Raw genomic sequence first — 284,041 nt, 5'->3', positions numbered from 1 at the left:
CAGCCTCCCTTGACGGATCAAAATCCAAGTTACTCGGCAGGGTAGCGTCTTGGCGTTTTATGAGATTTTGCATTATGCGAATTTGACGCTGTGATATAAAGATATTAATAAAGTCTCACTTTATATGCAAAATTTGAAATAATGTGCATCCCAAACATGTTTTTGAAGCACGAAGAATGTTGAAGCTGGCGGGCCCAGTGAATTGTGAGCTGTTTCCCTCCTCACTGCCCGGCAATGCCGCTTCCGCTGATAAACAACAACGCCTACTAACCGTCGTCAGGATTTGTCTTAAATCATGCAAGTTTCTGGATTCTGCAAAGCCTCCTGAAGTGCGTGTCTCATATATGATGTGACAGGTCTGGTGTTCAGAGTTCTGGCTGTGGAATCAGCATGTGGGGATCTTACTCCTGGCTCCCCCGCTGTGTGCTCTTGGACAAGGCACTGAGCCTCTCAGTGCCTCAGTTTCCTCATATGCACAGTCAAGATAACAGTGTCTACCCCTGGGGGCTGATGAGGACCAAAGGCATTCTTCCGTGCAATGTGCTCAGAAGAGTGCCTGCAGCCGCTGCCACATGGGGGTGTTCACAGCAGCTCTCCGGCTGTGGGTTGGCAGGGATGGGCCATCGACACACACACTGTGAGGGACATGAACTGCCAGCCCGGGCAGAGGCAAGTGCAGCAGCACCTTGCAAAACTCGGACCCCTGGGTCCCACACAGCCAACAGCAGAGCTGCCAGAGCCTTCTTCACAAAGGTCGGGCCCTCCCGTTCTGGTGACATCACTGTCTTTGCGCTCTCATTCAGGTACTCACACTCTAGATTCTTTTCAAAGCTCACCCACACTAACAGGGCCACATCCCCATCCAAAGGAGAAGAAGAGGCGATGCCCAGGGGTCCCAGAACCAAGCCTCTGGCCAGCACCTCCGTGTTCCAAAAGCCTGTCTCTGTAAAGGGCTTGGTCATAGTTAGCTGTTTCTAGCCAATCTAATATGATAAATACGACCCTGGAGCTTAGCCTGGGGAAGCACAGGGAGGCCCACCCAACCCAGCCTGACAGACCAGGGAGGCCTCCCCGGAGGGAGGAGGCGGCGCCACACTGCAGGTGTCTGGAGGGAAGCCCAGGAGCTGGTGGCGGTGGTGCAGCACGTCAGGCAGCGGAGCAGCTTGCACAGCGGCCTGGAGACAAGAGGACACCTGGCACACTCAAGGAATTGCAGGGGCTCCAGATAAGGCAGGAAGAGCATCGCTGGCCCCACTCACTCACCTCCAAGTAAAACGGCCTCCAGGGCAGGTGAGCAAGGCTCAGAGAGGCCCTCTCTCGGGAAGGGGGCCGGGTTTGTGACCTTTTTTGTGCTGTGGCTGCCTTTAGCCACCTGGTGAAGCCTATGGGATCCTGCCTTTAGAAGCATAAAATAAAGTGTACAGAATTCCAAAGGAAACCAATCATAGCTGAGTCGTTATTATCAAAAGATTTTTTTAAACACATATGTGCTATGGTAATGTATGTGCCCCTTTTCAGTGCCTTAAAGGACAAGATCTAATGGCAGGAAGTTGTGCTGAGCAAGAATTGTTTTTCAAGATATTGAAACAACTGTAATATGATATGAAAATGCCTATGATTTCTATTGGTGACAAATCCTGCTAATTCTACCACGGTTTGTGGCCCACGTTCATAATAAAGGGAAACATTCAATTGCGGTTGAAGGTTAGTGAAAATGAAGATGTGAATTTTTCACATCCAGGTTCACAGACCCCCCAGACTCCTCTCCGTGTTCCCCTGGGATCTCCAGGACACCAGGAGAGAAGCCCCCGCCTTACACAAAGGCCTGGCTTTGTTCTCGAACCACAGTGGTTAAGAGCATCAAAGCCAGACGTCACGCTCCATTGGTACTGCCGCTGAACCTTGGCGAGAAACCCACCATCCAGTGCCTCAGTTTCCCCACAATTGTGAGAATCAAATGTGTGGACGCACGTAAGGCAGTCGGGATAGTGCCTGGCACAAAGTAGGTGGTCAATAAAGAAGGGTTAGCTGTTTTCATTCTTATTCTCGGCCCCCAAAGACAACGGGGAGAGAAACTCACAGATGGGGGGCATTGTTTACCAACTGAAGTCATATTAATAAGCGCACGAAGCACAATTAGCAGAGTTATTTCGATTCTGAGGCTCGCTTGACTATAAAAGCCTCACATTTGTCCTTCCCCCATGTCTCTGCTAATTACAACGGCTGCGGTCCATCGCAGCTGCCACACAACGCCCATGCTGGCTGCATCTAAAGTAGTTGTTAAGGCAGCATAATGGTGCACGCTGACTGACTAGCCATCATGCCCAGGATGAATGGAGTCAGGCAATGCGGGCTGGCCAGGACCAGGGCTAGGACCCAGGGCTGCACAGCCCCAGCGCGCTCCCAGGCCTCCACCTGCCCTCCCAAGCTGCCCCATAGGACCAGGCCATGAAAGGGTACAGGGATAGAGTGCTGAACTGGGAGCTCCTAGAGACCCTGTCTGGGGCCAGCACTGTCTCTCTCTTGCTGTGTGGTCATGAGTTAGCCCCTGAACGGTGCCGGGCTGGACTTCAGTCATGGATAAAATGAGGGCAAGGAAGTGGGTCTAGATGCTCGCTAGGGTCCTTCCACCTTCCACCTACCCCACGGTACTGGTTATTCCGTGGAAGGTTCCCCTTCGAGTGCCCGGGCAGCTCTGTTCCCCTCCCCAGGGGCATCACAGGCTCCCTCGGGATGAGGAAGTATGGGGGAAGACTGGCAGAGGCAATGGTGCTCACCAAACGCTCCATCTGAAACCCCACACTTCCCGACTTCCCCACAGTTAGACGAGGCCACGTCACCGGCTCTGGCCAACGGGCTGGGGGCAAAAGTGATGTGTGTCACTTCAGGGGCAAAGCATAGAAGAGCTAGTAGGTGACTGCGCCTCAGTCTCTTCCTCTGGTGTGGCCAAGATGGCTTTGTGGTGAGACGGTAGAACTGAGCTGAGACAGAAGCAGCCGGGATTGCCAAACTGCCACTCGGAGAACACGCCCAGCATACTTGGCAGAGGTAAGCAGTAAACCTTAGTTGTGTAACACCATTAGGATTTGCAGGCTATTGTTACCACAACATAACCTGGCCTCTCTTACCTCACATGGTTATTTTCCCAAAAGCGTTCAAATGATGAGTTTTTTAGATACAGTCACGCACTGCATAACAACATTTCGGTCAATAACTGATTGCATATACAATAGTGCCTATAAGATTAGTACCACATGGCCTAGGTGTGTAGTGGGCTATACCATCTAGGTTTGCATAAGGATGCTCTATGATGTCCGCACAACAACGAAGTCACCTAACAATGCATTTCTCAGAACGTATCCCCGTCGTTAAGCGACACACGACTGTAAAGGATTTAGGGAGTAACTGCTTCACGGCACTAGTAAGACAAGAGCTGTTCTATAGAAAGAGAGTGGGCTTCCTGAAACGAGCCTGGCTCAACAATGAGACGAGTGGGCCTCCAAGGCCCCCTCACTATGCTCCCCATTACCCTTCAAGTGGGGCGCTTAAAACCAGGCTTAATGCACCAGAAATCTATAAGCAGTCCCAAAGGTGGGGACCAGGGTAAAGAGAGAGACACCAGACATTCACAGGTACCCAGAGGGGAGTCCTCACCTGGTAAGTGACAAAGAAGAAAATGGGTCTAATGATGGAAGAATCACGCAAGGACTTTCAGAATTTAGAAGGAAGTGTTTCGGTGTGGGTTTCACTCTACGGTCCCTCCATCAAGAGGATATTAAGGAAGAATTAAGCCCAGGTGGGACCTCCTTGCCAGCAGCAGATTTTCACCCTGGGAAGTTTCCATTCCTCTTCTTCTGGAGGGGACTGCAGAATGTGAGAAAGAAATGGATCCTTTCTCATCTCTACAGGGTGAAAGAACCCTACAGAACTCATGATTCATTAAAAAGAAAAAAAAAAATCACAAACTCCTTGAGTTAGGAAGTAATTCTGCACTGTTCCAATCCTAAGTCAAAGACCCTAGCATGATCACGTGTCCACAGCAGCACAGGATTCGACTCACAGGAATCTTAAAGCTACAGAACAGTCCTGGAAGAAAAATAACAGGAGAGCAGGGTCGCCCATCTGCTCGGCCATCAATGCCTGACCCACCAGGGGGGCCGTTGGCTGCTTCTTCTCAGGGATGCGCAGGTGAGCAGGCCCCCAGCCTCCCCCATCGCAGCGCCTGAGCTTCATGCGCCCACGGCTGAGTTGCAGGCAAGCTCTCCCTATGCAGCAAATAAATAAGTAAAGAGCTTGACTTTGTGTTTGAAGGACGAATGCCAAGTTTCCTCTCTGGGGCCCTCTCCCAAACCCCCGTATATCACCTCCACATGACCAGGCTGTCAGGCCTGCCACCCTGAGCTCAGCTTGGCTGTGATAAACACAAGACAACACACTGCCGACACCCTCAGGCCCAGCAATCAGGGAGAGGGGGGCAGAAAAATCCATCCAAGCCATGCCAGGATTTATGTTTGAAACTGTTTTCCTTTGTCAGGAGAGAAAACGAGCAGATGTTCCTAAAGGTGAACCTGATAAATCAGTGCAGATGTGTTGATGTGTTGTGCCCTTTTGGCCACTCGGCTGGATTTGGAGCTTGCACACTGGGCGTGCACATATCCACCCTTTGACTTCCCCACATCTAGCTTCACTTTGAATCAGCCTCAACCCCTTCTCCAGGGAATCTTCCAAGATTGTTGTTGTTGTTACTGCCGTCGAGTCGATTCCAACTCCTAGAGACCCCGTGTACAGCAGAGCGGAGCCCTGCCCAGTCTTCACGTGCCATCCTCCCACCTTCCAGCACTGTACCAGACAGAGCTCCACTGCTATTCCTAAGGTTTTCATGGTCAGTTTTTTCAGAAGTGGGTGGCCAGGTCCTTCTTCCTAGTCTGTCTTAGCCTGGAAGCTCCTGAAACCTGTCCACCGTGGGTGACCCTGATGGTATTTGAAATACCGGTGGCGTAGTTTCAGCATCACAGCAACATGCAGCCGCCACAGTATGACAACCGACAGACAGGTGGTGTGGTTCCTGATCGGGAATCAAACCCCGGTTGTGGCAGTGAGAGTGCTGAATCCTAACCACCAGACTATCAGGCCTGGCTTCTTCCCGGATTACATTCATCTATTTCCCAGCTCTTCAACTCAAGCTCTCGCCCCTACTCAGCCCCCAGTGAATTTAGGCCATTCTGTAATTGTTTATTTCTCTTCATTCCATGAACACCGGCCCCGGAACCCCTCGGGGGCACCGATCGCCTCTCCCATCAGCCCAGGAGCTCCCTCAGGCCAGGACATGCCTCTCCCATCCATCCCGGCACTTAAGGACAGAGAGCGTGCCTCCCTGACCCCACTCCTGGGGCAGGTCAGTCACCCCGCTTTAGAAAGCAGGGGAAGCAACGTGACCACACCTTCTCAAGCAAGGCTTCCAGACCGGCAGAGACATTGTGAAGTCTGAAAGTACGTGCAAAATGTTTGTAGATACTTGCACTTTTCTGGAAAGAGGGTCCATAGCTTTCAAGTGACCCTCAGATGGATCTGTTCAGAGCCAGAGCGAGACCTTTGGAAGCACCAAGCTCTGAACAGATTGTGGTACTGCCCTACCCGGACCCGCCAGACGTGATTCAAAATAAAAACCGCACTAAACTCTAAAACACGAAGCTGCCGGGATGCACCAGTTCATCAGAGCTAAGCACCTCGCTTTTCCTGACGCCCTCAGTGCATGCTAAGTCTCCTTACGGGGCGGCCCCTGCGCTAGGCCTGTTATGCAGGAAAGCTGAATGCTGGCGGCTCCCAGGCTGGAGATGGAGAAACAGAACACGTCCACCCAGCCCCTGCAGGCAGGCGGGCACTCGGCTAAGTCTGCCCCTGGAAACCTCTACTTCCCCAACCCGGGCAGGGATGAAGGAAGCGGGGCCACTGTTGTGTTTTCTGAACTGGAACGAGACACAGAGGGTGAAACTCTGTAATATCAGCCGGGCTCCGGTGGACTGGGGAACCACGAAGCACCCTCCTCCCAAACGCCCAGCCCTCCCCACGCCCTGCCTCCAGATCCGGACCTAGGAAAGCCCCTGAAGTGCTCCAGGGGAGGAAGGACCTGAGGACTCCCAAGAAATCCTCCACCACCTTTGAAACGCCATCAGCTCCAGAACTAGTGGCCCCCATAGACCCCAAACCCACTTCAGGGCTTACCCCACCAACCACGCCCCACGCACAGCCCTGGAAGCAAAATTTCCCAGAGCAGGGGGTCAAGGTGAAGGCTGAGAGCCCGCTTCCCAGCCCTTCCTCTCCCCAACGGGAGACACGCGGAGTGTGTTGAATGGAAAAGCAGCAGGGGCTCCACATTGGGAGTCAGGAAAACTAGTTTCAGGTCCCACCTCAGCCACCACTGCTGTGCTATTTCACCCTGGGCGAGCCACTGCCCTCTCTGGCCCCCCTGCCCCCCTGCCTCCATCTGTAAAGGGAGGGGCTTGGCCACCTGAGCACTGATCACATCTGCGTGTCTTTGTTGGGGGTCTACACTACAGAGCGGGCCTGGGGCCCTTTCTCCACCCCAGGATAGAAGTCTGGTCTTCCCAAGGCCCCAGGACATGAGCTAACACTCTCCCCAAACTGGGCATTTGCCCCAGGAAGGAAGCTTTGATTTTGCCGGAGAATGAGCAAGAAGACAGCGGCCTGGCCTGTGGTTGGGGGGGAAGGGGGGTGGCGGGCGAGAGTACAGGCAGAAAGTAGGAACAAATGGGGTTGACCTGGCAGACCCTAGTCTGGTTCAGGGGAAACTGCGGCTGGGGAACCATTGGGAGGCGGGTGTAGACAGGGCCCTGAGAATCTGGCAATTGGGATCACATTTGGGCCCTCAGGGCTCTCTCTGTTGGGAAGGAAGGAAAATGCCAAAAAGCGAAAAGTTTGTGGGAGAAAACAGGTTTGCCGAGGTTTTCTAGGCACACGAATAACTGCATGTAATCCCCACAGCCCCATGAAGTCAGTACTATTGTTGTCCCTGTTTTACAGATGAGAAAACGAACATTCAGAGAGGTCAGACGACATCCCCAAGATCACACAGCTAGGAAACGGCAAGGCCAAGACTCGACTCCAAAGCACATGGTCTTTCCACGGCATCACTCCACCGATGGGGGCCTCTGGCATCAGGCTCAGAGTCCCCAGGATACAGCCTGGCCAGGGCTCCCTCTCAAGGAGCTAGACGAGCCGTCACTGCCCAAGGTGTGCTGGGACCGTCCCCTGCCCCTCTCCCTCCACACATCGGCTGCCGTGCCCCCAGGAGGCTCTCAGGGCCCAGCCACCTGTTGTTTCCCTCTGCTCTGAGCCAGACACCCAGATGGCCAGCAGTCGGACACTCAAGCCTCCTCCAGGAAGTTCCAGAACCTCTGGGCTAGGAAGCACGGTCTCTCCCTGCCGCCCCACCTCCGCCATGCCATGCTGTGCCACGGCCCTGCTGGGCTCCCAGCCCGCAGCTGCCTGACTCATGACCACCCTGTGTAATGAAGCGTGTAGTCTAATTGCATCCCCTAATGATAGCCCTCAGCCACCAGGAGACAGGTGCAGAGGCGGCGGGGAGGGCCAGGGAGCAGGAGCCAGGCGAAGAGGCAAGGGCTCCAGCCCATTCCGTACCTGCAGAGGCCTGGGGGGAGGGGAGGACTAGAAGTTGCAGAAGCAGGGGAATGGGGGATGCTGGGGTGGGGAGGGCCGCCTAGCCTCGTGGGACCACAGAGTCAGGCTCCTGGAAGGAGCTCTCCAGCTACCAGATCCTTCAGACGAAATATTCTTAAATAGCTCTATACACAACTAATCACTGTGGAAAGGAGACAGGACCCAACAGTGTAGAAGCCAGCCAGGCAGAGAAGATTCAGTGGGAAGGGCAGTGGCCCGAAAGGCAGGATGCCTGGGCCCCACCACCAACTTGCTGTACGACTCTGGTAAGCCATGGGCCCTCCTTGGGCCTCAGTTTCCTTGTCTGCCAATCAGGACTCATTGATGCAACAAATGATGCCCGATAACTAGGCGCCAGGCCCTGCATTAGGTCCTGGGAACGGAGAGCACAGGCGAGACCAGGAGATGACTAAGAAACACACAGGCTCCACTCTCAGGGAGCTTGCAGTCTAGTAGAGAAGTTAAGATTTGTAATAATACTGACAGCTAACAGTTACAGAGCACCTACTGTTTCCCAGGCAAAACCCTATGAGATAGACATTAGTATTATCCCCATTTTACGGATGAAGAAACTGAGACTCAGAGAGGTTCAGTACTTCGCCCAAGGTCACACAGCCAATACGTAGCAGAGCCAGGATAAGAGTAAAGACAAAATAGTGTGGGCATTCAGGGGAGGGAAGTCTTCCTGGAGGAGGTGGCCTCTGACCTGAGCCTCTGAAAGACAGGGGCAATTTGGACATGCAAACATTTAGGAAGGGGGAATAAGAAATTCTATTAACTGAAAATTCCAATAGCACTTGACCTCCGCTCTCTGCCCAAACAGCAGCCACCACCCCAGGGGAGCCACAGAAGCCAGGCCGGCCTCCCAACAGCAGCACTGATGGCGGGTGCAGGAAGGATGGGAGGCAGAGTAGGAGGGAGGAGGTAGAGAGAATAGAAATATTTCCCAAACCAAGTGCTGGCCAAGCTTCTAGAAATGGGGTCAGAGAGAAAACCCAGGGGGCAGCACGGCAGGTGCCAAGAGACCAGGGAGGTGGGAGGGGAGAGGACCTACTGCACACATGGGGGAGGGCAATCTCCAAACTGCTCCCCCAGCACCCTAGCAATTAAAACCCCGGTTGTGACCCAGGACGCACGGAACGCTGTGCAGCCGTAAACCACAATGTGGGAGAGGATATTTATTGACGTGGAAAAATTCACGTATATTTCAAGTGAAAAGGCAAGGCTGAGAAATCAAACGTCTGGTATGATGCCATTCTGGTAGAGGGAAAAGTATCCTTCTGTAAGTCTGGAAGGATACACACCCAAACTTTCAACAGTGGTTGTCTCTGGGCAGTAGATTATGGATGACTTTTATCTTCTTTACACTTACCTATATTTTCTAATTCTTCTGCAATAACAGGCATTATCTGTGTAATTCTTTACGGTTTTTTAAAGATTGGCACCTGAGCTAACTTCTGTTGCCAATCTTTTTTTTTCCCTTCTCCCCAAAGCCCCCTGGTACATAGTTGTATATTCTAGCTGTAGATCCTTCTGGTTGTAGGTTTGTTCCTTTTTTTAATAAGGTAAATACATCAAGGATTTTGGCAGGGTGGTGTGGGCAGAAGAGATGGGCCAGCCACCTGGGTGCAGGGGTTGGGAGAGGATGGAGGGTGGGGGAGCTCAGCCAGGATGGGGGTGGGGAGGATGGAGGTGGGGCTCAGCCAGGATTGGGGTGGGGAGGATGGAGGTGGGGCTCAGCCAGGATTGGGGTGGGGAGGATGGAGGTGGGGCTCAGCCAGGATTGGGGTGGGGAGGATGGAGGTGGGGCTCAGCCAGGATGGGGGTGGGGAGGATGGAGGTGGGGCTCAGCCAGGATGGGGGTGGGGAGGATGGAGGTGGGGCTCAGCCAGGATGGGGGTGGGGAGGATGGAGGTGGGGCTCAGCCAGGATGGGGGTGGGGAGGATGGAGGTGGGGCTCAGCCAGGATGGGGGTGGGGAGGATGGAAGTGGAGCTCAGCCAGGATGGGGGTGGGGAGGATGGAGGTGGGGCTCAGCCAGGATGGGGGGGGTGATGGAGTGGGAGGGCTCAGTCAGGATGGGGGTGGGGAGGATGGAGGTGGGGCTCAGCCAGGATGGGGGCGGTGATGGAGTGGGAGGGCTCAGTCAGGATGGGGGTGGGGAAGGGAGGAGGAGGGTGCTTCCCACAGGACAAAGGACTTATTATGAAGACTCGTTTGCGTCCTCCATCTTCTGTCCCCGAGTCTCCTCAGGGCCCAGAGGTCTTCCCAGCTCCCAGAAGTGAAGGGTCCAGTCTGGAAGCCCACAGGCACCTGATAGAGGGCAGAGGGGCAGGGGTGGAGTCCCAGGAGAGAGGCGGGTTTGGAGGGCCGAGCTTGGGAGTTTCGAGGGGAAGGTGAAGTGGAGCTGGCCTGGAGCAGGTGGCTGGGGGGATGGGAGGGCAGCCTGGAGCGGTAATCCGGGTTACCACCCAGCACTGCACCCCACCGCAGCTGTATTGCTCCCTGGGGTGGGCAGCCCAGTGGAGTTCTCGATCTGAGGGGAAGAGGGGAAGCTGGATGAGCTCCAGGCTGGGGAGGGAGTGGAAGATGAACTGGGCTTCATGGCCTTCTCTGAGAGCAAGATAGGAATGACTGAGTAGAAGCATGGGGTGACAGCCTGGGTCACTTATGTGTTTGTTATTCTCTTTGCCCCCTGTGTTCTCCTCCATCATTAGTGTAAAACCTTTAAAGCAGCCAGGATTCTCTTTGACCGGATAATTATCAGAGCTTCTAAAACATCCATAGGCTGCCTGTAAAGGTAGTGAGCTTTCTGTCCTTGGAGGTATTCAACTTCACACTGGGCCACCATCCTGGCCTGCTCTCGAGGGTTATGCATCAAAAAGGGAGTCAGATCTCTGAGGTCCCTCCCTTTTCTGAGATCAATGACAGTGGGGTTGTAGGTGACAGTGGCTGGGAGGAAGATGGCGGGCTGAAAAAGAAATCCGTGAAGGCACTCACCATGCCCCTCCCCAGTCCTCACAGACCACGGTCTGAAGGACGAACTCATCTGTCTGCAGGCGTGCCCGGCAGGCTCTGGGTTCTGGGACGGGTCCCTTCTCCTGTGTGCCCCCTGGCGTAGGAGTGGGGGTCTGTGCTCTGCGTGCTGGATGTGCCTCTCAGCTTCAGCGCCAGGAAGAGAAAATGTGCCAAGCCTAACGCGAAGCAGAGGTTCTCAGGGTCACGGGTACTTTGTGAATTGAACCCTCAGACCCCTTTTGTTAGCCCTCCAGCGAGCACATGCAGGTGAGAGCCCAAACCTCCCCAGAGCAGTTAGCGGCCCAGAATTAGGGGAAACACCAGCATCCTTGTTGTTTAGATGCAGGACAATCAACAAAGAGAAGGAGAGAAAGCTATGAAAACGTGGGTAGGTCAGGCAAAGCGAACAACTGATACTGATTGTCGTCCCACGGGCTGTTTACCATCTACCCCTCATATGCAGCCTGGTAACTGTTGTACTTGTTATTAAATGGGGAAGATTTATAGAAAAGCAGACTTCCCCAGTGATTAGGGCTGCCTGAAAGTGGGACCTGTTGCTCAGGGGGGCCATGAGTTCCCTGTCCTGAAGTATTTAAGCAGAGATCACAAGACAGGTGGCAAGGGAGGGCTGGCTGGGCCCCTTCCGTTCCCTTCTCAGATCCTCTCTCCATCCTCACCCTGCCCTCGTCCCAGGAGGCTGAGCGGTGTGGACGCCATAACAGGCCGGGCTCCCGCTGTCTTCTGGTTGGTTCTGGCCAATGGGGAGCCCTAGCAGGGCGTGGGAGAGAGGAGGGGGACCTATTTTCCAGGCTCTCTCCCTTGGGCCTCAGGACCTCTGGACGGAAGGTCACGGCTCCCCTTGGAGCAGCCTGCCCCACACAGCCCTGGCCACCTCTGGGCTCTGGCCTCCGTTCCCTTCTCTCACTCCCGGCAGCCCAGCTGGGGCACAGGCGAGGAATCGCTGTTCCTAACCCCGAGGCACTGCGCCACCCCTTGGGGTTTCCTACACCCTGCGCACACCTTTATAAATTGCTCCTTTATTAAAACCCTTCCCGGAACTAGCCTAATGAAAGCGCGCCATCTGTTTCCTGCTGGGATCCTAGCTGATACGCGAGGGCTCCTAATCAGACCAAAAATTAAACTATGTGGACTCTCTGCGTGGTACAGTTAACCCAGCAGTTCCATGAAATGTGAGTCGTGGGCTTCATTTCATTACAGTACTAAATTTTATGTTATCAGCCGTTATCAGCTGTGGCTTGTGACTCACAACTTCCAAACCATTGCTGCCCACGCCCACTGGTCTACAGAGAGGGAAACTGAGTCCTCCTGGAACCTTCCCCAAGGTCACAGCCAAACACAGGAAGCCAGGAACTCCAGGATCCGACCCCAGGGTGCCCTCCCCGAGCAGAGCAATCCCACTGGCCCCGGCCACCCTTCCCCGTCCCCTTCCCACAGCTGAGGCAGCTGCCCCTGCCCTCCCCGGTCCCTGGTGGGAGAGGCCCTTGGGGAAAATGATGAGGTTTTTATAGCATTCCGTGGTAAGCACTTAATAACTCTCCAGGCTATAGATCTGTGCTTCACATGGGCTGGGGATAATTCACAGTAAAATATGACTTTTCATTTATCACATTGACATGTAATAAATACTTCCCAGGGAAGCTTGGGCACAAAAGGCGGGTGGGGTGAGCAACCATCGAATGAGGCTCCACGACCGAGTGCTGGGGTCCAGCTCCATGGCAGGTGGACTCAAGGGCTGAGCAAACCTGTGTCTCAGGGTTCCAGAACCTGGGGACCAGGGATGCTCATGATGTAGTAGAAAACTCCGACATTATCGGCACCACAGCTCCCCCACCAGCCTCGCCACCATTTCTGGGAAGTCGAGTCGCTCTCTCTTGGAAAAAAACTCCCCCAAAGGCCAGTGGGGCCTGAATCCAAAAGTCCAGACAGATGTCATCTTCCCCCACTCTCACACCTGGCTCTCTGTGACTCATCTTAAAGAGCATCCCACCCCCTCCCCTTCTGCCACCTGCCTGCCATCCTTGCTGACATTGAGCTAATACTTGGACATGTGCATTGTTTTCCAGCTTTTCACGATTAGATAATAATCACACAGCTCCTATGCATTCCACATCTACCACAGGTCAGGAGCACTTGCTCATTTAATTCTCAAAACCACCCATGGCGTTATCACATCCCCAGCTCACAGGGGAGGGCACTGACGTCCAGAGGGGTGAGTGACTTGCCCAAGATCCTATTGTGATTACGTGGTGGCATCAGATCTCAACCAGATCAGGCCGACCACAAGTCCCATCGTCTTCATTGCTATGTGTCTTAGGTTGGGCCTCCCCAGAAGCAGATCCTGAGACGAGGATTTGAACGTGACACATTTATTTAGGGTGTGACCCTAGGAAGCATCTGTAGGAGTGGGCCTGTGAAACAGGGAAGGAATGAAGCCAAGACAGAAGATGCTGTGAGCCGGCCACTGCGGAGGAAACTGAGGGAGTCTGGGACAGTCCAGAACACACCTCAGGGTAACCCTGCCCAGGGAGTGAGGGAGCCGGGTTTATACCCACCAGCTCCTGGTGGTCACAAGTGGAGGCTGTTCACTGGCCCTGCTGGGATGGCCGAGCAGGTTCCAGTAGCAGAGAAAGCCTTGAGGCAGAGAGTGCAAGGTGGAAGCTGACAGCAGGCAGCCCTTGGGTCCATGTATGTGGAAATGGTGGGCAGCGAGGGGCATGGGCAGAGCACCGGCTGCGTCTGCCTCCCTGCTCAGGCCCCAGCCTGGACCCCTGCCATCTTACCTGGACAAATACAGTAGTCCCTAACTGGCCTCCTGTCTTAGTCTTGCCTCATCCGACATACCCCCCAGCTCCAGTGGCCAACTGTGACGGGGAGCTGGCTGGCCTGGTGGAAGAAGAGAAAGAGGTCTCCACGATGTTGAGGCTGCGTGGTGCGCTGCACACCGCCACCAGGGGCGCTCTTCCCTCTCCTCAGAGCTCTGACTCCCAGACCCACGACCTGGCCCATGGCCATAGACACAAGGGACCAAGACAAGGATGATTGGCCCGGGGCCACGAGCCGGCTCTGACTGAGCTGCATCCCTGCAGAGAGCCAGGCCTCTGAGATGCCATTCAAGTTGTTCCACCTGGAAAGGCGACCTTCCTGATGATGCCCCACGATGTGATGGGAGAGGGCACTCGGACACACGTACCTCAGTTCAAATCCTTGCTCTGCTGCTTGCCGCTATGTGACCCAGTGCAAGTGACAGTTTTTGCTAAGCCTCAGCTTTTTCATCTATAAAATGGACAAAATATTTTCTGCCACACAAAGTTGCTGAAAGAGAATAAACTCAGGTGAAGTTCACAGCCCGGCAACCCACACAGAGTGAGCACTTGTTTCTCTCCTCTCCTTCTCTCTGGCTTCAAGAGTCAGCAACGACTTCCTACCATCTTGACCCCAAGACCCCATATAGAGAGGTGTGGAATCTCCCCCACGAGCCCATGCAAGAAGAAATCTTGGAAATCCTGGGAGAGGTGGATGAGCATCCCACTTCTCTGGAAACTTCTGAGAGAAGAGCCATCTCTGCCCATTCTCCCGCTGTTTCTACACTCATGTCCCTGTGAATCCCATCACCAACACTGGAACCAGATGAATCCCATTGCCAACATTCTTTAGCTCCATGAATTCAGGAATTCTGTCAGGTCCTGAGTGATCCTCACAACCTCACTGTGTTTATGGGGCAGAGGGTATGTGAACCCATTTCTCAGATGAGAAAGCTGGAGCTCCAAAGGGATGACAGCTCTCTAAAAGCCACTCAGCAGGTTTGTGGGAGAATAGGGACCTGGGCCGTGGGACTGCCTCCTCTACCCTTGACCGAAGGACCACACCACCCCTAACATAGCTGGACAAATAGGAGCATTTACACCCAAAAGTGAATGGGGATTTGCCTCCAGCAGCCAGAGATGCCTCCTAACCCTGCTTCCCGCTCCAGATTTGAAGCAAAGAGCAATAAACAATCGTGGCATTTCTCGCCTGTCGGAGGGGATTTCTTGCTTACAGAGAATATATGGGTTTCAGAATAATTAAGTACAACACTCAGCGTCCAGGGCCCAAGACTCCAAAAGGCACAGTGAAGCAGAGGCAGAAACTTTCCATCAGCAACTGAGCCAGAGAGAGTTCTAGAAGTTTGCTCCTCCCATCTGAGGACCAGACAGACCTGGGCTCCACCTGGGACAAGAAGCCCAGGCTGGAAGGGCCCTCAGAGACGATCCGGGCCCAGCCTTGCTTCCAGGCAAGAGAAGTGACGGACAGAGAAGAGGACCCCTCCAGGGTTACCCGGAGCTGGAAGCCTGAGGAAGATGGTCAAGCGCCCAGACAGCGGCCCGAATACCAGGATTCGAATTCAACTCTATTTCTTTCTGGCCGTGTGAGCCTCGCGAGCCGCCTTATCTCTCTGGGTCTTAGTCTTTCTCTTCTAAATGAGAATAAAACATTACACATGTTGGTGACCCCCATTCTACAGATGGAGAGAAAAAGGAGGTGATAAGAGGGAAAACTATGGGTCAGTTATAAGTAGAGACACAGAGATGGGCTTCAGAAGGCAGGTCCCTTTCCTCTGGGTCCCAGCATCATACTTTCTCTCCTCCTCCTCCTCCCACCCCTGCTGCCTCCAGGAAAAGGCTGAAGGACACGTTCAAGAAGCAGCGGGAAAACAAGGTCAAATTAGAACCAAAGTGCCACCTTCAGAAGAGCCACAGAACTCGACAGAGAGGCAGCTGCTGCACACTTAGAGGTCAGCAGACTTAAGGCTAGTCACAGCTCCGGATTGTGAACAGTCACCATTGCTGGCACTTATTGACTGCTTACTAAGTGCCAGCACTATGCTGAGCCCCTTACATACTCGGTCACATTCAGCACTTACAACAACTCTATGAGATAAGGTACTGTTGTCCTCATTTTACGGAATGAGAAAACTGAGGCTCAGAGAGGTTAAGTCACTTGCCTGAGGTCACACAGAGAGTTAGTGGTGCAGCCAGGATTCAAAGACAAGCCTGCAGTCTTAAGCCCTCCGCTTTTCTGCCTTCTTAGAGCACTAAAGGAGGTCTTTCTAAGCCCCAGGGCTCCGTGCAGCTCAAAGACAGCAGAGAAGCCTGCGTGAGTATCCACAGCTATAATTTATAGGAGGTGGTAAAAAACTCCTCTCACCCTTACCCCCGCCTAGACACGGAAAAGGGCAAGGGAAGAAGGGGAAGAAAGAAGTTGAATAACTTTTCTGTTTCAGCCTCCCAGGACCATAAATGCAGCTGCATAAATCACCCCAGGGCGAGGGAACGGAAATAAAGCAGAGGGAGGATGGGTCCCCATTTATCACGTCCCCCTGCGTAGAATAAATGCCCCCTATTGAAGCCCAGTGAGTTAGCGCTGCTCTCAACACACACACACAGTCCCACTGCCCCTGCCCTCTGCTCTGGGAACAAAGCCTGCACTCCAGAGGGCTTCCCCTGATCCAGAGGTCACGGAAGGACCCCCAGGAGATGGGGCTAGATAGGAATTTCAGAGGCCATGGCAGGACCCCCACCAGGGGCTCAAGTCACAACTGCCCCCTCCCCAAGAGGAAACAGAGCCGCTTCCCATAGCCTCTGTCCAGCCCTCCAGCCCCGCCAGGTGGGGTCACACCCAGCCTGGGGCTGGGGCTGCCTGGACGGGCCCCCTGCAGTCAGAGGACCCATCACAAACTCAGAAGAGCCAGGTGGAAATGAACCTTAACGATGTTCTCATCTGACAACCTCACTGACACACTGAGAAAAGGAGGCTCGAAGGGTGGAAGGCCTGTTCCAGGCCACGAGGCTCACTGGGATAAGGCCCGGATGAGATGTGAAGCTCCTGACTCCTGGTCCAGGGTTCTCACTCACCATCCTCCAGCCTCCAGGCTGAGCTAGGTAACCGTGCCCTGAATCCCCCACTGCACACGTGAGCCCTGGAGCTGGAAGCCGAGGTGCTACGGGGCCTGCCAACTGCCACTACTGCCAATAACCTCCACACTGGGGTTAAAGGGCAAAGGCGGACAGGCAGCCTGGCACAACAGAATCAACCCAGGATGTTAGCACCACACTGACCTGGCTTCACATCTCAGCTTGGCCGTTATGTTCAGTATCTACTGCTGCACAATTACCTCCAGATTTAGCAGCTTGAAACAGCACACATTTATTATCTCACAGGTTCTGTGGGTCAGGAATTTGGGTGCTGCTCAGCTGGGTCCTCTGCAAGCCATGGCTTCTCACAAGGCTGCCATCGAGGTGCCCGCCCAGGGGCTGCAGTCTCATCTGATGGTTTGATTGGGGAGGAATCCACATCCAAGCTCACTCACGTGGTGGTGGGCAGGACTTAGTTTCTCGCAGGCTATAGCAGTGAAGCCCTTGGTTGCTTGCTACATGGGCCTTTCCCACATGGCAGCTTGCTTCATCAAAGCACACAGGCAGAGAAGGCAGTAAAGAGAGTCCACTAGCAAGAACGAAGTCACAAGCTTCGCTATCTAACCATGAAAGGGACATCCTATCACCTTTGCCATATTCTGTTGGTTAGAATTAAGTCACTTGGCCCAGCCCACACTTAGGAGGAGAGGATTACACCAGGGCATGAATACCAGAAAGTAGAAATCACTGGGGCCATCTTCTAAGTCAGCTTACCATAGCCATTGCTAGCTGTGTGTCCTTAGCCACATTCCTTACCTCTCTGAGTGTCAGTTTCCTCCTCTGTAACCTTAGGAATACGGTTACTGTGCTCAGCATCAAGCACCTAGAAGGTGCTCAAGAAATGGTGTTATTATTATTCTGAGTGCTATTGATAGACTGGGAGGCTGGAGAGGCCTGCTGGGCTGATGAGCGGCCAGGCATACACAGGGAGACAGGTGGACCTGGACACAGTGCAGGGACGAAGGATGGGTGCATGGGTCTTCCCAGTCTGGAGGGAGAAAAGATTAGCTTGTGAAGTAGAGGAGATCATTTGCTGAGCTGGATCCCAGAGGAAATGCAACAGGGAGAGTTTGGGGCATAGAACAGCCAGGGACCCTGCAGATGTTGGCCCAGGAACCCTGAAAGTGAACCACACAGAGCTCCCTTACACATCACCCCTTCAGGAGGAAGGCCAGGCCGTCCTCCCTCAGAGGGAGGGATTTGGAGGCCCAAGGAGCTGGTCTCCTCCAAGGGGATCTGAGAGGAACCAGTGGTGGGTCCAGCACTGACCGGCTGGCTGCTCATGCAGGATGTTCCTAAGCCAGATGTTTGCGAGTCGGGGAGCATGCATGTGCCACCTGGCAGCGCTTGGTGAAAGGTGGTACCCGTGGAGGGCAAGGACTTTCTTGAGGAGCTCTGCTTCACCCTGGGAAAACAACAGTCTGATTAAAACTATAGCCAGCTGCTGTAGGCTGTAAGCCACAGAGAAGGAAAAGAATGGAACCCTGGAGTATTCAAGCTGAAAAGACTTTAGAGTATTACAGATGGGCAGCAGGGTGCCGCCAGCCTTCCGAAACTATTCACAAGATTGCGAGTGTGGCTGTGCGTTTTGCAGAGGGAGAGAAATCTGTCCAGCATCCCAGATTAGGAACACAGATCCAGTGCAACTCTCCCATTGCACAGATAAAGAAACTGAGGCCCAGGCAGTTGCAGGGACTCCCCCAGCTATCCAGCAGGGGAACCAGGGTGAGGAGCCGGGCCATCTGGTTTTCCACCTCTCTCGGGTGGACTCAAAGCCCACTCTTCACCTGCAGAAGTTCAGGTTCTGTGTCCTCCTCATAAAGCAGCGATGTCTCTGAATGATGTTTAATTATTTTGCAGGAGAATGGCTTTAATGGGCTACATGAAACTTGAAGGATTTTTAATAAACCTCACGAGCTCCGGGGCCTCCAGGCCCCTCCCCGTGCTCCCCTTTGTTATTTCTCCTGATCCCATGAAGATATAACATTTGTCACTGTTTCATTAGGAGCCGCAGTGCCCCTTGTTATTTATGAGCTTGCTATTTATTGAAAATTGTATTTTTGAGGGGGAAGAAGGCGGGGGAATGAAGTTTATCACAGAGAAGCCTCGGCAAGAAAATTAGTGACATTTCAAAGTCCCCAAATCCCTAGTCTTATAAAGACTGGATGAGCTCAGTCCCCAGATGTCAAAGCATGACTTCAAGTCCCTTTCCAGGTGGGGGCTGTCTCGGGGTCCCTCGGTGCCTTCATCACCCTTAGGAAAGGACAAGTGCTTTTATAATCTCCTTTCCAATATGGCCATGTCTGTCTTCTTCAAAAAAACCAAAAAACTCTGTTCTTATTGGAAGGAATGTATGCACAAAGTTAAACACAGTATCCTGCTAAACTACTTCCTATTCTCCCTAGGCTGCCGTGTCTAACTTTTTAAAACGTCTTTTCTTGTATTTACCCCCACTTTCATAAATAATATGCTTCTGCGGATATTTCTTGATTCATCAATTTTAGACCCAATCTATTGACTTACTACTGTTCCAGACGAGGATGTGTCTCCCTCCCACCACCTCCACCCCCTCCTGCCACTCGCCATCTTTACTTCTTCCAGTGGTTACCTCCGTGATCTTCCGTCCTCCAGAACTGCACTTTGCAAAGAGAGAATCTGCACTTTGCGAAAAGGATTTTAATACTCCTATCCTTCCCTTCTCCTCACTTCTCCCACTTCCGCCTCCTCTTCTGTCCTCTAGACTTTCACTTTTATGTTGGTAAAGTTGATCATACTTACATTTATTCTGTAGTCACATAGGTCTTTCAGATTGATTCTAGGAGTTGAAAACCCGTGCAAAGCGTTTACGTCATTGTGCTGGGTAAACACTCTTCACTGCAGAGTCGAGTAGTGTGCTATGATTACAGTTTTCTTGCAGGTCCAGTGGTGTGTGTATTTGTAAGTTTTCAAGTTGCCTTTCTTTATTCTTTTGTCCTCATTGGCTTTATCACATTCCCTATTCTTTTTAAAAGTCTTAACAAAGCATATTCTATCCAGTCCCCCTTTGGATCATGGACCACCACGACCACCACCGCCCCCGCCCGCTGGGGCCCTCGGTCCTCTTGCTTCAGTCTGGACTGGCTGCTCTCCAGGCCTGTGCACAGCTCGTCCCTGCTCTTCTGAGCTCCATTTACAGCCCCTTGCCTTCCCAGCCTTCACTCTTTCCTGGATTACTCTCCCACTTTTTGTAACACATCTTCAAGTTGTGTCCTCAAAAAGGATTTATGGGAGATAAATTCTATGAGTCCTTGGAATTTGCATGATGGGTTGGCTGGATACAGAAATCCTAGGTTGAAAATCATTTCTTTCAGCATTTTGAAGGCATTTGATGTTACTGACGTGAGTCTGATGCCAGTCTGATTCTGGTTGCTTTGCGAGTGACCTGATTTCCCCCTTGGAAATCTTTAGCGTGTTCTTTTCTCCTGTTGCTCTTCTGACTCACAGTGGTGTGCAAAATTGGTGTGGACTCTTTTCATTTATCATGTTGAGTGCTCAATGGGCCCTTTCTTATTTTGTTTAAGCTGGAACTTACATGTAGTTTTGTAACTTCACATTGCAAACTATACAGATATATGTCAAGATACAAACATTTCCAGGACCCAACGAGCTCCTTCCTGCCCCCTCCCGGTTGACAGCTCTCCACAAGCAGCCACTATTTTCTCCTCTATCACCATAGCCCATTTTGTATTTTTTGAGTTTCATGTAAACGGACTTTTACAGTATGTACCCTTCTGTGTCTGGCTTCTTTTGCTTTATGTTATGTCTTTGGCATTCACTCATGTTGTTCCATGTAGGCATTGTTGGTTCTTTATCACTGCTGTGTAATATTCCATTGTGTGGATATACCACCATTTATTTCTGTAAATAGTGATGGACATTTTTAATTGTCCCCAGTTTTGAGCTACCATGAACAATGCTTTTGTAACATTCTTATATATGTCTTTGGGTGGAAATAAGTGTTCACGTCCCTTCCGTCTAGATTTAGAGGTAGAATTGTTGGATCACAGGGTAGGCCTGTATTTAGCTTTTGTAGATGCTGCCAAACAACTTCCCAAAGTGGTCGTACAAATTTAAGCTACCAGTGGCCAAGAGGACCAGATGTCCAAGGGCTTCAGGTGCTCCACATTCTCACAGTACTTTCAGACTTTTTATTTTTGCCATCCTAGTAGGGGTGTAGTGGTATTTTATTGTGGTTTTAATTAGCGTTTCCCCAATGACTAATAATATTGAGCACCTCTGAACATTTTGTATTTCTTTTATTGACTCATTTTACTTTATTGACTTATTTTGCAAATCTTTGGCTCATTCTTAAAAGCAAAGTTCTCTTACTTTATGGATGTGTGGGATTTGTACATACACCCTAGATGCACCTGCTTTCTTGGGTATATGTATTACGAATACCTCTCCAAGTCTTCAGCTTATCTTTTCACTCACTTAATACTGTCTCTACTGAAGAGAAGTTCTTCCTGTTAGCAGGGCCTAAATTTAGCGATATTTTCTTTTATACTTGGTAGGTTTTTAATTCTATTTTAGAAATCCTTGCTCGTCCCAAAGACATGAAGCTATTCTTCTGGGATTTTTTTTGCCGAGAAACTTGACTGTTTTACTTTTCACATTTAGGTCTGTGATCTATCCTGAATTGATTTTTGTCTACGGTATGTGATCAGGATTAAGGTTCCTTTCTTTCTCATGTGGCTAGCCAGTTGGCCCTTTCCATGCGTCGATTCAGGTCCCCAGCTTCAGGAAATTATCTTGCATTGTTTCTTGATCATCTTCACCCTCTGTTTTCTCTGTTTTCGGAACTCCTTTCACTCAGATGTGAGTCCCCCTGGATTGTTCCTCCTGGTCTCTTCTTTTTTTTCCTCTCCTTTTTCTTGTCTTTTTCCTTTTTTCTTTTGCTTTCTGAGAACTTTCCTCAACTTTACTTTCCAATCCTTGTATTGAATTTCATTTCAACAATAATATTTCTTCCCAAGTCTTTTCTCCTGTTTTCCCATCGTCCTTGTTCCACAGCTCTTCCCTCCAACTGGTAGTTGATGGACAGCTGCCCTTTTGTGTCACCGAGTGGATCACCGTCACTCCCTGCAGAGCCTTCTGCACTCGGGCAGAGGGCTGAAACGTCCAGCCTTGATCGGCGTTCCAGAGAGGGACCCACATCTTCAGAGGCCCCATCTCCTGTCCTCCATTGTCCTGCTTTCCACATCTTCTTCCTTCGCATTCTCTTTCTCATTGTCTAAGGTCGGATTATCTGGGGAGACAAACACTGAAACAGAAATTTACTCACAGAAAATTTATGGGGGTGCCCCCAGGATCAACCCAGAGGAGAGAGTGAAGGAAGTAGAAATGGGCAGAGGGAGGAGATGAGCTGCAATGCAGTTGCAACAAAGACTGCACCTGATCCCAAAGACAGCTCCTGAGTTGGAATGGCCCTCTAGAGGCATCCCACCTTGGGGAGACGGGGTAGGAATTTTATCCTCCCCACCCCACTGTCCAGGAGTTGAACGTAGTCTACGCTTGGGAGGGGGGGTGCTCTTGGGCTAAGCAGCTCTCTTCCCCTGAGGGAAATTATTAGACTCAGCTGAGGGCAATCCGCTGCCAACACCCCCAGCAGCTGGGGGAATGAGTGCCCCCTCTCTGCTTTCACATAAGGGATCCAGTCCTGTATACTCGCACTTGCTTCTGCTGGGATGTGCTGTCTGTGTCCTGCAACAAGTAGGGGATACAGTCCCCTTCCTTCCACAGCAGGCCCACCGCTTCCCCCAGCCAGGCCATGTGTTGACTTTGCCCTAGTTATGGTCTGGTGACCAGAGGAGAGGTGGGGGAGTCCTGAGCGCAGTGCATGTTGTCCGAGGCCTCTGCGTCTTCCAGCAAGGGTGGACAGGGAGGTTGTTGGCCTTTAACAAGGAAGATAGGCCATTTCTGCAGGCCCAAAGGGACCAGGGAGATCTGAAGGGTCATGATATTCAAGGGCATTGACCCAGTTGCTCCCATCACAAGTCTTGGGGTCCCAGTCCTTCTTGGTCAAGGTTATGACCTTGGAGTAGCAGACTGGGCTTGATATTCAGTTTTTTCTGCTCTTCAGTTCCAAGATTATTTTAGAGGCTGCCTCCTTGGACCACTCCTGACACTAACTTTCTTAGGTTGACTTAGGCGAACTTTGAGATGGAGATTCATGGTCAGAACGTTTCCTGAGAGTTTCCTTGGGATCAACGCCCATGGGTGAGTGTTGATGCTTTCAGCCAAAGACCTCAGGAAACACCCATGCAGGTGAACAAGTTGGGTTTATCACTTGCTGCAAGAAGGAAGACCAGACACCACGGGGACCCATGGGACATCCCAGTAAGGGGGTGTTAAAAAGGACTCATTTTAGGATTTGGGCTCATGTTAGGTGATTTAGGGGATGGTTCAAGGAAGCAGGGCTTTGCTCTGAATTGGCTGCTGTTAGGAAGCCAGGGTAGTTCTGTGACCGGGTGTCTCAATAAGTCTTATCTGGAAGGAGGGAAGACAACCGCGAGGCTAAAGCTGTAGCTGGTGAAGCAGCAGCATCACTCACATTAGCCGGGAGACAGCGGGGTCGGTATTTTGGGGTTTGGACGGTGATCATGCTTCTGTCTTTGCTTAGACAAGGTTACAGAGTGGTCTTGCTCTGTGCCTCCTGTCATCGTGGTCACTGAGTGGCCTCGTCCAGTGTTCTGTGAGAGAGTTTACGTCTAACAGGGCCACACCAAGGCTTAGGTGAGTGTGCACGGCCAGCTCCTGGAGGTCAGAGGCTGCCTGGCTCTTTCTCGGGAGTGAAGGAAGGAGGACTGGGTAGAGGGAGGAACCGAACATGATGTAGTCACAGCAAAGGCCTCAGCAGTTCCCACAGGGAGCTGTGGAGCTGAGACAGCCCTTCAGAGCTGCCCCGCTCTAAGGAAGGGGCTGAGCCCTTATGCCCCCTCCCCACAGTGAGCAGTCACTGGATGCAGACCACCGCTGGAGGGGGCGAGGCCTTGGGTGGGGCAGCTCCTTCGTGGCTGAAGCAATCCAGAGAACAACTCAGCTGAGAGCCATCAGCTAGGGAGACGAATGACTCAGCCCTGCAGGGGAGTCTGGGCAGCAGGTCGCACCACAGCATCCACGGTTCTCAACCTCTCTCTCTCTCTGTCTCTCTCTGTATCTGTCTCTCTCCCTCTCTCTCTCTCTGTCTGTCTCTCTCTCTGTCTCTCTCTCCCTCTCTCCCTCTCTCTCTCTCTCACACATGCACATGTGCCCCCTGTGAAGCCAGGACTCTGAAACTCCCTCTCTGTACTACACCTTGCTACACAGAAGTGAAGGAACCCATATCGTACCATTCCCCCTCCACCCATAACTCCCTCCTGCCACAGCCACACCTACCATTTGGAACTGACGAGGGGAGAGAGGCTGGAGGAGAAGCAGGGGAATGACATGGCTCTGTCCTGGACCAGAGGAGGGGGATAGAACTAAAACTAGCCCCTTCGCACCCAAGCCTCCCACCACAACCCCCAGCTCAGCCCTGTCTTCCCGGTCCCTCCCCGGGGCCAAATAATGTAAAGTGCTCTTGCAAGCAGCTAATCTGCACTACAAAGAGAAGTTGGGGCAGAGACTCAGGCTACAGGGAAGGATTCAAATTGAAAATGCTCAGGGGGCCCTATTAATAAAAACAATAATTCAGCTCCTTACTGAGCAATCCCAGAACAAAGAGGAGAAATCGCTGAGTCCATGCCTGAGTGTGTGTGTGTGTGTGTGGTGGCCGGGGGGGGGGGGGGGGGGGGGGGGGGGCGGGGTGGAGGTGACACAGGGACAGGTTGACAAACTGGGTTAAAACCACAAATGCCCCTTAGAGGTTCTCCAGAAAATGTAAAGGTCTGTGATTTCAATAAACTGTGTTATGGGGCCAAAACCAAGCCCTCCCCTGGCTGCTTCCCGTGGTATGTTCCCAACTGGAGCCGTGAAGGTGCTTCCCAAAGGATGAGCTGAGCACAGTCCTGGATTCAGTGGGCATCTCCTTGCACCTCTCAAATTTGCCTGTGCAAGAATGCCATAGGCACTAACGTCGCCATCACCAATTATGTGTCAGGAATGGTGCTACCTACCTCGTCCCATATCTCCTATGATCTCCAACAGTCTGCTGATAACGCTAATAATAAAATAATTCGCATATACGGGGAGCTCATCACATACCAGACGCTGGGCTTTATCTCACTGACTCTCATAACAAAACTGGGAGGCAGACCTATTAATAACCCCATTTTTCTTTGGTAACAACTTTGTTGAGATGTAATTCACATACTATACAATTCACCCATTAAAGTACATAATTCAATGGTTTTTGGTACATGCACAGAGTTGTGCAACCATCACAATCAATTTCAGAATATTTTCCATCACCCCTCCCCCCCTAAAAAAAACCGTACTCTAGTTATCACTCCCCTCAACCTTTCCTTCCCCGCCCCCCCCACCCCCCCCACCCCCCCCACCCCCACCCCCACTGCCCCCAGCCCTAGGCAACCACTTACCTACTTTCTGTCTCCCCCGATTTGCCTCTTCTGGACATTTCATATAAACGGAATCGTACATTATGCGGTCTTTGGTGAGTGACGTCTTTCATTAGCATAATGTTTTCAAGGTTCACCCGTGTGGTAGCAGGTGTCGGGACTTCATTCCTTTTTATTGCTGAACAATATTTCATTGCCTGGATACACCACATTGCATTTATCCATTCATCAGCTGAGGGACACTTGGTTTGTTTCCACCTTTTGGCTATTATGAGTAATGCCCCTCTGAACATTTGTGTACGAGTTTAGTGTGGACATTTGTTTTAATTTCTCTTTTGTATCTGCATAGGAGTGGAAGTGCAGAACCATCGTAACTCATTTTTAACCTTTTAAGGAACTGCCAAACTGTTTTCCAAAGTGTCTGTACCATTTTGCATCCTCACCATCAGCATCTGAGGGTTCCAGTTTCTCCACATGTCCACTGACACTTGTTATCATCTGTCTTTTTTATTACAGCCATCCTCCTTGTTGTGAAATGGCATTTCATTGTGGTTTTAATTTGCATTCTCCTAATAGCTGATGCTATTGAGCATCTTTTCATGTGTTTACTGGCCATTTGTACATCTTCTTTGGAGAAATGTCTGTTCAGATCCTTTGCCCATTTTTAATTGGATTATTTGTCTTTTTCTTATTGAGTTGTACGAGTTCTTTATATATTCTAAATACAACTCCTCTATCAGATCTCTGACGTTAAAATATTTCCTCCCATTCTGTAGGTTGTCTTTTCATTTTCTTGCTAGTGTCCTCTGAAGCACAAAGGGTTTTAATTCTGATAAAGCCCAATTTATCTATTTTTTCTTTTGTTGCTGATAATAACCCATTTTACATATGAAAAACGTGAGGCAGATTTTTAGCAACTTGCCCAAGAACACATAATAGTAACTGACAGAGCCGAGATTGCAGCCCAGGTCTGCAGACTCCAAAGCATCCTTCCAGGGCCTGAGGAAGTCACCGTGAGCAGGGACTGTGTCTCCTGCGGTCCTGCCTGAACTGGGACAGGCCCCCAAGCCCTGGGAGAACGCTTACTCCTACCCCTGCCCAAGGGAGTCAGGCATGGCCACAGCATCAGGCCCTGGAGATGACATGGTGCTACCCTGTCCCAGAAGCAGATACCTGAACCTCCCTCCCCTCAGCAAGTCTGCCCCCAAGGCCACAAGGCACAGAAAAATGCTCTCCCTCCTGGAAGGTTTCTATACAGCATGGCAGAGGCAAGTGAATGGATCAAGGAACTGCGCGGTCTAGGACCCATCAACTCACCAGAGACCAGGAGCTCGCCCAAGAGTATTAACAGATTCTCACGAAGTCCTTCACGCTCCACTTTAATATTTCCCATCCATCACCTCATCTTTCTCTATAACTGTTCATTCTTTCCACAAACGTGTGTCAGGCACGTATTCAGTGCAAAGCACTGAACTGAGAAACTGGAAGACGAAGGGTTTTTCTCTTTAGATCACCCTGGGAAAGGGGAGAAACTACTGTCTCTGGTCTAGAGAGGAGGAAATGGAGGCACTGGAACATTTCATGACTTGACCAAGGTGACAAACCAGACAGTGGTAACCTAACAGAGCCCAGACCTCCAGGCCCTACGTCCAGGTCAGTCTACACCATGATGAACATCAGCCAATGGAGTCAAATCCAAGGTTATCTCTGCCTCTGTTTCCCATCTACAAACGGGACTCGCCCATTAGAGAAATATTACCCCAGCCCAAGAACACAAAGGCGGCTGCAAGTGCGTCTCGAAGCAACCATTCCTTCTGCCCATTCTGCTGAAACAAAATGGTAGCCCCGTGACCTCAGAAAGGAGCTACTGTCAGGTGCTGACTCGGCAGTCTGGCTTCCTGCCTAGGAAGATAGGGCCCAAACCCAGCTTTTGATTATTATTATTTTACAACTAATTTTCCAGTCAAATCCTTTATTTGCGCAAAAGCCCATTCAGCCTTGAGCTCTTTCTTCTTGTCTTTGAATTTTATCTCTCTTTTTAATTTCAAAAAAAACCACTCACATAAGGCAGCAAAAATTAGGTCACCATCAAAGACTCCTTTTCCCCAAGAGCGGTTCTACGGTATTAACCCCACCACTGCTGCTGACACAAGGGGGCTTTGTCCACGTCGCTTCACCTCCCTACACTCAGTTTTTTCCTCTCAAAGAAGTAGTTTGGGTACTACTCTCCTGAAGGCCCCTTCCTCTCTTAACAGCCTTGGGTCCTCAGCTAGGCCTGAGCCACAGAAACACAGCTATATGTACGCTTGGGATGGGATGGGAGCCGAGTTGCACAATGACCTAAACATCCAACAACGGCGGCGACTGTTGACTGCTGAGGTCCACAGCTGACGCCACTTCAGGCACTGCCCTCAGCCAGAAGCTGCCTTGCCAAATCTTACGCCCCTTCCCTGGGAAGACCACGTCCAATGACCTAGTGTAATCCAATAGGGGCATAAAGGTCCAGCTCCTTTGTCTCAACCTGGGACGACTCTCAGGGGCCAATCTAGCCCCAGGCCCCCCATGGGATCGGTTGATGCCTGCTGCAAGTACAGCACGATCCCGCTTCTCCCTCTGCCCCATCCTGCTGCTCTCACTCCCTCACAGGTGTTCTTCCTGAGCACACACCCCTATAAGCCTCCCACTCACAAATCTAGGTCACGGAATCTGCTTCTAGCGCCTGACCTATGACAGTCACACAGCTTGAAGGCGGCAGAACTTGAATTCTCACTCAAGTTCATCAACTGGAGCATCCTTATTCTTTCTGCTCTTCCACACCGCCTCTGCCTTGACTTTGATCAGCCGCAGGTAGGCTAGGGGCTGGGGCTGCCCAGGTGAACATGACAGAGTCTTTGTCTTTGAGAATCACAGTCCTCAGGGGGAGACAATTCCCCCAACCAACCCACCGGTGGGAACAGCGTGCCACAGGCAGAGTGGACCAGACTCTGGCAGAGGGGACCAGAGGGCCATGGGCAGCCCCACTGGGACAGGCTGCCTTGGGATCTAGACCACAAAAATGCCTCCTGCCAAACATCAACAGGACAGGTCCCCTCCCCCAGGCTCAGGGCACAGACCCTGCAACCTCCAGAAAGGATCCCAGTCAGCAGCACCTAGAGCAGCCTCTGCTACCTGGGTTCCTTGGGGTAAACCTGAACAAAAGGATGCTGAGGTGTCTTGTTTCGATGGAAGAGAACCCAGAATTCCCAGTCCCTGGCTCGGGTCTCTCCGGGCTCAGCCTGGTTCTCAGCACAAACGTCCCCCTAAACTCCCTTCCTCTGGCCTCCCCTGGGGCTTGGCTCTGATCTCATGGCCACCTTTAACTTTTCTGCAGTTTCCTTCCATTCTCTCTTATGTCTCCCCTGGTTCCTGGGAATCTCAAGAAATTCTCCAGACATACTCAGCCTTTCCTACACAATTCCATTGCCCAGTCCCACCTCCCAGTCCTGGCTTTGGCCAGACCTCTCAGATGCTGAACAAATGTCATGACAGAAGAAAGGAGGGAAGGAAGTGGAAGGGAAGGGAAAGGAAAGTGGGGAGAAAAAGATCAAACGACCAACTCATGATCGGGATGCCCTATATTTATCTGTTTTAACTTCTAGGGCCTCGAAAGCCTCATTTACGGATCTCTCCAACGCTCTTGTCCTCCAAAGCAGATCTCTTGTCTCCGTCTTACAGCTGGAAAGACTGAGGCTCGAGAAAAGAGGAGAAAGCTTTCCTGAGTATACTTGGAGGTGGCGGCGAGAGGTTCAAATCTTGGGCATCCTGATTGCCTGGGTGTGAGGTGCTCATGGGCAGTTTCTGCCCAGGGGGTGATCAGAGAGCAGGCGAACAGATGCTCAGGGTCAGAGGAAAGGCACATCAGCCAGAGCAGGAGCCACTCTGGTATTCTTTACCACCACCGCCCCCGCCCCCTCTGTAGGCTTCAGGTAAAGGCCGCTGGGCCCCAGGAGACGCACAGTTTCTGGGGGGCTGCAGCCCTGGTGCCCTCAGCTGTGCCACTCTACATTCATTCTCCCCGACCCAGCCATGGCTTCAGAGCCAGAGAACTGAGGCCAAGCACCAGCTCTGACTCCTACCTGCTGTGAAGCCTTGGCCAAGTCCCTTCCCTTTTCTGGCCTCAGTTTCCCTGCCTATAAAATGCGAAAGCTGGACAAGATGGCTTCTGAGGGCCCTCTCCAGTAGGAAGACCTTCAGGCTCTAGGACCCACCAGGTAAGAGACACACGTGGACAACCCCACATTGTGGCTCCCACTCTCTCACCCAGCCCTGCTCACTGAGTTGAACACTGGCCTCCTTTGGCCAATCAATTAACAAAGCTGGGGCCCCTCAAGATACCTGCCTCCCATCCCAGCCTCCCTTGCTTTCCTAGGGCCCTCTGCATCTCAACTCCTGGTTCTGGGGGTGGGCTCTGGACTGCTCGCAGCTAGAGAGAAGGAGAAGAGACCAACCCTTGCTGAGCACCTCTTCTGTGCCAGGCACAGAACCGTGGGCTTTTACACGCACTTCTAGTTGGGATCCTTCCAATGGGTACTCTTATCCCCACCTAAGAAGTCTAAGGTACAGAAACGTTAAGCAACTTGCTCAGCATCACACAGCTCCTGGTGGGCAAGGCCAGAATTCCAGCCTGGAACAATGCAGTTGCCTTTGCATCATCAGAGAAGTCACTTGCAGTGAGAGCTCCCTCTCCACCCTCCCCTGCCAGTCAGAGAATAGCTCCATCCATGTTAGACGAGGAAGACAGCATCTTGCTCTGAGAACCCAGGTTTCTGGGCTTGTGTGTGAAGCAGCGAGAGAGAATGGAAGAAACCCAGACTTTAGAGGCAGCAGCCTTGAAATTGACTCCTGACTCTGCCACTTGCCAGCTGGGTAAACTTGAGCAAGTTATAACCAGTTTCCTTATCTGGAATGAAAGGACATCAATACCTACCGCATGCAGTTGTTACAAGAACTGAACCTGACAGTGGGTATAAAAATACCTGGCACAGAATATGTGTTGCATAAATACAACCCTCCTTCCTTTTTTCACCAGCCCGGCTTCTCTTAGGCTCAAGTCCTGACTCGCTTTCAGATTTCAAGCCCTGAGAGATGCGCATGGATACAGTCACCTTAGCAAAACGTCCCTAGCATAAAGACATGCTCAAGAAAGTGGTTTCCTTCCTGTGCCGCTGCCCCATGGAGGAGGCACAGCACAGACAGTGGCCACGCCAGCCACGCCGGCCACAGTGGACTGTGCCTCCCTTCCCTTCAGCCTGGGTGCCCGCCATCTTCGTGCATTCCATTCAAGCTGAAAGTTGGCACGCAGGCGTCACAAACCAGATGTTTGAGTTTTGTTAAGAGCGGATTAAATAAAGCCTTTAAATCAATAATTCTCAGCCATCAAAGAGACATTTCTCTTCTGGCTTCATCTCTCTGACACACAAGAAATTTTTTTAAGAAGAAAAGGGGGAGGAAAACAACCCCTCTACACAGCAGGAATCTTTTTAAAAGCACACAGATTTTGCCGTCATGCTCTGGCCTCTCTGATATCACCACCGAAAGAGCAAGGGGACTTTGGGGAAGGGCCAGTTTTCTCCAGCCTTTGGCACACACCTGCAGCTCCAGAAGGTGTCTGGGGGAACCTGAACAGGTGGTGGCCATCTGACAAGCTCCCTAAGGCAGAGTTTAAAGAAACATACCTTCGAATGACATTGGCGAGTTGGAGAGTCTACCTCCTTCTCCCCCCAACCCCTCTTCTCTTGCCAGTGCAGACTCTGCCGAAAGTGCACTTGAGAGAGGGACAAAGCCCCCCGCTCCGCCTCCCTGCATGCTGGCACCTGAAGTCGGATGCCCCTTGCAGTCTAGAGGCAATCCTTCCCAAGGAAGGTGGTATTGAAGGGAACACGCATGGGAGGGAGAGTCACCGAGAAGGTTGTCATGGACACAGCAGCGCAACATTTCCAAGAGCCAGTTACAAGACATCATTGCCTTGGCACAAATACCTAATGTTACAAGTGGAATACGACATTCCTAGAGACTCTGCTAGGCCTGGTGTAGCTTTCAGAACAGACCCTGTGGGGTCAGCCCTGTGGCCGAGTGGTTCGCGCACTCCGCTTTGGTGGCCCAGGGTTTCGCTGGTTCGGATCCTGGGCGTGGACATGGCACCACTCATCAGGCCATGCTGAGGTGGCGTCCCACATAGCACAACCAGAGGCGCTCACAACTAGAATATACAAGCACATACCAGGGTGCTTTGGGGAGAAGAAAAAAAAAAGATTGGCAACAGATGTCAGCTCAGGTGCCAATCTTAGAAAAAATAAATAAATAAAAGAACAGACCTTGCCTGGTATGAGCCGTAGAAGGAACCATGTGCTCACAAGTGGAACAAGGGCTCCAACAATGGTCAAGTAGCTCCTATCAGACCCACCCCACAGATAACAACTATAAAGTCTGGATATAATATGTTAAAAGTACCTAAAGGCACTGGGAAAACAAAAAGCAAGCAGGAACTGGCGGGGAATTTACACCTGGAAGAATGACAGTGGATGTATTGCATGTTTTTAAAGCATTTCTTCTGAGGGCAGACCTCAGGCAGTGTCACACAGGATAGCTAAATTTATAGGAAACCCACAGTCTTAGTGGCTTGAAGAATCAGAGAAAATGTGAATGAACACAGCAGCTGGAAAGTGCTGGCAGAAATTCCAGAAAGGAGAGAGCCATAGAGATTAAGCCCCAACTTCTACGTATAATCTCTGCCCAAATTTCTGGCTGATCCTTCAAGGTACATGCACAGAGAAGACTGTAAAAAGCCTGGCTAAGTTTAAAAGAACTGAACTGAGATTTCAGCTACCACCACCAAAGAGGAGACACAGTTTGAAGTTTGAGTTTAGCCAGATTAAAAGTAAAAACAAAAAACCCAACACTCTTTAGAGGAATGTAATAGACTCCAGAGTCTCTTCAGTACATCATTCACAATGTCCAGGATATAATCCTAAATTAATAAACATATGAAGAAACAGGAAAATGTGACTATACTCAAAGAGAACTCAATGGAGACCAATAACGAGATGACATTACAGCTTTAATGGACACAAAAGTGGGCCTGGAATAAGAAATCACTTTTCTGGGGAAGCTCTGACTCAGGTCAGAAATGGCTGGGTTTGTGTCCCAGCTCCCCACTTCCCAGCTGCGTGACCTTGGACAGTTCCTTTACTTCTCTGAGCCTGTTTCCTCAGTTTCTAAGGGGCAGCCCTGTCCAACAAAGTTATTAGAATGCACACATCCAGCCACATCTTCAGTAGGGCCCTAGGAGAGACTAAGAGAAAGCAGCAAGGCCCCCTACTTAGAAATCATTTTGTTCCATGGCTGTGGGAACAAAGTCCTGCCTCCTCTAAGCCCTAGACCCCGGGAGCCTCACCCTCAGTTAGGAACTCGTCCATCAGGAACTGAGATACCAAGATAATCATAGGGTCAGATGTTGTTCAGGTTGGAAGTGGAGAGAGAGGTGACCCGGTCTAACCTCTTCATTTTGGACTTGGGGAATCTAAAGCCCAGGAAGGCGACGTGATTGGGGTAGAGTCCCATGGAAAATTAAGAGAAGAATCTACCACATTGACGCAACACCTTAGAGGATACCAAGCACAAATTCATTCATAATTTAATTTCACTCACACTGCAGCTTTACGAGCTGTGAGAAGGACTGATGGAAGGGAACGCTATTCCCATGTTTCACATGAGGAAATTGAGCCCCACAAGGTGGTATGACTTGTTGCACGTCCCCTGACAGGCAATGTCTGCTTGGGGCTCATCCCAGGTCTCTCAGTCCCTGACCTTCAGACACACCCATGTCTGTTAGACCGTGGATCTGTGCATGCACTTCTTGGGGTCCCCTTCAAGCAGAGGGAACTGGACAGTCCCCTCCTGGGTCTTTCCAGGAGGAACCACACTGGAGAGGTAGCAGGGACCAGCCACCCCACCGCTACTGGGACCCATCCATTTCTGGGGCCTTGACCTTGGGGATGGCCTTTGGGATGCCCCTCTGGGGTCCTGGGTTGGATTTATGTGGAGTACCTCCACACCCTCAGACTGAGAGTCCCCCTGGGAGCCTGGAAAAGCCTCAAAAAGACAACTTGGACAACTTAGGGTCTCTCCCTCTCCTGCAAGCCAAGACTCTCGATTCTGGCCTAGTGCCCCCCAAGGCTGGAGAACGTGCCCCCCGCCCCAGTGCTCTCACGTCCCTTCTCCTTGGTACCCAGCCAAGGCCCAGGCCTCAGGGAGACAAAATTAGGATTTGTGGGCTGGCCCCTCCCTCTGATGCCTGAGGAGTCCCTACCCTTCATTGGAGTCCACTCGTCACATTCGTTCAGGGCACAGACAACTTCTTACAAAGTGGTCTAGGTGCTAAGGCCCGGGCCCCCCGTGTTCTCTCCAGCCCCACTCCCATCCCTGCCTCCCCTGCCTGTGCCCCCAGACCCTCAGATCATCCTCCAGCCTTCCCACACACCCACCATGCTATTCTGAGCTGCTCATAAATTGCCAAGTTTGACTCCTTTTTGTCCATAAATCCAGAGCTTCCAGCCTCCTGTTTGATTTGCATTCCTGAATTATCCATGAAATTTTCAATGGCTCGGCCAACGGCCAAGCAGAGGTTCTCCTCAGCCCCTAGGAGAAGCTGCCAGAGGCCGAGACGAGTGTGGGGGCACCAAAGAGCGGAGGGTGGTCCAGCCTCTGGAGAGGGGAGAAACTTGAGGGGCATGGCTTACAGGAGAAGCTTACAGAAAACAACTTGCCAGGTCTGGAGAAGCCACTCTGCCACCACCGAAGGAGGTGGAATCAGAGAGGGAACTGGACTTAGCAAAGGTCACACAGCCTGTTCCTGGAATAATAAGTCCCCTGGCATTTCTTTGAATGCAGGATCATCAATCCACAGAGCATTACGGCTGGAAGGAAACTTCAGATTCACCTGATTTTTCTTTTAGAGTTTGTGTTTGTATGCACGTGTGGAAAATAAACACAAGAGTGGCATGAAGTACATTCACACTGTTGTGTAACCATCACCACCACCCACCTCCAGGGCTTCAGCTAATTTTACAGACTGTAAACCAAGTGCAGAAAGACAAGAGGACTGGCTCAGGGATACGCAGCAGAGGCCGGGTTAGAACCTGTCCGAGGGAGTGTCCCCCAGAGGCAGACCCCCATGGGGATGGGAGCCGAGCGTGTGCTCCAGAAGAGAAAGGGCCCCTCCCACGATTCTTCCTCACGCCAGGGCCCCCACCCCCCCCCCACCCCCCACCCCCCCCCCCCCGCCCATCTGACAGACAGATCCTCGCCCTGAGCACCTGCTGGTCCCCTTGCTCCGTGAACTTGAGAAGCAGCCCGGCTGCATCCGAGCCAGCAAAGGCCAAGGGGTCCCAGCCCCCAGCAGGTGTATGGAAGCCATCCATCCCCAGCTGAGAGCTTAAACACGTCTCCGTAATCAGCTCCCTGACCCCTCTGCTCCCACCATTTCTCATGAAACCTCGCTGAGGCTCTGATTCTTTTCTTTTTTTAAAATCGAAAACATCAATCTACACCACCCCTCCTCCCCCAAGGTGGGGGAGGGACGGTGCTCCGTTTAGACCCAGGACTTTGGTGTGACACAGGCTAGATTAGAGGGACAGTGATAAAATACATCTCTCTCTCTCTCTCCCTCTCTCTCTCTCTCTCTCTCTCTCTCTCTCTCTCTCACACACACACACACACACACACACACACACACACACACACACACACGAGAGCATTTAATTACCAGGGGAAGTCACTTCCTGCGCTAAATGCCACCCCCCTCTCTCTGCTCCAGTCAGGCAGCTTTGCTGGAATATTTGTCCCAGTAACGAGCCCTCAGCCTCTGCCTCAATAATTCATGCACAGGTAGGGCCGGGTCTTGTAGGGAGGTTTGGGATGAAGTGGGACAGCCAGGGAAAGCCCCCAGGCTGACGCAGGTGGGAGCTCACAACCAGTCTACCAGGGGTGGGAGGGGAGAGTGTCTCTCGGAGAAGATGACATTTAAGCTGACTTTTAAAAAGACCCAGTGATGGGAAGAGAGGAGAGGAGTGCCTTCCTGGCAGAGGAAACAGCATGTGCGAGGGCCCCGAGCCTGGGCCACAGGTCTCAGGCTGCCTGCTCCCCACCTTGTCCCCACCTCTCTCTCCTTGGGAGGGTTTCTCTCTGCCCTGCTCACCACTACTTCCTACCCATGAACAGGAGAACAGCACTTCACAGCTGACAAAGAGTTACCCCAAACCACCCTGTGAGATGGAGCAGGAAAATACTATTTTAGAGATGAGGAAAGTGCGGCTTAGAGGCATTGAGTGACACATAGTCCGGGACAAGCAAGACTTTCTCCTTCTAGAGCCTGTATCATTTGCTCCCCGCTAGAGGCCCCACTGTAGCTGAGCCACCACAGATGGGTCCCACCTCCTGCCGGAGGACCCTTCAGTCCCACAGCCCACTGGGCTTTTGAGGGGGCAGTCAGGGTCCCTGAGAGACTCTGTCCTGCAGAACAGCCTGGCAAGAAAGGCACAGGCCCCAGAGTCCAGTGGCCTGACTCCCCTACTGACTGGACCACTGGGCCAGCGCCCCTCACCCCTCCAGCCTTGCTTCCCTCATCTGTAAAAGGATGTTAACAATTCTCTCTACTTGACAAGGTTGCTCTGTAGAGGACACACTGGGACAGTGCCCAGCACATAGTAAGCCCTCAAAAAAAACCATAAATGATTATTACTCAGATTCAGGCACAAGATTTAATTTGTCTTAAAAATGAAACACACCCCCTCCAACCCCTACATTCACAAACCCTGTCTCCACCCTGCTCCCCGTCCTCCCCAGCCTCTGTGAATCACGGTAACTATTGACCATCGCCCGCAGGGGAGGAGAGCCCCGGGGTGGTCCATTAAGACAACGTGCAGAGTGGCTTTGCATACTGGAAGGGGCCACACATATGGTCTCTGCTGATTATCATGCTCTGAAGCACCAACCTCATTATGGGATGCTCCTGGGCCCTCCACTCCTATTTTTCAGCTCTGAGCAAGCACCAGAGAGCTGCGCCCTAAGTCATGAAGAGACTTTCCTGTTGTAATCAAATAAAACTTACAACAAAGCTAATCAGCCACGCGTGGGCGTTGTGTGTTATGATTATTCTGCTGCTCAGAGATAAGCTCTCAGTGGCAAGCAGCGTCTCCGGTAGGACGTGTGTGTGTTTTTCTCCTTTGCGGTTCTTCTGAATCTTTAAATGCTGGTGGCATTGCCTTGAATCCTCAGCACAGACACATCTACTGAAATTCATTCTGAGGATATGCCAAGGACCCCGGGTCCATCCGCCAGGGCTCCCTGCTGCCCCGCCCCCACTCAGGCACAGGCTGAGGCTCCTGGGGTCTGCAGGTGTGTCTCTTCCATTCCTCCCTCCATAACAGTGTCTAGAATGTCAGCTCATCCATCGGTCTTAGAGAGGGTGATAGAAAGAACGTGGACGTCTCAATTAGAATGTCTTGGATTCACATCTTGGCTCTGCCACTTTCTAGCTGCATGACCTTGAGTGAGTCACCTGTCTTCTCAAGATCTTAGTCTCCCCATCTGTACATGGGGTCGTTGTAAGGATAAATGAACTAGCACATGTTTTAACAGAGTGGCACATGGTGCAGATTCCAGCATCAGGCTGCTTGGATTCAAATCCCAGCGTGGCTACTTGTAGGCTGTGTGGTCATTTGACTTCTCTGAGCTTCAGTCTCTTCATGAGTAAAATCAGAATGAAACAGTTCCTATCTCATAGGGTTGTCATGAGGCCTGATAGGGACATTTCATATAAAGTGAAAGCAGAGTGCCTGACACGCAGAGCACACATGACAAATGTTTGCTGTCGTGGTTGTTGTCACCATTACGTGTCTGGTGCTTGGCACATTTGGCCATTCCTGTTCCCACCGGAAGGAACAGCCCACGGTCCCGGGCAACAGCAGCCCAGGAGCCCACAGCCACAAGCACATGGTCAGGAGGTGGTAACACTGACACTGGGCTTCCTTTGGGGTGAGATGGGGCAGGAGAATCTGAACAGGGAAAAGTCAGGGAGGAAATTAGACAGGTGGGAAGGCCAGGGTTCAGGCAGGGCTGGCTCCAGATCTTAGGGCTGTCACTTAACAGAGCTGGTGAACCAAAACTATGGGCCTCTGCCCTTGGCAGCTCTGAGAGGAGATGACCAGCAGCCCTGACTTTGAAATGTGCTCCACTCAACTGTGAATGAATAATTTAGCCTTTTATCTTATACTGCTGAGAAGAAAGAGAAAGGGAAGACCACGAGGGCATTGGGTACCAGAACCTGGGAAAGGAGGAGAGGAGATAACTTAACCCTTTCTGGCCCAACTGAACTGTCACGTCTCCCTCAGAGATAGTCCCCAGAGTCTGGATGCTGGAAAGTCTGCTGATCCTGCTTCCCTGGGGGACCATGCCCCCGATATCAGGGGCCACATGAAACATGTTTGGGCTAGTGCACAGAAAACCTAGCAGGAAAGAGAAAGGAGAGGTCAATAAACATGTGAGTCAAGGTCTAACGCTTTTACCAGCATTGCCAATTGACTTCCATTTCTCCCGCTTAGATCCCATCTCTCCTGTTGGCAAACCACTCTCTTCTCTCATTCTGAAAACACTGAGGGAGTCCTTTCTCCACCAGCCTGTGGGTGTGGACAGCACCAACAACACACAAATACGGCTAGCTCCAAGCACCAATCTCCATCTCAGGGATTTCAATCCTTTGCAAACTCTCTCCCATATCTAGGAGCCCCAAGGGGTGGCTCACTCATAAATAGGTCTGGGTTTCCACCCTTTTCATTGCTCTGCAAATCTGCTATGACAAACCCCTTCACTAAATGAGATGGGGGTTTTTATTTGTTTGTTTTGTTCTTTTTGTGTATGTGTGAGGAAAGTTGGCCCTGAGCTAACATCTGTTGCCAGTCTTCCTCTTTTTGCTTGAGGAAGATCGTTGCTGAGCCAACATCTGTGCCAACCTTCCTCTATTTTATGTGGGATGCCGCCACAGCATGGCTTGACAAGCAGTGCTAGGTCCATGCTCGGGATCCGAACCTGTGAACCCCGGGCTGCCAAAGCAGAGCATGCAAACTTAACCCCTAGGCCACCAGGCCAGCCCCAAGGTTTTCTTCTTTAATCTTATTACTGCTTTAACCAAGTGTTTTTGAGCACCTATTTGTAGCAGGCAGTGTGCTCAGAACCCAGCGTTCTCCTGCAGGGTGGGAAGAACATCCCCTCAAGCCGTGTTATGTTCGGGTGCAGCAGGAGGGGTCCCACCACAGGGTTGCTTAGCCCCAAAGGATTAGTTCTTCCCAGAACCACTGCCCCTCCACTCCTCAGGCATGCTACACCAGCCAGACCTCAAAACCAGACCTCTTCACCCTCCCCGGTGAATTCTCTCTCAGGGACCCTACTGTCCCCCAGCATCCTGGCTTCCACTGCCCCTTTCACTGGTCTAGCAGACACAACTCTGAATATATAACCCCAAATGTGGACCGAGTTAAGGGTTTTGGTCTCTCCTCCCCACAGTCTTACTCTCCTGTGAATCAATGTATGCAAACAGATGCTCAGGGTAAGAAGGGTCATTATCGCACATGCCAGCTAGATCAGAGCCTCGGCAGACCCCGACCCGGGGTCTGCTGTCCCCCTCTCAGTCCTGACGGGCCACCCCCAGGGGCCTCTCCCACCACAGCCCCTCCTGTGAGAAAGAGAGCAGCCTCCTGTGGGAAAAAGCCACAGAAGCCCTACATGGGATGAAAGGCCCACATCTCTGACATTACCTCCCGCCAGAGCCGGGCCTGCTCCTCTCTGAGCCTGGCCATGGGAGAGCCCAGTGTGGAGGTGCCTGGGATGCAGGTGTTCCTGGCACGGGCACCTTAATCTGGCCCTTCCAGCTGGAACCCAAGGTGAGCAGGTAATGTGTTGGGAGAACTCTGAAAGGGTGGGAGGGCATTACGGTGAGCCACAGACCAGCCGCGAGCCAGCTCCATACACACACCCCGGGCTTGACAACCCAGCCAGGCCCTCACAAGACCTAGAGATTCCGGCTTTGGCCTGCACCTGGGTTCCAGTGAATGGATTCTGTGGCCTCCTGCCTCCTTCTTGAGGCCAGGTCCCATTCTAGGCCCCCGTTCTGATATCTGCAACCAAATCCTTGAGCTTGAGAGCTTGCCTCAATAGCTAACTAGCAATAATAATAAAATCAGTGATAATGGCTAATATGTATTAAGCACTGTGAGCCAGACACTGTTGCATACAAGTCATCTATCTAATCTTCACACAACCTTGTGAGGTGAGTATTATGATTAACCCTATTTTGCAGATTTGAAAACTGAGGCATGTACCCCAAAGGCTGATGGCCTTATCTAGTACCCCAGCCGCCTGCTAATGGACCTCTCCAAGGCCGACCCCTCGCCTGACACTGCTCCTAGGCATCATCTAGGCCTGCATCTGTCAAAGCTGAAGACTGGCCACTGCCCTGCCTGTGCTAGATGCCTCATCTACATCTCATTTCATCCTTAGAATGGCTCCGGATGGTGAGCACTGCTGCCCCATTTTGCAGATTCCAATACTGAGGCTCAGAGGCTTAAAGGACAAGCTCAGTTCCACCCAGCTGGTGAGCGGCAAAGCCAGGAAGTGTATGGCGGCCTGAACACATGCTTCCTGCCACCCAGCTTCCTCTCTACACAAACATCCAGCATCCGCAGTTGGCAGGCAGGCACCTCACCCCTACCTCTCCTCCCTCCCCACAGCTCTGGTCCTGGAGGTCTCTGTCCCTGGGGAGAGAAGAGGCCTGAGGAAAAAGCAGGGCCCAGGCAAATGCTGCAGGTGTGAGGATTCGGGGAAATTCTCTGGGTGGCTGCACCCCTCTCCCCTCCACCCAATTGCTTCCTGGGGGAATGTCTGTGAGGAGAGACATGTGGCAGTGGAGGCCCCTTGTAAAACTAATGAAAAGGCCCTCCAAGCTCTGTGAGCGAGTCCTTCACTCCCCTAACACCAGGCTCCCGGGCTCGGGTTGGCAGGTGCCCCTCTGCCACATGGAGTGAGTGTCTCTTCAACATCCTGCCCACTCTCATCCCCAGGGCTGCGGCCCTGACGAGAGGTGAGGATTTTGACCCTCGCCCTCTGACCCAGCACGAGAGAACAGAGACTGGTCTTGCTCTCCTGCTTTACCCTCAGCCTCCTGATTTGTTTTGTTTAAATAAACCCCCTTCTGCCAGACAGAGGAGCCGCCTCCCGAGCTCCCCGACAGGCCTGTCACCAGTCTCGTCAGACCTGGCCTCCAACTGCCTCTTACAAGAAAAGGGGCCTTCCCTGAACAGCTCCATCCACCTCTGCGTCCCCAGCCTGGACGTGTTCCCTCGCTGTGGCTGGAGCCTTTGAGTGTTCTTGGAAGAGCGGGGAGCTGCCCACACTCTCCACCTCCAGGCCTTTGCAAAGGCTGTTTCGTCTTCAGGAAAACCACTGCCGCCTCCCTACCCTAAATCCTCCTTATGCTTAACACAGAGTACAAATGCGGACAGCTTCAGCCCTCTGCGAAGGTCCCCATGACCACCCCCAGGGTTCATCGCTCCCCGCTCAGTGTCCCCCACGACGCACCCCTTTACCACCCCCACCACCCTGTGACAGAACTGTGGTTTTACTCAGCGTGGCTCGCAGTGTCAGCACATAGAAGGTGCTCGATAGAGGTTGGGTGGAGAGGCCGTTTGCCCTGTCCCTGGGTGGGGGCCCGCAGGAGGTGGTGCTCAAGCCTTTGGAGGTCCAGCACTGAAGCGGGGCCAAGGGCAGAAGCAGCCTGAGCCGGGTGCCCCGTGGGCGCTCAGAGCACACCACACTTCACACTATGCGCAAAGCCAGCATTTAATTGGGCACTTACAAGGTGCTGGATGCCGCACCAATCACTTTACACCCATTATCCTATTTACTCCTCACAATAACTATGTCACATGGACACCATTATCTCCATTTTCAGATGGGGAAATGGAAAATCAGAGGAGTTAATTGAGCTGACCAGGGTGACACAGTGACTAAATGGCAGAGCCGGTACTCACACCAGGACTGTCTGACCTGGGAGTACAGGCTGTTCTCCACGTGGTACCATCTCCTGCCCCTTGGGCACTCACACGCTGCCTCCACCGCACGGTACCCCTCTAGTCGTTTGGGCTTCAGGCTCCACGTGAGTCCATGACTGAAAGGACCAGAGCCTCAGCTGAGACCGGCAGTGCCACCCCTACCCCCCACGCCAGACTCAGACTGCCAGGGGACATCATCAAAGGTAAAACATCCTAGTCAATTACAGAGTCAATTCTCCGGCTCCAGGAGATAAGCCTCACCTGTCAGATGAAAGCCTTACCGGGGCAGGCGCCCAGCCACCTGCAAATCATAATTAAAGGGAAGTCCAGGACCTCCGAGGGAGCTGCAGAAACTCCCAGCCCAGCGGGCAGGCACTCCTCCCAAGCCCTCCCCTTGCGCCAGCCGCCCAGGCCCCCGGGCCCCTCCTGAACCGGGAGCCTTGAACCTGCCTCCCCAGTCTCTCCAAACCCACAGGCACTGACAGCCCTAGCCCTGGGCAACCTGGAGGAAGAGGAGCCATCCTCACTGGCCCAGGGCTCAGGGCCTGGCTCAAAGGAGATCCCGGGTGGGAGGGGAGCCGTGAGGTCCCCGGGGCCACACATACTGAAAAGAACTTGAGTCACTTTTAAAAGAAGGGTGTGGCATGATCTGGAGCAAGTCACTTCCTCCTCTGAGTCTCAGTGTGCTCACCTGTAAAATGGGTGGGACTCCTGGTGGGCCTGTCTCAGAGGCTGCCGTGGGGAATTGGAGCAGCTCACTTGGGGAAAGCAAGCTTTGTAAGGAGCCCAGGGTCGTGCGGAGATATGGGCTTGTGACCGTGGTACACATCCTTACAGAGTACCCACCTGAGGTGGGCACTGTTCTAAGTGCTTTATGTATATTCATTCATAAGTGGATTATGAAGTGGAAACTATCGTTACCCCATTTTACAGACGAGAAAAGTGAGGCACAGGGAGGTTAAGTCAGTCTCCCGATGACACCCAGCTAGTGTATGGCTGTGGCAGGCTTGGAAGCAGGACGGTGGCCCTGGCCTCTGCTCTAACCACTGGGCCATGCCATCTCTCTAGAGCTGTGCTTTGAGGGGGAGATCAAGGAGTTGCCTCTCTGGAGAAGATGGCCAGAGGGCGCTGCCCCGGGGGAGCACCAACTATGCGCCAAGTCCTTTCCGCACTTCTCACTTGACTCAGCAGCCCAGGGGCAGGCGTCCTCATCTCTCTTGGCGCCCCAGGAGACTGAGGACCAGAAAGCCCCAGGGCTCCCAGCTGCTAGGGATTTGAGTCGTGTCTTCTCTTTGCTCTCTTGCTGTTCTTCCCACTCCACCCCAGCCTTGTCTTCCTGAACTAAAGCCCCTGCCACTTCCTGCATTTCTGGACACATTGGGGGATGGACAGTGAGGTCACCAGAGGCAGGACATAGGTCACGTCCTGCTTTACACTTCCTGCCACAGGGCTCCCACCTCACCCCACCCAGCTGGCCAGCTGCCTCCTCTCCCCATCGCCATGTGCAAACTGCCCATCCAGGGCACCCTTCAGGGCCCTGCAGAGGGGGCCTAGCACGGCCGTAGCCTGGCACTGGAGAGCTTTGGGATGTGGGTGAGGACCAGCCTGAGGTGGGCCTCAGAACCCCCAGGTGCCCCCACCCACATGCCCAGCTATCCCCCTGGCTACCCTCAGGCCACGATCTTCCCTCCTGTACCCTCCCACAACCCCAGGGGAGGAGAGGAGAGGGCCAGCTCTTCTGCCTGTTCGCCCCGGAGACCCCACCTCACCCTCAGCGCAAGTGGGCTCCACAGGGCTCTGCAGAGGGTGCGTGGGGTAAGGCTGCCCCCCACAGGCAGTCAGGGGAGGAGTTGCCTTGTTCAGAAAACCTGAAATCCCTTTGCAAGCAGGGGGGTATGTGTGATGGGGTCAGAGTCTCTTTGCTGGGTTGTCTCTGGGATCCTGAACCTCACCTCCAAACCCCGAGGTTGGAGAAATCCATCTAAAAGGGTCTCAGGAGCAGACTCAGAGTGAGGGCTGTGGGTGGAGGAGTTCCAAGTCCAGCATGTGGATGTGGGACTCAGGGGGGCAGAGATAACCCCCCTAGCACAGGGTCATGGGGCATGTGCCACCCCCACTCTCACCCTTTTACTGTCCCTACTACTGGCTCTGGGCCTCAAAAACTCCTGTCCTACGTGTACCTTCCCACAACCCGTAACTGTCTGGAAGTGCTTCCTGGGATCCAACCAGAATCCTTCCTGCTACCGTGAAGCCCAGGTCCAAATGCTCTGGTCCTGGTTGGTCCAGCATGGGAGAGATGAGTGAGTGGGCACAGTGTCGCACCCTCAGGGCTGCCTCGAGTGGAGAAGTGGGCAAAGAAAGTATTGGAAAGGAGCCAGTGGAGTGGAGGGAGCCCCGAGGGAAATCTTCAGGCCAAGGTCAGCAAAGTTGAGAGCAGAGCATCTCCTGAAGACAAATGTTTCCCCGCCTTCAGCCCAAAGCCCCATTTCCATAAAGACATTATCCTCACTGCTCTTTCGCCTGATGGGAATGAGTCTGTAGCAAGGAACATGTGCCCACGCCCACGAGAACACCACTAACCATCACTTGAAGCTGGCGTGAGCAGGGGCTAGTGTGTGCCCACCCTGACGGCCAGGCCAGGGCCTTGATGTGGCCATTTCCTCTTGGCTTGGCTGGGTTTGAATCCCACCTCTACCACTTCCTCTCCGAGTTTCTTCATCTGTTAAGGAGGAAGAAGAATTCTCGCCTCATTTGATATTCAAAAGGATTTATATGGGCTATCCTTTGGAATGTTTCAACACAAAGCCAGGCATACACATTCAAAAGCAAGTCCTTCTAGGGCCAGCTCCGATGGCCTAGTGGTTACAGTTTGGCACACTCAGCTTTGGCGGCCCAGGTTCAGTTCCTGGGCGCAGAACAATGCCACTCATCTGTTAGCAGCCATGCTGTGGCAGCAGCTCACATAAAAAAAGAAGAAGATTGGCAACAGTTGTTAGAAAAAGTGAGTCCTTCTGGAGATGGTCTTGACCGGGTTCCAAACCATCTCAGCCAATTTATCAACGACTCTTGGAAAAATTACTTACGGTCTCTGTGCCTCAGTCTCCTCATGTGTACAATAGGGATAAGCAATCCTCACCACAGGGTTGCCATGACATTTAAATAAGGTAGCATGTGTAAAAGCTCCCAGCACATAGTAGGTCTGTGCTGAGTCAGCATTATTGGTAATCAGATGCCATCAACCAATTGTTGGCCAGAGCAGGGAACCCCAACATTTCAGAGGGGATTCTGAAGCCAGCCAAGGAGTTTCTTGACGGCCCCTCCAATTTTGAGTCTCCCCCATCCAAACAGTCAGAACCGTGGTGTTTCAGGGCTCTGGATTCCAGGGTCAGGGCCCCCCGTGTCTCATCAGAAGCAGCAGCAAGAAGATGTGCCCACGGATTGTGATGGTCACCACTGGTTCCCCCAGTGTCAGGTAGACAAGTCAGCTCGCCAGCTGCATCTCAGCCCCCTCACTGCACTGCTGGGCTCACCTCAAGCTCCAGCTCTGAGACCCCACACATCAGTCACACTCCACATCTGTCTGCTTGAGCCCAAGAATCACCAGGAGGACAGGAGGGGTGGGCTCCTGCCTGACCCTTCAGGGCTCTGTCCTGGGGATCTGCCAGAGCTGGCCTCCCCTCGGCTAAGGGGGTCCTTCTGAACCCCCATATCTACAGGAGTCAGGCCATGGCTGGGGACTTCAACCCCTTCCTAGGGGAGAGCCATGGGTCATCAACTCGACAGAGCCACTGACACATTAGGACAGCAAGGCCCAGAGAAGGCAAGGGTCAGAGGGTGAGTCGTCAGGGACAAACCCGCGAGCAGACTTCAGGCCTGCTGAGTCTGAGGCAGGGGCACGCTGCCTGCACCCGCCTTTCTCCTGAGGCTCCACGGCACAAGGGAACCCCATCTCTATAGAACGTTACTCAATGCTGAAGTGCACAGGTGATCTGAGTTCAAATCTTGGCTCTCCCACTTCCCGATTGGGGCATTTCAGACAAACCCACCTAAGCTCTCTGAGCCTCTGTTTGTTATCTGTCAAATAGGGGCATCGTTGCTTACTTCCCGAGGTGGCTTTGAGGAGGCAGGGAGAGGATGGAAATGAGTTAGTAAGAGAACATAGTAAGTGCCTGGCACCCAAGGAGCATGCAGTATGGGGAAGCAGTTGCCACGGGCCACCCCTCTGTGAAGCGTGCTCTCATAGTCACACAGACACACATGCATACACACCCCCCATGCACAAACATGCCCACTCAAACATATACACACACAACACATAAATGCAAATGTTAATAACGGGGAAGGAAATAAAAACCTCAAGCCAACAACCTTCGACTTCGTTCCATCCCTGAACACATGTGCTCTTGATGGCACTGGGATGGGGGAGACAGGGAAGGAGAAGGGGAAGCAAAAGGACAGGACTCTAGACGTGGCAGGAATTCATCGAGAAGTTAACAGTAAAAGGGACAGAGGTTTGCCACAATCGTCCCGCTCACCTCTCCTGACCGGCCCCTGCTGGTCACCTAGCAACAAGCATCTCTCTAGAATCCTTCCTAAATTGCCACTGGAAATCCACACCTCACACATCCTCCGGACCCGCCTCCTGGGGCCAGGAGAATGTAGGAAGCATTGCTGGGACCTCAGTGACACAGTGTTCCGTGTGGAGGGGACGGGTATCTCAGGGCCAAGAAGGGGCCCACAGCCCTGCCCTGAGAGGGGAGAAGGGACAGAGGCCACTCTGAGCCCCCCAGGCAAGATCCAGAGCCATGTGAGTTCTCTTTTCAGAAGGCACAGCTGTGAAAGCCCAGAGCTGTGTAATGCCAGGGAGCAGTGTTTGGGGAAGCCAGAGCAGAGCAGGGACAAGAAGCAAGAGGAAGCATTGGTGAGCTTGTACTGACTTGGGCCAAGCATCTTACACACCATCTCAATCCACAGACCCCGTGACGTTAGGACTGCAATCCCCGTCCTACCGACAAAGCAGCGAGGCCCAGAGGAGAGAGGTCCCTTGCTGGTGATCAGAGAGCAGATGTGTGGCAGCCCCGGGGTCCGAACTCAGATCTGTCTGACCCCAGGACAGTGGGATTTGAGGGCTGGGGCCAGGAGTCTGTGAGACAGAGCCCGCTCAAAGACAGGACTTCGCAGAGCGCCCAGCCCCACCGGACAACTGCCACATAAAAACCCTGAACCAGGGGGGCTGGCCCCGTGGCCGAGTGGTTAAGTTCGCACGCTCCGCTGCAGGCGTCCCAGTGTTTCGTTGGTTCGAATCCTGGGCGCGGACATGGCACTGCTCATCAAACCACGCTGAGGCAGCGTCCCACATGCCACAACTAGAAGAACCCACAATGAGAAATACACAACTATGTACTGGGGGGCTTTGGGGAGAAAAAGGAAAGAAATAAAATCTTTAAAAAAAAAAAAAAAAAAAAAACCCTGAACCAGGGCACAAACCAGTCAGCGGGCCCCCTCCCTCCTCTCCTCTGCTGCCCAGGACCCCTGAGCTCTGGGCTGCCGTGGTGAGTCATCGGACCCCTCTCAGGGTTCCTGCAAGTCTCAGGGTCTCTGACAGGCAACGGCCATCCATCCCTGAGGGCTCCATGCCCTCCTAGCAGCCTGAGCTGCCTCTGAGAGCCAAGGGCTCTTTATTACTAATCCAGCACCATTCCCAGCAGTGGGCTCTACACAGAGAAACAGTGACAGGAACAGAAACAGTAGCTGAATTCCTGCCCCTCACAAAGGCAGCTAGCACCCCCAGGACCGGTGCAGGGCATGGGGTGGGCTGGCAGCCTGGAGAGTCACTCCCAGGACAGCCAGGACCTGGGTTGCTGGGGTGTGGCCACTTTCCCCAAATCTGTGGCCGTCATAGTTCTCCCTGCATTCAGCCAGAGCCCACTGCTTCCCAGCCCCTGATGTCTGGCTTGCAGCCCCCTGATTACACCACCTTCTCTCCCACCTTCATGCCATCCCTGTCTCACCCTGTTGTCCACTCTCCATCAGCTCCACCATGTTTCCTGTAACTCAGCTGTTCTCACTGCTGGCTAGCTGCACGTTAGAATCACCAGGGGAGACTCAGATTCAATGGGTCTGGTAGGACCTGGGCATCAGCATTTTAAAAGCTCCCCAGGGATTCTCCCAGGCCAACCTGAGGACCTTAGCAGAACCACCGCTTTTCATCATAGCTCAGCCCAGAAGCCAACTCTTCTAGGAAGCCTTCTCACCATCCCCCACCACCAGCCTGGGCTGGATGCCCCTCCTCTGAGCTCCCAGGTCCCCTGGGCCCTCCAACTATCAAAACCCTTATCTCATAATACTATAATTGACTTTATTACAAGTCTGACTTGCAAAGCCTGTGATCGACCCCAGGGCCAGGACTGGGTCTTGTTCATTTCTCTATCTCCAGCACCTAGCACAGGGCCTGCCGTGAATAAGCTTCAGAAATGTTTGGTGAATGAATGAACGACCCCAGCTGCTGATGCTCTGCCCACTGATGTCTCTTGCCCTTCTTCCTCAGACGAGCCTCCCGGGTTGCTAAGCTGCCCAGAGTCCCCAGTGCCTAATCGTCCCACGCCAGCTTCCCAGCTGTGCAAGGTCTTATGCCTGGGGTGCCCACCACACCAACCTGGGGAAACCTCTCAGGTCTTTCTAGATGCTCCACAAATCTCTCCTGCTCCAGGAAGACCCCACGATTAACCAGGCGGAGTCCAGCAATCCTCCTTGATTTAGAACACCCTGGTTACTTTCCTACCACTTTCCCCCACACCTGGCCTTGGAGGGTCAGCGCTGGACTGACCACACAAATGACACTTGGGAACAAATCCAGGACTAGGAGTCAAGAGACTTGAGTTCCTGCCACGACTTCCTATGTGACCCTGGGCCAGTCACTTAACCTCTCTGTGTCTCAGGTTTCCCATCTATAAAATGGGGGAAATAACAGTATCCTTCCGATAAATTTGCTGGGAGGATTAAATGAGTTAACAGACCTAAGGTCTTACAGTAGCACCAGGCACAGAGCAAGTGCTATGATCCAGGGGATTCCTAGCTACTCTTATCTACCAGCTGAGGGATGGTTAACCCCTGGACTTGAGTCCTTTCTGCCTGATGCATTATTTTACTTCATCAGTGGCCCAAGTCCCCACCTGTGGGCAAGGCCACCAGCGAGGGACAGTGACAGATCCTGACTTCTGCCAGCTGGCCCCTGGCCCGAGTCTGGTGATGCTTCTGTGAACACAGCCGTGGTGTGCCCAGGCCACCACCCAGCCACAACCAGGGCTGGAGGATGGCCCACACCAGAGATCTCAGCCCCAGGGTGCAGACCCGCCCCACCAGGACCAGGAGAGGCGCCTTTTTCAAAACCATCCCAGCCACTGTAGCCCCTTGCTCACTCTTCCGCCTCCATTTTCCACTCACCAAGACCCAGTTCGATTCCCCCGACGCCCCTCCCCTCCCCTTAAACAGACGGGAGCATCAAAGCGTGGAAAAACACTGAAATTGCCAAACACAATTTCTCTCCGGAGATGACAAATTTGCTGCAATTTGTGTTTCCAAACAGGAGCTGCAGCTCCTGAGCAGCAGCCAGGCAGGTTCCCTGCCCCCACTGACCAGCTCCCCACCAGCACGCACCCTCTCTCCCTCCACCCCTGCAGAAGAGGGGGCACCCCTATCTTCGCTCTAGGGACAGGGGTGCTACAACGGGCAGGAGACAGAAAAGAGAACCAGGTGACAGGTCCCTCGAGCTTCACTGTGCCACACCTGTTCAGCCAAAGTCAGACAGAGGACCGGACAATGAGTCCTGAGATGGGACGGGCTGAAGGACCAGCTCTGCCTCTCGTAAACAATAACCACGGTAACTGAGCCCACTGCTCATCGCAGCTGGGCCAGTCTCTTCATTAATAAAGTCTCATTTCCCTCGCACCACCCCACCCTGAGAGCTGGGTGGTCTTCTTCCCATTTTACAGGAGAGGACACGCCCGCTCCAAAGTCACACAGTTAGTGGGACGTGACCTTGAAATCCCTCACCTCCCTGACTCCAAAGCTGGCATGCTTCCCAGCCACCACCCCGTGACCTTGGCACGTCTTTAGACCTTAGTTTGCCATCTGCGAATGGTTTGGACCGATGTTTCTTAATGTATACTTTTAAATATATGCGCCTGTTTAAGCAACATTAACATCTCATACCCTTTCTGTGATCGACATCATGAAAAACATAGAGGGTTTTTTGTTTGTTTTCCAAAATAAACTTCTGCTTTCCAAAGAGAAGAGTCATTTCCGAAGATCCTAGCACTGACTTTGCTTTCTCATGTGCTAACTCCTCCCCGCTCCCGGGAGACTGCGATGTGCACCTGCAGGAGGACGCGCCTCCGGCGCTCACCCCACCCCGCTTGCTCTCTGGAAGCTCTGGGCTCAGACTCTGGGTGCTGTCATTGCTCACAGCCCGTGAGAAGCAGCAGAGCCTGTCAGGGGCAGCCCTCCGCAGGGAGAGCCTGGGCAAGCCACTGCTCTTCTCCAACCTCAGTCTATAACATAGCAAGAGCGAGTGATCCTAGTGGTGTGATGAGGATTAAATGAGTAAACACCTGTAACGCTCTGAACACACTGCCTGGCCCACGGCGAGCGCTCAGTAAGTATTAACTATCCTTGCGTCCTATGGGCATTTAATCACAGATTCGTCATTTGCTGCCCCAGGAAGATTCCTGTAGCAAGTGCCTGTCCCTTCGCTCGGTCCTGGGGGATGATTTTGCTGGCATGTTCCTTTACTGCAGCTTCTCAATACTCAGGATGACCCAGGATTATTGTGGCCCAGGACCTGTGAGAACCCAAACAGATTACAGCCTCTGAAGAAACTCCCATTTCTTCGTATTTGAAGAACTAGCCATCTGGGAAAAATCTTGTTAGATCTTTACCTCACTCCACACACCCAAATAAATTCCAGATGGATGTCAGATTTAAACATAAACAATGAAACCATAAATGTACTAAAAAAAATAATGAATCTTAAAGTGGGTAAAACACCTTTCTAAGTAGGACACAAAACCCAGAAACCATAAAAGAAAAGATGGATAAATTCAACTAGATAAAATTGTTTATTTTACATGAAAAAAATGATAACAACATAAAAAGACAAATGATAAGGTCAAGGAAAATACACTTTAATACATACTTCAGAAAAAGGCCTAACTTCTTAAAGAAGAACTGGAAATGAATCAGGTAATACCAAAGACAATTTTAAAAATGGGTAAAGAATCAGACCACAGGAAAGAAACAAAAATAGCTCTCAGACATACGATAAGACCCTCAACCTCGTTAACAAGGAAACATACAAAACCTGGAGCAGGATGTCTATGGGTTTTCATCTATCATTGAAAAAAAAAGTCAATTATACTTCAATAAAGCTGGAAAGAAATTTAATTTTAAAGTTGGTAATACTCTTTTCGAGGAGCAGGCAGTCACACTTTGCTGGTGGGAACGTGCAATGACAAAATGTATATGGAGGGCAATTTGGCAAAACTGGACCCAGGACTTCACTTCTAGGAACTCACCCTGCAGATAACTTTCCACAGGTGCAAAATGACTTACGTACAAAGATATCATTGTGGTGTAACAAATCCCACACCAGTGGGGATGGATGATTGACCAAGTCTGGGACCTTGGGCAAAGTTACTTAACCTCTCTGGACCTCAGTTTCCTCACCTGTAAAATGGGGACGGTAACGGGACCTGCCTCAGAGGTTGTTGGGTCACGTCTGTATGTAACGCCCCTGGAACAGTCGCCTGGTGGGTAGAAGTGCTCAGCAAGTGTTACCGCTCATGTCGTTATTATAATTAATCCCGTCACCAGTGGGAGCCTCGGGACTGGTGCTGACCCTGTGAGCGAGGAGTTTGGGAACAGCCAAATCGCCCCTCTCTTCCTTTAAGGAGGACTCTCAGAGAGGCAAGACGAGATTGCAACTGCAGCTGAGGAAGCAGAAACCCAGTCGTTGCATTAGGTCTGGCAGGTACAGAAGCTCGGTCAGCAACGGAAACAGGAAAAACGGCTCTCCCAGAAGCAAACATGGACCGTGCCCATCCCAGCTCTCGCCCTGGGAGAGAGCATTTTGGCTAAGCGGATTGAACCACTCCTCCTTTCTCAGAATATCTACCCAACTGATGGGTGAAAGGCCTGCTTAATTAAGGCCAACTACTACTAACAGCAACAGCTAACGTTTTGTGATGTTTTCTAAATGTCAGACAGAGCTAGCATTTAACATACAACAATTCACATTCCCTACACAACTCTATCAGGTAGGTATTATTCTTCCTCCCATTTTACAGGGATATTCTTCTTCCCATCGGTGTATAAACCAATGCTCCACCTTGAGGGATTAACACAGCAAGGAAGAGGCAGGGCCCACCTTTGGGCCTGGGTCTGTGTTGCATCAGCCTTGCCAAGGTGGGCATTCCATCCATCTGGCAGTTCTATTTCTCTGTATAAACCACAGGCAGCATGCTGGCTTCTATGCATCTGCTTCTTCTAGGTAACTGTCAGTGTGAATCAGCCCCAAAGGCAGAACCTCTCTGAGCGCAAGGACAAAATTGGGGTTTGGTGCCTAGGAGGTCATGGGACCCGGCCAGCCAGCCCACGTGAGACATGTATTTCTGTCCTTATCCGTTTTCACAGAGGGATACAGGCTCAAGATGCAGGCTCAAGACACAGGCTGAGAGAAAGAGGCTCAAGGTGGCACACCCAGCAATGGCAGAACCAAGTCACCCTGTCTCCTTCCTACTGCATCTCTGCGGCCCCTCAATGCCTAGGAAACCCAGGCAAAGGCTGTGAAGGCAGGGAAGGTAAGTGTCTGCAATGATGGGAGGTCCCTGAGCAAAACTAGAGTTCCATTCAAGGCCATCAGGCCCCACCCGCTCACGCACACACAAGGGCGGGCGCATGTGGGCTGCCAGCTGTCCTCCCCAGTAAAGGGGGTCAGCACTGGGGGAGGGGTGCAGGAAGAGAAGGCCTTCCCGGAACCCTCGTAGGCACTTTAGCACAAGATAAATCGTTGCCCCTGATTCAATTTCTCCCTCCCTCGCCCCTGCCCTGCTCAGCTTCCTAAAACAATAAAAAAACACATTTCTCATCACTGCATTTAATCCTTCAGGCGGAGAACAGGAGCTCCGCATCTGGCTGCATGTGTGAAATGAGGAGGGAGAAGGCCAGGGAGGGGCAGCGGAGGGCGGGTGGAGTCCAGGAAGAGACTCGGAGGGGAAGACAGCTGGAGATGGGGGGCGAGGGCGCAGCTTGCTCTACTGTGTCCTTAGTGAGTCACTCATCCGTCACTCAGCTGTGTCCATTGAGGCTGGCCCTGTGGTATGTCGGGCAGACAGAACAGAGACAGTCCAGGATTCACCATGTAGTGGAGGACACTGACCCAGAAATTCGCCAGGCAGATGACACGAGGAGGAAAATGTCATTTAATAATGCCACTGTCATACTGCAATGGTCCTTACAATAAACACGTGTACGTATAGGGCTTTCCAGTTTGCAAAGTGCTGTTGTACCCATCATCTTAGTTAATCTCATGCCATCCCTGGGAAGCAGGGATTATCTATCATACCCATTCTGCAGAGGAGGAAACAGAGGCCCAGGGGGGTGAAACGGCTTGCGTGGCTCTCCACAGCCAGTCAATGGTAGAGCTGAAATTCAAGCTCAGGTGTGTCTGATTCTAAAACCTGTGCTCTTCCTGCAACCCTAGGGTTGCCAGCTTGTTCCTCAGAAGGATGCTGCAGGCGCGGCCACGAGGCTGGAGTGGGACCAAGGTGGAGTTAAGGAGGGCTGTGGACAAATGGCCATGGCTCCCTGAACCCAGACAGCTGCGTCCCCAGGAGACCCAGGCCAACCTGAACACATGGTTAAGTCTGTGCTGCCCACGGGGTGACGCTCTCACTCAGCCAGACTGCAATCGTAGACCATAGATGTGGTTAGTTTTTTGAAGAAAGGGATGTCTGGCCTGTTGGCTCTTACCCTGTAATTATAGATACATATATATACGTAATCAGCTGCTATTTTTAAAATGGACTGAAGAAAAAGGAACAAGGATCTAACTTTTTGTAGCACTTACAACTGCTGTGCTATTTTGTCCAACCCATAGGCTGCTCCTGACAGCCCTATCAAGAGAAACACTACAATCCCCCTTACACAGACAAGGAAACTGAAGCTCAATAAGATGAAGCTACTTGCCCACGGTCATTCTTTTGCACTATAAATGTTCAGAAAAGGAGCAACCAGAGGTCATCAGGCCCCGAGGAGCCTGGAGGTCAAAGTGCGGCTATCACAGGAGTCTGCAGAGAATCACCTCATTTTCATTTTAAGACAGTCAGTGTCAATCATAATAATTTAGTACTAACATTGATTTATCAAAGCATTGTGACTACAAAGCTAAACCAAACCATAAGAGAGAACCAGATCCAAAGGATGCCATTTTAATATCTAGGTAAGTATTGATGAGGATTATTTTAGGCTGGTTACTGTTAAAAACTGCAGATGAGAAGGAGGCTCTGAGGAGTAGAATTTGCTTGCCCTTTGATGAGAGACATTTGCATTTGTAAAGGAAGTCTCCATCTGTGGGGGTGTCTCCCTCTCTGCACCAGTAGGAAGGGGGGATGACCTTATCTCTAGAAACTCTTAATGGGGATGGCAAGGACTTAAGTCTTGTTTATTGTGCTTGTCTGGTAACCTCACGTAGCTGACTCCCCCCACCACAACATCCTCCAGGAAGCATAGGACATCCTGACTTAATCCAGTTTGATTCTTATCTAAAAGTTATAGGACCACCCAATAACCAGACCCCACCTGCACTGATACCATTTTAACAACTTTTTTTACATATTCTTTCCTTTGTCTTGTAAAGAGATAACTCACATACCTATGCCTTAAATTTAGCCCTACTCTCAACCCATGTTTGCAGCGGCAGCAGCAGCTCCTCCTGCCCGTGGGTCCTGTCCCCATGCAGCAGCAGCTCTGACTACCCATGGGTCCTGTCCCCATGCCAGCAGCAGCAGCATCTCCTCCTGTCCCCATGCAGCAGCAGCAGCAGCAGCAGCTCTGACTGCCCATGGGTCCTGTCCCCATGCCAGCAGCAGCAGCAGCTCTTTACTGCCCATGGGTCCTAGCCCCATGCTATTCCACACTATTCTCTGAATAAAAGAGCACTACTGCCAGACCTTGAGAGTCCAAGAAATCTTTCTTTCGACTCTTCAGCTCGCCGACCCTGCATCAGTATGACGCTTAAGAAATAGAAAGAACATAAACAAAGCTGCAGCATCTCCTCAAGGTCAAAGGTTTTTGGAGCCTGGAGATAGGTGGATATTTAAATATCTCAAGAGGCCAACAAATGCAAAGTCAGATCACGTGTTGTGGTGGCTGAGGAGGGGGTTGCCAGTTTCTGCAGTGGCCCAAAAAACTCAGTAATGAAGGCATGCAAATCCTGCGGCGTGGACCGTGTCACCACCTCCTTTAATTTATGGGGTCCCTGACAGAGCATCTAAACGTGGAGCTTCGTGGGTTTCATCAATGCCACTGATAGGAATCCAGTCAGCTTTGCGGCCAATAACTCTGATTATTATGCAACCTCAACCGTCTGTGAAGGTGACCCCCAAAACTACTTGGGAAGGTATAATTATCTCCTTAGTGGGTAACGATCTTTCATCCTCAAATATAGAAATATTTGAGAAACTCAAACCCACAGGATGAATATTTTTAGACGTTAAAGGGTCTGTGTATATTGGTACCTTATGTATTGGTAATATTTGAGAATTTGGCCTATTTGAGTAGCAAGTCAGCCTTTAGTTCCAATCTAAAATGCAATTTAATAATTGCCTTAGATTTGTGATTTTAAGTTGAAAAAATCATATTAAATTCATGTACAATGTTAGAGCATTTAAGATACTTTAAGATTCTCTTGAATTTACAAGAATTAATTACTTGGGAAGGTTTATCAGTTAGGTAATTAAGCATAGTACTTAAAAATAAAATGAAATATATTAAATTTATCAAATGATATTTTAAATATTTGAAGGTGTTTATTAACTTTGCAAATGGAATAAACATCATCAAAAAACCCCTTAAAAAGACTGCTAAATTTTGGTACTTATAAATAGAAAAATTATAAGCTGAATCTTAAAACATAAGGAAGAACTAGATTTTTATAAAATTCCTAACTTTAATAAATTAAATATTCCTTTCAAAAACCAAAGTATCTTCTGAATATGTTTTCTGTGCACACAAACTGTGTTGCAAATTGAAGGAAATCTCACATTTACTTCCTAGAGGCTCAGAGCCAATGCTTTAAATGAATGATCTCACGTAGTCCTCACAACTCTGTAACGTAGGTACTATTAGTGTCTCCATCTTCCAAGCACTGAACGCCGGAGCCAGGATTCTCAGCTGGGGTAGCTGGAATTTCAGAGCCATCTGTCTTAATCCCTGGGCCACAAGTTCCCAGGTAAGAAAGAAGGAACCCCCTATCAGGGCTGGCTTGGAAACACCATTGAAACAGCCTGGTGCTGGCCTCTTCTTCCCGTGTTCATTAGTGTCCGAGCCACAGATCCTGGCCTCACCTCCAGACTTACCTCTCCAGCTTCCCTACTCACTGTGTGTTCCAAGAACCAGCAGCACAGGCTTGGCCTGGGAGCTTGTTAGGATGCAGACTCAGGCCCCACGCCAGCCTCCACAGTCACGGGACGCCCAGGCGATGCGGCTGCCCATCAGAGTCTGAGAAGCCCTGCTTTAAGTATTACTTTGGATCAGCCTTGCTCTACCCAGCAAAACAAGTTGCTGCTCCACCGTCCCTCTCCCCAGAAGACCACAGCCCCTGGGGGCAAGCAGAGTGTTTATAAGAGAGGTGCACAGCTACCTGGCCGGGCCCTCAGTGAGTGCAAGGCTCTTCCACCACTCGAAGTTCTTCCAACTCCGGCTGCTGGGAAAGGTAAATTTTGTTGAACCGCCCAAGGCCATGCTAATCTTTAATTACGCCGTTAATGCCTGTCTCCCCCAGGTAGCCGTTATGCAGTTACTGCGGTGCCCTGGCTTTAAACAGCTTGCAGATTCCTGACAGTATTAATGGAAGTTTTGCAAATTGATTTGGGGAGATTAGGTGGAGAGAGGCTGGCATGACCTGACGTGAAGCCCATTCTAAGCAGCTCAGATTCCCCTGTCCTTGATCTCTGCCCAGGGTAAGAGGAAGGGTAGGAGCGAGCGGGAGACCTGGGTTCCAGGCCAGGCCCTCCTACAGCTGGCTTGTGGCCTCAGGCCTGTCACTTCCTGTCTGGGCCTCTTCTTTAAAATGAGCAGGTTGTGCTAGTCCAGATTCACCGGACAGTTCCTCCTGGCTTGCATGGGTCTGATTTCTGAGTCTCGGGCGCTGGCAGAATGGCTCGCCTTAGAGGGGATAAGCTTTCTCCACTCCCTCTTTCCCTCATCCATTCATTCACTCGCCTCTTCACTCAATACACTTGACTGAGGACCTCCATGAGGCTCTGCAGTAGGCACTGGGGACACAGACATGAATGAGCTGCTTCTGGCTGGCAGAGTCACCCTCAGGAAAATCAAAGGCAAGCAGTGCTCACCATGGTCTGGGTAAGCTCAGCATCAGGTTCAGAGTACACTAGCCCTGCCTCCATCATCCCTCTGCTCCAAGTCCCAGAGGAGGGAGAGGACCAGAAAAGGTAGTGAGATGGGACAGAAAGAAAATTGGCCTTGGTGCCACAGGCCTGAGTTCTGGAACCAGCTCTGGCTCTAATTGCTGTGTGGCCTTGAGCAAGTCACTTTCTACGTCTATCAGTTTCCTTCTCCAGAAAATGGGGAAATGGGGATGATCATTCCTGTTCTGTCTTGCTAGGGGGTAGTTGAAAAGAATGTCATCAGTGAACCGAGGGCTTTCTGTGTGTTGATGGAAGACAAGGATTGCCAGGGAGCTGCCTGCCCATCTCCAAGAAATCCAGCCACAAGACAGAGTATCTAGGGGGCCTGGCCTTGGTTGAAATCTCCACTCCCCTCACCCCCACCTCAAAAGTGACAGAGACCTCAAAGTCTTTAAAATATTCCCAGGGAGACAGGCAGGGCAGGGACAATGAGAAAGTGGACGTCAGGGCAGACATGTGCTCTACGCCTTGTAGGGGAACCTCAGTGGCAGGCCTGGATCCCTGAGTGTATCCCCATCTCTAAACCATCCCATTGCAGAAAGCAAGGACCCATGCCGACTCCAGCATCCCATGGAGGGAAAGCAACTGACTGGGGGATGTGGCCCTGGCCACATGCAGTCTGGGCAGAGTTAGGAGATAACTCGGGCCTCCTGGCTCCCCCCACGCCCAAGGTGTATTGCTGGAAACTGGGCCACTCCTGCGACTCTGCCTTTGTTCCTCTAGCTGCTGGCTTCTATGTCTAAGCTCCTCTCTTCTCCTGTGCACACAGCTTCTGTGTCTTCACCCTCTCTGAGAAGCTCGTTAACATAAGCCTCCTCAATTCTGCCCAACACTACGGTCCCTGACTCCAAAGCCTCTGTCGCCTGTGGGATCCCCAGGCTCACCCCCTCCACCATCGGTGCCACCAGCAACAAGAAGGGTTTATGGGATTGGGGTTTATTCTAAAAATAAGTTTTCAATTAAAGTCGGGAGGTATGAGAGAATGCTTCCTTGGGCAGGCATCCCCTCTCTGAGGCTTCCTCTCAAACAGATGGTTTGTAGCATTTTTAATTAATGAGAGATGTGCAGATGGGGGCCCTTAATAGCCTGCAGCAAAATGTCGAGGAGGGGTGGAGAAGGGCGGCCCTGAGCAGGCTCGGGCCAGGGGAGGCTGCCCGGGTTGGAGAAGGGAGCCCTGCCCCTCAGCCCTGTCTCTGCGTGCTCAGCCCAGAACGCACCTGGCCAACTCTGAAGATGAGAAAGCCTTGCCCCCTGGATTCTCTGCCCTGCACCAGCATGCGGGAAAGGAAGGAGTGTGGAAGGGCAAGATGCTCTGTACAAATCAGATGGGACTGGGGGCCTTTGCACACCTTGCTTTAGAATAGTTTACACCTCTCTCATCCAAATGCCCCCTCTCCCCAGATCTCCACCTTGAGCAAGTCTTTTAATGTCTCTGAGCCTTAGAATTCTCATGGGGAAGATAAGGTTCGGAGAATCATAAACCTGCAGGCTTGAAAGCTTCAGAAAGTCCATGCAATTCAACCACCAGGGCTTGAATACCTACCAAAACTCTCCTGCCAGAGGTGGCCTGGTCTCCAAGGCCAACGCCTCACTACCTCCTAGAGTCATGCAGCGGCCAGTTTTACCAAGAGTCATGCAGGGGTCAACTCTGACAGAAAGGGCTTCCTAGAATAAGGTGGGCTCTGCCCCCCTGAGTTACGTATGATCGTTGTAAAAATTAAAGAGACAAGGTATATGAAGTTGCTTTGTGAACTGATTGTAATTATCTTTAATTATGAGAGCAGATGACCCGGGGCCAGGAGAGGGGAAAGCAGGCGTCAGTCAAGACGGGGTCCCAGAAGAGCATCCCAGGCCTTGCTGTTGACACCCACCAGGTGATAACCAGCGCCCCCCACCCTATCCCACCCCAGAGCTCACCCCACCTCTTGGGCTCAACAGGGGAAAAGTGGTCAGAGGAACTATGCCTAGGCCAGCATTAACCAGCCATCACTAGATCAGCAAAAGCTCCTGGAACCCTACTATGTGCCAAGGACTGCTCTAGGCACTGAGGATTCAGCTGGGGACAGAAAGCACCTTCCATCCTGCCGCTTCATCAGGGGAGAGGAACAATTAACAAATTAGCATTTTCTTTAAATCTCAGGTGGTGATGAGTGGTCTGAAGAAAAATAAAGCAGATGATGCAGCACACACACGGCAGGAGGCAAGGCACTTTTTTAAAAAAGGAAGAATAACTAAATTAAGTGAAGTAGTAAGTCAGGCAACAGTCTGGGCAAGAGTATTCCAGGCTGAGAAAAAAGCGAAGTCCTCAAGACAGAGACAAGCTTGACGGAGGAGCAGCGAGGAGGCCAGTGTGGCTGGAGAGAAGTGACGGAGGATGAGAGATGAGGCTGGGGAGGCGGGTGGGGCCGTGTAGTGAAGGCCCTTCAGGCCGTTCTGATGGATGGGCACTGCAGATACAGGAGCCCCCTCCTGACAGGAGCCTTCCTCTCATTCCTGCCACAGCCACACCCCCACTCCCAACTCACGCTCTGCTCTTAAGGTGCTACGAGGACAAGGAGGTGGCAAACTATTTGTGATCCACTGGGGCATCAGCAAAGAGAAGCAGGATGGTGAGGAAGGGCTGACTGCATGGCTGCAAGGACTGAGCAAGAGGTACTTCACTATTCACGAGCGACAGGAGGATGTGGATTTCAGTGGGGAAGGGAAAAAGGACAGAAGATGTAGACAAAGCAGGCAGAGGGAAGGAGAAAGCCAAATAACAAAAGCAGCTAACAGCACGTGCCAGACACTGCTCTTAAAACTTTATAAAGTCTCTTCATCTTCCCAACAACGCCATCAAGTGGGTGCTATTATGATCCCCATTTTATAGATGAGGAAACTGAGGCACAGAGCAGTTAAGTAACTTACTCAGAGTCAACCAGTTAAGTGACAGAGCTGAGACACAACCCCGCCAGGCTCGCTTCAGAGTCCATACTCACAGCTATGTAGGATGCTCAGGACAGGAACCTGGACAAAGACGGCCTAAAGTGAGGCAGGCTGAGCAAGGAGGAGAGAACCTCAGGGACAAATTTTGCCTCCCGTACTATTTTTCTCTCCATAAAATTCAACAGTGAGGGGCCAGCCCCGTGGCTGAGTGGTTAAGTTCGCGTGCTCCACTGCAGCGGCCCAGGGTTTCACCAGTTCAGATCCTGGGTGTGGACATGGCACCACTCATCAGGCCATGCTGAGGCAGCATCCCACATGCCACAACTAGAAGGACCCACAACTAAAAATATACAACTATGTACCAGGGGGCTTTGGGGAGAAAAAGGAAAAATAAAATCTTTAAAAAAAAATCTTAAATATCTTAAATTGTGCCAATCTTAAAAAAAAAATTCAATAGTGATACTATCCATTCGGGAGTTTACAAAATGCTTTCCTATTTGATCCTATTTCAAGTCCTACTTCAAGGGCTGTGAAGTAGGTAAAATTACCATGCCCAATTTATAGATGAGGACGCTGAGACTCAAGAGGCTAAGTAAGCTTACTAGGAAGTGGAAAGACGAGATTCAAATACAAGGTTTGCCTGACTCCAAATTCCATGCTCTTTCATCCACCCAAGAAACACTGAGGGGCACCTATGAAACAGCAGGCACTGAACCAAGTGTTAAAATACAGGAAAGACACTGCCCTTGGCAGGATTCTTTGGTTAGTGCCGCTGTCACCTACACCCTTTGCTCAGCCCCATGACTCCCAGCTGCAGCCTGAAAGCCAGGAAGGGGCGGGAAAGAACGCTCCTGAGCTGCTGCCCTGTGCTTGGTTTCTCACGCACTGCATCCCTGAGCCTCGCACCAGCCCAGCAGGGTAGATGAGCCGGAACCGCTCTGCCTGCCCAGCGTCGTGCTTCCTGACCTCTGCAGCAGGGGAACCCTGGTTTATCTAGAGTGCCAATGTGCCTAACTAAAGGCTACGTTTTAAAGATTTTTTTTTTAAGATTTTTTCTATTTTTCCTTTTTCTCGCCAAAGCCCCCTGGAACATAGTTGTGTATTTTTAGTTGTGGGTCCTTCTAGTTGTGGCATGTGGGATACCACCTCAGCATGGCTTAACAAGCGGTGCCATGTCCACGCCCAGGATTCGAACTGGCGAAACCCTGGGCTGCCGAACCAGAGCGCGCAAACTTAACCACTCAGCCACCGGGCTGGCCCCTAAAGGCTACATTTTAAAGCCGCTACTGCAACTAGGTGTAGCCATAAGACTAAGCTGTGGCTGGCGAAACGTAGGGGAAGTCATTGTGTGAGATTTCTGGAAAAGCTCCTTAAAACGCAGAGATTCCTGAGGTGGGACCTTTGGGCCCTTTCTCCTGCTTCCTGCCTGGAACTCAGTTATGAGGGCTTAAGTTCCAACAGACATCATGGATTATAAAGGCAACTTCGAGGATGGAAATCATGTGCTCAGGACAGTGGAACAAAAAAAGTCAGATGATCCTGAGGCCCGGCTGCACAATCCCTGCCCTCCCTGCTTCTGAACGTGAGCGAGAACTGAACTTCTCTGTTGCTTCCGTTACTACTATCTCAATGGCCGGCAGTCAAATGCAAGTCTTAACAGATACAGTAGCTATTACCATCGTCCCCATTTGGAAACTGAGGCTGCCAGGTTCCCCCAAATCCCACAGTGAAGTAAGGAAAAGAAGCAGGATTCAAACTTGAATCTGTCTGGTTCCAAAAGCCATGCTCCTCCCACGCCTTTGCTAAGAGCCTAGTTCACTCTCATCAATTCATGAGAGGCCACAGGCATTCCAGGAGAGTGTTAAACAGCCAACAACGCCCGCACCCTCTGCTCTTGGCATAGGGATGCACAGCAGAGCAGACTGCACCCTCCTTACCTATGCACTCTAGGAGAAAAGTTGACTGCAAACCAGGCAGTAGGCAGATTTTTAATTTCCCATTTAACATCTCCTCTACCTTCAAGTCCCAAGCTGCCAGGCTCCTTCAGGACTCCCAGAAGAAAGTTCCCTAAACCCATTCTCATGCAAACTTGACAACATGCTCTTCTCTAAGGACAGCTTGTGTTTATTAATTCCTTAGAATTTTCTGGATACCAGATAATGTTGTCTGTGAATAAAGACAATTCTTCTACTTGTTCCTTTCCAATCTGGATGTCTTCTATTGCCTTTTCTTGTCTGATTGCATTAGCTAAAACCTCTAGTTCTATTGAATCAAAGAGATGAGAGTGGACACCCTTGCCTTGTTCCTGATCATAGATGGAGAGCATTCAGGCTTTTACCATGAAGTATGATGTTTCTGGTGGGTTTTTTATAGATGCCCTTTATCAGGTTCAGGAAGTTTCCCTCTATTCTAACTATATTAAGATGACTGTGTGGGTTTTGCCCTTTATCCTATTACTTTGGTGTATTACATTAATTGATTTTTGGATGTTAAAACAACCTTTCATTCCAAGGATAAATCCCACTTGGTCATAATATATAATCTTTTTTTATATAAGGTTAGATTTGGCTTGTTAATATTTCATTGAGGATTTTTGCTCAGGTATTATTCTGCAGTTTTCTGGTGATGTCAGGAATATTGTTGTGTGAGAAGTCCCCAAGACCACCCCCAGTTTCGATGATTCACTAGGAAGACTCACAGGACTCAGCATATAGTCATACGCACGGCTATAATTTATTATGAAAAAAGGATACAAAGCAAAATCTGCAAAGGGAAAGGTGTATGGGATTAAGTCCAGAGGAAGCCAAGTGCAAGTTTTCAGAGGCCCTCTCTCAGTGCCGTCAGACAGGACGCTCTTAATTCCCCCAGGAAGAAATAGTGACATGTGTGAAATGTTGCCAGCCAGGGAAGCTCATTAAAGACTCAGTGCCCAGGGTTTTTATTGGAGGCTAGTCACAGGGGCACCCTATCCCTGACATGTACCCAAATTCCAGCCTCTCAAAAGGAAGCAAATGTTCAGCATAACCCATACTGTTGAAGCTCAGGCACAGTGAGCCACTCTTATTAGTTAGAGTAGTGAGAACACTCCCGAGATCCACATTACCAGATGCCAACCAAGGACCAACCTTGGAAGCAGGTCTTCAAAGGACAGGAGTGAGGCCTGCTATGTTAACTCCTTTCTGCACACTTGCATTTAAAACAAAAACCCAGAAAGCAGATAATGCTTAATACAAAAGAATTAAATGCTAATGTTGGAATTTTAGCCACAGAAGGTAGGGAAGTTTGGGTGTCAGGAACAGACGTCTCGGGGCCTTGAAACCATACGCTTTCAGCTTACCCGCATGTAATGTGTAAGGTCAAGCCCGCATCTCTAAAGTTTAATTGGAGTGACAGAAAAGGCCTCGCAGCTCATGTCATACAGAACTTAGGCAGAAGCATTTTCCCTGTATTGTAGGGAAAATGACTTTACAGGCCTTGCGGGCTTTCAGCAACATTAGGCTCCCCCAAAACTACACAAGTTTCATCAGGCACAGTCTGGGATAGAGACTGAGTATGCCGAAGGGGGACACAGGAAAGCCAACACTCGTCTGGTACACCCTTTCGCACACTCTCAAGCATCCAACCTGCCTCCGGGCAGCACGATCCTGGTCTGACCATCAAAGTAATGTTGACACTTCTTGAGCTCCACCAGCTAGAGCCAGAAGCTTGCAGGGTTACCATCACTAGCTGATTTTCTCTACTTATGTCACAGACTGCACCCCCAGCCCTTCTCTGATGCATTCCATTGATGGTAATAAAAATGATAACAGCTAAACAGTCGCTAAACACAAAGTATGGACCAAGCACTGTGTGAAGCAATTTATACATACTAACTTATCCCCACAACAATCCTGTAAGATAGGTACAGTATTACCCCCTTTTACAGATGAGAAAACTAAGGTTAAGTAACTGGCCCCAGGTCACACAGCTAATAGATGACAGAGATGGATTATGATCCCATGCACTCTGGCTCCAGAGCCAGCATTAACTGCCAGCACAATCCCACTCCACAAAGACATCTCCGTGACCGAGGGGCTTTCCAACATTGTCCTCACATCTCTCTGACCTGGACTGAGGGTAAGGTAAAACAGAGTACTTGTTGAGGCTGAGGTTTAGTGAAGACAAAGAACCAGGTAATACAAACAACGATATACAAGTGGGTAGATTCCTGAACAGTTAGAGTTCCCTTCAGTGGCACATCTTCCAGAGGACATCTGGAAATGCAGGGGCATTCTGGGCTGTCACAAGGAATGGGCGTGTCCTGGCCTTTAGTGCTCAGTGTGCCAGGAATGCGAAACATCCTACGATGGACAGAAGAGTCAACATAATAAATGGTGCCTTCCATATGTCAACAGCACCCCCACTAACAAACACTGCATAACAAACTGGCCCTTGATTACAGCTCCAGGGCTACAGATGAAAGAGGCAGTAGGAAAGATCCTTTTAAGCTCTCTGCTTTCGAAGCCTTACCTTATGCATCGTGAGCTTTTGTGAAGCACCTGCTGGGCAAGCATATGGCCCAAACCTGTTCCTCAACCTCCACACCTAGATTTATCTCCAAGGCGTGGGCAGGAGCCAAATTCACGCCCACAGGCTATTTGTCCAACAAGACACTTGGCTTCATCCTGGCCCAGGCAATGAACAGACATAGAGCTATGCCAGCTGATTCTTGGACTAAGCAATTGAGAAATGTTCAGAAAGTCTCAGAAGGAAGGAGACTGCGGTCATTGCTCATTGTGACTGTCACCAGCTCATTTCTATACTGTCAAGGACTCTGCTGAGCATGAAGAAGATGGCAAGTCAGGTCATGGAAAAACCATTCTTACTGTCTGTGGGCTCTGGGCAAATACCAGCACCCCATTACTTCTCTCTCTGTCCTCAAACATAATGCCCCTCAGTAAAGGCTCCAACTCAGGTCCCCACGTCTCCTTTTTAAAGAAAGGCTAATATTTACAAAATAACTAAAGAGCAGTATAGTCAAGAATCCACAACCAAGTCTCTATTGCAAGGGAACCTTTATAAATAGCTGAACAGCACGTTTTTCACTAAAGCACTAAATCACTGATCTTCCAGTTTCCCATCTCCATCCCTTTCCTATATAGCCTAAACATCTGGCCAGGAAAAGTATGACTGAAGACTCAGCCTAATGGGTGAGACACCTGACTTCCTAGCTGATAAGCTTAAAGGCGTCAATGTAGAATAGGCTAAGGAAAGCAAGACTATTTACAGAGTCACTGGGGATGTCCTTAATGATTGTATCCTTGTTCACCTAGGTCTCTTTGACAATTATATAGGCAGCTATAAAGAAAGAGTGAATGGTTTGTTACAAGGCCTTAATACTTAGAGAAATTAAACTGAATTATGCTCAACAGCCAAAACCCTGAGATGTCAGTGGTATTATGGGAAGTTGGGAGGGAAGTAACATATGACTATCAGACAGGATCAAAACATAAAGCAATAGTGATGGCACCAATAAAGGGATCTCAAAGAAACAGTTAGTGTTATGGAAAGGACTGTAAAAAAAGATAGCTAAGAAACAAACTGTTAGGAGAATGGCAGACAGGGGGATGACGATTCCTGGCTCATGATAATTTAACTGAAACAGAGATTTATGAAACAATCTTAGGATTTTTAAGGGAACTGTCATGAATTTTTTATGTGCTTAAAAGTTGGCTACTCTCCAAAAAAAAGAAAAATTAGTGAAACAATTTGCATTAAAAATAGATAGTTCTGGCAGTTGTAGCACAGGGCTGATTTAGCTAAGGTGGACAACCCCCCACCTCGCCCTCAATTTACAACAGAAATGCCAGATAAAATGCAGCATATTTGAAACTATATGGCTCACAGTAAGACACCACTTCACACTCATTAGGATGGATATTATCCAAAAAATAGAAAGCAGAAAATAACAAGTGTTGGCAAGGTCGCAGAGAAACTGGAACCTTTGTGCACTGTTGGTAGGTATGTAAAATGTATGGTGTTCCTCAAAATGTATGATGCTCCTCAAAAAATTAAACACAGATTACTGCATGATCCAAAAATTCCACTTCTGGGAATACACTCAAAAAAACTGAAAGCAGAGACGTGAACAGATATTTATATGCATGTGTTCACAGCAGCATTATTCACAACAGCCAAAAGATAGAGGCAATTCAAGTTCCCATTGGCAGATGAATAGGTCAACGAAATGTGGCACAGACATACAATGGGATATTAGTGAGTCTTCAAAAGAAAGAAATTCTAACACTTGCCACAACATAAATGAACCCTGAAGTCGTTTTGCTAAGTGAAATAAGCCAGTCACAAATGGACAAATACTGAATGATTCTACTCATATGAGGCATTTAGAGTAGTCAAACTGATAGAAACAGAAAGTAGAATGGCAGTTGCCAGGGGTTGGGGAGAGAGGAGAAGGAGGAGCTATTATTTAATGGGTAAAAAGTTTCAGTTTTGAAATAAAAAAGTTCCAGAGAAGGATGGTGGTAATGGTTGCGCCATTGCATTGACCAATGTCAATGTACTTAATGCCACTGAACTGTACACTTAAAATGGGTAAAAGGTAAAAATAAATAAGTAGCAAAAGATAAAAAAGCTGTATGGCTGAACTTAGAGAAGGGGAGATTTTCTTCAAGAGGAAACCAAAACAGAGTGATAAACTCTAAAGGTGAACTGTAGAAACCTTGGAAAATAAGAAACTAGATGCAACAGCTAGTCTAGGTGTCAAGCTTTTAATGCCCACAGAGAAGCAGGGCCACACTTGAAGGAAGGAGTTGAAACTAAGGCCCCTAAATGAAACAGGAGCCTTGGAAAAACCCTCTGTCCATAACGCTAGACAAACTCTACCCACCTGCCCAGTGAGCAGTAAGGAAACCTGTTCTGCTCGGGGTTCCTACAAAAAACTGAAGCCAAGGTCTGCACCATGCTCAGGTGCAGATGAAGAATTTATACTACCAAAGCGAAAAAAAAAAAGGAAAAATGGGTCCCATGCTCTGTAAATTGTTGTGGGAAGTACAAATTGGAATAACCTCTATGCACGGAAATGTGGCAATATTTGTTGAAATTACAAAGCATATAAAACAGCAGAAAACAATGGGATAATATTTTCAGAGTGCTGAGAGAATATAACAATTAACTTAGAATTCTCCACCCAGCTAAGTTACCACTCAATAGTAGGGGGCAATAAAGACCTTTTGAGGGAAGTAAAACTGAGAAATTACTACCAGGCCCACACTAGAAGGACTAAGGATATACATCAGTAGGAAAGAAAGTGACCCCAGATGGGAGAAGACAGTTTCAAGAAAGAATGGTGAACAAAGAAAGGAGTAAGCATATGGAAAATCTAAAGAGGAACTGTCTAGCTAAAACAACAATAATTATTATTATGACTAATTTAGGGGATCTAAAAAGCAAGATGGAACTAAAATACTGACTAAGAACACATGCCAAACAAGAGGAGATGACTACATTTAAAATGTTTTAAGGAGCCGGCCCCGTGCCTGAGTGGTTAAGTTTGTGCACTCCACTCTGGCGGCCCAGGGTTTCACCGGTTCGGATCCTGGGCACGGACATGGCACGGCTTGTCACGCTATACTGAGGCAGCATCCCACATGCCACAACTAGAAGGACCCACGACGAAAAATACACAACTATGTACCGGGGGCTTTTGGGAGAAAAAGGAAAAATAAAATCTTTAAAAAAAAAAATGTTTTAAGGACTTTGCATTGCTTGCTAGGGAGGAGCAGCACAGTCATTAACTATATCAAGTATGCAAGTTAAAACTTTAAAAGTAACAACAAGACATATAATTTCCAAAGTAGTAGAGGGAAAAGAAGGGGAATAAACTAAATGTAGAAATTGGATCAATCCAATAGAAGGCAGTAAAAGGAGAAAAAACATAAAAAAGAGGGATAAACAGAAAGTATCAAAATCACACAGCAGAAATAAATCCACTACGTCAGTAATCAAAAAAATTAACTCAACTTGCCAGTTAAAAGATAGTGTCAGAGTGGATTTTAAAAAATAATAAAAATCTAGCTATAAGCTGTTTTTAGAGACATACTTAAAACCTAAAAACATAGAAAGTAAAAGAATGGGAAAAGATAAACTAGAAAAATATCCTCTTTCAACCCCCACTGCACCTACCCACCGCACCAAAAAGAGCCAGCATTGCTAGAGTAATACAAAATAAGATAAGACTTTAAGGGAAAAAACATCATTGTACTGAGTTTCTATAAAAATATAAATTATCAAAACAGACCCAAAGGAAACAGAAAACTCTAGACCTAAAACAATGAAGAAAAATTGAATCAGTAGTCAAAAATCTATCCCTCGCATTTAAAAAACCAGTAGGCCAAGACCAAGCTGTCAAGAGAGAACCCTCTTACTGACTCAAACTGTTCCAAAGAAAAGAGAAAAAGGAGTAATTCCCCAACTCATTTCATGAGGCTATGTCATTGATACCAAAATTAGACAAGGATAGTGAACAAGTAAATTATAGTCCAATCTTGCTTATGAATACAAGCAAAAACCTAAATAAATATTAGCATCAAGTCCAGCAATATATAAAAAGTTAATACGATATTTCATCGAATCGAAAATGTCACTGATTGTAAGATACACCATTACTTTACAAAATAAGAAAGAAAAATGCTGTCATTTCAACCATAACATAATGCTTTCCTATCACTCATACATTTTATTTTTTACTTACTGAAGAAGCTTTTTTAGACTTATTTACACAGACTTTCATCATCTATCATTCTTATGTATGCATAACAAGGAAAACATAGGCAAAATAAATAAAGCAAGATCTTCATATTCAGAGTCTAAGTCTTCTAAATCACTTTTCAGCTCAGAGTCTTTGATGTTCGTTCTTGTCATCAAGAGGCGGTAGCGCAACATTTCATAAAAGAGTCTCCACCATTCTCCCCAGTATTTTCTTCTAAGCCACTGACAAAATTCTGAAAGTTCTGATGCTGAAATCTTCTTTAACTTACTAGAAGATAACAAACGACAGTTTTCAGGCAAGAATCATGATTCCTGTTTCTTCCTCAAATGGTCCTTCAATGGTTGTTGACTAAAACACTAAGGAATTACAGGTGACCAAGTTCAAGTAAGAGAAACTACAAGATGCCACTGACCATAAAACATACACTGATTACAGAAATGTGAAAAATCTGCACCTCAGAATCAACAAATATGGTATATCACGATCAAACAGGTATTATCTCAGGAATATAAGAATAGCTTAAAATTAGAAAATCTATTAAAGTAGGTCACCACATTCACAGATTAGAGAAAAAAATCTCAATGTATGCAGAAAAGCAGTTGATAAAATTCAACAATCATAACTTTTTTAAAAAACCTCTTAACAAAACAGAAATAGAAAGAAACAGACAATCTCATGTATAGCTACCCGTCAAAATTTCACAGCAAAAACAAAACAAAACAAAACAGTCAAATACTGGAAACCTCTCCTTTAAAGGCAAGAACAGAGTAAAGGTGACTGCCATCATTGCTTCTATTCAATTTTATACTAGAGGTCTTAGCCAGCGCAATAAAAGAGGAAGATAGTAGAGGTAGCACAAGGACTGGAAAAGAAAAAAGAACTAAACCGTTACTATCAATCCAGATAATCCAAAATCATCTACAAACTATCACACTCCTAAGAGAGTTCAGCAAGGTTGTGGGAGACAAAGCCAATCCATAAAACTCCATAAAGGGCCTACAGTACAGCAATGGACAATTAAAAATATAATTTTTATAAACGATCCTATTCATGATAGCTTCCAAAACAAGATACATAGGAATAAATCTAACCAAAGATGTAAGGCATTTTTATAGAAAATATTTAAAGCTTTACTGAAAACAAAACATTTACTAATAAAAAAAAACTAAAGCACTAAGACACAAATGAAGTGATATAAACTATTTATGAGTGGGAGGAATATATATATATACACACACAATTCTACCTGAAACAATCTATAAATTGCAATTCTAATCAAAACATGTAACTCAACAAGCAATAGACCTTGGTATATGATAGAGGTGATATCACAAATCAGCATGAGAACAATTGGTTAGCAGTATGGGAAAAAACATTAGATCCACAACACATACCATACACAAAAACAAATTCCAGATGATTTAAAGGCCTAAAGGTGATAAACAAAATTTTAAAACTCATAAAATACAGGAAAATATCTTTATCATTGAAGTAGGGAAGAATTTCTTGCAGAAGCACAGAAAACACAAAATAAAAAGAAAAAATGAAGGGGCTGGCCCAGTGGCCTAGTGATTAAGTTTGCGTGCTCTGCTTCAGTGGCCTGGGGTTCGAGGGTTCAGATCCTGGGCACGACCTACACATCGCTCATCAAGCCATGCTCTGGTGGCATCCCGCACAGAACTAGAATGACTTACAACTAGGACATACAACTATGTGCTGGGGTTTTGGGGAGACAAAAAAAAAAAGAGGAAGACTGGCAACAGATGCTAGCTCAGGGCCAATCTTCCTCAAAAAAAAAAAGAAAGAAAAGAAAAAAATGATAAATTTCAGTATATAAAAATACATGTATCAAATTCTTCTGCATAGTTTTCAAAGTGAAAAAGCCTCAATCTGGGAGAAAATACTGTGAAATATAGATAGATAGATATCTTTTATCAATCAGAAAAATATATCTAATGAAAAACATGGGCAACAACATGAATAGGCAATTTTATAGAACCAAAAATGGCTAATAGATTTATGAAAATACGTTCAATTTCACTAGTAATCAAACCAATTGTTATTAAGATGAGATATAATTTTATACCCTTTAGACTAGCAAAAATTAAAAGTTTAAAAATACCAAGACAGGGGCCGGCCCGATGGCGCAGCGGTTAAGTGCACACGTTCCACTTTGGCGGCCCGGGGTTCGCAGGTTTGGATCCCAGATGCGGACATGGCACCGCTCAGCAAGCCATGCTGTGGTAGGCGTCCCACATGTAAAGCAGAGGAAGATGGGCATGGATGTTAGCTCAGGGCCAGTCTTCCTCAGCAAAAAGAGGAGGATTGGCTGCAGATGTTAGCTCAGGGCTAATCTTCCTCAAAAAAAAAAAAACCGAGACTTGGCAAAACTGTAGGTACACGGAACCATTATACATTGCAAGGGAGAATGTAAACTGTAATAGTCACTAAGTAAATATACAGATGAAGAGCCCTAAACCCCAGGAATTCCATTTCCAGGTACAATCCCTAGAAACACTCTCATACACGTGCCCAAGGAGACACGTGTGCAGAAACTCACTGCTGTGGTGTTTAATATGGCATAAAGTTAGAAACAACCAAAATGTCCATCAATGGATAAATACGTTATAGTACAGAAATCCACTGGAATGCTCGAAAACAGCTAAAATGAATGAATGGATAAATCTCAAAACCATACGTTAAGTAGGAAATAAAACCAGCAAAAGCATATACTTCTTACACATCTTAAAAACCCAAAAGAATAAATTTCACATTGTTACAGGCATAGACATATATACTAAAAGGGTTTTTTAAAATGCATAGGGATGATATATATCAAATATATACCTCTAGATAGTCTTTCCAGAAAGGGTGGGAAAAGTATATGATGGCAAGTGGTTAAGGGAGGGTGGCAATTTAACAACATCTGTACTTTTTTATTTCTTCAAAGAAAATCTGAAGCAAACATGACAAAATGTTAGTATTTGTTAAAGCCAGTTAGAGGGTACAAAGGTGTTTATATTTTTTCTGTCCTTTCAGTATATTTAAAATAGTTCATAATTTAAACATTTTACATAGAAAAAGTCTAGCAATATGCATGATATGCCAGTTTTAAAAGGCCTATCCTGTAAAATAAGGATAGAGGCTAAAAAAGCAGATGTCTGTTTATAATGGGGAAAAAATTGAAAATAGAATTAGTTAAATAAATTGCAGAATAGCCATGCAATGAAATGTCACTGAAAAATTATAGTGTGGTTATTAACTCGGAAAGATGTTAATAAAGACAACATGTTGAATGGGGAAAAAGGCTATAAAATTACAGGTTTTCAACTAAGGCATTAAATGGTTAAACGAATCTTCTCCTATATGCACTAATAGGCCAAAGTTCCATTAATGCATCTGCCATAGTTTAATCTCTTATCAACTTGCATCCCTTGAAAGAAGTGTGCCTAATAATAATAAAAAGTTTAATAGATTAATTTTAGTGTTTCAAACAAGAAAGATATTGCTATAATACTGATACAGAAGAGCTGCGTTCAAACCGCAAACCAATTACTTCCCAGTGTTGGTGCCAAGAATCCCCACCTTTGCAGAGGAGACCTGTTCTAACCATCAGTCAGAGCTCCCAGAGCTGGCACAGGAGCGTAAGGTGCTGATCATGTATACCAAAGAGCCAGGGAAGACATAATAAACTGTATACAAAATGAACTGTCAGGTGTCAGTGAAACCCAAAGCTATACTCGCAAAGTGATGTCATGTCTATAAGAGGAAGGAGTGACAGTAGGAAGTTACTGAAGGAATTTTGAGAGAAAATTAAAACATTTTGTCCTGTTACATTTATACCCTTTGATAATTTGGAAACTGACTTGGCTGCTCTAAAACCTGTGCTGTATATTTTCTTGATTAAAAGTTGTCCAAAAGGTCTAAGAATCCTAACAGATTCTATTTTATGAAAACTGCAATAGCATACTAAAGGGAAACTGTCTCCTCTACTCACCCGACTTCTGACACCAAATGTGTGGGGATTTTCCCACACCAACCAAGTCTCCAATGCTCCAGACACTAACTGGGCATCCTACAATTCCATTCTGACACTAACTACCTGGAGTTATCGCAGATCCCGCAGGTTAAGGGCTCAGTCCCACAAGACCGCCTCCCACTTCAGACGCCAATCACAAGTAGTGGATCCCCATGTTACCCCGACTTGTGTCCAACTTGGCTACAAATCAGGGGTTCCCATGCCCCCCCTTCATGTTCAGTAATTTGCTATAACAGCTCACCGAACTCAGGGAAACACTTACTTACATTTACCAGTTTATTATAAAGAATAGAGATGAACAGCCAGATGCAGAGGTACATAGGGCAAGGTCCAAAAGGGTCCTGAGGGCAGGAACTTCTATCCCCCCCATGGAGTTGGAGTGCACCATCTTCTTGTCACATGGACGTGTTCACCAACCTGGAAGCTCTCTGAACCCCTGGTTTTGGAGATTTTTATGGAGGCTTCATCACGTAGGCATGATTGATTAGTAACTCACTCTCCACCCCTCTCCCTTGCCTGGAGATGAGGGGAGGTGCGGAAGCTGAAAGTTCTAACCCTGTAATCACATGATTAGTTCCTCTGGCAAGCAGCCCCCATCCTGAAGCTATCTAGGGGTCCATCAAGTCACCTCATTAGCATAAAAAAAGCCACTCATTAATTCCAGCGATTCCAAGGGTCTTAGAAGCTCTTATGTCAGGAACTGGGGACTAAGACCAAATATCATAACAAAAAATGCTCCTATTACCTCTATTACTTAGGAAATTACAAAGATTTTAGAAGCTCTTGTGACAGGAACTGGGGATGAAGACCATAAATATATTTCTTATTATAGCATAATATCACACCTACAATAAAGGGGAGGACATTATAACTCTTAGGGAAAAAGATTTTCATTATTATTCCTTTATTGTGAAAATATTTCTTGCGTTCTTTACACCTTGATGAAATATATTTAAGACTGCTAAGACCAACAAATATAAACCGCATTTATTGTGTAAAAATTAAGAACGGTTCAGACCGTATAATGGTAGGTGCATGTAAGATGTGCTAAATCTCAGCTTCTAGAAGGTTGATTTTGAACTCAATCACCCTTTGAGAGAAGACATACCAGCTCGCATAATTTCATCAACCAAGAGAATGTTGGTGGCAATCACTGTGCTGAGGAAAAACATGACAGGGTGAGTAAAGCCTGCCAACCCACTCTTAACTTTCCCCCTAGCCATCTTCAGCTACTAAGGGTACTTTGTTCTTCAGTGATGTTGGTGTGAGATTTTATGAGATACAGCTATTATAAATACAAACACCACCCCTTGTATTATAATTTCAACTCCTTTGCTGATAAAAGTGGAAGCCTGATTTTATATTCCAGCAAAACTGAGCTCAGTTTTAGCATATCATTTGATTTTTCCCACTATGCACGTGGTACTACTTCAGTAAACTTCCTTCTTTCTTTTCCCCTTCAAACAAACAGTAAGATTACCATTTCCTATAACTTACACAGCTAGAACTAAAATGTAAAAGGGACTATAAAATGAAAAACTAGTCTTAAAAACTGGATACCACGCCTTTTCACACACCTAACCATTTTTCTACTGTAGGGTGGCAAAAATCATAGAAAAATTTCAATGTTATCAATTATGTCCCTAAGTCTTTCTCTTTTTATTAATACAAACTTACCACGAGTGAAGAAGTTGTTTTTTCACACAATAATTATCCCAAACTCCTGCATCTGCTGCTACCATTGGCTCACCTGCAGAGTAAAAACAAACTATTTCAATACTACAATCTTGATATATTCTGTTAATATTGGCTGTATATTTTAACAATATTTAATATACCACCAACACTACTATTGTCAAGGTCACCGGTGACCTCCATGTTGTCAAATCCAATGGTCGATTCTCAGGCCTCGTGGATCGGCAGCACTTACACAGTTGATCACACCCTCCTGACTACTCTTCTTCACTTGTCTTCCAGAACACCGCTCTTGTCTGATTTTTTTGTTTTGCACTAGTGGCTCCTTTTCTGTCTATTTTGCTTATTCTTCCTCTTCCTCCCTGAGCTCTTGATGTTAGAATACCCAAAGGCTCAGTCCTGGATTTCTCGTCTACACTCACTCCCTAGGTGACCTCATCTAGTCTTCTGGATTTAAACCAGCTACACTCTGACGACTCTTAAGCTTTTATCTCTAACCCAGACCTCCTTCTTGAATTCCAGATTCATATACCCAACTGTCTATTTTACTTGAAAGTCTACAGACTTCAAACTGAACTTTGCCAAAACTCAATGCTGATCTCCCCAGACCACAACCAGCTCTACCACAGCCTTCTCCAATGCAGTGAGTGGAAATTCCAAACTGCAGCTGTTCAGTGGACTCCTCTCCACAGAGTAGACAGAGTGATCCTTTTAAACAGGATTAGACCATGTCACACCTCTGCTCAAAACTGCTATTTCACTCCAGTCAAAGTCAAAGTCCTTAGACTGGCCCACAGGCCCTTACATGATCTGACCTATTACTTCTCCCATCTCATTCCTCTTCTTCAAAAACATCAGACACTGGCTATTCCACTAGTTGTTCCCTCTGCCTGTGACACTCTTTCCTCAGTACCCCACAGGGCTAACTTCCCCACCTCCTTTGATCTTTTTCAATAGACATATCTCAATGAGGCCTACCCTGACCATCCTCTTTAAATTGACCCCCCTTCCTGTCCTAGCATTCACAATCATCCTTATACTGCTATTTTTCCCATATAATCTATTACTTTTAAAAATGCTAAGGAACTTATTAAGGCTATTATTTACTTCCTATCTTGCCCCGCTACAACCTAAGCTCACAAGGGCAGGGCTTTTTGTCTGTCCCAAGAGTCCAATAACAAGCGCTCAGTAACTGTCTCTTAAATGAATGTTTTTTCTTAAGAAGTTCAAAAGCAAACTAAAGGCACCCAAAATTTAAATATTAAAGTCACCTAAACCTCTACCCCCTTACTATAAGTTCTGGGTCACTGTAGTATAACCTCTTTCTTTATGAAGCAGCAGATTTTTCTTCACCGTCTTACCTGAATTCAAATCTATGCCAACAAGTTGTCTTGATTCTGAATGCTCAGCCTGAACTTTTACTAGTGTTTCCTGCAGGTCATAACCAGAATTCTGAGCCAGAACCTTTGGGAATAAAAAGAAAAATAAATATATGTGTGGAATACCTTCATATATATATATTTGAGTATCAAACATAAAAAATAAGGCACTGCTCTCTAGTCTCATGAAAACATATCCATAATCATCATCTCCTTTTGAAGAATTCCATTCTTAATCTAAATAAAATTATTTTGTATATCTAGTAGTTTTTACATTTACTTAAACATTTTCCTTATGTACATCACACTAAATTCTGAGGAGGACATTAGAGTTCTCCCACCACCATCCCACCATATTAATTTCCTTCCTTGCAAAAGATTTTTCAAAAAAGAATGGAAGGAATAGAATGATATTCTTGTTTCCTCTAGTCCCCCTGGCCACACGTTTTCCAGTTTTTCCTGGCACCCTGCTAAAGGAACCCTGTAGCATCTTTGCGCCCCTCATCAACACGAGGAGAGTCATGACCTGTGGCAACAGGGATGGAGATACCTGCACTCCAAACCAGCTTTATTTCCAAATGGTCCCAAACCAGCTGATGAGTAAAGAGGCACCACCAAAGAATATACCAGGTTTACCAATTTGGGTCAACTACAGGATCAGTACTTACTGATTCTGCTGCTTTGGGGAAAGAAAAAAATTGATATCTGATTCATAAGATTCCACAAATTACGAATAATTTTAAGCAATTATCAAAGAGACTTCGCTAGCATCGTTAATAATGTTTTAACTCATGGCAACAGCGTATCTGAAGTCATTTTTCTGTGTTTTAAGTGGTTCACAACTAGATTAAGGCAAAGGTAGTTCTCAGTCCTTCTGTTGAGACATGCAAAAAATCTAGTTTCAGTCCTTTTCTAGGAATTATACAGAAAATGACAAACACAAGCCAGTACTTGGGGGTGGTAAATAGCCTCAAGTTCTCACTTCCCACAATTTAAAGTGCTAACACTTTGGATACCACCAACGAAATAAAGGTCTACTCTAAAATCTAATTAAATTTCAAGCTTGAAACTGTTTCATTATGATTAATCATGAACCATTTTTAAAGGAAATTTTTGGAGTTAGTTCAACTTTTGGAGCTCAGAGATGGAAGCAAGGGAGTAATTTAGCTATTTGATGAAACGCCTATAAGGATTCTGAGCTGTCATCTCAAAGTTTTCCTGCTCTAGCTGTAAAATATCTTAGATAAACTGTGTGGGGAAATGTAAATAAATACCTGTCTTTCTACTCTGCTAACTGTTAGATAATATGGGCAATTTATAACTAAACAGTTTATGTTGAACCGGGTGTTCCTTGGCCATTAGGGTAGTTGTACCTTAGGAATAATGAGTAAGGCATCAGCAAAGGCTTGGACTCCGAGAAGAGCTCTCCCTTTCACACTGTGCTTGTACCTAACCAGAGCTGCAGCTATTGCCACTTCAACTGCACCTGCTCCTGGAACCACACAACCTATTGGAGGACAGAAAATGACTGGCAAGACATGCCATACAGAAAAACCAGAGAAAAAAGCAAGTAGCTATTCAACGTATTCTATTATCTTGCCTACATCTAAAATGTATTTAAATATATACAGAAATAAAATAAGACGCACAGCTCAGTGATTATTCAGATGTCTAATGAAACACCTTGAGGTTATACACCATTAAATAATTAAGCATGGAACAGACAACTGGCTACAAACAGCTTATTTCATTGTTTATAAGAGTAGGCATTTCTCCCACCTTCATCTTACTCCTTTATGAAAACATTTAAAAGGTAGCTATTTTAAATTTATAGTGGCAAATAACTAATTGTAATATCTGATTTGAAAAAACTTTACGCCAAGATAATCTGACCACAGTTTCTGGTATGGAACTCTTGGGACTCAATGAAGTATTTGATTTCCGTGCTGGAACAGAACCAAACTGCTACCTGAGAAAAAAATTTAAGTGTTCTTCTTTTTCTAAGGCAAAAGCTCTGTGGTTAAACACATCAATTTTCACATCAGGATACGACTTTTATACCTGCTTGTATGGTTTTAAAAAGTTATGACACTTTGAATCAGCAAACTTGCTTTGGAATCACTCATCTTTAAAACAAAACACCACAAAAAGAATCTCTCCTTTTATCCCACATCATTTTTAAATTACTACCCCCTTGCTCTGCTTCACTGTAAACATAACTGCTCAAAAGAGTTGTCTACCCACAAGGTGATTACATCCTCACCTCCCATTTACACTTTTTCAAAGTTCCTTGTTACGAACTGAACACAAAAGAATATATGTATAAGGTATAAAGAATAAATGCACAAATAAAGGTGCCCATGTACCTACCACCTAGCTTAAGAAACAGAACATCACCAGTAGCTTTGAAAACCTCCCAGATCCCATTCTCCTGTGAAAACACAACATATCAAAATTTGTGGGACACAACTAAAGCAGTACCTAAAGAGAAATTTATATCACTAAACACCTATATTAGAAAAGAAGAAAGGTCTCAAACCAATGACCTCAGCTTCCACCTTAAGAAATTAGAAAATGAAAAGCAAATGAAACCTAATGTAAGCAAAAGAAAGAAAATAGTAAAGACCAGAGTAGAAATCAATGAAACAAAAATTACCAATGTCAGAAATGAAAGTGGTAATGTCACTGCAGATTCTACAGATATTAAAAGAATAATAAAAGATTATTATGAACAAATTTAAGCCAATAAATTTGAAAACTTAGATCAGGATTGGCAAACTTTCTGCAAAGGGCCAGATAATAAATATTTTAGGCTCTGTGGGCCATACTATCTCTTTTGCAAGTATTCAACTCTGCCACCATAGCACAAAAATAGCCACAGACAATACATAAATGAATGGGTGCAGCTGTGTTCCAATAAAACTTGATTTACCAAAAACAGGCAGCAAATCAGATTTAGTTCATAGGCACTAGTTTGATGATCTTAACTTAAATGAAGTGTACAAATTTCTTGAAAGACACAAACTACTAAAGCCCACTCAATAAAAATAGATAACCTGAATAGCCCTCTATGTATTAAAGAGATGGTAATTCAAAATCTTCCCATGAAGAAAACTCCAGTCCCAGATGGCTACACTGGTGAATTCTACCAAACATTTAAGGAAGAACTAATACCAATTCTACACAAGAATTCAACACTTTCAGAATACTAGAGAGGAGATAACACTTTCCAACCATTCTATGAGACCAGCATTATTCTAACAGCAAAAAAGATAAAAGCATTACAAGAAAAACATATACAGACTAACACCCCTTATGAATATAGATACAAAAATTAACAGAATTTTAGAAAGTTGAGCCAAACAACATATAAAAAGGATAATACACATAGCAACATTATTCAAATAGTCAAAAGATGAAGCAACCCAAGTTGCCATCAATGGATAAAGGGATAAATAAAATGTGGTATATACAAACAACGGAATATTACTCAGCCTTAAAAAGAAAGGAAATTCTGACTCATGCTAGAACACGGACAAACCTTGAAGACACTATGCTAAGTGAAATAAAAAGTACAAATACTATACTCCACTCATATGAGGTACACAGAATAGTCAAATTCAGAGACAGAAAGTACAGTGGTGGTTTTCAGGGACAGGGTGGGGCAGAGGGAATGGAGAGTTACTGTTTAATGGGTAAAGAGTTTCAGTTCTGCAAGACGAAAAATGCTCTGTGAATGGATGGTGGTGATGGTCACACAACAATGTGAATATACTTATTGCCACTGAACTGTACACTTAGTTAAAATGACAACCTTTATATATGTATATGTATCCACAATTTTAAAAACTGTAATCCACTTTAAAAAAGATAATACATCATAATTAAGTAGGGCTTATCTCAAGAATGTAAGGTTGATGAACATTTTAAAATCAATATAATTTACTACATTAAGAAACCAAAAGAGAAAAACCATATGATCGTCTCAATAGATGCAGAAAAAGCATTTGACAAAACCCAACATCTATTCTTGATTATAACTCTCAGCAATAGAAGAGAATTTCCTCAATCTGACAGAGAGCTTCTTTGAAAAACCTATAGCTAATATACATATTGGAGAAAGACTGAATGTTTTCGCCCTAAGATCAGGAATGAGGAAAGGATGTCCAGTCTCACCATGTCTATTCAATATTGTGTGGAAGCTTCTAGGCAATGAAACAAGAGGAAAAAAGAAACAAAAGATATCCAGATTGGAAAGGAAAAGGTAAAACTATCTTTATTAGCAGAAAACATGATCATTTATATAGCTAATTCAAGGAAATCCATAAGAAAGTTACTAGAATAAATAAAGTGAGTTTAGCAAAGTTGCAGAATTCAATATCAATATACAAAAATCAACTGTATTTTTATATATTAACAACTAACAATCAGAAATTGAAATTTAAAAAATACCATGTACGATAGGATCGAAATACATAGGGATAAAACTGAAAAAAAAAGATGTGCAAAATTCATACATTAAAAACTACAAAAATTGCTGAGATAGACTCAAGAAGGCCCAAATAAAAAGAGATACACTTTGACTCAATATTGTTATGATATCAATTATTCCCAAACTTATCTATATATTCATTGAAATTCTAATCAAAATCCCAGCACTTTTTGGTAGAAATTTTGACAGCTGATTCTAAAATTCATACAGAAATGCAAAGGATTTAAAATAACTGAAATAACTTGACAAAGAACAAAAGTGATTTAAAGACTTGTTAAAAATTTACAGTAATCAAGATAGTATGATATTAACATTAAGATAGACAAAGAGATCAATAAAACAGAATAAAGAACCCAGAAATAGAACCACACAAATATGGACAACTAATTTTCAACAAAGATGCAAAGGCAACTCAGTGGTGAAATGATAGTCTTTTCAACAAATGGAGCTGGAACAACTTGATATCTACGTGCAAAAAAAATGGACTGAGATCCACAGTTTGCACCATATATATAAAAATTAACTTAAAATGAACCATAGACCTAAATGTAAAACATTTAAGGCCATAATACTTCTAAAAGAAAACACAGAAGAAAATCTTTGTGACCCTGTGTTAGGTAAAGATTTCTTAAATACCACACCAAAAGCATAATCCATGAAAGAAAAAATTGATAAATCAGACTTCATCAAAATTAAGAATTTCTCTTTGAAAGATACTGTTAAGAGAATAACAGAACAAGCCACAGAGAAGGAGAAAATATTTGCAGACCATATATACGAAAAAGTATTTGTCTCTAGAATATACAAAGAACTCTCAAACTTACCAATAAGAAAACAAACAATCCCATGTTTTTGTTTGTGAGGAAGATTCTCCCTGAGCTAACATCTGTGCCAACCTTCCTCTACTTTGTATGTGGGATGCCTCCACAGCATGGCTGATGAGTGGAGTAGGTCCACACCTGGGATCTGAACGCTTGAACCCCAGGAGCCAGCCCCTTTTTTAAAATTTTTTATTTTATCTTATTTTTTTTGGTGAGGAAGTCTAGCCCTGAGCTGCCATCCACTGCCAATCATCTTCTTTTTCACTTAAGGAAGACTGAACCCCAGGCTACCAAAGCAGAGCATGTGAACTTAACCACTACACCACCGGGCTGGCCCCCTAATTTTTTAAAAGGGTAAAAAATTTGAACAGAAACTTCACAAAAGATGTGTGGATAGCAAATGAGCACATGAAAAGATGCTCAACATCAATGATCATTAGGAAAATGCAAATTAAAACCATAGTTTGGTTTTTTAAATTTTAGAATGGCTAAAATTAAAACAACCAACTATGGGGGCTGGCCCTGTGGCCGAGTGGTTAAGTTCGTGTGCTCCACTTCAGTGGCCCAGGGTTTTGCCAGTTCCAATCCTGGGCACAGACATGGCACTGCTCACACATTCCGTTTCATCAGTTCGGATCCCGGGTGTGGACATGGCACCACTCGGCAAGCCATGCTGTGGTAGGCATCACACATATAAAGTAGAGGAAGATGGGCATGGATGTTAGCTCAGGGCCAGTTGTCCTCAGCAAAAAAAAAAAAAAAAAAAAAAAGCAGAGAATTGGCAGCAGATGTTAGCTCAGGGCTAATCTTCCTGAAAAAAAAAAAACAACCAACCACATCGAGTATCGGGGAAGATGCAGAACAACCGGAATGCTCATATACTGCTGGTAAGGATGTAAAATGGACTTGGAAAAACAGACAGTTTCTAAAAAGTTAAACATATACCTTCCATAGCCACCACATTCCTAGGTATTTACCCAAGAGAAATGAAAGCATATGTCCATGCAAAGACTTCTACATAAATGTTCATAAGCAGCTTTGTTTGTAACAGCCAAGAACTGTAAATAACCAAATGTCCATCAACAGGTGAATGGATAAATAAATTGTAGTATATTCACACAATAGAATACTATTTAGCAATAAAATGGAATAAACTACTGATAAATAAACATCAATTAACTTAAAAATAATTATCTGAGTAAAAGAAGCCAAACAAAAAAAGAATACATATTGTATTATTCCATTCATATAAAATTCTAGAAAATGCAAACTAATCTATAGCCACAGAAAACAGACTGATGGTTGCCTGAGGATGGGGGGAACCGAGGGAGAGGCAGGAGGGAAGGCTTACCAAGGGGCAACGAGGTAACTCCTGGGTGACTGCTATGTTGATTATCTTGATTGAGGGGACAGTTTCATGGGTGTACTGTAAATATGTGTAGTTCATTATATGTCAATTATAACTCAGTAAAATTATTTTTTTAAAAAAGCAAGTAGTTGAAGTGATTAAAAAAATAGTAGTCCATTCACTTTTCTATTATTCTAAATTCTAAGAATCAGGTTGAACTACCAAAGGCTTCATGCCTGAATCACATATGTTTATCTTCTTGAAAAAGTGCTCCCAGCTTTTATCAAAAGTGACCACAAAAAGAGGAAGTGACCCTTATATAAAGCCCCATATTTTTACAACTTAGGAATTGATTGTTTTCTCCTTTTTCTTAATGAAACCTATATAACTGATTGTCTCTCTTTATATTCTAGCAGTTTAAATATTTATAGTGATTATTGTATTTGCTATATATTACATTCTTTTTCCCTTGGTTCCAATTTTCCATTTCAGCTTTCATTTTACCATTACTTCACATCTATGTTCTGGCTTATCAGACAAATCTGATCTATTGTTTATAAAGTTCACTACTCTATTTTTTGACATATAATTCACATACCATAAAATTCAGCCTTTTAAAGTGTGCTTTTCAGTAGTTTTTAGTATATTCACAAGGTTGTGCAACCATCACCACTATCTAATTCCAGAACATTTTCAAAAAAAACCCTGCACCCATCAGCAATTATCCGCTATTTTCCCTGCCCCAACCTCTGGCATCCACTAATCTACTTTTTGTCTGCATGGCTTTGCCTCTCCTGGACATTTCACACAAATTGAATCATATAATACATAGCCATTTGTGTCTAGACTCTTTTAAATAGCATGTTTCCAATGTCATCCATGTTGTAGCACATATCAGTATTCACTCTTTTTTATGGTCAAGTAATACTCCATTGCATGGATATACCACATTTTGTTTACCCATTCATCAGCTAATGGATATTTGGATTGTTTTCACTGTTTGGCTACTAGGAATAATGCTGCTATGAACATTTGTGTACAAGTTTTTTGTGTGGACATGTTTTCAACTCTCTTGTGTAATACCTAAGAGGTGATTTGCTGGGTCATATAGTAACTCTAGGTTTAACTTTTTGAGGAATTGCCTAACTGTTTTCCAACAGTTCCCATGAGCAACATATGAGGGTTCCAATTTCTCCACATCTTTGCTAACACTTATTTTTGTCTAATGGTTATGAAATGGTATCTCTAATGATTATGAGATGGTATCTCTTTGTGGTTTTGATTTCACTTCCCTAATGACTAATGATGTTGAGCATCTTTTCATATGCTGATTATTCTATTTTAAACATGTGTGTTTTTATTGAATTATCTACCCTAACTCCTTTTAGAAGGAAGTTGGTAATAAAGCATCAATAAATAATAAATGTTAATATTCTTTCTTAATCTTTCTTAAAATTACATTGCACCTGAGGTAATGGAATGAGTTCTAAGCTGTAAAAGTTTTTTCATTGTTTTAAAAATAAATTTCTAAAAATTAAAAATGATACTACAGCATTAAGCATTTTTTTCATTTCATAAACAGAAGTTAATTAAAAGAGCAGACTATTTCAAAGGAAAAAATCTTCACAATCTAAACTACAAATTGTCCAAAGTGAAATGAGAGAATAGTAATCATTCATATCTTTTAAAATACTATATATATCATGATAGATTTATTATTACTTTAAAAAAAATGAGGTTCATATCCATCACAAAAAAGAGCTTACCATCTTCAATGGCATTTTTGACAGCACGAAGTCCATCCCTTATAGCATCCTTGATTTGAGTGAGAGTATGCTTATTTGGTCCTTTAACCAACAAGGTGACTGAGCGAGGGTTAACACAGTCCTCAATAAAAGTGAACTTTTCTTCACCCTAAAGGATAATACAAGAATATATAATTTAACATATAATGTCATTATGAAATTGAGACCATATTTATAATGTTAGAATGCAATCTTCATGTGAATTTTCCTTATCTAGCATAACTAAAAATGTGCTAAAAGCAGTTAAGTTATATTTGAACTCTTAACAAATAAACCATAAAATCTGTCCTGTGGATTATTCAGACCTCAAAATGTAAAACCTGAATCAAAAAAAAAAAGTTTACTGTTCACTTTAGGACCACTGCCCACAGAAATACTCACTAGCATATACTCATAAACAAGACCAGCATGTCCCAGGCAATCCACATTGAGGTCTTCAAGAGAATTCACAGCCATTCCACCACAAGCCAGAGAGAGTCTGAAATTACATAAATGCCACCATAGTTTTGGTTATGGAAAACATAAACACTAAGTTCTTTTTTAAAGATTGGCACCTGAGCTAACAACTGTTGCCAATCTTTTTTTTTTCCTGCTTTTTTTCCCCAAATCCCCCCAGTACATAGTTGTGTATTTTTAGTTGTGGGTCCTAGTTGTGGCATGTGGGATGCCGCCTCAACATGGCCTAATGAGCGGTGCCATGTCTGTGCCCAGGATCCGAACTGGCGAAACCCTGGGCCAGTGAAGCAGAGCTCGAGAACTTAACCATTCGGCCACGGGGCCAGCCTCAAACTAATTTCTTAAAGGTGAGAAGATATATAACACAGAAGACTGCATTATCATTGTACTGTATTGTTTTTAAAACATGTTTTAAGAAAATAAAAACCTTCCCTGTACTTCAACAAAGTTCTGAGATAGGTTAACAATCTTGATTTTTTTTTTTAAAGATTTCATTTTTCCTTTTTCTCCCCAAAGCCCACTGGTACATAGCTGTATATTTTTACTTATGGGTCCTTCTAGTTGTGGCATGTGGGATGCCGCCTCAGTATGGCCTGACGAGCAGTGCCATGTCCCCTCCCAGGATGCGAACCGGCAAAACCCTGGGCTGCCGAACGTGCGAACTTAACCGCGCGGCCACGGGGCCAGCCCCACAATCTTGATTTTTGACAGTTCCATTACTTACTGAAATTAAGAACAAAATTTGGAATTTGTACACTATTTTGCTCAACAACATGTACGTATAGGATAAAAGGAATACACATGGGATCATTTCAATTTAATCTGTTAAAAAACTTAGGATACATAACTATCTGCAAGCTTACCTTTCCATATTTCTTCTTTTTGCTCTGCGAAGAGCCACTATGCCATGTCTTGCAAGAGCATCTAAGGAAAATGGATCAATTCCCTGTAATCAAATTAGCACAAAATTTACAAGTGTGTTTTAAGCCAGTAGTTCTCAAACATTTTTGTCTCAGCTTCACACTCTTAAAAATTATTAAGAGCCCAAAGAGCTTTTGTTTATGTGAGTGGCATCTATAATATTTATATTATAAATTAAAATTGGGAAATTTAAAAATATTGATTAACCCATTTAAAATAATAATAAACTCATTTCATGTTAACATAAGAGTTTTAATGAAAACTTACCATACTTTCCTAAACAAAAAAATATGTATAGTGAGAGCAGTGGCACTGTTTTTACTTTTTTGCAAATCTTTTTAATGTCTGTCTTAAAAGAAAACAGCTGGATTCTCACATCTGCTTCTGCATTCAATGTCAGGTGATATGCTGTTCTGATTAAAGTATATGAAGAAAACCTGGCCTCACACAGATATGTATTGGAAAAGGGAAGACTATTTTAATAGCCTTATCAGACAAATGTGGATATTCTTCTTTGACACTATATCAAAACTCAACAAGTGATAGTCTCTTAAAGGTTAGTTTCAATGTGGAATATGGAACCATATCAATGACCTTGTCATACTCCCTCACATTACAACCCCTTTGTCTATCTTGCACTTTGAATGGATTATTTATCCATGCATGGTTTTGTTAAATCAGGTATTTTTCGGTTATCTAGAAAATATTTCTTCACTAAGTTAGAGCTTCCAAATTTTGACACATTTCATGGTTATACAATATCAAAAATATCACATTTACTAATACTATCAGAAAAGTCATTTATGTACTGGAAAGCTGTCAAGCTCACAGTGGCAGATACAAGTTTCAAAAATCCTAATTTTTGTTTGAAAGCTCAAATGTTATCACTGGCAACAAACACTGTCCATTGTTTTCCTTGAATTGACAAAATCACTTCATTCATTTTTGAGAAAAACCTACAAATACTCTCGTCTAAAGAACCACAGCTTGTCTGATAGTCATTCTTTCAAGTAAAAATGGCATTCCATGAAAAAAGTGGCTAGTTTAGCTTGCAACTCAATTATACAAGAGCTCTCCTTCAAGACAACCTTATTTTTTGACATGTGCTAGAAGTGTTTTGCACATACTTCACATTTTGTCACATGGAATTATAAAATGATGCATATGTAAGGATCAAATTTAATAAAATTAATGTTTTACCACTTCATCAAACATTCCTAAATGAAACTGCCTTTTTTTTTTTTTTTGAGGAAGATTAGCCCTGAGCTAACTACCGCCAGTCCTCCTCTTTTTGCTGAGGAAGCCTGGCCCTGAGCTAACATCTGTGCCCATCTTCCTCTACTTTATATGTGGGACGCCTACCATAGCATGACATGCCAAGCACTGCCATGTCCACACCAGGGATCCGAACCGGCGAACCTCAGGCCACTGCGAAGCAGAATGTGCGAACTTAACTGCTGCGCCACTGGGCCGGCCCCAAAACTGCCTTTTTTTAATCTGCAAGTATGAGATGGTATGGCAATAAAGAATCTGATGACTCATAGCACAGTTTGGTGCTCCTGCTCTGATTTGTACCAAGGTGCCAGCAGTTTTATCTGTTGCTTTTGCATCATCACTGCAAATGTCAACACACATAAAAGGCATTATCTTAATATTATAAAAATAGTTTTGACCTCAGAGACCCCCTGAAATGGTCTTAGGGATTCCTAGGGGTCCAGACACCACACTTTGAGAAATCCCGAAGAACATTTACAAACAGTTAAAATCTAAAGTTTCTTTCTTACCTTTTGATTAATGACAACAAATCCTTTATTGGACTGAGCACAGACTTTGTCTTTCAGGTCTATTATTTTTTGTACTCTATCTTCAATAAATTTTCTTTCAGCTTTTACCAATTTCTCTTTGTCTTCTGCAGTCTTATAAAAGAAACCAGAGCTCACCTCTCTAAAAGAATAAAAAAAACAAGCTAGTAAAGGCAGGGGAGAAATAAGAGGAAAAGGCAGAAGGAGTTCACTTTTAGGAGGCAAGAAAGAGATTAAAAACTCTTTTACAAAAAACAGTTTTAAAAGTTATAAAGAGTAACTGACACACATACGTTTTTTCATATTCTAGCGATACATTGCAAATAAGGATAAACGCATCTTCTACTCGCTTCTTCATATCTGGATGACGGGCGCCATGGTCCAAAATTAATCCTCTGATCAACCTATTAAAAATATGTAATGTTTCTTATTTTGAATATCCACTCTAAAATTTGGCATAAAATTAGAATTTTACTCTTAAAGTTGTAACAGAACTGCCAGGGCACACATTGCTTCTTTGCACTAACTTTAAGCCTAACACTCAACGAGTAAAATTAGGAAAAAGAATCTAGTTTAAGACAGCGTGACTGTGAAGTCACAATGAAAAGCCAACCCAGCATTATTCTCTAAATTATGTGGCTCAAACAAATGACACAGCTGATCAAGCAATGAAAGGTAAGCACATAATGAGTTGCTTAGGAACAATTGTTGAAAATAATTATATGGGGGGTTGGCCCGGTGGTGCAGCGGTTAAGTTCACATGTTCTGCTTCTTGGTGGCCCGGGGTTCGCTGGTTCAGATCCCGGGTGCGGGCATGGCAACGCTTGGCACGCCATGCTGTGGCAGGTGTCCCACATATAAACTAGAGGATGATGGGCATGGATGTGAGCTCAGGGCCAGGCTTCCTCAGCAAAAAAAGAGGAGGACTGGCAGTAGTTAGCTCAGGGCTAATCTTCCTCAAAAAAAAAAAGGTTAAAAAGAAAATAATTATATGGATCAACTAAAAATTGTTAATTTAAATGTCCAAAATAGGGTATTGTTCAGCAAATAATGATGTAACTATTGATGGTCATGAAAACTATGCAAAAATATGGAAAAATATTTACAGGGGTAGCTGATAAGCAGAGAATGACAAATTGTATACAAGACATAATTATTACTATTCTTTGAAATAATAAGCACCTTGGCATTGAAAAGGAAAAATGGAAGGAAACTAAGAGTAGGGTTATTCTTGGGTGGTAGGAATACAGATAATTTGAGGGGAGGCTTTTTTTTTTCCTGTTTTTCAAATGTTCTTCCAAGAGTAAATCATTTTATAACTTTTTAAAATTCATTTATACCCAATTAGGGAATGGCATTTCTACTTATGAATCTTTTATAACCAATATTTGTTATACATTAAAGAAATAGTTTTTAAATAAACATAATTACAAGGAAGTCTTCAAAATTTTAATCTAACTAGATTACTCCATCTCCTAACTGAATATGAAGATGTTTTATTTAGGAAGAAACAAACTAACTACATGTTCAACTTTCTTCACTCTTCAAGTCTCCTTCACTCCTCCCCCGTCCTCACTCTCAGCAAATGACCTTGCTTCTTTGAGGAAATAGAAACCCTGTCCCGTCACTACCTCTAGCAATCCACCTGCACTTGAACCTGAACCTCCTATTCCTACGAATGAAACGTCCACGTCCCTCTCCACGGTTAACCCCTCCAGTTGTGTACTATATTCCATTTTCCCCTCTCTGCTCCCGCACTGTCCCCCCTTCTCCCACATCAATTCTTCATGCCTACAGGAGCATTCTCCTCAGGATACAGACATTCCATAATCATTCCCATCTTCAAAACAAAGAAGTCTTCCTCTTCCATCCCATTCCCATATTCCCAACTAGCTACTGCCCCACTTCTCTGCCCCCCTTTATGGCTAAACCTCTCTGAGTTGTCTACCTCTGCATCCCTTCTCCCCTAACCATTCTCTCTTGAGCCCACCTTCAATGTGACCTTCATAGCCATCCCTTTACTGAATCAGCTTTCATTGAAGCCACCAAAAAACTAAATGTTTTCCAAATCTAATGGTCAATTCTCAGTTCAAAAACACTTACTCAGACTTCCAGCAGCATCTGACATAGCTGATTATGCTCTCCTTCTTGACACACTTTCTTCTCTCAGCTTCTGGAACACTACTCTTTTCTCAGACTACCCCTTCTCAGTCTCCTTTGCTGAGTCCTCCTCAACTTCTCAATTTCTAAACACTGGAGTTTCCAGGGCTCAATCCAGGAACTTGCTCTTTTCTCCATCTACATTCACTTCCCAGATGATCTCATGAACTCTCACAGCTTTAAGTCATCAATATACCGATGACTCTCAAATATGTATTTCCAGTTGAGATCTCTATTCTGAACTCGACAAATCTGACTCCCTACTCAGCATCTCTACATGGATGCCTGAGATGCGTCTAAAACATAACATGCCCAATCATTTATTTCCCCACACCTGCTCCTCCCAGTCTTTTCCATCCCACGAAATGGTGCCTCTATTTTTCCAGCTGCTCATGCAAAAACCCAAGAGACATCCTTGACTCCTCTGTTTCTGTCACATCCTATGTCAAACCATCAACAAATCCTATTGCTCCTTCTTTCTAAGCATACCCCGATCTAAACCATTTCCATCTCTCCCTGTATTACAACAGATTCCTAACTGGTCTCCTACTTCTGTCCTTGCACCTCGCACGCTGCTCCACACTGTATCCTCCACACAACAACCATAGAGATGTTTCTAAAACATAAATCAAGAACCTGTTGTCCTCAGCAATGCTAGGCTCATTTTGACCAATCTGGCTACCAAAACAACTAAAAATGCTGGGTTAAAAAAAGAAAACCTTAAAAACTTTGGATGGTCATAAAATAGTAAAGAGCTTCAAAAGAGTTTCCTTTCCAAACTGAAAACAAAACAGGAACTCCAAGAGGCATGCAGAGAGGTGCAGGCACTCATCCTAAAGTCATCTGACAATGTGAGCAAATCTGAACTTTGGTTTCAATGGCCTCGCTGTGAGAGGGGAGCAGAATTAAAAACTCAGGGATCATCCAGGGTAGAGAGTCTAACAGAAGACTCTCTTTACATTAAGCTGGAACCCCAAAGGGCTACATCTCAGGGTATAAGCCAGATGGATGAACTAGAAGTCAGCAGCCCTCACATGGACTTGCAGTTAGAATTCACAACAACTGGGTATTCTCAAGCTGTGGATTTAATTTAAACTTGTCCCTGGGTCCCTTGCAGCAGCAAATTCAAATTCTCTAGGCAGAAAGACACCTGCTCCTAGGTCTCAAATTATTTCTATAAATCCTTTTTTCAAACACAATGAAGGGCACATATAGAAACAAAGCACAGTGAGTGAGAACCAGCAAAATATGACAAACACGAGAAATAGATAAGCCAAAACCTTAAATATTGCAATTATCAGACATGAACTATATGTTTAAAAAAATAAAAGGCAAGTTTGGAAAGATCTACAGGAAATAGGACACCATAAAAAGTGACATGGCAGATTTAAGAAAGAACCAAATAGAACTTCTACAAATAAATCAAGACGCACACACATATATTAAAAATAAATAAGAAAGTATTTACAGATGAAATGATACCTGGATTGGCTTCAAAATAATCCAGGTTTGGGGCAGGGGCAAGGAAAGAGGAGTATATAAGAGGAATATAAGGGGAAATAAGATTGGCCATATACTGAAAATTGACAAAGTGAAAGGCATGTGTGAGTTCACTATTCTACTTTTATATATGTTTAGAATTTTATATAATAGAAAGTTTAAAATGAGTTAAGTCCAAAATCAACAGGATGCTACACCCTGAGTCCACACCTACTCAGACAGTGTTAATTGTCTGGCCCCTCCTACCTCTCTGACCTCATCTCCTACTGCTTTTTCCTCTTACTCTGAGTCAGCACACTGGAACACCCGAGCTCGCTTCTGCCTCAGGGCCTTTTCAACTGTTATTCCCTCTGCTTAGAACACTCCTCTTCCAGACATTCACATGGCTAGCTCCCTTATTTCTTCAGAGACCTCCTTAGCTCTCTAGTTTAGCTTTTCATCACAATGACCTTCCCTGACCACTCTAAAATCACACACATGCTCACACACAGTTACTCCAGCCTCTTCATAGCATTTATTATCACTCGTTTGTTTACTATCTCCTTCAACTAGTAATGCAAGCTTCTTAGAGAAAGAAATTCTGTTTTGCTTACTCTTCACTCCTAACACCTAAAACAGTGACCAGCTCGTGGTAAGTACCCAATTAATGTATATTGAATGAATAGATTGATGCTGCATAAAAGTAACCAATGAAATTAATGAAAAAATAGCTGAAGATAACCAAATATTCTAGAATCTATGTATTGTCAAAGTTTATGTAATTTACTTTGTATCTGTTTCTGATTTATGCTTCATCTCCATGATTTCCACCATGAAGAGATCAATAGGATAACCCGGTCTTCTAATGGTCAAAACAGAATCCACCACAGCCTGAAAGAGAAGTGAATGAGAACAGTAAATTATTTGGTCTTCTAAAAGAAAACACTGGCTCAAGTAATCTATCGCCAGACTAAGCAGGTAAAGGGCTTCAGGGTCCAAAATACAGGGCAAGGCCAAAAAGCACCACTTTGTCGTGGACACTAAAAATAACCAATGGCAATGGATACCTTAGAGCCTAAAGGAACTTCAGAGATCATCAGGTACAAACCCTTTATTTTAGGAAACTAAGATAAGCCTTTAAGAAACTACAGTCTTAAAGCAAGGTCCAACAGGCAGCAGCAGAGCCAGGACTAGAATTCAGGCATCTTTAACTGCCAGCCCTTGCTCTTCCTACTACACTAACACTACTCACACTTTTCCACCAAAGGACACCTTAAAAGAAAAGGACACATGAAAAGAAGGAAATGTAATCTAAGGGAAGAGCTTTTTTGCCGGTTCTAACAACAAAAAATTTTTTATTTTTCCTTTTTCTCCCGAAGCCGCCAGATACATAGTTGTGTATTTTTAGTTGTGGGTCCTTCTAGTTGTGGCATGTGGGACGCCGCCTCAGCATGGCCTGAGGAGCAGTGCCATGTCCGTGCCCAGGATTCGAACTGGCGAAACCCTGGGCCACCAAAGCAGAGCATATGTGCGAACTTAACCACTTGTCCAAGGGGCTGGCCCCCAACAACAAAAAATTTTTAAGTTTTGTGTTTTATCATGAAAAGTTTCCATATCAAACCATAATATACAGGTTTGTTTTAATGTGAAAATAATGCTTTTCCCCAAAATCATAAAGTAAAATTAACACTCCAGAAAGACATGTCTCATCTAGTCTGCCAGATATCCCCAGGGACATGCAATTTGAGAAGCACAGTACAACACATCCTATTGCTTAGCTCAGAAAGTAACATGAAAATAACTGACTACAGAAATTAAGAGCTACAGTATAACCATTCCACAATATAAATAAAGCAAAAAAACTGTATCTTAGGAAAGTCGGCCTGAGGTAACATGATATTTGGGTTTGGTGCCTAGGGAATCATGGTGAAAGTATCAGTGTTTCTGTAACTCCAGAAGAGAATGGGCCCTAACCAGAGAGCACAAAGAGGCTGGGCCACTTGACATATGTACTGCAATAGCAGAAAATCCAGCAGAGTCTTTATTTGGACTCTGCTCAGCAAGAAACTCTCTAATCTTAATTTGATTTCCCAAGTAGGTTTCCTACTGATAAAGAGAATTGACCAGAAACAATTCAGGTGTTCCAGTCCATTTGGTATTTATATTTCTCAAAGCAAATTAGTAAGATAGCGTTCTGATTCATATGTCGATGACTTGTGAATTTGGTTGTTATAACCTCATCATTCCTGATAAACTAATAAATTCAGGTTTCAGAAACTGCAGGGGTCAGTCCCGTAGCTGAGTGGTTAAGTTCGCGCGCTCCGATTTGGCGGCCCAGGGTTTTGCGGGTTCAGATCCTGGGTGCGGACCTAGTACCGCTCATCAGGCCAGGCTGAGGCGGCGTCCCACATAGCACAACTATAAGGACCTACAACTAGAGTACACAACTATATACTGGGGGGCTTTGGGGAGGAAAAAAAGAGAGGAAGATTGGTAACAGATGTTAGCTCAGGGCCAATCTTTAAAAAAAAAAAAAAAGAAACTGCAAAGCTGAGGAACAATGATGACATCATCAAACTATAGCCACCTGATAAAAGCCTTCCCAAAATACCCAATCTTGTCCTTATATTACACACATTCTACAGTTAGAAATAAACAAAACAAATATGCGTTTCCCAGATGTGAATATTATCAGGTCAATCATGCTTCATTAAGGTGGTAGCCTTAACTACAAGGCATGCTACCAAAACAGCTTCCCCATGTGTCACCTCACATAATAAGTGTGGACCTCTGGGTTTCAGAGACCAGTCCATCACCCCACAGCCGTGGAATGGCTTCCACGCGGGATGATCCATAGGCAGCCAAGCCCCTTCCACCTTTCAAGTTAACTTAAGAGAAGGCTTCACATGAGAGCTCACACTGTGCTCACCAATCAGATCTAGTCTGTAAGTAAGACCAGCAATGTTTGTCTTCCATATTTTATTTTACTTCCAAAAGAGCCACATGCAATAGTTGATTATCTTATAGGAAAAAGAAAACTATCACCATGTGTTTGGCTATACTCGTGCTGAATGCAAAAGCTCAATCACATACCTCTGTTAAGACATCAGCCAGGTCAGCATGAACTTTAGTTCGTAGAGATGTTCTAGCCACAGCTAAGAGCATTTCTCTTTTCATCTCTTTTTTAACTTTAACTTGTTCCAAAACTTCAAGTGCTTTTATCTTCGCAGCTTCAAATCCTTCAGCTATTATTCTAGGGTGCAGGCCCTATTACATCAACATAAAACTATAAATTATCAAATATATAAGTCATCCAGTGTAAAAGCAACCATCCTCTCCCATTAATAGGTATGTCCAAAAAAAGTAATGTTACCCACATCAATGCCACTAATTATAAGTACATGCATGTTAATTTATAAAAGTAATGTTTCAGTGCTTAATATTTGAAACAATCTCAAGCTTACGGAAAAATTCTAAGTCCAGTGCAAAAAACTACAAAAGTCCTTTCTATTTCTGAAAATTATGACACGTTGTCATGTGGTGCCCTTCTGAATAGGCACAAAAGACAAGACTCCTTTTAATGCAAAAAACCAGCACTTATTTGAAGAGTGGCAGACAGATACCACCTTCGCTGATGTTCAGTCTTAACACCACAGTAATGGGACAAATAGACATCACGTGCCTCCTGATATGCTGCATTAGAACACTACCGCACTTCTACGGCATTCCTGCCAAAAGTTCATGACCCGAGTCTAATTACGAGAAAACAGACAAATCCAAATTGAGGGACTTTCTACAAAATAACTGGCCTGTATTCTAAAAGTAGCAATGTCATGAAACACAAAAGATGGCTCGGGAACTACTCCAGCTTAAAGGAGACGAAAGGGACATGACAACCAATCCGATGAACGAGCCTAGATTTTCTTCTGCTATAAAGGACACTATCGGGACAAGTGATGAAATTTGAATAAAATCTGCAGATTAGATAACAGTACTGTATCAGTGTGTGAATGTTAATACTAATTTCCTGGTTTTGATCACTATACTGTGTTATATAAGAGAATTCCCTGGCTTAGAAATATACACAAATATTTAGATCATCTTGTCTGCAACTTATTCTTATACCATTCAGAAAAAAATATGTACATTACTACATATACATTTGAAAGAGAGAGAAATATTATTCTTTGGGATATTCTTATACTGTTCTGTAGGTCTGACATTATAACAAAAACATTTTTTCTTAAAAAACACTATTGTTTATTCTGAAAAATAATACATAAAACTTATTGAAGCTAGAACTAGGTCTAATTTATACCCTTCCTCCATTCCTTTACATCAGTCCTATAATAATTTTTAAAAGTTGACATTTATTGAGCATTTCTGCCAGGCACTATTCTAAAGGGCTTTACATATATTATTTAATTATTCCTCTCAACACTATGAAGTGGGTGGTATTATTATTCTTGTTGCACAGATGAGGAAACTGAGGCTTAAAGGGGTAATGCAATTTGCCTTAGATTACCAGGCTAGTAAGAGGTAGAGCCAGGACTTAAACCCACAAGGCCTGACTCCACAGCCTGTGTCATTAACCATTTTCAAAATATTTCCTGGGTCCAGGACCTCACAAGTTCTCACTGGACTATTGTGAAAACCTCCAGTCTCGACTCCCTTAAAACTGTCCCCCAAATATTTAAATGCCAATCTGACCCTATCACTCATGAATATGTTAGTATGAACATGCTCCTTCGTGGCTGGTATACTACAGGCCCTCCGTGATCTGGCTCCCACCTTCTTCCCCAGCCTGTTCACTACTGTCCACGTCACTGTCCCCTCCACCAACACCAAAATGCTTGTAGCTCCCCACACATACCACATTGCTTCTCTTCTCTGTGCCTTTGCTCCTGCTGTTCCTGCTGCCTGGAATGCCCTTCTCCCTACCCCTCACTCTTTCATCAGGCTCCCTCCCTACTCCTCCCTCCTTAGTCTGGCTCACTCCTCTCATCCTGAAGATTTAGCCCAGGCCTTATTTCCTCCAGAAAGTGCTTCCTGACTACCTCAGGCGAGTTTAGGACATCCCCCCCTCATCAGTGTTTCCATCACATCCTGTGCCTAGCCCTATCACTGTACTGCCACACAGTTTCATAATTATGTCAATGTCTGTCAGCATCTGCCCCTTGTCTAACTTCCTTCTTCCTATCCCAACCCTAATTTTGATTAGGTATCTCTCTCTCTTCCTCCAGTGCTTCAGAGGAGGCTGACCCTATCCCTAGCTCAAGGGCTGGATCCTGATTAGATTAAGTCAATTCCCCTAAAAACCATTATTGGTCTGGGATGGACATATAACCAAAATTGGCCCAATCATATAAAGGAAGAACTTATATTCCATATTTGGGTGAACAGTTTTTCTCGCCCTCTCCTGCTGAGGGTTGCTAAGGGAAGCAGGTCGCCCTGATTTCCTCTGACAGTCTTATATTCAGGATGGACATAACCTTTATGATGAAACACACTCTAAGTGGAAGAGCTAAGAGACAGAAAGGACCTGGGTATTTGATGAGTGACTGAATTTTTTAATCAACCAACCCTGGAAGCCTGCCTTATCTATATTCTGTTACAGGAGATAATTTCTTTATTGTTTAAGTGACTTTTAGTCAAGTTTCTGCTGCTTATAGCCAAAAGCATCCTGAGTTAAGTTGCAGGTACTGAATTAACAGAGAATTCCCAATAACAGTGAAACACAAAGAAGTAATAATTTTAGCTCTTTGACCAGGTTATGCTTTGCTGAAATAGTACACAAAAGTGAGGAAAATTTCACGGGGCCAGCCCAGTGGCACAGCGGTTAAGTTCACACGTTCCGCTTTTCGGCGGCCCAGGGTTCACCGGTTCAGATTCCGGGTGCGGACATGGCACTGCTTGGAAAAAGCCATGCTGTGGTAGGCATCCCACATACAAAGTGGAGGAAGATGGGCACGGATGTTAGCTCAGGGCCAGTCTTCCTCAGCAAAAAGAGGAGGATTTGCAGTAGTTACCTCAGGGCTAATCTTCCTCAAAAAAGAGGAAAATTTCAAATACTTAATTAGAGAAGACAGATGAGTAATGTTAAGAAAAGAATAGAGACTGAACAAAGGCACAGAGGTAGAAATGTATACAGTGACTTCAGAGGCTGGTGAATGGAGGAGTTCTGGCAAGAGCAGATGGTTTATAAAGGGAAATAAAACTAGAAAATAGGTAAATTCACAATGTGGACAACCTTCAACAATTTTTCTCCAGTTATTTTTCACAAAGTGCATAATTTGGTTTCAACTTTATCAGTGATGTTTTCTTTCTTAGGTCATTAGTCATGGGTACATGACTAACTTTTTACCTTTTTACATATCTTAAATATTTCATTTTAAAAAGAGGTATATAATTCCAATGAAAGGCATTATTTTGACAAAAGTTCTTATTTCCATTTATAATTACCTAAAAATATCTTGATAAAAGTTAACTTTTCCCCTCTAAAATTAAACCACTTCACTAGAAAAAAAACTTTCCATTAAAAAAAAAGTACCACATGAATGTGAATTCTATGAAATTCTAATACCTCGGAAATGTAAAGATCAGCTTGCTTTAGTAACTCTCCAATAATTAGAACATTGGAAGTAGTACCATCTCCTATAACGTCATCCTGGGCTGTTGCTACTTTTGCTATCAAGGAAGCTGTTGGGTGTTGAATTTGCTGGAAAAGGTAAGCAACAGATTAAAAAAGAGACAGAATAAGATAAAGGAATAGTTTGCCAAAAACAAGATAACCTAAGGGTCAACAGTAAAATCAAGAAATGACATAAAATTCATTCTACAAGTTCACAAGTTTTGTATCATCAATACTTAATAAATGTCAGGACCAAAAGTTAAACATTTAGAACGAATGAGGTTTGAACATTTTATAAGAGTCTTTGCTTCAGAACTCAACGACATTTCGAAAATAAGATTAAATCCTTCAATCTCAAAGACGAATATATTTACTAAAATTGCAAAGGATTTTTTATTTTTCCATGATTACAAAGAACATAACTCAGTGCCTTTAAAAGATGTAACTAATTTGGAAGTATCCCTAAGCTACTGCTTGAACTAAACAAAGATTTGAAAACAGCTTAAAAACTGTTATTGAGGTTTAATCCAACAATCTAACAAGCATAGCTCATAATTGCAGTATTTAACTGACAGCCTTGGCTTCAAGATATACAAATTGTGCTATATTCTCAATTAAGGCTTATTAAAGTCAGCAGCATCAGCTCACCATCTCATGGAGCAGCACATTGCCGTCTTTGGTGAGTTTGATGTCACCCGCACCAGAAACAAGCCTGTTCACAAAACAGTGATGTTATTAACTTCATGTGGCAAGAGTCAAGTGAGACACTCCCAGTGCTTGCCACTCCACCATCCTCACTAAAGGGAACTGGGCTTGGAAAATCCCCATCGTGCCGTGGGGAGGTACCACGGCAAGCACCACCATTTGCGGCCCACAGAATCACTTCTCCCAGATGGACTGCTATGGCGATTTCATTCCAAATGGAGCATTTTCAAGTCGAAGGATAAGAGCAATTGAAGAGTTGTGAACCGCGGTTTGGTCAAAGAAGAGTACTTGGAACTCTACACGCTACAAATTTGTAAAGTTCCTGCAGGTTTCTTATTTTGGTGAAATGTTACCATTCATTCTCTCAACTTAGTTTCTTCCCTCATGCCTTACATTTATTAGATCATCAAGTTCTATAAATTCTACAACCTAAATGTCTCTTGAATCTACCCCCTCCTCTCCATTTCCAGTCATCATCATCTGTAGTCTGGCCTACTTAGAATCCTGCTATCTCTGAATTTGAATCTACCCACTACACTGCACATATCTTTCTAAAAGGTAATATGACTCAATCAGTTGCCTGATCAAAAATCTTTCAATGATTTTCATGTTATCCAACAGCTCTGAGGTAAAATCCAAAATATTTAACAATGGCATAGTTGACCTTTCCCAATATGGGTAATATCTATTTCTTCTGCCTCATCTACTAAGTGAAATCTTGTGGGCAAATCTCGTGGTTCCCTCAAATACATCATTCGGTTTTGTTTCTGCTGGATTTATACCACGGTGCTATCTTGTTCCTAAAGTTACTCTATCTAGAAGGCCTTTACTCCCTTCTCCAACTGGTGCACTCTAACTTATTTTTCAAGACTCTTATCAAAAGTGTTCAACAACTGATGAATGGATAAAGAAGATGTGGTATATATATACACTGGAATACTACTCAGCCATAAAAAAAGACAAAATCGTCCCATTTGCAACAGCATGGATGGACCTTAAGGGTATTATGTTAAGAGAAATAAGCCAGGCAGAGAAAGACACACACAGCATGACTTCACTCATATGTGGAAGATAAACACACGGATAAGGAGAACAGATTAGTGGTGGTGGCAGGGGGAAGTATGGTGACAGATAAAAACTAGACTCTGAGGGGTGAGCAAGATGTAGTCTGTGCAGAAACTGATATATAATAATAATGTACACCTGAAATTGCACAATATTATAAACCAATATGACCTCAATAAAATACTTTTTCTAAAAGACAGCATTTTTTGAAAGGATGACAGGCTGTAGTCAGTCAGGTGATTGTGGTTAAAGGTAAAGGAGGTGATGATTTCATAAGCGTGAAAGTACTAAATGCCACCGAACTGTTCACGTGAATTTCTTCAACCTTATGTCAATTTCAGCTGGAGTTTTCAAAAAAATATATAGTAAATGAGGCTCTGAATAAGAGTCCACAAAAAAAGTTGAGACGCTTCTCCTTTCTCCTTCTCCCATCAGTAATTAGGCCCTTCCCTCAGAATAATCATATATCTATCTAAATATATATTTAGCACATTCGTCTTTACCGGATCTCCTTAAGAACAGAAACCGTATCTTGCCATCTGTATTCCCAGCATCCCAGTTACTACCTAAGTGTCCTCTTTTACTGTTAAAATTATTTAGCTCATTCCTCTGAGCCTCTCTCTCCTCTTACACCTTTTTGCCCTCATTAGTCTCCCTCAGTCTCTTCTAAAGAAAATAACGGTGCTAAATAAACATATGCTGAAAGGATGAATAGACATGAAGACCTGTAGGCACAGAGTGTTCAAGTGACTTGTCTCAGGACTCATAGCTGGAAGGGGAACTTGCATTTGAACCCAAGCCTGCCAGGCTCCAAAGCCCGTGCCCTCTCCACTACAACACACCGCTATACAAAACCAAAACTAAGTGCATGTAGTCTCAAAGAGCAGGGGACTTGGATGGCCTCTGTTTCATGAGAGACACTAAATGAACTAACTGCAGATGAACCATATCGAATGGGGGGGAGGGGCCGGGGGACACAGCCCTCCTCGTGGGGCCCTTTCCTCGGGGAGGCGTTTCTCCTGCTCCGCCACCAAGCCAGGGATGACCGCAGGGCCGGAGTGAGGCTGCGGGGAACCAGGCCCACAGGTGCGTCCACACCGCGCCGCCCTCTCCAAAGAACGTCGGCCCCCAGCAAAGCCCGGCGCCCTAACCGCCGCTCCAACCGCCGCCTCACATTTTCATGGTGCCCTTGGGACCCAAGTTGGTCCGCAGCACGTCCTGCAGCCCTCGGGCGGCGCTTATGTTGACGGCTAAGGCCGCCTGGGCCCGCGCCACCTCCGCCCTGGAGTTGAGCGCCTTTATTGCAGCCATGGCCGGAGCGCTGAGAGAGCCAGCGAGCCGCCGCAGCCGCGACTCAGATGCAAAGCCGCGCGCCGGCTCACGCTCCCGAGCCTCAGCCAATCCCCGCCCGGAGAGGAAGTGACGTTATCAGGCATCGCCGGGACGGAAGCCAGGCTCGCCTTGGGCCAGGGCGCAAAGATGGCGTCCTCCTCCGCCTCCGGTCGGACCTCGGCAGGGAAGCGAGTGGTGAATCAGGATGAACTACGGCGGTTGATGAAGGAGAAGCAGCGTCTGAGCACCAACCGGAAACGCATAGAATCTCCATTCGCGAAGTACAACCGTTTGGGGCAGCTGAGCTGCGCCCTGTGTAACACCCCGGTGAAGAGCGAGCTCCTGTGGCAGACTCACGTCCTGGGAAAGCAGCACCGAGAGAAGGTGGCCGAGGTGAAAGGCGCGAGGGAAGCCGCCCAGGGCCCGTCCGCCAGCGCAGGGCCTCAGCCGGCCAAGAGGAGGGCGCCGGATGCGGAGAGCCAAGACGCCAAGAGAGCGAAGGCCTCCGCCGTGCCTCAGGTACAGCCCTCCACGTCTGCCTTGCCCACCAAATTTGACAAAGCAGGAAAGGAGTCTGCTAGAGCTGCCCTCAGTAAGGCTTCGGGACTCGGTTTACTCCCTGATTATGAAGATGAAGACGAGGAGGAGGAGGAGGGGGGAGGAGGAGAAGGAAAAAGAGGGGACGCCAGCAAGCAGCCTGCCGACGCACAGGGCAGGGAATACTCGCTTTCCTCCTCGCGGGAGGCAACAAGTAGCAGGCTGCCAAGGGATTTCGCGGACACAAATCCTCCCAAGGCCCCTTTAATTCCTCATTCAGGGTCTATTGAGAAAGCGGAAATACATGAAAAAGTAGTGGAAAGGAGAGAAAACACCGCGGAAGCGTTACCGGAAGGTTTTTTCGACGACCCCGAGATAGATGCGAGGGTACGAAAGGTTGATGCCCCCAAGGATCAGATGGACAAAGAGTGGGACGAATTTCAAAAAGCCATGAGGCAGGTCAACACGATTTCCGAAGCCATCGTTGCTGAAGAGGATGAGGAGGGACGGTTGGACCGGCAGATTGGGGAGATCGATGAGCAGATAGAGTGTTACCGTCGGGTGGAAAAGCTGCGGAATCGCCAGGATGAAATAAAGAATAAGCTGAAAGAGGTTTTGACCATAAAAGAACTGCAGAAAAAGGAAGAGGAGAACGTTGACAGCGATGATGAGGGAGAGCTACAGGATTTGTTGTCTCAGGATTGGAGGGTGAAAGGGGCTTTGTTATAGGGTTTCCAAGATTTCTGCACCCTCTGTGATTGTGTAAAAAGTGCGTCTCTCGATGTGATATCGGTTCCGCCATGCTTGGAGATTTGGTAACCTAACTGGGTTGTTAAGAGACAATGAGCATGTGAAGATAGTACTTTGGGAAACCAGTGTAAAATATTTTTGAGGTAAAAGTTTTTTTGAAATTTTTGAAGTATTATACTAAAATGCCAGCTTTTTCACACACCTACGGATTTAAATGTACACTTTTCAGTTGTAAAACCTGTAAACTGTAAATATTGTACATAGTTAAATATATATTTACTTAAGGAATTCTGTTTTGAAATTTACAAATTAATAGAAATCAGACCAACAGACAAGCTTTTAGATGAAAACCAAGTGTGGTATTTGGGTTGTATATGGCTTTGTCTTTTCTGATCCCCTAAAACAAACTCAAGAGGGTTGGGGGGGAGAAGGTTGTTTTGTTTTTGCATTTTTGTTTTTAAGAACACTACTCATAAACACCTAAGTCATTCGGGGCTAATTCGTTCTCCGAGTATTGTTTCTGTTTCATAAACATGCTCAAGGAGAATGTGGTGTAAAATACGTGGCAAACATGAGCAGCCTCCTTAACCCCAAGTTTCTCTTGATTAAACCAGTGATTCCCAGATGTAGGTGCATGTGAAGATCACCTATGAAGCTTTAAAAAGATGCACGTGAATCACCTATGAAGCTTTTAAGGAATTCATGTGCCCGAGCCCTACCATTGAAGAGAGTCAATAAATCTGGAGTGGGGCTCAGGCATCTGTATTAGTTTTGAAAGATTTCCAGGTTATTCTAATGTACACCAAAGTTGGAGAGCCACTGCCCTAAATCCAGAAGTCATATTTATTTTTTCAGGCTTTGTTTTTTCTTTAAATAACACCTTCCACAAGTTTACTATCTACTGTGTGAAAGAAATGCTAGGGGCCGGCCCCGTGGCCAAGTGGTTAAGTTCACGCACTCTGCTGCGGCGGCCCAGGGTTCGGATCTTGGGCGCAGACATAGCACCACTCGTCAGGCCGCATTGAGGCAGCCTCCCATATGCCACAACTAGAAGGACCTGCAACTAAGATAATACAACTATGTACCAGGGGGGATTTGGGGAGATAAAGCAGAAGAAAGAAAAAAAAAGATTGGCCACAGTTGGTAGGTGCCAATCCTTAAAAAAAAAATGTTACATTTTATTTATATTCCATCCAATCTTAAATGTTATTACATTTTGTTGTAAATTAGAGTTCAGAGTTAACAGCTTCTGTCTATTGAAGGAAGGATATAGAAGTTGTTTTCTCCAGGAGTGGCAATCGGCTTGTGATTGTCATTGATAGTTTAAATCACTCCTCCCTTTGGAGATAGAGGTATTTAAATAGGAAAAAGGAATTAGCAGTGTTCCGGGGCACAGAAATGCATACAGCGGGGCCAGCTCTGTGGCCAAGTGGTTAAGTTCTCATGCTCTGCTTTCGTGGCCTGGGGGTTGCCAGTTCAGATCCTGGATGCACACTGTTCATCAAGCCATGCTCTGGCAGCATCCCACATAGGAGAACTAGAATGACCTATAACTAGGTACTGGGGCTTTAGGGGAGAGAGAAAAAAAAAGAGGAAGATTGGCAACAGATGTTAGCTCAGGGCCAATCTTCCTCACCAAAAAAAAGAGAAATGGATATAGCCTATGCAAATAAAAGTGAGCAGTAATAAAACAGCTGAGATTTATGTAGTTCTTACAGAATAGACCAGGCAAGGTTCTAAGTGCTCTACATAAACTCAGCCTAGTTTCCCTAAAGCCCAGGTTTTATGAAGGAGAGGACCAAGAGATAGGGTATGAAAAAATTTTGAATGCTAGACAAGAAATTCTTCCTGTAGGCAATGTGGGAAAAGTGGAGGTTTTTGAGCGAAGAATTATATGTGCAAAAAAATGTCATGGAAGATTATTTCAGTTGCAGTATATAGGATGTAATGAACATGGGTAGGGGAAAAGGAAGCTGAGAGACTACTTGTAAACTAGATTTTAAAGCGAGGTGACCAATACTCTGATTAGGTATGGATTGAGAAAAAAGGAATAGGGTTGAAAGAATTTCACAGGAAGAGCTAACATTTTAGTAACTAGAAGTAGAAGAAAAACAGGGATAAAGATGGAATTCAAGGATTTTGGGGGTTTTTACTGTGGGTGCCTAAAAGTTATCTAACACTTATTGAGCATATTAATTATGCTGCCTTTGGCAAGAAGTCTGCTTTCTTGAGGTGTCAGCTGATAGGTGATAGTCATTTCAGTTTGATGACGAGGGCATTACCTGCCTCAAATGTATGACACCACATTTATTCAGTGTTCTATCATTTGCTGCTTTATTATTTCAGAATATGAGAAAGTACAAAGATGGGCTTGAAGGGTGGGCCCAGTTCTTAATGAAATATTTTACATTTTAGGGGTCGTACATCTTTTAAATCGATGTATCTAACAGCATATCTCAGTTTGGATTGGCCACATTTCAGGTACTCACCAGCCATGTGTGACTAACGGCCACCATAAATAGTGCAGATTTAAAGAGAAAGGGATGAGGTGGAAAAATAAAACATGCTCAGGAAGTAGGGAGCAGACCAATTTACCTAGGCAGAGTGATCATTCCTGACAACAGGGGAAGTTATGATTGGAAAGGTAGCTTGTGAAACTTTGTGGAGGGTCTTGAATGCCTAACTCTGAGGAGTTGGAACTTTAACAAGTATCCTTGAGGTTGTTGAGTTCTTAATTGTAACACAGGTAAAGGAGAGCTTAAGGAGTGCCAGATATGTGTTACTAAACCTAAACCCCATCGGGTTTTTAGGAGGGCCAGAAAGGTCTCAAAATCTGTTCCCAATGCTCTGGGATACAGAGCATGAGTGGTGGGGTCCTGACCAAAATCAAGTGAATCCTTGTTGGATCTGGAATCTGTTAAATAGCTACAGGGGTTACTGGATCCTTCCTGATCCTCCGCGTATTGGAGAGCTCCTTTATACCTCTGAGTTGGGTCAAATAGATTTTGATATTAGACTGTGAATACCATCAGTGTTCCCAAACTGTAAGAATTAGTCCCAAAGGTTTCGTCCAGTCACTTGTTCTCTTTTTAGAGAACCCCCTAATTCAGCCAACAATATATTAGGATTATTGTAAATGCTACAAATGTAATCCTCCCACCCACTTCACTTACCAATTTAATATGGTCCCCCTAACTTGGTAAAAAAAAAAAAAAAAAATGCTGATCTCCTAACTAGCCTTCAAATGTACATTTGCCCAGTGCCTCACAATTTACAAAATGCTTTCACATGTATTTCATGTAATGATGAAGTAATGACTGCTTTTTACACACCAGGGAACAAAAAGAGGCTTTGGAGTTAAAATTGCAGGGAAAAAAACATAATTTAGGCCTAAAACCTTTAATAGCAACAATCACCTGATTAGTATGCAGTAATGGAAAGAACAAGGGGATTGACAATAGAAAACAAGACACAGGTTTGAGATCCCGTTTGACCTGTTAATGGCTGGTGATCTTGGGCAAGTCACCTCTCTGAACCTTAGCTCTATCTCCTAAAAAGATGATGATACCTCACAGGGTGTGGTGAGGGTCAGATGACACATGCATGTGCAAGGGGTTTATAAACTGAAGTGTGGTGAAAGTATTTCTACTAGTAGTATCTGGTCTGCCCCATGCTACTGACATGCTAACTTGATTTTAGGCTCATAATTTAATGCCCTTTAATTTCTTCTTTAAAATGAGGGAATTAGAGCAGATGGTTTTCTTGAGATTTCTTTTAACTCCAAATCCTTAATTTTGCCATGAGATAAGTGGCGGCTCACCTTTGAGATTTTTTTAAGTCATTTGGTTGACTATCTGGAGAAAGAGATGGCTAGAGCGTTGTTACTTTTACTTACAGGTTTTGCCCAGAATAGTCCCAGTTGTCTTGGTGTAATTTCCCTCTCAACCCTATCCCTTTTTGGAGATATATATATGCTCACCTATGTAAAACTTTGATATAAGGAAAAAAGACTTTGTAATAAACACAGAATGGAAGGTCTTGAGGGAAATAGTCTGTTTGCCGTTAATGTTGTACCAGTTGGCTAGCTACTTGGTTAGATGCTGTGTAAGGGGATTTGAGTAAACACGTGGGTAGGAACGGTGGCTGGATACATGGCTTTTTAATACTTAGAGTCTAGGAGGCTGCATGATACCAGGAATTTAGAAGCTTTAAATTTGAACAGGAACCAAAAAAAATTCTAAACTCTGCATTCTGTTTTCTGTCTACATTTCTTCCCTCAGTGATCTCATCCATTCCCATGGGCTTAAATACCACCCATATACTGATGACTCCCAATTTATACCCCCGGCCTTGGCCTTCCTCCTGGGAGTCGTTCTTCATTCCCTTTTCTTATCCCCCAGATCCCATGCACTAGTTAAGTCCTGGCAGCCCTCCACTAAGATATGCCCAGAATCTGTCCCCTTTCTGTCTCCACTGGTCCTAGCCCCCAACATCTCTTGCATTAATTGGTGCCTGGTCCCTCCCAACGCTACTAGCCACAATCTGTTACCAACAAAGTAGTCACAGTGATCTTTTAAAAATTTAGGTCAAGTCACTCTGTCACTTGAAACCATTATATGCTTCCATCACACTTGGAAAGAAAGAAAATCCAGGCCCTTATCAAGCCTGCATGGCACTCTGCTAGTTTGAATGTCTACTACCTGTGAACTGATGACAACAAGCCCAGTAAAGGGGGATGAGAGGGTGCAGGAGAGCATAACTGCCGTATGTTAAAAGCAGTGGTTATCACTCAGGAATAGTGGCCTGGCATGGCCAAGTTTTTTTAACTTTCAAGAGAAATTGCAAGTCAAGATTGCTTTTGTGTTTAGTGAAATGTCCAAAACACCGTGTGAGCTGAATGTGACCCATGGGCCCCCACTTTGTGTCCTATCTTCTAACTTTATCTGCTGCACTCTCCCCCTTTATTCTCTGTGTCCCACTTCTCCCTGGCTAACTTTCTGTTCCTCAACCATGCCATGTCAGGACCTGTACCTTGTGGTTCCCTCTGCTTGGAACCTGACTTCAAATAGCATGGCAGGCATCTACTCATCATTCAATTCTCAGCCCTAATGTCCCTTTCTCAGATGACTTGACCAGCCATCTCCCCACATTATTCTATGAATTCATGAAACATCACTGTCTTAAATTAGCTTGTTTGTACATTAAGTATGTCTCTCCCCACCGGAATGTAAACTCCACAAGGGCAGGGAGCTTGTCTGTCTTGTTCACAACCTAAAATAATGCCAGGTACATAATAGAACTCAATAAATATCTGTCGAATGAATAATACCCACATAGTGGGAAGTTGCTTGGAAAAGTGGTAAAAAGGCCAAGCTGACTCATGAAAGTTGGAACCAGAACAAAAGTCAATTCAGCAGCTTAAACAAAGGGCTAAGAAATCTTTTCCTGTGTCTCCCTTCTCTGGCACATGAAGCCCTTACCTACTCTGAACATCAGTGCAAGGAGGTATACACAACAGTGTCTAGAGTGCAGTGGGCCACCTTGCATTAGCCACTGAGAATTCCTCATGGCACCAAACAAGCAAAGAGGGATGTCCATATGTCAGCAGGAGCTAGTCGGGAGCCCAGATTGCCTAGCGGCCTCTTCAGCAGAAAAAAGGAGGAATAAAGTGATTTGGTAGCAGAGTAAGATCAGAGTCAGCAAGTACACATTGCCTCACAGCTGCTCTCAGCCCTCAGTCCCTTTCTCTGCCATCGCCATTTCGTTTGGCTCACTCCTGTCACTTGGCAGTCAAATCTATTTCAGACTGAGCCTTTGCACTCAGCTGGTCCTTCACTGAAGACTCTCCCAGTCTCTCAGAGGAAGAAAGGACTTCCATCTGGCTGCACCTCCACTTTGCAAACAGCATTTGGTGGATTTCAAGTGCACTTGGGAGCCAGCCATCACCTTTAGGGGAGTTCGAAGGACCACACTTGATTGGGTAGTTGATGGAGCTGGTTACTGTAACTCTCGTGTGTGCGTTCTCTGTTTGCTTGTTGTTCTGCCAAATGTGTTTATAAGAGTATCGAGCAAACCAGCCTGTCAGGTTACTGTTAGTAATAGCCACCATTCATTGGATCCCTACCATGTATCTGGCACTATGCTAAGGTTTCACATACACCATCTCTGACCCTCACAACAACCCTGTATGGTATATAATATCTTCATTTTGCAAATAAATAACTGGAGGCTCAGAAGTGAAGGAACTTGCTCTAGGCAATAATCCCAAACTCCCTACTCTTCCCCTGCACCATTATTAACATGACCTTCTATTTGCACAGTGAGAGTACTGTTTACTCACCAACCTTCAGATCAGTTTTCTTCAAGCCTCAGCACCCCCGAGAGAAGTAAAACAACTATTCTCACCTCCATTTTAGATGTCTAATGACTTGCCCAAGATCACTCAGCAAGTTCATTGCTAAAGTAAGAATAGATGTAACTTGATTCCCAGTCCCAATATTCTCTGTAGTATTTAAGAATGACATGTGGGAAATGGGAGAGGATGCCCCAAAATAGCAAGCATTAAGATTAGGGAAGTGTTGGGGCTGGCCCGGTGGCCGAGTGGTTAAGTTTGTGCACTCCGCTTTGGTGGCCCAGGGTTTCACCGGTTCAAATCCTGGGTGAGGACGTGGCACCGCTCATCATGCCATGCTGAGGCAGCATCCCACATGCCACAGCTGGAGGGACCCACAACTAAAAATACACAACTATGTACCCAGGGGGCTTTGGGGAGAAAAGGGAAAATTAAAAGCTTCCCAAAAAAAAAGTCTAGGGCCTGACTTCCCCCACTCACTAGCTATGTGGTATCCTCCTAGTCAGTTTATTCCCCACGCCTTAGTTTTACCCTCTCTAGGTATTACACTGTCTGGGTACTCCCTAAGGACCCTCCCACCTACATCTATCACTGTGATAGTGTGGTTTAAAATAAGAAATACGTATTTTGACCTTCCTCCAGCTTCTGGCACACAGCTCCTAAAACCCTTGGAATTTCCTATGTGATTAGAGCTATAAGAGTGATAAAGTTGTCCTTTGTTATTCACAACCACACCAGAGTTTACGTTAATAAGGTGACTGTCGGTAACCCCTTAAGGATGAGTGCTGGTTGGCAGGGGAACCAACCACTGATTAGAGGGTTAGAACTTTCAGCTCCACCCACCCCCTCCAGGGAGGGGACGAGGCTGGAGCTTGAGCTCAATCACTAATGGCCAATGATTTAATCAATCATGGCTATGTGATGAAGTCTCCATAAAAAACAAAAGGATGGGGTTCAAGAGCTTCCAGGTTGATGAACATGTGGAGGTGCTGGGAGGGTGGCAGGCCTGGAGAGGGCATGGAAGCTCGCACCCATACCCTGCCTTACACATCTCTTCCATCTGGTTGTTCCTGAGTTAACGTCCTTTTATAATAAACCAGCAATCTAGTAAGTAAACTGTTTCCTGAGTTCTGTTGCCGCTCTAGCAAATTGATCGAACCCAAGGAGGGGGTCATAGGAAGCCCTGATCTATAGTTGGTCAGTCAGAAGCACAGGTAACAACCTGGACTTGCGATTGGTGTGTGAAGTAGTGAGGGGGGCAGTCTTGTGGGACTGAGCCCTTAACCTGTGGGATCTGACAATAACTTCAGGTAGATAGTGTCCGAATTGAATTAAATTGTAGGACACCCAGCAGGTGTCACAGAATTGCTTGATGTGGAAAACCCACACGTCTGGTGTCAAAAGTTAAGTAATATTCAGAGAGTATTGAGTGTAATGTAAATGGAAACAATACAGTTTTTTCCTTTACAATCACCAAGACCAGGACAAGAGCTGAAGGCAGGAGACGGAGAGCACAGTGGGTTGCATGGTTGGAAGGCTTCAGTAAGAGGGTTTGTGTGGAAGCTCCCAGAGGAGAAAAGAGGAAGAGGGGCTCTCCTGGTATAAAGAAAATGGCATGAGGGACAAGAGAGGAAGGAAGTATTTAACCCTGTCTTCAACCTCTGCCACCACACCAGAGCTGGAAAACCGACTGTCATCAGTGCTGCCTACCAACCAGCCCAGAGTCCAGGGGAGGAGTCAGAACTTAAGTTTGCTTCCCAAATAGGCTCATAGCTTTGTAAAATAAATTTCCCCTTTGAAAATGATTAACTTGCCTCCTAAAAAACATGACCACCAAGACTCCATACTAGAAAACCCAACCTAGAAGTTTAGGGAAGACTGGAGGCTCCCTCACTCCATTATTTGTGACCTCAACCCTGCCTCCCGAAGTCCCTGTCTCTATGCCAAGGGTCAGCTATTCCCAGAGGCACATTGGACTCAACTTCTCTCGGCTCTCTCCTACCCCAAGCTGAGAGCTGCAGCACACGGATATTCAAAGGAGAGGCCAAAACACCCCTCTGGTTAAGAACTAATCACCAGGGGCCGGCCCGTGGCCGAGTGTGCTTCGGTGGCCCAGGGTTTTGCCGGTTCAGATCCTGGGTGCAGACATGGCACCACTCATCAAGCCATGCTGAGGCAGTGTCCCACATAGCACAACCAGAAGGACCTGCAACTAGAAAATAGAACTATGTACTGGGGGGCTTTGGGGAGAAGAAGAAGAAGAAAAAAAAAAGAACCAATCTGTACAGCTTTACTGAGAATGAAGAGCCATGAGCTGATTTGAATTATGACATCTTCCTACAGCTGTTCCCTTTTAAATATTTATCCTGGCAAACACCAGTACCGTTTTTTACAACATACTTTAATTGTGTGACTATTAAGCAAACCAAACCATAAAATCAGCTCTCAGTGCTGAGATTTATGTGATTCAAAGACCAGCGCTTATTAAAAAAGGAATCCATGAGCTCAAACTAGCCTCATGAGTGCCCTGCACCATCTCTAGGAAGGTGTGAAGCATTTTCTCTGTTCCTGCCTGTGGCCGCCAAGCTTCCATAGCAAGTTGCATAAAATAGGAACAGAATCTACCCATTTCCCTGTGATTTTTTCTTCTTCTTAACAATCCTGATGAGTCTAAACTGGAAGTCAAGGATGCTACAGTCTTAAAGGGAGTGGCAGAAGTTCTGAGAGGCTCACAAACACATCAGTGGCTGGAGGACTTAGGGTCAAGGTCTGACAGAAAGACGCCATCATGGGACTTTGAACAACTAGGAACAGGCAGGAGATAGCCTGCTCATTTGTCACCAAGATAGTTCTTGATTTGGATCATGGACCTACCTTGGGACTCCAATAAATGCTCTCCCTGCAAAAATGCACTTACACACAAATATTTATATAAAATTTCAGGGAACCCTGAGTCCATCCACACATCCCCTAGGGGTCCATGAACCTCAGGTTACTTCTTACCACTTTCACTGTTCCCACCCAAGCTGCCCTCATTTCTCCCCTGTAATTTTACAGCAGCTACCTAACTCATCTCTCAGTTCCTCTACACAGCAGCCAGAGTGATAGCCATCCTGTTAAAATCTAAGTCACAATCATGTTACTTCTCTGCTCAACAGAATCCACTAGCTTCCCGTTTCACCTGCAATAAAAGCCAACATCTTTACAGTGGCTTACAAGGCCCGACAGGATCTGTCTCCAGATAGCCTGCTGACCTCACCTCTAGCTCTTCTCAACCTTAACTCCTGCTGCTCTAGCTACACCTGTCTCCTTGCTGATCTCCCAACAGGACAGACAAATCCGGGTCTCTGGGCCTTTGCTTGCTGCTCTGGCTACCCTGGAACTCCATGGGGCTCTCTTTCATTCCTTCAAGTCTTTACTGTTGTCACTTTGTTGGTGAGGCCTTCCTGACCACTGTACTTAAAACTGCCACCCCCACCCCACCTGCCTGGCACCTCCTATCCTCCTCCTCTGCCTTTTCTCCATAGCGCCATCACCGCCTTATGTGCTGTGTATCTTACTTCCTGTTTATTATGTGTCCCACACTAACCTGTTAGCTCCACGAGGGTAGGGGGTTGTCTGCTTTGTTTCACTGCTGCATTCAGTTCCTGGAACAGTGCCGAACACAGAGCAGGCACTCAATAAATACTCCACTGACTGGTGACTGACTGAATGGATGACCTGAGGGGGAAGAATGTATCCAGGCTGGGGAGCGGAGGAGAATGCACACTTACTGAAATTCCTCTAAGTGCCAAGCGGTTTGCAAGTTAATATAAGTCATCTCATTTAACTGTCACACACAATCCTAAGAGGTATTTTTATCCCCATTTCACCATGAAAACTGAGGGCCAGAGAAGTAAGGAAAATAGACGAAGGTTACACAGCCAGTGGTGGAACATTAATTCAAACCTAAGTCCATGTGATTCCAAAGCCCTGCTATTCCCACCGCACGTTACCGCATTCTCCTTGGCAGCAGATCCCACTTCTCTAAGGAAACGCAACTGCCAACTTTCACACCTAGTGCCATTTTACAGCGGGAGGCCCGAGTCAAAGACATCATTAGAGGTCCCTCAGAGCTCGAATCAAGCCAAACATTTAGAGCCTGAGTCCTTTTGCACATTTACACCAAACATTGTTAAAGATACAATGTAATGAACATCCTTGTCAGGGAGCTTATCACTTTCAGAGCTTCATTCATTCATTCCATTCCCTCATGGGCTTCATAAACGTTTGCTGAGCGCCTACCATGTGCCTGGTACTGTTCAAGGCAAGGCGGATAGAAAGCTGCATAAGGTACAGATGCCACCCTCCAAAAACAGGTTTGAAGTCTAGGGCAGTGCTGTCCCACAGAAATACAATGTGAGCCAAGGATGCAGTTTCATATTTCTAGTCACCACATTTTCAAAGAATTAAACAGTTCAAATTAATTTTAAGAATATATTTTTATTAAACCCAACATATCCAAAATATCACTTCAACATGTAAAGTAAGTATATGATTAACGAGATATATTACAGTCTTTGTTTGGTAACACGTCTTCAAAATTGGTGAGCAGGGGCCAGCCCCATGGCCGAATGGTTAAGTTCGCGCGCTCTGCTTCGGCGACCCAGGGTTTCACCGGTTCGAATCCTGGGCGTGGACATGGCACCACTCATCAAGCCATGCTGGGGCAGCATCCCACATGCCACAACTGGAAGGACCCACAACTAAAAATACACAACTAAGTCCCGCGGGGCTTTGGGGAGAAAAAGGAAAAATAAAATCTTTAAAAAAAAAAATTGGTGTGTATCTTACACCTATAGCGCATCTCAATTCAGACTAGCCACACTTCAAGAGCTCGAAAGCCACATGTAGCTAATGCTGACCGAACAGGGCTAGGGAAAAAGACAGATACAGTCAAGGGGGTTTTCAAAACAATGTAATAAATGTCGTGATAGAGACGTGCTCAGGATCACTCAACTGCCAGCGTTGGGATCTGACTCTCCAGTGACCTTCTAATCCCAAAGATTTTGTTCCTTCTGCGGCACAAGACAGACTTTCCCCACTTCAAACAGGGGGATTGCGGTTGGCCTCAACCAATCAAACTTAATATACTCAAAACATAACTCATCCTTTCACCCCAAATACCTCCTCCTCCCCTCTCATTTTCTACTTCAGTTCAGCACCATTATCTACTTGCTCACCCAAGCCATCCCATTTCATCTTTAGGTAAATGAGGACTTTATCTAGAAGATAATTTAAAATCTAAACACTTATCAAAAAATCCGCCTTGCTCTCCACCTCAACTAACTGACCTTGTTCGGGCTACTTTCATCTCTCACAGGGGTCGCTACAAGAACCTTTTCTCCCCCACAATTTTACTGAGATCTAAGTGACATAAGTCACTATACAGTGTAAGATGTACAGCACAATGGTTTGAGTTACATATACTGTAAAATGATTACTGCAGTGTTTAGTTGGCATCCATCACCTCATATAGATAGAACAAAAAGAAAAACACTTTTTTTCCTTAAAAATATGGAATGCTTCCGAAATTTGCGAGTCATCCTTGCCCAGGACACATGCTACTCTCTGTATCTTTCTAATTTTAGTGTACGTGCTGCTGCGGCAGTACCAAGATCCCTTGCCTCAGCCTCTCCCCTACCTAGCTTCAACAGTAGTTACTATTCCATAAGGCCCTTCACGGTTCTCCATCCCCTCCATAACCAAGGTCAAGCTCTTTTTCACATAGCACAGAATTCCCTCCAGGATCTGATCTTTGCTTACCTAACAATGCCCAATTGCTTGCCGTTCCTAGACCCTGAACAAGTTCACTTACCTTCTCTGAGCCTGCTATTCTTCTGTAAAAAAATAGCCATCCTAATCTCTCAAAAACTTAACAGGAGGTGTAAGAGAGAGAATACAGGTTAAATGATCCACAGTCAAGGGGTTACTCTCCTCATCCCTCCTTTACACTTTACATCTATCTATCTAGAGCTGCTTTTCAATTCAAAATTATTTATTGAATACTTACTATGTGCTACGCACTGGGCGGGGCACAAGACAGAAGGAATACAGAAAAATAGATTGAATCACGCGGTCTTTGCCTTCCCCAAGCTTATTACAACAGTTTCTCAATCAGTATCTTTAAGGACTTGATCAACTCTAACACTGAGCAAATCAGAGGACCCTCGGAAGTTCAAGGGTGGCTGCGCCGCTGGGCGCCACCACGTTCTCGCACCTCCGCCGCGATCGCAGACCGGGAACCACCCCCACACCCCCACACGGAGCCCAGGTCCTCCCTCTGTCCAACCGGACCACAGCCCACGTGGCAGGTGAGGGGCGGGGAGACCCGCGGCGTACCGTGGGCCTTGGCCTTTGCGCCTGCGCGCTGCGGCCAGCTCAAGGACCCGGATTTAAAGAGACAGGCGCTACAACCGTCGTGGCGGCGCGCGGCCTGGGGGCGCCTGGTCGGAGGCCTATGGTGCGCGCCGGAGCCTGGAAGGCAGGTGAGGGGCGGCGCGGCGGGCCCGGGCGGTGCGGAGGGGGCCGGCCGGGGGTCCGGGGCTCGGCGCGGCCCTGGAGCCGCCCCTCCGCTCCTCCCCCGCCCAAGGAGCCCGGGGCACACCCTCCGTGACGTGGCGGCCCCCCGGGAGCCCACAGGGGTTGGCTCGCCGCTGCCGGGACCCCCACGGTGCGCGCGGGGGGGGGGGCCCGGTGAAGTCGGGGCGCCTCGGGGGGAGCTCGGGAGCCCTCCCCTCCCCGCCGCGGCCCCGGCCCCGGGCTGGGTCCCTGTCCCCGGCCGGCCGGAGCCGAGGGACGCGCCTGCCCGCCGCCTCCCCAGTGGCCAGTCCCCGGCCCGCTGTCCCCAAAGCGTCGCGGGCAAGCGCTCCTGGCACGGCGGCCGCGGGCTGCGCTTCCCGGCCGGGGCGGCCGGCGCGGCGGTTCCTAGAGCTCACTCGGGCCCCCTTTGAGGAAGTGCAGACCGCAGCCGCTGGGGCGGCGGGGCAGACGGTTTCCTCAAAGCAGCCTCGTGCCTGCTGGCGGCCCTGAGGGGGGCGGCGCTCCTCTGATCGCTCCCCGGGGGCAGGGAGGCGTGGAGACCCGATCTCTTCGGAGCTCCTCTTACGGGGCGCCTGCCGTGCTTTCACCCACCGCACCCCTGTGGTTCTATAACTTGTGCTTGTTGCAGAGCCCTTTGTGAATTACATGAAAATCATGGACCTCCTCCCCCCAAAATGTACATTTATGAATATGCACGTCTTGTATACGTTTTCGGGAAGTTCAGAGCCCTTCCCCTCCCCCCCGGTCCCAGCCCATCCGTGGACTCGTTTTAGTTTTCCCAACCATCCCGTGAGGTCGGGATTATTTTCTGTTTTAGAAATAAGAAAACTGAGACTCGGAGGGGATAGCATAGTCCCTGAAGTGTGCGGTCACACTGGCGCTCCCGTCCCTGATCCCCGTCCACTTGCTTCTTGTTGCACTACAGGAAATAAAGCCTGCTTTTCGTTATAGCCCAATAGCAATTTCGCTACAAAGCGGTGTGCAGGCTGAAAATAATTTCCAGTATATTGAAAGCGAGAATTATGAAGATAGTTTGGAAAATACGAATTTAAGAAGAAGAGGGGATACCGTGCAACTATAATCCGTATTTCCATTTGGATTGATTTATGTTTCTTTGATTCTTGCGGTCTGGTGACTTCAGCATTCCCCGATTCAAGGTCCTGAATTGCAGGCAGGCTGATTGCACATAGGGAGCCTCTGCTTAAAGGATAGCTGCTTCACCGATGATAATAAGAGCTCATGGTTAGTGAGTTCCTGTTGTGTGCCCAGCTCTGTTCTGAGGGCTTTACTCTTAGCATGACAACCCCTTGAGTTAGGCACTGTTATCATCCACAGTTTACAGTCGAAGAAATTGAGGAACTGAGAAGTTAAGTAACCCACCAAGGTCACACAGCTAATGAGCTAGAATTTGAACCCAAGCAGTCTGTTCTAAGCTCTGTTTGATTGCCTCTCAAAATAGGGCTTCTGATTAAATCACAGATCTATATAGTGGCTTAATTTTCTGACAATGGCGTATATGTTATACTTCACTTTAAAAACTTCATGAACGTAGTGTAATTTTTCTTGGTGATTAAAAAGAAACTTCAGGATCTTGTAATACCTAAGGATCGTCACCCATTATGATTTTCAATATTGCTGATGGCCTGAGAACAGCTTTTATGTTATTTGGATTCTCTTGATTGTGATTTACTAGATATACACGTGTACATTAGATCCTTGAACACTCCTTTGCAAACTGAATTTCCCTATATAGGAACTCTTCTCCATCCTGTAGGCAAGAAATCTTTAATACTTTGGTAAGCGTTTGGTTAGTCAGCATGGGCTGTATTAGGACTTCGGTCTTTGAGAAGACTGGGAGCCCAGCTCCTTGTTTACATCTCACTTTTTCTGACTCTCACCCTTTCATGCAGCTGTATGACTCTGGCTTTCAAGATCCTCTTCCCACCAGTCTTCCGTGCCCTCAGCCGAAGAGAACCCTGCCTGTTCCGAGAACATCACTGGCCTGACACAAGACAGTTCAGCCAGTGGTCAGAAACAGACCTGCTTCATGGGCGCTGCCTCCTCCACAGAAGAAAGCCATTTCTGTCATTCCAGGAAGGCAGTCTAAGACCGTGTGCCACCTGCTTTGTTTCCTTGCCAGGGTCGCATGTGGGACTCTGCAGTGGCCCCTGTGAGATGGCTGAGCAGCGGTTCTGTGTGGACTATGCCAAGCGTGGCACAGCTGGCTGCAAAAAATGCAAGGAAAAGATTGTGAAGGGGGTGTGCCGCATCAGCAAAGTAGTGCCCAATCCCTTCTCGGAGTCTGGGGGTGATATGAAAGAGTGGTACCACATCAAATGCATGTTTGAGAAACTGGAGCGGGCCCGGGCCACCACAAAAAAAATCGAGGACATCACGGAGCTGGAAGGCTGGGAAGAGCTGGAAGATAATGAGAAGGAACAGATAAGCCAGCACATTGCAGGTGTGCTAGAGAATACTTTCTCCTCTTAAGTGTTGAGAGAAAAGGGGATAAGGAGAGTAGAGTCCAGTTTTGTTGTTGTTTAACTTTTTATTTGGAAATAATTTCAAACTCACAGAAGAGTTGGAAGAATAAAAATAATGCAAAGAATGCTTGTATTCCCTTTACCCACATTTACCTATTGTTAACATTTTGTCTTTTATATTCATGTGCACTCTTTTTTTTTTTTTTTGAGGAAGATTAGCTCTGAGCTAACGTTAGCCACCAATCCTCCTCTTTTTTGCTGAGGAAGACTGGCCCTGAGCTAACATCCGTGCCCATCTTGCACTGTTTTATACTTGGGACGCCTGCCACAGCATGGCTTGCTAAGTGGTGTGTAGGTCTGTGCCCCGGATCAGAACCAGTGAAACCCCAGGCTGCCAAAGCAGAGCATGCAAACTTAACCACTGTGCCACGGGCCAGCCCCCAATGTGCGCTCAATTATTCTCTCCTTCCACACACAGTTTTCTTTCCTGAACTGTTTGAGAGTAGGTTGCATTCATCATAGTGCTTTGCCGTTAAATACTTCAATGTGTATATCTCAAGAATAAGAATACTTGGGGCTGGCCCGGTGGCGCAGCGGCACGTTCTGCTTCTCGGAGGCCCAGGGTTCGCTGGTTCGGATCCCGGGTGCGGACATGGCACCGCTTGGCAAGCCATGCTGTGGCAGGCGTCCCACATATAAAGTAGAGGAAGATGGGCACGGATGTCAGCTCAGGGCCAGGATTCCTCAGCAAAAAAGAGGAGGACTGGCAGTAGTTAGCTCAGGGCTAATCTTCCTCAAAAAAAAGAATAGGAATATTCTCTAACATGACCATAATACAGGTATCAATTTTAGTAAATGTATCCTTGATATAATACTTTAATCTACCATCTGTATTCCACTTTTGTCAATTGATCCAATAATATGTTTTACAGCTTTTTCCCCCTCCACTATAGAAGCCCAATCTAGAATCAGCTATTGCATTTCATTGTCATATCTCTTTGGCCCCCTTTGATCTGGAACATTTCCATAGTCTTTTTCTTTTATGACAGTGACATTTTTGAAGACTAGGGTACCGTACCACCATCACCCCCTTTTATCTGTCAACTTATTATCTGTATGGACTCATAGAGTACTAGTTTTTCCTGGTGGCTTATAATTTTACTGTACTTTATTAATTTGGTACTAAACTGTCCCATATTTAGCCAGTTGGGAGCCCTTTTAAACTGGTTTATGTGTCCTGGATGCCCTCATCATTTTTTAAAAATGTGTTAAAGTACTTCCTTCATTTCTGCGTAGCAGGCTGCTCTTACGCTCAACTTGTATGCACCCTGCCGTCGCCCTAGAATGAGCCGTGTCTCTGAGGAGGCCTGGTTCCCATTAGTGGAGGAAGGCATGAGAGACCAAAATCTGGATGCTACGTTTCCTTGTTGCCATGAGGTGTCTTTACTATTAAGCCCTTTCAGCAGACAGAACTAAAAACAGATGACAGATACATATATGTGCGCACATACGTGCATATCCATGTGTATGCATGTTAGAAATCTTACGCTGATGCTTTCAAATCCAGTTAGTCCTTTATGACCTTCAGTGTCCTCATCTTGAAAGTAATATTTGCATCTTTGATTAGGTGTGGTCTTGTCCCTGTAGGAGGACTCGAACAGTGGTTCTGAAATGGGGCCTTATCCTTGTTCTTTGAGAGCAAAGACTTCCAGGAGAGAAAACTACTCGTGTATTCCTTTCTCGAGCTCCCCATCCCGCCCTGCCCGGCCCGAGCCCCTGGGCTCCGCCTCTGGTCCTTCTTGACCTGTCTCATTCAAGGAGGAGAAGTACGCGGTAGAGTTACGCTGTCCACTGACTCAGCAGCTGGAAGGCCTCCTGCCTGTGCCAGGCTGACGTGCACTGTTATCCATCTGCATTTTCCTTTCTTGTACATCTGTAAATTGGGGCTAGTTCCATGGAGCTGAAGTCCCCCAGTTGTATCTGTTGAGGTATGATTTCTGATTTCCTCCGGATGATCTGGCAATTATTATATGTGGGATGAGAGGTGGAGAGAGAAATGAAAATTTCAGTTATTAATAGAAGAAAAGGGTAACTGGGTTTTTTGTCCCCAGAACAGCCTACCTCCCAATATTTGATTACCTGCTACCTGCACTCAGAAAGCCTGGCCAGCCAGCAGCCAGCCTTGGGGGTAATGCCGTGGTAGTAACTTGCCAAGCAAGGCTGTAAGAGCGGTCGATAGATTCTTTGGAAGCTTTCTCAGAGTCTTTCACTGAAGGATGCATTCCCTTCTTTTGGGGTCCTACAGATCTGTCTTCTAAGGCAGCAAGCACACCAAAGAAGAAAGCTGTTGTCCAGGCTAAGCTGACGGCCACTGGCCAGGTGACATCTCCAGTGAAAGGTGCCTCGTTTGTCACCAATACGAATCCCCGGAAATTTTCTGGCTTTTCAGGTAAGATAGGTTAGGGCTACATTAGCTGTTACCGTCTTCCTTTTAATTTGCTATCCTATTTGGGACTCTGGCTAAGAGTGAAGGGTCTGTGCTGTCTAGTCTCATTAATACTCTGCTTCCATGTGAACAGAGATGGGTGTGGCTAATTCTCAACGCTCCACTTGTATGGCGTTTCTTTGTGTGCTTTAGTCTCTATTGCGGCAAAAAGATGTTTGTTTTGTCAAGACTTTTTCCCCTTGAAGTAGTTACCAGGGTCAGACAGAGCTTATTATAACCTGCCCTTTGCTTCCTTGTTTTTTGGTAATGAAAGAATTTTGAGGAATAGGTTCCCTAAACTTGCCCAAACTGGAGGTGAAAGGTGGAAGAAAGGAGATGTCACGCGTGGCCTAATGGAGCAGACAGCATCGAGCTGCGGCTTTTACGTATTCAGTTCCATTCGTTCTTCAGTTACCCTTAGGAAGTGTTTTACTAGGCCGGTCTCATGAGTGAGAGAGCCGATGTGCAGCTCCCTTATGGAGTTAGCATTTACCCTGAACTCTAATAACTGCGACAGCTGTGCTCTTCTACCCCTCACCCTGTTGCCTCTTTTATTTGGAGGCATTCTTGTGATTGACTCAGGTAAAAAAAATTAAAGCCAAAACACATGGACTCAGAAGTTGTTTGAGGAGTTTGCTTTATGTGAGTGAAAGAAGCCTAGGCTTGAGTCAAAAGACCCGGGTCCTGATTCCAGCACTGTCACCTGACAGCTTAGGGAAGCAAGTCCCTTCGCCTCTGTGGTCTCATCTGGGAGGTGGGAATGGCAACACCTGCCCGTTTACCCCACAGTGTTCCCACAAGGACTAAAGGAGATAAAGTCAAAGAAATGGTGTCTGACTTTATGGGATTTTTATTATTTTAAAACTCTGAAGTTTTTTGTTTAATGGTAGGCCAAAGATAAAAATACAGAAGAGTGCAAGTGATGATAAGGACAGCATGTTTCTGGAAGAGCCCTGGTCCTGGGGAGGGAATTTGGGAGAGAAATGGGGTGTTCTTGTTGTTGTACTCTCCTGAACGTTGCCATTTGGGAGATTGTGTCCCCTGCAATCCTCTGTAGACTCCAGGTCGGAGGTGAGGATGGATTTATACTGTAGGAAGCCCAGGCAAGAAGCTTACGTCAGCAGCCTGCTTGCTAATGGCTCTGCTGCAAGCTTGCAGAGTGAAATTTGCTTTGTAAATGGTCACAAGGAGGGAAGATGGGTCTCTCAAGAGTTGTACGGTCACTGTGGAGTGTCTGGAGGGAAGCCCTGCTCGCTGACTACCTTTTATTTTGACAGTAAGAAAGAAAAGAGTGGTGATGGCGGTGGGTGGGGGTGGTGAGCAGCTGGGCATGTCTTCTTTTCTCAGGCCGTCGTCTCCTCCTCACTAAGAAGAGGTTGGACAATATAATCCTGAAGGCTTCTTCCAGCCCTTACAGTCTGCGATAGCTGTGATTTCACATTGACTTAACATGTCCTTCGATTTCTTCTCCCTTCCTCAATCCGACTTTTCTGGGGTCAGCCTTACAGTTGCCCTGAGATCCTGCTGACCGCTCTCGGCATGAAGGCAGCCTTTGTTCTTCTCCGAAGCACTCATGTAAAGGGATGCACATCAGCTGATTTCCTGCTTTGGTGTGAGGCCACTGTTTCTTTACCACTAATTGCTGTGAGATTTGGGGAAATTACTTGACCTCCATTTCTTTACCTGTATCCCTGTAAGATGGGTATAATGATATCTACTCCAAAGGGCTGTTTTGAGAGATTAAGTGAAGCTACCTATAGAGGACCAGCAGAGTGTCTGTGAATTTCCCTTTCTTCCTTCTCAGCAAGGCAAAATGTATCATCTCTGCTATTTCTCTCTCCCTTTTTCTCTGTCCAACAGCCAAGCCCAACAACTCTGGGGAAGCCCACTCAAGACCTACCCCTAAGAGAAGTCTGTCCTCAAGCAAGTGTGACCCCAAGCATAAGGACTGTCTGCTGCGTGAGTTTCGGAAGTTGTGTGCCATGGTGGCTGAAAATCCCAGCTACAACACAAAGACCCAGATCATCCAGGACTTCCTTCGGAAAGGCTCGGCAGGAGGTGGGGCCTAGAGGAGCCTTGATGGGCTTTTCCTCTGAGGAGTTCAGAGCCGTGGCCAGCCGGCTTCGTGGGCATGTGAGCTGTACAGTTGCACAGGGTCCCATGCTTGGTTTGATGCTTTTCTGTTGCCATCTTGAAATTCTTAATTTTGAACAAAGAGCCCTGCATTTTCATTTTGTGCTGGGCCCTGCAAAGTAGCCAGTTCTGCTCAGAGCGTATTGGCGTCTTTCTTTTTCTGCCCTTATTCTGCCCCAGAATAACCAGAAGAACCAATCCCATTTGACCAAGAGGAAAATTCACTGTCCTGCATGTTTGATTAGGTTTTTGTGAACCACATGCACAGCTTGGAATAGAATCTTCCAACTCTTGTTTCTTTCGTTCATCTAACAAATCATCATTGGCATCTGTAATGTGCTCCTCACTGGGGACACTGAAGTGAAAGTCATGGCTCTGCCCTGCAGGAGTTCATCCCGGGACTAAAGGGGAGGCAGACACGTAAACTGCCAGCCGCCAAACGCTGTGGCGTCTACTACTATAGTGAAATGTACAGGGTACGGTGGCAGCACAGGCAGCAATGTAGGCATCTTTTGCTTCCTTGAGTTTATGTATTTGTTTATTTAAGCTCCATTTCTCAAGAAGGGTTCCTTTCTTCTGTCTCCAGATGGTTTCCATGGTGACGTGTACCTAACAGTGAAGCTGCTGCTGCCGGGTGTTATTAAAAGTGTTTACAACTTGAATGATAAGCAGATTGTGAAGCTTTTCAGCCGCATTTTTAACTGCAACCCAGATGACATGGCACGAGACCTAGAGCAGGTCAGAGGACGGGGAGGGTAGGCGACGTTCCAAGTGGGGTTCTGCCAAGCCAAGCACTTGTAACCTCTTTTTTCTGGTTAGGGCACATACTGGATTAGGAAACTGAAACCCGTTTGAGCAAGCTTCTTTTCTGAGGGGAGCTGATAGGCGAGGCTACAGCTGTTAGTTTCACAAGGTTCTGGGGACTGAAATCCTATTGCTAAGCCATGAGAGATCGATCCAACAGGAATCACATTGGCTCAGCCCTGGATTAGTTCTTGGGCCATTTCTCAGCTAAGCCACGTGACCAGATCCTGTGGTGGATGGAGGTCCCCTTTCCAGGAGCTGTGGGTGGGGCAGATTCTCTAAGAAGTGAGGTCAATATGTGTGAGTTGAGGACAGGAATGATGATTGAAATCTCTGATTCACCTTCAGTCCTGGGAGCTTGGGGTATACACTTGGCCAGTCGGGTTGCAGCAGTGGCATTTTGGTTTTTGGAGACAGGGTGACGTGTCAGAGACAATCAGAGTCTTCTTTGAGCAGAGCAAGTCTTTCCCCCCAGCTGCCAAGAGCCTCCTTACTATCCAGGAGGTGGACGAATTCCTCCTGCAGCTCTCCAAGCTCACCAAGGAGGATGAGCAGCAACAGGCCCTGCAGGACATCGCCTCCAGGTAGGGGAGCTGCCCAGTGGGGATGGGCCTGGGGAGGTGGAATCGCCAGGTGAGGAAGGTTTAGGGGTCCAGAGCTCTTCAGACACCAAGTCGAATGTGCCTTATCCTCCTAGGTGTACAGCCAATGACCTTAAGTGCATCATCAGGTTGATCAAACATGATCTGAAGATGAACTCAGGTGCAAAACACGTGTAAGTACCAGGCCCTCTGACAGCCTAAGCTGCCAGTTCCCTTTGTTGCCTGCTGCTGTCAGGACTTCAGAGTCCCAATCTGGATTTGAATCCTGATTCTACCTTCTTCCTTCCTCTAGGATCCATCACTTGACCTAGCTCAGCCTCCATTTTCTCATAAGTAAAGTGGAGGTAACAGTACCTTTCTCACAGCGTTGTTACAATTGAAAGTATGGAATATGTTCAATAAGTGTAATGTGAGTTTCTTGTCCACTCCAGCCCCCTCTTTGCTAAGGCAGCATCCTGTAGGCACAGCATCGCCAAAGAGCTGAGTTTTCTGAGAGCTTTTTTTTCTGTGAAAATCTTTAGACAATAAAACATAACCACTCCCCCATATGTTAGGCTCCCTCTTCTCTAGAAGACAGACTGCTATCCTAATCAATAAGGTCAAAGGCACTGGTTTTTGTTTCCTTGCTCCTGTCCCCCTTGGCAGGTTAGATGCCCTTGACCCCAATGCCTATGAAGCCTTCAAAGCCTCACGCAACCTGCAAGACGTGGTGGAGCGGGTCCTCCGCAACGAGCAGGAGGTGGAGAAGGAGCCCGGCCAGAGACGGGCTCTGAGTGTCCAGGCCTCGCTCATGACCCCGGTGCAGCCCATGCTGGTAAGGATGCTGCTCTGGCCCTGCTCTCTTCCTCGCCAAGTATGCTGTTCCGTGTAAGATCTAGAAGGGTATGAGGGTGCCAGCCCTTGAAAGTTGCCTCGCGGAGTTTAGGGAAGGAAGAGTGGCGAGGCAGAGGGGTATTCTCAGTGGGGAAGTGAAGGCAAAGGAGAAGACGGCATGATCTAGTGGAATACCTGAACTCCAGGCCCAGCTCTGCCACCGGCACGCTCTAGAATCTTGGGTAAGTTACTTAGCCTCTCTGGGTCTTTAGTTTCCTTGTGTGAATGACGTATGAAACCCTCGGAAGCATCTACCTACAGTGGTTTAGTGGTTTCATCTTTCCTGAAGACAGGTGGGTATATTATGTAACTCCTGAGGTTCTGTGATCAGCCCCAAAATAGCTGTGAGAGTGGCAGAGCCAGGCTTCCTACGACAGGGTGACTTGGGCTTCCTTTTCTTCTGGAAAGAGGAATCTTAAGGAATGAAGACCAGCCCTGACAGAGATCATCTTGGGCCTCTGCTCATGAATCCCCTTTCCTGAGAAATGGGACTTCCTTCCTGGCATTGGTTTTCCTGTACAACAAGACTCTCCACGTATGTTGGCGTGCCTCCTGTGAGACCCTTTGGGCTGTTCCAGTGGTGTGCAGTGCTTTCTATGAAATTGTCTTGTGTGCTACATCAAAGCCTTGGTTTAGGGTTCTGTGTTTGGGGTAGGGAAGTGTTCTCTCCCTCCTGGGAATGTAGGACAGCCAGCACCAAAATAGTGAGCTCTCCGTGCCCAGGACAGGACCCTGGTCACCTGCAGTCGTGACCTTTCTGACTTTTGTAAGAATTCCTTCTGGAGTCTCTTCCACAGCCTGTCATTTGAAGAGTGGCAGTCATGTAGTGTAGTGGCTAACCACACAGGCTTTGGAGTTGGGCCTGGATTCAAACCTCATTCCTCCATTTACTAGCTATGTAACTGTAAGTAAGTACTTAATCTCTTTGAACTTGAGCTTTCTCATCCATAAAATGAAAACAACAATATCTATCACATAAGCTATCACATCGAGGAGGAAAAGAACTGAAGGATATAATCTGACACATAAATACCCCCAAAATGGTAGCCATTGCTGTGTGAGTCAGGATGGCACAGGTATGTGAGTCGGCACTCCTGTGTCGTGTCCTGTCCTAGGGAGCCTTGATCACTGCCCTCTGCAGCCTTACTGTCACCTGCACTCTCCAGTCTTACCTCTGCACACCTCCTGTGCTGAGATAAGTGATATGTTTAATAATGAGACAGAGGCCCTGCAAGACCCTAAATTATGGACCCAAAAATGAAATGCTGTTTCTGTGAAATTTTATTTGCTCTACAATGAATTGCACTTATATTCCTCAAAATGCAAGTTCTTACGTCGACTCCACTGATGCATTATAGTCAGCATGTGATACTGGCCGGCCTTGTCCGTTCCCATCACCTTTGCACTGGCCTGCCCTGAGGGTGTGCTCTGGCAATCAGGCCCTGGGCCCTGGGCCCTGGGTCCTGGGGCTGTCTCTGCTGAGAGCCCCTCATTGGAAGAGCACCCTGTAAGTCTCTGGCTTTTCTTTCCCCACCCCAAGGCGGAGGCCTGCAAGTCCATCGAGTATGCGATGAAGAAGTGTCCTAATGGCATGTTCTCTGAGATCAAGTACGATGGGGAGCGAGTCCAGGTGCATAAGAACGGGGACCACTTCAGCTACTTCAGCCGCAGTCTCAAGCCTGTCCTGCCTCACAAGGTATGTGGCCTTGCCTTTCTACTGGGACTGTCTTTCCTTTCCTGCCTCTAAGAATCTCAGGGCCAGAGTTCCATAGCCATTCCAGCCCTGGTACACAATAGGGTTTGTTCTGTATTTGTTGAATGAATTCATTTATTCATTTTTGGAGCCTTCTAATAATGAGGGGCTGCCCAGTAGGGACAGCCCAAGAGCCCAGACTCGGGATAGTCAGCACGGAGCCCCAAGGGCAGTGATGCTTCCCTGGCCCGTGGCGGCGGCAGGACAGTGAGCTCAGCTGATGAGTGTTCTCCAGCACTTGTCTTTTGCGTTTCCATGTCCTGTGTGTACCTCCCTGAGCTAAATTACAGCTCCTGTGCAAAGAACCGTTGGGCTGTCCTTCATGAATTTGTTCAGCAAATATTTATCAAGTGCATAGTCTGTACTAGGCACTGTTCTGGGTAGTGGATGGACAGCAGTAAACAAAATGGACAAAAATTCTGGCCCTCTGGAAGCTTACGTTCTGACGTAAACAAAATCCCTTGGAGACATCTGGGAACCCAGACTCCTGCCCTTCATCAGGCAACATCGAGAACCTCCCTCCGCAGCCCTTCTCAGCTCCAGGGCCTCTGCGAGCCTTTGGGGGGGTCTTCAGGGAACAGCAGCTGGAACATCTGGCCTGGGTAGCTTGTGAGGCAATGGACTTCCTGTGCTTGCAGCTGCTTCTGTCCCAGCTCAGACTCCATCTCTGATGGCCCCAGTGGGGCCGGGCAGGTAGTATATGGCTCCCATCCTTACCTCAGCCTTGCCTTACTGCTGGAGCATGGTGCAGTCAGGCCCTTTATTTCCAGGGTTCCAGAGGAGAGCTAAGCAGGGCCACCCCCTGGAGCACTAGTGCAGGCTCGCTTGCTCTGTGGGGCACAGTAAAACTGCTGGGGAAGCTCTCCTGTTACCAGGAAGAAGTTTGAGCACAGCTTTCCAGAATTAGAGCCCTTTTGCTGCCCTCCCTTCCCAGAGGTTCGTTCATCCTGGTCTCCCTGGTGCTTTTGGTTCGGTCGAGTGGGATGATGTGCAGCCCTTTCCTGTCCCACTGCAAGCCTCACAGGTGATGGTGGACTGTGTGCCTGCCCAGGGGTTGGACCCCAGTCATGCTCTCTGGACCTCATTGCTGGCATCACTTGGCCGGGGCTGCCATGGGTTACAGTGGGACCTCTCCTTGTCTGGAACTTTCAGACTAGGGCTCTGCCTTTATCAGGAAAAAATGCAGTTCCAAACCTCCTTTCTTACTCATTCTGAAGATGGCTGTGGGTTCAGAGCTCCCACTCAGAGAAGACTCATGTTTCCTTGCTGCTCCTGAGGGGGTTCATTTTTTCCTTTCTACATTTTATCCCACCAGTCTGTGCTCCCCCACAGATCTCTGCCTGCCTGCCTTTCCTCCCTCCCTTCCATGTTTGTCTGCTCCACCTCCTCCCCTACAGATTCTCTGTCTCTTTCTTCCTTTTTCCTCCAAACTCTCCTTCTCTGCAGCGCATAGAAAGTGACACAGCATGAGCCACCCGCTACCTGGGTCTGGACAGAGGTCCTGAAACTTACCCTATTCCTCTTGTCTAGGTAGTTGACAAGATCTATGTTCTGCACATGATCTGGGCTTCCACACGTTGGTGTTCTCTGTTCTTTCTGGGGCCTGGGTTTTGCTGTCGGTGGCCCTGCTTTAGGTCCTTCCTCACCTGAGTGGCCCTTCCGTCTCCAGGTGGCCCACTTTAAGGACTACATCCCCCAGGCGTTCCCTGGAGGCCACAGCATGATCTTGGACTCTGAGGTGCTCCTGATTGACAACAAGACAGGCAAACCACTGCCCTTTGGGACTCTGGGAGTGCACAAGGTACTGACTCAGGGCCAAATGTGCAAGGATGACTGTGCGTGTCGTGTGCATGTATGTGTATGTGCTAGCGGCCTAAATGGGGAGGAATGTATCACTTACTTTGGGTTGGGCTTATTTTTCATTTCTGAACTGTTTCTGAACTTAGTCCTGAGTTTAGATGTGTTTTGTTTTTGTTTTCTTGCATAAAAAGGAGCTAGTCTTGGGAACTAACTTATAATTGGGTCGGTTTCATTCAGGACCATCTGCTAAGTGCCCTTACGGCCCAGGGGCTTCAAAGCACAAATAGGACTTTTCTTTCAGGTGCTTCAGAGGGTCTCCAGAGGTGGACTGGTACTCCCCATTTTTCATGCCCTCTTATTTTTGTCCCTCATCTACCTACTGCCTCATTTTCCCTTCCAGAAAGCTGCCTTCCAGGATGCTAATGTCTGCCTGTTTGTTTTTGATTGTATTTACTTCAATGAGGTCAGCTTGATGGACAGGTGAGGAATCCCTTTTCGGTTCTTGGTTGGGGAGGTGGGGGGTTTACATTGGAAAGGAGGGGGGAAGGGGCTGGAGCATGTGCCTCTTGGTGCCAGGGAGCTGGGCAGCGGCGGAGGGAGCTGAGAGGTAGCGTACTTGCTACGCAGTTAAGTCCCTGTTCCGTGTTAAGAGGAGCTGACGTGTGGACTAGATCCCATCCCTGAGAGCCTCGGCCTCAGAGAGAACCCAAACCCCCGGGGGAGTTTCTCTGCTACAGCAAAATGGACTGTTGACGAGAAATAGACTGTGAGCAAAGTAAGGTTTCAGTTGATTTCTCCAACAGTCCCCGCAAGGAGGCGGGCAGATGGTTTTCAGCTGAGAGCTTTTGCTTTCGGAAGAGGCCGACAGCAGGAAACTCATGATTGGAGGGGCACTGTGGGTGGGACTGTTTTAGGGAGAACTAGCGTCTTGACTCAGCTGCATCCAAATTCAGAGGCCCGAGGAACCAGTATGGGCCCTCCGTGCTTAGAAATGTGTCTCTGCCCCCACGCCTCCCACAGCAGCCCTCCTCCTCGAGTGAGCAAGGGGAAGGAAGTAGAAGAGAGAAAGAATGGCTGTGGGTTGGAGTTGGGATCTGGGCTTCAGGTCCTGAAGCCTGTCAGCCCGCTGACCCAAGAACCAGCCAACCTTGGGCCTGGGGTGAGGCAGGGTGCAGGGGATGAACAAGAGACTCAGAGTCATTTTTCAAGTGGGACCAGAGTTTATACAGTCTGTTTGGGCCAGAGGCCAGTTCTCCTGGGCTCGGTGAAGTAGAAACAGGAAGTACAACAATGAAGTAGCTCTACGCCACAGCTCACAGTTGTCCATCCTTGGTCACAGTGCAGCCCTTGGAGCCCTTGGCAGGACACGAGGCCTTTAAACCACGGCAGACCCTCAGGAAGCAGCAGTTTATCATTGGGTCTCTTCCCTCCTCAGAACTTCTAATGAGGGGGGCATCCTGGCCTGACCTCAGCTCTCCTGTCCTGTCCCCCAGGCCTCTGTGTGAGCGGCGGAAGTTTCTTCATGATAACATGGTTGAAATTCCCAACCGGATCATGTTCTCAGAAATGAAGAGAGTCACGGTGAGCAAAGACCCCACCCGCCTGGGCAGCATCCTGGTGGTCTGAAAGCAGGGCAGACAACCCCTTGGGCCAGGTGTGACTGGGAGAATGAGTCTGCTGATGTGCGTAGGTGGCCCACTACCTCCACCTAGGAGGGCGGGGTGTGAAACAGCTTCCTGGGTGGCTCCCTGTGTCTCAAAGCCACAGTGGCTCTCTGGTTGGGAGGGTCCCTGTTTTGCAAGCCTTTTGTTCCTTATATTCAAGTGAGTACTTAACTAGTGTGCCAAAAGGAACAACTCATACCTCACTCCCACAGCACACTCTCTAGTCTCACACCAACCTCGACATCTCTCCTGTTACCCCTCAGAAAGCTGCAGACTTGGCCGACATGATAAACCGGGTGATCCGAGAAGGGTTGGAAGGGCTGGTGCTGAAGGACGTGAAGGTAAACAGTCACATCTTTGGCTTTCGGTCACATCTTCGGCTTTCGCCTGCCAGCTCTAAGCTCTCCCCAAGCCTTTCCAGCCCTGGCCAGGAGATGGCAGTGGCGGCCTAAGGTGGTTGGGGTGGGTGCTGAGGGGGGCCTGTCTGGGGTTCGGACAGGTCTGTTCTGGATCCAGAGGATGGGTCTGTGTCTAGCCCCTTAGTGCCTGGGGTCCAAGGGCTCTTCCCCAGAGCGGGCGGGGCACTGCAACAGAACCGGTGTGTCAGCTAAGAGGTAACTCCCACCCTCGTGGAGTCTCCATTCTAGTTCGTCGTCTCTCTTGTTTCCCCTTAGGGTACATATGAGCCTGGAAAGCGGCATTGGCTGAAAGTGAAGAAAGACTATTTGAACGAGGGGGCCATGGCTGACACAGCTGACCTGGTGGTCCTTGGGGCCTTCTATGGGCAAGGGAGCAAAGGTCAGGGAGGCCTCTGGCCCCTGGAATGGTCTTTCTTTGAGAGGCTCCACTCAAGGTACAGGCTGGCCTTTTTATTGGCTTGATCTGCCAGCATGGCCAGTCATGACTTCCAGAGTTCTGGGTTCAGGGGCCCCAAGCTGGCCCATGTCACCTCAGGCAGGGACATCTGAGAGCTACAGACTCGGGCAGGGAGAGGTCAGGCAAGAATACCCTCTTCTAGCCTGGCACCAAGAAGTTCACCTCCAAGTATTTCTCCGGGGTCTGGCAGCTTTCTCCTCAGGGAACCTCAGAATTTCCTGACTGGAGGGGAAGCTGGGGTCTGAGGAACCAGAACTGTCGGGCAGTCTGCTACATGCCAGGCACTATTCAATTCCAGTTCCTTTTACTTCTCACCAGAGCCCAGCAAGTTATGTTTGATTATCCCTAGTTTACTGAGGAGGAAACTGGGGCTCTTACATGTGAAACTTGTATAGCTAGGAAGAGGTACATCCCAGAGGTGACCTGGCGCTCTGATGCCAAGGCCCCGGCCCTTCCCTCTCCAGCAGGCTGCCTCTCCCTGGGCCTGTGGGGCTGGCAGAGATGGCTCCCTCCACCCACAACTTAGCCCTTCCCCCCTCCTAGGTGGCATGATGTCCATCTTCCTCATGGGCTGCTACGACCCAAGCAGCCAGAAGTGGTGCACAGTCACCAAGTGTTCAGGAGGCCATGATGATGCAACGCTCGCCCGCCTGCAGAAGGAACTGGACATGGTGAAGATCAGCAAGGTGAGGAAGGGTCCCAGCTGGCCCCGGCCTCTGGACCGGCCATCGCTACTGAGGGGCTGCACTGGGGACTGCAGGTATCGTTTGTCTGTCTCCACAGAAAGGCGAGCCGCTGCTTGGCCATGGGAGCAGTGTTAGGCCTTCAAAGTCTCTAAGTCCCCACCTTGTGGAAACTGGCCTGCGTGCCCTCTAGGCCACACCCTGTCTGGGCAGGGAGGCTCCCATCGGGTGAGGGTCAGCCTTTTGTGATAAGTCACCTCTTCCCACAAGCCCGTGACCAAGAGGGGGTGTAAGTCTTGTTTTGGCTTGGGAACAGTCCAGGATAACATCTTCTCTCCTCCAGGATCCCAGCAAGATACCCAGCTGGCTGAAAATCAATAAGATCTACTATCCTGACTTCATCGTCCCAGACCCAAAGGTATCAGCCCTGTGGCCTGGGTCCTCCAGCCCACAGAATGAGCGTGCACATTCTCTAGTGATACAAAGATGCCTTCTCAGCCTAACTGACAGTCCACCCAGGGATGGGGTTCTGGACTGTTCAGCCAAGTGATGACAGGTGCGGGGGTGGCCAGTCAACACTGAGAAATCATCCTCAATAGCAAGAGGCAGAGATTACCCATCCCCTAGTCACAGAGAGCCTGCTCTAGAAGTGACCAGGAAGGCCTAGTCCCTTCTTGCACTGACAGAGAAAGCGAGGCCCAGAGAAGAGACAGGACTTCCCTAAAGTCACACAGCCTCAGCAGCAACAGTGGGACTAGAACCCGTCTCCACCTGTGAGCCAGCGCTTTTGTGGTTTTAAGTGCTCTGTATTGCCTCTAGCTGGTTGGAAGGTGTTTTTTTCTTCTCAACCAGTGAGTGGCCTGACTTACTCCTGACAGAAAGCTGCCGTGTGGGAGATCACAGGGGCCGAGTTCTCCAAATCTGAGGCTCACACCGCCGATGGGATCTCCATCCGATTCCCTCGCTGCACCCGAATCCGTGAAGATAAGGACTGGAAATCTGCCACTAACCTCCCCCAGCTCAAGGTGCTGGCTCTTAGGTGGCATGTGTATCCTCTACCCCACGATCCCAGCCTTGGAACCTTGAGCGTCTGGCCTCTTCTCACCTCCTGTGTCTTCTTTCTCCCATTCCACCGAGACAGGGCAAGGCAGGAAGGGAGACCAAACTGTTGGAGGGCCAGGGGCAGCAGCACTAGGCCTCCGCCCACAGTGCCAAGTCGAGAGCCCTGCCTTTATCAGGCCCACGGAGCAGCCTGGGCACTGCTGAGGGCCTGGCCCCAGGCTGTAGTCTCTGTGTTGCTGATAAGAACTGGAGCACGGAGAACAGTGATTTGCACTAATTACTCAAGAAACAGGGCCAAAGTTTAGAAAAGCACCAAGGAAGCCAGCTGCTTTTCCCTGCTGTTTGTGTTTCTCCCCTTTGTTCCCCAGCCACGTGCTGAAACACACCACACAGAGCACCTCTGAGGCCAAGGCCTGGAATGATACCACCCGCCCTTCTCCCTCCCCCTCAGGAACTGTACCAGCTGTCCAAGGAGAAGGCGGACTTCACTGTAGTGGCCGGAGATGAGGGGAGCTCCACCACAGGGGGCAGCAATGGAGAGAATGAGGGCACCTCGGGGCCTGCTGTGTCGTGCAAGGCCCCCAGAGCCTCCCCCAAGCAGCCCTCCACTAGTGCCAAGAAGGCGGGAGGGAAGCTGAGTAGCCCCAACAGCAAAGGCGGTAAGGAGAAAGGAGGGGCTGGGGTGATGGAGAGGGTGGTGTGAGGGCAGAGAGGGAAGGACAGGGACCCAGTCCCCCTCTCCAGCTCTGAGATATGTGGTTCTGTCCACCGCAGCTGACGCTCACTGCATTCCTATTGTGTGTCCAGCCATGGGCCAGAAGCCCTTCTGCTGGGCACCCTCCATCTGCTCAGTAAATGACAGCACCTGGGAGAGCCAACTGATCCGAGGACAAGCCACCTCTGAGCTCAGGGGCTTAGCTTGCAGTTCTTCCCTCCCATCTCGCCCACGCTCACAGCAGGGGACGGGCCTGGTCCTTCTCTTTGCTGCCCTGAATTCAGGGACCATTATCAGCTCCCCTTACCCTCTTCTTAGTTCTGATCCTGAGCTCTCTCCTGTAGGCAGCAAGCCCACTGCAAAGCCATCCCCTGTGAAAGGGGGACAGAAGCTGGTCACAGAGTCTTCTCCCTTGAAAACGGGGGAGAAGCGGAAGGCTCCTGATGAGACCCCATGCCAAACAAAGGTGAGGGCAAGAATGGCAGGCACAAGGGGCTGCTTTGGCCCAGGGCCTCACGTTCCCAACCCTCCGCACATGAACTTTGAGATGAAGAAAGGTGTTTTCGGGACTAATGGCCAAATCCCCTCCCCACCTGCAGCTGCTCCTCCGTCACGGGCAGGGCCAGCAGTGCCACTGTTCCACCCGGTGCCTTCTTGTTGCCTTGCAGAGGCCGCCACCCAGCGAGCAGAGAGGAAGGAGAGCTGTGCCAGCAGGCAGGCGATAGAACAGCCCAGCCTAGCCAAGAGAGGCTGCAGGGACCCACCCAGCTGTTGGTCCCAAGTCACAAATTACATTAAAGGGGAGAAAGCCCAGTCTGGGTGTGGGAGTGCAGCAGTGTGAATTTGTGCACCGGGAGAGAGCAGGGCCAGCCAGGCAGGATGGGGAGAGGGCACTGGCTTGGTGACTGTCCTCCCACCTAAGGACCCTTTTCCCTTTTGTACTCCTTTGTCAGTCTTTGGTTTGACAACAGCTAGCAAGCACCTCCTGAGGCCAGTACCTAGGCTCCGCCCTGGGAGGAGCTGATGACCCAAAGGGCAGATAGACAAACATTCGATCACCGTACAGTGTGACTGCACCACCCCACACCCCACCCCCCGCCAAGAGTAAGCACAGAAGTCTCGCAGCGCAGGCCCTGAACCCAGTCCCCAGCAGACCTGTGGCACCTCACCCATCTTCCCTCTAAAGCCCTTGAATCCCTCCACAGTACTGAGCGGGGCTCTCAGCTCCCCCAGGCCAGCTAGTTGTGCACGGGAGACCGCTTGATCCAGCAACATCACTGAATCTGAGAGCCACTGGCCCTGCCCACCAGCCACTGGATGGTTCTTAGAGACACGTACTTTTCCCTTCTCCAGGTCCCCAGTGTTGGGACCTACCCTTGCTCCCTCCTTTTCCTCCAGGCAGGGATGGAGCGACATGTCAGTCCTGCATAATCTGGAGTGGGTGGAGGATGGGGGTCTTGATGCCTGTGCCTTTTCTCCAGTAAACTCTGCTTGTGTCCTGACCGCTAGGCTCCCTCTGTCTCTGCCTCCTGTTCTAACCTCTGTGTTCTGTGTCCTGGACTCGTGTGGATGGAGACCCATCTTCCCCCGGCACAGGTCCGGCCCCACTTCTGACCCCTGTGCATTTGCAGGTGCTGCTGGACATCTTCACTGGGGTGCGGCTCTACCTGCCGCCCTCCACACCAGACTTCAGCCGTCTCAGACGCTACTTTGTGGCATTCGATGGGGACGTGGTGCAGGAATTTGACATGGCTTCAGCCACACATGTGCTGGGTAGCAGGGACAAGAACCCTGAGGCCCAGCAGGTCTCCCCAGAGTGGATTTGGGCATGTATCCGGAAACGGAGACTAGTAGCTCCCTGCTAGGCCTGCTGGCTTCCCTCTCCCTCACGCCATCCTCTTCCCCACCACACCACTGGACTGGTCTTTGGCTGGGACACGCAGGCCAGGGGCAGCACAGGGCGGGCACGGGCTTGCTTCTCCAAGCTGTGCATCTTCCAAAACCCACCAACCGCACATGGTCTCTTCCCGACCAGGGGTTAGTTGCCATGGGTGCCACCAGTGACATCAGTTTCTCTTGCTGGTTTACATAGGTCTTTCAGATCTGGGTGCTGGTTTTGTCGTCTTTAAAAAAGCTTTTTTTTTTTTAATAAATAAAATATCTTGCAGTTATCTCTGTCCTTTTCCCCCTGTACACCCCCTGTAATTTCCCGAGCAACTAAGGAGTGAAATTCTAGCTGTTGACGCGCTGTCCACAAAGCCAGTCCTGGTGGCAGTCTTCTCCCCTCCTTGCCTGCTGCCCCTTTTGCTTCCAGGCTCATTTTAAAGTTGTATTTAAAAGGCTGCCCTCAGAAATGCTATTTGGCAAAACTTGTATTCAGCCTGGCCTGTTTTGCCAGGAATGAAGCCTCATTTGAAAGAAGAAAAAATTAATTTTATGACTTAATTCTCTGTGTTCTCCTATTGCAGAGTATGGGCCCCGGTTTGAAGGGAGGGAACCAGGATCAGGTAGGAAAAATGGGGCCTTTATGAAGAAAAGGGAGGTTGTTTGGGCTATTCCTCTGGGGGATATGGGGCTCCAGGAGGCTCTGCCTCCCCAAAATCAGAAACAAGACTGCTCTTTAAGAGAAAAACCACCTGAGAACAAATCTACACAGGCTGCTTACAAAGAACGGCTCCTGTTCTTTGTAACAGATCGCCAAGGCCGATCTATTTGAATAAAAAGCAGTTGAGTATAGATGAGTGCTGGTCCACAGAACTCTTTGTGGCAATGTAAATCTCCGCTGGCTGATAGGAGACAACCACATTCAGCTGCTGAGCACTTGAAAGGTGGCTAACAACTGAGAAAAGGGAGTTTTCATTTTAATTCGACTCTAAATGGTCACATGTGACATTGGACACTGTGGGTGTAAACAGACCTGGTTCAAATCCAAGCCCCGAAACTTAACAGCTGTAACCTCAGGCAAGTTAACATCTGAGCTTCCATTCCTCCAAGAGGAACGGGGATAGGAATTGTGCCTAAATCACAGGGTTGCTGTAAAGAGTAAGTGCACTCAAGGTCCATTATATGAAGCACTTAGCACAGAGGTTGGCGCACAGCTATCTACTAGGAAAATCAACATTGGCATGCATGTCCAAACCCTACCCAGGGTTGGGGCGTGCTGGCCATTAATGTCAGAACTGTCAGACCACTTCTACAGCCTCACGTCTGCACGGTACAGCTCACATTCTGGTCTGAGTGCAGCCTTGTCAGGTTGCCGTCTGGTTATAGACTGACTTCCGTGTTCTCAGTTCTGCTGACTCCTGAGGGTGAGGTTCTCTTTTCTCTTATTATCAACAAATTAGCAGGCTTGTTTGTTTGTCCTTCCCCTGTGAGTTAGGTTAACGTGATTCAACCTCTGGAACATACTTGAGTATCTGGGCCTGTAAGATTGAGGACCACTGCCTCCCCCCAGCTCTCCTCCAGTGTGGTCAGCTAAGGTCATACTCTGCTGGGAGGCTGCTTGCCAGTCAGCTGGGAAGCCATCTTTAACCTGGCTGCCTGGGTTTCCACCTGCTGGTTAAAATGTGTTGGGAGGAAGGGGCAGGAGGGGGAGGTACTGCCTTGATGCTAGCCCAGGCCATTTGCTGTTTTTGAATAGGCACCATTCAGTCTGGCTTCAGTATCAAGAATAAGACACTCTTTTATTCTATGCTCTGTGGTGACAAAAGCTGCTCCTCCTTTCAGCACTGACCTACATAAATTTCCACCCCCCTCTCCAGGCTCCTCAGGCCAAGCAGCTGGACAGGGCAGCAGAACAAGGCTCTCCCCTTAGGATTCTGCCAAAGGACACTGACACTGCCCTTCAGCCTGGCTGACCTAGACTCAGCCCCACCTGCCTTTACTGGTCGCTTACACTCAGGGTGCACCCTCACAGTAAAGGGGCCCCGCCAGCTGGAGGGGATCATATCAGTACCGAGCTTGGTCCTTTGGCCCTTCCTGCCTTCTCGGGTGGTAATTCACTATTGAAGGTGTTTTGTCTGTTTCCTTCCAGTCTTTCTGACACACGATTTTTCTTCACAGCTGAGATTATACTGTATATATATTTTCATATCCTTTCATGTATTTTTCACAGATCCTTAGCAGCATCATCTTAAACCTCCCCAGAATGTTGGAGGCCTGCCCTCCTTTGGGCCTTGGTTTACATGCTTCTGGCTGGTAGCAAACAAGACGTCATCCTGGGCCCTCATGTGGTCAGCGGCCCAGAAGAATGAGGACAAAGTGCTGTGGCTCAGCCTCAAGCCTTTACACCCTTTGGGCAAGATTCCTTCCTCTTTCCTCAGTCACACAGCAGATCTGCACATAACCTAGTTTTCCCAAAGGCTGCAGTCTCAGGAGCCCCCTCCCCTGGGCACCTGGTCAGGAAGGTGTGTATAGGCCTGTGCACACACAGCAGTCTGCCCCTGAGGATGGGCCAACCTCTGAGCCGCACTCCAAGTACCACAGCTGTATCCAAAAGCTACCATCCATCTCCCAGGGTCGCCTGAAGACTTAACAGGCACACTGGCTATCCTCAGATCCCCTTCTACCCACATCTTTAAGGCCCATCTCTACCAAATCAGCATCAGTGTCTGAACTCACTTGGTGCTGCTTCTATTTAGTTTTAGGATTGGTCCTTTCTCTACTCAGCTCTCACTCTCTTCTAAGGCTGTTCCATGGCCTCTCCCACATACTAGTTGTGAGATCTTGAACAAGTCACACCACCACTAAGCTTCAGTTTCCTTGTCTGTTGAACAGGGATATCTTGATCAAGGCCGCATAGCCCAAGCATCTCCAGATAGAATGCAGTCTCTTCAGAACATGCCTGTGTGCTCATGGCCTGGGATCAGCCTGTGGTTTATCAGACCTCTGGCATCTTCACACCAGATTGGACAGGCATCTATATTGAAACTTTATTACAAAATTATAAAGCAGAGCTCTGTAACAAAAAATACACATCTGGGTTTGCTTTAACACCCAAGTAAGTCTGAAAGAATCTTAATATAAGCCACTTGAAGTAACACGTTCACATCCAAAAGATTTCAACAAATTTATACAACATATATTGAGCACTGATTTCTGTACAGCTTATTCTTATTAGTTTGGATCCAACTATTCCAATGTATTATGAACCAGTCAGCTCTCCAGGTCTTTTAAAACAAGTCTCAACTGAAATCTCCGAACAATCACAGCAAAAGCCATGGAATAATTGGGAGAATTAGATGTTTCCATGATAATTAAGACCAAGGATCCATGAGGGGCAGAAGGGAGAATTCAAGGATAAAAATCAAATTTTCTATAAGGTTAGACAGTAACTGAAATGGGACCTTGGAATTCCCAGCTTTTATTTGGTGTAATAATAAAGAAGATACAAAACCAAAAAAAACAAAAAACAACAGGGTTGTTTGACACCTTTTTTCCTAAGTGGAAACCTTCACCAAAAGGTTAGAATACTTAAGGGCAAGTTCTTTCTCTAAAATCAGTAAATGACATCAGTTCTAATTCTTACTCATGTTACTAACCAACCATCAGGATACTATTTTTTAACTCATATCTAGGAGAGAAATTGGGAGGTAGGGAGAGGTGAAGCCTCAGCAGAGAAAGCAAGTTTTAAGTAAGGAGAGAGCCAGCTTCTACCCTGAAGTTATGGTTAGATCTTAACTGAGTTGCATATATATTGACCTGTTTCACAGTGGAACCAAGGAGTAGCTGAACCCTTTGCTAAACGGGTAGGCATTGTACACTATAGTATTTACTGTCCAGCAGAAAGGCAAAACATGGTATCTTCACAGGGAAATCTCGTTTCCCCCAATTCCTACAAAGGCTGTGGCCCAGAATCAGATCATCCAGGACTGGGTATAATGTTGAGGTAAGCGGCCTAGTGTTCAGCTGACAACTACTTTATGAAATTATTCCATTCCTCTAAGGGGGATTAGTGGTTGATGATGGAGAGAAAGCATAAGAATGTGTGTACCGATAAACAGATCCCCTTAGAGGTTTCCCAGTGCTTTCCAAAGTCGTGATTGGTTCTTCTAGTCTGAGAGATCTTAGATGTGTGGGGGGCGGGGGTCACTCTGCCAAGGCCCTCAGGTGTTTAGGGTTTGCATAGTTCACCCATTGGTAATGGCAGCACACACAGCTCTTCTGATAGCCATGTAGGTTTGTGCTTGGTTAAGCTTCTCCAGCAAACTTTTAAGCCCTTTGGCTCTTCCAGTGGTGTAAAGACCCTAAGAGAGGTCAAAAACATCAGCAACTCATTGATGGTCCTTGCTAAAGGGCCTAGAGAATTCTTCCTGACGTGCCCCCAATCAGTAGGCTGAGAAAGGAAATGGGAGTAGGGAGTCCTCCCCACCCCGGGAAATTAAGACTTCCAGCTATCTGCTCAAGAGCTGAATCCAAGTACCTTCTAATACCTCTTAGCTGCTCTGTCGTACATGTTTGGTCTCCAGGAACTTCATGAGAAGTTTGGCTAGAGAAAAGCAAGGCTCATTGCCTAAGTCTCTATACCTTCAATGCGAGCATGTTTAAAACTTCCATGGAAAAGAGAGGGACTTCATTCTCAGGAAAAGTGGTTTAAGACTCCTGTCCATTGGAGAAGTCAAAGTTAAACAGAAAGCCACTGCTTCCACCCACCACTTCCCCTTTTCTCATAAGCTAAAACTAATGATGGCACAAAGTGAGGCCCCTAAAGAAGCGGCAGAGATATCCACGCATCCTCTCTCACACATGGAAACTAGAATTTCCCAGCAGCTGGGGAGCCAGAGGCTTTTGTTGGCTCCCAAGTTCAGGTCAGGAAACCGATAGCTTCTAATCCCAGCACTCAAGGAAGGAACTCTTAACGATGAAATTTTTCAATAGCATTTGTGTTTCATTTCTCACCAGAGAGACATTTACTGGTCCAAATTCTGTCCTAAGGAAGATCACTATTGGTCTGGTAAGCTAATATTTTTTTGGTCTGAAGAAACAAATGGATTTTAGGCAATGTAGCAAGACACTTCAGCAAAGGGAGGTTAATGCACAAAAAGCCAGAGAGACCAGAAATAAATCCAAATGTGCTGGGGAGGAAGAGAACCATTTCTACCAGGACTTCTGATTGGTGAAACACAGAGGCAAGCAGTTCAGGGGATGGGTAGGGTACAGGAGGAAGGCTGAAACTGAGTTTAGATTCTCGGAGGAAGGGAGGAAGGGAGGAAGATATGGTCCAAGTTCTGGAAAGTCTTCTCTTCTTCAACTACCATCATCACCCCAAGATCATTGAAACGGGCTTGCCCATGCAATCTGTACCAGTTCCCACTGGCCCCGGGCTCTCCCAGCCAAGAGGTGCATCTCCATGGCAAGAGAGGCATGCCCAGAGGTGACATAGCATCTTTGTTTGCTCTGGTCTTGGGAACACTGCAAATTTTCTTGTTAGCCTGCCCCTCTGCAAGCTGGCCAACCCTGAGCCCAGACACCTCAGCTATGTCCCTATAAGGCACTGACGAAGTCGGTACAAGCCCTCAGGATCGGAAGACGTGCACCGCTCGGATCACGTACTGCCGGCAGATGGGACACTCATTCATGCGCTTGCCACACTTCGTACAGGTTACCATGTGGCCACACTCCAGCAGGACACAGTCAATGGGCGAGTCCATGCAGATCCTACACAGGTTCTCCTCCAGGCCGGACGGCACTGCTCCCCCTGTACAAACACAGGGCAGAAAAGGGGCAAAGGAGAAAGTAAGGAGATTGTCTAAGCATATGGGGCAGTGGGGAGATAGAGGGGGAGAGAACAGGCACAAACCCCCAAATCCACATGCTTCCCTCAGCTAGAGCTCCAAGAAAACATTTCCCTAGTAACTACGTCCAAGTGCTTATTGAAGCTGCACCCCTAGAGGTCAGGCTGTAGATCTGAAGAGTAGAGTATAGATGAAATACATCCTAGAACATGAGAACTAGTTAAGGCAAAGTCCTCAAAGCTTAAAAGAAGTAACTTTCAGACAAGTGAAGCTGTAATATAGTGAGTGAGAGGCACTTAGGGACTCATTATCCCCTGAGGCAGAACATGCTGAAAAGATAAAACTGGTTCAGAATAGTTTAGATAGAAATGGAGCTGTAATGAATGGTTCATTAAGGATCACAAAGCTTATCTGTAAACAAACCCCAATTTAATAAAGCCAGGGATCATGGGGGCCCCCTGTGCTACCCTACCCCATAAACTACACCAGGCTTCCTCTGAGAAGACTTCTTGGCAGAAGCGCCCAGCAGAGACTACAGCTCCCTCTTCTGTGCTGCCCCCGCAGAAATGATTCATACCCCCATGAGTGCTTATCGCACTGGACTAGAATTTTTGAGTTTGCCAACTTATCTCCCCCACTACTCTATTTGAGCTCCTTAATTCAACACATTCCATTTCTATAGTGATATATTTAGCATTTGCTATGTGTTCTGAGGTCAGATATTCATCTGTGAATCCCTAAAATACCAGTCACGTGGTAGGTGTTCTCCACCTGTCTGATAAATGAACCGTCTCCAGGGAAATAACAACAGCTCATGTTTACCAAATGCGTACAGGTGCCAGGCAGGGTCCTAAGAGCTCTGCATGTTTTAACTCATTGAATCTTTACAAAAACTATGAAGTAGGTATTCTTTTTACTCATTTCATAGATGAGGCAACTGAGGCCAAAGAATTAAGTGCTTGCCCAAAGGCACACAACAGCTAAGGAGAGGAGCCAGGATTCAAATGTGCCCAGAGGGCCTTGTGGGCACGTGGCCTGAGGGCAGGGACTGTCATGATGGTATTAAGTGCTCAGTGCCGGAGTTCTCCATGCCAGCTAACTGGCTTGGGCGAGTGGTGAGATACACTGGGCACAGCTAGGATCCTCCTAGTTTAGCTGAACAAACAAGAAAAACCTTCATGTCCAAAACCCCAGCCATCCCCAGCATGTTTTAAATGATAGCCTCAGCCAGGCAGCCCTAAGTAGGGCTGAAAGACACCTGTGAAAGGTAGTGAAACCCACTTACCCCTTTGAGGAGCTGCTGCCCTAACAGGGAAGGTTTGCAAAGGACTAAACTATACAAATACCTAAGATGAGCTGGAGTACTTTAGAGAATTTCATTACTGATTATTTCTCTCAGGAATAACAATAAACTCATCAACTCAGTTGCCAGCATTCTCCCAGGGGATCAGAAAAAAGAAAGGAAGACACCAAGTGGATTAGCCTGATCCTGGCATCAGGTAAGGGATGGGTCTAGAACTCCAAAAGGCTTGGGGGAACTGAGAAGAGCTCAGCTCTTGAGAATTTATCAGCTAGAGGACTCTGCCCCATTCTAAGCAAAAGGCTGTTTAACTAAATAAATTTGGAGAGTCTTCTGAGAAAGTTTTAGGGGCTGGCCCCGTGGCCAAGTGGTTAAGTTCATACGCTCCGCTTCAGTGGCCCAGGGTTTTGCCAGTTAGGATCCTGGGCGCGGACGTGGTACTGCTCATCAGGCCATGCTGGGGCAGCATCCCACATAGCACAACCAGAAGGACCTACAACTAGAAGATACAACTATATATTGGGGGGCTTTGGGGAGAAGAAGGGGAAAAAAAAAAGATTGGCAACAGATGTTAGCTCAGGTGCCAATCTTAAAAAAAAAAAAAGAGTTTTAAAATGCTTTGCAGGCCCCTACACTACTCTGAGAACGTTCTCTCTTGGGGAAGAGCTCACAACCATAGAGCCTCGATGCTTTCAAAAAGGTACAGCATATTTTAGAATGATGCCCAGATCCACTCAGATTCTTGCAGTGTGTTCTAGGGGTACCCAAAGGCCCAGTGGTGGTCTTTAACATACAGGTAGGCGTGTGGCAGCTGAGGTGGGATATGCATCTTAGTGCCCAGGGAGCACCATATGTGACACCTTTCCCGATCTGTCCCCAGAGCAGCTCTAACCACTGCCTAGCCGTGTACAAACAAGGCTCTCTCTCTCAGGTCACCACCCTCTCTTTTTTGTGTGTGTGGGAGAGGAAGGTTGGCCCTGAGCTAACATCTGTTGCCAATCTTCCTCTTTTTGCTGAAGAAGACTGACGCAGAGCTAACATCCATGCCAGTCTTCCTCTACTTTATGTGGGATGCTGCCACAGCATGGCTTGATGAGCGGTGCTAGGCCCACGCCCAGGATCCAAACCCCAGGCCACCGAAGCGGAGCATGCAAACTTAACCATTATGCCACTGAGCTGGTCCCACTACCCTCTCTTTTTGCTTGGTACCAGAAGCTGTTAAATATCCCAGGTGATTTCCCTGAAGATGCACACATACCCTCCCCACTCAGACCAGAAGTGAATAAAACTGTAGGAGGAGGAGTGCCTTAGCACCAGGAGTATGAAAAATGAACCCAATGTGATGCATGCCACCATGCACTTTGTTAAATATTTTACAAATGCTGGCTTCTGAGTTCTGGCAACCCAGAGATGTGCAAGTCAGTCTGCCCCTAGGTATGCTTCCCTGAGAGGGAAGAGCAGGCATCTCTAAGGATGCTCAGAAGCCCTGGTTCTCAGTGAATTTCCCCCACACCCTCTCTTTGGATGCTGAGATACAATTCTTCGACTATAAAGAGGAATCAGGGATGAAGGAGGGGAAGGACAGAGTGCTAAGAGCCTGGGCCCATTCCCAAACAGAAACAGCTACGTACCGTTTTGGTCTTCAGCACTGCACACTGAAAAGGAAAGAGAAAGAAGATGTCTGAATATGTGAGGCACGAGCAAAGTCTCTAGCCACCTGACTTCATTTCTGAACTCTGACTGTTTCCCTGCCAGCAACCAGGCTGGCCAGGACCCTCACTCATTCTACACTGAGAACTCACACACAGCTCCTGCTGGTGTGTCTGGTCTAGTCTAAGAAAAGGATTCCACTGGTCTGCATGAACAAAACTGCCATGTAGGAAGGCTACTACATAAGCAGAATCTCCTTTTCTATCGCTTTTGAAGACAGCATTAAAATCAAGAAAGAAGGAACAGTCTGTTCCAGTCAGCCAGGAAGTCTGGATAAAGTTCCCAGGTGGAGCCATCTCACCTATTCCCCAGGTCCTCATAACTCCAGGGAAACTCTGGGGACAGTCCCAAAGGCAAGAGAGTCTGTGATCAGGGGACTAGTCAGATGTCTCCTAACTCGGATGAACCTGAGCTGGTAGGATAGGAGAGCCTGAAACCTGACTTGAGCCACTGCTAGCATGCGAGGACTCAGAAGGCCATCTGCACGAGCTCAATCACCGGGGGCGGGGCGGGGAGTTTTTCTGCGTAAAATCCTTTCAGGAAATGCAGAGTTTAAAACACCTAAACATATTTCTCTTCTGTAGGACTTGTCTGCCTTTACTATTATAGTATCTACCATGAATCAGTAACGGGGGGACATAATATCAAGTATTTCTTCCCAAACTCATTTGACCACAGACTGGACGCTTTACTAGGCATTGCCTGAAAGTGACACCACAGAGACTTCTTTGGCGATGAAGATGAGATAGACTTCTTTGGAGAGGCCAAGTGCAGGCCGAACAGTTATATTCTCCTTGCATCATGTGTGCAAAGATTCACTTCCTTATCTCCCAAGTGTTTGGACTAAGCATTGTTGGAGGTGGTAGTGAGTACAGCAGGGGTGACATGGTGGGAAAGGCCATGGGCTTACACCAGGAAATCCTCAGTTCAAATCTGGGCTCTACAATAAAAGGGGGATGCTAATAATGCCTATTTCATAGGCTGCTCTGAGGATTAAGGAAATGTATATGAGGCCTAACCCAGTCCTGGCACTCATCTCCAAATGACAGCTATTATTAGATGGTGCAAATGTGTAAGGTGACTCCTTCCTTGGCTAAAAGCATGGAAATTTAGTCAGGTTGATGCTGTCATGCTTTAGAGTGACAGCAAGCACTCCAGAACTCTGTGCAGCTGCCACCCAGACAGCCCCTCACCCAGGTGCTGGAGTCCTTTCTGATCCTTGTACAGCCGCGTCACCCTCTCCATCAGCTCCCACTTCTCACAGCAGCCCTTGTAGTTGACGAAGTTGCGAGCCAGAATCTCTTTCAGCTGCCGCACAGTCAGACCTTCAATGTCCTCTAGGTCAGTCAAGTCAGACAGAGAGGCCCTCCGGCCCGGGACAAAGCTGTCCTCTGAGTCGACGGACTGCAAAGACAAAGATGAGATTGGTGGACTCAGCTCTTACCTCCCCAAGCTCTCTCCAAGGACCCCAGAGTACTCGGCACACCCTACTTTTGGTGACTGACCTCAAGAAGAGTAGGAACAGAGGCAGGAAGAGTACCTGGCGTAGTGCTTTGCATTGCAACACAGACCAGCCTCTTCCTCACCCACAGTTCTGTGCTCAGGCACAGCCAGCCACAAACCAGCCAATCAGTGTGACAGAGTAGAAGGAGCGCCAGTTCGAATCAAACTGGTTGATTTTGAATCCTGACTCCTCCACTGATTAATGCTAAATAGTAGCGGGCAAGTGGCTCACCTCTCTGAGCCTGTCTGCCCTTCCATAAAGGCAAGATGGCAGTCCTGCACACAGGTTCTTGTGAAGATTACATGTGGCAGCACAAGAAACCACCAAGCACAGTGTTGGTCTGTCTTTGTCTCTCCCCAGAGAAAGTCCTGCTTTTCCACGGAAGAGGCAGACAGCCCTGGCAAGCGCTCCTGTAGGCAGCCTCGACCAGAGCTCCGTGGCCCTGATGGCTGTGCTCTCTGGACTGGCCCCGCCACAGCTGAGGTCTGAACCCCCTCCCTCTCCTCTCTCCTCCTGATTATCTGACCTGCTTCCCCTGACATTGGCCACTGTGCACTAGAAGCAGAAGGAAAGAACACCGAGATTTGCACAGCAGCACCAGGAGGCTGCGCTCTGGCAGCTGTCAAAATGAAGAGACTGGTACTAGCTGGGCCATGAGGCTCCCCAGTCTCCACTGTGATCTCACAACTCCACACTCACACTGAAACTTCAAAGGTTACTCTGGAACACCAAAATTAAACTCCATCCCTGAAAACAGAATTTCAGAAGAACTCTCATCAAACTGATTCTTCTCTGTCCACTTCTGAGTCCGCTGAGAGGCTCCTAATCAAGTCTGAGAACACCAGTGAGAGAGCAGAGGCGAAGGCCCAGACCCGAGCAGAAGCCCACCTGGGTCTCATCCTCAGCAGGTGCTCTGGCTGTGCTCTCCAGGAAGACGGGTTCCTCTTGGTCCTGAGACACATGGCCACTGGCCTGTGGGAAGAGAAAGGTGCCATCACATCCACAGAGATGTCCCAGGGATTTGCACAGCATGGGCCTCTTCCCAGCACAGACCATGTCCACAATGTATTCCCATCTCCCCCAGAAATCTGTCTTGCACAACAGCATTACAAAAGCCTGCTCTCTAACAATGACTTTGTCAGGCAGAGAAACAATACAAATAGATTTCAACTCTAGGACAAGAGTGCGTTAATTCTGCCCACCACCAGGATGGAATCAGCTGCCACTCGCCATCCATTTAGCCTCACTTGAACGCTCCGAGTGAAAGGACATCACACGTCCACTCCACTGGCAGACTGCCCTCAAACTGCCATCGAGTTTTTTCTTGACACTGACCCCAAACTGCTCTCCCTATAATTTCTGCCTACTGTCCCTGGTTCTGTCCCTTGGATTAATGTCCACTATTTTCTTCCCAACTGTTCCTATCATGTCTTCCCTTCCTCCATACTAGATCTCCCCACCTTCCTCATCTGGCCAAGATGAGACACTTTCCAGACCCTAACCACGCTGTTCCGTCTCTTCTGGCCAGTAACATTCTAGAAATGTGCTCTAACCAGCAGGGCACACTATTACTAAGAGCTGTCTTGAAACCTGGTCAAAAATTGTTTTAATGCCTCTAAGAATCTATTAGCCTAAGACTATATAACAAACACTTATGTTTAAGGAGTTTCATTCTGCTTAGAATTCTAACTTCTCAAAAGGCTCCTCCTAGGTACTCCTTCAGGTTTTGCCACAGTAGTCAGAACTGTGAGCCTCCTAACCCCAGCACCATTTAAGCCACAAACCCCTTAACTAGATCCTCTTCACCTGCTGCTCCCTCCAGGCAAAGGGAGGTATCTGAGCTCACAGGCCTTTTCCACTAGACCCTCAGAGCACCAGGAAAGGGACAACCTGGGAGACCAGCCACCCGCTGGCCCCAGCCGCTCATCCCAGACTAGGATGCATAATATGGAGCTAATTAAGAAGAGGCAAGCAACAACAATGGAAATGAAAAGTAGTAATCACCACCACCACCAAAAACAGCAAGCGATGATAAGATCACACAACAGCACACATGTATGTGGCTGCATCCAAAACAACATCTTCATCAACACCTCTAGTGTCCTCTTAGCTTTATGTAGGTGTGGTACCCACTGGCCTCCTGGTGTCACCTGGGAGTTACAAAAAGTCTGTCAGAACCAAACCTGTTCCTAAGAAGACAGCTTTTATATGTCCTTTCTTTCCTAGAAAGAGAAACTAGATCTCACGCTGCAAAGCATGCTCTTGTCTTTTCATTCTGCCCACTGGCTAAATAAAAATCTACAGCTGGTATCTGTCCACAGTTTTGCTTATTCCATACACCTCCTTCCCTAGAAACTACTGCTAGGGCATTGAGGGTAAACGAAAGAACGAGAGCAAAGACCATGAGCAGATTTGCATTCCAGGTGCAGCTCACTTGTGGAACTGTCAGGTAGCCTTGCACAAGTTACTTCCTCCCCATCTGTTTTTCTGGCTTGCAAAATGCAGATCTTACCAGAACAGGGGATGTGAGCTGACATTAAGGCCCTCTGAAAACATGAGAGAAGTACCTAATGAAATCTGGTACACAGTTATGACCTGTAGATGCAGTCTGTAAATTTCTGGTTAACGACAGGAAGCTTAAAACCTACTCCTTTCATTGAAAAACCCACCTGCCGGTTCTCTAGGAAAAAACAATTTCCTCAAGTTACTCTCCTGGCTCCCCATAAATGGAGAGGAGCGCTCAACCAAGCAAAGTGAGGAAGTCACAGCGGGAGGCAAAACCTGTCCAGCAGACAGAACCAGAGCTTAGGAAAGTTAACCTCTAGCTGAGAGGAAAGCACGCTCAAGCCAACAAGGGAGCTCAGTGAGTTTACTGCAGGTAAAGTGTGCTATCACACTGGCCTTTATGCCTCAGTGCCCATCAGAGCTGAATCAGGGGGCCCAGGACTGGCAAAGGAAGTGATCATAAACAAGAGGCAGTAGCCACCCACATCCTGTGTGGGAACCAACAACACTGGTACTATGCCAACTCTAAGTAGCTCAAAGCTCTTTAGATGTGATCTTATGCTAGTCAATCCTCCCAACAGCCTGGCAAGAGCTAACCCCATTTCATTGCTGAAGGCTCCAAGTTCACCCAAGGTGACCAGAGAGTGAGTGACAAATTGAATGTGGAAACCCAATTTGTAGGTCCTAATCCCCCCACTATTGCCCAAGCCATATAAATAATAGGGTCATGAAGGCAAGTAAGTATATCTGTGGGACGCCATCACTCCTTACACAATGGTTAAGTCCACTGGCTTCACTCTAATCCAATAGGTTTGGGTGTTTACTTTACCTCTTAGAGGGCCTTTCTGGGGGCAGAGGCAATGTACTGCTGATTTCTGTACTTCCCATGCCTGCTTCAGAATTCAGTCAATGTGCTGCTCTGAGCTTACCTTTCCCAGCCTGCCCAGGATGATGAGAAGGCAGCTTACCGCTCAACAGCGGCCAACCACTCCCCCGCACAATGACTGGGGAGAGCAGCAGCATCCTTGTCTTGGACATACCGTTTCCCCACTCTCCCTTCCCCCTACATATTCCTTTTTTTCCCTCTGTGCCTTGTGATGGTTACTAAGGAACCAAGTTCCCATTCAGCTAAGGAAGACCACAACAATGGTGACTAAGTACGAGGACAATTTGAACAGAACTAAATCTGGAAAGTTAACAGAGTTTTCTCAAAATATTTCTGCAAAAATGAATTTTTTTTAAATATCTAACTGTGATATGTATGTATTAAAAGCAAAAAACCTGGTACTATGCATTATCATCTCTGAAAAAAAGCTAAATCATAAGTCTGATATCCAAAAAACATCATTCATGAATCAGTAGGCAGAAAGGCTCTACGTAATCAAGACACTTCACCTCACGGCCTGCTCCCACAGCACAGGCGGGGACTTTGGAAAGGAGCCCCGGGCCGGCAGAGGTCGGCAGAGACTGAAGGAGCCCGTACCTGCTGATGTTCCTGAGCGGGCGTGGGGGGAACAGAAGCGGCTTGTGTGGGTGAAGAAGGGCGGCTGGGTGAGGTAGGAGGTACTGTGCTGGTGTGAGGCTGGATCAGGAAGGCCTGCTGCTCGGGGAAGTCCGGGGACAAGGTGGGGGCCCGAGTCCTGCCCTCCTGGGAGATTACAGGCTGCTGGCCAAGCACCAAGAACACCAGCTCCTCTTTCTCCCGGCACATTTCGGTAGAGATGTCATGGAGGCTGAGATAGTCCCTCAGGTCCTTCACCTTCATCTTCATGAGCTCCTCCCGCTGAAAGGCTGTGGCTCGGAATCGTTGGCAGAGAAGGCAGAGGCGGGGCCCATTCCCCACCTGGCTCGAACAGGTCATGCAGAAATTTTTCTTACAGTCCAAGCAGGTCTGCTGCAAGAGGCAGAGGGAACCACATCAGAATGCGAGAACAAGACAGTGGAATGCGAGCTGAGAGCTGCCAAGCCTAGGGAGACCTCCTCCAATCACTCTCTTATTCAGTACCTCTTACAGCTAAGGATGCAAGCTACCCTGCAGATTTCAGGTGAAAAGCCACTCAGGTGGCAGACCTCCAGATGCATCTGTGTACCCATGTATAGGACACTATATTTATTATTCCATTTGAGGCTTATTCATTTTACTGATAGGGAAATGGAGGCTATTAAGACTACCAGATTTAGAATCAAGAAGCCCTGCATTATGATGTCTCCCTCCTCCATTTCTTGAGGTGTCACCTTGGGTGTGTAACTTAGCTTCTCTAGCCCTCAGTTTCTGCATCTGTAAAATGAGGGTGATAACAGTATCTACCTCATAGGATTGTTGTAAAGTTAAGAGATAATGCATTTAGCATATCCGCCATGTGACTCTTCAGTAAGTGTTAACTATTTTAATTATTATTGCTAGGAAATACGAGCTAATGATGAGAGCCAGGATTCAAATCCTGAACTATGGTTCTTTCTACTTTATTGCTGAGATAAGAAAGCAAATGTATAAATGTTACGGTGGTGGGGGTTGTTACTATTACTATTATTAATTAAATTTATTAAGGTGCTACTACATGTGAGAGCTCTACCAAGCTTGTCATTTACTTCTCAAGGCAACCTCACAACATAGGTATTCGTGTACCTCCCTGTTTCACAGACAAAGCATTCGAGGCTAGAGAGCTTAAGTATTGTATTCAAAGGCAGGCATCAAGGGCAGAGCTGGGATTCACACTCAAGGGCTGTCTGAGTTTAATGGCCACAATCCTCCTCTTTCCACCAGGCTATGTTGCCTCAGTCCCTTTCAAGCCTACAGCAGTCCTGAGTCAAGGGCCTGGCTCTCCACCTCCAAACTCCCAACCCAGGCCCCATCCATAGGAGCTAGTGCCCAGGCCTCCCCACCCCAGAAAGGCCCCCTCAGAGTGCTGGGAATTCAGTGGTGCATAAGAGCATATCCAAGACAAATATTTAGACAGCTACATGAGGCCCGCTGGACACGATTAGGGAGCCCTCGTTTGTAAAAGTACAGAGTGTCTCAGGCAGACGACCGAGAGAGCCTGGCAGGCAGCTGGTACCGCCTGGCAGCAGCTACTCACACAGTCACAGACAACACAACACACGAAGGCTTGCTCAACTCACAGGAAGCAGAGCCTCGGCCTCTCACCCCACAGGCTGAGTGAGGATGGCGACATCTGACAGAGCTCTGTTCCAACCAAGAGCAGCGGCCCACAGGAGAGGTAGTTCCTGGGCACACTGGGCCAGTCCTGGGGTCACACTCACTAATCTGTTAAATTAAAAGCTTCACCCTATGGTGACTTAAGTATTAACCTAAATATTCCTGCTCCTCTTTTCTAAGTATAGAAAGCTTTTCAAGCTAACAAGAATGCCCAAGAGACTTAGATTCTCATAGTCAGAATCACAGACACTCTAGGGTGGGGTTGAAGTAAAAGTCTGCATAGCTGAGAGAGTTATATTTAGTTTTGTCTAAGTGTCATTCATGTAGTAAAGGGAAACGGGGATAATGTTCACCATCCAGTTTTGACTCTTAATACTTAGCAGGCATTGCGAAAGGACACATAACAAGCTCCCTTATACTCTACACAGTTATAACCAGACAATAAAATGTTCACAGATTGACATAAAAGGACGCCTGGCTGCACTAGCATCATAACGGTTCTGGGACCAGTAGCCACTCAGGAGCAAAATGGATGTTTTGGGGTATTGTGGGTTCATTCATACCTAAAGCTTTTCTATTGGGAAGTGAAATGTGTTTAGGATGACTGATAGTGAAATGAAGAGGCTTCGATGTCATAAAGCTGTAGGTCTGGACATGGAACATTACTTAAGTCAGTGCAGTATGACAAGACCTAGCTCGACACAATTAAAAAGCCCCGCGTTGCTCAATCAGCCAGATCTAAACAACCATCTATTCTTTCTTCAAATGTATGTGGCTTATTGGATTCAAGATCAGAATTCAAAGACTGCAACCCAGCTTCTCTGTACCCCCTGCTCACCAGGGCATCTGAAACACCCTACCGGAGGGAGACAGCACTGGAGGCTAAAATCCCAGTTTGCAGAGGCAAGAGAGAACAAGGAAAAGGAAAAAGACGCTGTCAACAAAAGTGGGCAGAATGAGCAAAGGGAAACACCTATGTGTAAACTCCAGCAAATGATGCAAACCAACAGAGGAACAGGTAGTATGAAAGAGGAATTAGTGGAGCCAGTGTGCCTGCAAAAATGCCAAGACTGCATGCCGACACCCAGCATCAAAGGGCTGGCAGTGGCACCTCGGCAGGCACCGCCCTTCAAGGATGCCACGTGGGTTGCTCCCCTTTGCTACCCTGTCCTTCCCTTATTCCTACTGCCTCCGCACTCATGTTCCCAAGTGCAGGCCAGGCCCACTTTCTCACCCGCCTCCTCACCACCCTTCTTATGTCCACTGGGAGGAAAAAGGGCAGCGTGAGGAGTGACAACAGTAGGATGAAGTCCTGGCTGACCACTTCCTAACTAAGGGAGCCTGTGCAGAACAGTTAACCTCCCAAAGCATCTTATTCCTCACCTGTAAAGTCGGATGGTCAGCCTATCTCTAAGGACCACTGAAGTATCACATAAGGTAATGCATATAAAACCTTAGCATAGGTGGGCTCTCACAAAAAGGTAACATCACTTTCTATTCCCTCTCCCCTTTGCCTCATCTCTGAGCTTTTGCCAGTACCTACGAACCACTCCCTCTCTCTCCACTCTGAGATTTGAGTATCTCCTCCATGTTTCCAAGCACAACCTCCTCCTCCTCATCCTTCCTCCTCGAACTGGTCCAACTAACGAGGCTGGGTGCCAAACCCCCTCCAAAACAGTCAGGGCTGCTGCTCAACCACATGTAGCTATTACCAATACAGATGGGATATTTGGCTTGTGGCAAAATTACAGCCTGCCATTTCTTTCCAAGACTGGAAACTCTAGGAAGGCAGGGGCTGCATCTTATGTTCTCTCTAAAAGTCCTTAATGTTATCTAAGCATTCAGAAAATACCGACCACAATGAAGAAAAGAAAAAAAGACAGTAGGATCCATGTAATCATTTCAATTTAACCACTTCTGGAAAAGACTTTTTAAAAGCCTGAGGCTGTTAAATGCCAGACCCTTAAGATAAGAATGCTGCTCCGCTTAAGCATGAAATTACAAATGAAAAACTCTCATAGGAGAAAACATCCTTAATATTCATAAAATTCATTGTGAATTACATAAAATTAACTCATACTTTGGTGGCAAGAAATGACTGTACCAGTAACCATCTTTTACTACCCAAATTGGAATTTTTCTTCTCCTTACAAAAGGAGTACTTCTTGCTACAGAAGCTTTCTTCTTATCTCTGTGTGTGGCTGTGTTTGCTCCCATCTTCCTCTCAGACTGCAAGCCCCTTCTTAAGCAGGATCACTTTCTTCACCTTCACCCTCCTAGCCCAGGCAATGCCTGACACACGGGAGACACTCATAGTTTATTTTCCAATGAATGCAGTTCCTTATTTTAACCACTGCCATGCTCCTAGGCACCCAGGCCAACATCCTGTTATCTTCAGTTTGACCTTCTCCTCCTACATTTCATCTGTCTTCCTCTGCTGCATGCCCATGTATCTTAGTAGCTAAGTACCTAGTTCTGAGTCTCATATTTTCCATCCGTAAAATGGATTAACAACCACTCCTTCATAGGGTCTGGCATGAACAGTTGCTCCCTAAATGGTAGCTACATCAATCAGTCTCAGCCACCACCCAAGATCAGGCTCTGATGACTTCTCATCAGCTGTGAAAGAACTTCCTAAGACCACTCCCCCCATTCCATCAAAGCATGTCTGCTACCTGAGACAGGAGTGACCACACCATTCCTCTGTGCAAAGTCTTTCTTATGGTTCCCTGTTGTCTGGTCCCTACAAGCTTCTTACTGTGGCAGTCTTGGCCCTTCACCACCTGATCCCAACTTTGTTCCACCCTAACTTCCAAAGTTTTCTGCGCTCTGGCCAAATAGGCCACTCACAGTTCCCAGATACACCTTGCGTTTGCCCCATATCTGGTGCCTTTACTTCAGCCACTGCTTTGCAAATCAATAAACCTTCCTTCATCCAGCTAAAATTAGCAATTTACCAACACTGCCTGATTTCCTAGTACTTATGCAGCTGACTGTTGTTAGTTCTTTTAAATGTGGGTCGGCTTAACCAGACAAGTAAGCTCCCTGAGGAAAAGACCTATGTCTACTCAGCTCTATCTCCACAAAGCTATAACCTCTAGCTGCTGGCACACCGCTGCTACAGAACTGGGCCCTCAAAGAAAATCTTCAGCATGGAATTGTCAGCCACAAAGTAATGAAAATAGAAACTCTCTGGTCTTCTTCCTCTTTTTCAAATTGTTCTCAACTGTCCATTTATTCATTTGTTTATTTAAAAAAATTTATTGCCTGTCTACCACGTGTCAGTCACTGTTCTAGACGCTGGGGATAAAGCTGTGAACAAAATGGACAAAATCCCTGTTCCTAGGTACCATCTGAGAAGACAGGTAATCCACAAACATATTCACGTCAGGTGGTGAAAACCACTATAAAGAAAAATAAAGCATTTTCCCATCCTCACCTAACCATCATTCATTCTCCTTTCTCTGGGGGCGGTTTCCTTGCTCATTCACATTCTCTCTGCTGGCTGAGAAATGTCAAGAACTCACTGGATCCCCAGGTTCTCTCAGGCTTTCAACATCTTGACATGCTGATCCCCGAGCCTGGATCACCATCCTTGAACTCTTTGCTCTTTCTCTCTCCATTTCCACTCCATAGAGTATAACTGATGTTTTAAAAAAAGATTCATACAGATTCACACTGCTTCATTTAAACAAGGGTGTCCTCTATTCCCTTCCTGCCAATTACTTTGCCACTTCTACCAGCAGTGGTTCCTAGCATCTCTCACCATGTAATAATGAAAACAACAAGATCTCTGGCTATCCAACAGACACTGATGTACCCGAGGAGTCCTTGAAACTACTACCTTAGGTAAAAAGAACAATTTCTTCATCTGTAAAATGGGAACAAATCATAGTGCACATTTCATAGGCTGCTGTTAGGATTCAGTGAGATAACGCATTTGAAATGCCAAGCTCAGTGCCAGGCATGCGGCAGCACCCAACAGCCCTCCTTCCATCTCCTCGCAGATCCTAACTCCACCCACCATTTCCATCACTGAGAAGACTGAGGCCATGTGGTGCCAAGTTCCTTCGAACCTGCCCTCCAGTCTCAATCTATGGACTCAACCTTTCAGTCTAAGTGTAAAAGGTGGGGAGGGGCACCTCTGCCCACCGAGTCATAGCTCTCTGGCTGCCTGCAGCAGCCTCCCTGGTTGAGTTCTCACAGTGACTGGGGTAGCCAAGCAAGTCACAACAAAGCTCTGCAGTGGGCCTGCCTTCACTGCATCACAGTGAAGTGCAGGCAAAACGCCCAGCCTTCCTCATCTTACAGGCACCAAAGGGTGGGTGGTCAACACTCCAAGCTGCAGAAATACTGACTTGTTGAATGTCTTCTGGGACACAGCTTGAGAGTCAAAGACCTGGGTTTGAATCGTGGCTATGTCATTTAATAACTATGTGATCTTGGGGCACTACCTTAGTAGAGGGAAAAGAATGAGTATTTTAATGTCTTGTATGCCATTTGTCAGGAACTTGATCTGTACAGTTTCCTTTTTAACTGTTAAACTCTAAGCCTTAGTTTCTCATATATAAACTGGAAGTTTAGGGACCCTACAACCTACGTCAAAGTTATTGCAAGGATTAAATGAAACAAAAAGTCTAAATTGCTGGCATATAAACAGATGGTTTAAAAAGTCTTTTTTCCTCTCAAATTTCCCATTATCGCCATTTTAACATCACATTCTGGGCTGAAAACCTCTCATTCTGCAGAATAATGCAGAAGGCAGTTCTTTCTTTCTCCAGGTCAGGGTTCACCTTCAGCCCCAGCTGTGCTTGACCATAGAGAACATGCTGCCTCTGGGCACTAACAAAGGGACGGCCCTCACCCACGCACCATTACCCAGCCAGTAATTTTACCTCCTGCTTGCTAATCTGGAAAACACAGCTACCATGCATTTCAAATGAAATCGCTACAGTAAATAAGCTCCAGTCTTTGTCTTGTCAGGGTCTTGATGTACCTGAGACGTCCTTGACACTGCTTTCGATAAAAAGGACAAGTTAATCTTCAGTCAGGCTTTTTATGATGGCAGCTAATGAAGGAAATAACATCAAGTGCCTGCTACATTCCAAGATCCTGCTGGGCACCCTCTGTAGCCAATCTCATTTTAGTCTCACAACACAGTGAGATAGGTACAACTATTATATCCCCATTTTATAGATGGGGAAAATGAATCTCAAGAAAGGGTAGGTCATACAGCTAGTAAGTGACAAAGCTGGTATCTGAATCAGGTCTAGCTGGCTCCAGATCTATGCTGAGACGCTTGGCTTTTGCTTGGCTAGTTTTTCTTTAATACTTTTGTGAAAGGAATGGGCTGGGTTACCAGCATTGCAAAGGCAAGGCGGAGGCATTATAGAAGGGTCAGGGGTTTGTCTGAGGGCCTGAGGCTGTAGCAGCAAAGCTTGCAGAGCAGTCAACACTCACCTTCCTGGCTGTGTTTGCGAAGTGGGCCCCACAGGCCTTGCAGCTGGGTTCCAAGCCTGTTGGGGAAGGGAAGGAGCTGTACCCAGGGTTAGAATAGGCCTGCGTCCTGGCTCCCTGGGGTGGTGAGGCCTCCTCAGGCTGTCCATCCAGGCAGAACCAGTTGCAGCAGGTTGCCCACATGATAAAATCTGGTATAAGGGAGGAAGGGGGAAAAGGTCAGAGTTAAGACACACCTCTACTGCGTTTCCATTCCTGAGGGCACAGGTGAGCAGGCATACTCAACCCACCCCTGCCGCCAGAGTCAAGGTGGGGACATGCTTTTGAGTCATGGATTTCTTGCCACATCCTCTAAGCACACAGTTGCCGTTGCATGTAAGAGTGAGAATAGACACCTGATCTGCCAGGACAGCAGGGACTGCCAAGATAGCATGCTACCTGTCAAAGGTTGCTGATCCCCATTTGGGATTAATCTGACATCTAACTTCAAATAAAATCTTTTGCCTTCGCAATTACAAGTGGCCTAACACCCACTTTATTCAGGAATATGACCTTTAGAGCTCATACCCCTAGAGCTCAGATAGAACTTGATCACACACACTTGTATAATTCCACACTCACCGTGACCATGGGAAGGAGGTCTTATTATTTCCTTTATATAGATGAGGCAATCCAGGCTCAAAGAAGTCAAGGTCACACAGCCAATATATAGAGAATGGAGATTCTGGACAACCAGGTCTTCTGACTCCAAGCAAACCTAACGTTCTTTTCTCTATCCCGTGCTATCCCCTTGACGCCCCCTCCCACCAGCCAGCAGGACTGATTACTCTGACATCTGTCCCTCCAATCCTACATAAACTTCTATCACAGCCCTCTAACAGTCTGTCGCACAGATACATGCTCACCCTGGCTCCTACCACTAAGCCATAAATTCCTTGAGGGCAGGGACTGCGTCTTCTTCGTGTCTGTGTGTACCCTGGCAGTGCCATGCGGATAGCAGATGTTCACACGTGTTCATGTCCTTGCTGAATCAGTGCCTCTGGGGGTTTACTAAGAAGTTTGGGGGGCTGGCCCCGTGGCCGAGTGGTTAAGTTCGCACGCCCCGCTGCAGGCGGCCCAGTGTTTCGTTGGTTCGAATCCTGGGCGCGGACATGGCACTGCTCATCAAACCACGCTGAGGTAGCGTCCCACATGCCAAAACTAGAAGGATCCACAATGAAGAATATACAACTGTGTACCGGGGGGCTTTGGGGAGAAAAAGGAAAAAAAAATAAAATCTTAAAAATAAATAAATAAATAAAAATTAAAAAAAAAAAGAAGTTTGGGATTATTGTTCCCACTTCACGTATCAAATTCAGGAACAGGGACAAGGGGGTTGATGATTTTTTTAAGATTACAGAAGAGGATCCAATCCCTCAAATGTCAGAATAGCCTAAAGATTGCAAGAGGATCCACTAAAATACCAAGCTGCTGTGATAAAGAGCGAGCATGCTTTTCTCAGTAGACCAACGCAGCCAATACGGACATTTTGAGCCTGACTCTGTTTACAGAGACAATACATGAAACATTTAGTGTTATTACTCAATCATCAGTTAACACAAAAGAATGGTACTTTCTGCTCTGCCTCCCGACTCATTCAAAGTGCCTTTGTTAAATCATAGTTCAAAGACGTGGTAAGCCAGAAGGAATTAAGTTCAACCTTGGTCATTTTATGGAGGAAAAGAAAGAAGCCCAGCAAGGGAAAGTAACTTCCTGGTTCACACAGCTTCCGCAGGCCTCTTAACTACTCTAGGGACTTTTTAGCTTCCCAACACTGCCCCCAATACACCTGTGACATAATTCATACACTTTTGTGGACGTGCCCGATTAACACCTATCTCCATCACTTGCCAGGGACTTCCATGAGAACAGGGACCATGACAGTCATACAGTGCCGAGCAGACAGGTGGCTCAACAAGGACTATTGAAGGAATGAATCACACACAATATTTAAATCTTAACTAACCACACATTCGTTCCATTTCCTACAAATGAAAAACATTTCTGACTCACTATTACTTGCCTGAAAACTCTACAGTTCCCAGAAGACAGGGACCCAGTCTGCCTTACTTGCAACTAATAGTTCACATGGAATAAGGAAGTAAAGAGCAGTTAAATAAACGAGTTCTTTGTTGGCAAGAGAATGGAGACAACAACAGAGCAGTAGCCCTCTGAAAGAGGAATTCTGTAGTTCTTTAAATCACCTGTTGAGAGCAGCATCTGGGACAGTGTGTAAGAATACAAAGAGCAGAGGATCTGGAATCAGAAGATGGGACTCCTGAGCTCTGCTTTACTATATGTGGTTGTTGTCACAGCCCTAATAAGTCATAACTTTCCTATCCTCCTGGGACCTTCTCCAGGCTGTGCAGCACTACAGCCGCATCAGTTGCTGCTACTAGCATTATAACAACACTTTACTATAATTTCTCTGGGAAGGCACAGGGAAAAAGGAAACCGAGACATTTCACCACAATTACCATCTAGCTTTCTGAGCTTATCCCCAAAAGGGATGGACAGATCTTTGACAGAATTAGCAGAATGTGTCAATGTACTGAAGAGGCTAGGGAAGGGGGAGAGAAAACAGAGTCTTGGACGAATCCCAGGGTCTCTGAATTACACAACAGGACAGACAGTGGAATCACTGACCGGGATAAAGCCCTCAGGAAGAAGAATGTGTCTGTGTGTGAATGGGGAGCAGGTTAAGGTGATGAGTTGAGTTTTGCACCTGTGGGACATGCTGGTGCATACATACACACAGGGGGATGGTCTTGGTTGAAGATAAAGGTTTTGGAATCCACAGCCTACTGGAAATATGTAAAGCTAGAGTGGGGCAGAAGACTGATTAGACAGTCTGAGTCAAAGAGAAGATGGCCTGGGAGAACCCCTGGGGACACCTGATCTAAAGGGCAAGCAGAGGAAAACCAACAAGCAGAACAGAGAACGGAAGAACACGCAGAGATGGGTGAACTGGAAGAGTGTTTTAAGCTTCAAGAAGAAATGATCAATGCTGTCAAATGACCCAGCGGGTGGAGTACAATAAGGAAGGCAAAATGCCCGATGGACCTAATTTTAGGAAAATGTGAGTGTGCTCTTCACTGAGCAGTTTGGGAAGAGAGAGGCTGCGTGATAACCACAGGTTGGAAATCGAATGAGAAGTGAGGATGTGCCAGACTCTAAGGATAAATTATTCTTCAGGAAACTTTTGACTATGAAGGGAAAAGAGAAGGCAACTGAAAAGGATCCAGGTCACCAAGAGAAATGTAGACATATTCATAGACTGCAGAGGAAACCCCCAAAGACTAAGAGATTACGGAAGAAGGGAAGCTGGCAATACGTGATGGGGGTAAGGGCCAGGAATAGAAAGAAAAGTGAGCATGTGATAAGATTCGGGGGGGACTACTCCTGGGCAGAAGCAAGGTCACCTTTCACCAGAGAGTGGAATGGTGGTGACGAGAGATGTAACCAAAGATAACTTTACAGCATTAGCAGAGAAAAGTGAAAGAATGAAATAAAAACGGGCGGCTATATCTAACCTCAAGAAGAAAACAAACTTTTCTTCCACACAAGGAATCTATGCCTTACAACTGTTTCCTAAGAGGTAAGGACTTTGTCACATAATGGGTAAGACCACTTGGTAGGGCACAATCAGTAGGCAAAAATGGGAAAGCGGGCCAGCTGTCTACTGTTTAAATCCATGTGCTTTAACAAGCACTTAGAAAGCACCAGCTACATGCTGGGCACTGGGGAATACCAAAAGGATTTCAACAAAGTCCTTGCCCCTAGGGGATTTTGGGCCCAGGAAGGCACTATAGATAGCTCAGCTCGGCCATCCTGAGACAAGAGCTAAGAAAGCTCTTCCTTAGCTGGGCATCAAGAGAACCTATCTTCCTCAGCACTATTTTCATTCTCTCAGCTTTGGTTCTAATCTTAGCTGCCTCCTCTGAACAGCTCTGAAAGAAAAGCTGTCAGCCTGTTGAAGTATCTGGCTTCTCTTACAAGGACTTGGCTGTGTGAGAAGACTTGAAATTTGCCACTGTGCTATTCCATGGGCTCCATGCTTAAGTGGAGAATGGAGTCTTACCCTGGGGATGCACATGTGGGGAAGAGGTCATAGAAAGGGTTAGGTGGAAAGAGTCTCCAGTGCTAAATTGCCTTAGACCTGCTCAGCCCACAGAACAGGTTCACCAAAGTCAGCAGACTAGGCTGTTAATCTTTTTGACAAATATTTAGATACCAAAAAGACACATTTCCTAATGTGGTAGGTTAAAAGTATTCTCTTGCCAAACTGGAAAGCCCTAGGCCTAAATGACAACTATATTCAGGGTTATTTCAGGGAATGAAAGGAAAGAGTTTATAATGTTAACACTGCCATACAAACTAAACACTTTTCTCTTGGGAATATTTTTTCACTCCTCAGCCCTAAACAGATACACATACATGGCATCTGATTATGTTACTGAAGGACTGAAAGTGGAACCAACTGTGGGGCATATGAAGAATTCTCCAGGGGCCAGCCTGGTGGCGTAGTGGTTAAGTTCGTGCACTCTGCTTCTGTGGTCTGGGGTTCACCGGTTCGGATCCCGGGTGTGGACCTACACACTGCTCATCAAGCCATGCTGTGGCGGCATCCACATAAAAGAGCTAGAAGGACTTATAACAAGGATATACAACTATGTACTGGGGCTTTGAAGAGAAGATAAATAAATCAATAAATATCAATTAAAAAAAAAAAAGAATGTTGACCACTTTGAAAAACTTCCCTCTGTGATCTGCAAACCTCCTTCTGATCTTGAAAGAAAATGATTATCAAATCTTCACTGAGGGCTTGAAAATTCCTTCTCCAATCCCCCTCACCCTCATCAGAAAAGACGGATTCAGTGATTTAATCCTCAAATACAGTCTCTGACTGACCTCCTACTGAGTTTGTTAGAAACCTGCCAGGCTCCCCTCTTGCACTTTGCCTAAAGGAGAGAAAGATGGGAGATGTAGGGCTGGGGTAAACAGGAAAATGTACTATTCCCTGTGGAAGAACCCTGTGGTATGAGGCAAGAATGGCTAGCCAGCACATGGGATTTTGTCAGCTTGATAAGTATGCTGGTATTTCTTGGGAGACTGAGTCCTAGTGAACAGGAAAATTACAGTGTGAATAACAGGGAAAGATAAATGACCTATCCCAGGTAGGCTGACTACACCCACAGTTAGAGGCAAGAGGGGAGATAATGTGATTTCTCCCTAGTAAGTCCTAGAATCCTAAGTAATTTTAAAACAATCACTTCTCCACTTGTTCACCTGCCCAAGGCAAATAATCTTAAGTGGATCAGTGGTTGTCATGGATTTTCCCATGGAGGAAAGAGGGGACAGAATGGACCCATGGAGTAGAAGGGTCAGAATGTCAGTGTTCTAGTAAAACCACCACTGCTAGTTTGCAATGCAACGCCAAAACCACCTTGCTAACCACCAAAATCTAGGACAGTAAAGTCCAATCCCCAAGGTTCTCATCCAATCCTGATTTTAATTAACTGCTCGGTGTGCCAAGGTACTTTTGCAACAACAGGCCTTACACAGATGCATGAACAGCAACATCTTGGAATTCTAACATACTTACAGTGAAACCACTGTATAAGACTTCACAAAAATCCTTTAAAATTACCTAATTAAAATGCCTCCAATCCTCAAAGAAGTACCTTTGTGACACAGCAAATCAGAAAATGGCTAGGTGGCAAGCCTCATAGAATAGCCTCCAGTTTATTGAGGGCGGCTTGCCTACTGTCACTACCGTATTCCTGGAATTGCTGAAAGCGTCTATGCTGTAAGTGCCCAAAGGAAAGTATCCCACATTATGGATCATTAATACAGAATGGGCTTTGCTTCATCTTGTATATTATCCTTAAAAAGGAATTAAAGTACAATTACAGTGGCTTTGAAAGGAAATGCTATGAGAAGCCTATCAATATGACTTAGCTATGCCTCTTTGAAATAACTGATAAGGAATTACATGTTTCGAGAAGTAAAGAAGACAGTAGGCTACAAGAAAAGTGTTCTGATTCCACCAAAACCAAATCGGTCTGTCTACCCTGCAGCCCATTCCCTCTGAGCTTTTGCTTTCCATCTCTACTACAGCTTTCCCATCCACACACAGGCACGCTCCAGGATCTCCCACATTTAAAACTCTTCCTCATCATAAGGGAAGTACAAATTACAACCACGAAGTGTTACCACCAAACACCCACTGAAGTGGGTAAAATGCAAAAGACAGATGCTAACAAGTACTCACAAAGATAGAGAGCAACTGGAACTCTAACAATGCTGGCAGAAGTGCAAACTGGTACAACCTTTGGAAACACACACACACACACACACACACACACCATGGCTTTGCAATTCCACATTCAAGTACATACCCAACAGAAACACATTTACCAAAATAAGTATACAAGAATGTCAAGGGCCAGCCCCGTGGCCAAGTGGTTAAATTCGTGCACTCCACTTCGGCCGCCCAGGGTTTCACCAGTTCAGATCCTGGGCGCAGACATGGCACCACTCATCAGGCCATGCTGAGGCGGCGTCCCACATGCCGCAACTAGAAAGACCCACAACTAAAAACATAGAACTATGTACTGGGGACTTTGGGGATAAAACGGAAAAATAAAATCTTTAAAAAAAAAAAAAAAGAATGTCAGAGCAGTACTACTGTAATATCCCCAAGCTGGAAAAAATCCAAATACCCATCGGCAGTAGAATGGAGAAATAAATTATGATACATTCATACAGCAACGAGAATAAACAAAATACTGATATATGCAACAGTACAGATGAATTTTATAAATATAATGTTGAGTGAAAGAAGACAGGCACAAATGACTATGCACTAAAATGATTCCATTTACATAAAATTCAAATACAAGAGCCCCATGGTTGTAGTGGTTAAGTTCAGCAAGCCTCGCTTTGGCAGGCTTGGGTTCATGGGTTCAGATCCTGGGTGCAGACCTACATCACTCGACAGCCATGCTGTAGTGGTGACCCACAGATGTTAGCTCAGGGGTAAGCTTCCTCAAGCAAAAAAGGAGGAAGACTGGCAACAGATGTTAGCTCAGGGCTAATCTTCCTCGGCAAAAAAAAAGAAAAGAAATAAATTCAAACATGGGCAAACTAATCTACGGTGTTAGAAATCAGGATCATGTTTATCCTCTGAGGGTAGGATAGTAAATGGAAGGGGGCACAAGGGGGTTTCTGATAATGTCTGTCTCTTAATCTGAGTGCTGGTTATACAGCTGTTTACTTTGTGAAAATTCATCAAAGCGGACACTACAATTTGTGTACTTCTCTAGTTATATTTCACTTAAAAATTTATGAGAGATTTTAAAAGCACCTAGTAGAAAATTTGTAATTTGTAAAAAGTAATAACCAAAAAACCCCATTTTGACCCCATGTCCCCGACTCCTCAGTGAAGGTCCTTTTCTCTGCTCTGCCCTACACCAAAACCTCTCCAAATATTTGACTGCACTTGCTCAACCTCTAATTCACTCTTCTACCTTCTCCAGACTAGCCTGACCAACCACTCCACCTAATCTCTTCTTTCCAAGGTCACCAGGGAGTTCCAAGGGCCAAGGCCAAGTGACACTTCTCCATCTTCTTCTTACTCAACCTCCCAGCGGTGCTGGACACAAGTGACCATTCCTTCTCCTTGAAACACTCTCCCCTCTAAGCATTTCTTAGCTTCCAGAACTCTGCAGCCTTGGTTTTCCTCCTACCTCAAAGCGCTGCTGCGGGTTCTTACCCTCCCTCTGTTCTTAAATGTCGGGAGCACCTAGGCTGTCTTTGGTGCCCTCTCCAGCCACACTCTCTCTCCCGAGGAAACCCCAGTCAGGTGGCTTTAAATGCCATTCCTAAGCTGAAGATTCATAAATTCCTATCTCCATCTCCCCTGCCCGGACAGCGGTCTCAATCACCATCTCTCGGTTATTACTCACATTTTCCTCCTTAAGTGCTTTGAATTTGCTGTTTGTTCCTTCTGCCTGGACTCTTCTCCCCAGAACATCACATGCTTGGCTCCCTCTTGCCATTCACCCTTCAGTTTAAATGTCACTTTCTAATCTCATGCGTAACACTTAGTACTAGCTAGTATTATTTGCTTACTTGTTAACTGTCTTCCCTAACGAGAATAAAAAATTGATGAGGGCAGGGACTTTGTGCTCTACTGTATTTCCAGAGCCTAGAATGGCTTCTTGGATGAAAGAACAGCCTTCTAACTAGTTTCCCGACTTCAGTTCTTGCCTCTCTCCAATTCTATCTCCCTAAGGCATTATCCACTGCCCTCCTCCCACAGTACACACATTCAGAGCTCTTTAATCGATTCCCATCACATTTCACAACAAAACTTCCAACTCCTTACATGGTGAGAAGACCCTGCGCGCGCCACCAGCCCCTGCCCACATCTCCAATTCACACCGTGCTGCTTTCCCCACCACTCACTAGGAGTCAAGCCGTGGTGCACTCCGGGCTCTCCAGCACACCAAGCCCCCTCCTGCCTGAGGCTCTCTGCACTCACGCTCCCTTGCCACTCCTGCTCCTTCTCATCCTCAGGTCTCAGCTCAAAGATCTCCTCTTTGGAGGAGTCCTCCACAGCGACATACACTCTCTCATTGCCCTTTGAGTTTCCTTCATGAGAAGTATCATAATCTGGAACTGTGTGTGTTTGTTTATCTGCAGTCTATCCACCCACAGACTGTAAACTCCAAGGGCAGGGGCCTCACCTGTCTCTGCTTTTTAATCTGCATCACCTAGCACAGAGCCACTGCATAGTAGGCACCCAAATAATTCGTGGAATGAGCAAACGGAGGTCAGAGGAACAGTCAGCTTTTTATCAATACAGCCAATGAGTCAAGTCCTAGTTCTCTCTCCTTAGGGCCCAAAGCATTTTATCAATATTTATAGTGACATAAGCGACTATGAAAAAGAAAAAGCCCTTTATCAAAAACAAAGGGTGGCTAACCTTGCACAGGTTCCTTAGGCCTTTTGAGTCTGTCTCCTCACCTCTGCAAGGGGGATAACAGCTCCCCTGTTGGAAGGTAGCTAGGGATGAGAAGTAACACACAGCGCCTAACCTAGAGTAAGTGCTCCATAAACAGCATATTAAAATAAACGGTCATCTAACTCTAATTGCAATTCTAAAGCAGCAACAGCCTAGATGTTCAATTGCGCCTACTGGCTGGAAAGTCCAGCATCTCTCTCTCTCTGGTCACCCAAAGCTCCAGTTCCTACCACCCAAAGGACTGGGTGGGGTGGCACCTCTGGCACAGCTGATCACATCACCCACACAATGAAGAACCAATCGCTATCTTGAGAACTCACCTGAAATTTAAAATCATCTCGAAACGTTGAAGGCTGCTTACTTTTAAAAAACAAGTTAGTCTGAAAAGAAACTTGAACTCCCTTGAAACTGTTTAATTTAAAACATAACCTCAGAGTCACAACTGGAATTTTCCAGTAAACCTGCCGGAGGTGGCCACCTCAGAAGGGGAAGATTTAAAATGCTGGTGACAACACAATAGCATAAAATAGGGCAACTGCTGCATTTGTAAGTAAGCAGAGTGAACACAGCACAGACTGGTCTCACTTCCTGTGTGTGGGACAATGAGGCATGTTCTCTGTGATACTGAGATTATTTCTGAGATACTCATTTCAGAATAGAGAATTCAGAACACCCAAGTCACAGAGGAGACAAGTATATCATGGAACTTTGGAACCCAAAGCCTGAATCAGATCAACACCCCTCCTGAAGTGGTGTACCAGCCAGACGTAACAAGGTACAGTCCACAAGGCCGGGACACAGTGAGGAAAATGACATTTCCAAATGCTTTAAAACCCAGCAGACATTTTCTATCCTCCAAGGTAGTCCTTTTGATGTGGGTAATGGATAATGTCTATTTCCTAAAGAAGAATTTTATTTTAGGCCTAAATTTTTAGAAAATGGAACAGCAAAAAAAGGAAAGTTCCCAAATAAGTTTTAGACTGAGTCTGACTCGACCTTAAATCCTGGCTCTAACACTGAGTACCGGGATGAGCTTGAGAAAGCTGCCTTTCTGAGCTTCAGCATAACAGAAATAAACTTTCCTACACCTCACAGGCTGGATACAGAGTAGGTGCCCAGCATAACGAGGCAGCACAGCTTCACTGGGCTTTCAACCTTACTTACAGAGCAGAAGGCAGTACTAGACATGCGGTAAATGGTAGGCATTGTAATACAGCACGGGACTGAGGAGGAGTCCATGTTTGCCTCTCTCCAAACAAGCCTCAGAGAACCTGTTCACGCTGAGATGGCAAAGACAGCAACAACACCAGGGCTCTGTCTCCTCTCTCCTCCGGTTCCCGATTACACTCTAATATAACGATCAAAGCCTGAGGTGAGAGAGAGAATCTCCTGGCTGTTATTTCAGGTGGCAGACAAGGGGAAAACTGGGGGAGTTATTCAGAGTCGGGGTCCTGAAGTCCCTTCTCAGATGATCCTAGGAAATTTTATTTTTTAAGGAAAAAGTAAAAACTCTACAAAACACCTAACATGTGCCAGGTGAGTTGTTACATTTGCATCCACTGTCTCATTTAATACAGTAACGCTGCAAAATTCAGAATGAAAATGTTCATTTTGTACTGAGGAGGCTGGGCCCTGAGGACTGGGTAACTGGCCCAGGGTCACACAGCTGGAGCGTGTCAGGATCTAAGCCCAAGTTCTCTGACTAATTGTGATCCTACACTTTTTTCACCACCCACACTCCTGACCCTCAGCACTAGTCATTCAAGAGCCTGTGTACTGGAAGAGCAGTTACCAGACTGACTGTGGGAGAAGACAACGGATATCACCCAAAGTAGCCAGCAGGGAGGAAGTATTTAATACTAGCTTCTACTCCCTTCTAGGGACACCAGAAAGGGACACCTACCTGCCAAGCCAACCTTGCAACACTTGAGGACCTTGTAAAAGATGTAACAGAAACCCCTCCCTGGGAATCCAGAAGTTTAATTTATACATCCAGTAAGTCATCTGCATTTCCTACTGACTAGGACTTCGGGGCCCTAGTGCTACAGATACACGTGCAACTTTCTAAAGATAAAGCCCAAACCTGGCATATAAGATGTGTTTCAGTTTCTATTCTTGCCCACCTTTGCTCCAGCTGAGGGAGGGTTTTGACTTAACAGTCTCAACTACAACTAATGCTCTATTACCTTCCTTTTAATAAGCGTTCTCACTGGTAACCATTAAAGAAAATGAAAGTAAATCCTTGGAGCTCGTTCCTCAACCTCAGCTCCAGCTATCCTCCTATTCTTTCGGTCCCTCAAACGCCAGGCTTCTCTGGCTCTAGGAACCTCCCTCAAGCTATTCTCTCAGCTTCGACCACTGTTCCCACTCTGTCTGTCTCACGTGGCATGTATTTCCTCAGGGAAACCCTCTCTGACCCTGTCTCTGCTCCCACAGCATCTTGTACACCTCCCGACACTTTAATTCATTCATCTGATTACCTATTTAGCACTCCTTTCCGCCAAGCCCTCTCCCATTCGCTGGGGTTCCAAGAGGAACAGAACCAGGCAAGGTCCCTCACGCGTGGCGATTACCTTCCGAGAGGATGAGCACTAGAGCAGCACTGTACTTACCCAACTGGCCAAAACCAAATCATTCTGTTTCAAGTTTTCTTCTCCTGTGGTTAGGATGTGAAAAGTGAAACAGGAAGTAAGAGCAAGTCTACTTTACAGCTTTACTCCCAGACTTAGTGCCAGGTAAAGGTGATCACTGGGTATTTGTTGAAATATTACTTATGATAACAGCATTAGAGCTTTAAAAGAAAAAGGGGACAGAAATTCATGCTTAAAAACTCCACAACTGTAATTCCAGAGTGATCAGCAAATTAAGAGTTTTAAAACCATATAACCACAGCAATACCTTTAAGGAAAGGCCTAATAGTAATAGTCCCACCGCTACCTTACACATGCTGAAGATAACCTAAGTGTCTGCTAAAATTACTTGAAAAACAAGAAAAGAAGGGCAACAGACAGACCTTCTAAAAGAAACAGAAAAATATTACAATTGTCAGTGATGATAGCATTAGAAAAACAGAAAGGGAGAGCCCTGAGGAGGAAGAAGATGAACACTTCCATCCCCCACTGTGTCACAAGGCACAGAGGGCTTCAATGCCCTCCTGGGGGCTTTGGTTTGGAATGGTGCTGCGATGAGAACTTCCAAGAATACAAATAAAAATGAAAACAACAAATGGAGAAGTAAAATAGAGAAAAGAAATGCTAGCAATCAGAGACAGACCTCGACCAGCACGCCCAGGTCTAAGCAGAGCTTTGCCTGTTGCTACTCACACACACAGCGAGGCAAGGTGTAGGCAGAAGCACGACAAAAAGATGCAAGAAACAGAACGGCAGAGGGTCCTGCAGCATAAAGTGTTAGAATGATAATATGAAAAAGGGGGAAAGGAGAGAGATTTCACTTTTCCCCTAGTAATAAATCGGCTCTTTTCCTGAAGTGGTAACTGCTGTAAACAACTTAAAAACATACATAATAATCACAAGTCATAAATGTTCTTGGAAACTGCCTGGTTTCAACTAGTCTATGACAAATATGTGCAGAGGGACCTGAGCATCTGCTGTGAAGTTCAGGGAAAACTCATTCTAACCAATGGAGCGGTGCCAAAATCTCACCCTCGGGGGCTGACCAATCAAACGGCTGCTTCTTAGCGTGGCAGTTAGGAGAGATGACAGATTGAAGACTGCAGCAGAGAAGCCTACACATTTAATTTCAGCCCAGGCATTCTGCCCCGAAGGGGAGTCAATCAGGAAAGAAAGCAGTTCAGAGGAAAGTCTTGTAACCAGGCTGAAAATAATAAATGGACCTGTAGTTTAATTAATTATCACAGGATCCTTCTTCCACCAAAACCGATGACAAAGCTCATCAAGAATAAAGAGACTCTGATCCCCCTCATACTCTTGTGCAGGAAACAGGATTTACCACATAAGCTCTTGCAGACCCTCTGACTGAAGAAGCTGCTTTCAGGAGATATTATCACAGTGTCCGACTAATGGGTAAAAATGTTCACGAAGCCAGGGACAAGGAGAGAGGGTTTCTGGCACTCCTGGGCCCTGGGAAAAGGCAGCCCTTCAGGACAGGAATTCTGCCTAGGATCAAAATTACAATCATGCACTTTACCTTTCCAAAGTGGACTGCATGAAAGTTACTGTAGCAAATGTAGTGCGGTGTGGGATGAATGTGGACGCTAGATTCTGGGTTATCTAATCCCTTTAAACCTTAATTTCCTCAAAACCAAGAGAAGCTGCTGCAATGAAAGGGTAACTGAAAGGTTTAAAATAATGCATGTGAATCATTTACTCCAGAGCCTAGCAAAGAACAGATGCTCAATAAGAGTTGGCTATAGGGGCTGGCCCTGTGGCCGAGTGGTTAAGTTTGTGTGCTCCGCTTCCGCAGCCCAGGGTTTCACCGGTTTCGGATACTGGGCGCCGACCTGGCACTACTCATCAAGCCATGCTGAGGCGGCATCCCACATGCCACAACTAGAGCACTCATAACCAAAATATACAACTATGTACCACGGGGCTTTGGGGAGAAGGAGGAAAAATAAATTCTTTAAAAAAAAGAAAAAAGAAAAAGTGACAAAATTTTTCTGCTCTATCCCCTATCCTACTTTTTGTTTTTAAAGACATGCTGATACCTTTAATCAGGCTCCATCTAGTTTTCCAATCATCCTCGAAGAACTACAGGACTCCAGGCTCCTCCCACCAGCTCTTAATTTTATAACCCCAGAAGAACAGCTCAGAGGTGGTTTATCCTCCGTGCAGCCCCAGCCTGTTACATTTCTTCCTAATTCTATCCAATTGCTAATGAGTTTGTCTCTTTTCCCACAGCCCAGCCAGTTTAGACTTTCTCCCTTAGCTCCTCAATCTCTCTTGTCCACCAAATTCTGAGAAGAACCGAACACACATACACCCGGCCCCCACCTGGTGCTCCACAACTGCTTGCACTGCACTAAAGTCAGATAGGATTTTGTGATAAACCCAGGATGAATTCAGACTAACCACCCCCTTCTTGGGCTGGGTTTGATGTTTGATCTCAATCTGAAAATTATGCTGACTTTCTGAAATGTTTTCTGCTCCTGCCAGGAAGTGATATGCCCAGTATCTATCCCAAGGAGCAAAAAGGGAGATTTCTAGTTCGCCTAGTACCACAAAAAAAACCTTTGTATTCTTGCGTATTCTCTCCTTGTGAAAATACCTGCGCTTAACCTGGTCTCAGGTTTTACTCTTTGCCTACATCCCACAACAAAGTGCAAACTGGCTCATATTCATGACTCCTTGATAGATTCGAGAAAAAAGACACCTGTGCTGGCATCAGGAAGTAATGCTGTTCTCATCGATGTTGAGATGTGCTGCTACTTCACCCATTTGCTCCCAGAATTACAAAGTGGAAGGACAGTCTTCTTTGCAACATAGTAGGGATACAGAATGCACAAAAAACATTCCCCAGAGCTTTACCTGCCCCATATTATGGTTTGACACCATCAGAACAGACCTAATCTGAAATAACTCAAGCGGTTATAATAAGCCACCAAGATCCCAAGATCACTTGCCTATAGTTACTCTACAGCCAAGCCAGCCCCCAGTGAACACGAGATACAGCAGACTTCACAGTGGGAAGCGACGAGGAATGGGAGGGAGGTTCAGAAAACAGGAGTGCCTATGACTGTTTATCAGCTGAGTGACCGAGCCCAGCAAATCACTTCTTCAATCTCTTCTCCAGAGACCTGCCTAGGAGTAAATCAGTTCAGCAGTTAGCATCAGATCCAGCCTCCAACACGCAGGGAAATTTTCAATTCAAAGACTAAAAAGGCCGCAGGGTAATTTGTAAACTACCACACTCAGGAAACACTCAAAAGGTGTGCTAGACGGGCCAGCCCAGGGGCGTAGTGGTTAAGTTAGCACACTCCACTTCAGCAGCCCCAGGTTCACAGGTTCGGATCCCAGGCATGGACCTATACACGGCTCATCAAGCCATGCTGTGGTGGCATCCCACATACAAAAAATAGAGGAAGACTGGAAGGGATGTTAGCTCAGCAACAATCTTCCTCAAGCAAAAAGAGGAAGACTAGCAACAGATGTGAACTCAGGGCCAATTTTCCTCACCAAAGAAAAAGATGTGCTAGAAATCCTAGAGTCCTACAAAAGGAATCCATAATGTAAAAGGCTGGTGAATTATAGGCTAAGATTTCCCATTGTTATTAAAAAATAAATAGGGGCCGGCCCGGTGGCTCAGTGGTTAAGTGCGCACACTCCGCTTTGGGGGCCTGGGGTTTGCCAGTTGGGATCCCGCATGCGGCCATGGCACCGCTTGGCAGGCCATACTGTGGTAGGCATCCCACGTATAAAATAGAGGAAGATGGGCACAGATGTTAGCTCAGGGTCAGGCTTCCTCAGAAAAAAGAGGAGGATTGGCAGCAGTTAGCTCAGGGCTAATCTTCCTCAAAAAAAAAAAATTAAATTAATAAATAAATAAATAGCCGGGGCCAGCCCCGGTGGTGCAGCAGTTAAGTGCACACATTCCGCTTTGGCAGCCCGGGGTTCACCAGTTTGGATCCCAGATGCGGACATGACACCACTTCACAAGCCATGCTGTGGTAGGTGTCCCACATATAAAGTAGAGGAAGATGGGCACAGATGTTAGCTCAGGGCCAGTCTTCCTCAGCAAAAAGAGGAGGATTGGCAGCAGATGTTAGCTCAGGGCTAATCTTCCTCAAAAACATAAATAAATAAATAAATAGCTAAGCACAGCTTGAATCCTACATCTACCAAAAGTACCAGATCGGCAGTCAATTCAGCGGTTTCATTTTATAAAACCTAAGGATGCAGTATGGTGCAAGCCAGGAAGAACCACCATGCACCAGGAAGAATGACCTGACCCGTAGAAGACATGCACCTGTTCAAAGGCAAGGGCAGTAAAGGACTAGTTACCTTAGCTCCTTCCCAAACCAGAAAGAGAGACTTCTTCAGCCAAGCTCAAATATCAGAAGTCTTGACTTTTTAACCATACCAAGTTTCAACACACAAGTCACAGTGAAGACAAGCACATCCTGTTTGCACTTGACTTCCTGTTCTGGGCTGTCTGATCTCCTTACACGGCAGCTCCCTACTCCAAATAGGTAACCTCTCATATCTGCCGACAAGTGGTTCACTCGACAGTATGTCAATGACAGTAAAATACATTATTCTATGAGTTGAGCAAAAGATTCACCTGAAAAGCACAAAAACCATCATGAGCCTCGAAGATATTTTCTGGACTTCCCACGCTTCATACCGACATCTGACCTAAAGGAAACAATAAAAACTTAACACAAATCGTGCTGAGATAAGAAAATTAAGCCTGAACCAAATCTTGGAGTATGAGGGCTGGGAAAAAGGACAAGAAAAATTGGAAATGTTTTTATTATTGAACGTTGGCCTCTTTTCAAATGTAGAAGACACAGCTTTCTGTCAGCCAGTCCCCACTGAGCACATTCCCAAAAGGGAACCACCCCAAGAGATCGTGACAATTAAAAGGGCCCTTCCGGTGAACACTGCCCCCAGGCCAATCGGAGCCTACTGTTCAGCACTGCAAAAGCCTTCAGTTTTATTTTATTTTATTTTTTTTTGAGGAAGATTAGCCCTGAGCTAACATCCGTGCCCATCTTCCTCTATTTTATACGTAGGACACCTGCCAGAGTGCCTTGATAAGCCAGGCAAAGGTCCGCACCCAGGATACAAACCAGCAAACCCTGGGCCGCCAAAGCACAGCGCGCTAACTTAACCACTATGCTACAGGGCCAGCCAAAAGGCTTCCGTTTCAGAGACCTGAAGCCTCCAAGTGAAACTTCCATTGCTTTCAAAGAGCCAGTGGTTCCCCCAAGCCGCATTCAGTGTTGGGAGCAAATGGTGGGCAATGAAGATCCCAGTTTTGTTTTGTTTTTTTTAAAGATTTTATTTTTCGGGGCCGGCCCTGTGGCGCAGCAGTTAAGTATGCACGTTCTGCTTCAGCAGCCTGGGGTTCGCTGGTTCAGATCCCGAGTACGGACATGGCACCACTTGCCAAGCCACGCTGTGGCAGGCATCCCACGTATAAAGTAGAGGAAGATGGACATGGATGTTAGCTCAAGGCCAGGCTTCCTCAGAAAAAAGAGGAGGATTGGCAGCAGTTAGCTCAGGGCTAATCTTCCTCAAAAAAAAAAAAAAAAAAAAAAAAGATTTTACTTTTCCTTTTTCTCCCCAAAGCCCCCCAGTACATAGTTGTGTATTTTAGTTGTGGGTCCTTCTAGTTGTGGCATGTGGGACACCGCCTCAGCATGGCTTGATGAGCAGTGCCATGTCCACACCCAGGATCCAAACCAACACAAGCCTCGGCCGCTGAAGCGGAGTGCTCAAACTTAACCACTCGGCCATGGGGCCGGCACCGGAATACGCCAGTTTTTACGGACATGTCATTTAGCTTCTTTGGGTCTGTTTTCTCATCTGGAAAACAGGAGGGTTGGACTAGTGTAATCTCTAATGTTTATTCCAGCTGCTGAAAAAATTCGGAGACTCAGTACTAAGAGGAGAAGCTTCTGTGGCTTCCTGCATCATTTCTTTGGTCAAATAAGATGCCTCTAACATCCCAGAGTCCAAAGGGTGAATATACACCTTGGTTTACCTCTCAAGTACCCAAGGATTTTTTTCCCTTTCCCTTGAAATGTCAATCAGAAAGTTTTCCACTTGAAAGCAATATACTAACAAACCTTAAGGACCGTTCTTTACACATGGTCTTTTTATTAAGATTTCAATGTAATCACCACTCGGTTCCCATGCTGGTCATATGATTCCTGGAGAGACTAGAGCCACAAAAGGATGGAGAAAATCTGACCAGCAGCATGTGGCACTCCCACACAGTGACTGCTAATGGGGAAAGAATGAGGCAAAATCTGGGTAAGAAAAGGGAGTGGTGAAGACAAGTTTGGTGAGTCAGTGCAAGGGAAAACACAGCAAGTTTAACAGAAAAGAAAAGGAAATGGGAAAGGAAAAATAAAAGCAAAGAAGGGGGGAAAATCTAAACCAATGAGCAGAAACTTAAATCCGAAATCCTGCTCATCCATTCATTCATTCATCCCACAGATATCAGATGCCCACTATGTGCAGGGAACTGAACACAATATTAGAGGAGATACAAAGGTCAATCAGACACGCTCAGTGAGGTTTTGGTCTAGTAGGAGACAGAAAGGCATGTACACTAACAATTGAAATATATGGCAGAAAGTGTATTGTGCCATAAAGAAGACATAAAAGAGAATCCTCTACTATGAGACCCAGAGGAGGAAGAGATTACTCCCAGTGAGGGATCAGACAAGGAGGCTTCATAGAAGAATGACATTCCAAGCTGAAAACACAACAGAAAGAAGGACACCCTACCAGGAAATCAAGGACATATAGGTACAGTGAGTAACTGGATTTGATTGAGTCATAAGGGAGGGATGGTAATAATAATAACTAGCAATCCAGAGAGCCATGGCTAGACTGGATAGCTGGATTGGAGCCAGACTGAGTATTCCAAAATCAGACTCAGAATTTGAATTTAAATGCAGTGGAGAAGGAAGGGGGGGGGGTTGACTAGTCAGGAGAAATCTCATAACTTAACCCATAAAATTAAGATAATGAAATCAACACAAAATCAATGGGTGCAGAGATATGAAAAGTCCCTCCAAAGAGATACGATGTCTTCCAAACCAAAGTAAGAAGAAAGGAGGACGGAAAGGCTTGGATGATGGCATTAATATATTTAAACAAAGAATGTGACCACATCCAAGTATGGTCAACAAAGAGACTTAGAAAAATCTAGAAAAATAGAGGGAGCCATTTTGATTCCAGAATCACTCAAGGCAGAGAAATATTGGAACCAGGTGATACACCATCTTTTCTGCAGGAGGACAAGGCTCTTTTATGAAGCTTAAAGGAAACAGCATATAATAGCAGCTGGGGTCTGGGGTCTTAGAGTCAGAGGGACTTGGTTCCAATCTCAGTTCAGGCTCTTACTAGCCTGGAAAGAGCCTTGGTTTCCTCATTTGTAAATTGAGGATAATTGTGCCTACTTTGCAGGAGGACCATTGGGAGAACTGAATGTCCTACTGTATGCAAAGCACTTAGTATAAAACCTAGCATATAGTAAGCAATCAATAATCTTAGCTTTTTGGTAACTGTATTCTCCCCCACAAAGTATGCTATCATATTATTCCATGCTCACCAAGCAAGCACGATATTATTAAATTTCATTTCTCAGTTTTCTTGGTATTGAAAAGCAATATCCTAGCAAAATCCAGAATCCTGTTAACCAAAAAGGAATCATCCTTCACTCAAATAATAAATTGGCATTCCATTCTGAGCACAGTCACTCAAGTCTGAATAAAATCCTGTCTCCATAAGAATGATCTTTTCCAGCTACAAAACAAAATACATTTTGTTACCTGAGAACCAGACCTAAATCATAGTGACCTAAACCCTGAGGGGTCTTCCTGAGAAGCTAGATGTCACCCACCAGTCCAGCCCTACCTAATGCTACCCTCAATCTACAAGCCAATTTGGATAACACTTTCTCATACTTGTCCTCCACCTTCATCTCTCACATACCCTTCAATTATGCACTATGATGAAGCACTATATCTTCCTCTCTAACCTTCTAGAGGTCAAAGATCCCATCTTATCCATCTTTGCATTCTTTCCTCCATATCCCAGCATACCTTGCATCACACAGAAGCATGATATTTACTGTAAGAATGAATTTCAAACACAACTTTTTTTAACAGCACAATCCATTGCAATCTGCCATTCCTGCACCCTGAAGCCCTCTTCTGATTTATTGAACTCTTATTCTGCACTTTTCCTCCCCTCTCTTCTCCGCTCCCCAACCTCTCCACATCTGAGCTACCAAGTATTAAAGAAAAGTCAGAAGACTTTTATTCACTGGGTTCCCAACAAATTCACACGACTGAGATCAAGCCAACACTGGGCTGGGAAATCTTTTATTCATATCTAGTTGATGTCTCCACTGTGACTCCAAAGAGCAGTGTTGTGCAGGGTTTAAGATACGGGGCCTGGAGTCAGACGCAACTCATCGTCTTCCTGTGTGACCTCAGTCAAGGTGCTGAATTTCCCTAAACTTCATTTTCCACATCTGTAAAATGGAGTATCTAAATGAGGTAATTAATGCAAACCCTTAGCACCACAGAGTTCAAAAAATGGGAACTAATGAGATAATTAATGCAAACCCTTAACACCACAGTGTTCAAAAAACAGGAACTAACACTGTCTTCGAGTTTGTCTAAGTCATCTTCCAACCCCCATTCTCTCTTCTACTCCTTCTTCGTTGGATAACCAAAACCTCCTCACCTACTTCACCGAAACAATTCAACTGAGTTCTGTCCACCTATTCTGGGAGGCAATGGTGGCACAGTGGAAAGAACACTGGAAGCAGGAGTCCAGCTGGTGCCACACACTAGGTATGTGACCAGGCACTAACGTTTCATCTGTGCCGCAGATCCCTCAACTGCAAAACGGGTATATTAATACGTTCCTTATAGAATCACTGTGAGAATTAAATGCAAAAATATGAAAAAGTATTAAGCAGATGAAGAGGGGGAAGAATAAGTGAGGTGATAAGGCTTTCAATTAAAACAGACCTGGTTTCAAATTCCAGTTCTACCACTTAACCAGCTGTGTAACCTCAGGTAAGTTAAATTCTTCAGTCTTCAGTTTCTTGTCTGTAAAATGGGGAAAATAACTTCAAGGAGTTCTTAAGAGATTTAAAACAATGTGCAGACTACTTGGCATGTTGATTTCCCATCCTTCTCTGTGCTTCTTCTTTTCTCTCCGTTTCAAAAACTCCCCTTTATTCACTAGACCAGTAAGTCTACCATTTTTGATAAGTAAAAAAAAAAATTTAGCAATCTACATCTATATTTAACAGCAAATTAGACAAGTACTACTACACAAATATACTATGTTCTATCTAAAACATAACACTATCTAAAAGAAATTTCAAAGGGTAAGTTAAAAACATAGAAAAACTTTTCTAATATTTCCTTCCCATACCCCAAAAGAAGGATTCATATGCCCCTAGAATTTGGAAATTCATTTTGGAGGTCACTACTCTATTAGGCCAACTGTTTAAAGACAAAGATAAATATAATAGACTTGTTACAGCTCCTAGTACAGTGACTGGCATAGAGCAGATGCTCAGTAAGTATTGGTCCATTACAGTTTTAAAAAGCCTGCCTCCACACACACTCTTCTCTGTGCAAGTCTGCACAAAGCGAGCTCTCTGCTCCGTCTCCCTTTCTCTTCAATTCCCAACTTCCCCACCAGAGTAGCTGATACTTTGCTTCACTTCTGTGTCACACACTTATTCCTTAGCTCCGCTCCACTCTACTAAAGGCCCTTTCTCCAAGGTCACCAATGATCTCCTGATGGCTGAATGCATGGCTTCTGTCTAATCCTCACCTTCATGACCTCCCTGCAACCTCATAACCCCATGGCCTACCCGCTTCCTTCCTCCAGCCTCTCTCCCAGGCTCCTTCCCTTTCGGCTCCCACTGAAAGTGCAGTAGCTTAACTCCACTTTGATCTCAAACATCAGTCTTCCTCTCTGTCCTTCCCTGGCTCCTCCTTTTGTTCCCTAAATCACCCCTAGGGCTCTGTACTAACCATTCTAAGTTTCCTTCTCTAGTGAATTTTGGCTCTACTTTTTAAATATATCCTGTTCTCGCTGTGTCACTGCCATACCCTGCCTTGTATGCCATTATCTTTCTCAAGAGCTAGAGCAAACATCTCCTTACTGGCCCCATCTTTGTCGCTCTCTATTCTCCAGACAGTAGTCAGGGTAACCTTGTGCTTTAAAAAAACACACTCTGCTTGTTACTCTCCTGCTTTAAAGCCTTCAGTGGTTTCCCACCAAGCTTTTCTGCAAAGCCTAGACTCCCGATATGGCCCACAAAGGCCCCGAGTGATGTGGGCCCTGCCTTCCTCTCCTACTTTACCTCACACTATTCCTCTCCCCACCCCCATTCACCTCACTCTAGGTCCTTCGTGGTCCCCTTCAGCTCCTCAAAAATAATAAATTATTTACTGCCTCAAGGCCTGCATACTTGTGGCTCCTTTCCTGCCTGGAACACTCTCCACAGCTGGCTCCTTACCAGTCAGACTTCAGCTCACCTTCCCTAGAATGCAGTTGTCTGGCACACAGTGGAAGCTCAGTAAGTATTTGTTGAATGAATAGATTCCATAGTCCTCAGTCAGATGACTCCAAATCTAAATATCGAGAATCAATCTCACCCTTCAGTCTCAGCACCTCATTTCTAAATGCCTGCTAGATAACCAGACCTCAAATTCAGCATACCAAGTATGCTCAAAGCCAAACCCTTCCTCTTTTCCCAAACCAGTTCCTCCAATTTTCGGAGATTATATGAGCAATGTAATCCACACTTTCCACTTCAGAACTATGAATTTCCCATTCATTTGCTCCACCTGCCCAAAATTCTCATCACTCTTTAAAACTGAATTCAAATATCACTTCATTCATTCATGCATTCAATCAACCACTTATTCATTCAACAAATACTTACTGAATACCTTTTATAAGGAAGGAACTATGTTAGATACTGGAAAGCAAAGCAGGCATATTTTTGTCTATTACACATCTGTCAAATAATCATACAACTATTTAATTATAAACAAAATAAATGCTATGAAGGAAAAAGAGCTAGAAACTACGAGAAAAAAATAAGTGAGGCATCATGAAACACTCTTCTGATGAGGTGCTGAGTGAATGAGATATAACCTACACTAGGCAGACTGAAGGTAGGACATGCCAGGCAGAGGTTCAGCCAAGTCCCAGAAGCAGAAGACCAGCAGGCTGATCTTAAGGTGCCTACCATTTGGCCTTATATGTTACACCTATCTGGATCTGTCTCGTTCCCGTCCACCGTCCCATCCTCCTTCTATTGATAGTTACCTGAGAGAAAGGACATAGAGGGCTCTTATGTGTCAATATCCCCAGGAGATACTGAGTCACATGTCTGGTATCTAAGGAGTCTAAGCTTGTAAAAAGCTCCCAGATGACTCTGACATGCAGCCAAGTTTGTAAATCAAATGCCCAAACTACCTACTCAATAAACAGGAGTTGATTATGCTCTCACTAAAAATCTCTAAGGTCAGTATGGCAAATTGTTTCCAAAATTGGTCGCAATAATCCCAACCATCCTGCATGCCCTTCTGCAGTGCGACTTTGACACTCAACCCTTCAAGAGGTGGAGTCCATGTCCCCTCTTCTTGGATGTGGGCTACACTTGTGACTTACCTTAACCAAAAGAATGGGGTAAATGTGATGAAGTATGACTCCCAGGCCTAGCCCTTAAGAGGCCCTGTAGCTTCCATTATGGCCCCTTGGAAACCAACCATCATGTAAAAGGAGCCCAATCTAGATTAATGAATGATGAGAGGCCAAGAGACAGATGGACCTCATGGAGGAGAACCAAGATGTTGCAGCCAATAGCTAGCACTAAGGCCCCAGAGATGTGTGTGAAGTCATGTTGGATCCTCTACTCCAATCAATATCACATGGAGCAAAGCAATATCTCCCTCTTCCCTGAATTACTAACCCACAGAATCATGAACAATAAAATGTTTGTCATTTGAAGCCACTAAAAGTTTTAAGGTGATTTCTTACACAGGAATAGATAACTGAAACAGTCAGAAATTCAACACTCTCTTTTAGCAGTCATTCAAATCTTTCCCAACTTTGATGATCAAGAAACTGTTCCTCATATTCATTAAAATTACTCCTCCTTCAATTTAAGTCCATTTCCTCCTAAATCTTTGAAGTACATGAAAAACAATTAATCAAAATCCCCCTGGCAAAAACTATGCTTGTACTCAAAGATAGTAATCAAGCCATCTCTTAGCTTTTCCTTCTCCAGGAGAAAATCTTTCCATTTTTTTTTTAAAACTTATGATAGGACTTATCTTTTTAATTTTTTAATCATCTTTATCCTCTCTTAAGTATGGCAGGACCAAAACTGGATGCCACATGCCAGTATCTAACAGAGATTATTTCCTAGCCCTCATGGTTCACCTTTCTATAATCAAATCCCACAAAGTCCCAACTACGGCATGTTAGGACCCCAAAAGTTGTGAATTACCCTACAAACTTAATCACTTACTAGAATTACTGTGAAGCCTTTCCTACTCTTAACACTCAGCTTGCTCCATTTTGTGATGACTCCCTTCACTCATCAATCTGGGTTGACACTCCACTATTGCAGTAGGTTTTAACAAATTCTAGACATTTAAAGCACAATAGAAAAGCTTCAGAGGTTGAAGTGGGCACACCATTAATTTCAGTGAAGGTCTCTAACCACGGTCAAGGCCTTTCCACAAGGTTAGGCAGGCTCTGGGTACCTCCTCCTTCTACCATGAAGATAAAATAGCCTTGTAAAAGGCAAGATCTTTAGCACTTGTGTATTGAGCAAAGGCACCTATTCTATAGAACCCAATAGGACAGATTTAACTACAAAGAGACAAACCAGCTGCTTAACACAGTGTAAAAACATGTTTTTTTCCTCTGAGTCTTACCTGAATGTATGCTTCAATGTCAGAAGTAGCTTTATAATCACCAGTAAAATAGGCAAAATAAAGCCTACCCAACACAAGATATTGCAGGTATCAAATAAAATGACACAAGAGAATAATTTTGTAAAGTACTATAAAAATGTTAGGTGATATTGTGGGACTAGGTTTTAGCAAGCCTTATAAATCTTCAAATTAACTCTGAATGGTTACCAATGGTTTCAGGTGACATATACAGAATAGGCACCACGGGCTCAAGTTCATCAAATAGGAACCAAAAACATGCCATCTAACAAGAGAGCTTATGAATTTTCTAATACTGCCAAGACTAATAAAGCCATCTGGACTAGTGGATTGACCCTGGGGACCCACACTTCAGCCACTGTCTGGAGGTGCCAGGCTCTAGGTCAGGGACCAGGTTCAGTCAAGGAACTCAGTGGTCTAGTGGAAGAGATAGACTGCGGAAGTCCAAATAAGGAAAAATAACTCTACTTGAGGAAGTCAGGGAAGGTTTAACATATGAACTAAGCCTCCTAGGAGATGAGTACTTTGCCAGCAGAGAAGGGGAGGCCACTAGGAAAAGGCACAGAGTCCTAAAAGGAAGTGGTTTAATCAGGGACTGAAAAAATGAGTTTAGTGAAGTTTGGAGAGGAGAGAAACGCTGGAGAAAGGAGCGGGAGCTAAGACGGGCTACAGCAAGAGGTAGGATGGGGTCAAAGTGTAAAGGACTTTACCTATCAAGCTAAGCAGGAAACAGGGCACAAATGGCACTCTGCAAACCCAAGAATGAAAAGGTTAGATCTGGCCTTTAGGAAGGTAACTGTAGCAACAATATGAAGAAATAGGAGCCGAGAACGACCTATGGTAGAGTGGCAAAAGCCAGGTCAAGATTTGATAAGGGTCTGAACCAGAAGTTACAAACTCAAATTCCTGGAGACAAAGCGAGTAAAATGTGACATCTTTAGTGTGTAAGATCTGGGGGAACGGTGGTATCTGTAATCTTTGAAGAGTGCAGGCCCTGCCTTAAAGTATTCACGCACAAAGTTTTAAGTCACTGGGCAGGTTAAACAAAATGTCTAGTTTTTGACCTCTGGTAAATTAAGGCAATACAGTGGGAATGAAGAAAAGACATACATCAAACACTACTCCACTATAATCAAAAGGGTTTAGCAACCACAGATTTAGCATATTTAGAGGATGTGAGGCATAAAAAGAATGAACAGGAAGATTTGGTGGACATAATTATCAGAGTTCAAACATAAAGCAATAAAATCAGATAAGAGATATGGGTAGGGGAGATAACGAGTTGTTATGCATTGAATTTAAGATGCCTTTTGAACACCCTGGTAGGTCTGTCGAGTTGGACAAAGTTTGTCAAGATTTGTCAAGTCGGAAACAAGGATCTGAAGTTTGGGAGAGACAGCTCGGCTGGTAAGACATACTGAGGATAGCTAAATTTATGGCATATTTGAGATCCTTAGAGGAAGGAGGTGGGGGAAGAGTGAAAAGATACCTCGTGAGTGAGATGCCTTGGGGCATCTTAACATTTATGGGATAGTCAAAAGAGAATGGGAATAAAGGAAGGATGCTCCAGAAACTCAGAGGAGACAAGGTGGCCTCCAAGCCAAATGAAGAGGGTTGCTGGGAAAAAAGAAATGGTTCAATAAAGAGTGCTTCAAGCCAAATGCTAGGCAGAGATTAAATAAGATGGAGGCTGAAACCAGAACATCAGTTTTGGTAACAAGGGGTTTACTTGTGATCTTCAGGAAAAGATGAGTAGGGTAATGGGGATAGAAGCTAAAATAACAGAGTTGCTAAGAGGATCAGAGTTGAGGAAGTACCGTACAGGCTCTTCCTCATTCTACCCATGAGAACCTACTATGTGCCAAGTACCATGGCTATAATCCTAACAAAACAGACTGGAGTCAACCCAAGGCTCTCCTGAGTACTCATCCAGTCCTAGTTAGTAAGAAGAGACCTCAAGGAAGTGACTTCTAGGCTCAAGCCAGGCGGCTAGGGAAAGTTGGGGCAGGGTATTTCAGAGAAGTCTTGTTTGTGGAAAGGCCTGAGATGAAAGATAACATGAACCATTTGGGGGTAATTGTAAAGAACAGAAGTAAATGTTGAGGGGGGCAACTCCCTAGAGATGAGGCTGAAAATTTAGAAGAGTAAGAGGTGAAGAGCAGGTGGGAAATAGGGCAGCAGCCTGAACAGAATTAGGGATGAGGAGGGGCTCTTCATAACACCTCAGAAAGGAATATGGAAACTCACCCATAAGACAGTGTTCTCTACAATTCCAAACTGACAGTTATTAGGTAGATAAGCACATATGTTTGCCTCTCTCTCTTCCTTTAACAATGGTTTAGCTTGACTAAACTACTTCTCACAAGATACAAAAAGAACAGAAAACATAAGAGCAAAAGATGGATAAAGTGTAAACCTAACGTGTTTGCCTTCTCTAAGGTCTATATAATAAATGGTCTAAATAGGTATAAAACCACATCCAGATCCCAAATGAAATGAAACTTTTCCCTTCAAGACCCCCTCCAAAGAGCTGAAGGACTAACTTTAAGATTCCCAAATTGATAAGGATTTGACTCATTTCTGAAGACTAGAGATTTTCCCAGTTTCTCCTGCAGCTCAGTTTAGCTAATAAAACTAAGAGAAAAACAGTCTGGGGTTACCTGATTTTGCCTGTTTCAAAACATTGCCACGGCAGAAAGCAAGCTGCCTCCTGTTCCTGCTGCTGAGGTCCTTGGAGCCACGCTCAGATGAGATCATCTCAGGAACCAACAGCGGCGGCTTTCAGGCAAAGTGAATGGTGCCGCCTGGGGACGTATCTTTGGTAAGCAAGATTGCAACAGAGCAAGCAGTTTACCCAGGGCAGTGCTGACTCACGCTGGGCAAAACTCCTATTTCCCAAACAACTCAGCCGGAGCCGACTGCAATCAACTGCAACCTTGGGAAGAAAAGGCACCCCACCGCTCTTTAAAAATCGAGTGCTGATTACTGGGGCAGGTAAACCTCATTCCCCTACTGCTGGTCACTCGGCAGCCTCTGGAGCCCTTACCTGGGAAGCTCCAGTGGTCACTTTCTGAAATTTCATCTGAGAACAGCCTAGGGCTCAGGACAAGATTACTCGAGGTAGCAGGTTCACAGCTCTGAAGATTTCCCCAAGAGGCTGATAGAGAAATCATTTTGCACTTACAAATTAGAACATCTGGGTCAGAGGATCCTGGGAACTTGCCCAGTCATCGCTAGCTGGTCAAATCATGAGAGTAAATTTTTATCAGCTCTAACCGGGCTCACGCTTCTTTTTCCCCTCTAGGCCTTCTCTGACCTCTCTACTTCCTTAGACAACTTAAGTTCTCTAATTAAGACAGACATACTGCAGGCTTTTTTGTTTAATCAGCTGCCACATTCTCTCTGCTAAAGCTAAATTATCCACCATCATACCTACCAGATGCTTAAGGAATATAGGAGTCTGTGAAAACCGCCTTAACATTTGCCTTTAAAAGAAAAATCCCTAAATGTATGTCGATTCTCATTTATTGGCCAGCTTATTAAAAAATCAATTCTAGAATGACTGGCTCATCAAGAGCTATTAATTGGTATTGAATTTGCCCTGACAGGCTAGAATTGGCATTGGTGCTACACAAAAAAACTAAAGATTGAGTCCTTGCTTTCTATGTGTTTTCATCTGACGAAAAAGAAATTAAAGTTCATGTCAGATCCTTCTGTTCTCTGCTCAAAATTTCCCATACTCTCCAGCGATTCCTTAGCATGGGCATTTGAAGTTACCACTCCTAGCCTCGTCCATCCTTCAAGGTAGGTCTCACATGGCATCAACTCTGGATATAGCTGCCAACCTGGCTTGTCATTCAATAAATATTATTAGGTTAATTAAAATGTACATGTAGACCATCAGAATTTTGGTTTAAAAAACTATGCTACTTAATTGTATTCCTTTTCCAGGGGCTAAGTTAAAAGAAAGTTATTTATCCAACTCATTTAATTTCCCTTAATTACATTATTCCAGTAGGATAGACACACTGAGCTTTTATCAAGTTTTGTAAAACGTTCTCTCTTTTATTTCCTCCCCTTCAGCATTTTCCTTTTCAGAACATGGCTGTGTTTAAAGAAGTTTTCCTACAGTATGTGTTAATTAGTCCTTTTCAAATGATAAAAGCATCTTTACAGCAGTTGCCAACCATTATCTCACGGACCACACTTTAAAAAATATTTCTGTAGTTGATGATAAGTCACAAACGTTCTAACACAAAGCACCTCTCAAGGCACATACAGTATAAAGGAACATGGAACCTCTTTTGGAAAAAACACAGTATTGTTCACAGCTTCTGGCTCATTCTGTAATACTAAACTTAAAATAAGGAAGAGAAAATCCAGACGGTACTGTGCCCAGGAAGTAAATGTAAATTATACAAAGAGCAACGTCAGGGCCAGAAGCATCAGAACTTCCTAATTCTGCTAAGAAAAGCACCATTTAGCAGGTGAGGAGAGCTGTGGCAGCTTATCATTTCCTTGTTTGGGATTCTGTACAGTTCCAATCAGTTTCCCCAAAACATAACCATACTCCATACTCCAGAAAGCCTGAGTTATATATGTTTAGAGCTTTAAAAAGATGCTAAATCTGAACTAATGGCTTCAGGCACTTGAGGTTTAATGAGGTCATATGAAAATTATGAGAATATAAGAGAAATAAGAAAAATTATTGTGGCTTTGAGCTTCAGTTCTTTCAATGCATTATCCTAAAATTCAGACAAGTAATTCATCACCCAGTTATACAGGTTTATTTTTTATGGGTGGTCACAACAGATATGGAATGTGTGTGTGTGTGTGTGTGTGTGTGTATGAAATTTGCACACACTTGGGGCTGGCCCCGTGGCTGAGTGGTTAAGTTCATGCACTCTGCTTTGGCGGCCCAGGGTTTCGCCGTTCGAATCCTGGGCGTGGACATGCAAGCCCTCATCAAGCCAAGCTGAGGCAGCATCCCACATGCCACTAGAAGGACCCGCAACTAAAAATACACAACTATCTACCTGGGGGCTTTGGGAGAAAACGGAAAAATAAAATCTTTAAAAAAGAAAAAGAAAAAGAAATTTGCACACACTCATACCCCTTGTTTTACTTTTTAAACAAAAATATGTAATGCCATTTATAGCGCACATTTGGTTTTTTTTCTCCCTGCAACAGATCTCACCATTATAAACAGTAAGCAGGTGTCAAAAGAGAAATAAAAATATTCCTTTCTCAGGATTCTTATAGTCTTCCAAATTCATAGAAGATTACCAAACACATACACAAAGATATGGAAGGACACACATGCCAGGAGGGGAATTGCAATGGGAGCAGATCAAGGAAATATTTTTAGCTTTATTAGTATTTGAGATTTTTCTAACAAGAAGCTTATATTGCAATATCACTTGGTAATTTAAAATTTGGTTAAAGTTTAAAATTTTTTTACCGTTTATGAACTACTTTAACGTTTTCCTCCTCACTTGTTCCTCTCAACACCTCCCTTTCACTACTTTCCCATTCCCAACATCCTAAACCATACTGCACATTTCTTCTTCTTAAAGATTTTTTGTTTATTTTTTTTCCTTTTTCTCCCCAAAGCCCCCCGGTACATAGTTTGTTTTCAGTCGTGGGTCCTTCTAGTTGTGGCATGTGGGATGCCACCTCAGCATGGCTTACCAAGCGGTGCCATGTCCGAATGGAACTGGCGAAACCCTGGGCCGTGGAAGCGGAGAGCACAAACTTAACCACTTGGTCACAGGGCTGGCCCCTACATTTCTTCTTCTTAACAAAATTTATCTTACTTATGTCCACATCCTTTTTCTGATTGAGAAGACAGTGAATTGATAAACCCAAACTTTCAGAAACCAGCAGCAGTCTCACTTTGTTAAGAATTAGGGACATTGCCAAATTCTAATCTTCAGTGTTCTGATCTTATAACCTTTTTTTTTAAAACTAGAGTACCTCCTCTTCAAAAAGACAATGGGATTGTCAAGCAAACATCTATCATCTAATAAATGACAGAAAGTGATGAAAAATGAAGTAAATTTTAGGATACTTGAGAATCAACGCTAGGGCTAAGAATCAACAGGGGTGCTTATTGAAAATGATCACTTCTCGTCCCAGTTCCAGACACTGAATTAGCAGAAGCACAGGGAGGCCCCGAGTCGGAATTTTTAATAAGCACCTCCCTCTCCCAAGCGGTTCGACGCAGACAGGCCCTGGATCCTGTTTTGAGACAGGTCACAACTATGCTTCCTAAGCACTGTTCACAGTAAAATGAAGTTTCTTTTCAGAGACCACCAGACTCAACACTTGCCTCACTGAGCAGCCTTAGACATCAGTCCCCTCACCCACAAGAACCGCCAAGAAAATAACAATTGAACTGTATTTATTTTGTCGATTGGACCATTATTTTCTTCAAGCCTCCAGAGACAATTATCCTAACTACTCTTAAGGATTTTAGCTGTCACCTATAGTGGTGTTATACTGAGACGTTTTCACACCTGGGATGCAGTACAAGGGGCTTAATGGAATTTTTATGGCTGTGAAAATTAAAGTTCACTTGACTCAACAGAATAGTCAAATAAAACAAAGGAGAAAACCTCCCCAAAGGCATGGCTTGAAAGGAGAAGCTTTTGACTTCCTGATGAGGCAGTTCTGCCCAGACATTCAAACCACGGGATGCTATATAGCTCATATGTCTTCAGAGTACCCGAATGCCAACTTATCACCAGAGCATCAGCCGACGCAGGCTTACTGGAGCATGTGGAAGCACAGACCTGCTGTATAAAATGGCCTCTCCTGGGAGCCAAAGCTGTCGCCACGGTGGGGATCATTCCATCTTGGGGCCAGAAGGACCCGACAGTCCTTTTAATCTTTAACCAGCCACTTTCATGTTCAGATATAGGAACCGGCACTGCGTGAGGTTCAACCCGATTCACAGCACTTTGCAGCAAAATCACCCCTGAGCTGCGTGAGGGCACGGGAACAGAGTGTGTCCCTGCTGGTGCAGTTACCAGAATCTGTTCCACAGTGTGACTGGGGGCACTCTATTATCCACTCTGGTATAACACTCCATAGTTCAGAAAGGTATCCAATACCGCGGGTATATCAGCCTTCCTCAGGCACAGTGAAATTCTACGTTCCTAAGTGTCAGGGATTGACAGAGTAGCAAACCTGCAGGAAAAGGAAGAATCCAAGGCCGAGAAGACACAGTCTGAGGACCTGATGACAAGATTGGGAGAAAGGAAGTCAGCAACGTAACCAAACTGCTTTCTTGAGGAGCTCACTTTAGAAACCTGGCAATGGCAATCTTGGAAGCATGTGATGGGCATAATTTTCTCTACAAAGCTATTTCTTCATTTTTTCCTGAGCTGCTAATACAGAAGAAGGGCAGGGGAAAGGCCCTTGTCAAACTCCATCCCTTAAACAAGGCCAACAGCTTCAATAAGTGACTAGTAAGCTCCTGTCCTATCCCCCAGTAACTACTCTCCCAAAACAAAAGGTTCTGTAATTCAACTTTGACGACTTCCTGAATTCATAAATCTTCTTTATTGTACACCTCTTGATTCTTCTCCTCTACACACACTCCTGCCCCTCCCACTCCCACTCTCTCCTCAGACTCGTGCCCTGTCTCCAATAAGTCAAACTTCCTAAACTTTCACCCTGGTTTCCATTAAAAACGCCACAAGATTAAGTTACCTTTGTTCACATCCCCAAGTCTAGGAGGCCTTTGGTGACATGTGTTTCATCTTGACGGGAGATTTCCAGCCAAGTAGATAAGATTACTTGTTCACCTACAATTAATCTTCAAACTGGTTTCTGTAGGCTATGGAAATAAAAGGCTGAGCTGCACAGCTTGGATGTCCCATCAAGGTAATCAAAGTAATGCAAGAGGGAGAGAAGACAGGAAGAGACATTCCAAAATAAAGACTGAACTGTGCCTTTCAGGAGCACTTAAGGAAACACTCCATCTGACTAAGCACCTGACGAGCAGACAAATACCCGAAGGACTAGACATTCGCTAAAGATGACTGCTCACAGTTCTGGCTTCCCCCAAGGTTCTGCAAGAGATCACATCAGAAATCCGACTTGCATTACCAGGTGGCTACATAGATCCTAACATCCAGAATTCTACTGATTTACTTGCAAATAAAGCTACAGTCTTATTTCAACCCAAACCCACGTAACAAGGAAGAAAATATAGTTCAGGTGTTTCAAAGGTATCTCTCTTATCCCTTTTATAAGAAAACACAAGAAGGTTAGAGAAAGGAACCCAAAGCTTTGTCCCAGGCATTAAGTGCTCAAAAAATAAATCACAGGAAAAATGCCCATAATACATTACCCACTGGAAGAAAAAAAAAAGCACTACAGAACAGCAGGTGGGGAATACACACAGACACACACACACACACACACACAGAATACATACATACATAGAGAAAGAAACAAAACACATATAGTTAAAAAGTCTAGAACCATTTAATAGTTACTTCCGGCAGGGATGGGGGTTTACCTTCTGCTTTATACAGACATTTCTGTGCTATTTTAGAATGAGCAGTGTACACTAATTACTATTACCAGAATAAAGTACCTAAGATCACTTGATAAATAAACTGAAACAAGAACAATTTGAACAAGTTGTTAGGGCCATTCTGAGCCAAATTTTCAGCATATTTAAGGCTATATTCATTGAGGCAAATTTATAAAAAATTAACCAAAAGTTCACAGTCTTGGGATAGCATCGTTGGTTCCTTCACCACCACCAGCAGCACTGTGCTACAAACAGTGCTGTGCTAGGTGTTGCCGGGTAAAGGGAGAGAGTTAGTCTTGTGCTCGCACTCCTTGCTTCCACCAAGGTTAGTCTTGGTTAGTCTACCCCCTCTCAAGGAAAGCGTCACGGGGGGATTAGAAAGCAAGTCAGCAGACCACTGAACACTACAGAGGGAGAGCCACACAGAGGGCTAACAACACACAACTCAAAAATCTTTGCTCTTTGTCAGTCAAATCAGTTTTACTAAGTAATCTGATGAACTTAAAAAACAAATATGCTATCTATTAGAAAAGCCAAAATAAAAAATGGTGACAATACCAAATACTGGCAAGGATGCAGAGAAACTGGATCGAATACACTGCTGGTGGGACCATAAAATGGTACAGCCCCCCTTGAAAATAGTTTGGCAGTTTCTTTAAAAAGCTAAACATCTACTTATCATTAATACTCAGCAACTGTATTCCTGGGGACTTAACCCAGAGAAATTAAAACTTGTGTCCAGGGCCAGCCCCGTGGCCGAGTGGTGAAGCTCGTGCACTCCGCTTCAGCGGCCCAGGGTTTCGCTGGTTCAGATCCTGAGCACGGACATGGCACCACTCATCAGGCCATGCTGAGGCGGCATCCCACATGCCACAACTAGAAGGACCCACAACTAAAAATATACATTTATGTACCGGGGGCCTTGGGGAGAAAAAGGAAAAATTTTTAAAAATCTTTAAAACAAAAAAAACGTGTCCACAAAACACCTGTCCACAAATGTTCATAACGGCTTCATCTGTACTTGCCACAAACTAGAAACAATCAAAATGCCCTTCAATAAGTAAATGGTTAAAAAAAACTGTGGTACATTCATACCATGGAATACTACTTAGCAATAAAAGGAATGAAGCACTGTTACACACAACAACTTGGATGAAGGGCATCGTGCTAAATGAAAAATGCCAATCTCAGAAGCTCACATACTGCTATGATTCCATTTCCATAACATTTCAGAAGTGACAAAATTATAGAGATAGCAGATTCCTGGCTGCCAAGGATTAGGGGTGATGGAGGAAGCGGGGTGACGATGAAAGTGCAATTATTCATTCAACTGTCCCACCACTATGCGGAACCAAGAAAGGTGAAAAGTTTGTAAAGCAAAGCACATTTCATATTATTTTGCAGTCCCTACTATGCCAGAAAAAACAAAGACTCCTGAAGCATGGATCAGTGGCTGGCCCAACCACTGAGATACATTTCAGCCATTACCTGTGCTCTATCCTGCCAGGTATTTTTATCCGAGCTCCCCCAGAGCCATGAGCAATGAGCCAGAAGGCCACAGAAGGAACTCAGGCAGAAAGAACTCTCAAGGCGATTTCAGCTCAGCATTCAGCCAAGAATCTTGCCTGAAATCAAAAGTGTCAGAAAACTGCAGCAATTAGACAAATTGTGAAAGATGTGGTTACCAGGAAGGGCACCTCACACGTGACAAGCTTCTTACCACAAACAGTTTCTCTTACAAAAGTCTCAACAGCAGTCCCCAAAATGTGAGGGAGAGGTTGGTGGGAACAATTACAATGATGCTTCCTGCGATTCTCTAAGCCAGTCCTCACAGGACCTCACGTCTCGAGTCCAGATAACAAAGGTTTACTTTCTAACGGATCAGGGCTTCTTACTGAAAGTGGTCTAGCACCGTCCACTCCACTATCGCTTACAACCTGAGGCCCCGTGGGGCACCTACATCACATAGCTTACATGGAAGTGAATTTACTGGGAAGGCCCACTGACAAACAGGAAGAAGTCCCCCCAGAAATTGAAAAACGGAAAACCACCAACAAATTCTCCTCTAACTCAATGCTTTAGCTGTTTATACAAAGTATAATTTTAGAATCAGGAATAAACTATAAACAATTCTTCAGTACTAATAGAACTAAAACTAGTAAAAGAAGTCCCGAGGATTGCTAATATCATTTATAAATCACATTCCACACAAGGAGGCCCATGTGTAGAAGGACAATTATAAGCCCACGTTACATGAAATGGAACCTATTTCTAAAGACCTACTCTGAAAACTCATCGTGAGAGATGAGCTGACAGAGTGTGAGGCAGCTGTAGGCTGGCGATTGAGAGCTCCACCTTCACAGTTCGCCTGCTTGGCTTCAAATCCTGTGTGGCCTTAGGCCCACTATTTAACTTCTCTGCGCAGCCTTTTCATATCTGTGGAACATAGATAATAGTACTCATACCTCCTAGGATTGTTGGGAGGATGAAATGAATTCAGAGTACTGTCCCTGGCACACGGTAAGCACGCAATAACTACCAGTAGTTTTTAAACAAGTAAAATATGGCTCGAAGAGAAGTATCCCGCAGCAAAAGCAATGTCAGTCTTTTGATCACTCTTACACAAAATTCTCTCGTACTTTTAGACAAGAATAAGCCTTCCCCCAACTTCCACCAAAGAATGCACACAATTTCATTCAGAAAAAAGTGTCATCTTACACAATGGAATGAATAAAATAAACCCTGCTGAGCATGCCTAACACTTCCCGAGCTCTCGTGGGCAACATGTGATTTCAATAGGAAAGGGGCCGGTTTTGTAAAGACAGTTTTATAACATACTTCACCAAATGAAATGTTCAGAGCGAAAATTCAAGCCTTCCCAGAGCAGGCAGAGAGATTTTCAAAAACATCTGTACCCTCACTCATGTGCCCCATCCTTCTTTCCTAATCAAGGTCATAATTACAAAAGTCCCCTGCAGGCTGGCACACAGCCTGACAAGTTGCTGTCCTACTGAATAGTCACTAACTAGGAAAGAAAGGCCCAGGGAGAAGACAGTCTCATAACAGCCCACACTGCCACCCGGCTCCAGTTAGGAAGACAGAGTGTATTCCAGAGATGCTTAAAGAAAAAAGGCTTGACCTGAATAATCTAGACACATGCCATACCTTTCTCCATTGCTAGGTTTCCCAACTATTCAGGGAACAACCATAGACATTTTGGATTTAGAAATATAAATTGTTTTCAAAAGTTTTCAGACAATGCTTGTCCAAAGGCCCTAACATAGCTAGTAATTTAGACAGCTGTGCTGGGAGCCACAGAAGCTGCATTTTTTAACTAGTATTGCTTCTGAACAATTGAAACTTTCTCCAGTGCAAAGTCCAGACACAGGGAGCAGTGTTCCTCACAAACATCCAAACAGTTTCATTATTGTTTAACTACCAAAATAACAGCGCTCCAATAATCTATCAAGTTTGACATTTCATCCAACTAAGCAATTAAACCAGGACACACAGCGTGCAGGGAGAGATTTTTTCCCCTGCTCCAAATCAACACTCATTCTGACATTACAGCCACACAAACCAATAATCCTTGTTCCTAGAATACTTATAAAGGCGTCTAAAAAGCAAACAGACAGAAGTGCCTCAAAGAAACCATGCACTTCCAAATTTGATTTTGTCTCCCACCTTTAAACATCTTAATTGACTATGAGTAAAGTTACAAGCCAAGAAGTTAGAAACTCCTTTCTAGCGTTTAGTCAAAAGAGGTAAATATCTCTCCTGCTACAGGCACAAAACGTAAGTCCTATCAATTTATTCTTAAACACGTTAAAGGTAAGCATCCCTCACCTAGTCCCCGAGTATTAAAATTGTGGTGCTGATCTAGCAAATCACCAACTGATGGGACTTCTTTTCCCAAGCAGGAGTGGGAGTTCTCAGCGGGCTGCTTGAGTTACAGGCAGCATAAGAAAAAACACGACCAATGACCTCTGATATCAAGTTTCTAAGTGTGTAGTCACACACCCTCCATAGAGGTCCACGTCAATATAAACACAAAAAATCACAGTAAGTAATACATTGCTGTTCATCCAAGTGCATACTCTTTCTGGTAATTTATTTTTCTTGCACTTTATAAAACCACTAGTTGGTAACAGATTAGAAAGAAACCTTACAAAACTGGTCCTTCATTACAGAGAGTTGGAGAGCACTAACCTTTCACACTAGAGTGCCAGTTTAGTCATCTATTGTTCTGCTGGGATCAAAGCACCCTTGCCCTCACTATCCTATAGCTTCTGATTTGAAGGTAATTAGCAAAACCAGGGGCCGGCCCTGTGGCCCAGTGGTTAAGTTCGAGCGCTCAGCTTCAGCAGCCCGGGGTTTCACCAGTTTGCTTCAGCAGCCCGGGGTTTCACCAGTTTGGATCCTGGGCACGGACATGGCACTGCTTGTCAGGCCATGCTGGGGTGGCGTCCCAAATGCCACAACTGGAAGGACCCACAACTAAAAATATACAACTATGTACTGAGGGGCTTTGGGGAGAAAAAGGAAAAATAAAATCTTTAAGAAAAAGAAAAGAAAAACCAGGAATAAGGTAGACCATGGTGTAATCTAATGGAAAGAGCACCGAATTAGGAGTTAAAAGACCTCACTGCTGATCTGCAGGAGCCAACAAACTTGCTGGAGACCCCGGGTGAGTCTGGGTCCCTTTACTTCTCTGTGCCCTGCCTTCCTCCTCTGCAAAATAAAGGCAGCCCTCTAACATCAGCATTTCTCAGCCTTATTATTATTTTTTAAACGTGTGGTTCTTTCTCACGGCAATACTTTCTCCAAGTGTGGTCTGCAGATAAGCTACATCAGAATCCCCAGCTTCATTCCCAAACACAATGATTCTATAGGTCTGGGCTAGGAACCAGGACTCTGCAATTTCTACAAGTACCGAGGAGACACTGACACACGCTAAAATCTGACATCTATTGTCGTAATATATATTCTTACTAATGCCTTTAGGAATATAAAAAGATCACAATTTGTGTGTAATCCCTGACAAAGAAATTATTTTAGGTAAAAAAACCTTTTTAAAATCAGTATATTAAAACTTACAGAAAGCATGTTTTAGTATGTTTTTATATTTGTAATATATAACAAAAAATTTCAACTTTTCCCCATTTTAAAAAATGATGTTTGGTTGGGAAGATGAAACGTATTTTTTTTTTTTTGAGGAAGATTAGCCCTGAGCTAACATCTGCTGCCAATCCTCCCTTTTTTGCTGAGGACGACTGGCCCTGAGCTAACATCCATGCCCATGTTCCTCCACTTTATACGTGGGATGCATACCACATCATGGCTTGCCAAGCGGTGCCATGTCCACACCCAGGACCCAAACCAGTGAACCCTGGGCCGTCAAAGCAGAACGTGTGCGCTTAACCGCTACACCACCAGGCCGGCCCCTCAACCGTATATTAACATATATGTAAACATTTACATGCTATGGCATCAAAAACTACTTTCTTGACAAGAAATTTTGTATCAATCCCTCCCAAACAAAACTAGTGGCTTATTTTTACGTATATGTTGCTTCTAAAAAGATGAGACAAGGGGAAAGATTTCAGGATGCTATTTGTGAGCATTTCCACAAATAACAGTGCAGGTGTGGACAGCCTGTATCTCAAATAAAAACCGAATTAGATAAAACTGTCAATATATTTTCATTTTTAATATCAGTTTTGGTAGTACAAGAGACATGTTGATGTGCTATATAAAAAATTATATGAAATAAATAAAATTTAGGAATCCAATGAAGATCATCTGGAGGTGAAGCTGCAGACTTTCTATCATTTTTATGGCCCCCATTAATCGGTTGGTTCCCTGTCGCTGTTCAACAAGCTGCTGGTCTGCAACTGTGTCAACAGTCAGAGAGTTGGGAAACACAGCCAGATCAATGGGTGTGGGGGTGATGATTCAGAGTTACCTGGAGTGCTGGGTCCAACCACATGATGAGGGTAGTAGAGAACGTAGAGTGCCCTTTGTCAAGCTCTCTGGGAATATTCTGGCACCCCTCCATCCCCACCTGCTCTGTAGCAAACACTGGCTAAGGTAAACTTCAACTCTGACTCAGAATGATTAACTCCTCATAGGTATATGATAAAATGACCAGGAGCGGTAGCTGAGTCTAGCCACGCCCAAAAGGCAGAAACAGAGGCAGACAAATGCGAGAGAAGCTGGAGTCTAAGACTTTTCCACTGTGGACGGGCCACATCCCAGCCGCAGCAGTGCTTCCCTCCCACCCCACATCCCTGCACAGAATGTTAGCCTCTAACTGTCCCTCTTCACCCCCAGAAAACCCGAATGGCCCAACAATGGCTAATCTGCAAAAACAATTCCTCCCTCTTCCAGGAACCACCCTTGACTAAGGATTCCTCAAACCAGCTGAACTTCAGCTGACCCACTCCTGCTAAAGCCCTAGAAAACATTCCACCCTCTTTCCCCAAATTAGATCGTTCCTTTTGTCCAGCATTTTCAAATAAAGGTTTATGATCTGGTAAACTTCTTTCACACCATGCAAAATAATAATTTAACATGGTCATAATTAATTGGCTGTGGACCCACTGACTCAAGACCTAAGCAAAGGTTAGACGTCGACAGACGAGGCTTGGTCATTCCTCAAGCAGACATCTTAATCATTATGAAAGTGAAAAAAACACAGAAGATTCAGAGAAATTGCTAGAGGGACAACACGCTTTCCTATATATATTAGCATAAAATATATTGATTCATGTGCCTCTAAGAATGTAGATGTGTGATCAGGACTAAGACTAGAAAGATTTTCCAAAACACAAAGAGTACAACAAGAAGAGGACGGGGTAGGAGAGGACAACACTCCATTTACTTAAGAAAAGCCCTTTTTTTTAAAGCCTTTTAACATAATCCAGCAGTTGCAAATAAACAATGGCGTTGATTACTAAGGAATTACATTCAACAACTCAGAGGCCAGCAGAGCCTCCAGTTGGCCTAACTTCCTGTAAATTTCAGGATGACTAGGCAGCATTTCTTTAAAGAGGATGAAGACAGTTAAAACATTGCAGCAAATCAGCCTGGCTCCAAGGAGTTCAAATGGCGGTGGGCTTCCTCTACTCTGAGAACTGACCTGGTGCAAACAAAAGGCTGTCCCAGGGAGACCTGACCACTACACAGCCCAGAGATAACGAAACCATATCTGTGTATGAAATTCTAGAAAAGCCATGTAAACGTTAAACTAGGAGATGTCGGCTCAACCTGTAGCACTGGAGAGGGGCAACTTAAAAAGTCAAATAACACTAGCTCAACAAAATTGTTTAAAAGTTCAAATTCAGCACACAGGTGGTAGCCTCTAAAAAAGGCTGCTGAGAGAGCAAGAAGGTTTTGCTGTATCTTTTTATAGGAGAGGACAATGGAGAAATTACCAGACCAAGGTCACTTTCCATTTTAGAAAAAAAAAGGATTAGCAGCCTTAACAGAGACAAAAACCTGTGTAGGTCAGAACTCCACGAAAGCAGCAGCCTGGTGAGAATCTCTCCCAGAATCCTGTAGGAAATGAAGTGTGGATTAGGGTAATTAAATGTACAGTCTTCTCAAGAGCGACTTCTGTTCCTGAAAACTAGAGCCGTTTCTGTGAAACGTATCATAGAAAAATTGAGAAGAGGATTTGCCAGGCATCAGAGCCTTTCCACTTCCACATCAGGTCTGCAGGTGCGATGATCTGAAAAGAACAGAGCAGCGATTGGGGAGGGAATTAAATAATACAGCTTATCAGAGAAAGCCACCCCATCCTCTAGTCTTTGCAAAAGTTCACATGCTCGTGTAACTCTAATATACTTATCGGTTTCCAGAAATTACATACACTTCCTCAAAAGAGACATAAGAAAAAATATAACCACGGGGTAAAGGCCAAACATTGTCTCTTCTGAATGCTTAAACAGCCAATTATGTGTCTTAATACATTAATGAGAGAGAGAGAGACTATTACAGTAAAGTTGAAGACATCTTTAAAAATGTACCCTGGGGCCTACGTCCATCCAACTGACAGTAAAATCACCCCTCAAAAAAGCAGTTTTATGCAACGTCTAGTATTTTAATTTCCCAGCTGCCAACAGAAACATATAAGGAGCAGAAATTAAACTAATTATGTCAGCAGTGCAGTGAACAAAACTTTAATTGTATTACCCACTAGTTAGACATTTGCCGAACAATACAAAAGCCCTTAAGGGGAGAAACTTCTTTAGAATACAAATGATTCCCAATCAATACGACAGAAATTAGTCTGTTTGGGCAATAAACAGATTCAGGGTTTAGATGTAAAAATTCAAACATCGTGATTCAATTTAAAAAATAAATATGTAGAAACAAATCTCTAAAATGTCCTTAAATCACTCTGTGATTTACATATGCTGTATCATTAATAGGTCCTTTAAGCCAGTATTGTACTAATAGCTTTTTTAACATCCTGCCCACAAAAGAGCCTATTCATTTAGCTAGGAGACAGGTGTTAGCAACTAGCAACCTCTTTTAGCCTTGAGTTCCAGGGGCCTGGCCTGGGATTATTGTGGCATGATTGGCAAGTCGAAAGGAAAGGCGGTTTGAAATAGGGAAAGGGAGGAGAGAGGGAAAGAGAAACAAAAAAGACCAAAAGGGAGAAAGGAAGATGAGGCAAGAAATGGATGTCAGGTGCTCCTTAACCAGGCCACCTTCAAAGCTTCCTAGCCTGATCTGAGCTCGCGGGCTACCACCCAGATACATAAGGCAGAATCTATTAATTTATTCCTGCAGACAGGAATTCTGGATATATGCCTACACTCCACTCATTCTAAAAACAAAAATTTTAAGTGTCCTATGACTCATTCTTCTTACCCATATTCTCTAGTTCTTAACTTTAATCTTCATTCTTTCATACATTTTCTAAAAGAGCTGACTGAGTAGATATTCCTAGAAAGAGATATAGAAAAGGCTGGATTTAGAAAGACATCTTGAGCCTACAGAATAAAAATCCTATGAGAAAGAGGAGAAAAGAACATTCATTGAGTTGCCTACAATGTACAAAGAACACATTTTCTCTCTTTTAATCCATATAACCATCCTACCAGGTACTATTTTCATCTTGCAGATGAAGAAATGAAGCTCACAGAGGTTAAGTAACATGTCCAAAGTAGATGGAGGAGCTGGGATTCAAAACCAGGTTTGTCTAGTTCCTAAATTGTTAGGGTTTTCCCAAGTTTAATTCCCCAACTAACATATTTAGTGCCCGATTCTGTTTTACCTCTGATGGTTCTGTATTTCAGCAATTTTTGTTCCTTCCATGAACTCCGCAAAGGACCTCTGCTAAATTTTATTGACTATCAAGCATCCATTATTTTCAATTAGCGCTTCAGCTATGTAGAAATGAAACATCTGGCAAGTTAGCTTTATTTTTAAAGCAGCCTACCTAGAGTTCCCAGGCTTGTCTCCTATCCAACACTGATCATAACTAGATTCTACGACCTATTCAGACCTCCAGTTGTTTCCACATTATCATTCATTTGTCCACTCAGGAAATAAAGGATGCTACTTTTATCAACCCTCCCTCATGACTCCTGATAGATAATACAGCAGAGGGGGCCTCTCTGTAAAGTAATTTACATAAAAGTTATAAAAGCTCTTTGTTATCTGTCATGACTCGGAAATAGGCTATTCTAGCAAATCAAACATCCTGGATAACATAATGATGCTTTTAAAGGGACCGGCAATTTATAAAGAATTTCAAAGCAACACAACAGTGGTTCCCAAACCTGGCTGAATATCAGAATCACTTGGGGAACTCTGGAAATAGAAGCCAGAGTGGTTTTTAAAATGTAGATTCTCAGTCATCACTTACCCACTCAATCTCCAGGAGGTGGGGCTGGGAAATCTGTTTTTAAAGAACCCCTCAGTGACTCAGTTGCCAACTGCTGGGTACTGAATCGTTCGAGGCGTGGTTGGCTTTTGGAAACTCTTTGCAATAAAACGCTAAAAAGGCTAAAGCTGCACTAAATCCAAAGTGACCTTCTTTTGATGATTCAGGAGACTTCAGGATCTTCCAATGCCTCCTGGTTCCTCATTCATGACTAGTCACTAGTCACTGTACTGGCAAAACCAGAAAGTAAGGAAAGGTTAGGAAGATTTCATATTGTTTGACAGCCAGAAAAACCAGCTTCTGTTTTTCTATCAGATTCGAAGAGCTGGTTTTACCCCAGAGGAAATGCAGATTTTACGCTTGCTTTGAAAAAGGAAAATGTTTAAAAACACGCAGAAGGATTCTCTTAAACAACTGCTCAGCTTCAATTCAGAACATTAATAGGCCCAAATGCTTAAAAAATGTGGAATATTCAACCTGATCAAGAGAAAGCAAAGAAACTTCATGGCCGTCTTAATGAAGAGAAAGGAGGAGAATGGGTTTAACTAAGAATGGCATTATGGGATCAGATAAAACCACTGTCCTAACAACAGCAACTGATAAATCCCGGAAACTGGGAGAGCTGTCTTTCAACACATGAAGCCAACCATTCCTACCTCTCCGGGATGCCTTTCATGTAAGATATTATGGAGATATTAAGATATTAAGAGCACAAGTGGTTTTAGGATTTTAAAACTCCGTGAATAATATAAGGTCACAAAATAAGAAAGTGACCACACAATTTCCCTATCGAACGAGTGGGAGTTTATGTGTTTGGATATAAAAAGATCGTGCTTACAACTGTGAAAATCTTTCTTACCTAAACACGAGTAACCACCACCAATAACCAGTAACCATTACCAACCTCACCAATAGGAATCTAAACCATATATTCTCATTAAACTCTAAATTATAACTTAGCTCTGTACTGCATGGGTTATGGGATTCCAAGGTGCAGAGGCGAAATCTTTCCTCCTAAAACAAACACTACAGCCAGTACAAGTTTGCTAAAAAAGTCTCTAATCTACCATTAAAACAATAGCAGTATTAAAGGTTCTATTATAAGAATAAAAAATGAAAGTGGAATTAATCCTCCTAAGACTCCTTAGGTTTATGTAGGTGTTTTCACAAAGTCGTAGACACAACACTTACAGATGGGTGTGGCTGTTTTAAACATCACAATGAACACGTAAAGAGGGAAGAAATGGGGCCCTTTTTTGTTATTGGTGCTGTTTGTCTTGTCTGTTTAAATGCTGGTTAACTGAAAACGCCTTTTCCACTGCTATTTTAAGAGCCCTTAAAGAGGCATTCCTATCAGATGGTGCTAAGCAGAATTATGTCAACTGGCTTGGCCATGAGAAAGTTTGAAAACAAATTAACTTCTAACCTTTCTGAGAACAGCTCTCTCTTTGTGTGTATTATTTTAGCAATTGGTTAAATTAAGTCAATTTAGAGGTTTACAATCCTTGATCCCTGAATGTAAACAGCCAGGATACCTGTTCAATATGAAAGTTTTTAGTGGGCTGATCTTTGTAATCAGACATAGTCATTCAAATGTGTGTGTGCGTGTGTGTGTCTTAGATTACATGGAAATTTTCTTCAAGCACAATCAAGTTATTAGTTAGCCCTGCCACAAATCTGCAATAGTTATATATAATTTTCACACTTAATAACACCTCTGAATAAACTGTAATTTACAGGTTGTACTCTGAGGTCCAGAATTATTAGGAAATATGCCATGAAGTTTGAGAAAGGCTTGCAATCATCTATTTCCTTGAATGTGAAAGAGAATGCAGTCAGGAACAAAGGATAAAGAAGTTGTCAGACCTGAAATCCCCTGAAGAGAAAGGAAATGTCACTGCCAGCTCCCAACCCTAGAACCGGGTATACAGACTCGGCCCAGCACCACGTCCCCTGCCCACTCCCATTCCTTAGAAAACGGTTCAATAAATGCACAGCCTTGGCCACACTTCAGTAACTTGAACGGTCACCGGGAAAACCACAACGCTCCAAACAGCTGTACCAAGGAGAGTGACAGGAAAGTCTTCTCTGTCCTCCAAACCACCTGTAAAAGGGACTTACTGCTTTCTAAGAAGGCCATGCACCTGGAGACGTTTGTTCATCACGTCACTCTGGCCTTTAGCCAGGGTGCAAAGTGACAGCTGTGGGTAAAACCCTATTTCCAAGCTAACAATAATTCTTCCCTAGGGTAGGCTGGGAGGAGCATGGGGCACTCTTCCTTGATTACACAAGCCGTTTTCTCCCCTTAGAACAAATGACAGACCAACCGAAAGGAGGAAATACGCTGCTGTTTCTATCTCCCAGCCTGAACTCAAGCCCTGAGCACAGACGCCTGCATCGCGCCGGCCGCCCTGGTCCAGCCATCCGTCCCCACGCCTCGGCAAACGTCTCCCGGGCAGCCGGCCGGAGAGAGGCCGCACCTCCCCCTCCGTCTTAGCCCTCGGCGACCTCACACACATCACCGCCAACAAACAGAGGACAACTCCCAAAAGAGGGAACGGTGGACCCTGGGGGGAAACCACATTCCCAAACTTCTCCGTCAAGCCTCCGAACTCCAGCCGCCTTCCTCCTCCGAGAAGCCCGCAGGGCTCCTCCACTAGGAAGCAGGGCCAGGCTAGAGCCTCTAAAGGGGCACGCAGGCCGCCGCCGACCTGACTCAGTTTCCTCCGCCGTAAGCGGCATCTTGCCCCCACAAGCCAACTGAACTTGCCGGTCTGTAGGGCGACAGGAGACCGTTGAGGACACGCGCCTCCTGTTACTGTCCCCACAGGTGAAATGCACTGAGAGGACTTTTCATGGGACAGGTGCGGGCTAGCCTGAATGCGGCGACTTCCATCCCGCCTACGCAAGGGGAGCCCCAGGCCGCGCCCGCACCGAGGCGGCGCCCCCAGCCCACGGCGAGACCCGAGGCCGAGCAGCGTCCCCCACCCCGGCCTCCGCCAGGCCCCCGCCCCGGGCAGGGCGCTCACCTGCCGCGGCCGCCTGCCCGGCCCGCACCTGGGAGAGGAGGGGCCGGATCTGCAGCGCGGACGCCTCAGGCGGGGGGTCTCCTGGCTCGGCCGCGGCGGCGTCTCGAGGGCTGAGGGGCACCGGGGGGCGGCCGGGACATCCTCACGGGCGGCCCCAGGAAGTCGGCCCCCCCCACCCATCCCCAGCCGCCTGGCCCGGCCGCTCCCGCCCCCCCGCGCGGCCCCGCCCCCGGCGCGGCCCCGCCCCCTCGCGAGAGCGCGCCGCCGCGCCCGCCGCGCCCGAGCCACCATAGAGAGGAGCCAGGCGCGCGCGGCTAGAGCGCGGCCCCGCGCGCGCCCCCTGGCGGAGCCTAGGCCGCTGGGTGCGGGCCGACGCAGCCTGCGTTCCGGCTGGGCGTCGGTTCCCCTGTGTCGGCGAGCCAGCTGCTCCTCGTCGCCTTGGTCACCGGACTGCGCGAGGAGCTGAAGGGTCCACGTCCCAGTTTCGGCTGGGTCATAGTCCAGCTGGGTGACCTTGAGCGAGTCCGTTAACGTCTCTGAACTCGTTTCATAATAAAAGTTTGAAAGTTGCCTGAGTTTCGTATGGCATTGTTCCTGGCAACAATGCTATAAGCACGTGATGTTTCCCCAAATTACGATGGAGGAAACCCCGGCCCATTAGGGTTCACTAGCTTATTCAAGGTCCCACAGCTGGGAGCCAGATCTATAGGACATCAAAGCCCATGCTGGTTCCACTCTACTGCACCTCCGTCATCTAGCGTTTCCCAGTCTAAACTCCCGCCGCCTCCCCCCCCCCGCACCCCGTCCCGGGGTTAGCTAGTTTCACATCAGGACTGTGAGGGAACTGCTCAGAGAAAACCCTGGTAGAATGAAAATGACTCTGTGCAAGGAGCCCACCCTGGCCATTCGTCAGCGTGTACCTTTCAGCAGGTCCTTAACCTTCTGAACTCTGGTTTCCTCATCCCTGAAGGAACGAGTGCAGTTGGTATGAGGATTAAATGAGCTAATGCACATAAAAGTGCTTCGGAAACTATAAAGCACCAGGGTCGCATGGGGGATCATTAGGCACGGGGGCTAAGAAAATGCCTAGTCATGAAAATAACATAAATTCGAATCCTTCTTCTGACAGTGTCTAGTGACAGTTTTCTTATGCTTTAGGATCCTATCAAGACGTCCCAGAGTTGTTCTGAGCAATTTGTATTTTAAAATAAGAAATATCACAAGGAAAAGTGAGGTAAAAATGATGTCATTTATACATGCAGACTCTGTCACTTCATAAGTATTATTTCCAATCTTCACATCCCAGCAAACTGAGTACTGTTATTCCCAAGTTATTACCCAAAGCCAGACAGTTAGAAAAAGGCCGAGCTGGAATTTGAAACCATATCTTTCCACCACCAGGAATGCACAGAAACACTGACCTTCCAGACGCCTCTTGCACCTGAATTAAACGTGCCCATCTTTCTCCTACCTGGCTGTTTCAGTAACTTTCCTTGAGGCAATTCCCTGCCTGTCTTCCCTGCCTCTCTCCAGGGCTTTATTTCCCCCCATGAAGGCATTTATTGTTTCCTCTTTTCCCCTCTCTGGTTCTTTTTCTCTTGAGATGCCAGGACCTTGTTCATCCTTTCTTATTTCTGAAATGGGTGTGTGATTCTCCACCGGAACTCTCCTTCTCTTGCTGTTAATTATAGAGTGTAAATAGGTCCAGAACACGGATGGAGTGCAACCCAGAGATGTCTTTTTGAAGCTTAGTTTACAAGCTGAGCACTCAGTTCTGAAATGGGGTGTGCTTCATCCACTGATTGGACCCAATAATCAGAGTCTGGATTCACGACATGCTGTGGAAAATCATTTTTTCTGGGCCCTCTGGTCTATATTACAGCTAAATCATTGGAATGCTACTAAATAATGTGCATATCCCTGAAGTGAGGTGGTCTCCTTTTTCCACCTTCAGCATTATCACCATCACTATTTTTCATCTTTATTGTGCCCTTCCACAGAGGCACTCAATAAGGTACCCATTGTGCAAGTAATCTGAAATCCTTTTCGGCAAGCAACAGTATTTACTGGTAATAAAACACTAATTTGTCTACCAAGTGACATATTTATAGGAGCTGTTTACTTTGACATATTTTTATTATTTCTACTCATTTGCTAAGTACCTTCCAATACATATTTATGAAGCACATGCCTTTCCCCAAACAGTAGTGAAAAAATAAATCATATTATTTCTTTTATTAGTAGCAGCATCGTTCGTAAGTCCTAGTGCCCTGATTTTTGTTACTTCCGGCAAGAGCCAGACAAATTAATGGTGATTGAACACCTACTATGTACCAGACTCTCCGCGAAAGGTGCTTTACATACGTTATCTGTTTAATTCCCCTGAGACATAGATTTTACCCATAAGGAAAATCTAAGTCCCCTGCATCATAGATTTTACCAATGAGACAGAGACATGATCTTGTCCAAGCAATTGGGCCAGAAAGGGCCCGGCAGGGTTTTGTTGTTGTTGTTGTTGTTTTTAAGATTTTATTTTTTTCCTTTTTCTCCCCAAAGCCCCCCAGTACATAGTTGCATATTCTTCGTCGTGGGTCCTTCTAGCTGTGGCATGTGGGACGCTGCCCCAGCGTGGCTTGATGAGCAGTGCCATGTCCACGCCCAGGATTCAAACCAACGAAACACTGGGCCGCCTGCAGCGGAGCGCGCGAACTTAACCACTCAGCCATGGGGCCAGCCCCCCGGCAGGGTTTTAAACCCAGATCTTTTCCTGATTCCAAAATCCCAAATCATCATTCCACTTCACCACCCCCACTTAAGTTCTCTGCATCTAATAAATCTTGTAAAATGTAAAGTGTTCCTTTCTGAGAGAGGCTGTGTAAGTTACCCCAGAAAGGAACAGTTAAAAGTAAACAGACACAGGATGCTAACTAACCCTGACTTTCCTACGAGAGGTTACTCTCTGAGGGAGTTATTCCCCAAGGAATCAGTGGTAGGGCGTTTCCCGCAGAGAAGGGCCAGTACAAGAGTTCTACTCATCCCTGGATACAGGACAGGCTAGTCTGCCGGGCATAGTGCAGAATGTGGGACCCCTGCTGAAAAAGTATTAAGAATTTCAGGATGGCAGGAGCAGAGCATTAAATTAAGCTGAGGGCTCTGTGCCACTGCACTGGTCACACTAGCATGAAGCTGGCCTTGCCGGGACAGAAGGAAGCTGTCACCAGTATCTCCTAAGCATCATAAACCTCACAATGATATGAGATTGAGTGCCTATTACATGCCTGGAAAAGTATTCAGTGCTTTATATAAGCTATACGACCCGAAAGCACTTGTACACAGCAGGTATTTCCCCCATTTCACAGTGGATGAAACTAAGGCTTTAAAGAGGCTAAGTGATTGACCCAATGACACGCTGCAAGTGTGTGTCAGAGCTACAACCAAGGTAGCTGAGATGTAAAACATCTTGTTCCTTGACTTTGTATCCTTTTCAGCACGGGCCCCATTGTCTGCTGGCAAGACCCAGGTTTAGGTTGAGGCTACTAAACCCAGAAGCTACCGAGAGGCAGGAAGAGATGGATTCAAAGGCCACTCAAGGAGTCAAACTTGTGCAGCAGCTGAGGTGCAGTTGTACGGCTCCGGGACGCATGGACCTTCCATTGGCTGGGAGAGAAAACTCTGTGCACGGCAGATGTAACAGCCAGTACCTGGCCTCCCTCTCCAGGACAGACAGGAAACACCATGAGGTCTCTTTACCTTGATAAAAGGTAAGCATGGGAAATCCATGGCACCTTACTTAATGCTAAAATTTCGGAAATACACCACTCAAATCAGGAACAAGACAAGGACAGTGGCTATTGTTGCTTCTATTCAACTTAATACCAGGAGTTAGTCTAGCCAGTGCAATAAGACAGGAAAAAACGAAGGAAAGCACCTTTTTGAGAGTAACTTTCGATGAATAATATACATAGCTCTAATTTAAGCTCCGTGCATCACAGAGCCTTCTCCATTGCCCATCCCCAACACACCGAGTTGGACAGTTTTAACTACCCAGCACAACTCCATGCCAGAAAACAGCAGAAACCTAGTGGGATATGCATTTAAATCCCTCATTGCTCCCCGGCTCCCATCTCAGGGAGCAGAGACCCTGTTGTTTTTTATTCAGCTTCATTTCCCCCTAAACCTCCAGTTCACTTTAATACCAATGATATCACCCTTCTCCAAGTGTTTATCATTCTCTTCGCTTCCCTAGGGGAAATCAGAAAGAGCTGATAAAGTAGATCTCTGATCCAGCTTTTTATGGTGAGCTAAGCTGAAAAGAGGCTGGGACGTGTAGCCTTGGCTGCTATGAGGGAAACATATGAAAAAGAGTATTATTGAAACATTTCCATATTCACAGCTGAAGGCAGCATGAGGATGGAAAGTAGAGTTTGGAATCAGACAGATTCAAGTTTGATTCTGGGCTGCCACGTATCATTATGTCCTTAACCTCGCTGGGCCCCCATTTTCCATCTGTAAAATGGAACGATTCCCCATGCCACGAGGCTGTCCTAAGGTCTAAATGAGATGTGTACAAAGGGCCAAACACAAAGCCTCAATAAACTTGCCTTAGTGGTTGCCCACCCAACGTCCAGTTCCTCCACGCACACTCCTTCCTTTCTGGTAGCATCCCCATTTTCTACCAATGGCCACAGCATGTGCTTAAGGAAAGCCTGTCCCCACCTCCAGGGCTATTTCCTGGTTGGTCTGAACCAATCACAGTGGTCCCATACCATTTGCCATACCATGACAGAGACGTGGGTGCATGAAGCAATTCTGCACCAATGAGACATGAGGTAAGTCTGCTTTGGTTGGAAGGAAAGTTCTGAGTTTTCCTGGTTCTTAAAAGGACATAAGGAGGCAATCATGTTCCTGCCTGTAGATACTGTCATGTGCCTCATGTTTCAGTCAACGACGGACCACATATATGACGGTGGCCCCATAAGTAGTAAGCTATACCATCTAGGTTTGTGCGCATACACCCTATGATGTTTGCACAATGATAAAATCTCCTACAGACGCATTTCTCAGGATCTATCCCCGTCATTAAGGGACGCGTGACTGTATTGTCACGTCTCAATTGACGCTTAGAATGGCTGCATCCGCGCTTTGATGAGAACAAGGAGCTTGATGATAAAACCGACACAAAAGGAGAGCAGAGCAGAAAGACGGAAAGGCTCTGCACTCCTTGACAATGAGCCAACCTTGGCCTCGGTGTTACTAGAGAGAGTAAATGTCATTGTTTAAGCCTCTTTAAGGCAGGTTGGTTACTTGCAGCAGGGAGCAGCCTCAATATGTGAATCTTTTGCCTGAGAGGCGTGGGAGTTCAAGTGCCTGACTTAAAGTCATCAAGCGCTAGCACATAGTAGGGACTCAACATTAATTCTGCCTAATATCAAATCCAGGACCTATAATGGTCCTCTGCAGGGAGATATGTAAAAATACACTCTGGGGACCCAATTTCTATGTAAATTAAGAGGAAAACATTCCTGCTTTCCTCCTTTGCCATCTTTAAAATGCATCAAAGCCTACCCATTCAGACATTTAACAATTACAGCCATGCGTTGCTTAATGACAGGGATATGTTCTGAGAAACACGGCAAGCAATTTCACCATTGTGAAAACATCAGAGTGTACTTAAACAAACCTGGACGGTATAGCCTACCACACACCTAGGTTATATAGTACTAACCTAATAGGACCACTACGTACTTTGCCATTGACCGAAATGTCACTATGCAGCACATGACTGTACTGAGCATTGACATGGGAGCCCTTAAAGTCGATCTTGGGCTCGTGGGCAGGCAAATGAACAGAGAGTGAGCGAGTGGTACAGGGGGGTTATGATGTCTAACAGTTGATGCAGAAAAAGGGGAGGATGTCAGGGTGGGTGTGCATGGAGGCACAAGCAGAGGGAGCAAAAGGCACTCGGGCAGGAAAGCCAGCGTGGCCCGAGCCCTGTAGGCAAACTGCAGGGCGTGGGGTGCCTGGGACGGAGCATGCAGTGGTGGCACGCCTCTCGAGAGAAAGCCCTGGTCTAAGGCCAAGGCCCAAGGAAGAAGCAAATTGTGAGAGGCAAGGAATGTCACAGGATGGTCTGAAGTAGCAGTGAATGGGGGGCCTTCTCACGGGGGTGAGGGCTGTGGCGCCTTTGGCTGGAGTAACTGCCCCAGCGGGAGCAGAACTGTGTGATTAGAAACTAAAGGCAACATGGAGATAGGAGTCCTGGCCTAGGAACCAGGAGTCCAGGGTTCCAGCCCCTGTACTGCAACTGGGACTATCACTTCTCCTCTTTGGGCCTCAGGTTCCTTCTCTGTTAGATGACAGGATGGGGCATATGATCTTTACAGGCCTCTCAAACCACATTATTCAAGGATCCTCAGTCAGGGACTAAGCACCTGGACTTACCACATACAGGAAACATGGCAGATCTGCCCAGGGCAGAGGTGGCAACCAGCTCCACCCTGAAGGTCAACTCCAACTGATGGTTGCGGCTACCTGGAGTGCTGAGTGGAGAAAAACTGCGAAAGACTTTGAACTCCATAAAAAAGAATGCTTGGGGGCCAGTCCATTGGCGTAGCGGTTAAGTTCACACACTCCACTTTGGTGGCTCGGGGCTCATGGGTTCAGATCCCAGGTGCAGATCTACATGCCGCTCATCAAGGCACGCTGTGGTGACGTCCCACATACAAAATAGAGGAAGATTGACATAGATGTTAGCTCAGGGCCAATCTTCCTCAACAAAAAAATGCTTGCCTGACTGATGATGTCTACATGGGCTCAGGATGCCCAAATGGTACAAGCGCCAGGGACTTGCCATTCCTAGCTTAACATATCATGTCCTGCTATGGTTGTAGAAATGAGCCAACCACTCATGGTATAAGGATATTGAAGATTAATTTCTCCTGGAGTCTTCTGTGACAGCAGCAGCATCCGGGTTCCCCCAGTCTTGAGCCCACCAACCCTGTCCTCACTCAGGCAGATACCCTTGAGCCCGTCCACCACTCATTCCAAGTCCTCCCTACTTCTCACTCCTATCCCTGCTGCCTTCATCATCTCTAAATGTCCTATCTTCTACGTACAACTCTGACCCCCTTGTCCCGTAGCCAAAGCACAACTAATTAATTACATAACAAGCTCTCTGAGAAAGGCGACCTTCCTTTAAAAAAGGTAGTCAGCAAACAACCCTGATCATTTCTCTACTTTGCCTTTTATTCTCCTTTCCCTGGTGTGCTCCTCCCCTCCCAGCCAGGGTTACAGCTCTCAGACGCAGGGCCACAGTGCTGGTCACAGACAGCGGGGGTTATTTTATCCACCAGGGCACTAGGCCGTGGTACAGCTGGCAGGAAGAGAAGCGTAATTATATTGCATCTCGGAGCCACTGGCCATGAATTTCTGCATAAAGGACTAGATTTGCCATGTATTATTTACGCCAGCATCAATTTTCCCAGCTGGCTCTATTTACTGTGCAAATTCTCCTGTCTGTTTACGGGCAAGGCCACGGTTCAGCACCTCTGGTTACTCTGTACTGTGGAGGAGCCCCACAGGGCGCCATGTATATTAAACAAGTGGCTGGATTCACCAGGAGCAGGTCACAGCCTCTTTTCCTGTTAAACTATATCCCTGGGATTGCAGCGAGCTCACGTCTCACCTGGTCATGGTGATGTGGGCAGGTGTGTGAAACCCAATCAGCAGGAGGCAAAAAGGAACGACAGTCGTTTGGGGCCTCACTGGGGGAAAATGAAAAAAAGCCTTCTGGGGGAAATCAGGTGGCTGTGGGGCGGGGGGATTTTCCTTTTTATATTTGTAAGAGCAGGAGATAGATGAAGAGTTTTACATTTACGAGGTTACTTTCCACCCAGTAACTTACAAACAGACCTGAGGGAAAGGGAGCCCCATCTTATAGATGGAAAAACAGGCAAAAAAAACAGAAACAAAAGCAAGCTAGAGGCTTCATGGCTTAGTCACTGTGTAGGGACAGAGCGCAGGTACAATGGTGGCACACAGGGTCATCCATCCAGTCACTAGTGTGTCTCTCCAGAGATGCCCCAAGCCACAGTGAACTCGGCTCCCACTGGAAACACACATGGTAGGAAACAAGGGAAGAGAACGTGGCACCAGCATGAATGTCTGGGTCCTTCCACCACAGCATTGTCTCTTGCCTGTAGCTGTGTGAGAAAGAGAAGCTAGGCAAACATAGACATCTCTTCTGCCCAGTCCAAGAGCTTCTACTGCAGTCCCAAGGGCTGGGTGGCAGGGGACAGCAGGCATTACTGCTCAGGAGAGTTGGGGCCTTGATGTCTCTCCCTTTCCCAGTCAACAGCACAGTCATGTCGGATGTCCCTGTAACGCTGGGCTCTGCTTCAGAGTGCCCCAGGTCCCAATGTCTACTGTCTCCTGGAAACCTGTTGGCTGGAAGAAGACAGGCGGGAAGGGCAAGTTTTTGAGGTAAGCAACCCAAGAGGGTTGCCTCTTTGGTTCTAAGGTCTCGGCATCCAAGAATTCCTCTGTAAGACATGTGTGGGCATAGAAACCGCTCTCAAGGGCCCAGCCTACTGGTTCTCCCCAGGGCCCAGCTCACCAGACGGGGAGATTTGATCAGACATGCCGTGCGCTGACTGCCTGATGCTCCTGCTCCTTCGCCCGTATCCAGGAGAATCCGAGTGCTGGGCACAAAGCTCCAGGAGCGTCCGAGGGCAGGTTTGAGCTTCCCGCTGTCCCTCTCTCGGGTCATGTGGTTGGTCACCTGTGGCAGAAAGAATCAAAGACTTAGAGATCCATAATGCAAGTGTAGAGGACGTCTGCTCCTACTGCTTCATCTTACAGATGGGAAAACTGAGGCCTGGCGCAGAGAAACGACCTCCCCAAGGCTCCATGACTTATCGATGGCAGGTCTGGAACTATAACCCTGGGCTCCTAACTTGTGCACAGCTCCTTCCACTAAGTCACAATGCCTCAGGCTTAACTCCAACAGGTGATGGGGTGCACGTCAGGGAATAAGTAGAGCTGCCTGCACTTTCCTGGAGGGAACCAGCGGTGGGCTTGAACCTACCACACCCCCACTCAGCAGACGGGCATCCTGAGACCATGTCCACCAGCTCTTTGTGTCAGGGAGTACATCTGTGTGGGTGGGGGTGCGGGCAGTTCTGGAAGGGGGGTCCTAATCTGGTTGTCAGCTCTACTCTGCCCAGGTTGATCACAGGTGAGCAACCCAAGGCTCAGAGCATCCTCCTGATGAGGCTCTCCCCCCACACACCGACCCCCCCAGGGCAGGGGCTGTGGCTTGTTCCTCACTGAATGCCCACTGCCTAAGCCAGAGCCTGGCACACAGCAGGTGATCACATACATCCTCAGGTCAGGAGAGGGAGGCCCTGGGACCCAGGACAAGAACAAAAGAAGAGGAAAGCAGATCCCCTTACACTGCCGGTGGGTACTATAACCTTCCTGGAAACTTAGCAACGTCGTATCTAGACATTTAAAAATACAAGCATCCCTGACTCAATAATTATACTTTTAGGAGTTTGAGGAAATAGTATGAGATGTGCAAAGAGATTTAGATATGAGGATGTTCACTATAGTTTTATTTAAAATAGAGAAAAACTGGTGACCTAAAGGCCCCAAATCAGGAAATAGAAGGTTATGGTACACCAGGGGTCTGCAAACTACTGCCCACAGGCCAAATTTAGTCCCCAAATTGTTTCTGAAAATCAAGTGTCACTGGGACATAGCCATGCCCATTTGTTTAGGTCTTGTCCATGCTTGTTCTCCTCTTCTACAGGCAGAGTTGAGTAGTTGCAACATAGACCATAAAGGCCATAAAGCCTCAATTACTTACTATCTGGCCCTTTACAGAAAAAGTTTACAGGCCCCTGTAATATAAGAATTAAACAAAATAATAAGTAACTGCTAAAACTGGCATTCTTAAAGAATCTATTTAAAAATGTAGAAAATGGAATGAAATAACTCTTTTTTTTTTTTAAACAAGGTTACAGTTTAGTTGGAAAGTTGGTTAAAAGTACATGTATGTAAGCAGAGAGAAAAGATTTTATGGGGGCAGGCCCAGTGGCACAGTGGTTAAGTTCAGTGTACCCCACTTCAGTGGCCCAGGTCCAGAGATTCAGATCCCAGGCACAGACCGACACTACTTGTCAAGCCAAGTTGTGGCAGCGACCCACGTACAAAACAGGAAGATGGGCAGAGATGTTAGCTCAGGGCCACTCTTCCTCAAGCAAAAAGAGAGAGATGGGCAACAGGTGTTAGCTCAGGGCCAATCTTCCTCACCAAAAAAAAGAGATTATATGGAGAAATATAAAAATATGAATATGGTTTCTGTGGATGTGGAGACTGCTTACAAATTTGACTCTTCTATTTAATTATTTTTTACCCTTTCTAGGAGAAGCAGGCAGACTTTTAAGAAACTATTCTATAAGCAGAAAAAGTTACTTAAAAAGCAAAAAGATCTCTTTCTATGAAGCTCTGGGAAAGGCAAAACTACTGGGACAAAAACGACATCAGTGGTTATCTGGGGTTGGGGGACGTTCATGGGGGGATGGAAATATGCTGTATCTTGACTGTGGTGGTGTAACAAGACTGGATACGACAGTATCCATTAGTCAAACTTCAAACAAGGAGAGAGTTACTCTATGTGAATTACACCTCAGTAAACTTGACTTAAAGAAAGGAAAAAGGAAAACAAGGTTGTCCCTGAACACTTGGCTATTTATGGTCCCGTCCCCTCACAGTCCAGCGCTCTAGATGACTCAGGAAAGTGCAGCTATGACCCTTTCGTAAAGGGCCACTTTGGGAGTTCAGAAGCTGCCAGTTAAGAGAAATAGAGAGCTATAATTAGAAATCAAGTTCATTTCAAGTCCCCACTTGGTGAAGCCCAGGGATCCGAGACAAGAGAAGCACGGCTGGCTGAGCCCACTTCCTCACCACCACTGCCAGGCCAAGGTCCCGGGCCAGGGTCTTCAGCTCTTGGGCCAGCTGCATCATCAAGGCCAAGCCTGGAGGAGAGGCAGAGGGGGAAGGCGGCAGGGCCTCAGGGACTGGGCGGGGACTGGCCTCCAGAGGGGAAGGCCAGATCCCATCCCTAACCCTGGGCTCTGCCACACCACTCACCTTCCCTCTGCTGACCTCCCAGAAGTGGGGAGACCACCGCAGTGACCGAGTCCACAACCACCACCTTCACAGTCCCGGAAGAACCGCTCACCTGGGGGTTCGGGGGGGAAGTATGTGCCATGAACCAGCTGGCCTCTAGGGGGCACCCATTCCAGGACAAGCTTGCTCCTCTATCAGAAACTGGTAAGAAATAACCTCCCCAGACCCCAAACCCAGGAGCACAGGCATCATGGAACATCAGCAATGTCATCTTTCCCCACCCCCATTTGTCTGTATAACAGATTCTGCTGAAGACTTGGGTGGACAGAGAGAGATTAAGTCACAGAACATCACAGATACCCCAAAATAATTAAATTTGACAAATCCCTGTTCAGAGTCCTGTTGCCCCCGGTCAGGAATTTTCTCAGTGACCACCTTTCTCCTTACGGCCAGCCCCCCATCATCTTGTCAGGCTCCTCTTCTCCTTCTCCTGCCTGCTTCCCAAATTCCTAACTTCCTTTGCTGAAGAGTTTAGCCTTCTCTTTACTTCAGTTTCTCCTTTCAGATCATTCCTGTGGGGCCTCATCTTCCACAACTAAAATGGTTCCAAATATAGACTATACAGACAGCCATCTGTGAAAACCATAATTTTCTGTCTCTACACAAGCATTACCATCCTCCTGGTTTCTCAGACCTAAACCATCTTTGACGCTTCCTTTCTCCTCTCCTTAGTCCTTATACCCCGTCATTTGCTGATTCTGTTTCCACAACTTTTTTTTCACTTTGTGTTGGCCAAGTCTTGGATACTCAGCATTATCTGGTCTCTTTTGCACGTCTCCCCTCATCTTCCAGTTACTGACTCTTGGCCAGTCATCAGCTTGTCTAAGAGAGGTTGGTGGAAAAGAGAGAAGCTAAAACTGAAATCGGCTTAGCTCTCCCTCACTTTCTGGGAGAGCAAGTTGAAATCTCTGGCCAAAATAGGACAGCTTGCAGCCATGGAGCTGTCAGGTCATCCGTGGCAGACAGACCCTAAGGTGGTCCCCACGATCCCCACCTCTAGGTATCTGAGCCCTTGTCAAATCCCCTCCCCTTGACTGTGGGTAAGTCCTGTGACTTGCTTCTCACTAATAAAACGTCAAAGATGTTGGAATGTCACTCTCTTGATTAGGCTACATCAGATGGCAAAAGAAATGGGATGTCACTCCCATGATTACATTATGTTTTAAATACGATTGCGTGCTGCATTTTGCTCTCACTCTCCTGCTGTCTTGAAGAAGCAAGTGGCCATGCTGTGAAGTGCCTTTGGAAAGGGCCAAAAGACAGGGAACAGTGGGCAGCTGCCAGGAGTTAAAGGGGACCTCTGGCCCACTGCCAGCAAGAAACTGGAGCGGCTAGGAAATGAATTCTGCCAACAACCTGAGTGGACTGTAAGCAGCTTCTTCCCCAGGTGAGCCTCCAGATGAAAACACGGCCCAGATGCCGCCCTGATCACGGCCTCGTGAGACACCAAGCAGGGGACCCAGCTCAGCTGCGCCCAGACGCCTGACCCATGAAAACTGTTAGGTAGTAAAGATGGGTTGTTGTAAGTCACTAAGTTTGTGGTAACTTGTTATGCAATAGAATATATACCATCTAATGCTCCTACAGTAAAAAATGTAGTCTTTTGACCTGAGAGTTGAGATTTTGGGCTTATAAGCTTAGTTCTTATCCTAAACATGTGGTGACTCCGGGCAACTCACTGAGCTTCTCCAGCCCTCACTCTCCTCATCTCTAGAAACGAGGGCTGGATCAGATCAGGATGTTTGCCTTCATGTCTCAACACACACGTGGGTCATAAGCAGCTATGACTCCAATGGCAAGTATTTGTTCAACTGTCATATGTACCAAAGTGTGTAAAAATGATTTACTTTATACACAATCCTGGGTATGCCCACAGGAACATGTCACGCTTTGGGGGGAGAGAAAAAGTTTAAAATGAATTAAACTATTCTCTCTAAGGTATTTTCCAATCTAGTAGTCTGGAAATCAGTGCACCAAGTCCTGTCTAGGCATCCAGCAGGTGTAGGAGGGTACCAACCCAAATGCCATTCCAAACCCCTCTTTCTTGTTAACAGGACTCTGAGCGTGTTCAGGTACTAGACAGAAATCTCCTGGCATCAGGGAAGGTGGGCCCAACCCCTGGTCTAATACACACATATAACTCAGTTTGGTTTTGTTTTTTTTTTTGAGGAAGATTAGCCCTGAGCTAACTGCTGCCAATCCTCCTCTTTTTGCTGATGAAGATTGGCCCTGAGCTAACATCCATGCCCATCTTCCTCCCCTTTTTCATATGTGGGACGCCTCCCACAGCATGGCTTGCCAAGCGGTGCCATGTCCACATCTGGGATCCGAACCGGCGAACCCTGGGCCACTGAAGCGGAACATGCACACTTAACTGCTGCGCCACCAGGCCAGCCCCATAACTCAGTTGACCAACTAGATATAAGGCGAAGTGGGAAATCTACTAGTGGGTTCTGGAGAAAGATTTTTCTTCCCTGATAAAAGGGAAGAAGTACAAAAAAGAGGCATTTATTTTCTACTGCCCTGCATATGGATGTACATGTGTGAAGACATGCTTAGAGCTATAGCAGCCACTTTGCAGTCACGAGGGAGAAGAATAGGAGATCAGACACACCAACCTAGAGCCCTGATATTGTGGACCTGCCAACCTCCAGACTCATGTGAGATAATTAAATGTCCTCCAGGTTCAAATATCTGTCAGACAGACTCTAGCACTTACAGCTGAAAGTAATGCTAACTAATCCAGTGGGGGAATGCAGAGATGACTCTGACATGATCCTTGCGCTCAAGGGGCTTACTTTAGTGGGGAAGATGGGCATGTGAACAATGAGGCACTGAGGAATGAATTAAGCATTCAGGAGTCCCATCCTGGGAGTGGCAAGCACAGCTGGAGTCACCAGACTGCGCACCTGCATTTCCAAACAGAGTATGTAGTAGGACACCTGCCCACATACAGACAGCAGCCAGCAAGCTGGGTGAAGCAAGAGGGGCAGAAGAACATGCTCACCTGCTGAGCCACAGTGCTTCGGAGGTCCTGCAGCGCGTCCAACATCTGAAAGATGTCAAATGCATGCACCACCTGGATCCTCTGGAGAGCTCCTGCCTGAAGAGGGAGGAGAGAGAAGGAGGGGCTTTGGATAAGAGGGAGCAGGGGATTGAGCAAGATGAAGGGGGATTTTAAGGCTGAGCAGGAAGCGGCCCCTAGACACAAGGACTCAGGTCCAGGGTGGTACATGGGCTTTGCCTAATGAGTCAGTTCTCACAGTGGTGGCTGCTTGGGGCCGAGCTGCCAAGCCAAGTCAGAGCTCAGTGGGAAAGAATGACAGGACTGATTAGTCACGTCTGCCAAGGGCAAGAAATGGGATAGAAACACAGATGCTGGCTGGTTGCCAGGCCTGAATCAGGGTATGTGGGGAGCTGGGGTTCTTGGAAGGATCAGCGTGGGCAGCATCCAAGCTGGGGTGATGTCATAACACGGGAGGCTTGAGGAATATAGGAAGTATTAATAGAACAGCAAGTTCCAAAGCCAGAAATAACTATTCATCCAAATGGCCCAAATTCTTGCAATGTAAGGGATAATGAGGTATTTTTGTGTCAGAACCTCAAAGGAACCCAGCTCCCTTGCCCCTTACCTGCTCTTCCTCATCTGGGGTTCTGGCCTGAAGGAGCTGGAGAAGGCGGGAGCCGGTCAGCCCTCCACTGGAATCGATGTACAGGACGTTCTGCTGCAGGCCATGGGCCACATTTGCAGCCACACAAAGACATACCTGAGTAGACGGGGCACTGGCTGAACTTGAGCCCTCAAAGAGGGCCCAGAATGGGAGCTCCCCACCAAATCTTGTCCAGATCCCAGCAACATGAATGGGCCAAGTTCAAGCCCCTGTCCTCACCACTGCCTTCTCTCTTCTGAGCTCTGAATCGCAAGCACAATGGCAGAAGTTCCCCAGGGATCCAGGGCTATGCACCCACCTCCCTCACTCCTCCTGGCTGCTGGCCACACGTGTACCTGGGTTTTGCCGCTACCTGGGCCTCCTACAATTTCAGTCACTTCTCCAGTATAGAGACCAGCATCAAGCAGTTTGTCCAGGCTGATGGCAGAAGAGGGGGGAAGAGAATCAACCCAGGGGATTGGAGACAAAGAGGGAGTAGGAACCAAGAAGAAAAGCAAGACACTCCTTCCAACCACTGGTTCTGTCCAGAGACATTCTGAACATCTCCAGCCAGGAGGCTTGTCCTGGTGGAGTTCCCTTTGGGGAAAGAGTGCACGGCGAAACATTCCTCCTCCAGCCCCTCCTCATCCTTTCACTTCAGCTTAAAGACCAACCTCCCAACAGACGTCTTTGCCGCCCCATCAAAAGATGCTCCTTTCATTTTCCATCTCAGTCTCTTGTGGGTTTCCTTGATAGCATTTCTCATAATTTGTCTTTTTTTTTTTTTTGAGGAAGATTAGCCCTGAGCTAACTGCTGCCAATCCTCCTCTTTTTGCTGAGGAAGACTGGCCCTGAGCTAACATTCATGCCTATCTTCCTCTACTTTATATGTGGGACGCCTGCCACAGCATGGCTTGCCAAGCAGTGCCATGTCTGCACCCATGATCTGATCCGAACTGGCAAACCCCAGGCCGCCAAAGTGGAACGTGTGCACTTAACCACTGCACCACCGGGCTGGCCCCCAATCTGTCATTTTTTTAAACTTTGAACTAATTATAGATTCACAGGAAGTTGCAAAAAAATGTACAGGGAGGTCCCGTGTACCCTTCACCTAGTTTCACCTAACGGTAGCATCCTGCACTACAAGATGTATTGTACCGCAGTACAGCAGCACAGGCTGACCTGGGGCAATCCACAGAGCACATTCAGATTTCACCAGTGTTACGCCCGTGTGTGTCCGTCTAGAATTCTATGCCATTTTATCAAGACACAGAACATTTCCATTGCTACAAGGCTCCCTTGTTGCTACCCTTTTATAGCCACATCCCTTCTCTCCACCCCTAATCCCTAAGCCTTGACAACCACTCATCTGTTCTCCATCTCTACTATTACATTATTTCAAGAATGTTATGGGGGCCGGCCCTGTGGCCAAGTGGTTAAGTTCACGCGCTCCACTTCAGCGGCCCAGGGTTTTCCTGGTTCGGATCCTGGGTGTGGACATGGCACCGCTTATCAAGCCATACTGAGGTGGCATCCCACATGCCACAACTAGAAGGACCCACAACTAAAAATATACAACTATGTACCAGGAGGCTTTGGGGAGAAAAAGGAAAAATAAAATCTTTCTTAAAAAAAAAAAATGTTATGCACCTAGAATCATACAGTATGTAACCTTTGTGACTGGCTTCTTTCACGCCACATCAGTCCCTTGAGATCCATCCAAGTTGTTGCGTGCATCAACGGTTTGTTCCTTTTTATTGCTGAGTAGTACTCCAGGGTACGAACGTACCAAGTTTGTTCAGCTATTCATCCATTGAAGGACATGTTCCCTGTTTCCAGTTTGGGGCAGTTATGAAAAAAACTGCTATGAACATTCACGTACAGGTTTTTGTGTAAACCTAAGCTTTAATTTTTCTGGAACAAATGCCCAAGAATGCAATTGCTGGGTTATATGGTGAGTGCCTATCAATGTTGTAAGAAACCACCATTTTCCAGAGTGGCTATGCCATTTTACTTTCCCACTAGCAATCTATGAGTGATCCAGTTTGTCCACATCCTCACCAGCATTTGGTGTTATCACCATTTTTTATTTTAGCCACTCTGGTAGGTGTAGTAATATCTTATTGTGGCTTTTTTTTTTTTTTTTTGAAGATTAACCCTGAGCTAACATCTGCCGCCAATCCTCCTCTTTTTGCTGAGGAAGACTGGCCCTGAGCTAACATCCATGCCCATCTTCCTCCACTTTATATGTGGGACGCCTGCCACAGCACAGCTTGCTGAGTGGTGCCTTGTCCACACCCAAAGTAGAATGTGCAAACTTAACTGCTGTGCCACCAGGCCAGCCCCTTACTATGGTTTTAAGTTGCAGTTCCCTCATAATTAATGATGTTGAACATCTTTTCATCTGATTATTTGCCACCTGGATGTCCTCTTTGGTGAAATGCCTGTTCATGTCTTTTGCCCATTTTTTAATTGGATTGTTTTACTGTTGAGTTTTAGGAATTCTTTATGTATTATACGCAAGTCTTTTGCTGAACTTGTGGCTTGCAAATATTTTCCCCACTCTATAGCTTGTATTTTCATCCTCCTTTGCAAGCAAAAGCTATTATTTTGATTTTTTAAATTTATCAATTTTTTTTTGGATCATACTTTTGGTGTCAAATCTAAGAACACTTTGCCTGGCCCAGGTTCCCAAAGATTTTCTTCTCTGTTTTGTTCTAAAAGCTTAAGTTTTACATTTAAGTTCATGATCCATTTTTAATTTTTGTATAAGGTGGGAGGTTTACACTATTTATTACTTATGATGTCCAATAACTCCAGCACCATTTGTTCAAAAGGCTATATCCCTCCTCCATTGAAGTGTTTTTGTACCTTTGTCAAAAATCAGCTGGAGATTCTTGTGGGGCTATTGCTGGGTTCTCCCTTCCACTCCATTGATCTGTGTGCCTTGTTATTTGCAATACTGCACTTGTCTTGATTACTGTAGGTATACGGTAAGCCTTAACATTTGGTAGAGTGATTCCTCCAGCTTTTTTTTTTTTTTGCTGAGGAAGATTGGCCCTGAGCTAACCTCTGTTGCCAATCTTCCCCTTTTTGCTTGAAGAAGATTTGCTCTGAGCCAATATCTGTGCCAATCTTCCTCTATTTTGTGTGTGTCACCGCCACAACACTGCTGCCGACAAGTGGTATAGGTCCATGCCCAGGAACCGAACCCAGGCTGCCAAAGCAGAGCACGCCACACTTAGTCACTAGGCCACAGGGCGGCCCCTGATTCCTCCAACTTTTTCTTTTTCAAAATTGTTTTAGCTATTCTAGGTCACTGGCTTTTCCATATAATTATTAGAATAAGCCTATTTCTACAAAAAACCTTGCCAGGATTTTCTGCATTCAATCTATAGACCAATTTATGGAGAAATGACATCTTTACAATCTTGAGTCTCCCGATCCAAGAACACAGTATGTCTCTCCATTTACTGGAGTCGTCTTTGATTTCTCTCATCAGCAATTTTTAATTTCAGCATACAGATCCTATGCCTGTTTGGTTAGGTTTAGACCTAAGTATTTCATTTTCTTTGGAGCAGTTGTAAATGGTATTGGGTTTTTAATTTCCATTTCCACATGTTCATTCTGAGTATATAGAAATGCAACTGATTTTTGTGTGTTGATCTTGTACGCTGCAACCTTGCTGAATTCACAATTAGTTCTAGGACTTTGTAATTTTTTTCCATTTGCTTGTTTTCGTCTGTCTTCCCCATTTGGCCCGGAGCGCCCTGAGGCAAGACCTGGGCCTTGTTCACTGTTACGTCCCCATCACTAGCACCTGCCTCAAACACAGGAGACACACAGTAAATGTTCCCAGAGAAATGAGTGATAGAATGGTGCTATTTAGTTCCTATGTTGTCAACACTCCAGCTATGGAAGCCTTGGGAGAAACTCAGGACAGAGTCAACTCCTAACCCAGGTTCTGTCCTTGAACCACCATGAAGTAGGTCACTGCCCACCTGCAATGTCCTGTCAACCTGCGGGCTGGAGCTGCTCCTCCTCTGCCACAGCCTACACCAGTGCCTCCATGTCCTGACTACACGCATCCCTTTTCTATCCTGCAATCACCTTCACGGGCTCCAGTCCTCTGAAAAGGTTCTTGAAGACCTCCCATGACCCCTCTGTATGTGGCCAGCAGCACCTCAGTAAGCACCCATCTATTTCAATTCCAGGGACCCCATCATTATAACCACAGGCCTCTGCCAGTCAAACACTCTGGTTATCACACCAGCCCCATGGCTTCTTGGAATAACTGTATTCATCCTGTCTCTGTTTAATAAGCACCTGTTTAAAGCACATTGAGCCTTGGCCACCCCTGGATCTCATTTCCTCCACTGAGGTCAGAGAACCCCCAGTTCCATTACAGCAGTGGTTCTCCCGGTGTGCTTCCCAGACCAGCAGCATCAGCGGCACCTGGGAACTGGTTAGAAAGGCACTCTCGGGGCCGGCCCGGTGGCTCACTGGTTAAGTGCGCACATTCCACTTCGGCGGTCCGGGGTTCACTGGTTTGGATCCCAGGTGCAGACATGGCACCGCTTGGCACGCCATGCTGTGGTAGGCGTCCCACATATGAAGTAAGGAAGATGGGCACGGATGTTAGCTCAGGGCCAGCCTTCCTCAGCAAAAAGAGGAGGACTGGCAGCAGTTAGCTCAGGGCTAATCTTCCTCAAAAAAAAAAAAAAAAAAAGAATCAACCACTTTCTTGGCTGTGAGGATCACGCTGTGTAAGGAATTCCCAAATCCACTCCCCAGCTGACTTCTCATCTGTTTGCCTTCCAGCTCTCCTACAGCTTAGAGGACCTTCCTACCAATCTCCTCTTACTCGGCCCGTCAACATGGAGAGAGACCCCCGGCCTGCCTTGTGGAGCAGAAGTCCACCTGGGGTTTTACCACTTGTTTTGAATACAAGTGATTTCTGGGGTTTATCCTACACCGTTCCCTCTGAGCTGGCTTTCAGTCATTCATTCAGACATCGTCTAAAGGCCTGACATTTCTCGAAGGCCTTATTCTAAAATTGAGATATAGAGATGAGCAAGATATAGCTGGTCTTTAAAGAGCCACCAATCTCCCCCCATCAATGCAGTTTCTTCCAAGGCGCACTCCGTGTTCTATGGGCCTGCACATCAGCACTAAAGGCTCGGAGAAGGCATACAACAAAGAAACCTGTTCAATTCGGGGTAATGAAGCATTTCCCAAATTCTTGACCATGGAATTGACCCCCTCCCTTTGTGAAGTTACACCCATTAACTGTTCAGAGAACACCAAGGAAGGCGAGAAACTCAGCGAGTCATCTTTGATTCCTCACGCCTATATCACACCCGGCAGTAGAGCTTGTCACATCTCTTCTTCGACTCACCTCCTGCTGTCACCTGCCCTAGATGGGACTTGCCCCCCGCCGTCCCCGCCACCTCTCTCCTTGGCCTCTCTCGTGCCAGCCTCCCTACTCCAGTCCACCGTGCACACCTCCACCCCACTGCCTGTGGCTCTGCTTTCACAGAACGGCCTCCCACCTCCAGGGAGGCAGGAGGGCAGGCGAGTGAGAGCTCGGTCCCTGGAGTTAGGAGTGTGACAGACATGACTTCAAGTGCCTGGTCTGCCATTTACTAGCTGTGCCTTCTTGAGCAAGTCGTGTGACCTGAGTCCCAGTTTCCTCATCTTTAGAATGGTGATTTTAACCATAATGCGCTCATTGGTGGCTGTGAAGAACAAATAATATAATGCACCGTGAGGTGCAAGCACGGCGCCCAGTTCTCGGTAAGCAGGCAGAGAAAGCCCATCCACTCCTCAATGGCCAAGGCCTGCCTCCTTTCAGAGCTTCCTGAGCCACTCTGATGCCCCCTGCAGTGACCCCACGCAGCTGCACTCCTGCCAGTTCACCACTTGACGGCTCCCTGAATGCCTCCTCTGTGTATGCTGGTTTTATAAGCTCCTCTTGGTTATATAAGTTCCCTGAGCCCAAAGTCGACTTTCTGTTAATAACGCCCCCCCCATGCTGCCTCCCCCTGCTTACACTTCTGTCTACCCACTAGACCCCACGCCCCTTAAGTGCAGGAGCCTCGCCTCACTCGCACACAAATCATCTCATGTATCTACTAGGCAGCAGGCACTCAGTACAACCTCACACAGAGCCCCCAGGAGGCACTCAGCCAGTGCTTGATGGACAATGGACTCGGACCCCCAACCAAGGGGAGCAAGCACCACGCTGCATGGACCGTGCCAAGAGAACGTGTTATGGAAACGGCAAGGGCCAGACCGATCCGGACCTCTCTGGTGGCTGAGCTCTTCATCAAATTCTGCACAAGCAGGCCAGGGGAGAGGTCAGACTTCTTTGGCCAAAAACTGGCTATTGTCTTCCAACTCCTTCCCTCTCCAGACAACACGGCAGAATGGAACTGCTCTTCTCCGGAAGCTCGCCTGTGCCCTCCGGCTGCAGAGTATGGGGAATGAACCAAGTTCTGGCTCAAGTGCCAGGGTTTGAGCCCCACCTCTGCCCCTCGCTCCTCTTGGGCAGAACTCAAGTGGGCTTAATAATTACTAACTCCCAGAGTCACCGAAGAGATTATGTAACCTACAGTCATGGCTGGAGCTTAGTAGGCACTCAATGAATGCTGGTCCTCTCACAATCTCTCGTGCCCTATCCTTAAGTGAAACAGGAGCTAGGGCCAGAAAGTGTTGCTCTGACCTGCCGAGTAATAATGAAATACTGACACCTTGTGTGATACGACAGTGGTTTCCAACCAGGGGCAATTCTACCGCCTGGGGCATCATCTGACAATGTCTGGAGACATTTTTGATTGTCTCAACCTGGGAGGGAGGTGCTGTTGGCATCTAGTGGACAGAGGCCAGGGATGCAGCCAAACATCCTGCAACGCACAGGACCGGCTCCAGCTCCCCACACCAAATAATTAGGCATCCCCAAACGCTAGAATGCCAGGTAGAGAAACCCTGTTACAGGGTATGAGAACTCAGAAGTCCTGCCCATCATCCACGCTGCCCTCACCACAGCTTGAAAACCCTGCTCTCTAGTCTCCAGCATCAGAAGCCCAGCTGGAGGCAGCCCCTGCCTGCGGCCTCTCACCTCCTTCCCCGAGGACACATACAAACCTCTCAATGCCGGTGGACAGGATGGCAGTGGAGGTCTTCAGCTCCTCGTAGAGATCAGCGCCATTGAATGGGAAAGCTGAGAACTGAGCCAGCAGCACCCGCCTCAGGGCAACCAGGGCCTGCGGAAGGGGCAGGGGCAACTCCGCATGGGGCAGGGGCACTTCAGCCCACCGCAACCCCCAGGACTCGCAAGCCCCAGGACTCGACGAGGACCGGCCGAGGGAGGGGCATCCTGGGGTCTCACCGGCCCTCCACGCCCTTATCCATCTCTGGAAACCCTTTGCTCCCTTGGCTCAGAGATGGACATTCAGAGGCACCCAGGTTGGGAGCATGGGAACTGTCAGCTCACCTTATAAGACAAGCCACATTTCTGGGCCACCTCCTCCAGGTCTGCGGAAACCAGGTCCACCACTGAAAACAAAACGCGCGTGGCTGATTGGCAGGAAGGCGGCACGGGCTTGCCCCCCCTGGGCTCTCCCTCATCGGTGAAATGGGGGCGCAGTTCTAGCTCCGGGCAGGCCGTCTCGGGAGGCCCACGCGGACCACCAGAGCCGAGGGGCCGGCGGGGAGCCGGGCACACCGGAGGGGTCCTGCCCTTCCTCGGGGAGCCTCTCCAGGTGGCGGGGGCAGGGCGGGCAGGGCAGGGGAAGGCCCCTCCCGGGAACGCGGGGCGAGCCCACGCCGCCACCTGTCCTGATGCCGCGGCCCCTCAGCAGCTGCACCACGTCCTGGGTGAGGCCTGGGCACAACCCGGCCCTGAGCAGGCCCATGCTGCCTGCGCGCCGCGCGCGGGCTTCCGCCGGGCCCTCGGCGCGCACCCCTCGCAGCGGGCCCGCCCTCCTGCCCTGCCGGCCGGCCGCCGCTTCCGGCGCACGGAGCCCGGGGCCCGGCCTGCAGCGCCACCTGCCGGCCGCGCGGCCTCCCGCCCCGGCCCCCGCGGCCCCGCACCGGCTCCCGGCCTCGGCGCCCGCCTCCGCCGCGGGCCTCTTCCCCACGCGCGCAGGCCTCCCTGCCCGCCCCCCGGGAGCCTGCTTTTCTTCCAACCGCTGGGCCAGAAAGTTGGCCTGGACGGACCTCCCCACGCTAAGGGACCGACCCGTTAGTGAGAGGAAGACAGCGAAGAGGAATCCACTAAATCAGATCGTAGGCTATTGCACCTTGTATGATGGGTTCTGGGTGCTAGGTGCTAAGCAGCCGCAGAGCGCGCCGCGGGCGCCTGCTTCTCTGTCTTCTCTGTATTTTCCAATTTTTTTTTTTAAGATTTTATTTTTTTTCCTTTCTCTCCCAAAGCCCCCCGGTACGTAGTTGTATAGTTTTAGTTGTGGGTCATTCTAGTTGTGGCATGTGGGATGCCGCCTCAGCATGGCTTGATGAGCGGTGCCAAGTCCGCGCCCAGGATTCGAACTGGCGAAACCCTGGGACCCCGAAGCAGAGCGCGGGAACTTAACCACTCGGTCACGGGGCAGCACCTTCAATTTTTTCTTTTTTTTTTAATGAGTAACAACAACAAAAACCCTGAGTATATAGAACACAAAAAATATGATTTGGGTTTTTTTTTTTTTTTTTTTGAGGAAGGTCAGCCCTGAGCTAACATCTGCTGCCAATCTTCCTCCTTTTGCTGAGGAAGACTGGCCCTGAGCTAACATCCGTGCTCATCTTCCTCTACTTTATATGTGGGACGCAGTCCACAGCATGGTTTGCCAAGCGGTGCTTCCTCCGCACCTAGGATCCGAACCAGCGAACCCCGGGCCACCAAAGTGGAATGTCCGAACTTAACCGCTGGGCCCCTGGGTCGGCCCCTGATTTGGTATTTTTAAATGTCCTTTGCTTTGCCTCATCTTCTAGAAGAAATAAAACAGCTTTACAGGGTTATCTCCTCACAGTCCAATGCAGTAGGTGCTATTTGTATGCCTATTGCACAGATGAGGAGACTGAGGCACAGCAAGGTGAAGTTGTTTGTCAAAGGTCACACAGCCTGTAAGCGAAGAGCAGGACTTAGAGTGGACGAACCCCTTCTAAGAGCAAAGCCAGTGCCGTCTTAACAGCCTCTCACCACCCCTCCCCCCCCCCCCCCCCCCCCCCCCCCGGCAAGTTGTGTGTATATTTTCCTGCTGTAAAGGGGTTTCCTGGAGAACAGACATAGTGTCTGGCCCATCTTTGTATCCCTTTGTTGCATCCACTGTTGTCGCTCAACCCGTGAAGACACTTGGACCTGGCACATTTAGAATTCCAGCAGTAAAATCTGGAGCTGTCGAGGCTTTCCCTATCCCTGGACTGAGTGAGGATTTGCTGCCTGGGATTTCTGGGTATCGAGCCTCAGCATTCCATACACCATTCTCCCACCCCGTCCCAGCACTGCCCCTCCCAGGGCCCCGGCGTCTCCCTCCACGCCCGGGTGCCTTTCTCTCACCATCCTTTTCCTCCTTCCCAGGGCAGCTCTGAAGGAAACAGGTGGTAAGCATTTTGAGATCTTCAGAAAAGGGCAGAGCTGCTTTAAGCACGGAGTTAGAGCTGGAGGGCGCAGGGAGTGGCGTGGGCTGTCCCTCGACTCTCCCCCACCCCTGACACTGGCCCTGGGCAGTAGCAGCCTCGGGTCAAGGAGGAGGCTGGTCCCCAATTGTTACACTCTGCAGTGATTATGAAGTCAGCTCGCTGCACGCCCACCCCACCCAAACTTAGGGTAGGTGTGCTGCTGCCAGTTTCTCTCTGCTTTCTGTCAGCTTGGTTGTCCTGCCTGGTGACGGCTGTGGTCCCAAACAAACTAGATGGCATCAGAGGTGCTCTACAAAGTGGGGAATGGGGAGGGGGCCACGATGAAGAAGGAAACCCTCAACCTTCTGAATGCGCACCATCAAATGCTGCAGCCCTTTCCAAACCCCAAGTCTATGAACAGGACCATCACTACCAAAGGACTCCCGCTTTCCTCCAGTGGCAGTCTGGTTACCTTCTTGGAGGAAGATACCATCAGTCTTCCGTAAGACACAAATCTAGTCCTTTCCTTTCTAAGGCCAGAGCTGGGGGGTGGGGAGAGGGGCTTCAAGAGGCGGTATTTCCTTGACCTGTCACAACCCTGTCCCTGGACTCCCAGGCAAGCACATGTGTGCAGGTTGCACTGTGGATTCCTGACCCCAAATCAATTCTTGGTGGGCATTTAGGCCTCCTGCGCCAGGAAGCCTTCCGGGATTAGTCAGAGTTAACAGTGCTCCTCATCCAGCTTTGTCTAGCTGCAGGCCTCACACCCCCACACAGACGCCCCTGTCCCATTCCACTCCCCCAAGGCTCCTCTCCCTCAGTCCTCCCTTTTGGTGCCTTTGCCTGCCTGATTATGTGCCCCCAGTAGCCTGCCTGCCTTCAGACTGAGGTTTACTGTTCCTCCTCAGTGATTCTGGGTTCCCTTTACTTCATTCCTCAGAACTCTTTGAGCATCTGCAGGGTGTCTGGGCCAGTGTTAGTTCTGGGAATCCAGTGCTGGAAAGCACAGTACCTGCCTTCAGGGAGCTCCAAGCCTGGGGCAGGGGGCTGGGTGTTGGGAGGATGTCAGGCAAGAATTCAGAATAATGCATCAGGGTCTGTGCTGTCAGAACACCCTGAGGAACTGAGGGGCATTAGTGTGGCTGGGGAGGGGTTGCATTAGGGAGGCTTCTTGGAAGTGGTGATATTTGAGCTGAATCTCCTTGGAAGGGAAGGAGTCAGCCCGTGAAGGGGCGGTGGTGCCGGTTGATGTGGGATCTGCAGGGCAGCTTCACAGGTGTGTGACCTGTGCAGTCAGTCACACACAGCCCCACACTTAGAAGGGCCCTCCCTGTGCTTCGTTTAATGCTCTGCTGTCACTGTCTTAAAATTCTTAATAATTTTTGAGGAAGCGTCCCCGCAAACTATGTAGCTGGTCCTGATTCTATGAAAGGGATACAGTGTCCATTTCCTAAGGGACCTGTAAGTAAGCAGGTGTGGTTGAAGTGACAGATGCTTGCAGGAAAACTCACGGTAGGGTGGGAAAGTCTTGGGCTAGGAGTCCAAGTTCAAATCCAGGTTCTACCACTTAGATAGTTGCCATAGACAGGTTAGTTAAGATCAGGGACTCTCAGTCCCTCATTTGCAAAATGAGGCTCACACCCATCCAGCAGGGTGTTGCGAAGATCAGAAATGTTTTTGTCCAGCATATAGCCCAATGCCCAGCTGCCGTCCCTGCCCACTTCAGCACTGGTGTTTTGAACAAGTAAATCTAACACAGAACTTCATTAGGACAGTCTGAAGTATAAATGACACCAGTACTCAGGCTCTTCAGCCTACAAAGGACCTTGGTGGGGGAATCATCTATTCCAGATGTCCACCAAGGGCTAGCACAGGAGGTTTGGGTGGATCAGGATTTCTCAAGAGGAGGTCCACAGGACTGGAGCTCAGAGAGGAAAAATTTGGCCCATCAAGTAACCATGAAGCCAGAGGCTGGCCTGGAGTAAGGGATCCAGGACTGTGTGTCAGTTGCTGAACCTGGCCAGAGCAGTGGGAGAGATGGGCTAGGGTGGCTGAGGGGCTGCATGACATGGAGACGGCGGGTCGGGGGATTGGCCAGGAGATCTGGGTTCTAATTCCAACTCTGCAGTCAACTCACCGTGTGACTCTGGTCAGGGTATGTGGCCCCCAAAGGCCTGTGACTGCTCTCTCTAGACCACTGCTCTTCAAATTATGGGTTGTGCCCCATTAATGGGTCAGGAACTCACTCTAGTTGGTGGAGACCAGTATTATAAAAATGAAATAAAATAGAGTGAAAATTCCAGAGCACATCACACGTAAAGTACTGGTTTGTGAAACGTGGTTTAGTTTCATGTTATGTATGAGTATACAGATCTTCCTCAACTGACAGTGGGGTTGCGTCCTGATAAACCCATCCTAAGTTGAAAATATCCTAAGTCAAAAATGCGTCTGATACACTTAACCTACCGGACGTCACAGCTTAGACTTGCCTGCCTTGAACGTGCTCAGAACACTTACATCAGCCTCAAGTTGGGCAAAATCCTCTAACACCAAACCTACTTGATAGTACAGTGTTGACTGTCTCCTGTAATTTACTGAATACTGTACAGAAAGTGAGGACCAGAACAGTCCGATGGGTGCAGAATGGTTGTAAGCAGATCCCTCGTTTACCCTTGTGATTGCCGGGCTGACTGGAGCCTCTGTCGCTGCCGCTGCCCCGCATCACGAGAGAGGATCGTGCCATGAGTCGCTAACCTGGGAAAGGTCAAAATTCAAAATTCGAAGTACAGGTTCTACTGAATTCACACCGCTTTCACACCATCGTAAGGTTGAACCATCATAAGTCGGGGCCATCGGTACTAGGGTTCCGAGTAATATGTGTTTCTTACTTTGAGTCAAGGTAAAAAAAAGACTTGAGGGCAACTTCTAGATTCTGCACTTCATCAGTAAAAAAAAAAGTTTTTATTTTTTTTTTCCTTTTTCTCCCCAAAGCCCCCTGGTACATAGTTGTACATTCTTCGTTGTGGGTCCTTCTAGTTGTGGCATGTGGGACGCTGCCTCAGCGTGGTTTGATGAGCAGTGCCATGTCCACGCCCAGGATTCAAACCGACGAAACACTGGGTCACCTGCAGTGGAGCGCACGAACTTAACCACTCGGCCACGGGGCCAGCCCCAGGAAAAAGTTTTTAAAGAGTGGGGAAATATGTGCAAGGTTTTTCTTTGTAGTAGCAAAGAATTGGTAACAATACAAATATCCACGTAATGGAAAACCATACAACAGTTAAAATGACTGAACCAGAGCTACACATATCAGTACAGATGAATCTAAAAAACCACGATGTTGAATGAAAAAGCAAGCTGCCAATGGATATGTATTGAATGATACCATTTATTTATATAAAGTTTAAAAATATGCAAAATAATAGATTTTGCTTGGGGATAACATACATATGTAACAAACCTATAAGACAGGGAGTAATAAACATAAAATTTTAAATTTACTACACTGGGCTAAGGAGCAAGGTGAGGAAAAGAAGTCTTCAGGGGCTCTGCCTATATTGACAAGGCTTTCGTTCTGAAGCTAGATGGTGACTAAATGGAAACAATATATTATTCTTTTATTCTTTTTTTCTTGGTCAGATGTACTTTATTTTTTCCAGTTTTTTTTCTTTTTTCTTTTCTTTTTTCTTTTTTTTGAGGAAGACTGGCCCTGAGCTAATATCCATACCCATCTTCCTCTACTTTATATGTGGGATGCTTGCCACAGCATGGCTTGGTAAGCAGTGCTTAGGTCCACACCCAGAATCCGAACTGGGGAACCCTGGGCCGCTGAAGCAGAACGTGCGGACTTAACTGCTGTGCCACTGGGCTGGCCCCAATTTTTTCCAGTTTTGTTGAGATATAACTGATGTATAACATTGTATTAGTTTAAGGTGTACAATGTCATGATTTGATATATGTATATATTGCAAAATGATTACCCCAGTAAGTTTAGTTAACATCCATTGCCACATAGTTACCAATTTTTTCTCATGATAAGATCTTTTAAGATCTACTCTCTTAGCAACTTTTAAAATACAATACAGTATTATCAACATGGTCACCATGCTGTACGTTACATCCCCATTAATATAGTGTTCTTGATGTCTTTCTGTATGTCTAAAGTGTTTCATAATCTAACAAAATTAAAATGGAAAAAGGTTTTTTAGCATTCACTCAAAATATGTATATTTATCTGTACTATTGTTAATTTTACATGCTAGGTATTAATAGTGTTAAATATTCTAAAACCTGAGTAAATAAATTAGTAATTGCATTAAATATTAAACAATAATAAATAATATTAGTAAAGCTTAATTCTTTTTCTTTTAAATACTTTTTGATACTCTCCCATAGCGCAGTAGATCATTTTGGTCATTCCCTGGGTGTCTGCACCCCTCTTTGGAGGGAGGACTTAAAGGTTTGCCAAATGTTTCTCAAATTGTGGTTCTCAGAACACCTGCATCCGAATCGTCTGAGAATCTTATTAAAGATACTTTGGCAGCTTCCACTCCCATCCCAACTGGGGCCCAGGGCCCAGGAATGTGCGTTTTTCATTATAAGTGCCCTGTGGGTTTGATGCACTGCTGCAGGGCAATAGGGTGTTCTGAGCTGTTCAGAAGTAGCTGGGGATGCTGGTAAGTCAGGTCCAAGGCCTGCCCTGCAGGAACTTCCAGGTTGATGGGCTGGGGTGGCCTCCTTTACCTGGCTCATCTATCTCCCCTCCCACTCCAGGAAACTGATGCCACTGGAGGATTCTGAAGGCAGCTCCGATGACACCAGCATCTCCCCCGTCTCATCCACCTTGTTGAATCCCATCAAATTGGTTGTGACCCAGCCCAACAGCAGCTTCTTTGCAGGGATGCTGGAGGGCGAGCTGAACAAACTTAGCTTCTCCTCCGTGGCCAAGAATGTAGAAAAGGGAGACCCGGCCCTCTGCCCCCACCAATCTAAGTCCCAAATGGCCTCTGGGGGCATTCTGGACCTTGACAACCCTGAACTGGACATAGACACCTCCTCAACGTCCTCAGAGTCCTCTGTGGTGGTGGATGTGCCAGAGGCGCCCTTCATCTGTGAACACACAGTCAGCGATTCCACTGCTGTGGTGCGTTTCGCTCCTCATGCATTTGGCTAAGGCTTACTGACCACCCCCAATGTGCCAGGTACCGGGCCGAGTTCCATGGGGAATGGGAAGATACCTACCACCTGCATGCTGACCTTAAGTTGTTGGGTTAGGAGAGACGGCATGTCTGTAAAGAACTCCAGTGCAACCTAGAAAGGGGTCAGTGTTCAGGGAAGTGCCACCAAGAATTCAGAAGGAAAGAAATATTACTTCCAGGTGCAGGAATAAACTTGGTGGCTTTTGGCAACTGTTGAGCTGGGACACAGAGGTAGGATTTAAATATCTAGAGCTGGGGAAAGGCATTCCATGGAGAGTCTGACACTAGCAAAGGCTCACAGGTGGGGAAATGTGGAAGGAAACACCCAGGTCCTGACCCAGGGCTTCTCCCACTTTCAATGTGCCTGCAGATCTGATCGTCTTGTTACAAACGAGATTCCTAGGCCTCCCCGCTAAAGGTTCTGATTCAGTAGGTCTGGGGTGGATCCTGAGAATTTGCACCACTAACAAATTCCCAGGAAGTGCTAATGGCCCACGGACCGCATGTTGAGTAGCGCTAGAGTGCAGGAAGGGGGACAAAGGGGAAAGTCAGTCTGGGGTCATTTTCCAGAGGTCCTCCACTGTTAGGCTACTTTCTAGATTTCTCTGTAAGCAATAGGGAACAGCTTTTTGCAAAGCTTTACATCAGGCGAGGAATGCAATTTGAGCTGTATTTTAGAAAGATAAATCTGGGAGCCCCATTGTTAAATGGTCTAGAGCAGTGTTTCTCAAAGTGTGGTTCCCAGACCACTAACAGCTTCAACATCATAAGGCAACTTGTTAGAAATTTAAATTCTCGCCCCCACCCCCGCCCCTACTGAATCAGAAACTGTGGGGATGGGGGCCAGCAATCTGTGTTTTAATAAGTCCTCCAGGGGATTCTGATGCACACTGAAGTTTGAGAACCACGGCCTAGATGGAAGAGAAACTGGAAATGGGAGACCAGACAGGATGCAGCAGGGCTGCAAAACTGCAGTGTTATAAAAACTCCCCAAGATCCTTAGCCAGGCTTGGCAACCGCTGTTGTAGTGCAAAGTGTATGGGCTCTGGAGCTATTGGCCTGACCTTGGCTCTGTCACTTAATAGTTGTGTGACCATGGGCCAGCCACTTGCCCTCTCTGAACCTGTAACCCCATCTGCAATGAGTGAGGTGGACAAGATGATCTCTAAGGTCCCTCCCAACTGGCACACAGTCCAGAAAAAATAGGGAATGAGGGCACACTCTGAGGTGAGTGGGGCTGCCCAGGGGGAGTAGCATACCTTGCAGGCCGGTGGTTCCACATCCAGCGTTGGAGTGCCTTCCGCCTTCCATCAGACCTGCCTCAGCTCCAGCAGGGGCAGGGGATGGGAGTAGGGCATTCTGACCCACGTGGGGCATGGGTGAGGGGCTGACAGGCCAGGGGCCAGGTCTCAGGAAGTCTCAGGGACTCTCTTCCCCTAGATTTCCTGGACCTATGCCTTGGGCAAGCAGCAAGTCAGTTTCTACCAGGTCCTCTTGCAGGAGGTGGCAAAGAAAAATGACGATGAGCCGCCCAAGGCAAAGAATCGCCCATGGATCTTCAACAAGATCTTGGGGATCACGGTGAAGCTGATGGAGCTGAAGCCTAACACGAGTTACTGCCTCACCGCCCGCGCGGCCAACACAGCCGGGGTGGGGAAGTGGTGCAAGCCCTACAAAGTGAGCCCTGGGAGCAGAGGGGCCCAACGGGGCCGGGAGGGAAGTCTGAACCAGGGGCCTGGGGGTTGGGAACAGCTGTCTTCGCCCACCACTCATCTCCCTGCTTGTTTTCCTTCTGCCTGGGCAAATAAGTATCGATTCCAGGCTGCTCTCTTCTGGGAGGTTTAAGGATTAAGCCACTCTGGGGCCCACTGGGAATGCAAACTAACATATTCATCAGCGCCTCTACAATGTTCATCTTCCAGAGCCATTGGTTTTTGGATTCTTCAACTTACTACTAATGATCGTGAGAGGGCCAGGATGTCAAGAGCATTGAGGGAAACAGAGGAAAGGGAGCAGCCTGGGGTGGGCAGCGGCCTGGGGAGAAGAGGCCCAAGGACAGCCAGCCCTGTGGTTGGAAACATCACGCAACTAGGGAGGCACACGGTTGAATCATGCCTCTTTGTACATGTTCCCTGTGTCGATGAAAACGTTGGTAAGGCTAGCGAAGATCCCATTTAGCAAACAGAAGAGGGGCTGCAGAAACAAAGATGACAGGTTTGGGAGGGAAGTCTAAGGGGTTTTCTCGATTTATTTCAGTTTGCAACTGTGGCCGCTCACTTGAACATCTTCCCCAAGCACAACCCCATCCAGATCACCGTGCAACGCAAGGAACCCCAGCGGAAAACCGTGTTCATCAGGCTGGAGGACATGCGGAGGCAAGATCCAGAATGCCTATTTCCCTACAAAGTGGGAAGGCTCCAGGAAGCCCACCTACCTTCAGCTTTGGCCCAGGGCCCTCAGGAACTGGAACCATTAAATGGACCACCAGCACCATGCCAGGGAACCACTGATGACGCTGCTGGCCCAGGTCCTGGTGACAGTGGTACTGGAACTCCACCCCTGGGCTGGGGCCAAGGCTAGACAGGAGCTCCATTCACGTGGAGACACCGCAGGCCAGGCTAGGGCAGCCACTGCCCACAGCTGCTAGGCCCCCTCCCCTAGATCTGGGCTGGGTCCAGGTTCCTCATTAAAGAACTGCAGGTCACCTAGTGCCCCTACATTCTACTTCATGCCGCAGACAGCCTCAGCTGAGCCGCTGGCATCCACCTTCCTAGCTTGTGCCAGGACCAAGAATCCAGGTGGGAGGGGCATGGAAAGCAAGGGTGGTGGGGCAATGGGATGCTACCACATCTACTGCTTGGCTCTGCGAACATAGCCCTTTTCTCCGTGGGAGGAAGAGATGGTACTCAAAGACTAAAATACACTTACACCAGGAAAAACAGCAAGGTTGACAGAGGTGGTGGCAGCCTGTAGACTGCCGGCATCAGACACGAGCTCTGGAGGGACATGGCGTCAAGTGCACAAACTTTGGGGCAGAGTCTGATAATCCCGGCTCTTCCTGGGTGTAAGGGCACGGGCAACCATTTAAGCTTCCTGGGCTGTTTCATCATCAAAAATATGCGGGGGCCAGCCTGGTGGTGCAGTGGTTAAGCGCGCACGTTCCGCTTCAGTGGCCTGGGGTTCGCCGGTTCAGATCCTGGGTGCAGACATGGCACCGCTTGGCAAGCCATGCTGTGGTAGGCGTCCCACATATAAAGTAGAGGAAGATGGGCATGGATGTTAGCTCAGGGCCAGTCTTCCTCAGCAAAAAGAGGAAGATTGGCAAGATTGGCAGCAGATGTTAACTCAGGGCTAATCTTCCTAAATAAATAAATAAAAAATATGGGGATGAGAGACCTTTCCAAGCATGGCTGCAGGGTACTGTGAGGGTCTGGTGAGAGCACAGGACAATGAGTGCCTGCAGAGAGCGGAAACTTAGCAACCAGTGCCTCCCTTAGTCCCATGCAGCCTCGTTGCAGATGTGCATGGTGGAAGGCGAGAACCACAGCTATCGATATGCAAAGCCATAAAGGCATGAATGGGGGTGGAAGTTAAGGAACAAGAGGTCAGGAATGCTGTGGCCCTAAGCAGACCATACAAGGGTGGTTTGGAATTGCACCTGAGTAGACCTGTGTTAGCAGTGAACAGGGGAAAGTGAGGCAGGATGCATGGAAGGCAAGATCCTGGCCTAGGGCGTGAGGATGTCCTCCTGGGCAGAGAACCATCCTCCCATATTGCAACACAGCCACTTCTGCTGGAGCTCTTAGGGTACCCCTGCACACCCCCGTAGAAGTCTCCCCGGACAGTCATGGCCTTCCTCTCTACCCCAAGAGCCCAGCACAGTGCTCGGGACGTGGCAGGGCCTCTAGAAGAGCGCTGCGAGACGCCGAGGAAAGCACCCCTCAGGCAGCACTGGCCAGAACTCCAGGCGACAACGAAAGTGTCCTGTCTGCGTTGTCCTGCACAGCAAGGAGCCTTCCCGAGCCAGTGTGACTGAGGACTGTGTTTCTCCCTGTAGGGAATTCTAGTGAACATGAAGAGCCACCTGTAGCTAGTGCCTGCCACACTGGACAGCACAGCCTTAGATCACCCTTTGGCCACTAAGATAGAAGCTCCAGCCAGCCTCCCCAGCCTCGCCTTCAGAGGCGCAGGGGAAGAGAGGAATGGCAACTTCCTGTCTGTAAGCTTCTAGCGAAGTCCAGGGCAGAGGGGCTAGACAAACGGACTTATCAGCACCTTGGCTGAGCCCTGGGATTCTATGACAAAGATTTATAACCCAAACACACAAAATACAAGTTATTTATTTGGTCAGTGAATAGAGCTGACAGTGGAAAAGCAGGCAGAGGCCAACAGCAGGGTCCAGTCATTGTCTGGCCTCCTGCCACCACTGTTGGCACCAGCAAGGTACAGAGTGACGGCCAAGGGCTGAGCTCCATGATAACCTCCTGTGACCTTTGACCTCCTGCTCTGGAGAGGGACCCCACTGGGGTCTGTCCAAGGACAGCAGGCCACGCTTGTTCTCAGGGTTACCACCCTGGCCTTTGGTCTCTGTCAGGGCAGGCAGATGGCGCAGGCTGAGTCCAGGTAGGGAGCAGAGGGAACTGTGGGATTTCTCATCTCCTCCATCTGCAGAGAAGGAAAGGGCACAGGATGGGGAAAGGGAGGCTGGTGTAATACTCCCAGGAGCCCACTACAGGGGAGAGCTTGTGGTTCACACTCAGCTGTCAGGAGTCTGGCTACTGTCTCTGCTCCAGCCACGCAAACTCAGGCTAGGCACCCACCGCCTGCCTCGGCCAGACCTCATCCCAGGGCCTGGCCCCTGGGACACCCACCATGGCTGTCCGATGAAAACGGCGACAATACAGGTAAACGATGCTTCAGGTTCACTTGCTATCTTTGGTGTTCCTGTCTACTGAGGTTTGATAACTCCAAGAGACAGATTAACTAAACGCTCCCACACTGAAAGGCAGAACCAGGATTTGAATTAGGTCTTAGGACTCCAAGGTCCAGTGCTTTAACAAGAAACTCCTGCCTCATGCTGGAGGGACCCTGGACTCGCCCATGGAGAGCGGCCTGAGAGGTCAGGGTCTCCCATGATCCCTGCAGTTCCCAGAGCCCTCCCACTTGCCCACTGAGAACCCAGCTCCACACACTACCTCAGGACAGTCTGGGCACCTGGAGGGCACCTAGAGAAATCTACGCCAGAAGGGAAGGTCACAAAGAGTGACTGAATGAAGGGAAGGAGAGCCACGCACACCAGCCACGACCTCCCCCAAACTCACATCCGGAGGCATTTGTCCTTCCCACCGCTTGCCACCCTCTGGCCATCAGGACTCCAGTCGACAGCATACACCTAAACCAAAGAAGAGGGAAAGTGGGGCAGTGAGGACAGCGGGTGGAGGAGGGCCAGGCTTCAATTCCACCCGCCCCCAAAAGGGTTGGCCGTACCTCATCCGCATGGCCTGGCAGGTCTGTGGCTAGCTTCTGGGCCTTCGCATCCCACACCTTCAGTGTGCTGTCACTGCTGCCGCTGACCAGGAGCCGGCTGTCGGCTGACCACGCAATCTGGTACACGGCAGCCACGTGGCCACGCAGGGAAGCCAGGTACCTGGGCCAGGGCAAGATGATCATGGATGTTAGATCTTCAGACATGTCTGAAGGGTCCTCTTTGCCCACAGCAGTGGTTCTCATGCTTGGCTGCCTGTTACAATTACCTGGGTACTTTCACAAAATCTCACTGCCTGGCCCCCACCCCGGATCAGTTTAATCATTACCGGTTATTACAAGTTTGTAAAACTTCTCCAAATAGGTTGCTTCTAGGGTGCCTCTTGCCAGGCCTCCATACCTGCACGACTCCACATGCCTTAGAGTCCAGTGCAGCTGTCTGCTTAGCCCATCTGCCTGCCACCCCCTACACACACTCGCCTGCTGACAGGTGGCATGGAATAATAGTGGGCCAAGCCCACTGGAACTTTCAGGTCAACACAGACCAGCTGTTTCTCCTGGGACACATCATTAGGCCTCTCTGAGACTCAGTTTCCTTATTTTAAAAAGGAACTGAAGGCCTGTTTCAAAGGCCGCTGTGTGAAAATACACGGTGAGGGACATACAGGTGCCCTTTGGCCCCACAAAGGCTTCCCTCCTCCTCCTCTTGCCCAGGCCTCTGCCTCTCCTAATTAACCCAGGGAACTGAGCCTCATTACACCTATGCTGCTCAGACTTCAATGGTGAGCAGACTCACATGGTGACCTTACTGAAATGCAGATTCTGATTCATGAGGTCTAGGGGTGGGGCTCAAGGGGCTGCATTTCTATCAAACTCCTAGGTGATGCCTCTGGTCTGTGGACCACACATGGAGGAGGGCCACAACACAACTGTCCCATAAAATGACACTTCCAGTGCATCCCTGGCCCTTGGCCAGCTTTAAGACCATTTCTTTCCTTAGATGCGAAATGAACTAACATTTTCAGGGCTCACTTAGTGCTGGTCCTAAATGTACCATTTCAATTAGTTCTTGTAATAAAGCTGAGAGGGAGGGGGCCTGCACATTACAGAAGAGGAAACAGAGGCTCAGAAAATCCAAACACTTGCCAAGGCTACACAGCTGGTAAGTGGCAGAGCCAAGCTCCTTCCGAGGAACAATGGCCCCCACTTGCCCTCCCACAGCCCCACTCACTTGCCCGTCCTGCCATCCCACAGCTTGATGGACTTGTCGAAGGAGGCGCTGGCAACGATGCGGGAGTCAGGGGAGAAGAGCACCTGGTTGATGAGGGCTTGGTGTCCCGTCATCCGTGCGAGGGGCTTCTTGTCCTCTGCTGGGGACCACAGGAATAAGGTGAAGTCGTCTGAGCCAGACACCAGCCTCTCTGGGCCCTGGCCCTAGGGGAGGCAGGAAGCACACTGTGTTGGACATGGTCTCAGACAGGAGAGCCCACCCACAGCAGCAAACACACCACTGATCACTCAACACCAGCAGAGAGGCCTAGGTCAGCCACTAACTCACATGGGTTATCTTCTCCAAAAGGAAACTTTATGCACACGGGATGATTTCTAAGATATACACTTACATGAAAAAGCAAGTGACAGACTGGTGTGTTAAAAGGGGGAGGGATTGTGCATGTGGGTTTGTATATACATGTATATATGTACTGTATATATACACGTGTGCATAGTGTGCATATATACACGTATGTGTATATGTAAAGTCTCTGGAAGGAGACACAAGATACTGGTAGCACAGGATGCTTCCAGAAGGAATGGATGGATATGTGATGGAGATGGGAGACTTTTCACTAACTTTTTATATTTTTTAAACCTCAGGCCATGTGAGTGTGTCACTTAAGCAAACTAAATAAAATGAAAAAGAGAGGTATTTTGGGAATGCAATAAATAGATAAGCAAATAAACAAGATGAAAAAAAATGATCCCAAGCGCATTAAGATCTTAGGATCATAAACTAGGATTATCAAGAACAACTTTCTGGAAAAGGTACGTTCCGAGCTGGGGCTGGAAGGGAGAGTGACTGAGTAGCTGCAGAGTTTTAGGGATGAGGAGAGGACGAGTAGAGAGCTGGGGATGCTGGCGGCTGGCACATACTCACCCGCACGAGGTTGTACCGGCTGAGAGCCCTCTCCTTCAACTCCTGCACTGTGTCCAGGTACCAGAGGGGAGAGAAGGAGACGAGGAACGAGGCGGATTAGAAAACCCAACACAAACCGCAAACACCCCCGGCCCAGGTCTGACTCACACAAGCCAGAGACCTGGACCCTTCCCCAGCAGCTCTCGGCCTTCCTTCCCTCGCTTACTCACAGGACCCCTGAAGGTCCTGGGCATTAATGGAGGCCTCCGCGGGCTCGAAGGCCCCTGTGCGCAGGGCGTAGTCAGTGCTGAGTGCCATAGTGTTCACCCAGTGGCCGTGGCCTTGCAGAGTCCGGCACAGCACGCCCTAGGGCAGAGGGAGACGGGTCAGACACACACACCACTCTCCAACCCCGGAAACCTGCAGCCCCAAGATTAGCCCCAGAAAATGGGTGGCATGAGATTCAGAATCAGGACCCTCACTAACTGTGAACTTAATCCAATCACCCCTCTGGGCTCAAGTCTCTCCTCATTTGTAGAATGAGGGCACTGGTCTACACCAATGTTTCTGAGTATGTTTCATGGAAGGGAAGTTAAATACGTCAAATACAAGGGCTCCAGTCAAATAAGTCTGGAACACGGCAGGTTCAATGAAGCTAAGTAAGCTTCCTACAGTGGGGATTTCTAGAGCCTGACCATGCTAAGGGATGCTGGAACCTCCACTAGAGTGCAGCCCCGACCACAGGACCCCCTTCCCAAAGTGCCTCCCCGACCTGCTCCCAGAAGACATTCGGGAAACACTGGTCTGTGCTCCTTCCAGTACCCGTACCCCCTGGCCTGAGACTTCCCCAGCTGGTTTCTGAACCCCCCCAGCGCTTACATCGTGAGCCCTCCAGACTTTGATAGTGCGGTCCTGGGAGGCAGAGTAGAGAAGCCCGTCCCCTCCCCACCGGAGACAGGTGACTGACTGCGTGTGCCCAGTGAGGATGCGCTCACAGCGGCCTGCAGTCGTGTCCCAGACCCGCACACTGCCATCCTTGGAGCTGCTGGCCACGTAGCGGCACTCGGGGTTCCTGGAAGGGAGAGAGATGTGACCTCACTTCTGAACTGGCAACACCTGTCTTCCCACTGCACCTCCCCCTTCCCAGCTCAAAGACCACGGATAATGTCCAGACAGCTCCTCACTCCAAAACTAGCTGCACTGCAAGGCGGCCCTCAGGCCCGGGGATGAGCAGCCTGCTCCTGAGCAGTCACACAGGCACAGACGACCTCCCCACTGCCTGCTGCACCGTCACTGCAGTCAGACTGCCCACCTCGCCCTTCCCTCATGTAAAACTCCTCTGCATCAAGCAGGGGAGGGGGACAGCTCTGAACCTCTGGCTCTTCATGTGTCCCAGCTCTGTCAGCGTCACTTACGCGTGGAGGGGCTCCCAGCTCAGGCCCGTGATCCACTTGCTGTGGCCGGCAAGGGTCCTGCCCACCTGCTTCCCCGTGCTTGGGTCCCACAGGAGAATCTGAAAGTCAGAAGCTCACTGAATAACCCTCCCCAACCTGTCCATGGCCCCACCAAAGATCCCCCACCCCTGCATCCCCAAAAGACCCCAGAACCTGATTCTGACCCATCTCCCAGGAAGGGAGCCCCAGAGTCCCTGCCTAGTTCCCCTGACCACCATCTACCTGGCCATTCTTGCAGCCTGAGGCCAGCTTCTTGCCGTCCGGGGACCAGGATATGCTAAGGACCCAATGTCTGTGTCCTAATAAAGCAAAGGAGAGAGAAAGGAGGGACCACATCTGTCCTCATTGCCAGTGCCTAGCAATGCCTGGCACACTGCAGGAACTCAACTAGTTGCCGAACAAATGAACGCTCGAACAAAAGGAGATGAAGCTTTCTCTGCAAAGGGAGAACCCACTTCAAGTGCTAGTGCTATGCGTCTTGCTGCAGAGACAACACTGCCACTTTCTAATAATTCCTTACGTGATATGTGGTATAAACTGTTTTCACATAGTCCATCCCTTGTAATTCTCACAACAGCTCTAAGGTATGAAGCAGAACAAAAATTATCACTCCCATTTGCCAGATGAGAAGACTGAAGTTTAGAAAGGGAGTATGTCCTGTGCACATAAGGTAACCCAGCTACTGGGTGGTCCCCAGGCCAGCAGCATCAGCATTACCTGGGGACTTGAAATGCAAATTCTCAGGCCCCTCCCAAGACCTAACAAAACAAAAACTCTGGGGGTGGGACCTAGCAATCTGTGTTTTAACAAGCACCCAGGTGATTCAGATGCACATTCAAGTTTGAGAACTGCTGTGGCAGAGGGTGGATTTAAGCCAGGTTCACCTTGCTACCAGCCAGTCAGCAGCCCCAAACCCCACGCTGACTCTCTGGTCAAGTCTCTGCTTGTAAGCTGCTGGCTGGGCTCAAGTGTATGGTCTCTACCTGGGAACAGGCAACCGTTAACTGGATGTGAAGGGACTGGAATCTGCTCTGGGCCTCCTGGAGGAGCTAAAGAGCTGAGGGAATCACCCGCCCCTCATTGTGTTAAGACTCCCCTAAATGACTAACCGCATACTGACCCTGGCATGTGAAATGCGGTGTCTCGGTGCTGAGATCCCAGAAGCGCACAGTGGTGTCTCCAGAGCCACTGGCCAGGTACCTGGAAAAGTAGAGAGGCTGCCTGACCTCTGCAGTGGGGTGGGGGGAGGGGCCCACCAGGAGACACTGCACATGAGCATCCTGCTGCCTATTCCATCGTCATCTGAGACTGGACTTTTTTTCTTCCCTTGAGAAGGATAAACATAACAGTGATGCCATCTAGGAGAAGGCCCCAGGAGGCCATTACTCTTCTCTTCCTAAAAGGAAGGGCTACAGCTACAACCAGATTTGAAGCTTCTCATTATCCTCCTAAGATTGTGAGAAGCTAATAAACCCAGTTTCACAGATGAAGAATTAACTCAGAAAGGTTAAGTGACTTGCTCAGGTCACACAGCTAGGAAGAGGCAGAGCTGAGCCTGCAGCTCAGATGTCCTGAGATCAAGTCCAGGAAGGGGTCTTCTGAGGCAGGTGTCCTCTGCGTTTGGGGACCAAGCCCTGCTGCAGAAGTCCCCTACTTGCAACCTGAGCCAAGAGCTTGGGTCTACAGTAGGCAGCCTGAGGCCCCAGTGATCCAAACTTGGGGGTTCCCCCTCACTGCAGCCAGAGGCTGCACCCCCACACTCCCCTCCACAGTTCTGCAGCTGTCCTTACTTTCCTGTGGGGCTGAAGGCCACGGAAATGACCGCCTCGCTGTGACCCTCCAAGGAGCTGGTGCAGCGGGTCACAGCGCGGACCCTGAAGATCGCCTGTGGCTGGTAGATGATGTCGAGGACCTTCTCTGTCTCCACCGCCTGTGACTCCAGCGTCTTCCCCAATGAGGAGACGATCTCAGCATCATGGACATAGAAAGCCAGAGGCAGGGGATCCTCCTGGAGGGCAATGGCACAGGGCAACTCCCCCATCAGAGGATGGCAGGGGCCACCTCCGCCAGGGAGGGAGGGCCACCTGAGCCGTGAGGAAGTGAGGCTTCCTTCTTTTCAGCTACCCTACTTGGGACACCCCCATCATTCTCCACTGAGCGAGACCTTTTTAATCCTTGAAGAGCAACTGTAGGATGCTTACATAGCTCTTTACAATCCTTTATCTGCATCTCACAACAACCCCAGGAGGCAGGCATTAATAGTCCCACTGACAGATGAAAAAACTGAGGCTCAGAGCAACTAAGTAATGAGCCCATCGTCCTACTGCTAATGACGAATTCAGCTGTTTTAGTGTTCTTCAAAAAGAACACTGAAGCCCCGGATTAGGGTTAGTATATAGCATTATGCAGCATTTTCTAAACCACCACTCCATGCTGTATCGTGTCTAAGAAGTATCCTCAAAGCTGTTTGGAAATGCAGACTCTGTTTCACCCCCAGTCTGGCGTAGTGGGTCTGGGGTGGGGTCCAGGTACTGCATTTTTAAGCACCTCCCACCTCAAGAGAGGGCAGCACTCTGAAAACAGTGTCTTAGAAGTTAAGACCATGGGTTTTGAGTCTGACACATTTGGGTTCCACTTCCAAATCAGCCATCTACGGCGTACCATCGCGCAAATAATTTAATGCTTCCGGGCCACACTGTAAAACGGGGATATTAAGGAGGGGCTGTAGCGAGAAATCAACCGGACAACGCACCCAGTGCGGGCTCTCTCGGCAGTGGGGGCCCCGATGGTCGGCGTGTAAACCGCTCTCACATTGATTACATCTTCTGATCACCCCCCCCCGTTCCCCGCCCCGAGGTGGGTGGCATTGCCACGGACGCGCGCGAGGATGTATCATCCACTGACGGTGAGTAGCTGGGGCCCCTGAACGCAGACCTTCGGCCTCCTGACCCCCTGTGCGCCCGCCGCTCACCTGGGCCAGCAGCGCGTTGCACACGAGCTGCAGCTTGTCCGGAGTGATGTCCACGGGCACGTCGAACGGGGAGCCCAGCAGCTGTCCGCCCTCATCCTGGAACTGCACTAGCAGCCGCTGCACGTCGCGCGCCGCCGCCTCGTCCTGCGCCCACAAGCGCGGCGGGGGTCAGCCACGCCGCCGGGACGGGAGGGCCCGTCTCCCCCGCCCGCCGGCCTCAGGGACCCCGGCCCGAGCGCCCCGCCGTGCCAGCCCGCACTTAAGCACACCCACCGCCACCGCCGCCATCCTGCGCCCCACGTGGAGGAGAAAGACTCCAGCGGGACGGAGCGTCGCCCCCGTGCTCGGGCGGTGCTCGCCGCCCGCGACATCGCCCTCTGGTGTTGCGGAGGGGAAGTGTCACGCCGCGCCCGGCCTCCGGCTTGGACAGTGGTACCCGCCTCCACAGCCTCCCTTGGACAGGCAGCCGCCGCCACATTGAGTGCCTCGCAGAATACGAACAGCCTTTCCTCTCTTTAGAACAGGGATGCTTGCCCCACTTTATACGTCGGGAAATCGAGGCTCCGAGCGTTGAACTGATTTTCCCCTAGATCACAGACAGGAAATGCCAGAGGACTGAATAGGCTGGGCTCGTGGCAGCAGCGCCCTGCAGGGGGTGGCTTAAGAAGTCAGAGCTTATTGGGTTGAGGGCAGAAATTGTTATTTTTTAAATGGATCAAATCAATTCATAATACCTGATGAGTAGAGAGCAAAAAACATCTACAGTTTTCGACACTGTAAAGCAATAACAGTAATAATGATGATGATGACAGCGATGTGGCACGCATTGTTCTAAGTGCTTTACACATATAACTCATTTCATCCTCACCACAGCCCTCTTCTCCCCGTGTTACAGATGAGGGACTGAAGCAGAGACCGACCCTCGCAAGCTCTCTCACCAGAAACCTGGGATCTTCTACGGCAGCTCTCCTCTCCCCAGCCGCTCACATCCGGGCAGTCTCAAGCTCTGTCAATCTTGCCTGGTTAGGACTGAATCTCTTCTCTGTCTCCACTGCCACACCCTGGTCTGTGTCGCCATGGTTCCCTACAGCAGCCTCTTCACTTGCCTCTTTGTTTCCACTCTTGCCATGCATTCCCCACGCTGCAACCAGGGCAATGTTTTCAAACCAAAAATATGGTCTGTGACTCTCCAACCTAAAACCCTAGGAGGGGTCTATTATGTGCAGGAAAGAATCAAACTCCTTATAATGGTCCGCTCGGCCTTACTTACCTCTCCAGCCACTCCTCTCTCTTTAAGATCAAATCCTGCTGGCTTTTTCTTCATTCTTCCAAGGCGTGAGCCTTCCTGTATCAGTGCCTTTGCACGTGAAGTTTTCTGTGTCTGGAACTGTGATGGACTGACTTGTGTCCCCTTAAATTCATATGTTGAAGTCCTAACCCCGACTGTGTCTCTGTGTGGAGATAGGGCCTATAAGGAGGTAATCAAGGTCAAGTGAGGTCATCGGGTAGGGCCCTAATCCCATAGAACTGGTGTCCTTATAAGAAGAGGAAGAGACGCCGGAGCTCACTCTCTCTTTGTGCTCACACAGAGAAGAGGCCATGTGAAGAAACAGCGAGAAGGTGGCTGCCCACAAGCCAGGAAGAGAAGTCTCACCCAAAACCAACCCTGGTGTCCTTGATCTTAGACTTTTAGCCTCCGGAATTGGGAGAAAATAAGTTTCTGTTGTTTAAGCCCCCCAACCTGTGGTATTTTGTGATGGCAGCTGGAGCAGGCTAACACAGGAACAGTCTCTCATTCTTCAGGGCTTGCCTTCAATATTCAATCTTTCATTCAACGAATGTATTGAGCTCCTCCCCTCCACCTGGCATTGTTCTTGGAGCTCTACTCATATTAATTCCTTTAATCATTGACTCAGGGAAACTTTCTCTGAAAAAATGTCATGTTTCCCTATTTTATGTTTTCAGGACATCCTGATATTCCTCATATTTAAAATCTCAGATCCACAGAATTATTTCATCCTTTCATTCAATAAATATTTTTGAGCACCTGCTATGTACCACACACTGTTATAGGCACGTGGAACAGGTCAATGAACAAAAGAGATGCAAATCCTTGCCCTCATGAGTGTTCTCGGCTTCCATTATCATTCACAGTTCCTGGGACATAGTAACTGCTTCAGAAATGCTTGTGGAGTAAATTACTGATTCAGGATTTGAATCTAGGATCCCTTCGATCTAAGTCACAGAACTGCAGTTCTCTGCCAATGGCAGGATCTTTTATCATATTACCTCATGGTTCCAGAAAGCTTGCCCCACAAAGGGGCCCAGGGTTAGGGACATCATGAGGGCAGGGAATTTATCTATCCATTCAATCATTTATTTATTCAATCAACAAACATACAGCAGACAAACATGCATCAGGGCTGGGCCTTGTGTCCAGCAGGGCAGTAGGACTTGTCCAAGCTCACATAGCTGTGTGTCCAAGGTCATAGAGCTAGGAGCAGAATCTAGTGTGGGTGACCCACCTATGCTTTTTCTTCAGTGTCTTTTTCAGCCCCAGACAGGTAAGTTGGAAGATATATGTGGGGGGGAGGGGGAAGTGAAGCAACGCATCAGCACGAAGACATCTTTTGTTCATCCATCCACTTGCTCAGGAAACATGCATTGGGCAGTGACTCTGCCAGGCTCTGTGCCAGGGGAAGTCAGAGTCATGAGATGCTGTCCTTGCCCTCCAGGGGCAGCTCACAGCCCAGGCTTGGTGACACTGAACAGCAGGCGAGCTCTCAGTCCAAGTAGGGACAACCTCATAAATTTGCCTCAGGAACCCCCAGTTGAATGGAGAGAAACAATTCCTGGCCCAGGGGAGACCCTCTCTGGTGGTGGCTACATAGTTCTTGTCCCAAGAAGACCCCTTTCTGACGCAGGAGACTCAGCTTGTCCCAGGAGAGCTCCCAGTCGGATGGGGGTGCAGGCCTTGGTCTCAGGGATTTCCCCGGCTGACCCCAGGAGAAGACTCCAGTCTGGGGTGGGATATCCAGAGCCCATCCCAGGGAGCTCCCAGTCTGATGGGAGAGGTGGGCTGAAGATATCCACTCCACACAGATGGGGAGGAACAGAAGACAGGAAGGCCGAAACAAAGAACCCACCTGCACTAAACAGTTAGCAGGCCCACTGGACTTTCGGAAGAGGAAGGACATTTTCAACAAGTGAGTGCCGGAGGGGTAGGAAAGTTGGGGACAAGTGGAAGAGGGCACGGAGCTTTCCTTCCCTCCTCCCTCCAGAAGGGCATTTCTGGAAGTCTCCAGTTGGTCCTGGACCTGGGCAGCTGCTCTGCGTGTCTAAGTCTGTCAGCCCCTCAGCTGTCACTCTGCTCCCAAAATAGCAGTGGTTGGGGGGAGGGGGAGGAGGTTGTTTATCGGGGATGGGGGTGAAGAAGGGCATTATAACTGTGCCTAGGGAGGGGGCTTCTGCCGGGGGGTTCCTTTCCCTTCTGAATCTCTCACTCTTTGGGGTGTGAGTGCCTGAGCCCCCAGGACTGCCCCCTGACTGCAGAGTTTAGTCAGCACCTCCACGTGGTAATGACTGTCCAGTCTGGGGAGAGGGAGGGCCCTGAGTATCAGTGACAGACTCCAGGGGCACCTGCCCCTATGGCCAAATATGGTCTGGAGCCACTGGCAGGGGTGACAAAGTCTCCTGGGTGGGGGCTGGGAGGGGCAGACCGAGGCCGGCTGGCTGGGGGTTCACACGGGAGCTCAGAGGGGCGGCGTCACAGGAGGACAGACCAAGAGCATTGTCCTGGTGAGAAAGTGAACCCACCTGGAGTGTTCCTGGACTGGGGAGGGAGGGGGGGACTGAGAAGAAGTTTTAAGACTCATATAATGAGAGCTCAGGCCTTTGGCTTGGTGGCTTCACCTGCCCAGCTGGGAGGGAGGGAGAACGAGGCACAGGGACTCTGAGCCCTGTCTCCACTGTGCTGTTCTCTGAGCAAATGCCATAATGTCCTGCTGGGTAATCGAGTTGAAGGTGCTGGGGTGGGTCCCTTCCAGGCAGAATCCTCACCTTCCATCCTGGTTCGGGGGGGACCCTGGAGCTCCAGATGGCAGGCCAGAGCCCAGCTCTGGGTCTGGAGTGAGGGCCTGGCCAGACAGAGCTGCTCCTGTCCCGGCAGATGGCCGAGGGAGACGCAGCACAGCTGAAGGAGGAAGGGAACCGGCATTTCCAGCTCCAGGACTACAAGGCCGCGACAAAGAGCTACAGCCAGGCCCTGAAGCTGACCAAGGACAAGGCCCTGCTGGCCACGCTCTATCGGAACCGGGCGGCCTGTGGCCTGAAAACGGTCTGAGGCGGGGCAGGGCGGGAGGCTGAGGGCCGGGGCTGGGATGCAGGGTGCGGAGGCAGCCCCCTTGTCCTGATGGGCATCTTCCATGGTCCCAGCCCTCTCCCCTGGACCCCTCAGGTGGGAGAAGGGCGCTTCCCACTGCTTTCCTGGACCCACCGCCCGACCCTCTGCTCTGGGAGACAGAAATTCCTCCAGACAGGAATCACAGTAATGCGAACCAGCCTGATGCCTGGGGCTTTTCAGATGTATTTTGTGGCCTTTTAATAACAGCCCTGTGAGGCGGCTGCTGTGTCAGGCCCACATTGCACATAGGAAACTCAAGGCCCAGAGGGCTCAGTAACTTGCCCAAGATCTCCCAGGTAATTAAATAGTAGGGCCCGGATTCAACCCCCAAAATGCCAAGGCGCATCTACTTTTCCATGCCCGACGGGGGGCGCTCCCTGGGCCTCTGACAGCTGGCAGCTCCCAGCGAGCCCGCTCCCCTCACCGAGGGACTCTCTCTGGCTGTGTCTCCACTGGGCCCCGTTAACTGAGTTTCCTTCTCCTTCCCCATTTCTCAGGAAAACTATGTTCAGGCGGCTTCAGATGCCTCAAGAGGTGAGTGCCCCCAGCCCCCAGCTGCCCCTCCCCAGTCCCTGTTTTGTCTGAGAGGCTCTGGGCCCTGGCCGTCATTTCAGATCCTGGAAGCGCCATCTTAGGCATGTAGGTGGGGCTTCAGATGGACCACCCTCCTGTGAGAGGAGAGCTCCAGAAAAGCCATCCCCAAGTCACATTTTGCAAATCGAGTTACACGTTAAATATGTTGGGGCAGCTTCTTTTCCTGAGAGGATGTTTTTGGAAATCCTTTTGTCATGGTAACGACATCCCCCTTTGTTATAAGTTAGGATATGCTCATTCTGGGGCTCCTCAGATCCAGGTGCATCGGCTCAGTCTGCTTCCAAGGGCAAGAGGGAGGCGCTAGCCTGTGCCACAGACACTAGGAGAAATAAACATTAAAAAACGCCCGCGTAAGTCAACACTGGCTTCAGTGTCTGATCAAAATGGGCTGACTTCTCTTGGCTGCAGGTGTGTGTTGGGGTTCGATCTGGTTACCATCGTTTTAGGAGAAACAGGTAGTCTAGAGTAAGTTCAGAAGGGAGGGAACAAGCTGCAGAGGGACTGGAAACACATGCTGTGAAGAGCAGTTGAGGGAAGTGGCAATATTTAACTGAGAGAAGGCAACCCAAGGTGGGTCAGAGAGCTGCCTGCAAACACCTAAAAGGCTGTCACAAGGAAGAAGGATTGAGTTTCATCTCCAGGGTTCCAGGGCTGGACTTAGGATAAAAGGACAAAGTTACAAGGAGATATGTTTCACGTAGGAAGAGGGAAGGGCTTTCTGACAGAGCTGCCTGGCTGCCTTGAGAAGGGAGCTCCCCACTGTTGGAGGTATGTAAGCACCAGTCGGATGAACACTTGGTTGGGATCATCATGTAGCGGAGACTGAAGCATCAGGAGTTGGACGAGATGGCCCTTGAGCTCCCTTCCAACCTTGAGACTGACTCTTACTGCCTCCTGAACAGAGGGGAGGCTTGGGCCAGATGGTCCACATGGGTGGATAATTTCCAAGGAAGATGCAGAGGCCCTGGAGTTGGGGGCCTAGAGGGAGGAAGGTGCAGCCCAGCCCCCTGAGGCCCTTTCTGTTTCCCTCACTAGCCATCGACATCAACTCCTCGGACATCAAGGCACTGTATCGGCGATGCCAGGCGCTGGAGCACCTGGGGAAGCTGGACCAGGCCTTCAAGGATGTGCAGCGCTGTGCCACTCTCGAGCCACGGAACCAGAACTTCCAGGAGACGCTGAGGAGGCTGAACACCAGCATCCAGGAGAAGGTGAGCTGGACACCCCTTCCCACCTCCCCCTATTCCTAGTAGGGACAAGTTAGGGAAGCAGGACATCAGGGCAGGGCTAGCCCTACCTCCACACCCTTAGAGGGGGCAAGCTCACAGCACAGGCAGGTGCCATGGAACAGCCTGCATTCATCTGTGAGTGATCAGAGATGCTGTGATGCTCGTTTGAGGGGGCAAGCCAGACAGAACATGGGTCTTTTAAATTCCAGATGGAGGCTTTAAAAAAAATTGTAACCGAATATGTCTGCAACATGATCTTCTCTCCTAGGAGGACAGAGGCAGCATGAGATACCTGAATTGGGGGGAGGATATTGCTGGAAGATAGAGAGTCAGGAACCAGTAGGAATAGTCCTGACTTAAGTACGAATTTCCTGAGGGGCCCCTTAGGGTGTCAGTTTCTCCTCTGTAAGAGCAGGAGGGTAACTGATCACTCAGCTCCTTGCCCCAAGACTCAATGACTCCTGTGTGCTGGGGCAGCCCCACGGTGGGACCACAGCATCGTGCCCCGAGTGCAGACTCCAGGGCTGAGGAAGTGTGAACTAAGCAGTGATCAGAGAAAGGGCGGCAAATGGGAGACCTCCCTGGAGGAAATGAGCCCAGGATGGAAATAAGCAGCAGTGTGGACCAGCAGAACAAAGCGGTGGGAGGTACAGAAGGAGCTGGCGAGATGGGGGTGATGAGCAATTAGGTCGTTTTCCAGAATCTTCAGAGCATTGGGGTTGAGGTTGTGAGTGTGAGGGATGAGACATCTGAACAAAATGGTTTTTAATTTTCATCAAGAGGTGCTTGAAAGTTTGGGGCGACAATCCCTTGCCTTCCGAGACTTGTGATGACCAAATGGGATAGCGAATGTAACTAGACTGTAAGCTTTGTGGAGCAAGGACTTGATTTTGTTCACCAGTCTATCCCCAGCATCTACAACAGTGTTTACCCCGGAGTAGGTGTTCAGTCAACGTTTGTGGAATGAATGAATGACAGTGCGGGGGTGGCGGAGGGGCCCAGAGTAGATACCCTAATATTTACTGAGATGAACTTTATGTGGAGCCGATTGAAGTGTGGACCCCTCCCTGCCTTCTTCCCCACTCCCTCCTCTCTCCTCAGCTCCGTGTGCAGTTCTCCACAGACTCGAGGGTACAGAAGATGTTTGAGATCCTCCTGGACCCAAACAGTGATGCGGATAAGCTGGAGAAGGTGAGTGCAGTCAACCAGTCGGCCAGCAGAGGGCGCGCTCGGGACCGCCCTGTAACTGCGCTTCGGTTGCAGCGCAGGCGCCTCCTGGACGGGCTGGGGGAGGAGACGGGGGAGGAGACGGGGGAGGAGACGGGGGAGGAGACGGGGGAGGCGTCCCCTTGGAGAACTGGGGGAAAATAGGCCAAAGGTTAAGCTCTATAGAAAATATCATGATCTGTGAGAAGGGCCGGGATAAGGTGAGACCAATGAAGAGAGTCCTGCAGTAGGATGGGATCTTGTCTTTTTTTATATTTTTGATATTTTGTTCATCCAGAATTTGTTTTTGCATTGCATTGATTTAAATATTTTAAAATATTGCGTTAAATATGATTTGTCCTGATGACTGAGGTTTTTGGCGCCCCCGTAAATCTTGCACCCGAGGTGAGTGCCTTACTCACCTCACGCTGGTTTCAGCCCGGAGAAACAATGACACGTTTAAATGTATTCCGTTAGGAAATATTGCGGAAAGTCATTGTGAAATATGAAAATATTTACTCTTAATACCGTCCTCTTAGCCACATTTGTTGCGTTTTCTCATATTCCCTTCTACTATTTCTTCAAAGGAAAAAAAATGGAACATCTGAATGTTTCACATTTAAAAGAACTTGACAGACAATGCCTGGGGAGTTTTTGTTAGTTTTATGGTGAATAAAACCATGTAATATGCAAATATCTTTTATAACAAACTCCTGTGAGGGCTAAATGAGTTGTTAACAGATAAAGATGCTTTGAAAAGCACCAAGTCCTTGACTGAGAGTGATGATGGCTCTGGTCCTGTTTGCCTGGAATTCTCTAACAGCCCATTCCCCTCCATCCCACTCCCCGTCTCTTTGCCTGCCTCCTCCTGAGTTCTTCCTCCAACCCTGTCCTGCTGGAGGCCTCCTCTCCAGGGCTGGGGTTTTTTAAGGTGTATGTATCCTCGCGTTGAAATGCTTCAGGGTGAGAAGACACTTGGAAACCTCTTAGCTCAACTGCCTCATTTTACAGATGGGAATCTGGGGCCCAGAGAGGTGCTATGACTGTTCCAAGGCCACACAGCTTACATATGGCAGAATCAGTACTCAAACTCAGGGCTTTCAAGTCCCATCCAGTGTTCTCTCTGCCCACCACCTCCCACCTTTCTGAGACCCCCTGCAACTTCAGATTACCCAGAATAGGTGAACAAACAAATTAAAAAACGCCAAAACCATATTCTAGGAAAATGTTTAAAGGAAAAAGAATTCTCCATGTAAAAACACTTCTGTTTAAAGATAAACTGAGGCATATTAAATATTTTAGGAGTTTCTTTGGGCAAAATCCATTTGAATTGGGCAGCACCAAGACAGGAAGCGGTTAGGAGCTGTGTACGGACAGGATCCCAGAGAAAGACTTTTATAGAAAAGATGCGGCGGCAAAGCAAGAAAATGATTTGATTGGCTGTAGCTTAAGTGGCTGCATTATTTGGGAAAGCCTAGTTGGCTGTGATCGGTTGTCCGTAAGTTTTGGTTTCTCAGCCTTGAGGCATCTCAGGCTCAGGTTTGGACTTGCCTACCAGCTACCAAGCCATTAAAGCCACCTTAGTCTAATGCCCCTTTCTTTAATTAATTTAACACTTCTCTACCTTTTTAAAGTCCTTATCCATAAGCATGTATACACAATTTTATTTTAACATAAGCGCAATCACAGTGAGCTTGTGATTCGGATTCTGCTTGCCCATGTTTTTTCCAAGTTGCTACATAGTCTTTTTATTTATGACTTTAATGGCTGCAATATATTTCACCAAGTTGGTCTTTATGCCTGTTACTTTGTTTCTTCTTTTGAATTACGTTGGTGGGCTATATTTCCAGGAGTAGGATTACAGGGGAAAGAATATAAAGATGTTTTGAAGACCCAGTCCTTGCACTTGGCTCATGGCCAAGGCATCTGCAGCCGGAGCTCCCTCATGACCCTCATCATGTCCTCCCTTCTCCAGTCTGCCAACAACCTCATTGTCCTAGGCCGGGAGGAAGCAGGGGCCGAGAAGATCTTCCAGAACAACGGAGTGGCCCTGTTGCTGCAGCTCGTGGACACCAAAAAGCCAGAGCTGATGCTGGCCGCCGTACGGACCCTGTCGGGCATGTGCAGCGGCCACCGAGCTAGGGTGAGGGCCTGAGTGTGGGGTACTTGGCACAGATAGCTGCCTGTCCTGCGAGGACCTGGAGGGTGACATGTGGGCAGGGTGTGGCTGGCATGAACAGACCTGACACAAAGTCTAAAGTGTCCCTCTAACCTTGGTTGTTTGGGCCCCATTCAAGAGACTGATCCTCTTGTTTTTCCTTTGAGATGGAAATGGGTCTACCAAGGATAAGGTTATTGAAGGTCTCTGTGAGGAAGAGGGGAATGCAAGGCTACGATGGTTTACATTGTTTCATGCTAAGTCTTTGAAGTCCAGTGTGTATTTTAAACTTAACAGCACATCAACGCGGACTTGCCATGATGCAGGTGCTCCATGGCCCCATGTGGGGAGTGGCTGCTGCATGGGACAGCACAGTTGTAACCTCTGGAAAGGGGCGTGGCTTATATCAAGGACCTTCTCAGACCCTGGGCCCCATGAAGTGTTGACTGCCTGGGCTTGTTTCCCTGCTGCATGGGGGGGCTATCTCCCACTCCGTAGCCTGCGTGGCAGCTGGAAGGGAGGGGCGGGCAACTGACCGTGGTTCTCGCTGGGGGTCTAGGCCACAGCTATTCTCCACGCAGTCCGGATAGACCGAATCTGTAGCCTCATGGCCGCCGAGAACGAGGAGATGTCGCTGGCTGTCTGCAACCTGCTCCAGGCCATCATTGACTCTCTGTCTGGGGAGGACAAGCAGGAGCATCGAGGGAAGGAGGAGGCCGTGGTTCTGGGTAGGAGACATTGTTTCGTTTTGGTTCAAGGGGGTGGGGGCAAGGGAGAGTCAGTTACCACCTCAGACCGGGCATTCCCTCTATGTGGAGGTGGCCTGGTTTTGTTTTTGTATTTATTTTCTGGTTATAAAAATAGCAGAGGCACAGCAGCATTACGTGCAATAGCTTAAAGGTGGAAGCAACCTCAGTGTCTGTTGATGGATGAATGGATAAACAAAATGTGGTATATACATACAATGGAGTATTATTCAGCCTTAAAAAGGAAGGAAATTCTGACACGTTACAGCATGGATGCACCTTGAGGACGTCAGAGTAAGTGAAGTAAGCCAGTCACAAAAAGACAAATACTGTATGATTCCACTTATATGCGGTTACTAAAATAGTCAAACTCATAGAGACAGAAAGTAGAATGGTGGTTGTGGTGGGCTGGGGGAGGAAGAGATAGGGTATTTAATGGGTACAGAGTTTCAGTTTTGCAAGATGAAAAAAGTTCTGGAGATGGATGGTGGTGATGGTTGCACAACAATGTGAATGTTCTTAATGCCACTGTACTGCACACTTTAAAATGGGTAAAATGGTAAGTTTTATTTTGTGGATATTTTGCCACAATTTAAAAAAGTAACAGAGGCTTACTGGAGAAACTTGGGCAAATTTAGAAATACATAAAGATTAAAACAAACAAACCTGTAATCACTCTCCAAATAACCACTATTATCAATTGTATCCTTCCGGTCTTTTTTCTATCCGTCTGTATATCTGTTTAACAAAGTTGGAATTCGGCTATGGATAGTTTTGTGGTTTTTTCCTTCACTGAGCATTATATTAGTATTGCATACTATTTAATATTCTTAAAAAGGATTCCTTTTGACTTTAATAATTATAATTTTACATTTGTTTCACTCCTCATACATGAACATACCGACTCATGCTTCTTCCTCCACATCCAAGTTGTGAGCATCGTTTTAGAAGTCCCTGCTCTGCCTGAGAGGGTGACAGAGGCAGGTTCCCTCACAGAAAACTTAATGTTAAATAATAATAATCTTAAATAATAATAAGTAACTGATCTTAAATAATCATCTTTTTTTTTAAAGATTTTATTTTTTTCATTTTTCTCCCCAAAGCCCCCAGGTACATAGTTTTGTATTCTTAGCTGTGGGTCCTTCTAGCTGTGGCATGTGAGATGCTGCCTCAGCATGGCTTGATGAGCGGTGCCATGTCTGTGCCCAGGATCGGAACTGGTGAAACCCTGGGCCGCTGAAGTGGAGTGTGCAAACTTACCCACTCAGCAACGGGGCCAGCCCCTTAAATAATAATCATGATCTTAAATAATAATAATAAAAACTTGATCTTAAATAATTTCACATGATCTTATATACTATACCATTGTATGGCTGTATCATAATTCATCAACCAGCTCTATATTGTTGGCGATTTAGATTCTTTCCAATTTGCCTGCTTATGAAAACACTTCATACCGATTCTTTATGTAAGCCTATGTTTGCATTTTTAATTATTTCCTTGGAACAAATTCCTAGAAATGAGAATATAGGTCAAAGTCTGTGAACAACTAAAATTCTTTCTCCATCTTCCTTTCGGATTCCTGTCTGAGAAGGTGCTGTTACCGATCCTGAAGTGAATTCGCTCACCCGTTGTGCAGCAAGCCAATCTCTGACACCGGGTGTGGTGGAAGAAAGTAGGAATTTTATTTTTGCACAGCGCTGAGCAAGGAGAGAGGGCAGCTAACACTGAAATCCCAAACTCCCCAAAAAGCTAAAAGGAAGGGTTTTTATTTGGGGTTTTAGGTAGGGGAGGGGGAGCATATGGCCTTGCTGGTCGGAGCTTTCCCACCAGCCTGTCTGTGGCCTTGAGACACTTGCAGAGAGGAGGAAGCCTGTGACCTTGCTGGTCAGCAGCTTTCCCACCAGCCTGTATCTCTTTGCGGGAGGAGATAGTCCAGGTGCTTGTCCTTGACAGTGTCTGTCTCCATGGAGGATAGTGGATTCTGGAGCCAGGAAGCCAGAGAGTAAACAGGGAATGAGTGTTTTGGGTTTAACCCCATATATGCTGGGTTTAACGTGGGGAAACTGATATCCAGGTCGGTATCAGTGCATCAATTTGTACTCTTCCCAAGTGATAAGAGTTCCTGTCTTAACTCATTCTCAGACTAGTTATGAATCATTCTTAAACATATTTTTATCATTCTTAAACATATTTTCCTGTGCAGTGAGTAAAAATCATCTTGTTATCTTGTTTGAATTTCAAAAAAATTGCTAGTGAGATTAATCATTTTTTAAATATTTACTAGCCATTTGGACTTCTTTGTCTGTGAATGGTTTGTTCAAATTGTTACCTATTTTGTCTGTTGGGGTATCAGTGTTTTTCTTTTTTACTGGTTCATAAGAGCTCTTTGTAGATTAATAATATTAACCTTTTGGAGTCCTGGATTCTTGATGTGGTTCTGACTTAACATTGTTATGGTCAGCAAATCACGTTCCTTTTCTGTGCTAGAGTCATTGGAGGGTCCAAGATGGCCTCACTCGTATGGCTGGTGGTTAACTGAAGATGCTGGCTGGGGCACCTTGCTTCTACTCCTTGTGGCCTCTCTAGTGGGCAGCCTGGGTTTCTATGTAACTTGGTGGCTACATTCTAAATGGACAAGCCCCAGTGTGCAAGTGCTTTTTAAGCCTCTGGTTGGGCCATAAAGTCACATGAACAACCCAGTGTGTGTGTGGGGGGGACTCCCCAGGAGTGTGAATACTGAGAGGCGTGGTTCGCTGGGGGCCACAACTTCCTGGGGAGGTAGTGAGCTGTTGGATGTCTCTGCTGAAAACTTCTTCCATGAATATTGATTTCATATCTGTCTCCTTGTAGCTTCCGCCCCACTCTGGTCCCAATTCTGCCCTCTGGAGCCACAGAATAAGTCTGTCATCTCACTCTCATGACATGCCTTTATCTGAAAACAAGCTGTCATGTCCACTTGTGTCTTCTCCAGTTAGATAGCCCCATTCTTTCATCGTTTATTTATTTGACATTGTTTGGGTTCTTTCCCTTTCTACCTGCCTGCCTGCATTTGGGCTCCAACCTAGAATGAGAACAAAGTCTCCAGGTCTCAGAGAGCTCAGACAGGGCACAGCAGGAACAGGCATTCGCCTTTCAAGATCCGCAGTGGCAGGGAGAGCCTGGCATCCCAGCAGAGGCTGAATTCAGGCTCCCAGCATGCCTGAATCTTGGGAGTAAGATGCCTGTAGGGACTGTAAATTTCCCTTCTGGAAAACGTTTTATTAAATCAGTTTATTAAAAACACCATGAAGTGTCCCTGGATCCCTGCCAGTCATCGCCTGGGACTAAAGAACTTTCTAAGAACCAGAGCTGTTCAAGGATGGAATGGCTGTTGTAGAAGTCAGTGTTCACTGGAGGACCCCTTGGGGGTGTTGTCTGGGGATTTCTCTCTTTTTGCGGTAAGATGGGCAATACTATAGTCTCCTGGGAAATTCCAATATCTAGGAAGCAGTGGGTTTGATATTTCCAGAGTCCTTCTAGAAGCCTCTGCCATTCTTGGCCCTATATACGTGAGGCTCCCTATTCCTCTCTATTTACCCCGTCCTTTTCTTCCTCAGACACCAAGAAGGACCTGAAGCAGATCACCAGCCACCTGCTCGACATGCTGGTCAGCAAGAAGGTGTCTGGCCAGGGCCGGGATCAGGCCCTGAACCTGCTCAATAAGAACGTCCCCAGGAAGGACCTCGCCATTCACGACAACTCACGCACCATCTACGTGGTGGATAATGGTGAGGAGGCAGAGGGTCTGGGGCTCGCTCCAGCATTTCGCCAGGGCACCAGGTGACCCGGCACTGAGCAGAAAGTGGAAGAGGCGTGGCTCTTGTCTCGGAGAAGTCTTCAGCGCCACCGGAAAAGCCAGGAAAAGGCATTAGCATATTGGGATCCCCCTAGGTGGGGTGGTGAAAGTGTAGATCAAGGTTCTGAATTCAGGGCCTGAACACACCCAGAAAGTGTCCACACACCCCCCAAAATATGTGGGTGTGGTTACCTAACAAATGGGGCAAATGCCAAAAAACTAAGCAGGACTCCACCAACCATGGGGTAACATTCCTGATGGCCAGCAAAATATTTCCTAGGCCTTCGAGACTGGAGAAATGGCATCGAGTGTCCTTGGTATAAAGCACAGTAATGGTATTCTAGCAGATAGTCACTAAACTTGCCAGCTCCAGGGTGTCAACCCCTCTCCTGAATCACCTTCTTTAATTGTTCAGGAATCATAGCTGTGGCTTTAGAATCTGCTGTGATAAATTCTCTTACAGCTTTAATGACATACAGGCCATACCTTGTTCTAAAAGGTTCAGATTAGCTTTTACCAGCTTGCAATTTATTCTCTTTTGATGCTGCACTTGCTGTGTTTGGTTGTCACACATCTCAGCAAAGTGCGCTTTAACAAATTACTCTGGTGCTTCAGCCCCACCCCCAACTTTTTCTCCCAGCTCTGGACTTCTCTGCATGTGTTACAAAGGCTGAGCATAGACACCAGGCCCCTTTTCTCTGCACTAGGATCTAGGCTCAACCTCATGGTTTAGGGGATGGGGTGGTAGGGAGCAATATTTGTTATTCTAGGCACCAAAATGAATAGCACTTGAGTAAAATAACGTAGACTTCAAAATCCTAACGAAAAGCTGCCATGCTGAGCTTGTATGTTGTGCAGACCGGGCTGGAAGACTGGGGCAGGGGAGCCACCAGGATGTCAAGCCTGAACTGAGCTTTTGGGTTTGGGGAGGGGGCAAAGATTAACAAGGAGGAGGTCCAGAGTGTTCTAGAAGAGAAGTGAGATGCTCATGGCAGCTCAGGAAGGAAAGGGAAGAGTGGGAGATGAGGGTGGGGAGATGGTGGAGGTGGAGCAGGTGTATTTGATGGGGCCTTTGGGAGGCAGGCTGAGGAGTTTGGGTCCCTTCCTCAGGCCCCTTCCTGTACCTCTCCAGCTCAACACGCTTTTGGGTGGGTGATAGAACACACACTGCATAAAATGTACTGCTGAGCGCTTCCAATTCCCTCCTAACACCAGAGTGTCGTGCCTCCAACATTTACCCTGGGTGTTCCTCCTCCCACTTACCTGTGCCACCCAAGGGCTGACCAGCTCCTGCCACCTCTGAAACCTGGCCTGAAATCACGCCATCCATTGTCCCAGAGGCGGCATAGTGTAACAGTTAACATGGAGGGCTTGGAAATCAGACATTGCCGGGAGGGTGTCCTTGCTGTGTCACTTGCCAGCTGCGTCATCTTGGGCAACTTACTTCACGTCTCCGAGTCTTGGTTTTCTGCTCTGAGAGATGGGAATAATGATTTGTAACCAGTAGGGTTACTGTTAGGATTAAATGAGGTAATGGATATAAAGCTCTTGGCACACAGTAAGTCCTCAGATGCGTCAGCGTACAACTCTTACTCTGTTGGAGCGAACCACCCCACTCGCAGGTTACCACTCTGTCCTTGTCACCCTGGTTGTCATCTTTTTACATCTGTCTTCCCTATTGTATTGGGAGCCTTTTGAGGTCAGGATTGTTATTTTTATTTCGGTATCCGGTACCTAAAAGGTGTTCATTTATTCATTCACTCATTCATTTATTTATTTAACAAATACGTAATGGTTGAATTAGCCTGATGGGTAATAGGAAGCCATTGAAGATTCTTCCACAGAAGAGAGGAGAAGGGATAATAATAAATAGTAAATATAGTATTTACTAAATAAATAATAAATATTTATTGAAGGATAATGATGTGAATGGATGGGCAAAGGGCAGTCTCCCTACATTATCTCCTTGAGTCCTCAAACTCCGTGAGGTAGGTAGTATTCTTCCCATTTTCCATATAAAGAAACTGAGGCCTGGGGAAAAGAGAATGTGAAATGGTATTTGAGGAAGGTTATACATCAACCCCTAGAATGTTAGCACTGGTCGAGTCCTCTGAGATCGACTAGTCTTAATTCTGCAGTGTGAAAGTAGAGGCTCCTAGCCGGAGGTGAGTTGCTCAGGTAGGGGCAGAGGCAGGTGTAGAAGCTGGGTCTCTTGGCTCCATTCCAGTGCCCCTTGCTCTGGATAAGCCATGTGCTATGTGAGGGCAGCCTGGAGAGAAGCTGGTGATAAGACACAACTGAGCGAGGAGGTGTGTTTGTGAAGACAAAGCCCAGCAGGGGTCTTATACTTGCCACCATCTGTCCTGCAGGCCTAAGGAAGATCCTGAAGGTGGTGGGGCAGGTTCCAGATCTGCCATCCTGCCTGCCCCTGACTGACAACACCCGCATGCTGGCCTCTATCCTCATCAACAAGCTCTATGATGACCTGCGCTGTGACCCGGAGCGCGATCACTTCCGCAAGATCTGTGAGGAGTACATCACGTGAGTTTCCTGGAGGCCTCGGGGGGGTTGGGCTCTGTATTAGTTATTGACGGCTGTATAACAAATTGCCCCCAAATTTAGCAGCTTAAAACAATAATAATCATTTATTATCTCACAGTATGACAGCAATTTGGGAGAGGCTAGGCTGGGTGGTTCTGGCTTGGGGGCTTACAAGTTACAGTCACAAGTTGGCCTGGGCTGCAGTCATCTGAAGGCTTGACTGGGGCGGGAAGATCTGTTTCCAAGATGGCGCCCTCACATGGCTGGCACGTTGGTCCTGGCTCTTGCTGGGAGGCCTCAATTACTCCCTGAGTGGACCTCTCCTCATGGTAGCTGGCTTCCCCTGGAGTGAGTGATCCAAGAGAGAGCAAAGCAGAAGTGGCAATGTCTTCTATAATCTAGCTTCAGAAGTCACACACCATCACTTCCACTGCATTCCATTCATTAGAAGCAAGTCGTTAAGTCTGGTCTATGTTTAAGAGAGGAGAATTAGGCTCTGTATTCTGCTGGGAGGAGTGTCAAATATTTTTGGACGTATTTTAAACCTACCACAGGCTCCTGTGGTTGAAACGAATGAACGTCAGCTTGTCAAAGAGGGAGACCTGGCTCTGTCAAGACTTTAAGGACTATGTGGCCTTACAGAAACTAGACAGGAGCCCAGGACCCTCAGCAGCTGGAGTCCCTGGGACTTCTCATTGCCCCTCCATCATCACTGTGACTCTGATGCTCTCTCTGCGTCTCTGTTTCTCTTTATGTGTTCTTTCCCTTCTCCTCCCACTGCTACATGGCCTTTTAGTCCTTTATTCCAACGATTCTCAAACTTGTTAATGATTGGTATTTCTGGGAACCACCCCCCCACCCCGGACTCAGTAGTCTGGGGTGAGGCTCAGGAAGTTGCATGTATAGAAAGCACCCCAGGTGGGTCTTGAGAGGATGGAGACACTGCCCACTTTCTGGAAAGCCTGTAGGCTGACGGCTTTCACTTGCTGTCACATAATACTTGCCTCAGCTGAGGACGACAGCTGCTTCATCCTTCCCAGGGCAGCCAGCACCCAATGACTTGTCCCTCACTCCAGCTTGGGAAAACTTGAAGGGTGTCTCAGCTCTAGAGCTCTTCACAGACTGAGGCTCTGTCAGGACTGCATTGCAGCCCAGTGCTTCCTTCTGTCCAGTCCTGCTTTCTTCCCTTCCCCGACAGCTGTTGACCCCAAGAACTCTCCCTAGTACACTTCCTGTGTGTCAATCCCCATCTCAGAAAGTGCTTCTTGGGGAACACAATCCATGGCACTCCTGTTATATCGTTTATCCTCATCATAACTCTGAGAAGTAGCAGTATGGTCCTCAGTTTCCAGATCAAGAAGCTGAGGCTCAGAGAGCTTCAGTGAATTGCCTAAGGTCACACAGCACATAAGTAGTGGATCCGGGATGCAAATCCAATTCTGTCTTGTCCTCAGATCTCACACTCTTCCCACCCCCTGGGCCAGTTGTCTTGACCACGCTTGCCCTCTGTTTCAGGGGCAAGTTTGACCCCCAGGACATGGACAAGAATGTGATTGCCATCCAGACGGTGTCGGGGATCCTGCAGGGCCCCTTCGACCTGGGCAATCAGCTGCTGGGACTGAGAGGTGTGATGGAGATGATGGTAGCGCTGTGTGGCTCGGAGCGTGAGACAGACCAGCTGGTGGCCGTGGAGGCCCTCATCCACGCCTCCACCAAGCTCAGCCGCGCCACGTTCATCATCACCAATGGCGTGTCACTGCTCAAAGAGATCTACAAGACCACCAAAAACGAGAAGATCAAGATCCGCACGCTGGTGGTGAGTGGGCTTGGTGCCAGACACCACGCCGGGCACCAGGGCACCAGGATGAATGAGGCATGGCCTCATCCTTGAGGAAACCACACTCTAGGGGGCACCAGACCCACCTGTAAGCCCCTGCAGAGCAGGGTGATAAGCAGGAGGCTGTGAGAACATGGAGTCAGAATGGTGGATCCTCCCGTTTAACTGTGACGACGGTCGTCTCTGTGCTTTAGAATGACACTAACATCAATGAGCTTCTGTCCAGGAAATATTTTCAGAGCAAACTCCAAAAAGTCAGTTTGTTTCCTTAATCAGATTCTATATGGCACAGTTAAACCTGTGTTTTTCCATTTTCATTTTAGAGAAATTATGTGTATTGATCTTTTCTTTTCCTTGTAAACAATTACAGTGAAGATTTGAGTCATTGATCTGTTTGTTTACGTCAATTTTTAAAAAACTAATTATAGCTCCTGCCATTGTGAGTTTTCTCATATAGAGACATTTTTTCCTGATAAGAGTCCAGTGCTTCCTGGGTAGAATTCTGCACAGCTGCATTTGTGACTCACAGGATGTGATTTCTCTGCCCATTTTGTGCTGTAACAAGTTACCGTTGTAGTTCAGATAGGATTGGTGTTCCTTTGTGCTTATTTTTCAAAATGGCAGACCCAAAATATTTGTGGGGTCAGAATGGTGGGGGAAAGGGGCAGGGTGAGAACCTTCAGCTTCGTGGGCATCTACCTGAACCCGGAAGGCTGAGAGGAGGCATCTCGGAAGAGGTGACACCCGGGCTGAGCTTTGTAGTATGCATAGAGGTTTATCCAGGCAAAGAAAAAGGGGCCAAGTGTTCCAGCCACAGGCACCTCTTTGAGCAGGGCCTCGTGCCCAAGCCTTGGTGTTTCTGACCCGAAAGTGTCCGCTGTCTCCCCTCCCCCACAGGGGCTCTGTAAGCTGGGCTCTGCAGGTGGCACAGACTACGCTCTCAGGCAGTTTGCTGAAGGGTCGACCGAGAAGCTGGCCAAACAGTGTCGCAAGTAAGGGGGTCCTGGGGAGGCCCAGCATCTCCTCTCTGGGGTGTGCCCTGGTGGATGCCGGATGGTGAAAGGCCCGTCTCCTGCTACCCACTACCCTGAATTGCTTCACTCTCCAAACTGAGCCCTGGCACCACCCCCCAGAGCCCCTCCCTCCCCTCTTGCAGGTGGCTATGCAACGCATCCATAGACACTCGCACCCGGCGATGGGCAGTGGAGGGCCTGGCCTACCTCACGCTGGACGCTGACGTGAAAGATGACTTTGTCCAGGACATTCCTGCCCTGCAGGCCATGTTTGAGCTGGCCAAGGCAAGTGTGGCCCTGACCTGTGGCCTCAGGAGCAGTCTACCAGATTCAGGCTCACGGGGCCCCACACGGAGCCTGGGAAATGGGACCCCGGTGTCCTCATTCTGGTTCTACCTCCTCTCCCTGTGTAAACCTGGACTGGTCATTTCCCTCTTTCTGGCCCTCATTTTACCTGACTGTAAAATGGGCTCACAACTCTTCATACCTTCCAGGCAGTGGGAGGATGGACACCAGACTGGTATTTTTTCCTGAGACCCTCAGGAAGTGAAGTCTTGAGGGACCGAGAGGCAGTGCCCACAGCCTTTTCTGGGCCCTCTTCCTCCTTCCCAGTGCCTCCCAGACTCCTTTCCTCCTCTGCTGGGCCAACCCCCTGGCTCTTTTCCACCACTGAAGGGAGGAATTGTGGAAGGGAGTTTCCACCGGGGCCAGACAGAGAGTGTCCAGCCCCACCCTGCCCCATCCCAGTCTGACGGGAAGGCGTGTTGGATTGGGCTTTTGAAAGAGGCACAAAGCAGAGAGCACGCTCAGAGGACACCCATTCCTGCTCTCGGGGGGCTGCTGAGGGTGCAGGAGGAGTGTCTGCCCGTCCTGTAGGAGCAGAACCAGTTGTCTCCTCTGTGCCGCTTGTACTTCTCCAAGCTGAGCCGCACCAGCCGCCCTCCTCCCAAACCACCTTGCCAGCCATGCGAGGGGGCCGTCTTGGAGGCAGACGTCTGTTCTAAAGTTTCCTTTCTGCCTTCCCCCATCCCCCGACTCTGTGCCTCCAGACCTCTGACAAGACCATCCTGTACTCGGTGGCCACCACCCTGGTGAACTGCACCAACAGCTACGACGTCAAGGAGGTCATCCCCGAGCTGGTGCAGCTCGCCAAGTTCTCCAAGCAGCACGTGCCCGAGGAGCACCCCAAGGTGGGGACGGGGATGACCTGGGAGGGGTCTGTGCCACCAGACAGCCAGAGAGTTAGGAGGGGAAGATAGTGATGTCTGGGTGCTGTGCATGTGTGTTTAGAGGATTCTGCGTTAAGACAGATAAACTGAAGATGATAATGGTAAATCTCGTCCACCGGGTGGCGCTCATGTATTTTCTTAGTTGTTATTCTGCCTGAAAAAGACCTGAATAATCTGTAGTCTGAGAAAAGAAATGGAGCCATGACGAACGTTTTGCAGTTTATGTTGTTGATTTCATAGTCATCAGACAGTTGTATTTCATGTTTCCAACACTTATAAAAATTTTGTTTTCTGGGATATCTGAATTTGGAGCTATTAGTGCTAAGTAGGAATAATGAGAGGGGGAGGGACACGGGTCACCGTTAGCCCAGATGGCACAAATCCTCTTGGGGCCCTCCCCAGTGAATCCCTGCACAATAGGGTATACTTCGTATGTAGTTTGTATGTGAATATATATGCATCATATTTCCAGCCAGTAAAACATTTAGACTTTTAAAAATGATCAAAGTAATATAACCATGTTGCAAAAACAACAAAAAGGTGGACAGTAGAGAAAAGAAAATAACCCTCACGATTACATCATCTCCATGTGGGCACTGTCGCATTTCAGTGTATTATATCACCCACCAGAGGCTTTTTTTCCCCCCGTGCACTTTTTTTTTCATAGTTATAATCAGAACGTAGTTACCATTTTGCGCCCAATTTTGGGAAAATACTTTATACGTTTTCCACATTGCTATGTCATTCTCTGAATCGTTTTAAAGCTGCACAGTATTTCCTGCAGGCAAGAGTGTGTGGCATGTTCTGCCGCCATAAAGTTCACACGCAGCTTCTAGAGGTTGCCGGTGACTGTCGGCCTCTTCCCAGCCTCTCGGAGGATTGTCTGCAGGGACTGTTCAACCCTGGGGCTGACTTTGAGTTTTCCCCGAAACCTGATCCGTTGTTATGTCAGCTTTGTCTGCTCCCTATCCCCTCTCACCCCTGCCAGTGTCCCCCGGTGCCCCCTCTCCCCCATGGAAAGCTGACCTTTTGTAAGCCTTTTCTTTGCAAGAAAAGTAATATATGAGTCTTCCAGGGTTTTGGATCATCTTTCTTCTGTTTCACTCCTCTGTGAATGAACAGGCTTTGGGGTTGATGTCCCTGTCACATCAGCTCCTCAGGCTCTGCATTGGGAGTGGGGAGGGCAAGGAAGAGGAGACGTTTTGACCTCCACGACAGCAGAACACACTTACACCTCCTTGGCCGTTGTTGGGCAAAGGGGATCTGGAGTAGCGTGTTAGTTTCCTATTGCCGCTGTAACAAATTGCCATAAATATAATGGCCTAAAACAACACAGATTCATTCTCTTCCCGTTCTGGTGACCAGAAATCTAAAATCAGGTTCACTGGGCCAAAGTCGAGGCGTCAACAGGGCTGGTTGCCTCTGGAGGCTCTGAGGGGACAGTTTCCTCATCTTTTTCAGCTTCTAAAGGCCACCTTCCTTGGCTTGTGACCTTGAATCCCTCCACCCTCTTGTTTCTGTTGTCGCTTCTCCTACTACTAATTCTGACCCTCCTGCCTCCCTCTTATGAAGACCCTTGTGATTATGTGGGGCCTGCCCAGATAACCCAGGATTCTCTCTCCGTCTCAAGACCCTTTACTTAATCATATTTGCAGAGTCCGTTTCCCCATAGGAGGGGACATATTCGTAGGTTCTGGGATGAGGACGTGGACATCTTTGGGGGTCATTATGCAGCCTTCCGCAAGAAGTCAGAAATGCACCGTCTTTAGTTCCAATACGGATTGCCCTGGTGCCCAGGCCCCTTGCCCACTGCCACCCTTTCATCTCCCCAGGACAAGAAAGACTTCGTAGACATGCGGGTGAAGCGGCTTCTGAAGGCCGGCGTCATCTCCGTGCTGGCCTGCATGGTGAAAGCGGACAATGCCATCCTCACCGACCAGACCAAGGAGTTGCTGGCCAGGTGCGGCTGCAGCGGGCCAGGGCTTGGGTCCGAGCGGACGAGAGGCAGGGGGCTGGGCAGGGAGTAGAGATGGCAGGGGACTAAATAAGGGAATCAGCCACTGGGGAGGCTGGCGAAGAGACCGAAGGGGATCAACATTGAAAAGTGATGTGGCGGGGCAGGTCATCACAGGTAGAAGTTTGCCTCAGGAGGAAAGAGGTCACTATCCATTCTGGTTCCCTAGTCCCCAGGGCCTGTGTGGGACCTGCTATTCCAGAGATGAGAGGCACAGTTTCTGTGAAGCCTCATGGGGAGGCAGACAGGCTCGCAGTTACAATACATTGCAGTGGGTGCTGTTATGGGGAAAGACCGAGGGGTGGTTGGAGCACAGGCAGTGGCACCCAGCCAGCCAGACTGGAGGGTAGGTGGGTGGGCAGCCAGGAAGGCCTCCTGGAGGATGTGACAACTCAGTGGAATCCTGAAGGAAGAAAGGGAGCCTCCCATATGTGGGGAGGGAAGGGTTCCAGGCCAAGGGGAGCAGCATATGGAAATACACTGAAGACAGAGAGGGAATGAGTGAGTAAGGACGGGTCCTCCTGCATTGTATCCGGAGCATGCAGTGCACAGGAGGGAGCAGTGCTAGGCAAGACCAGAGAAGTAGGCAAGGGCCATATCACGGAGGTCCCAGGGTGTCTCCATGTTGAAGAGTTTCTCCTGGGTGGTAGGCAGCAAGGAGCCATTCTTTGTCTCCCTAACTAGGCATGGAGTGGCTCTTTGCAGCCTCGCTTGGACTCACTTTCTCCCCAGCCTCTTATATTCATGGCACTGTCTTCCCAAGGTGGCCAATTCTGGAGAATGTGCACACTGCCAGTACTTTCCAGGGCTTCACTGGGTCTGACCGGCTGGCCTGCTGATGTCTGAGACGGGTGTGCTGGTGCATTAAATGTCCTTTGTCCTTGCCCTACAGGGTTTTCTTGGCACTGTGTGACAACCCAAAAGACCGAGGAACCATTGTGGCTCAAGGTGGTGGCAAGGTAATTGAGTGGGATAAGGTTCTTGCCACCCTAGAAGGTGCTCCCCTGGGGAGGAGCACACTCATGTGTGTGTGTGTGTGTGTGTGTGTGTGTACACGCACCCAAGAATGTACTCCTTGCCCCAACCCAACCTTCTGGAATACGGTCATTCAGGTTTCTGTGCTGTCTGTGCTCATGGCCCCAAACCAATTTCTGCCTGATTTTGTGTTGTGTCATTGGATTTGCTGTGGAATCCCATTTATCCTCCTTGCAGTTGGAAGGAAGCACAGTGCAGACACAGAGACCATGGACTTTGCCGTAGACAACTTATTGAGTCCTTGCTTGTCCTCTTTTTAGCTGTGTAACCTTGGGCCAATTACTTAATTTCCTCAAGCCACAGTTTCCTTATCTGTAAAGTGGGACAAAAAAATCACACACTCGTTTTGCAGACTGTTCCAAGAATTAGAGAAAATACACTTAACATATTGGCTCATAGTAGGTGCTCAATAAATGGCTGCTGTTCTGATTCTGTTGGACTTAGGCAGAAGGTAAAAAATTGGCATATTGATCGATTTGTCCAAAAGCCAAACAAACGTATGGATGGGTGAGGGCGAGTGTGGGTGAAGACCTTGATGTGTGCTGGGAACCAGGGGGCATGAATCCGTGATTAAGTATGTAGTTGTTTTCTATGATTCTCGAGAGTTGATGAAATTGCAAAGTCTTCCCGAAGTTCTGATGGAACAGAAGGACAGCAGCTGGAGAGGGAGGATGGGGAGAGAAGCTGCTGGGTGTCTGTGACCGAGGAGTGACTGTGCCCTTTCTTGCAGGCCCTGATTCCCCTGGCTCTGGAGGGCACAGACGTGGGCAAAGTGAAGGCAGCCCACGCCCTAGCAAAGATTGCTGCGGTCTCTAATCCAGACATCGCCTTCCCTGGGGAGCGGGTGGGTGCCTGGGAGGGTGGGATGGACGATGGGAGGAGGCTCCTCTGACCCTAGAGGCCTTCCCCTCGTCATCCTACCTCCGGCCTTGGAGGGGGCATGGTGCAGTCACAGAGAGGGCAGTAAATTGGAGGCGCCTGGATTCCAGGCCTGGTTCGGCCTCAACTAACTTGGCTGTCCTCTTGGAAACTCAGTTATCTCATATGCAAAGTAAAGGCAATAATCTTGCCTCTCAGCATCATTGTGAAGGTTGAATCAGACAGTGGGAGGGCATGTGCTTTGGAAATTCTAAAGCTGGGCTGTTATGAATGTTCAGGACTGGGCAGACATGGTCTCCGCCCAACCCGCTCCTGGACACTTCCCCACAGGTGTACGAGGTGGTGCGGCCCCTCGTGAGTCTCCTGGACACACAGAGGGATGGGCTGCAGAACTACGAGGCCCTCCTAGGTCTCACCAACCTGTCTGGGCGGAGTGACAAACTCCGGTGAGTGGGGTGTGGAGGGAGCAGGGATGGAGAAAGGCGTCCCATGAGGTGTTTGGTGGAAATTTCACATATACCGTGTGTGCCTTCCCCCGAGGACAGGATCCAAGGCGGTGGGTAGAAACGACAGTGGGAGGGATCTGTGTTAGGACTTGGAAGAACCACAGAGCGAATGTATGAAGCCACAGGAGACTGCAAAGGCGCTTCTTTCTGAAGTAGTAAGGAAGATATCCAGCTGGCTGGGTGGGAATAAAGTGTATTCCTTCTTGGAAGCAGCAGGATGGTCGAGTGTATTGGGTTGAGGCTCTTTTGGTTGCAAGTGGCAGAAAACTCACCTTCAGCTGGTTTAAGCACAAAGGGAATTTAATGACTAATGTAAATAAAAAGTCTGGGGTAATCCAGATTCAGGTGAGGCTTGATGCAGGGGTTACAAAGCTGTCCCAGGTCCTACTTCTCTCCACCTCTCCTGTCTGTGTTGTCTTAGTTTTCAGATCAGCTTTTCCCCTCTCTCATGATCACAAGGGTTGCTCCAGACCTCACAACGTCTTGGCTTCATATTCAGCAGGAGAGAGAAAGAGAGAATTTCTCTTCCCCATCAGTAATGCAAAAGAATCTCCAACTGGGTGACATGTTCATCCCAAACCCCATCACTATGGCCAGGATGCTGTACTATGTCATTTAGTTTATGCCCATTGGTGCCCCTCCTGGAGCGGGGGTGGGGTCAGTGCCATCCAAACCATGCTGGCTGACTGGGATGGTGGAATGGCCCCTGGGTGGGCAAAAAACCCAAGTGCCCATGACAGAGGACTCAGTGGCCTTTCTTTCTCCACCCCTTGCACCCTAGGCAGAAGATCTTTAAGGAGAAGGCCTTGCCAGACATTGAGAACTACATGTTTGAGAATCATGACCAGCTGCGGCAGGCAGCCACTGAATGCATGTGCAACATGGTGGTGAACAAGGAGGTGAGGGGACTCAGGATGGGGACGGGAACGGTCAAAGCATGGAGAGTTGGGCCACAGGTCAGGGCTGTTACAACTGCGTTAAGGGAGCATTTTGCCAGAGAACCCAGGAATCCTTCCTAGGTTATAGCCCCTTCCTGTAGGGACCCTGAGAGGAATATATGCACAAAGGAGACAAAGGAGAACACACAAAGTCCTATTCTGCCCAGCTGGGGCTTTGACCCCAAAGCTTGGCACTGGATGAGATGGAAGGAACCGTCTCCCTAAGTTATTTAGGTCTAAATAATCTCATGGCAAAGCAGGATATGAGACCAGGGCCTCTGAGAGGTCAAAAGAGGCCAGGCCACTTGCATTTATTGAAGTTCCACATATATAAAAAAAGGAGGAAATGCAAAAACAGTTACAAACAATTTTAGTATATTCTAAATGTTATTTGATGAACTAACGCTGTTTCCATAGAAACTGCAATGCACTATAAGTGTGCTCTTCACAGAATAATTACAGGATTTATAAAAATAAAATGAATTCAGAACGTGTCCATGGCCTCGTGGTCCAGCAATGGCACAAATTATAACCATACAGTGAATGAATGTCTTCTTATTTCCATCCTGCCAGAGGACTGCTGTACCTGTGGGTCTAACCTCAGCAGAGGTAGCAACAGCATGTAAATGTGAGGCCCTTCATGCGTGTGAGGGCCAGGCCAAGGGGCCCTCCTGGGCCCTCCTGTAGGGTCTAGTGTGAGACCCACTCTGCTTCCCCTCAATTCTTAAGTCTTGGATCTTCTCACTGTTACAGGAGGAAAACTGAGCCCATGCAAGCCTGTTAAAGTCAAAAGAAATAAAGCTACACAGGGTCCACCAGGGATCTGGCCTAAGGCTGGCCTGGATCCTGGCAGCCATGTAGGGGGAAGAGAGTGAGTGTGTCCAAGGAAAGGGGAGGGGAGTGACAATGGGATGGGGGAGCAGCCTTCCCCCTGGGAGCACCGGCTGCTGCAACAACCCAAATCAAATTAGTCAACACAGCGGTCCCACAGGATGGAAGTCATGTCTCGCCCACATCACTTCTCTCCCATGTTTGGATCAGGTGGCTCGCTTCCAAGCAATGACTGAGGGATCCAGGCTTCTGGGATGGTCAAGAACTGTCTCCCCCTTGGCAGATGGTGAATGAGGAGAGGCACCTGCAGTACTCCACCATGGTGGCCTGGAAATGACACACATCACTTCCGCTCATGTTCCATGATGAGAGTTGGTTCAGAGCCACATCTAGGTGCTAGACTAGGGGGTGGGGAAATGTAGTCCTTTCAGGGCAGCTGCTTCCCAGTCACAACTGTCCCCCATGAGAGGGGACCACACTGACATCTCTGCCATACTCTCGCCTCTGAGGACCACTGCTCCAGCTTCAGGGAGATGTAGGTGGAGGGTCATAACCTGGGCAGCTGTGACCTTTGACCCCTTTTGGAGCTCCACTTCTCGGAAACCTGGTCCAACAAAATGCCCTTAAACCTGACCAGCCAGACTTTACTGTAGAGCAGAGGGGCGGGGCCTCAGTGTGCTTCAAGACGTGTCAAGGCTCTGGGCCCCAGGAGGCCCTTCGCCTGGCTTTTGGGTCCTTGGGAACCTTCATCCCTCACCTGGTGATGGTAAAGCAGCTCTTTAATACCAAGTCAACTACCCATTCATCCCTTGCTCTTGCCAAGCCCCTCTGCCTTCAGGAACTGCAAAGTCATTTTACGGCAGACCCCAAAGGCCCATCTATTGTGGGAGAAACATTCCACCCCAAAGGGAAGTGAAACATGGCTCTTCAGGCAACACCTACCTTCAGGAGTCTGTGCCTGCCCCTTGCCCTGCTGGATAACTGTGTGGATAGCTGACTGCAAACAGAGGTGGTGGCACATGCTGTATGGGGGATCCCTTATTCTCTTTAACATTTTAGCTAGAGGAGTTTGTAGCCCCTTCATCCAGCTAATCAGAGAAGACTTCCTGGGGGAGGTGGCATGGGTGAGCTGCTCACAGGAAAGCTCCAAGGGATCTTGGGTCAGAGAACGCGGCTTCAGATGCATCTTTCCCTCTCCAGGCTGGGGAGAGGGGAGCATTTTTCTCTGAGCCATGTACCTGCCTCCCACAGGTACAGGAGAGGTTCCTGGCGGACGGGAATGACCGGCTGAAGCTGGTGGTGCTGCTCTGTGGGGAGGATGATGACAAAGTGCAGAATGCGGCCGCAGGGGCCCTGGCCATGCTGACAGCAGCACATAAGAAACTGTGCCTCAAGATGACCCAAGTGGTGAGAGGGGGCCCTGGGGGCGGGCAGGGGCTGGGGGCGCTCTAGGGAATGCCCCACCCCCAGACCACACCACCCTGTACGGTCCTCTGGGGGAGGCCAGCTCCATGATAACCCTTCCCAGCCCGCTAGGTCTCTGCTCCCACAACCTAAAGAGAGGAGAGTCATACTTTTTGGCCCCTGACATTCATTATTTGGACTCCTAAGTGTTCTAATTCAGATTCCTCCCACTGTTGTTCCACCCATTGCCTTTGCTGGTGCTTATAACTCACTGCTTAAGAATAATGACAGTAATAACACCCGCAACACTGATTCCTGCCATGGAGCGCCTGGACTGCCCAGGAGAGGTCTGCATGTGGTTGGGGTGCCATAGGGAGCTCGTGGTTTGGCAAAGAGGTGGCAGATTCTCTGAAGTGAACATGATGCTCAGATCCTTTGTTGGGACCGTGGCCATCTCGGCAGGTATAACGGGAGTGATACTTACACAGTCACGAACACAGGGTGCAAAATGAACCTTTCCCTGTTTCACCGGCATCGTCTCACTGAGGGCGAGAAACGTCAACATCTCAATTCGAACATATTCAAGTCTCCTTTAAAGGCAGGCTCTTTTAGATCGCTTATGGTTGGGCTGTGTGTGTGTGTGTGGTGTGTCTGTGTATTCTCTAAATGCCAGGGTGCTTACGCCCTCCTGGCTCCAGGGATGGAGTCTCTCTGCTGGATGGAGCTCATCCTGCTTGGTCCTTGGGCTCCAGCACTTTCCTGAAGGCACAGTTCTCAGAGCTGGAAGGTGTGTGAGTCCCCCGGAGGGCTGGTTAAGACACCTTCCCCAGATATTCTGATTCAGTAGAAGGGGGCTGGGTGCTTCCAGCCTGGGGACCACACTTTGAACCCACTGCCCTCAGCAGCCTCTGCTGAAGTAACTGGTCACCCAACTCTTGTCAACAGGCCCACAGGGCGCTCTGTGACTCACCCACTTATTGTGCTCCAGCCGTTGCTCTAAGCATTCACGTCTCTTAAGTCATTTTATCTCCCCAACAACTCAGTGAGGTGCGTATGATTATTGTTATTCCTCTTTTACAGATGAGGAAACTGAGTGCAGAAAAGTCACTAGCCCAGGGCCACACAGCCAGTTAGTTGGGAAAGGACTGGAATCCTTCAGGATTGCTGACCTACTCTTGGCCACTTCTTCCTTCTTTCTGAGAGGCCCAGAAGTCTTGGCTGCATTCCTGTCCCCACACTGGCATCCTGGGGACTCTGTGAAGCTGTCCAGACCATCCTTTGAACAACTCTGAGGCCATGGTGGATGTTGGCCTCCACAGTCTCACGTCTCTGGGACATGCCCTGGGAAGCCAGGCAACAGTTCCTTCTGCCCCGGGATCCTATCCCAGTGGGATCTATCACCCCTTCCATTAGCCCTCAATGACTCCTAGGGAGCGATGGGCACTGGACCCATTATCACTTACTCATCAGCGTTAAGTCTTTCCCTGAACCCTACCACAGCTAGCTGATGAAAAGGAAATGCTTTCATTTCCTTTCCTTGTGGTAGGAGACTCAGTGCAGAGTATACAAAAGTCTGCTTAGATGCTTGGAAGCCCATAATTTGCCTTTTCTTCCTCTCTGTGCCTGTCTCCCTATCTGAGAGCAGTGCATGCAGAAAGCTGTTCCCGCTGACCGTTGGAGGGTCAGGGTAACAGGTATGAGGAAGCAAAGGGGAAAGCTTTGGGTTAGTGCCTAGAGTCATCATCCCTGTCCCCTTCCCCTGGCTGAGCTCTCAGCCTGTGCCAGCCCCACGCTAAGCTCTTCCTATGTATCATATCATTAAGTCATCACGGTGCTAAGAGGTCGGCCTGGCAGATGACAGATGAGGCTCCTGAGGCTTGGAGAGGTTAAATAACTTAGTGAAGGTCATACAGTTGGTAAGTGGCTGAGCTGGGACCCGAACACTGGTCTCTCTGACTCCAGAACACATGCTGATAGCTAGTCTACTCTGCTGCTCATGGGTGTCTGTTGAATGATGTAAGAATCAAGCCTCCTGGTTCTATTCTCAGCTCCATCCCTGTCTCCTGGGGTGATCAGAGTGGTCTAGAGTCCTGTCTGCCCCATGCACAGTAGTTGGGTTGCTTCATACCTGGGAATAGAGGAGAGAGAGGGAGGAGGGATGGAGGAAAGGATACATTCCAGACTCCACTGTTGATTCCAGTTGAAGTCAAGGCTGGTGGAGTGCATGGCTAGGGCATGCCTGGAGCTCACAGCACAAAGGGCACCTGGGTTGGCAGAAGCAGGCATTGCCCATGTGCCGAGGGTTAGAATCCTCCTTTCAACAACTTCCATCCCCGTTGCACTCAGACATGCAGTAGGCCTGTCCCTTTGCTTCTCAAGACACTTAAAAAATAAATGGATGGGTGGATGTTTATTCTCTACTATTTCCAGAGGTGTGACCATAGCTAAGTTCCTTCCCCCTCTGAACCTCAGTCCCTCTACTTGTAAAACGAAAGGAACTGGATTATTTCAAGTTCCTTCTAGTTCTCCAGTTCCTGCCCTGGCCCTGGTAAGGAGATGGGCATCACCCCGCTAGTCCCAAGGGGGCTCAAGTAGGCATATGCTGAGTCCCATACACACATAACCAGATAGGTGCTCAACCTTTCAGAGTCCCGAATCTGGGCCTGGCCAATGCCTTCTGTTTGTCTTGTCCAAAATCTCCTCTGTCTGTCCCCCCACTGATTCCTCTGATTCTTCCTTTTCTACCTCCCCGACTCCAGACAACTCAGTGGTTGGAGATCCTACAGCGGCTCTGCCTGCACGACCGGCTGTCAGTCCAACACCGGGGCCTGGTCATTGCCTACAACCTGCTGGCAGCCGATGCTGAGCTGGCCAAGAAGCTGGTGGAGAGTGAGCTGCTGGAGATCCTGACTGTGGTGGGCAAACAGGAGCCGGATGAGAAGAAGGCGGCAGTGGTTCAGACGGCCCGGGAATGTCTCGTCAAGTGCATGGATTATGGCTTCATTAAACCAGTGTCTTAGACAGGGCCTGCAGGGATGCTGGGGCTGGTCCTGTACTGTGCTGAGTCCTGAGGTGGGAACTCCTGGTGTCACTTCAGCTAGGGATCATGGCAGTGGCAGTGAAGTCTCCATATAAAGGCAAGGCTCAACGGTTCCCTCACTCGTGAATCTTCCCCTTCGCCCTAGGAAAGTTGGGATGTTTCATTGGCTCTCTTGCTCCCAGACTCCTTACATCTGTCATGTTCCAGAAATCCCTAGAATAATTTTCATCTGTGGTTTGGAAGATAGGTTGGATAATTCTTTCTGGACCCATTCCAAAGGCCAAGATAATACGCTGAAGTTGTTTATATCTTGGAAAATGGATTGTGTGGTAAGATAGGACCTAACAGGTGTGTGACTATAAAGGTTAATACTGTTGTATCTGGATGTTGGTCGGTGCTGGTTTTTATACCCTGTCTCCCATAGTGTTGGAACAAGGCTGCCTAGAACTGCGTGTTTCAGCTGCAGGGCGCTCTCCCAGCCCAGCCCCATTCCCATCCCTCAGCTGTGTTGGAAATACAGTTTATGTTTAACAGTGTGACATGATTTTTGCAATTTGTTTGGGAAAATCTTCCAAGCAAGATGGACATGATGGATACAAATAAGATCAACTCAAAGGACTTTAAGGAAAAAGAATTCGTTGGTTCATATATCTTGCCTACCCAGGATTCAGATGTTGTCACCAATATTATTTTCTGTGTGGGTGTCTTTCTCTCTTTCTCACCACCTCCCCTCCCCCAACATCTTGGCTTTGATTTCCTTTGGGTTGACCTTATTTTCTGGTAGGCTCTCTCCATGTGGTAGGAAAGATAGTCCCCAGAAGCTCCACACTCACTTAGTTGTTATAATTCATAACTATGGAAGAGAAGAGAGAGGACCATTCTCAGGAAGCTGGTGAAATGCCCAAGGATGGTTCTGATATGTCCAGCTTGTGTCACATTTTCATTTACCACATTAACAGAATAAAGAAGAAAAATAACATGACTATCTCAATAGACACAGGAAAAACATTTGATAAAATTCAACATTGATGATAAAATGTCTCAGTAAACTAAAAATAGGAGACTTCTTTAGTCTGACAAAGATTATCAACATAAAATCTACAGCCAACATCATATTTAATGATCCCCCTGAGATGAAGAATAAGACAACAATATCTGCTATTACCAATTCTATTTGACTTTTTACTGGAGGTTCTAGCTAGAATAGTAAGGCCAGAAGAGGAAGTGAAAAGCATAAAGATTGAAAACTAAGAAAGAAAACTTTCAAATTATTCACATAACAGGACTGCACATGTATACCATCTGAAAAAATCTACAAATATAGTCTTAGAATTAATAAGTGAATTTAGATAAGGTCGATTTATAAAAATCAATTGTATTTCCGTATACCTGTAACAAACAATTGAGAAATGAAAGTATAAAAGATGATGCCAGTTATAATAACATTAAGCACATCAAATGCCTAGGAATAAATCATGTGAAAGATTTTGAAGGATCTACATCGAAAACTATAAAATATTATTGAGAGAAATAAAAGAAAACTATATGATGAGATATTACCATGTTCATGGATTGAATGACTCAACATCATGGAGATGTCAATTCTCCCCAAATTGACATATAGATTCCATGAAATACCAGTCAAGCTTTGAGCCCTTTGGGGGACAGAGACTGACAAGTTGTTTCTAAAATGCACATGAAAATGCAGAGTCAAGAATAATGAGCAAGGACTATCTTAAAGAAGAACAAAGTTGGAGCAAACTACGTGAACAGGTACTTCATAAAAGAGGCCAATAAGTATATGAAACGATGCTCAACCTCAATAGTCGTCAGGAAAATGGAAAATGAAATTATTATGAGATGCCACTATAGACCTATCGGAATGGCTAATACTAAAAACACTGACAAAACCAAGTGTCGCTGAGAATGTGGAATAACTGGGACTCTTATACATTGCAGATGGGAATGTAAATTGCTACAACCACTTAGGGAAATGTATTTGGCAATATGTATCCCCTAAAAGGATTTGGCAATGTCCCCTAGAATTGAACATAAGCATAGCTAGCAACTCCTAGGTACATGGCCAACAAACATGTCTAACAATGAGAGAGAACATTTTTCACTATCGCTCCCAAGTGGAAATGACCCTAATGTCCATGGAAAATGGATAAATTATTCCATACTTCTAGAGGAGAAAATGATACATCAATGTAATTGAACAAATTACACTTGTATTTGAATTCATATTCTGCCTCAGAGAACAAAGTGGAGGTAACTTACAAACATGATATTCAGTGAAAGAAGCTGGACCTAACAGACTATACTGTAAAGTGCATGCTTCCATTCACATAAGTTTGAAACCAGGCAAAACTAGCCTGTGATGTTAAAAGTCAGGATACTGTCCTTGCAGGGAGAAAGGATCAGATAGTCACGGGGAGGGGCACAAAGACAGCTTCTAATTTTTGGTCTGGGTGTGTTCACTTTCATCAAACTTATTTTTCGTGCACTTTTCTATATAATGCTATGTTTTTAAAGACAATTTAAAAGGTGAATGATGTCTTTCTCTTAGAGTGTGAGGATTATATAAAACAATGGATCTAAAGCCCCTGGTCCTTAGTCTATGAATAGTCAATACTAACTAGTTCCCTTCCTTTAATCTGTTCGGCCTTCCCTGTTCCTTGGGGTAGAGTTGCAATACGGTACCAGGATGAGCTCCCCTATTGGTGGATCTGTATTTCAACAGGTCACTTAGGGGAAGGGCAGTCTGGTGAGGAAGCCAGTTCACACTTGAAATTTCTCCAAAGAATGGCTGCCACCTGGCCTTAGCGTGTTTAGGAAACGTAGGAGTCCTGGGCAGAAGAGCTGGCAGTGGTGAAATGGAGACACTTCTGTTCACCGTGGTTCTGAGGCAGAGTGGCCGGAGGGCATCCCGTGAGAGCAGCAGCTGGAGCTAGGACTGGACTAAACCGCCCAGGAGCCCCCACGATGCTGCCTACGTAGCAGCTGAAGGCCAGGAAGTGCGGGTTCGGATCAGCTCTCCGTGCAGCCTGCTCCTCGCGCCCTTCGCCTTCTTGGGCCTCTTGGAGCGTCTGGGCAGGGCCCCCGGCGCGGAGCCTGGCACATCGCGAGTGCCCAAAAAATATTTGCTTGATTTTGTTTTCTCTGAATCCCAACACCAGCGCCTGTCACCGTCTGTAACTACATCCCACTGCCCTGGCCGGGCCCAGAAACTCTGCCTTAGGCACGTATGCTTTAAGATAATTTCAGCAGTAAGAGAGAAAGTGTACGTCTGCAGAAACGGAGGCTCGATTTCCTAACTCCTTCTCCACCCATGGCCCACACTCACCTTCTTTCCCCGGGCAAGTCGAACAGGAACCCACCGGCTGGAAGCGCCCTTCGGGTTGAGAGCACGCGCGGGACTCAGGGGCGTCTGCCCGAGGGCGCCAGAGCTGGAGGTGGGAGGGTGCCGGGATGTGGGAAAGCACCCGGGTCCACCCCAACCCCAGCCACCGCTGTGGTCCTTCCAGACGTGGATCCCTGGGTCAAGTAGGAGTGGGTCCTGGGTCGAGTAGATGCTGTTGTTGCTCCGTGCCCCCAACTCTGTGTCATCCCGGCCGTGTGGCATCCGCGAGCCCGGTACAAGGAGCAGACACAGGAGGTTAGTGCCTCCGCAGAGACGCCCGCGGTGGCCCCGCGAGTTGGTAGGAAGGTTCTCTGAGCTCCTTGGCTCAGAGCCTTAAGGCCTCGCCTCTCCCCATCCCTCAGGTCTGGTCTGCTCCTGACCACTGTTAGAAGGACCCCGATCGGTTGCAGCGGGCGCTGCCCCGCGCACCCCTCTCCCGCCCTGGCTTGGCCGCTTCCCAGCTCCAGAATCTGCAAAGACTTGCCCAGAAACAGGAGCGTGGAGGCCTTAAGGGCGGGGAGACCCGGGCCGGGGATGGATGGGGGTGCGTGGGGAGGGCGCGAGGCCAGATGTCACCACCTGTGCGCACACAAAGCACAGAGGACACAGAAAGAAGGAGGGGGCTTCGGAGTGCTTGAGGCGGGGCGGCAGCAGGCTGGCGGGACAAGCGAAAGGCCCTTCGAACGGACAGGTCCCAGGACCCTCAGTAGGCTTCCAGAGTGCCTGGACGTCCCTCCTCCCCCAGGCTCTGAGAGCGGGCAGAGGCGCTGCGGGGCTGCCTGCGGCCCTACAGATGCGGGGAGAACTTCCACCGTCCTCTCCGACAGGATTTTATAATCTATGAAGGGAGAGAGAGAGGGAAAACGCTCCCAACACAGTAAAATGCCGGGTGCCACAGGGAGGAGGACACATCCATCACCCCCCTTTCCGTGTGGTTCTGCCAATATGTCACTCTGGCACTCATCTTTGCGGTTCCAAGGTTTGTGGACTGTTTCCTTCTTAGTTTCAAAGTCCAAAACCCAGGCCATCTAAATACCAAAGTAATAGATTTCCTCGTGGTTCATAAAACGTGAAAGATTTCAGAGGAAACAGCCACACTATGAGCCACTACGAGTTCTGGGACCCAAGTAAGGTAGGTGAGTTTGGGTTCTGGGTACAAACAGGTTGCTAAGATTGTTTTCCAGCAGGTTGTGTTCTGCCGGATTGCCCTGAGCCGCTGTCTTGGAAGTCTTTGTAGAGAAACAGCGCTGGATGGGGTGGGCTGGCGCTGGGCTGTTCCACAGAGCCCCGCGTGTCCCACCACAAAGATCAACGGGACTCCTGGAGGGTGCCGCCCCCAGAGGTTGAGGCCTGAGTGAAAAGAGATTTCCTCTCCTGTGTCTTCGCAGTGGGTGTGGGAGCTAGAAAGGACTCCTCTAGGGCAGAGCCTGAGGCAGGGGGTGCTGGAAGGTGAGCTGAGCATCCCAGCCCCGCCCCGGGGAAGGGAAGGTGCTGGACTCTGTTCAGGTCCATTGGACTGCTCATATAGAGTTGGTAGCTGTTGAAAAAAAAAGTGCCTGTGATACAAACCCCAGGACACCTACTCACCCACCCACCCAAAAATCATAGTTCCTGTGACATTCTGCCTTCCACCAAGATGGGGGACTTCACCCCAGCAAATTCTAAGTGTCAGGTTTTCATGTAAGATTCTCACTGTAGGTGGATAGCTGTGATTGGTGGATGTCATAACCATCCATGGCTACCAGTTATACTGAGGTTGTAACACCATTGTTGCTTTCAGTACAACAAAGAAGCTTTGTAAATAAACAACATTAATAAAAAATGGTAATAGAAGTCGTGGTAAAGAATGGAAGAGCAGCCGCTGCTCGCACCTGCAGGTGGCAGTGCAGAGTGTGTGCTGGCTGGGCTAGGGGGCTAACACCCCCGGGGTTTCTTGGGGGCGGAGTGAGTGTTCCCGGCGCTGCGGCCTGCCGGTAGACAAGGTCAGCGCTCAAGCATCGCAGCAGTTCCTGGGTAAGAAATGTTAAGGTAAATGAAACAGAAAATCCCAAACTCTTAAGAAATTGAGGAGAAGCATAGGTTTTATTATCTCCGTGTATGTGGGAGAACAGGGAAGACCTCTTTCTTCCTTCTGGCTGGAAAAAGCATATTTTAAGACTATATCTCTTCCAGAAAAAAGGCGTTATCAGAGCAGCACATCATTTGATTAAACAACCCATCAGGACAACAGACTTGTTAGCGGCTAGTGATTTTCTTCCATAGGACACAGCAACAGTCTCTGAAGTCCAGGTGTTTATGCAATTCTCCTTTGCCGGAAACAGCATCTGGGAAGACAGCTTTGCCAAGCGGAGTCGTACCTGCTTTTCTGCAGCTTTATAGGAAGGAGGACATGATCTGCTTATCTTACTGAGTTTTTTTCCCCACCCGGATCTGTACTATTCAGAGCCAAGCACTGCAGTTTCACTAGTTGCTTTGGAGAAAACAAATGCCAAACTCCCAAATCTCAACATTTAGAATATACTAAGGACCAACCCCGTGGTGTAGTGATTAAGTTTGCATGCTCTGCTTTGGTGGCCCAGGGTTCGGGGATTCGGATCCTGGACATGGACCTACACACCACTCATCACGCCATGCTGAGGCGGTGTCCCACATAGAAGGACTAGAAGGACTTACAACTAGGATATACAACCATGTACTGGGGCTTTGGGGAGAAAAAAAAAGAGGAAGTTGGCAACAGATGGTTAGCTCAGGGCCAATCTTCCTCACCAAAAAGCATACCTTAAAAAGAAAAAAGGGGGGTCCAGCCCGGTGGCACAGTGATTAAGTCTGCACGTTTCACTTTGGTGGCCCGGGGTTCACCAGTTTGGATCCCAGGTGGACATGGCACCGCTTGTCAAGCCATGCTGTGGTAGGCATCCCACATATAAAGCAGAGGAAGATGGGCACGGATGTTAGCTCAGGGCCAGCCTTCCTTAGCAAAAAGAGGAGGATTGGTAGCAGATGTTAGCTCAGGGCTAATCTTCCTCAAAAAAAAAAAAAAAAGAATATACAAGGAGAAGGTCAGAATGGGATTATTATCATCATGTGGACTGTAGAGCATGTGGGGTTTCACATCCACAGGGCTGCCAGGAATATGAGACTAGAAAACACAGATTGTGTCAGAGACCCAATTTGTATGAGGAAAAACCTCCATGATAGGAGACACACACACTGCCTACTACTTTCCAGATAATTATGATGAGAATTGTTGTAAATTTTAAGACTCAAAGTTGTACATGCTCATAATATTGAAAGTCAGATAGTTCCACAGCCTTAGTAGAAAATCATCAGTCTCGCACCCCATCCCTCCTCCTGCTCCCCAAAGCCCACTGCTGTGATATTTCTTTTCGTACATACCTTTTTGTTTCCAAATAGTGCAGTTCTGGTTTTAAATAGATAGCATCTATATACTTCCGGAAGAAGTACTTCAGTCACACTCCCACCGGATCCTCCCCTCCCCACATCCTGCCAGTATGGTTGTATCATCATTTTGAGTCAGAACAGCTTCAGTGTTTACCGTGCTGTGACTCTCTATCCGCAGCTGTGCTGCGTGACACACTATGAGTGCGTTTCATGTCTTGTACAATTTTCTGCTTTGCTCAGGAATTATAATCACCTTACTTTTTGTTTGTTTTGTTTTCCATGTATCTAACAGTAATTTATATCCAAATTCTCTGCCTTGTATAAGGAAACTTGTTAATCAAACAACAGCTATCAACAACATCAATTAATGTCAGTTTCACACCCTCAGAACAGATTCTTCCTGAGCCCTCTGCCCTTGCCTCCGGCTGGGGGCTCTCTAGGCTCCCTCTCAGCTGTCATCCAGGGCTCTCCCTTCACGTGTATCCGTGGGTTTTTGTTTTTTTTTTTTGGCTTTTCCCCAGAGTTAGATCCTTATTTCCTGGATGGAGCTGCTTGCAGGAGTAAAGTGTGGGAACAGGGCTGAGGCAATGCTTGGGGCATGAAAGTCTCCTTGATTCACAATTAAAGTTGCATATGGCACGGGGTTTGATAACCAACTGTTACGAGCATTGGGGTAGCTTTCCTCTTTCAGAGACTAAATATCGGCGGCAGTGGCAGGGCTGCTAGTCGCTCACAGATGTTTTGCAGCCCCGAAGAGCGATTGCAAAGATGGTGTGTCTCCTTCTCCCAGTCCTCACCGTCAATCCGGGGATAAGGACGCTTCGAAAGCCCATCTCTGCCCTTCAGTCTGGTTGTTCCAAACAAGCAGTCATTGATCTTCCTCCTGGGGGTCTGTAAGCCCCCAACACAGAGAACTCCCCGTTTGCTGGCTGTGCGCAGCATCTCTAGCTGCAGGACCTCTCTCTCGGTGTCCTCACCCCCGCTCCTCTGGGCAGCCCTGAGCCCTCCTTCACACATACTGCCGTTTGCGGTCGTTGGTGTTTCATTTCTCATTCTCACTTTTGGACAATTTGTGAAAAGAGAGCAGAGAAATCTTTGCGGTGATATCTTAGAGTCTCCTCTTACTTCTATGAGCTGTAAAAATAAACACTTTACAAAGCTGCTGGTATTTAATTACTGATCTGCAAAAACCCATTTTTTTAGGAAAAAAGATCAGATGGATTCCATCACAGTGCTAAAAGTCTTTGGGTGATAAGTCTATGCCCCCCCTCACTTTTTTCTATTTTTTCCAGAATTTTCAAAAATTGGAAGATTAGCAGTGTAGGTTTACCAATGGGAGAAAATAAGAAAACCTGAAAATGAAGGCAACTGAATTTTTAAGGCCTTTTTGTTTTGAGCTAATTCAGCCAGAGAGAAGTCATCAAAATAATACAAAGCTCCTTATATCTCTCTCAGCTTCCTCTAATATGAGCA

The 284,041-nt window shown here is 47.3% G+C and overlaps 8 protein-coding genes, 3 long non-coding RNA genes and 1 other non-coding gene across 58 annotated transcripts; 6 read left to right on the top strand and 6 right to left on the bottom strand.

Moving 5' to 3' along the window:
* Positions 1-68,700: 68,700 nt before the first annotated feature.
* CCT6B (chaperonin containing TCP1 subunit 6B) lies at positions 68,701-100,977 on the bottom strand. 3 transcript variants are annotated; one of them, XM_070227665.1, is made up of 14 exons: positions 100,732-100,973; positions 98,436-98,499; positions 97,740-97,874; positions 94,250-94,423; positions 91,944-92,047; positions 87,811-87,921; positions 87,500-87,659; positions 85,658-85,740; positions 84,720-84,816; positions 84,300-84,447; positions 77,246-77,379; positions 75,855-75,957; positions 74,476-74,548; positions 68,701-69,026 (listed from the first exon to the last, which is right to left on the bottom strand). In XM_070227665.1, the coding sequence occupies exons 1-14, from the start codon at positions 100,866-100,868 to the stop codon at positions 68,780-68,782; spliced, it is 1,770 nt and encodes a 589-aa protein (XP_070083766.1). In that variant the 5' UTR covers positions 100,869-100,973; the 3' UTR covers positions 68,701-68,779. The 3 variants fall into 3 exon arrangements, with proteins under 3 accessions (XP_070083766.1, XP_001504016.1, XP_014597380.1); XM_001503966.7 differs by lacking the exon at positions 68,701-69,026 and adding an exon at positions 73,686-73,956 and having other exon boundaries at positions 100,732-100,977; XM_014741894.3 differs by lacking the exon at positions 68,701-69,026 and adding an exon at positions 73,686-73,951.
* A 59-nt stretch (positions 100,978-101,036) lies between these two features.
* On the top strand, positions 101,037-106,218 carry ZNF830 (zinc finger protein 830). Its single transcript, XM_070227666.1, has one exon. The coding sequence runs from the start codon at positions 101,037-101,039 to the stop codon at positions 102,153-102,155; it is 1,119 nt and encodes a 372-aa protein (XP_070083767.1). The 3' UTR covers positions 102,156-106,218.
* Positions 106,219-112,990: 6,772 nt separating this feature from the next.
* LOC138916281 (uncharacterized) lies at positions 112,991-114,807 on the bottom strand. The gene is made up of 2 exons (XR_011423322.1): positions 114,581-114,807; positions 112,991-113,302 (listed from the first exon to the last, which is right to left on the bottom strand). It is a non-coding gene; the product is annotated as an uncharacterized lncRNA (long non-coding RNA).
* LOC111775828 (U6 spliceosomal RNA) lies at positions 114,079-114,181 on the bottom strand. The gene has a single exon (XR_002811807.1). It is a non-coding gene; the product is annotated as a U6 spliceosomal RNA (small nuclear RNA).
* LIG3 (DNA ligase 3) lies at positions 114,690-135,488 on the top strand. 8 transcript variants are annotated; one of them, XM_023653016.2, is made up of 20 exons: positions 114,690-115,055; positions 117,021-117,571; positions 119,899-120,042; positions 121,939-122,136; positions 122,798-122,949; positions 123,433-123,599; positions 123,713-123,790; positions 124,263-124,431; positions 126,031-126,186; positions 127,913-128,044; positions 128,444-128,523; positions 129,537-129,624; positions 129,971-130,048; positions 130,382-130,505; positions 131,127-131,269; positions 131,610-131,684; positions 132,145-132,291; positions 132,780-132,987; positions 133,388-133,509; positions 134,675-135,488. In XM_023653016.2, exons 2-20 carry the CDS (start codon positions 117,025-117,027, stop codon positions 134,906-134,908), a joined length of 3,042 nt encoding a protein of 1,013 aa, XP_023508784.2. In that variant the 5' UTR covers positions 114,690-115,055; positions 117,021-117,024; the 3' UTR covers positions 134,909-135,488. The 8 variants fall into 8 exon arrangements, with proteins under 8 accessions (XP_023508784.2, XP_014597354.2, XP_023508785.2 ...); XM_014741868.3 differs by having other exon boundaries at positions 114,891-115,055; positions 133,712-135,488; XM_023653017.2 differs by having other exon boundaries at positions 114,897-115,051.
* Positions 135,489-137,949: 2,461 nt separating this feature from the next.
* On the bottom strand, positions 137,950-209,642 carry RFFL (ring finger and FYVE like domain containing E3 ubiquitin protein ligase). 30 transcript variants are annotated; one of them, XM_070227641.1, is made up of 9 exons: positions 202,622-202,818; positions 199,575-199,822; positions 198,575-198,649; positions 156,413-156,600; positions 149,279-149,689; positions 146,179-146,262; positions 144,980-145,190; positions 143,708-143,731; positions 137,950-140,739 (listed from the first exon to the last, which is right to left on the bottom strand). In XM_070227641.1, exons 3-9 carry the CDS (start codon positions 198,576-198,578, stop codon positions 140,558-140,560), a joined length of 1,104 nt encoding a protein of 367 aa, XP_070083742.1. In that variant the 5' UTR covers positions 198,579-198,649; positions 199,575-199,822; positions 202,622-202,818; the 3' UTR covers positions 137,950-140,557. The 30 variants fall into 30 exon arrangements, with proteins under 30 accessions (XP_070083742.1, XP_070083763.1, XP_070083744.1 ...); XM_070227662.1 differs by having other exon boundaries at positions 149,555-149,689; XM_070227643.1 differs by lacking the exons at positions 198,575-198,649; positions 199,575-199,822 and adding an exon at positions 172,740-172,813 and having other exon boundaries at positions 202,622-202,822.
* Positions 142,148-147,598, top strand: LOC138916280 (uncharacterized). The gene is made up of 2 exons (XR_011423321.1): positions 142,148-142,275; positions 145,651-147,598. It is a non-coding gene; the product is annotated as an uncharacterized lncRNA (long non-coding RNA).
* On the top strand, positions 166,028-189,382 carry LOC106783439 (uncharacterized). Of its 4 annotated transcripts, none has more exons than XR_011423320.1 (8): positions 166,028-166,254; positions 167,360-167,474; positions 174,039-174,145; positions 174,764-174,940; positions 176,798-177,000; positions 182,473-182,553; positions 183,842-184,140; positions 187,118-189,382. It is a non-coding gene; the product is annotated as an uncharacterized lncRNA (long non-coding RNA). The 4 variants fall into 4 exon arrangements; XR_011423319.1 differs by having other exon boundaries at positions 166,029-166,254; positions 176,784-177,000; positions 187,118-188,679; XR_011423317.1 differs by lacking the exon at positions 187,118-189,382 and having other exon boundaries at positions 166,029-166,254; positions 176,784-177,000; positions 183,842-184,705.
* A 203-nt stretch (positions 209,643-209,845) lies between the features above and the next one.
* Positions 209,846-227,195, bottom strand: RAD51D (RAD51 paralog D). Of its 3 annotated transcripts, none has more exons than XM_023653013.2 (10): positions 227,021-227,195; positions 224,960-225,021; positions 224,611-224,729; positions 217,821-217,902; positions 217,447-217,581; positions 216,822-216,917; positions 213,776-213,866; positions 213,590-213,660; positions 211,236-211,400; positions 209,846-211,066 (listed from the first exon to the last, which is right to left on the bottom strand). In XM_023653013.2, exons 1-10 carry the CDS (start codon positions 227,070-227,072, stop codon positions 210,983-210,985), a joined length of 957 nt encoding a protein of 318 aa, XP_023508781.1. In that variant the 5' UTR covers positions 227,073-227,195; the 3' UTR covers positions 209,846-210,982. The 3 variants fall into 3 exon arrangements, with proteins under 3 accessions (XP_023508781.1, XP_023508780.1, XP_023508782.1); XM_023653012.2 differs by lacking the exon at positions 227,021-227,195 and adding an exon at positions 225,299-225,466; XM_023653014.2 differs by lacking the exons at positions 213,590-213,660; positions 213,776-213,866; positions 227,021-227,195 and adding an exon at positions 225,299-225,466.
* A 78-nt stretch (positions 227,196-227,273) lies between these two features.
* Positions 227,274-234,991, top strand: FNDC8 (fibronectin type III domain containing 8). 2 transcript variants are annotated; one of them, XM_001501484.6, is made up of 4 exons: positions 227,274-227,584; positions 231,856-232,225; positions 233,721-233,957; positions 234,537-234,991. In XM_001501484.6, exons 1-4 carry the CDS (start codon positions 227,376-227,378, stop codon positions 234,858-234,860), a joined length of 1,140 nt encoding a protein of 379 aa, XP_001501534.2. In that variant the 5' UTR covers positions 227,274-227,375; the 3' UTR covers positions 234,861-234,991. The 2 variants fall into 2 exon arrangements, with proteins under 2 accessions (XP_001501534.2, XP_023508779.1); XM_023653011.2 differs by having other exon boundaries at positions 227,282-227,584; positions 233,781-233,957.
* Positions 234,992-236,604: 1,613 nt separating this feature from the next.
* On the bottom strand, positions 236,605-244,737 carry NLE1 (notchless homolog 1). 2 transcript variants are annotated; one of them, XM_014741860.3, is made up of 13 exons: positions 244,597-244,737; positions 244,324-244,467; positions 243,143-243,360; positions 242,473-242,552; positions 241,575-241,651; positions 241,314-241,411; positions 240,778-240,970; positions 240,129-240,264; positions 239,920-239,966; positions 238,996-239,198; positions 237,768-237,927; positions 237,602-237,672; positions 236,605-236,945 (listed from the first exon to the last, which is right to left on the bottom strand). In XM_014741860.3, exons 1-13 carry the CDS (start codon positions 244,609-244,611, stop codon positions 236,933-236,935), a joined length of 1,455 nt encoding a protein of 484 aa, XP_014597346.1. In that variant the 5' UTR covers positions 244,612-244,737; the 3' UTR covers positions 236,605-236,932. The 2 variants fall into 2 exon arrangements, with proteins under 2 accessions (XP_014597346.1, XP_005597626.1); XM_005597569.4 differs by having other exon boundaries at positions 240,894-240,970; positions 244,597-244,623.
* A 2,296-nt stretch (positions 244,738-247,033) lies between these two features.
* On the top strand, positions 247,034-276,142 carry UNC45B (unc-45 myosin chaperone B). Of its 2 annotated transcripts, none has more exons than XM_005597568.4 (20): positions 247,034-247,529; positions 248,492-248,659; positions 249,223-249,259; positions 250,355-250,530; positions 251,650-251,739; positions 253,730-253,897; positions 254,472-254,640; positions 258,258-258,428; positions 260,866-261,037; positions 262,553-262,853; positions 263,772-263,866; positions 264,031-264,172; positions 264,937-265,077; positions 266,949-267,076; positions 268,023-268,089; positions 268,896-269,009; positions 269,375-269,490; positions 270,332-270,449; positions 272,571-272,726; positions 275,483-276,142. In XM_005597568.4, the coding sequence occupies exons 2-20, from the start codon at positions 248,492-248,494 to the stop codon at positions 275,741-275,743; spliced, it is 2,790 nt and encodes a 929-aa protein (XP_005597625.1). In that variant the 5' UTR covers positions 247,034-247,529; the 3' UTR covers positions 275,744-276,142. The 2 variants fall into 2 exon arrangements, with proteins under 2 accessions (XP_005597625.1, XP_005597624.1); XM_005597567.3 differs by lacking the exon at positions 247,034-247,529 and adding an exon at positions 247,763-248,121.
* The last annotated feature ends 7,899 nt before the right edge of the window (positions 276,143-284,041 follow it).

The sequence above is a fragment of the Equus caballus genome, chromosome 11, assembly GCF_041296265.1.
Source record: "Equus caballus isolate H_3958 breed thoroughbred chromosome 11, TB-T2T, whole genome shotgun sequence".
In the NCBI taxonomy this organism is placed as follows: Eukaryota; Metazoa; Chordata; class Mammalia; order Perissodactyla; family Equidae; genus Equus; species Equus caballus.
This window is presented reverse-complemented; position numbering and strand designations above follow the sequence as displayed.

Bases quoted from the DNA above. Each gene is read 5' to 3' on its own strand.
- CCT6B (XM_070227665.1), bottom strand. From the start codon at position 100,868: ATGGCTGCAATAAAGGCGCTCAACTCCAGGGCGGAGGTGGCGCGGGCC. The intron at 94,424-97,739 runs GTATTAGAATTT...TTGATGTAATAG, and splicing joins CTGATCTTTACATTTCCGAG to GGCCTGCACCCTAGAATAAT. The intron at 87,922-91,943 runs GTAAATTACATA...TATTTTTAATAG, and splicing joins AAATCAGAAACAGATACAAA to GTTGATCAGAGGATTAATTT.
- ZNF830 (XM_070227666.1), top strand. From the start codon at position 101,037: ATGGCGTCCTCCTCCGCCTCCGGTCGGACCTCGGCAGGGAAGCGAGTG.
- LIG3 (XM_023653016.2), top strand. From the start codon at position 117,025: ATGACTCTGGCTTTCAAGATCCTCTTCCCACCAGTCTTCCGTGCCCTC. The intron at 130,049-130,381 runs GTAAACAGTCAC...GTTTCCCCTTAG, and splicing joins TGGTGCTGAAGGACGTGAAG to GGTACATATGAGCCTGGAAA. The intron at 130,506-131,126 runs GTCAGGGAGGCC...CCCCCCTCCTAG, and splicing joins CTATGGGCAAGGGAGCAAAG to GTGGCATGATGTCCATCTTC.
- RFFL (XM_070227640.1), bottom strand. From the start codon at position 209,198: ATGGAGTTCAAAGTCTTTCGCAGTTTTTCTCCACTCAGCACTCCAGGT. The intron at 146,263-149,278 runs GTACGGGCTCCT...CTCTTCCCACAG, and splicing joins CCGCTCAGGAACATCAGCAG to GCCAGTGGCCATGTGTCTCA. The intron at 140,740-143,707 runs GTACGTAGCTGT...GTGTTTGTACAG, and splicing joins CAGTGCTGAAGACCAAAACG to GGGGAGCAGTGCCGTCCGGC.
- RAD51D (XM_023653012.2), bottom strand. From the start codon at position 225,380: ATGGGCCTGCTCAGGGCCGGGTTGTGCCCAGGCCTCACCCAGGACGTG. The intron at 224,730-224,959 runs GTGAGCTGACAG...CCCCTTCCGCAG, and splicing joins AATGTGGCTTGTCTTATAAG to GCCCTGGTTGCCCTGAGGCG. The intron at 217,903-224,610 runs GTTTGTATGTGT...TTCTGCCATCAG, and splicing joins CTGTCCACCGGCATTGAGAG to CCTGGACAAACTGCTTGATG.
- FNDC8 (XM_001501484.6), top strand. From the start codon at position 227,376: ATGGCATCAGAGGTGCTCTACAAAGTGGGGAATGGGGAGGGGGCCACG. The intron at 227,585-231,855 runs GTAAGACACAAA...CTCCCACTCCAG, and splicing joins GAAGATACCATCAGTCTTCC to GAAACTGATGCCACTGGAGG. The intron at 233,958-234,536 runs GTGAGCCCTGGG...GATTTATTTCAG, and splicing joins AGTGGTGCAAGCCCTACAAA to TTTGCAACTGTGGCCGCTCA.
- NLE1 (XM_014741860.3), bottom strand. The intron at 243,361-244,323 runs GTGAGCGGCGGG...ATTGCCCTCCAG, and splicing joins GCAACGCGCTGCTGGCCCAG to GAGGATCCCCTGCCTCTGGC. The intron at 240,971-241,313 runs GTAAGTGACGCT...TCTCCCTTCCAG, and splicing joins AGCTGGGAGCCCCTCCACGC to GAACCCCGAGTGCCGCTACG.
- UNC45B (XM_005597568.4), top strand. From the start codon at position 248,492: ATGGCCGAGGGAGACGCAGCACAGCTGAAGGAGGAAGGGAACCGGCAT. The intron at 261,038-262,552 runs GTGAGTTTCCTG...CCTCTGTTTCAG, and splicing joins ATCTGTGAGGAGTACATCAC to GGGCAAGTTTGACCCCCAGG. The intron at 263,867-264,030 runs GTAAGGGGGTCC...CCCCTCTTGCAG, and splicing joins CTGGCCAAACAGTGTCGCAA to GTGGCTATGCAACGCATCCA.